This window comes from Haliotis rubra, unplaced genomic scaffold (assembly GCF_003918875.1).
Source record: "Haliotis rubra isolate DU_JTF1 unplaced genomic scaffold, ASM391887v1 Scf130, whole genome shotgun sequence".
Lineage (NCBI taxonomy): Eukaryota > Metazoa > Mollusca > Gastropoda > Lepetellida > Haliotidae > Haliotis > Haliotis rubra.
The window spans coordinates 147344-435701 of record NW_025765226.1 but is presented as its reverse complement, the minus strand read 5'-3'; the positions used below and the strand labels follow the sequence as shown (position 1 = coordinate 435701).

At 40.2% G+C, this 288358-nt stretch overlaps 3 protein-coding genes and 1 long non-coding RNA gene across 4 annotated transcripts in view; 2 read left to right on the top strand and 2 right to left on the bottom strand.

Annotated features, from left to right (window-relative positions):
- Positions 1–57350: 57350 nt before the first annotated feature.
- LOC124267260 lies at positions 57351–277058 on the top strand. Its single transcript, XM_046702172.1, is given in 28 exon segments — positions 57351–58085; positions 141897–142033; positions 156839–157020; positions 164312–164433; positions 177003–177068; positions 180851–182012; positions 244046–244179; positions 248071–248180; positions 249117–249286; positions 249529–249626; positions 251851–251994; positions 252395–252577; positions 253183–253412; positions 255813–255942; positions 256792–256959; positions 257584–257764; positions 258275–258547; positions 259365–259429; positions 260482–260637; positions 262887–263081; positions 263678–263692; positions 265318–265426; positions 266276–266452; positions 266934–267058; positions 269820–269993; positions 270700–270902; positions 271539–271947; positions 271950–277058. Coding segments are annotated over 27 exon segments (5361 nt in total). The 5' UTR covers positions 57351–58085; positions 141897–141941; the 3' UTR covers positions 272238–277058.
- LOC124267304 (B1-hordein-like) lies at positions 74532–75158 on the top strand. Its single transcript, XM_046702222.1, has one exon. The coding sequence runs from the start codon at positions 74532–74534 to the stop codon at positions 75156–75158; it is 627 nt and encodes a 208-aa protein (XP_046558178.1).
- A 533-nt stretch (positions 277059–277591) lies between the features above and the next one.
- Positions 277592–280597, bottom strand: LOC124267263. The gene is made up of 3 exons (XR_006895990.1): positions 280351–280597; positions 278568–278694; positions 277592–277898 (listed from the first exon to the last, which is right to left on the bottom strand). It is a non-coding gene; the product is annotated as an uncharacterized LOC124267263 (long non-coding RNA).
- A 6741-nt stretch (positions 280598–287338) lies between these two features.
- Positions 287339–288358, bottom strand: part of LOC124267261 (transmembrane protein 35B-like) — a 5549-nt gene continuing 4529 nt past the window's right edge. Inside the window, exons 2-3 of the mRNA XM_046702173.1 lie at positions 288247–288358; positions 287339–287856 (exon numbers count right to left, since the gene is read on the bottom strand). The exon at positions 288247–288358 is cut by the window's right edge and continues 15 nt beyond it. Of these exons, the coding sequence (XP_046558129.1) occupies positions 287551–287856; positions 288247–288357 (417 nt within the window). The 5' untranslated portion in view covers position 288358 and the 3' untranslated portion in view covers positions 287339–287550. The remainder of the gene's footprint in view (positions 287857–288246) is intronic.

The following is a 288358-nucleotide window of genomic DNA, read 5'->3' as shown; positions in this document are numbered from 1 at the left end:
AGATCATGACTCCGTTGTGTTGCTTGGAATAAAGCTAAGAACTGTGAAAGCAGTTTCTAGGGAAATACATTTAAAATGAACATTGGAACTAGATTGTTGGAAGATGTGACTTCAGAACATGGTCGTAAGTGGTTGTGAGGAAAACAGTGTGTAGATGCGGGTTTCTTGTATTTGAAATATGACTTTACTTATCAGCTAGTAGTCTGGTGTCAACTGTATGGGCTCATTATTGACTGTGCTCTCCCTGGTGAAGACAATGTTCCATGATATTGATGGCATTCTGCTCTTTTGCATTCTTTTATTTGAAAGATTTGGATCAGCGATGTGGAAAATTTGGTGTAGTGATTTCATCTAGTTTTATTGACTTAGTGTTTATGGTACTCATGAGATTTCTTGTAAGTTGTCATGCTGATTGTAATGCCCATTGTCGAACTGATTGTGATACCCATTGTTGTGCTGATTATAATACCCATTGTTGTGCTGATTATAATACCCATTGTTGTGCTGATTGTGATGCCCATTGTTGTGCTGATTGTGATGCCCATTGTTGTGCTGATTATAATACCCATTGTTGTGCTGATTATAATACCCATTGTTGTGCTGATGGTGATGCCCATTGTTGTGCTGATTATAATACCCATTGTTGTGCTGATTGTGATACCCATTGTTGTGCTGATTATAATACCCATTGTTGTGCTGATTATAATACCCATTGTTGTGCTGATTATAATGCCCATTGTTGTGCTGATTATAATACCCATTGTTGTGCTGATTGTGATGCCCATTGTTGTGCTGATTGTGATGCCCATTGTTGTGCTGATTATAATACCCATTGTTGTGCTGATTATAATACCCATTGTTGTGCTGATTGTGATGCCCATTGTTGTGCTGATTGTGATGCCCATTGTTGTGCTGATTGTGATGCCCATTGTTGTGCTGATTATAATGCCCATTGTTGTGCTGATTATAATACCCATTGTTGTGCTGATTGTGATGCCCATTGTTGTGCTGATTGTGATGCCCATTGTTGTGCTGATTATAATACCCATTGTTGTGCTGATTATAATACCCATTGTTGTGCTGATTATATACCTATTGTTATGCTGATTGTAATACCTATTGTCAAACTGATTGTGATACCCATTGTTGTGCAGATTGTGATGCCCATTGTTGTGCTGATTGTAATGCCCATTGTTGTGCTGATTGTGATGCCCATTGTTGTGCTGATTGTGATGCCCATTGTTATGCTGATTATAATACCCATTGTTGTGCTGATTATAATACCCATTGTTGTGCTGATTGTGATGCCCATTGTTGTGCTGATTGTGATGCCCATTGTTGTGCTGATTGTGATGCCCATTGTTGTGCTGATTATAATACCCATTGTTGTGCTGATTGTGATGCCCATTGTTGTGCTGATTGTGATGCCCATTGTTGTGCTGGTTATAGTACCCATTGTTGTGCTGATTATAATACCCATTGTTGTGCTAATTATATACCTATTGTTATGCTGATTGTAATACCTATTGTCAAACTGATTGTGATACCCATTGTTGTGCTGATTGTAATACTTATTGTGATACCGTTTGTCATGCTGGCTGTAATACCTGATGACATGACTCGAGTGACATGGTTGATTGTCAGTTGGGAGTGTGTGTGTGTGTTTGTGAATGTTTGTTTGTGAGTGTGTGTGTGTGTGAGAGTGTGTGTGTTTGTTTTTAAGTGTGTGTGTGAGGTGTGTGTTTGTGTGTTGTGAGTGTGTGTTTGTGAGTGAGTGAGTGTGTGTGTGTGTGAGTGTTGTGAGTGTGTTTGTGTGTGAGTGTGTTGTAATTGTATGTGAGTGAGTGTTGTGTGTGTGAGTGTATGTTGTAAGTGTATGTATGTGTGTGTGTGTTGTGAGTGTTGTGAGGAGTGTATGTTGTAAGTGTATGTGAGTGAGTGTGTGTTGTAAGTGTATGTGAGTGTGTGTGTGAGTGAGTGTTGTGTTGTGTGAGTGAGTGTGTGTGTTGTGTGTGTGTGTTGTGTTGTGTTGTGTGTGTTGTGTGAGTGTGTGTGTTTGTGAGTGTGTGTGTTTGTGAGTGTGTGTTTGAGTGAGTGTTTGTAATTGTGTGTGTGTGTTTGTAGTGTGTGTGTTGTGAGTGAGTGTATGTTGTGTGTGTGATTGAGTGTGTGTGTTTGAGTGAGTGTTTGTAATTGTGTTTGTGTGTGTGAGTGAGTTTGTGTGTGTGTGTTTGTGAGTGAGTGTGTTTGTGAGTGAGCGAGTAAGTAAGTGAAAGAAAGAATTGTCATGCTGACTTTTTTACTATTGTCATGCAAGTGTGTTAGTTCAATGGTGGCTGTCATACTCACTGTCTTTCTTACCCCAAAACACCCAACAAAAAAATATAAGACACCAACCCTCTGATATTCTTAGTGTGGGGGAGGTTTTCAGTGGAGACAACTGGGCTCAGAGTCTGTGTGCCTCTCTTGAGGTTGTGGCTGCTTGTAATAGTCCAAACTACTGCTGGTATTTGTATATTTACCCCTGAGATACCATGTTGGTGTTTAACAGGGATACACCACACAGTACACTGGCTCCAACATGTGAACCTCTTCTTGCTTCATCCCTTGATACCAAGGAACATGTACCATCTCTTGTTGTCAGTTGGTATGACTTGGCCAGGGATCAAACCACAGACCTTCTGCTCTGTGGGGCCGACACTCTATCCAGTAGACCACAGGTTAATCAGTAAATATGACGACTGATTTAACTATTATGTATTTTACATCATGGACTTTAAAGTCAGCACACAATGTCCTTAGTGCTATCTATTGATTAAACTGAAATTTTGTTCAGTGAAAGTGTATGTAAATAATTGCTTTTGATCCTTTTCATTTACAGGGATATTCTAAGAGGAAAATCTAAATCTGCCTTTGATGTTAAGAAGAAAATTAATCACGTAGCACAACAATTCTTTAGGTGCTGATATTTATGGGTCATGTTCAGGGGAATTACTTTATGAAATATGAAAGTGATGACGTCACTAGAAACAGGATAACTCCTTTTTGTCTAAACAAATTTGATTTATTGGTAAACTGTGGTGAACTGACTCATGTATTTTCATCGCTGATGTAAAAGTAATTTTAATGTCTTTAGCAGCAGTAACCTTAGAGTCCCTGTACAATGTCAATAGAAACGGTGTCGGTAGAGCACAGAATGCAGTGCCGGAGTCAAATCTTGATAACAATTGGTGGGAGAAAATACCAGTAAAGCAATATTTATTTCACATACAGTGCTGCAGATCAGTTGGAGGTAACAAGTATCTCACTAACTGCTTGTCTGACAGCTATTTTAATTATACCAGCATTCGAAATACCTGCCTTCCCGACCGCCCGGGATGGGTTATTTTCAACACGGACTGCCAGCTTGTCACCTTCCCCACGGTCGGGTTAAAATTTACACATGAAATGAAGACATTCATCATATTTCAGGGAAATAAATCATTAATAATTCACTCGTAAATATAAATGATGAATTCCAATTGGATGATAAACTACATCGCTTGTCAAACCTAAATTATTTGTGGGCAGGTAAGTTTTGGTCAGAGCTGGCAAGTTTTACATCTAACCAGCCCTCTGGTCTGGCTGAAATTTTGGGAGTTTCATACCCTGATTATACTATTAGTCTGTTTTGGTTGTTGTTGAAGTCTCACGATGTTTTCCCGTGACCATGGCAACAATAAATTCCTTGTACTGTCTTTGACGCCACTTGGGATGAAGGAAGCTGAGTTTGTTTTAGGCCACATTTAAGTGACACGTTTTTATAACAATTCTTTTCAAATGTAAGGCAGGAGCCATTTATTGACATAAATTTATATTGTGATTTAAACAGTATTTTATTTCCATTAATGTTTACATTTTTCATAATACACGACATAACAAAATGGAAATAGGATTAGCAAACAGGCCACATGGCCAATGTCAATGCTTCTCCGCATAAAGTTCATTATTTTCTTGACTTAATTCTATGGAGAAGAAATTAGGACATTAATGAATGAATTTATATTGTACTTACCTTATGCATGAATGTCAGCTTCTGACTGGCTTGGTGCTGTTCTCTTAATGTTAATGTATTTTCGATGTATGACACTAACATGTCAAGTAAATGTTTAATGTTGCCCACTTGAATGACTGAACTATTTTCACACACTATTTGCAAGTTTACTATTTTGTATCTTGAATAAATTATGCATACCAATCTCCAGATATATATATGATCTTTTCCGAATGAAATGTACCTATGGGGAAAATTCGAAGTCTGTTTTCTGTCATCTGCTGTAATTAGTTATCAGAACTGGCTATTTCTTACTGATACTGTCCAAAGTTTGCCTGCAGAAGACATATCTGCAACAACATTATGTTTATAGAGCAAACCCTGCAATTAAAATGACACGATGATAGAATATATTTCATTTGGTAAAGTAATTGTTTACACCACTCACTGCATCAGAAATTATTTCTGTTATGTTAATGGGTATATTTTAACTGAATCACCAGTACATCGCACGGAAACATATGCACAACTGATTTCTATTTCCAGCTCTGTTTATGAGATAAATACACATGGAAATCTGAATACCTGCATACAATACAATGCCTAACAAAAACAAATTAGAACTGAAAGCTAAATAATCTTGTCTTGTGATTTTTAATTGCAAATTTGACATCTTTACGGAGGTCATTTTCTCTTGTTCGTTCACATGAATCGATATGATGATGTTTTCCTACCACCAGAATATAAGTTTGCTGAAAGTGTATCCCAAAGATAGTTCTACAGACTTTCTACTGACTGCTTTGTTTTGGTCCCCAAAATTTGGCTTATGTACATATGTAGAACGTCATATTTGTGCATTTGGATGTTTTGTATTGAACGAAGAATGAGTTGTTTCTCTGCCCCATGACATCTTCTCGTTCAATACAAAACATCCAAATGCACTAGTATAATGTTCTATGTTTAATATATACCCACTTATCTTGCATTGATTAATCTGTTACTTAATAAAACAAATCATAGTTTTGGAGAAAGTAGAACTGGCAGGGGTTCAATACATGGGTATATAATAAGGTCATATACGATAGCTCTGGGAACATAAACTAACAGAGAGGCAGCTTCACCCATGTCCCTTCAGGGACTACAGGACAAGTTATAAGCTAAACTTACCTTAAAGGTCACATGCAACGTAAAACAAAACTTTGCAGATTCTGATACCTTTCGGTACGGACTTACAGTAACAAATGATAAAAAATGAAAATTCAACCTATTAAGTTGAAAAATAATGCAATGAAAACACACACACACACACACACACACACACACGCACGCGCGCGCAAAATCGGAGTTCAAACAATTCACTAAATTCACCCCAGCTGGGGTGAAAAGTGGTTTCAACAGCTGTGCTGTGCTGCGCTGCACTGCGCTCATGGCGCATGCGCAAAGAATAGTTTGGAAGCGGGAAGTCCGGTTATAAGGTCGTGAGCAGGAATAGTCTAATCTTGGTTGTGTACACAAACAACAAATGGTAAATAATCTACTCGTTACATTAAAGAACATTGTTAATTTTCTAGATCTACTCAGCTATGTGTCAACCAGTGAGGTGTTCGACATTTTAAGACGGAAAACCTTCGCTGGCGGTGAGTATTCGGAATAGGCTTTGATGTGAGCTATTTTTGAGGTATGATTTGTTGATATTTCACAGTCGCGAGCTTTTATATGTTATGACAGGAGATTACCGATTTAATTGTTTATATGATTTCATTTGACTATTTCACCACACGTTCTTCTTACCGAGTCACTTTCTCAGTTCAATACTTAAAAGCAACGTCATTATTTAGCATTGTCAGAATTTCTAGCTGATATAGATATGCCTCTGTCACAGTCAATGTCTGTTTTATTGACACCTATGTGGCTGCCTGCCTGTCTGCTAATGACAATATGCAATACACAACTTCGATCACTGACCAATTTGAACTTAATACCTATACACCACAAACAAAATTGATTTATGGCTCGTGCACCCGAGTTCTGTCTCTGTCACATTATGTAATTACACAGAAAGGCAGGTGTGACACTTGTACACATGACATGTTATGGTGTCTGTTGATTGCAAAATGTTATTCACAAAAATGAGCATGTATTTACAAAATCCAACATCTCTATACACATACAAAGAGTGTATCGGCAAATGAACCAGCCAATGAAAGGCTTTGTTACACTTGAGTGCACGTCCACCCGCTCTGACTGGGTTCGGTATCACGGGTGCATTCGTTTCAAGGGAAGTAAACCCAAGTACAAAAATTGCACTTTTGATTTGCGATTGTACCCTTATAATTTTGTTTATTTGTTTTTCATGATCAGCAATATATATTATATGTCATGAATTGATAATTTTTTTTTATTTGTTTTTGGTTGCATGATCGTGACAGTTAAATATTATATGAGAATTTGGTACCAACATTTATATGATCAAGGTTTCCTTCTATTTTAGTATACACATAGATTAAAGCATTGCAACACCTATGATATTTTTTACCTCCATATAGCCATTTAGATTCATATCATAGTCTTGTTGTTTGTATGATTACTTGGACCCTTCAGACGAACCATACATTGATTTTAGATATGCTTGCGCTACGATCAAAGGCCAGTATCACCTGCAATACGTGTACTCATCATTCGTCAAACATCAAGTTTCGGTACAAATATCAAGTTACAGCTTGTTAACTTGGAAATTTATTTGATTTCATTGTTGATAAGCAAATATTGGGCCTTGTCATCTGACAACTACCCCAAAACGGCAAGTTATTGGTATGCAGAATGCTGGCATGTCATTGGGGGACGTTGCTAGAGATGTTGGTTGTCATAGATCAACTATCAGTTGATTGGTCTGAAAGCATCAGCAAACTATTGACATTAAGGACCGTTCAGTCGGCCACGAGTGACAACTTGTAGTGAGGATACAGCCCTTCTCAGAATCACAAGACATCATCCGTCCATGTGAAGTGGCGTGTTCAAAACGATGGCTTCCACATCATTGTTTGTCCAACAGAATGGTCCAAAATCACTAAAAATCGGCGACTAAGCAGCATGACTAGCTTTGTGTCAAGTTCAGCATCACTGCTATTTGAGGTCACGGGAAAGGGTCTTTGGTTCGTGACTTATGTCCAAGCTTGTGTTGGCTCCACAGAAACACTGCATATGGACAACACAAGATCTTGGAGCCAGTACTGTTTGGTGGGCATTTCACATGACTTTAAACTTGGCTGTGTAACGATCAGACAAAATCTGAATGGACAACAGTACATTACTGACATCCTAGACAGGGGGGTTGTTCCACATTTCGATGGCCATCCTCTGAACACAAGGCCAGGCTTTACGGACAACAATGCTAGGCCACTTTGTGCATGTACCATTGGTGATTTCTTATGCCAAGAGGCGGTAGCCTGTCTCTAATGCCTGTCTACCCGAGCTCGTGGTATGCGCACATGGGGAACAAAAATGACGGACGGCTGAATTCAAACTTCGTGAAATATTTACAAAATTACCACCTACGGTCTTGTGCTAATAAAAGCTGGCTTCCATATCGGTAGTGTTCATCCTGTCGCCACTTTAGTGTCCGTAATGGGTTCCAACACAAATGAAGTTTATATGCGAGAGCTATCACAAGAGATCCTTAGTACGAGAAAAGTTCATTACACGCTGTTTGGAACTAAGGGAGATAACTCCTCCATCAAGAATTCACATACACAACAGTAGCAACTCTACCTACATCTTAATACCATAGAGCATGTTTAGGGCGTAATGGGTTGCAGGGCCAAAGAGATTAGTACTAAACCTCTACGTTTTGGAACAAGCCCTCCATCAAGAATGGAATGCAATGCCTCAACATCTGAAATGTTATTAGTTACACCAGATATTAACATTGTGCTTGGTTATTGATACTTACAGATTTCTTGAGGATTGCATTCTTGAATCTTGAAAATGACTGCCCTTGTTAATGTCATATGACCATAGTTTTCAGCACTTCAAAAAGAGTTAAATTATTTGCAATGTTTGCTTCTATGACAAAAACAATTAGTTCATTCTTTTTGCCTTTACATTTGCCATTTTATTATTCCTTGAGGGTCAAATAATCCAGATAGTAAATTAAATTCAGGTTTGGATAAGTTCCTTTGCTATGGTTAATGGACAAATGAAATCACATGCAGAAATCACAGTACTGTACAAGACATATGGTATTGGTGTATATTGCTGACTATGGTGAAAGCACAGTTATACTGTACAAGAGATGTGATATCGGTGTATATTGTGTATATATATAGAGCTTTCGTTACCTCGTATTAACTTTGGTCACTCCTAGCAACTCTAACCTTACACTGAATATCTCATCTCCATCCAACAAATATCCTGTTAATCATACACAAACTACTTCTTCCAATCAAACTTATCTTTATTTATAAATCACATATCTAGTTTATATTTGAGATGATGCATGTCCAATTGTACATGAACAGCTTCGTATTTATTATTTGAGCAAAGGAAAAATCTTTTAAATGCAACATCTATAATTAACTATTTTCATAAATCTGATTTGTCAAACAGTTTCAGGCCAAGTGAAATATCCTTATCGGTGTTATAGCATAGATGTGGTATAAAAGGTTTATCTCAATATTGACAAAGTATTGTTATTTACAGCAGTTGTGTCACAGAGTGAGCACGTTTTGATGTGTCCTCAAATAATGCAGGATGTTGTAAAACATTCCCAAGTTTGGCCCCAAATCCGATATTGTCGGTATCTGCACCTCCGTAATGGCTGCCATGAGTTTCTGCATCAAAGGGCCTTTCTATGATTTCCTTGTCTCATTTTACCATTGACAAGGACCAGCTTTCTGAAAGAGAAATTTCCTTTAACAATTGGTCAGTAATTTGATTGAGTGAATAGATTACTGAGTTTTATTGAATTACAGGAGAATCTCAGAGCAGAGCTGATGACAGATGAACAGACAGTCAGTGTTGGGCCTGTGTGTCTTGTGATTGGCGCCATTAATTTCATTCCGCCAATAGGGCGATCTGATACTGACAATACTGATACTCATCACATGTTTAGTTTGAGGACTATAGGTATGTTCCTGACTACCAATATAATCACGTGATTCAACTCCTATAATAAAGTGGGGAGCAGGGGGACAATTGTGTTCCTTTGGTGTGTCAAAAACATACCAATTCTCATGGGTTCAAATCCCAGATTTGTTCTGCTGATGGTTCTAGGTTTGTCTGCACCATACCCACGCTCGTTGTCGGAGACTTGCAGAACATTTAGCTTTCCTCCGATATTAATCTGGCTTACGGTCATATAACAGGAATACTGTTCCAAGCAGCAGTAAATCCAACTCACTCACTACCTCAATGTCTGATTTAGTTGATGATGGAGTTCAGTCTTCACAGTGTCCGTGAGGATGAAGACAACGCTGGGACAGGTTTGAACCTGTTAGAACCGGAATCCAGGTCTGCTTGTATGAGGTGATGGGATATACCACAACTGTCGATATCCTGGACAACATGGTGAGGACTGAATGTGACTGGTACCCTAGAGATGTTGATACCTCTACATTACTATGTTGTCCTGGGACCGACTCACTTTTATCTTCATGTGAACATTCCCAAAAGTTGTTTTTCATGTGTTTTTCCATGTCATAAAATAGATTGTTATTCCTATCCAACACTGAACAGTATAGACAATGGATGGTAATGCTGGGTGACTTGTTTGCCTGTTAAAACACATTGTATTCCAAGGTAAAGATAAGACTCTTTGACAAATATAACTTTCTGTATTGTTCTTTTCTGATGCGATAATTATTGCAAAAATGTTTAATGAAAGACAGGAGTTTTCAAAGTATTGTATGAAGTAATATGGTAAAATGAGGTATTTAGGACGTGTACAGCTTATGAGATATTCACCTGTGATGTAACTGTACATGCGAGGTCTGTATATAGGCAGAAGGCAGAAGCTGCTCACAAATGGATGTTTACAGAGTAGAATGACTTATTTAATGAATAGCATCACGTCTCAGAGTGAGGAGTTGTTTCTCCCAACCTGTGACACCAGGGGTGGGTCCAGAGGGAAGGGAGGCAGTGCGCACCCTCCCTTCTCCCCCCCAAAAATATTTCCCTGAGGAGCATTTCCTCCAACCTTTGGACTTCAAGATTAATGTGCACCACCACACACACCACACCACCCGACCCCACGCCCCTTCTCCAACATCCAGGATCTGTCTCTGGACACATGTACATGTATATTGACAGATTAATACTCAAAATTTGAAAAAATCTCTCATAATAATACAACACATAAGCGGAACCCTTTCACACCTAGAGCTGTTTACTCCGCTAAAATGCTGTTTGAGAATTTCAATGTGAGTGTAGAGAAAAATTTAATCATACTTCCTGACACTGGGAGTGTGTTTTAATGCAGGCTACTTGAATGTAAATCTTGTTACATCTGATCAACGGGGATTATAATCCCAGCCAGGACATGGAGAGTCAGCAGCTATTGCTGATTATAGATATTGATTTTTGTTAATCATGTCTTGGATAAATCTCGGTGCGAGACTTTTTGTTTGTACAATTTGAGAAGAAATGATTATTAAATTGGCCATAAGTGAATTTAGTGTTTAATTTAGTGCATAATTCATGCAGTCGATTTCTTGTATTTTCATGGAAATTATTTGAGAATTTGAATGGAGTTAGTGATGGATAATATACTTGCATCATCGAGAGTGTCCATGGATTGGAAGAGTTTTGTTCATTGAATGACAAATGTGAATGAGCAAATGAGTTCGACTTAAACAATATTTTAGTTTTTCATCTAAAACTGGCTTTACAGGAGACATGATTTGGTAGAGATCATGCATTTCTTACACACGTGTATGTGAGTTTGAATTCCAGGTGTATGATTGGCTACTGGTGGTGACCTAAGGTAAGATTAAGACGGACTACTTTTCTGATAGTCTTTTAGTGATAGGGTAGTGATGCTTAAGTCAAATTCACCTGCCTCTGTATTAAATCTTTATGGTTTAAGAGTGTAAATAGATATTCCTTGGTCATATCTAGTTTTGATTATCATCATCGCCTAAGATGTGATGGGAACATGTGGGGGGTTACACTAGACATGGGTATAGTGAGCGGTAGGCATCACAAATGACTCTTGTGTTTTGTATTCTGTGAGTGAGTGAGTATGGTTTCATGCCACTCTTAGTAATATTCCAGCAATACTGCGGCATGGACACCATAAATAGGCTTCACACAATGTACCCATGTGGGGAATCAAACTCGGGGGTGTTCGTCGTGATGAGCGAATGCTTTAACCTCACCGCCCCCGTTATGTACCGGAATTTAAGTGCGACTGGGACCATGAGAAAAGACAAAATACATGTCAATTTTATGCTAAGATGAGGCAAGTTAAGGCTGTGTAAGAAATGTATTTTTATTGGTTTTGGAGACACATTTCCACAATGTTCAATGTACATTGGTGTGATGAGGTATACAATGATAGATCATTTCATGAGAGAAGAATGGTTCCCTCCCAGCTGTGAAGTCATTTGTGTTCCCTTCCCAGCTGTGTAGTCTATTGTGTTCCTTCCAGACAACATTGTAGTTAGTCGTGTTCCTTCCAGACAACATTGTAGCTAGTGGTGTTGGATTCCAGCTAGTAGTGTTCCTTCCAGACAACATTGTAGCTAGTCGTGTTCCTTCCAGACAACATTGTAGCTAGTCGTGTTCCTTCCAGACAACATTGTAGTGCGTCGTGTTCTTTCCACACAACATTGTAGTTAGTCGTGTTCCTTCCAGACAACATTGTAGCTAGTCGTGTTCCTTCCAGACAACATTGTAGTTAGTCGGTGTTCCTTCCAGACAACAAGCATTGTAGTAGCTAGTCGTGTTCCTTCCAGACAACATTGTAGCTAGTCGTGTTCCTTCCAGACAACATTGTAGCTAGTCGTGTTCCTTCCAGACAACATTGTAGCTAGTCGTGTTCCTTCCAGACAACATTGTAGCTAGTGGTAGTGTTCCTTCCAGACAACATTGTAGTTAGTCGTGTTCCTTCCAGACAACATTGTAGCTAGTCGTGTTCCTTCCAGACAACATTGTAGCTAGTCTTGTTCCTTCCAGACAACATTGTAGCTAGTCTTGTTCCTTCCAGACAACATTGTAGCTAGTCGTGTTCCTTCCAGACAACATTGTAGCTAGTCGTGTTCCTTCCAGACAACATTGTAGCTAGTCGTGTTCCTTCCAGACAACATTGTAGTTAGTCGTGTTCCTTCCAGACAACATTGTAGCTAGTCGTGTTCCTTCCAGACAACATTGTAGCTAGTCGTGTTCCTTCCAGACAACATTGTAGCTAGTCGTTGTTCCTTCCAGACAACATTGTAGCTAATTCGTGTTCCTTCCAGACAACATTGTAGCTGATAGGTGTTCCTTCCAGACAACATTGTAGCTAGTCGTGTTCCTTCCAGACAACATTGTAGCTAGTCGTGTTCCTTCCAGACAACATTGTAGCTAGTCGTGTTCCTTCCAGACAACATTGTAGCTAGTCGTGTTCCTTCCAGACAACATTGTAGCTAGTCGTGTTCCTTCCAGACAACATTGTAGCTAGTAGCCAGTGTTCCTTCCAGACAACATTGTAGCTAGTCGGTGTTCCTTCCAGACAACATTGTAGCTAGTGGGTGTTCCTTCCAGACAACATTGTAGTTAGTTGTAGTGTTCCTTCCAGACAACATTGTAGCTAGTCAGTGTTCCTTCAGACAACATTGTAGTTAGTCGTGTTCCTTCCAGACAACATTGTAGCTAGTCTTGTTCCTTCCAGACAACATTGTAGTTAGTCGTGTTCCTTCCAGACAACATTGTAGCTAGTGGTGTTCTTTCCAGACACACATTGTAGCTAGTCTGTTCCTTCCAGACAACATTGTAGCTAGTCTTGTCTTCCAGACAACATTGCTTAGTTAGTCGTGTTCGCTCCAGACAACATTGTAGTAGCTAGTGAGTGTTCCTTCCAGACAACATTGTAGCTAGTCGGTTCCTTCCAGACAACATTGTAGCTAGTCGTGTTCCTTCCAGACAACATTGTAGCTAGTCTTCCAGACAACATTGTAGCTAGTCGTGTTCCTTCCAGACAACATTGTAGCTAGTCTTGTTCCTTCCAGACAACATTGTAGCTAGTCGTGTTCCTTCCAGACAACATTGTAGCTAGTCGTGTTCCTTCCAGACAACATTGTAGCTAGTCGTGTTCCTTCCAGACAACATTGTAGCTAGTCGTGTTCCTTCCAGACAACATTGTAGCTAGTCGTGTTCCTTCCAGACAACATTGTAGCTAGTCGTGTTCCTTCCAGACAACATTGTAGCTGAGTCGTGTTCCTTCCAGACAACATTGTAGCTAGTCGTGTTCCTTCCAGACAACATTGTAGCTAGTCTTGTTCCTTCCAGACAACATTGTAGTTAGTCGTGTTCCTTCCAGACAACATTGTAGCTAGTCGTGTTCCTTCCAGACAACATTGTAGCTAGTCGTGTTCCTTCCAGACAACATTGTAGCTAGTCGTGTTCCTTCCAGACAACATTGTAGCTAGTCGTGTTCCTTCCAGACAACATTAGTCCAGACAACATTGTAGCTAGTCGTGTTCCTTCCAGACAACATTGTAGCTAGTCGTGTTCCTTCCAGACAACATCGTGTTCCTTCCAGACAACATTGTAGCTAGTCGTGTTCCTTCCAGACAACATTGTAGTCTAGTTGTGTTCGCTCCAGACAACATTGTAGCTAGTCATGTTCCTTCCAGACAACATTGTAGCTAGTCGTGTTCCTTCCAGACAACATTGTAGCTAGTCGTGTTCCTTCCAGACAACATTGTAGCTAGTCGAGTGTTCCTTCCAGACAACATTGTAGCTAGTGTTCCTTCCAGACAACATTGTAGCTAGTCGTGTTCCTTCCAGACAACATTGTAGCTAGTCGTGTTCCTTCCAGACAACATTGTAGCTAGTCGTGTTCCTTCCAGACAACATTGTAGCTAGTCGTGTTCCTTCCAGACAACATTGTAGCTAGTCGTGTTCCTTCCAGACAACATTGTAGCTAGTAGTCGTGTTCCTTCCAGACAACATTGTAGCTAGTCGTGTGTTCCTTCCAGACAACATTGTAGCTAGTCGTGTTCCTTCCAGACAACATTGTAGCTTGTTCCTTCCAGACAACATTGTAGCTAGTCGTGTTCCTTCCAGACAACATTGTAGTTAGTGTTCCTTCCAGACAACATTGTAGCTAGTCGTGTTCCTTCCAGACAACATTGTAGCTAGTCGTGTTCCTTCCAGACAACATTGTAGCTAGTCGTGTTCCTTCCAGACAACATTGTAGCTAGTCGTGTTCCTTCCAGACAACATTGTAGCTAGTCGTGTTCCTTCCAGACAACATTGTAGCTAGTCGTGTTCCTTCCAGACAACATTGTAGTTAGTCAGGTGTTCCTTCCAGACAACATTGTATTGTCCAGACAACATTGTAGTTAGTCGTGTTCCTTCCAGACAACATTGTGGTTAGTCGTGTTCCTTCCAGACAACATAGTAGCTAGTCGTGTTCCTTATCACCATCTCCTGCTGACCTTGTGCTGACCTTGTGCTGACCTTGTGCTGAAACTTGATTCACTCATGATCCTTGTGCTCATTCTCTATCTAATTGTTTTTCTAATCTCTGAAGACACTAATTAGGATCTACGGATCTGTTCTCAGATTCCAATCAAGTCCGAAAATAAACTGAATTTTAATCTAACATATGAATGGTGTGGTCATCAACCCTTGAATAGTCAGAAATGCCAATGTATTTATCTATTGCTTGAACTAGTCAACTCCAGAACAAAACGGGCTATACTTTCTATGAGTTTGATTGTCTGTTTTAGATATTGAGATTGCCAAGGTGATTCATTTACCATATATACAACATATATTTTGAATGGTAAAAACGAGTTGGATTCAGATCCATTAAACCATCTCTCATCCCTGACAAGGCTGGTTAGTATTGATGCCAGACAGTGCAGTGGCTACATGCTCTCACTATCAACCACGTGTTGGGTTCCTGCAGACCTGTGTGTGGTGTGTAATACCCCACTACATCTACCAGGAATAACCACGTGTTGGGTTCCTGCAGACCTGTGTGTGGTGTGTAATACCCCACTACATCTACCAGGAATAACCACATGTTGGGTTCCTGCAGACCTGTGTGTGGCGTGTAATACCCCACTATATCTACCAGGAACAACCACGTTTTGGGTTCCTGCAGACCTGTGTGTGGCGTGTAATACCCCACTACATCTACCAGGAATAACCATGTGTTGGGTTCCTGCAGACCTGTGTGTGGTGTGTAATACCCCACTACATCTACCAGGAACAACCACTGCAGACCTGTGTGTGTGGTTCATCTGCAGACCTGTGTGTGTGGTGTGTAATACCCCACTACATCTACCAGGAACAACCACTTGTTGGGTTCCTGCAGACCTGTGTGTGGTGTGTAATACCCCACTACATCTACCAGGAATAACCACGTGTTGGGTTCCTGCAGACTACATCTACCACCTGTGTTGGTGTGTTACCCCACTTGCAGACCTGTGTGTGGTGTGTAACCCCACTACATATACCAGGAAAACCATGTGTTTGGTTCCTGCAGACCTGTGTGTGGTGTGTAATGCCCCACTACATCTACCAGGAAAACCATGTGTTTGGTTCCTGCAGACCTGTGTGTGGCGTGTAATACCCCACTACATCTACCAGGAATAACCACGTGTTGGGTTCCTGCAGACCTGTGTGTGGCGTGTAATACCCCACTACATCTACCAGGAATAACCATGTGTTGGGTTCCTGCAGACCTGTGTGTGGTGTGTAATACCCCACTACATCTACCAGGAATAACCACGTGTTGGGTATCTGCAGACCTGTGTGTGGTGTGTAATACCCCACTACATCTACCAGGAACAACCATGTGTTGGGTTCCTGCAGACCAGTGAGTGGTGTGTAATACCCCACTACATCTACCAGGAAATTAGATTTAGAAGTTTTAATGTCTATTATTTTGACATGAATACTCATTGCAGTGAATTTTAATATTCGAAAGATGTCCTGAAAATTACATTTTTGAGTTTAGTTTAAAAATGACTATTTTAATTTTATTTTAATTTGGCTGTTATGCTTTGATCCCTAGATCCCAATCAGTCTTTGTATCAGCTGCACAGGTCTACAGCATGTGATCAGGATAGCAGCCATCACAGAACCAACTATTAGTTCCTCATTCCTGTAAGTCTTGGAGGAGTGGTACCAGGAGAATGTGGATCCTAGATACACTGTGCAGTTATGGTATGGACATCCTTCCACTAATGGCCTTTGCATTCAAGAGATTTGGTCAAATCGACAACACTGTCTGTAGACTCAACGACAGTGAGATATTGGTGCATGTACTGTGTTGCGGCCCACTAATCTCTTGGGACTAATTTCAAGGGGGTCTTCTTTTGGCTGATGAACAACCAGGAAATGGTCACATGATCGAGCAGGCAGGCAATAAATCCCTCCAGCCAATCAGAGAGTGGCTAGCTGGCACACCATACCGTGATGCATGGGAATTGCTTCTTTGGTGATTGTCTTGCCAGATTGAATGGGATGAGGAGAGATTTATAGGCATATCAGTGTCATAAAGGCAGGTTTTGTACAGACTGTGGCGCTGTTTATCTGCACATTCTGCGAAGGGAAATTAAGACAAGATCTAAATTGTGACTATCCATGACAAGAACATCTTTGTTATTATCCTGGAACCTTGGTCAATGTGCATATATCAGAAACTAAGTGGAACATGTGTTCCTCGGAAACTAATGGGAACATAGGTGTCTCGGAACTTAAAGTTTCACCTATATGTGTTGCAGAAATTATGATAACATACGTTTTGGAAACTAAGGGTGATACATAGAGAATACTACTCAAGGTCTCATTACATACGGGGGTAATAAATGTGTCGTATTTCTCACAAAAGGGTAACATGTGGCTCTAATGTGTAACATGTGTTACTTTGAAACTAAGGGTATGATGTATCTCAGAGACTGAGGGTAACACGTATGACTCAGGAACTAATGTGTAACTTTGAAACTAAGGGTATGATGTATCTCAGAGACTGAGGGTAACACGTATGACTCAGGAACTAATGTGTAACTTTGAAACTAAGGGTATGATGTATCTCAGAGACTGAGGGTAACACTGAGGGTAACACGTATGACTCAGGAACTAATGTGTAACTTTGAAACTAAGGGTATGATGTATCTCAGAGAAACTGAGGGTAACACGTATGACTCAGGAACTAATGTGTTACTTTGAAACTAAGGGTATGATGTATCTCAGAGACTGAGGGTAACACGTATGACTCAGGAACTAATGTGTAACTTTGAAACTAAGGGTATGATGTATCTCAGAGACTGAGGGTAACACGTATGACTCAGGAACTAATGTGTAACTTTGAAACTAAGGGTATGATGTATCTCAGAGACTGAGGGTAACACGTATGACTCAGGAACTAATGTGTAACTTTGAAACTAAGGGTATGATGTATCTCAGAGACTGAGGGTAACACGCATTATGACTCAGGAACTAATGTGTAACTTTGAAACTAAGGGTATGATGTATCTCAGAGACTGAGGGTAACACGTATGACTCAGGAACTAATGTGTAACTTTGAAACTAAGGATATCATGTATCTCAGAGACTGAGGGTAAAATGTTCAGCAGAAACTAATGGTAACATATGCGTCTCATAAACTGAGTGTAGCGGTTGTGTTTCAGAAGTTAAGGTAACATATGTGTCTTGGAAATTTATAGTAAGATGTGTCTTGAAAATTATAGATAACATGCATGTGTCTTGGAAATTTATGGTAAAATGTGTCCTGTAAATTATAGGTAACATATATGTGTCTTGGGAATTTATGCTAAGATGTGTCTTGGAAATTATAGGTAACATATGTGTCTTGGAAATAACAGGTAACATGTCTCGTAAACTATGGGTAACATATATGTATCTTGGAAATTAGAGGTAATGTGTCTCGTAAACTATAGGTAACATATATGTGTCTTGGAAATGAGAGGTAACGTGTCTCGTAAACTATAGGTAACATTTATGTCTCTTGGAAATTAGAGGTAACAAATATGTGTCTCGTAAACTATGGGTAACATATATGTGTCTTTGAAATTAGAGGTAACATATATGTGTCTTTGAAATTAGAGGTAACATATATGTGTCTTGGAAATTAGAGGTAACATATATGTGTCTCGTAAACTATGGGTAACATATATGTGTCTTGGAAATGAGAGTTAATGTGTCTTGACCCCAGTAGTGAACCATGTCCTGCATCTTTCTTCCAGTCATTATATATACAGCAACATGTGAACACCAGTATTTACGTGCAGAAGTCCAAAATGTCAGAACATATTGAAGACTGCCTGTTTGAGTCAATACCCTGGTTGTTCAGTTATCAGCCAGTCAGGAAACAGTGCCACTTTAGTGGGTGTGACTGACTTTTTCCCGAATGATAGAAACATCACTGCTTCTTGGGTAGCCAGTAAAATGCTACATTTGCAATTGATATGTGACAATGCCAACTATGTAGTTACTTGGATAATTGTTTGTTTAGGTGGAACCCTAAATTAAAATTAATTTAGATGATAAATAATTAAATAATAAATATATGACATGACAAAAATGGATGTGAAAATATCAGAAATGTTTTACACTCAATATTTGTACCCTCATGGGTAAAATCGCAAATGAATTTTTCATTCTTTCTCATGTTAACTACAATTTAAGCAGATTAATCTAAACCCAAAGAGTATGTGTTGTGTACAATAATCATGACATTTCAAGCAAATGTAATACATTCCCTCAACTGATAAAACAGTGATCAATAAATGAACCGTAGGAACACAGAGCAAATATTAACAAACTGTATAACCTTTCATTCTGTGAATTGGCCAACCTTCGGAAATATGTTTTAATCCAATTGTGTTTATCTTTTAGAAACTTCTTGTTTTTGTAAAAAAGTTTTATTTATTTTTCTAAATATCAAATATGTGTATTGACAAGATTTCCAAGACATCAGGGTTGAGTAATTAACGACAAAACATGTATTTTGCCTGAGTGATGGTGCGTGTTTATAGAAATGCTGCATTAATGTGAGTAGCTTGTACTAATTTGAGTGCACGCTGATCCTGGACAGGGGTAATACTTGTACTAACCATCAGCAAAATATACTGGACAAAAATAGTTAGGGATATATGTAAAGTTTGAAATTATGAATAATGATCTGTTTATTAATTGTCACACTGATAAAATATCAATCATAAAAATACCAATATCCCTAACTTATTTTGTCCAGTATATATGGCATAGCTATGGTGCAATAGACTTATGCATTTGTTGTTTTAGTGTTGTTGCTGTTGTTATTATTATTTCAGGGGAGTGTGTTACTGTGTTAAGCTAATGTGAACTGTTTTTATCGCCTGGTGAAGCTCTCAGTGATCCAGAGTACTAGTATTACGTCTCCATTCTGTTCGATAAGCACCCTCTACCGCTATATCAGACTTAACATTATTATGTTATATATGGGATTACACCTTCTCGGTACATATTCCAGTACTCCGGGTAGAAGCCACACTCGCAGTGTTGTGCATCTCGTCACCATCACACAAGTCAGTGAACAGACCTACTCAGCCATTGCAGCTTCCACAGACATGGAAGTCTGGTGGTCTAGATCACATATACTCTGCAAGAGAAGAATTGCAGAAGAGTTTTTCAGATGTATAATTGTAAATTGTTCAAATGTGACGCTTGTCATTGTCACTGACTGAGATTCATCATGGCAAACATGAAACGATCAAATGTCAAGGTGAAGGTCATCTGTTCTCAATATCTTGTATGGCCCCCACGAGAGTCCAGAACTGCCTGGCATCGGTGCCCTATGGAACTGATCAGATTATGAATTGTGGCCTGGTGAATGTTCTCCCATTCTTCCCACAGTGCTTCTGCCAACTGTTGGTGGTTCTGTTGCAGTTGCTAATGTGGTCGCAGATGTTGATCAAGAGTCAAGAGCATTCAGTAAATGTTTTGCTGGAGTTTTGATCGTGAGGACCATTGTGGTGCACCTCTGAAAAGCTGTTGTTAGTCTTGCCTTGTGACATGTTGAAAAATGATGTTTTGCTTGTTACTTAATACTTGCTGTACAGTTGTGATGGCAGACAACTGGAAACCCATTTACATAGCCCAACAATTCATGACGCACGTTCATTTTATCTTTGGCCTGCTACTCTTCCATATGGTTGGGGTTTTGTGTTTGCTGACTTCTTTGGTAATTTTTCCCTATTTCATTTTACCCACACAAATCACTCCTGATATATGCAGACATAAAATATTCATATGTTTCATTCATTTCATATGAATTTTTTTTTCGGAGAGTATACTTTGTGTAATCCTCTGACAAGATAAATTGACTTGGTCTCGATGGATGAAAGGTATGAATACACTATGCCATTTAGAAAGTGGTCAAAGGTGACATAAGTTATATTTAGGATTACATTATCTTAGTAAAGTACAGATTCTAGTACAAGTTTTGGTTGAGTCCATCCGAGATTCAAACACACACTCTGAGAGTGAGGCAACTAATCACCAGCATACAAACTGAGCGATGTAACCCTGGTAGGATGTTGCTGTTGAAAACTGTCTGCTGTTTTTGAAATTCCCCCGTGTATTTGTGGAAGCCAATGGGGGTTAGATTGCTGACTTTGTGTGCTGGTGAGTAGGTGATACACTGTTAGAGAATCTGTACTTTGCTGAGTAAGCATTATGTTGAGTAGGTGATGATACACTGTTAGAGAATCTGTACTTTGCTGAGTAAACATTATGTTGAAAACAAACATGTACAGTTCTGTTTTGTCCAGGACACATGCTAAATATTTTCATTGAAATGTGTGTGACAAACTACTGCTATTAAATGAGCTAAAATTTGTAGTTGCGTTGAGTTTGTTATAACCATAGCTTAGTGTATAATATATGGCATTTGACAAGTTTCTGAAGGTTCTTGTGCATTCACATCTCAGACGTTGTCTCCATTTCCTTATCACATACTTTGCACAGAATCTATCTCTCATGATCGTGATTTGAAAGGGAGGTAATTTGATGAGGTCTTGTTAGTGTCTTGACCATCTCCGACTCCAATCTGTGGTAGTGAATGGCCATTAGCCGATGGACACACACAACCTGGATAATGTAAGAAGGTTTGGTAGATGTTGCTGTGAATATTTTGTGGTTGTCACCAGAATGGTAAAGCACTTAGTGGTGGTGTTGATTATGTTGTGTATTTGAGAAGATTAATGACATATTGTATGAGTAACAACTTCTGTTATTTCGTAATTGGGCCGTTTCAACACAGATTCAAATCAAGCTTGACAGCAGTACAAGAATATGTATTGAAAACATACAAAATGCACTTACAAAATAAAAGAAGTTTGTGTCCATTATTGTACATTCCAACTTCTAGAATGCCACTCAAAGAAGTGATTGAGGTTGTTGTCCCCATGGTCGCTGTAGATGGCGGGGCCTGGTTTCCAGCGCACATGTATTGGTTTCTGTGGATGATACCAGTGAATGAGGTGTCTTAGAAACATGACATCACCATGCAACATTTTGACAACACAATGTAATGCAGGAGTTAACAAGAGACAATTGCATGATATAGGTTTCGTCTTGTCTAGGTATGGAGACATTGGGTAGCTTGTGAGTTAATTAGTTAGTTACCTCATCACACTGTGTGCCTGTGTCCATCGTTGGTACACTGTGTCGACCCTACTTGTGGTGGTCTCCATTCCCCATCTGTAGTGTTCCCCACAGGAGGTTTTCCCCATTTGTAGTGTTCCCCATATAACATCTTCCCCATCTCTAGTGTTCCCCATAGGAGGTCTCCCTCATCTGTAGTGTTCCCCATTTGAAGTCTTCCCCATCTGCAGTGGTCACCATATGAGGTCTCCCCCATTTGTAGTGTTTCCCACATGGGGTGTCCCCCATTTGTAGTGTTCCCCACATGGGGTCTCCCCCATTTGTAGTGTTCCCCATATGAGGTCTCCCCCATTTGTAGTGTTCCCCACATGAGGTCTGCCCCATTTGTCGTGGTCCCCATATGAGTTCTTCCCCATTTGTAGTGTTCCCCATAAGTCTTCCCCATTTGTAGTGTTCCCCATATGAGGTCTCCCCCATTTGTAGTGTTCCCGACATGAGGTCTCCCCCATTTGTCGTGGTCCCCATGTGAGTTCTTCCCCATTGGTGGTGTTGCAAATTTGGTGCTTTTGATTCATGTTGTTCCCCACTTGGTGTTACTCATTTGTGCTGTTCCCTACAAGCTCAGCTATTTTAGGTGTTTCCCGATCCCAGCATTACCCTTTCTATACTGAATGGCCAAGTGTCCTCCGAATCTTCACTTAACCCAAGGTATGGTTACTAATGATTTCCCCGAGGAACCTTTAAAGTTAATGGTGAATCTGAGGCTTGTGACTACCAAGCAAATGAAAGACTTTGTAGTGCCAGTCGGTGTGACTAGTAAGGACCCTCGTCATAGCACCTCTAGTAATGACGGTCAGTAAAGTAGTTTCATGTGTGAGGTGCTACCAGACATTAATTCTAAACCCCTGAGTTGGTCAGTCGATGATTCTCATTCCTGGAGTTAGACATTCATCAGAGATATTGTCTGGCTCCGAATTTAAAGATGCCCCCTCTGTCACATCAGTTTGGAAATGTTTTCTGTTCTGACAGAAACATGTCTAAAACCTCAATATAAAACAAGTAAACACAGATAACACCAGGTGTCTGTTCCAAGCTAAATCAGTGGTGTCCCATAGTGACCCTAGTGTGATGGTTATGGGTTTGGAGTCTTTTAGAAACAAAAGCTGATCATTAAATGCTGGTGTTTACACTTGTAGTAATGGACCCTTAATGCCTGCCAGAGTTGGACTGGTGAATGGATGTGTTGACTCAAAGAGTGTCATATAGCCTCTCCTCGATGAGTGAGTGTTGTGTTAGTGAGTTAGTGAATTGTTGTGTGAGTGGTTGAGATGGGTTCTTGAGTGAGTGAGTGAGTGAGTGATCAAGCTTGATTTTCAAACTACCTATGTATTATTCAAGATATGACAGAAGTATGTTTGAAATGTTTACATTTGAGATGCAATTGCATATGTTTGGTACCTATGAATGAGCAATAAGAATCACATGTTCTCAAAATGATGTTTAGAAGTAATATATATATCGATAACATATGTATTTGCAATATTATCAGCCTAATGCAGAAACACAGCATTAAGCAGTATTTAGCCATCTGATATAAACAACTATTATCTTATATGAGAGCAGTCTGTTGGAAAATAGCATCCTTGTTCCCTAATGATCATGGACCTTCAAAGACTAGCAAGGTGGCAACAATCTCAGCCTTGTTAATAAATGCCAGCAACAGAGATACATGCCCTAGTCTGGCCTTTCCACTGATCGTGTTACCTGTTGTTTGTACCAAAGGAGTATCTTTCCCCCATTCTGGTCAGGAACATATTGGTGATCTCAAGTGATGGATCTTTTTAGACTGCTAACACATTTTTAAATGTCACTTTCCAAAGTAACACTCTTTGTCCGTACAGCTATGACTGGAGCAAGAATATTTAATGTTATTAATAGAATTATGCAAATATTTCAACCAATAGGGAGCAAACGATGTACAGTACAACCAGAAATTATTGAGAATTTAAAGATTGTAATTATTTATATTTTTTTCATCACTCACGTATTAAATGTGAATATTAGCAGAACATAACTCCAGATTCAAAGACAGGTGAACAGTTAGTATTTTGTCAAGTCACCAATGCAGGCTTCAATGCGGCGGGCATACTACTGATCAAAGAAGTTAGAAAGTCGTGGTCCATGCTGTCCCAATATTGGACCACCTCTTTCATTTCAGCAATATTTGTCAGATTTTTCTTATTGACACTTTCCTTCATAAGTCCCCAAACATTTTCTATTGGATTTAGGTCAGGGCTATAGCTTGGCCAATCTAATAATGTCATATTTTGGGTCCGAAACCAGGCCTGTGAATGCTTTGAACGATGTTTTGGGTCGTTTTCCTGCTGGAAAATGAACACGTGAGCAGATGGAAGTAAATGTCCCTTGAGAATATCTGTGTACCGCTCACTGTTTATATTCCCTTCAAATACACAGAGGGGCGTTGCCCCTAAGACAGATATGCCACCCCACACGTTAAATTTCAGACTGTACTTTGGGCTCTGATACAAAGGTTTTTCAGTTTGTTTGGTCCAGAATTTCAGTGTATTAGGAAACAACCACACAGAACTTTCATCTGAGAAAATCACATTGTCCCAGTTAAAATTTCTATGCTGTAAGCACCAGTTCAACCTTCGCTCCTTTTGTTCAGGTTTCATGATCGGTGATGGAATTCCTCGACTTTTCTGCCAACCCATTGTATGCAGCTCAGTTCTAATTGTCTCCTTACAAACAGCCACAGTTCCTCTATCAATCATATCCAGCCTTAAGTTTTCTAAACTCCTTCGTTTGTTTTTAGAAACAATAATACCAAGCCACCTCCTGTCACCAACAGTCAATTATCTGGGCCTACCTGCGCCTCCCTGGTGCTCAATGCCATATCCATTTGCAATATTTTTCAAAACACGATAAACAGTGGACAAATGGATGCCTGTTCTAATTGAAATCACTTTAGCTCATCTGATGTTCTTATTATAATACTCTAAAATCAACTTCCTCTTCTCTAAATCATCCATACTGAGGATCACTGAAAATGTCAGTCTGCTAGCAAGTAAACAAGGGGATAACTCTTCACAAGCTAATGAAAAGGATTAACGGAGTTGTCACTCTTGAATGAAACCAAGCACTTGATAGCTGGTCAAGGTTGTTTATACTAGAAATCCAATTAAACATATTCCTAAAATTCTCAATAATTTCTGGTCATACTATATATTCTGAGGCAGAATTGAAGTGATCAGTGAGGGAATAGTTCAGTCAGTGAGCTGGAATACTGTGGAGGGATGTATTGAGGAGTGAATGTAACACAGGATTGATAAGAGAGATACTAGAAGAGAGGGAACTGAGAGAGGAGGGATTGTTAGGGCTAAGATTGTGGAGGCCAAAGCTTTCAATGCTAAAAAGCAATACATGGGGACCCAAGTATTCAGTATTGCAACAATACATGGGGACCCAAGTATTCAGTATTACAGCAATACATGGGGACCCAAGTATTCACTATTACAGCAATACATGGGGCCCAAGTATTCAGTATTACAGCAATACATGGGGCCCAAGTATTCACTATTACAGCAATACATGGGGCCCAAGTATTCAGTATTACAGCAATACATGGGGCCCAAGTATTCACTATTACAGCAATACATGGGGCCCAAGTATTCACTATTACAGCAATACATGGGGCCCAAGTATTCAGTATTACAGCAATACATGGGGCCCAAGTATTCACTATTACAACAATACATGGGGCCCAAGTATTCAGTATTACAGCAATACATGGGGCCCAAGTATTCACTATTACAGCAATACATGGGGCCCAAGTATTCAGTATTACAACAATACATGGAGTCAAAGTATTCACTATTACAGCAATACATGGGGCCCAAGTATTCACTATTACAACAAAACATGGGGCCCAAGTATTCAGTATTACAGCAATACATGGGGCCCAAGTATTCAGTATTACAGCAATACATGGAGTCAAAGTATTCACTATTACAGCAATACATGGGGCCCAAGTATTCAGTATTACAACAATACATGGGGCCCAAGTATTCACTATTACAACAATACATGGGGACCCAAGTATTTAGTATTACAACAATACATGGGGCCCAAGTATTCAGTATTACAGCAATACATGGGAACCCAAGTATTCAGTATTACAACAATACATGGGGACCCAAGTATTCACTATTACAACAATACATGGGGCCCAAGTATTCAGTATTACAGCAATACATGGGGCCCAAGTATTCAGTATTACAGCAATACATGGGGCCCCAAGTATTCAGTATTACAGCAATCTATGGGGCCCAAGTATTCACTATTACAACAATACATGGGGCCCAAGTATTCAGTATTATTACAGCAATACATGGGGCCCAAGTATTCAGTATTACAGCAATACATGGGGCCCAAGTATTCACTATTACAGCAATACATGGGGCCCAAGTATTCACTATTACAGCAATACATGGGGGCCATAGTATTCAGTATTACAGCAATACATGGGGACCCAAGTATTCAGTATTACAACAATACATGGGGCCCAAGTATTCAGTATTACAACAATACATGGGGACCCAAGTATTCAGTATTACAGCAATACATGGGGCCCAAGTATTCAGTATTACAGCAATACATGGGGCCCAAGTATTCAGTATTACAGCAATACATGGGGCCCAAGTATTCAGTATTACAACAATACATGGGGCCCAAGTATTCAGTATTACAGCAATACATGGGACCCAAGTATTCAGTATTACAGCAATACATGGGGCCCAAGTATTCAGTATTACAGCAATACATGGGGCCCAAGTATTCAGTATTACAACAATACATGGGGACCCAAGTATTCAGTATTACAGCAATACATGGGGACCCAAGTATTCAGTATTACAACAATACATGGGGCCCAAGTATTCAGTATTACAGCAATACATGGGGACCCAAGTATTCAGTATTACAGCAATACATGGGGCCCAAGTATTCACTATTACAACAATACATGGGGGCCAAGTATTCAGTATTACAGCAATACATGGGGACCCAAGTATTCACTATTACAACAATACATGGGGCCCAAGTATTCAGTATTACAGCAATACATGGGGCCCAAGTATTCAGTATTACAGCAATACATGGGGACCCAAGTATTCACTATTACAACAATACATGGGGCCCAAGTATTCAGTATTACAGCAATACATGGGGCCCAAGTATTCACTATTACAACAATACATGGGGCCCAAGTATTCAGTATTACAGCAATACATGGGGACCCAAGTATTCACTATTACAACAATACATGGGGCCCAAGTATTCAGTATTACAGCAATACATGGGGCCCAAGTATTCAGTATTACAGCAATACATGGGGCCCAAGTATTCACTATTACAACAATACATGGGGACCCAAGTATTCAGTATTACAGCAATACATGGGGCCCAAGTATTCAGTATTACAGCAATACATGGGGACCCAAGTATTCAGTATTACAACAATACATGGGGCCCAAGTATTCACTATTACAGCAATACATGGGGCCCAAGTATTCACTATTACAGCAATACATGGGGCCCAAGTATTCACTATTACAGCAATACATGGGGCCCAAGTATTCACTATTACAGCAATACATGGGGCCCAAGTATTCACTATTACAACAATACATGGGGCCCAAGTATTCAGTATTACAGCAATACATGGGGACCCAAGTATTCACTATTACAACAATACATGGGGCCCAAGTATTCAGTATTACAGCAATACATGGGGCCCAAGTATTCAGTATTACAACAATACATGGGGACCCAAGTATTCAGTATTACAACAATAACATGGAGGTCCAAGTATCCAGCATTACAAAAATACCATCGGGGCCAAAGTACTAGTATTCAATACCATGGTGGGCTGCACATTCAATAGTGACTTTTGGCATTGTTGAAGCATATTTCCTTGCCTGTATATGCAGAGTGAGTGAGTGAGTTGGTTTGGTGTGGCTGTAATATGTAGGGTGTATGGGTAGTTTGGTTGACCTGGCCTGTCATCCTTCCCTAACATCCCCAGTCTGCTCAGATCTCCACGGCAACATGACTGATTCTAACTAGCTGCCATTCAGTAATTGCTCTTTTAGGATTGAATTGAACATTGAGATCAATTATTTACACAGAAAAATACTGTTTGGTCCATCATTGCCAGTAATTCTTTCAATCTGTCTGTCTGTACACCCGGAAGATGCCATTTGTCTGGCAACACAAGGTCAACTTTGGTCTCCTTATACACAATAAATGAACATTTGTCAGCACTTATAATTAAAAACCTGAAGAATGAATTAATTTATATAATTTAATTCATGGTTAATCATTCACAGTAAAACAATGCAGCAAAGAAAACTCATCTCCGTCATTGTAGTGTTTTCAGGAATCAATATTTGGTCTTCTCTTTCCAGCTCTGGAGGGATGTACTTTTTGACAACTCTTTCCTGGTGTCATGTGAAAATCTCAAGGTCATAACCTCAAAATATATGTTGAAAAAAGCTGTTTTAACATTTTTTCACCCTTGGTCACAAAATCAACCACTCAACAGATCGTTTAGACACTAACCACTCACTCACTAATCAACACACTCACTAAACCAGTCACTCAACCACTCATGCTCCCAGCCTCTCAGGCATTGAACCATCGGTAACCCACTCACTAACCCATCTGCTCACTTACTCAACCACTCGCTAAACCGCTTGCTGAATCACTCAACTACTCACTCATTCTGTACAGGTACAGTTGATACCAGTTATTTAATGGGGGGAGATTCTGTACAGGTACAGTTGATACCAGTTATTCAATGGGGGAGATTCTGTACAGGTACAGTTGATACCAGTTATTCAATGGGGGAGATTCTGTCCAGGTACAGTTGATACCAGTTATTCAATGGGGGGAGATTCTGTCCAGGTACAGTTGATACCAGTTATTCAATGGGGGGAGATTCTGTACAGGTACTGTTGATACCAGTTATTCAATGGGGGAAGATTCTGTCCAGGTACAGTTGATACCAGTTATTCAATGGGGAGATTCTGTACAGGTACAATTGATACCAGTTATTCAATGGGGGGATTCTGTACAGGTACAGTTGATACCAGTTATTCAATGGCCAGGAGATTCTGTCCAGGTACAGTTGATACCAGTTATTCAATGGGGGGAGATTCTGTCCAGGTACAGTTGATACCAGTTATTCAATGGGGGGAGATTCTGTACAGGTACAGTTGATACCAGTTATTCAATGGGGGAAGATTCTGTACAGGTACAGTTGATACCAGTTATTTAATGGGGGAGATTCTGTACAGGATACAGTTATTGATACCAGTTATTCAATGGGTGGGAGATTCTGTACAGGTACAGTTGATACCAGTTATTCAATGGGGGAAGATTCTGTACAGGTACAGTTGATACCAGTTATTTAATGGGGGGGAGATTCTGTACAGGTACAGTTGATACCAGTTATTCAATGGGTGGGAGATTCTGTACAGGTACAGTTGATACCAGTTATTCAATGGCCAGGAGATTCTGTCCAGGTACAGTTGATACCAGTTATTCAATGGGGGGAGATTCTGTCCAGGTACAGTTGATACCAGTTATTCAATGGGGGGAGATTCTGTACAGGTACAGTTGATACCAGTTATTCAATGGGGGGAGATTCTGTACAGGTACAGTTGATACCAGTTATTCAATGGGGAGATTCTGTACAGGTACAGTTGATACCAGTTATTCAATGTCCAGGGCCAGGAATGGCCAGGTCTGTCCAGATACAGATTCTGTCTGTCCAGATACAGGTACAGTTGATACCAGTTATTCAATGGGGGGAGATTTTATACAGGTACAGTTGATACCAGTTATTCAATGGGTGGGAGATTCTGTACAGGTACAGTTGATACCAGTTATTCAATGGCCAGGAGATTCTGTCCAGCTGCAGTAAATGGTAGTAACTTCCTGCCGTCTGTGGTCTCAGGTTGTGATTCCAGTGCCCCGTGTCTTGTAATCAGTGTTTTCTTCAGTGCCTAACAGGATCAATTCCACCTCAGTTGAGGGTAAGGGTGTCATTGCTGTTGCTTGAATATATCTATTAAGTGTGGAGGTTCTGTATTTGATTTCATGCATCACCTAGTGGATCTCACGTTTAGTTACTGTATGTGAATAGAAATAATTACACTGAGGAATCTGAAACTCTGGCTGGAGGACTGCTTGCATCAGCCTTATATGTGTGGGTGTGTTGCTACTTGCTGCCTCAGAAGCTCAACAACCAATAACTTACTCAAGTCACTCACTCACTCACTCACTCACTCACACGACGCACGCACGCACACACTCACTCTCACTCACTCACTCACTCACTCACTCACTCACTCACTCACACTCACTAATTTACGCACCTTCTTTTCAACTTACTGGTCAACTCAACCACTCATGATACAAATCAACCACTTACCCACCCACTCAACAATTGACCGACTCAAACATTTAATCACAATTCAACCTCTCATTTAATCACTGACTCACCCTCTTACTCATCCAAGGGCCCTAAAACTCTCTCCAGCAGCCTTTCAAAAAGTTCACTAACTCACTCACTCATTCACTCATCTCTCTCACTCTCTCTCTCTCTCTCTCTCTAATTTACTCTCCTTCTCTTCAACTTACTGGTCACTCATGTAACAAATCAACCACTTACCCACCCACTCAACACTTTTGACCGACTGAATTATTTGCTGCTCACCCAAAACTATAATATAATGTTGAAAAAGTAAAAATATAATATCGAAAAAGTAAAAACACACTCCAACACTATGTGAATACACATTGAACTGCTCACCCACTGTAGCCAGTGCTGTAGGTTATTGTGACAATATACAGCATTACCGGTCAGTAAGTCACAAGTCTAGACTGTAACTACCTTCGATTGACTGTGTAGCCTTGCATGAAATTACCAATGAATTCCCCAAACTGCCTGTGCTTGTCATTCTGATATACAGAGATGCTATAGTCCTAGTCCTATTGCTGAGATACCATTTCATAATGAGTAATGGCTTGCACAGCTCTGCCCAAAGTGAGCTAGGTAATGTTTGTGTTGCTGAACGCCGCACTCAGCAACATCCTAGCTATATGGAAGTAGATAAGTAATGGGTGCATCAAGTATGAAGTCACAAATGTCACCTTGATGGACATCAGTGGCCGTATGCACATGTCTGGAGTAAATTCTAGTCCGGGCGTAAGTAAAATGTGCGCCCCGGACGTAACGTTAAACCGGTATGCACATATTAGACGTAGTTGAAGTTACGCCAGTCGTAGCGCTCTATTTTTACACCACCTTCCCAGCAGGCGTAAGCCAGGCATAGCTCTGTAATGGCGGCACTGAATGCCGATTTTTTTTTCAGGCGCACATTTTCAAAATGTTTGAAAGCTGAACGTTGTGCAAGAATTGCGCTCTTGTGGTCCTGGATCTGCGTACGGCTATAAAATTACACAGAAATGTAGAATATTTAATTTCCTATCGGCTGGTATACATAAAAGGGCCACTACCTAGGCGGTTTGAGATAGACACTGCAAAATGTTGTCAAAATTGTGTTACGCGTTAAAAAAACTGTCAATTTCTCCGCTTTTTGTCGTGCACCGATAAAAGCACTCTGCTGCGATTTTGTTTATTTGTCATCTTTACAGAAAGTGTGAGCAAAGAATATACAGTCTGATATCTGAACGACATAAGTGTATATGAAATGGGTTTATGTGCTTATGCATAACGTTACACGCTCAACATTAAAAATGACTCACAATAAGTGTCAAAAATGGATTTTCTTCTATGATGTCAACCGACGACAGAGAGGTCATACATGTATAAAGATAAGGGGCATAACTCCGCTATGCTTAACACTAGGTCAATGTAACTCAGGTCACTTGGAGAAAAGTTGTTGTGGATACGGATGCTATATTTTCGTTATGTTGTGTTCACGGTGAAGCAACCTATTGCATTACATAGTTCCTCAATGTGAGCGGACACATTTTGGTAGTTTCAAAATTTATAAGAAAAGATGGCAATGTACCACTTGAGAAAGCAGGTAATAGCGATTTGTAAGGCCCTAACCTATATGTTATTTAGTTCTTATATTCCCATATTCTCCTGTTTGTGTAGATGTATTTTGACTAATTTTGCATCATTATTAATGGAGTACTAGCCATATCTTCAAATGGAATGAAATTACTGATACTAATACAACATTTTAGTTGACGTCATGCGATGGAAAAAGACGACATTGGTTTGCTGATTAGTATATATCTTACCTAATTTCCATTAATTGTATAAAAGGTCTCAGTTTCTATGTCAGAATTTAACACTCTTTAGACCAAACATAAGATGAAATGATTTTACCGATTAAATAGTGTCCTGAATATATCAACAATTAGACGGTTTGACTGCGTATCTTATTGTGAACAACACGAGCACCTGTTTGGCATCAATTTAACGTAAATGAAAAATAATATTTCACAACACCCAAATATTTTGCAGTTATGGCTACGTGTGATCTTCTAATACTTGTGTTAAACTTTAAAATATGGTGTACTACACTAAATGTGTCAATTTCTTATGTAAATATTATTCAAACAATCAAAAACTTTCAAAGAATAAAAAACGCCTACCCTATATCCAGGTATAATATGGTACTGAACAAGGCTAAATGTATATACTGAAATTAGTTTGATGAGAAATATCTGAACGATACGCAAAATATACATCATAATACTGAAAATTTGGAAGGATAGGGCGATTGTGTTTACACTTGTTCAACCGACCTTCACCTCAAAGAAATTGCCTAATATGTACAACAATTTTGACGTATGACATCACTACCGCCGACCGATTTCTTATAAAATGGCGGCCTCGCTGACAAGGGTACACAGGATTTTGCGAGGACCCTTGATTCAGGGATCGTTTGTACATAAATATGAGATGTAAGTAATCAGAATGAATCTGACTGTCTGTGTATTGTTATATGTTTTATCGTTTTCATTGTAAGTAAGAGAAGAAGCCAGAAATGCTGACAATTACCTTTGTCGTTCTGCGTGAGTTTGCGTCAGTCATGGCGTCACGCTGCACGGAAACTTCGACAATTTCTTATGAAATATCAAATGTTTGCATTGTATCTGTTTTTAATTTCCCATTTCTTGCTACGATACTCTTTCCATGCATATTCTAAAGCTATTGAGCCATTGCAAGCAATGAATAGACGGCTGAATGTCGGAAAATTTCAGAAAATGCTCATGAGTGTAAAATCAGAATTTTCTTTCTTTACAAGCGCAGCCTTCGAAAGCATAGCGATCGTGTGGACTTTTCACACCCAATATCTTTCGTTTCATTTTATCAAGCCAGTTGATATTGGTGACAAAGACCATTTGTAATTTGATTCTAAAATGTATAGAGAATTCAGTGATGCATTTGTCGCAGCTGAATATGATATATACGTGATGTAATTGGCGTCTCAATACCGGCCTCCGTGAAACGTGATTTTGTAAACACTATCCAATATGACGGAAAGCCCACTTCGGCGTTCGTGTAAGTGTATTTTGAGAGTTATCATGAGTGATTTCATGAAAACCTGATATCAGTGATCAGTAATATGCTATTTTTGAAATTCAATACTTCTGAGTAGTAATTATCCAATTTGAACATTTCAAAACATACACCAAATAATGCTGTGAATCGTGACTTTGTAATGTGTCAAAAATGGCGACATTTATGGTGAAGCCCATTTTGAAAGTCCATGTTATTTCTCCATCAGGATCCATCGGTAAAGTTGGATTTTCTCGGTTTTCTTTGGATTTCCACGATAACGGCTGAAAGGTTGTACCGCGAAGTTGTTTCGCGCCTTTTACCGGTGGTTTAAAACCGTTCGAAAATCTAAAAATAGCACAAGCCCGACGTAAATCAGTTAAGCCGGGTAGTAATGCCTAGGCTTAACCGGCGCTTAAAATGGCGTGTAAGATGAGGAGGCTGCTAAGCCCGACGTAGTGTGTTACGCCTGACGTTAGCAACGCCCGACATGTGCATATGACCACAGGTCTTTCTGACATTTTCATGCTTCCTGTGTATGGACAAATCTGTTCAGTTTTCACTGGTGAGAACTGAATACCATGCATTCTTCCAGCTTTGAATGACCTGTAACCATACAAGTTTTGTTTTGAGGTGTGCTGATCTGGAGTTATTGAGTGAGGATGGTTTTATGCTGCTTTCAGCAATATTCCAGCCATATCACGACAGGGGACACCAGAAATGGGCTTCACCCATTGTACCCATGTGGGAGTACTGATCTGGAAGATCGGCAGCTGACCCCATGAAGGATGACTTTCTGTAGAAAGGGGTTGGTATTCTCTGGTATGGTGGCACATCCACTGAACAAGCAGCTGGTCATGCAGGAAGACATAGGGTTCATAGCTGACTTTGATCATTCATATGCATCAAGTCTGATTGGCTGGCCCAAGTTATGTGTTATGTGTTATGTGGCAGTGAAAACTACTCTTGAGGAAAGATGCTTTCTTGTGAAAATTTGAAAAATATCACCTTGTATTTTTTACAGCAGACAATTTCTCTTTTACTCAACAATTTGAAGCATCTTTTCAAGAATTGTCATGGACAATATTTTTATTTAATTTAATCCTATGCCTCACAAGAATATCAGTTAGTTGGTTGTAAACAGAGATGCAGTTCTATTTGATGTGGGATATCAAATTACAAAGCATGATATTGATACCCCTGTAATGTTAAGATTCTTTGTCAGAAGATGCTGGAAAGTACTAAAATCCTGGTCCATGCAGCCAATGTGGACGCCAGTGTGGACGCCAGTGTGGACGTGGCTGTTGTTAGCCTGGGCCTGGTTCCAGGCAACTAGTAAATATTCAAGTCTTCTATCCAGTCTGTCTGGAAATATATTTCAATTGTCTTTCACATACAGGAAACCCTTGATACAATGCTGTCAGTGGGGATTAATGACCCCAGTCTGTGGTCGAGAAATGTCTTGTTACAGAGATGTGGAGTATTTCAGAAACTGTTCTCAAAACTCATTGTCTGATTCTATGTATTTTCAGTATCATTATTTAAATAACTAAATTCTATGTTTCTATCACGCAGACCTACCTTTCTGTGTATGTAAAAGCACTTCAACTCCGATTGGAACCCACAGATTTGTCCTAGCTTGTATGACACAGGAATAAGGTTACGTCTACTCCACAACAAAGGGCCCCGATTCCTTTGCAGACTTCTGAACTGGCTGATGCAAATGAAGCATAAACAGCAGACTAAATGTATTTGTGTATACAAAAGGGTGCCAGGGTACATATAGTATTGACAACCCCTGTTCAGGTTATTACGGGTAGATAGCCCATTTCTTAAGGGTAGGTAGTTTAGTCGAGTTATTAAGGGTAGGTAGTTTAGTCCAGTTATTATTAAGGGTAGGTAGTTTAGTCGAGTTATTAAGGGTGGGTAGTTTAGTCCAGTTATTAAGGGTAGGTAGTTTAGTCCAGTTATTAAGGGTAGGTAGTTTAGTCCAGTTATTAAGGGTAGGTAGTTTAGTCCAGTTATTAAGGGTAGATAGTTAAGTCCAGTTATTAAGGGTGGTAGTTAAGTCCAGTTATTAAGGGTGGGTAGTTTAGTCCAGTTATTAAGGGTAGGTAGTTTAGTCCAGTTATTAAGGGTGGGTAGTTTAGTCCAGTTATTAAGGGTGGGTAGTTAAGTCCAGTTATTAAGGGTAGGTAGTTAGTCCAGTTATTAAGGGTAGGTAGTTAGTCCAGTTATTAAGGGTAGTTTGTTACTGACATGGGATTGAGTGGATACATTAACTAAACAGGAAATAATGTGAGATTCAACCAAGGTTTCTCAATTTCGATTGATAAAGATTAATTTGATCTTATCCAAAGTTTAAGTAATTTGTTTTCATACCATATGGCATATTGGCTTCCTGAAACATATCATTTCAGCTTTGGATGTGATCTGTATATCACAACATCTGATATCGAGATGCATTTATTAGTACAACTTTTTGGTTGACCTAACATGAATAAGATGATAAATACAGATAAGCTAATATTGCACGTCTAATATTTACGATAAATGTGTCTGCCCTTGAAGAACTGGAGTGTGCTGCTGCAGCCTACAGAACTTGCAGCTATCGTGTATGGATTGTTGCGTTGTAATCTGATGGGCTTTCTCGGGCCATGAAATAAGACAGGCTCCTCTGTCTTGCTGCTGTTGATTGTATGTGGTCGCAGGAGACACTGGTCGTTATGTCGGTTCTTGTTGGCTTGTGTAGCTCAATAAAATATAACATTCTCTGTGTTGTGTGTGTCTTTGCATGCCGTGTACATGCCAGTCGAACAGTCGTTCTTAGTTACTAATCTTCACATGCTACTGTCCTAACCAACTACCCTTACAACAAGACCATGTTACAACATTCACATACCTTCACATGCTACTGTCCTACCAACTACCCTTACAACAAGACCATGTTACAACATTCATGTACCTTCACATGCTACTGTCCTAACAACTACTGTTACAACAAGACCATGTTACAACATTCACATTCCTTCACATGCTACTGTCCTACCAACTACCCTTACAACAAGACCATGTTACAACATTGATGTACCTTCACATGCTACTGTCCTAACACCTAGCCTTACAACAAGACCAGAGTGACGGACATCTGTCCAGAACATACCAGCTCCGTCTGAGCCTCTATTTCTGAGACTTGACCTAAAGACATTCAAATGATGTTTGATACACATTTGCCAGTGATGCTTGAGGGATTTTACACTTAATAACAAACCCTTCTCAATATTTTTGGTATATGGAGGGACATTGAAAGTAAACATTTATGCAAGTGCAGATGTCCAAACAATCTTGTGAAGACGACAACTGTATTTAAACTGAACAAGCAACACCAGCAATTGTCCCAATGGCGTCACACACACAGAATTATTTTATGCTTGCAGGAAGGAAAACCATTGACATCTACATTGCCACATTGACATCTACATTGCAACATTGACATCTACATTGCCACATCATCGTTTAGAGTGTTTAATTTTCATTGACCTTATCTAGTTTGCATCATTGTTATCTCTTCGATAAGGCACAAATGTGGCAGAAACGTATCTGAAGAGTGCCACTTTCAGGTTACATAGTGATCAAGTAACCGAGTGAAGTCACTCATTCAGAAATGTTGTGTAGTGTATTATTGCACCAGTGATAAAAGAATATGAAATTTTAACCTATTGGAACCTAAAGTGGTGCGATTTGATGGTGTGTAAGAAACAGATTACAGTACTCGTGTCTGTCAGATACCAGTTACCTTACAACTTTCTTGTTCTAACTCGCTTTTGCAGTTATCTATTGGGTGCTGAAGGAACCATGACGGAACCCTGACAGTGACAGATTTGTGCACTGAATGAGTATACCTATTCTCAGGTTTCCACGTCTCATAGTCTAAATTTCATCTGATAATTGCCTCAAAAGTACAGAATACTACGGTCCTGTTACTGTCTGGCCTTGTGGAAGATGTCTATCATGATGATACCCTTTGCATCTCAGATCATAGAAGATGTAGTCTTTTCTGCAGATGGGATTTTATTCATCTTCTTTGTTGGTGGTGATGTCAAATGCTTCCACTGTTTTCTTCTGACTGGAAGTGATGAACCCACCTTTCATCCATAGTCACAAGAAATGCAAGAACCTTTCTGTATCAGTTTCAAACAGAGTTAGATTATGATGAGACAGTTTTGATCAGATGTCAAAAGCTTTTTAACCAATCAAGCTTAGTCCATATCTTTAACCCATTTTTGTTTTCCAGTTTCAGTTACAATGAAATAGATACCGGTAGTCTTTCTTGAGAAATGCTGAGTGAACTGGCCGAGTTATTCACTGGTCATTCATCACACTATTATGAATTCTCTCGATCATTTCTGATGCTGTTGACATGACAGGTCTTCCAGGAAAGGTGAAATATTCAAGGCTCATTTAAATGCTGCTGTCCACTTTTATACAGTAACTCAGGGTCATCCTTCCTAAGTGTTGTACTTATATGTTCATGGATGGCCTTTAGTGTTGAGCCTTTTCTCAGCATAATACTTAACCATTGATCATTCCTCATGGTAGTCTATTACCCATAGGTCACAGACCCCTTAACGTAACTTACTGACTTGCCCCAAGGACAATATGTGAGGTTCAGAAAAAAATGGCACTATTACACAATTCTGTTTATTGGAGGTATTGCCTTACCTGTCCCACACACCAGAAAGATGTCTGCCCTGAAGAACGAAGTCTGTAATCGGAAGAGCAGTTCTCTTTCACTGATAAATCCATTACTCTCTCCAGGTTTTGAAAGTAAGCAAGTTTCAGTTTTAGATACTTTTTTGTGATATTTTAAGTATAGGACATGTTTATCAGAGATAACCATTTGTGACAGCTAGCAGCCCCTTGACATCTTCAGCAATCTCAGTCTGAGAACTCAGCTCTTATTGGGAATTATTCATGGAGTCACTTGCCCCATCATTGAATGTGTTGACTCATGCTATATTTAGGGAGCTATTCTGTTTGTCCATCACAGCACCATCACAAGAAAGAAACTAGCAGTCTTCAGGAAAGTGTAGATTCAAAGAAAAAAATATGATCTTATTGACATTTCAGTAATCAAATCAAATTTGTGTATAACATAGGTGAAAAGATGTACTATTTGTCATAACTGAGGTATTAACTGATGCAACAGAGTTACAGAGATATGTCTGGCATTCCTATCAAACCTCCCTGTAGGGACTCTACAGAACATGTCCCAAGTACTCGGTCTTCTTGAGTGAATTCTGCTGAAGTGATCAAGGCTGCCATGTGTTTGTCTTCCTTACCGACTGTCATGAAACTGACCCACTGTGATATAACTGAAATACTTTCCAGTTGTCATATAACTGAAATACTGACCCCTGTGATAAAGCTGAAATTCTTCCCCATTGTCATATAACTGAAATATTTTCCCAGTGTCATATACCTGAAATACTTTCCACTTGTCAAATAACTGAAATACTGTCCCAGTGTCATATAACTGAAATACTCTCCCACTGTGATATAACTGAAATACTGTCCCATTGTCATATAACTGAAATATTTTCCCAGTGTCACATAACTGAAATACTGTCCCACTGTCATATAAATGAAATACTTTCCAGTTGTCATATAGCTGAAATATTTTCCAAGTGTCATGTAACTGAAATACTGTCCCAGTGTCATATAACTGAAATACTTTCCAGTTGTCATATAACTGAAATACTGTCCCGGTGTCATATAACTGAAATACTTTCCCAGTGTCATATAGCTGAAGTATTTTCCCAGTGTCATATAACTGAAATACTGTACCACTGTGATATAAATGAAATACTTTCCACTTGTAATATAACTGAAATACTCTCCCACTGTGATATAACTGAAATACTGTCCCATTGTCATATAACTGAAATATTTTCCCAGTGTCACATAACTGAAATATTGTCCCACTGTGATATAAATGAAATACTGTCCAGTTGTCATATAGGTGAAATATTTTCCAAGTGTCATGTAACTGAAATACTGTCCCAGTGTCATATAACTGAATTACTTTCCAGTTGTCATATAACTGAAATACTGTCCCAGTGTCATATAACTGAAATACTTTCCCAGTGTCATATAGCTGAAGTATTTTCCCAGTGTCATATAACTGAAATACTGTACCACTGTGATATAAATGAAATACTTTCCAGTTGTCATATAGCTGAAATATTTTCCCAGTGTCATATAACTGAAATACTGTCCCAGTGTCATATAACTGAAATACTTTCCAGTTGTCATATAACTGAAATACTGTCCCAGTGTCATATAACTGAAATACTTTAAACTTGTCATATAACTGAAATACTGTCCCACTGTGATATAACTGAAATGCTGTCCCACTGTGATATAACTGAAATACTGTCCCATTGTCATATAACTGAAATACTGTCCCATTGTCATATAACTGAAATACTGTCCCACTGTGATATAACTGAAATACTTTCCCAGTTGTCATATAACTGAAATACTGTCCCACTGTGATATAGATGAAATATTTTCCCAGTGTATTTTCCCAGTGTCATATAACTGAAATATTTTCCCAGTGTCATATAACTGAAATACTTTCCCATTGTCATATAGCTGACTAGTCTCACTGTAACCCACTGTCTTTGATATAACTGAAATACTGTCCCACTGTGATATAACTGAAATACTGTCCCACTGTGATATAACTGAAAACTGTACTGTCCCACTGTGATATAACTGAACTACTCTCCCACTGTGATATAACTGAAATACTGTCCCACTGTGATATAACTGAAATACTGTCCCACTGTGATATAACTGAAATACTGTCCCACTGTGATATAACTGAAATACTGTCCCACTGTGATATAACTGAAATACTGTCCCACTGTGATATAACTGAAATACTGTCCCACTGTGATATAACTGAAATACTGTCCCACTGTGATATAACTGAAATACTGTCCCACTGTGATATAACTGAAATACTCTCCCACTGTGATATAACTGAAATACTGTCCCACTGTGATATAACTGAAATAGCCTACTGTGATATAACTGAAATACTGTGACTGTGATATGACTGAAATACTGTCCCACTGTGATATAACTGAAATACTGTTGAAACTTCACTCACATTTACTCATAGACTAAGTGCTAAGATGGCTGCAGTGAATCCTCTTCAGTCAAAACCCTGTTCAAGGTATTTTTCTGTTGCAACCTTTGTCAGTTTTTAAGAAAACCAGTGAAGATTTTTAGCTCCCTACTGAAAACAGTACCGTAAAATGTGTTTGTGTTGACCCTGTCAGTCAGATGATTGCTGCAGGAAATACCTACTGGTATACAACATACAATAATCCCTTAAGAGTGATTGATCATTGTGAAATATTATTTGTGTCGTTTCAGTTGAAATGCTTCAGTTTTGGATTTATTGGTTTCACATACACAGAGTTACACAGAAGAATGTAAAAAGAAGTCATGTCATGGTCAATTCACATTTCATTCAATGTCAGATATACTTTGAACTTGTGCATTACCGTTTAACAAATTACATGTCCCTATATTTATTTCTCTATATCTATATGTAAACATTATTGACCCTGAAAAATGCTATTCCAATCTAACACCCTCAAAGGCTAAAAAAAAATGGTTACACATAGTTTGAAAATTCCGGCTTGTAAAAGTAGGCTTATTGTTGCCAGCATGACCTCAGTGGGTTTAGCTGCTTTGTGTGGTAGGCTTTGGTAACTGTATAGTTCAAAATGTCATTACATCTTGCAATTAGGAACAAAGACAGGGCCCTACTTTTCTGCTGAGAGCAGTTGAGCATTGAGCCCATGTAGAAAATCAATTGCTCCTTCCAGTATGGGCAGGGTGTGTCAACATGGCTTTTGTGGACACAATGAAATAATCTCCATTCCAGGAAATTTGTTAAGAATTAATTATCGAGGAGTAAATTTGTGTGATGACATGATCTTGGATACAAAGCTTCTTCTTGTAGTCAACTGGTAGTCCCAGATCTGGGAGGGGGATGGCTGATGGTGAAGCAGGCAGCTTACTGCACCAAGGATACCATGTGCCATGCTACGTGATATTAATTATTGTTGTTGAAACAATGAGCAGACTTAAAACATGCTTGAACAATGTTTCAATAGTATCAGTGAATGAAAACTCGATGTTGGATGAAAGCAGACAGTGTTGGTATCAATGTTACATCTGACTGTTACATTGCTGCCGTTGATAGAGATGTATAACAGTGTTACATCTCACTGCATTGCTGCCCTTGATAGAGATGTATAACAGTGTTACATCTGACTGTATTGCTGCCCTTGATAGAGATGTATAACAGTGTTACATCTGATTGTATTGCTGCCCTTGATAGATATGTATAAGTGTTACATCTGATTCTATTGCTGCCCTTGATAGAGATGTATAACAGTGTTACATCTGACTGTATTGCTGTCCTCGATAGAGATGTATAAGAGTGTTACATCTGACTGTATTGCTGCCCTTGATAGAGATGTATAACAGTGTTACATCTGATTGTATTGCTGCCCTTGATAGATATGTATAAGTGTTACATCTGATTCTATTGCTGCCCTTGATAGAGATGTATAACAGTGTTACATCTGACTGTATTGCTGTCCTCGATAGAGATGTATAAGAGTGTTACATCTGACTGTATTGCTGCCCTTGATAGAGATGTATAACAGTGTTACATCTCACTGCATTGCTGCCCTTGATAGAGATGTATAACAGTGTTACATCTGACTGTATTGCTGCCCTTGATAGAGATGTATAACAGTGTTACATCTGATTGTATTGCTGCCCTTGATAGAGATGTATAACAGTGTTACATCTGATTGTATTGCTGCCCTTGATAGAGATGTATAACAGTGTTACATCTGATTGTATTGCTGCCCTTGATAGAGATGTATAACAGTGTTACATCTGACTGTATTGCTGCCCTTGATAGAGATGTATAACAGTGTTACATCTGACTGTATTGCTGCCCTTGATAGAGATGTATAACAGTGTTACATCTGACTGTATTGCTGCCCTTGATAGAGATGTATAACAGTGTTGCATCTGACTGCATTGCTGTCCTTGATAGAGATGTATAACAGTGTTACATCTGATTGTATTGCTGCCCTTGATAGAGATGTATAACAGTGTTACATCTGACTGTATTGCTGTCCTTGATAGAGATGTATAACAGTGTTACATCTGATTGCATTGCTGCCCTTGATAGAGATGTATAACAGTGTTACATCTGATTGTATTGCTGCCCTTGATAGAGATGTATAACAGTGTTACATCTGATTGTATTGCTGCCCTTGATAGAGATGTATAACAGTGTTACATCTGACTGTATTGCTGTCCTCGATAGAGATGTATAACAGTGTTACATCTGACTGTATTGCTGCACTTGATAGAGATGTATAACAGTGTTACATCTGACTGTATTGCTGTCCTTGATAGAGATGTATAACAGTGTTACATCTGACTGTATTGCTGTCCTTGATAGAGATGTATAGCAGTGTTACATCTGATTGTATTGCTGCCCTTGATAGAGATGTATAACAGTGTTACATCTGACTGTATTGCTGTCCTTGATAGAGATGTATAACAGTGTTACATCTGATTGCATTGCTGCCCTTGATAGAGATGTATAACAGTGTTACATCTGATTGTATTGCTGCCCTTGATAGAGATGTATAACAGTGTTACATCTGATTGTATTGCTGCCCTTGATAGAGATGTATAACAGTGTTACATCTGACTGTATTGCTGTCCTCGATAGAGATGTATAACAGTGTTACATCTGACTGTATTACTGCACTTGATAGAGATGTATAACAGTGTTACATCTGACTGTATTGCTGTCCTTGATAGAGATGTATAACAGTGTTACATCTGACTGTATTGCTGTCCTTGATAGAGATGTATAACAGTGTTACATCTGACTGTATTGCTTCCCTTGATAGAGATGTATAACAGTGTTACATCTGACTGTATTGCTTTTCTTGATTGAGATGTATAGCAGTGTTACATATGAACGTATTGTTGTTCCTGGTATAGATCTAAACAGTGTTGCATCTGTAAAGAATTGTATGCTGCATTAACCTAATCAAAAATAGATAATAACATGTTGAAATCTGACTTTGCTCCCATCACTTACACAAGCAACTACAAGGATGTCACGTATGTGGTGGTCTACCATCAAGGGGTAGGTAGAGTGGTCTATAGGGCACAGCACTCACTCATCACATAGTGCATCCAAGTTTGATTCCCACAAGGATGTCACATATGTGGTGGTCTACCATCAAGGGGTAGGTAGAGTGGTCTATAGGGCACAGCACTCACTCATCACATAGTGCATCCAAGTTTGATTCCCACAAGGATGTCACATATGTGGTGGTCTACCATCAAGGGGTAGGTAGAGTGGTCTATAGGGCACAGCACTCACTCATCACATAGTGCATCCAAGTTTGATTCCCACAAGGATGTCACGTATGTGGTGGTCTACCATCAAGGGGTAGGTAGAGTGGTCTATAGGGCACAGCACTCACTCATCACATAGTGCATCCAAGTTTGATTCCCACAAGGATGCAGTTTCCGTGCTATAACAGTAGCATCAAGTTATTAAGTGTATTCTTTTTGAAAAACTATGCCTTCATTTAAATGAATATGATTTCCATCACTAATATTGAACATTGAAACCTAAGCTGCAGTGGAAATGCAATTTGCCAACTATTTGTGGCATACAGCTTAGTCATGGCTGTATATTGGAATGTAGTACTGAACCACAGGCAACAAGGGAGGGCTTATTCTCTGCATTTACTGCTGTTTACACATGTTAACAATATTGAATTTCATTAAAAGCCTACCAGCTGTGCTGTGAACCAAAGAAAAATTGATTTTGTGAGCCTAGTGAATCATGTTTGCAGATTTCCGCGTTGTTGTGGTGTACATTTTGGAGCTTTCAGAAACTCGATCTGGGAAACAATGTAAGTTTTGAATGTTTTATTCTTGTCTTAGGCATGTTAGACAGGCCTGATAGCAATAACTCCTGCAGTCCTGGTACAGGGCATACAATCTGCATGTATATATACATAGTATACAGGAAAGTGGGCTTCAACTCTCGTACCAGATACAGCATACTCGCTGGTTGCTTAAAGAGAAGCTATTTGAGTACTGGCTCCATTTCCAACCTACAGAATTCACAGGAACTGGAAGTTCGGTGTAGATATATTTGTTATCATTGTTTCGATGACACATTCTATGCCATACAAAATAGAGTATATCTCTTTGATTTTGGTACTGAACAATACTCACCAACTGTGTGTGTGCAGTCAGTGGAGATGTGTGTGTGTGTGCGCTGATGTGAGTAGACAAGTATGTGAGTGCAGACAATAGAGAGTGTGGAGGTAGGGGGAGGGTGTGTGTGTGTGTGTGTGTGTGTACCCAGCATCGTATAACAGTGTTACATCTGGATAGAGATGTATAACAGTGTTACATCTGACTGTATTGCTGCCCTTGATAGAGATGTATAACAGTGTTACATCTGACTGTATTGCTGCCCTTGATAGAGATGTATAACAGTGTTACATCTGACTGTATTGCTGCCCTTGATAGAGATGTATAACAGTGTTACATCTGACTGTATTGCTGTCCTTGATAGAGATGTATAACAGTGTTACATCTGACTGTATTGCTGTCCTTGATAGAGATGTATAACAGTGTTACATCTGACTGTATTGCTGTCCTTGATAGAGATGTATAACAGTGTTACATCTGACTGTATTGCTGCCCTGTGATAGAGATGTATAACAGTGTTACATCTGACTGTATTGCTGCCCTTGATAGAGATGTATAACAGTGTTACATCTGACTGTATTGCTGCCCTTGATAGAGATGTATAACAGTGTTACATCTGACTGTATTGCTGTCCTTGATAGAGATGTATAACAGTGTTACATCTGATTGTATTGCTGCCCTTGATAGAGATGTATAACAGTGTTACATCTGACTGTATTGCTGCCCTTGATAGAGATGTATAACAGTGTTACATCTGACTGTATTGCTGCCCTTGATAGAGATGTATAACAGTGTTACATCTGACTGTATTGCTGTCCTTGATAGAGATGTATAACAGTGTTACATCTGACTGTATTGCTGCCCTTGATAGAGATGTATAACAGTGTTACATCTGACTGTATTGCTGCCCTTGATAGAGATGTATAACAGTGTTACATCTGACTGTATTGCTACCCTTGATAGAGATGTATAACAGTGTTACATCTGACTGTATTGCTGCCCTTGATAGAGATGTATAACAGTGTTACATCTGACTGTATTGCAGTGCCCTTGATAGAGATGTATAACAGTGTTACATCTGACTGTATTGCTACCCTTGATAGAGATGTATAACAGTGTTACATCTGACTGTATTGCTGCCCTTGATAGAGATGTATAACAGTGTTACATCTGACTGTATTGCTGCCCTTGATAGAGATGTATAACAGTGTTACATCTGACTGTATTGCTGCCCTTGATAGAGATGTATAACAGTGTTACATCTGACTGTATTGCTGCCCTTGATAGAGATGTATAACAGTGTTACATCTGACTGTATTGCTGTCCTCGATAGAGATGTATAACAGTGTTACATCTGACTGTATTACTGCACTTGATAGAGATGTATAACAGTGTTACATCTGACTGTATTGCTGTCCTTGATAGAGATGTATAACAGTGTTACATCTGACTGTATTGCTGTCCTTGATAGAGATGTATAACAGTGTTACATCTGACTGTATTGCTGCCCTTGATAGAGATGTATAACAGTGTTACATCTGACTGTATTGCTGTCCTTGATAGAGATGTATAACAGTGTTACATCTGACTGTATTGTTGCCCTTGATAGAGATGTATAACAGTGTTACATCTGACTGTATTGCTGCCCTTGATAGAGATGTATAACAGTGTTACATCTGACTGTATTGCTGCTTGATTGTTCTTGATAGAGATGTATAGCAGTGTTACATATGAACGTATTGTTGTATCCTGGTATAGATCTAAACAGTGCATTAAAATTGTATGCTGCATTAACCTAATCAAAATAGATAATAACATGTTGAAATCTGCTTTGCTCCCATCATTAACCAAGGATGTAATACCATCAAGGGGTAGGTGTATAACTCATCACATGTGCATGAAGTTTGATCAAGGATGACTGTGGTGCTACCCCATAGGGCACAGCACTTATCACAAGTGCATCCAACTACAAGGATGTCACGTATGTGGTGGTCTACCATCAAGGGGTAGGTAGAGTGGTCTATAGGGCACAGCACTCACATCACATCACATAGGTGCATGTGGTGGTCTACCCGAGTTTGATTCCCACAAGGATGTCACATATGTGGTGGTCTACCATCAAGGGGTAGGTAGAGTGGTCTATAGGGCACAGCACTCACTCATCACATAGTGCATCCAAGTTTGATTCCCACAAGGATGTCACATATGTGGTGGTCTACCATCAAGGGGTAGGTAGAGTAGGTCTATAGGGCAAGGGGTACAGCACAGCACTCACTCATCACATAGTGCATCCAAGTTTGATTCCCACAAGGATGTCATGTGGTGGTCTACCGTATGTGGTGGTCTACCATCAAGGGGTAGGTAGAGTGGTCTATAGGGCACAGCACTCACTCATCACATAGTGCATCCAAGTTTGATTCCCACAAGGATGCAGTTTCCGTGCTATAACAGTAGCATCAAGTTATTAAGTGTATTCTTTTTGAAAAACATATGCCTTCATTTAAATGAATATGATTTCCATCACTAATATTGAACATTGAAACCTAAGCTGCAGTGGAAATGCAATTTGCCAACTATTTGTGGCATACAGCTTAGTCATGGCTGTATATTGGAATGTAGTACTGAACCACAGGCAACAAGGGAGGGCTTATTCTCTGCATTTACTGCTGTTTACACATGTTAACAATATTGAATTTCATTAAAAGCCTACCAGCTGTGCTGTGAACCAAAGAAAAATTGATTTTGTGAGCCTAGTGAATCATGTTTGCAGATTTCTGCGTTGTTGTGGTGTACATTTTGGAGCTTTCAGAAACTCGATCTGGGAAACAATGTAAGTTTTGAATGTTTTATTCTTGTCTTAGGCATGTTAGACAGGCCTGATAGCAATAGCTCCTGCAGTCCTGGTACAGGGCCTACAATCTGCATGTATATATACATGGTATACAGGAAAGTGGGCTTCAACTCTCGTACCAGATACAGCATACTCGCTGGTTGCTTAAAGAGAAGCTATTTGAGTACTGGCTCCATTTCCAACCTACAGAATTCACAGGAACTGGAAGTTCGGTGTATATATATTTGTTATCATTGTTTCGATGACACATTCTATGCCATACAAAATAGAGTATATCTCTTTGATTTTGGTACTGAACAATACTCACCAACTGTGTGTGTGCAGTCAGTGAAGATGTGTGTGTGTGTGCGCTGATGTGAGTAGACAAGTATGTGAGTGCAGACAATAGAGAGTGTGGAGGTAGGGGGAGGGTGTGTGTGTGTGTGTGTGTGTGTGTGTGCGCGTGCGCGCGCGCGCGTGTGTATAACAGTGTTACATCTGATTGTATTGCTGCCCTTGATAGAGATGTATAGCAGTGTTACATCTGATCATATTGCTGTTCTTGGTAGGGGTGAGTGTGTGTGTGTGTGTGTGTGTGTGTGCGTGTGTGCGTGCGTGCATGCTTGGGATCAGTGTGTGTGTGTAGTATGCCCGCAAGGCTGCCGTAAGTTGCGCGCATGCGCGCGCGTGCACTTGATCAGTGTGTGCGTGTGCCATGCGGTGTGTGCTGCATGTGTGCTCATGCAGGCGGGTGCACAGTTACAGCAGGTGTGTGTTTGCAGACCATTTTTTACTTAAATAGAATTGTTTAGCCCTTTCTAAATGTAAAGACTGTTTTATTGAATCACATATGTTGAATGTTTGGCCTAAACTGCTCATAGATTTCTCACAAGTCAATATATTGATATTTATCACAGACAGGTGTTCATCTCAGAGTCCCTACAAGTGAGAAAAATAGTTTACAAGTCTTATTACATAAATCAAATATATTTCATGTTCATACTGCCACACAAAGGGGCTCCTATATTCAGCATATTCACTCTGACCGCAGGACCTGTTCAGCTTCACGATGTTACCTGGGTTGAAGCTGCTGCAGGGACAAGGTTACACACATGGACTAAACAGTTTAATGGTGTCTGTACATTTGTGTGGGGTTGGTTGGTTTGTTTCACTGACATTGATCTAAGTGTACAGATAGCAATTTAAGACACACACTGTGCATTTGATAAACACACTGACTAGATGGTGTAGTGGTGCCTTTCAAGATTTAGTATATTTGCTGTTGTTTTTTTGTTTTTGGAATTTCACTGATATTGACTGTGGTGAAAGTAATGGCAGGTTTTGTATGTTAATGCATCTCATCTATCAGCAATAGTGGCGTAACATCTTGCAAAATGCAACATGATAGTATTGGCAACCCTATTGGAATATCTGTCTTTGATGCATTAGTCAGAGCCAGCTATGTATAAAATATAAGTAAATACATTTTCATGTATTTGTGTATATTGATGGTAGACCCTGATACCTTCCACGACTGCCTCCATGTAGCTACATGTTCTCTGAAATCAACGCGGCTAGCTGTATTATAGCTCCTCTTCAGTTGTATTTATGTATCTGAAATGATTGATTTATTAATTGAACTCCTGTTAATCTTAACCGTGATACGGAGAAACAGTTGAGTACCAGATGATATGTCTGAACCTGAGTATACAACTGTACTGCATTATGTGACTGAATCTGAGCGTTATTGTATGACTGAACTTGGTGATATGTCTGAACCTGAGTATACAACTGTACTGCATTATGTGACTGAATCTGAGCGTTATTGTACGACTGAACTTGGTGACATGTCTGAACCTGAGTATACAACTGTACTGCATTATGTGACTGAATCTGAGCGTTATTGTATGACTGAACTTGGTGACATGTCTGAACCTGAGTATATGAGCGCTATTGTACGACTGAACTTGGTGATATGTCTGTATCTGAGTATACAATTGTACTGCATTATGTGACTGAATTTGAACGTTATTGTACGACTGAACTTGGTGATATGTCTGAATCTGAGTATACAACTGTACTGCATTATGTGACTGAATCTGAGCGTTATTGTACGACTGAAGTTGGTGATATGTTTGAACCTGAGTATACAATTGTACTGCATTATGTGACTGAATCTGAGCATTATTATACGACTGAAGTTGGTGATATGTCTGAACCTGAGTATACAACTGTACTGCATTATGTGACTGAATCTGAAGCGTTATTGTAATGACTGAACTTGGTGATATGTCTGAATCTGAGTATACAACTGTACTGCATTATGTGACTGAATCTGAGAAGCGTTATTGTACGACTGAAGTTGGTGATATGTCTGAACCTGAGTATACAACTGTACTGCATTATGTGACTGAATCTGAGCGTTATTGTACGACTGAACTTGGTGATATGTCTGAACCTGAGTATACAACTGTACTGCATTATGTGACTGAATCTGAGCGTTATTGTACGACTGAACTTGGTGATATGTCTGAACCTGAGTATACAACTGTACTGCATTATGTGACTGAATCTGAGCGTTATTGTATGACTGAACTTGGTGATATGTCTGAACCTGAGTATACAACTGTACTGCATTATGTGACTGAATCTGAGCGTTATTGTATGACTGAACTTGGTGATATGTCTGAACCTGAGTATACAACTGTACTGCATTATGTGACTGAATCTGAGCGTTATTGTACGACTGAACTTGGTGATATGTCTGAACCTGAGTATACAACTGTACTGCATTATGTGACTGAATCTGAGCGTTATTGTACGACTGAACTTGGTGATATGTCTGAACCTGAGTATACAACTGTACTGCATTATGTGACTGAATCTGAGCATTATTGTACGACTGAACTTGGTGATATGTCTGAACCTGAGTATACAACTGTACTGCATTATGTGACTGAATCTGAGCGTTATTGTACGACTGAACTTGGTGATATGTCTGAATCTGAGTATACAACTGTACTGCATTATGTGACTGAATCTGAGCGTTATTGTACGACTGAACTTGGTGATATGTCTGTATCTGAGTATACAATTGTACTGCATTATGTGACTGAATTTGAACGTTATTGTACGACTGAACTTGGTGATATGTCTGAATCTGAGTATACAACTGTACTGCATTATGTGACTGAATCTGAGCGTTATTGTACGACTGAAGTTGGTGATATGTTTGAACCTGAGTATACAATTGTACTGCATTATGTGACTGAATCTGAGCATTATTGTACGACTGAAGTTGGTGATATGTCTGAACCTGAGTATACAACTGTACTGCATTATGTGACTGAATCTGAACGTTATTGTACGACTGAACTTGGTGATATGTCTGAATCTGAGTATACAACTGTACTGCATTATGTGACTGAATCTGAGCGTTGCTATGTACGACTGAAGTTGGTGATATGTTTGAACCTGAGTATACAACTGTACTGCATTATGTGACTGAATCTGAGCGTTATTGTACGACTGAACTTGGTGATATGTCTGAACCTGAGTATACAACTGTACTGCATTATGTGACTGAATCTGAGCGTTATTGTACGACTGAACTTGGTGATATGTTTGAATCTGAGTATACAACTGTACTGCATTATGTGACTGAATCTGAGCGTTATTGTACGACTGAACTTGGTGATATGTCTGAACCTGAGTATACAACTGTACTGCATTATGTGACTGAATCTGAGCGTTATTGTACGACTGAACTTGGTGATATGTCTGAACCTGAGTATACAACTGTACTGCAATAGGTGACTGAATCTGAGCATTATTCTACAACTGAACTTGGTGATATGTTTGAACCTGAGTATACAACTGTACTGCATTATGTGACTGTACAGTTTTGTGCAGTGCTCACATAACTTGGGTCACGTTTAATTTTTTTTGTCTTGTATCAATTTAAAAATTCAGGTGAGCTACAGAGCCTGTGGTTATATTTGTTTTGTTCCGCTGATAAAAAGTCATACCATGTAATACCATTTATTCAGATTTGTTAGCACTTACACGCTCTCCAAGAATAATTGTGGCATGACTGTTCCCTCACTGTAGGAATTCAATAAAATATGCATTCTGTTTCACCACTCTCTAGTGCAATGACTTTCTAAACCCAACATTATTACTGCAATTATCTCAAATGAATGGATTTATTGATTGTGTGATCCCCCCCAACAAAGAGTGATGCAACCATTCCGGAACATATTTTGTGTATTCCGTTGTGCATACATACCATTCTCCTTCTTTCTGGCCACATCCAGCTGCCAACAATCAATAATGACTGGTCATTGGATACAAGGTGAAGCCAGTGAATACAAAGGCTGGACAGACTGAAAGTTGGCCCATTGTCCTGGCATTAGCGGCGCAGGCTTTTAGAGGAAGTAGAATAAGCGAGATGTGTGCAAGTCTGCGATTTTGGATCACTTTATTAGAGAAGCAGACAAGCAATGTGAAAGGTCAAGCAGACAGCTGTTCGGTGTCCATTATGCAACCATGCAGGGAATTAATCCAAGTGTTCTAGTTGTCGGAGTGCGTTGGTAAAGACTGAATAAATAACACTGACTGTTAATGATTGCTTGATAATAATCACTATTGGCAGAGTATCAAGTGACATTCTACAGGAATGCTTCTGTTCCTGCAAATATTGATAGAGTAACGGTAATAATGTGTTAAGCTTGGCCAAATGTTACGTGGATTTATGGCTGTGTTTTGCATTGATCAGGTTGTAGCCGAAGTTCTTGCCAAATCAGTTGTGGATATTAGGTTGTATTTTTTATATAATGTTGGGGCTGCCTCATGAATCTATTGGAACGTTTTATTAAATGTTGGAGAGAAATCATGACACTCATGACATATCCTGCAATGATATAAAGAAATAGTGGTGCCTTGCAACTGGACGGGAACTGATGGTGGGGTCTGGATGTTCCTGAAAATTGGGGAAAACAAAATTTGGCCTCATATCTGCAGGCTTACCAGAGAAAGACATTAACATAGTTGCCTTGTTCTTTAAGAGAACACAAAGTCTTGAAGCAGAAACCTACAAAAACTCGGTGTGTGACAAATGTCTCAGATCACAGATCTCTCCATTGTTTACATCGATGTTTCAATCGCAGGGTAGATGACACAGATGATAGTGGGTTAAAGGACTAGCCATTATATCTTTGAAAGAGACTGGGAAGTGTTTTTTTCCAGAAAAAGGTATCACTTTAATAAACCCAAGATGTATTGCGAGATAAAGATGAAATTAAGTTTTATGGCCTTTGGATGATACAGTCGATTAATTTTGCAACGCCTATAAGTCCTTCGTTCACCTACCTGCCATAGTGGATTCATAATCTTCCATATGTCAGTATTTTAAAAGATATGTAATTTTTGTGTTAATGTGTGTTAAAATGTATTGGGTGTTCATTAAGATGGAAATTCCCATAATTGCTTCTCTGATCATTTGTGAAGAACTTGAAAAAAAAAAAATTCTTTATTTGAAAAGATGAAATTTTTCGTAATAAATCTCAGAATATTGCATATTTACCCAGACTATGATTATAGATGCCTTGTAAGACTGTAAGGATTAATGAGTTTTAAATTTCCAATCCTTCTATACCTTGATACTGAGAGGCATGGCAACATGATACATGCATCCTCCTTTGCCGCCTTCAGAATAAGGATCAATTTACCAACACCTCACACTTCCCATAAGTGTGAAAAAAGCTTCTGTCACAAATTATCTATTTGGACAAAATTCTATCAGTTCTACACCATGATTTCCATTTGTGATAAACAGTTTATGAAATAAATCTAAAGCCAATAGTGGGAGTCATTAAACAGGCTGCCAAGCCCAGTCTTATTTTCTCGAACACTGATACTGTTTTCCTGAAACTGATATTGTTTGTGTCTATGAGTAGGGCAATCATCACACGGGCACCACCTACACACTCCCAGCATATTCCTGGTTGACATTTCAGTGTCTGCATCTGACTGGGAGTAAGGTGTTTATTTGTGCACAGATAGGAATACAGCACCTGCAGACATTGACCACTCCTTTGCCGCTCCTACACCATCGTGCCACACCATCCTCCAGCGTCCAGGGGATTAAGTCTCCATGCTCTTATCCTAAATACCCTGACACCCATGCATCACCATAGCAGTCCGGTTTGAATGTCATGTGGCTGAGACTTGTGAAGATCCGGGCTAGAATTGATCTTCAGTAACCCATGCTTGTCGTAAGAGGCAACTAATAGGATCGTGGTCGTCAGGCTCGCTGACTTGGTTGACACACGTCATCCTATCCCAACTGCATTGATTGATGCTCATACGGTTGATCACTGGATTGTCTGGTCCAGACTCAATTATTTACAGACCGCCGCCATATAGCTGGGATATTATTGAGTGCGGCATAAAACTAAACTCACTCACTCATGTTGCTGAAAACATCCAATGAAATTACACGGTTCTGTCATGACAGTATCTGCGATACTGTGAAATACACTGTGTATACTGTGAGGCCTTTCTCAGATGAGGCCATACATTCTGCATGGAAATCTGTGGCGAATGTGTGAGGAGGCATTTTGACTGGTTGTTGATTTGAAGTCGGAAGTGACATAAATTCTGTGCTTGTTAGTGTTAGTGTTAATGTTAGTGATAAGGGAGATTGGGGCTACTGAGAAAAGGCTATGGTGACCAGTGGTCCTGCTCAATATAATGACAGATTGGAGATACAGTACGTTGGATGACCATATGGGACTCTTTGCTTTGGTCAACGATCTGGCTAGCAATATTTATGAATTCTAACTTTTGTTGTTTGTATATAATGCCACTCACTCACTCACTAACTACCTCACTCACTTCCTCACTCATTCATTCACTCACCTACCTCACTCAACCACTCAACCACTCACTCAACCACTCAATTAACCACTCAATATTCAACCACTCACTCAACCATGCACTCAAGTAACCACTCACTCAACCACCCAACCACTCACTCAACCATTCAACCACTCACTTAACCACTCACTCATCCACTCAACCACTTACTCAAACACTCAACCACACACTCAATTAACCATTCACTCAATACTCAACCACTGACCCATCCACACACTTAACCTTCATTCCTCTCTATATTCATTCACACAAGTACTGTACAAATATGTGTTTTAGAGTGAGAAAAAAGTGGTGTCTTTCTCAGAGACTCCAGAGAATATTCTTAAATAAGTAACTCAAGTCGAGAATGATGGATTTGGCAAGTCTAGATTGTCTCAGCCTGAAATCTCTGCTGTCTTGGTTGTGTCTGTATTTAAATGTCAGTTGAAGTACGGGGCAGACCATTTAATAATCTGGTTGGGCTCTTCCAGTATTTTGTAGTTTGACAGAATATTGTGTTGACCACTGCTTCAGAAAAAAACTTGATGAGAAGAAAGCTAACAATTTTCAGAACTGGACATACCTCTAACAATTTCTTCTTTTTGAAAAAAATGGTAGCCAGGCAAATAGAACAGAAAAGAAGTGGTTTGTATACAGAAATTCACCTGAAATGTTTCTCCAGAAGATAGTGTGTGTATAAATGTTGATAGTGACAGAAGAAACCATGATAGGTGTCCTTTGTTCCTCTACCTGTGTTGTGCTGACAAGGCATAAACTCCACTGACTCACTCACCCCATGCTTGAGAAGAGCTCATTACTTGTAAAACATACAAGGGTATCCCTGTACTACAAGTCTAGTCTACAGTAACCAGATACTGGAGACAGCTTGTGATTCATAGCTGGGCGTTTGTCTTAGTTCTATAAACAGGGACGTTACTTTGTCCACAGCCAAACTAAAATAATCATTTGACCTTTGATACAGCCCCCACATTACTGTTGAACCTGCATGCATGTGGAAGGTCAAGTGTGCCTGTGTAATTGACTGGGGTAAAACAATCAGCGGGAGATGCAGGTGCTTGGCAAGGTGGACAATGACTGATGTAACCAGGGATGTTGGACTGTGGAATGTGTAACAATGAACCGTTTGAAAGCTCAGGATGGGATGAGGTTTGAGTTTTCTTGAATGAATCATGCACTCGCAATGCCGTGTTGAGGAATTTATTTTTGGGCTTTGTTGAAAAATGACGCTGGTATGATCTTAACGTTACATATCTTACTGTTGTCTGTTTTGTTTAGTGTATTGTACTTTTGAGTATTTTGTTCAGTCACCTCCACATTCCTTCATCTGGTGTTGGGCAGAGGGCTAGCCTAGTGGTTAAAGTGTTTGCTTGTCACCCTGAAGACCCGGGTTCTATTCCCCACATGGGTACAATATGTGAAGTCCCGTGCCATGATATTGCTGGAATATTGCTAAAAGCGGTATTAAACTAAACTCACTCGCTTCATCTGGGGCGTGGTTGACCCCCACCCCCACCAACACCATCATGTTGTATAACTTACTGTTTTATTACTACCCACTTGGTGCCTTGGACACTTCTCCCAACAACCGGTGTCTTGGTTGTGATCTACTTATCCTTCACATGATGTATTGTACAACACCAGGTATCTGACTTGTATACTACCCCAACACTGAGATGCACCATACCTTCTTCTCCTACAATACATCCCACATCCAACCACACCTAGTGTCTGTACAGACCCCACAAGCACCACCACCAGGTGTTCTATGACACCATCCTTACAACCTGACATCTACATTGTATAACACCCTCTCTTCCCTCCCACCCACATGGTGTCCAATATATAGGACACATTCTTCCTCACAAACTCCTTCATACCACCTGGTGTCGTAGTTTTACTATACTTTTCAATCCCCTAGTCCCCAGGTTGAACAACACCCTCCCCAGCCTTGTGTTTAAGTAGATTGACTACCTCCCCACCACCTGGTGTCGTAGTTTTACTATACCCTACCCTTCCATCCCCTAGTCCCCAGGTTGAACAACACCCTCCCCAGCCTTGTGTTTAAGTAGATCAACTACCTCCCCACCACCTGGTGTCATAGTTTTACTATACCCTACCCTTCCATCCCCTAGTCCCCAGGTTGAACAACACCCTCCCCAGCCTTGTGTTTAAGTACCTCCCACCAGATCCCTCCCAGGTGCGTGAACAACACCAGCCTTGTGTTTAAGTAGATCAACTTCACCTCCCCACCACCTGGTGTTCTAATTATATAATACCCTCTCACACCCCGTCTTCAAGTTGTACATCTTCCTCATTCACCACCTGGTGTCCTACAGCACCCTTCCCTGCCACCACCTGGTGTTTGACTTGCACCCTCCCCAGACTGGTGTGTGGGTTACTCTGCCTGCATCTATTGATTTCTTGTACTTGCCAAGGATATATTTTTCATATGATAAAGCTTCCACAATGAAGTATATATAGCTGCTGCTGGATTAAAATGGTTCCTGTGTTTCACCAGCTTATGAAATATCATAACTCATACACTGTCGATTGATTTGCCCAGACCGTTGAATAATGAATTCCACAGTTATTTTAATGTGACATTTATACTGTTTCAATATATGAAAACATGTTGAATTGTCTTCCGTCCAGTCCTAATTTATGAAATATATATACAAATCAATACGAGAGTATATAAACTGTACAATAAATGAAAAGTTGACTATACTATACCATGATGACAGTAATAAACCCAAAACAGAACGTTGCAGTAGTTTAATACCTGACCTGAAGCCTGAGTATATGTGAGAGCTGGATGGGACGACATTGATCATGTTCTGTAGTTCCTTCAGTTGATAGTGAGCAGCAGTGTGCCTCACACCGGCATGCAGAGCGAGGAGATACTTCGTCCCTCCCTGGTCTAACCCAGCGTCATCCAGCTCCCAGACCTGGCAGTGTGTTCCTTGCATCGGCAGTAACAGCAGTTGATGAGAGGAAGGTTACCGTAGACAAGCAGCCCTACACTGAGGCAGGCTGGACCATGTGTCCATCTCCTACTGCCATGCTAACAGCAGCAATGCAGACATTGCCTGTATAATTATATGCGCAAATTTCTGTCAATTACCGTGGTAACGGTATTGGAGGCTGTGATATATGCTTGTGTTAGAGTACTGAGTAAAGTGGCTGTTCGACACCAGTGGGAGCAGCTCACCTGTCTCTGTCACAGCTGCCATGGACCTTCAAATGGGTAATGGTGAAATTTGTATTTTCAGCTAACACCATTGCCGCAGGACTTACAACCGGCTGGGAGTACTGTTTGAGCTGAGTGATTCTACACGGCTTCTGCCTGCTTCTAGAAGCAGCCTCTGTGGCAGTGTTGTAAGGATTATAATCAGTAAAGGTGTGGATGCATATCCTGTGGATTACCTGTATTCTCTCTGAAGGTGTTAACACTACTTCCTCGTCAGGTGAGTACCTGGCCGATGTTGCCATTTGTTCGTCAGACATTACCAGTGCTGCTAGTATGAATATGTTGTGTTGAAGTAGTATGTTGTCTCCGTTGCGGGTGGAGGATGCCGTGCTGTCTATTTCAGTATCGATGGTTAAGTGTCACAGACTCTAAATACCAGCTTAATGATGGATTCAGACATGACTTACATGCGATAATGAATTAATTACACAAACATCCTATACATAGTGTCTTTTGATGGCGTACACATGTGTGTGTAATAATATTACAAGTTGAAATGTGTTCATCTTTACCACATCATGTTGTTTTTGCAGTTTTTCATTAATGAAAGCATATCCATTCTTGATTCCATACACATGGATCTAAATGTGTATATTCATTTTCTTTGTTTTTTCTATGAATTTGAATTATGAATTTAATTTTTTGGTAAAATTAAAACAATTTATACCATATGTTGGTAGATCCAGATATGGGCATGTGAGTTCGAGTGATATTGATTTCATGATGGTGTTTTCTTCGTGCAGTGACTCATGTGATTAGTACACATATGTTGCAAGCATTCACCTGACTATTCAGTGTTAACCTACAAAATGTTTTTTACATCGGAGGTAAATATCAATATATTTTCATTAATTGTGAAAACTGTGCTGAAGCAAATTGAACATCTGTCAGCTTCTGTATGTGTACTGATGGACCCTCAGTTGAAAATTAAATTCACAAACGAAAATATTCAGTTATTGCAAATGTTGCTTGATAGATATTCTTGTACTGTTATTTATTTGTTTACACATGTTATTAATGAAGACTGTTGTTATTTTTTTATAGATAATTTGAGATCTAAATGTTTAAATAGTTGATCCTTGCAATTTTTTATCTCTTAGAGTTTTTGTTTGTTTGAGCTTAATGCCTCATTCACGATATGCCAGCCATGACAGCTTTTGATCTTCTGAATGGGGACACCATGACATGCATCACCCAAGTCTGTCAAGTTGCCTGCTTTGGCAAGCATGGGTTGCTGAAGGCCAGTCAGAGCTACAGATAACATTTTGGGTCATTGAGTTATGTACTCTCTTGTGTTCATCTCAATTGGGTATCCTAATTTTTCTTTGAGTAACCAAATAAATTGTACTCACCCCACTCAAACTCAAGTGGGTATTTTGCCATTTTCCATTAAATTTGAAAATATAGTAAAGTTTAAATGTTAATGTTTGTTATTTATATTCGATCTGTAATATGAGAAACGATAAGAAAGACTGCAAGTTCTCAAGTTCATGTCCTGAAATAGAACCTCTCAATATACTTCAGTTATTTTATCTATCCACTGGTACGCAAGCTAAGATTTGACATTTTTGTATGTTCGCATGTAAGATGACATTTATTGAGTATTTACAAAAATTCGAGCGTACTGTACGCAATAGACTGAATAGAAATGGATTTTTCACATAAATATTTGCGTAATTTACGCAGATACGCAGCTTATCTGTACCTCTGGCCAGTTCTAACCTGGACCTTCACAGGTTAATTTTTGTGTAAATGTGTTTGTCAGTCATATGGTTGCGTGTCATTTCTGTTTGTATTACCCTGACAAACTAGTCAAAATATCATCCAAAATGAAATTTCCCACTGCTGTAAGGCAGATATAGGTTTTGCTGCAGACAGATTCTTTTGTATCCAGTTCAGACATCTCAAGGTTAAAAGTAATTGTAGGTTCAAACGGTTTGAAAAATGTCAATACACCTTCATCAGTAGTTGCGTTTGTGTTGCATCTGACTGAGCACCTCACGGTAACATGAGCACCGTGGTCTGACATGGATTAATTAGACAACAAAAGTGTCAAACGTCTTCCTATATTCAAAAGAGATCCCAGGTCATGTGTTAATGAATCACTAACAAATAGTGATGACACCTGGTGATCCAAAGAGGTCAACATCTGTCACAAACACATGCAAGGGCAAGTCAAGACACTTATAGCAGGAAACCCATTGATGATGTCATGTCCTTGAAAGATGGTGGGTAATAACATTGTGTCACTCACTATCTTAACTTTTGTCACTCACTATCTTAACCAATAAAATCATACAAAACAACTTTCAAAGCTCAGTCATAGATAAACAGACTTTGACAGAACCGACAAGACACATTCAAACACAATCGCTGAATATGATTCTTATTACAGTTAGGCGTAAAGATCTGAAGAGGATGAGGAGCAGATTGATCATTTTTAAGCAAATAAAAAAATTCATATATTGCATAAAACATTATATTTAGTTAGGCATTGAACTTCACAGTGCATTGATGCATCTGTTGGGCATGACAGACTCCTGTCTTGACCTGATGATGTTTCAAGGTTGTGTCTACATTGTGCCCATGCTTGTGGGTGTAACCAAAGTGGTCAGTGTTTGAGATCACCTTCACTTCGGACTCCCACCCACATTAAGTTGTCACTCTATGATGTAACAGGAATACTGGTCAAAGCAGGATTAAACCCAACCCACTCACTCATAGTCTGTCATACAGACCCTGAAGCAACTAACTCACACATTAAATCTTCATTCATATTTGTGAAGAGTCGTAACAACACTAGCGGTTTGCTCTCAGACTCCTAGGTTATGTAGTTTGTATCCAACACAGATTGTATGTTTTCATGTTGATAAACATTTGATATCACGTGTCAGTTGTGTCAGAAATGTCAGGTTGTGACAGTAAATATGACGTTCATCTAGCAAATCCATGCCACACGGACAGAGCCAATATGGAAGGATGGGCAGAATTCCAGGGGAGGTGGTTAGGATGATGAAGACTTTTTAAACATGACATGACTTCCCCATTAACACCTGTGGCTGATGTCAGGGGGTCTGTGTAAGTTACAAGATAAATGTTTGTTTTTTCTCTGTGTTTGTGAGACTGTACGTCGTTCTCTGCAAGGCACCACTTCATGTAATGCTGGTGGAGTGCATCTGTAAAAACTGTCCCACAAGCAAGACTACACATGGAGGATTAGTAGTAAATTAGGCGTAGTCTATAAATGATTGAGACATACATTGTAGGTGTTTCTTCTGTCATCTGGGAGTATGTTGTGCTATCTACCAGCTGGCACAGAAAAAATGGGCTTCACAGATTGAATCAGATTTGAACGTGAGCCCTGGGAAATTAACACCTTTATCACTGGGCTACTCCTTCACATGTGAAGTGTAGCAAGTAGACTAACAATTAGTCCCTGAAATACAACTGATTTATGGATATATATCTACAGAATAGAAAATACAATCCAAAAGGAATACCAAACAATGCTAAAGCCCACAGCGGAAGCAATCTCCCCAGTGGATCCCATTAGTTGCCTCTTACGACAAGCATGGGTTGCCATTCTAACCATGCTTCACGGGTTCCCAAGCCTGAATCCCAATCCAAACCCTATCTCCAACCCAACACCCAAACCCAACCTTGACCCTGAGCCCTAGGCCCAAGCCGAACCAAAACCCAACTCCAAAATCCAAAAGGAATACCAAGCAATGCTAAATCCCAGAACTGAAGCAATCTAGACTTGCCACATGATTCGAGGCTTGAGTTGGTATCATTCCTTAGCCTGGTGTCTAGAAAGACGATGTTGCAATGTGTAACCCACACTGCTGATGGATCAGATCGGACCTGGATGATTAACCGTTTTGTAATGTCCCAATTTAGTGTGTTAAAACAGGAGGAGGATCAGTCAATGTTGGTGTGAGGATGGCGCCATCATGTTAAAACTGTTGTGTGCGGAACTAACAGGTCATGTGTTTAGATCTGATGGAGATTCCTGAAGTAATCAGCACTGAAGACGTGTGACGAACATTTTATAACAGATTTCAGATCCTTTAATCCCATCTCAACACACTGTCTTCTCCCCTCTTTCTTCCTCCACACATATACCCACCCCTCCATATCTCCGTAATACTGACATAAGCCTCACTCACTCACTCACTCACTCAGGCATGGCATGCCCTCTGTCTCTCCACACATTATGGTGGCAGTGTTTCTCCTCACTAGTTCGGTCTAGTCAGTTCCTTCACATGTTTTAGCAAGCTAAACCAATAAATGATCAGTACCGAGGCAGCAGTCACCATGACCCTGTACTCCAACAATGTCAGGAGTTATTGTTTTGTGAGAGTGTTGTCACCACTCTACAGGGTTAGACGTAAAGCTGACTACACAGAGGACTGGATTACTTAAACTGTTGCTAACAGTACGAATTACTTAAACTGTTGCTAACAGTACATAATTGGCATAATGAGGCTCAATATGCAGGGTTAATTGACTATATGATTATATATCTGAGCTTTGAAGTCTGTACACCATTAGCTTAATTACTGGCTGTAGTTCTGTCACCACATAATTGATATATTGGTGATGGAACTCCTGCAGATTGGATTAGTTAATGAATAGGTTGATATGTTGGACCCAAACTGTCAGTGTTACCTTATTAGTGGGACAGACATGGAAAGTGATTAACCTAATCAATGAAGGTCAGGTCCAAGGTCACCGGCCACATGCAAGGGCAGATAGTAGCTACTCAAGTCTTGCCACCATCATCAGAATTCCCAGGTTGGTCTACATGTCATGCCTCCATCATTCATGAATATATATACGGCTGATATTATAAGTCCCTCAGGAGTCTGTACCTGCACAGGATATAGTTGTAGTCATGTTGTGATACTTTGGAAGAATACCAACACTAACCCTAACCTCAACCCCCTACCCAATCTTAACCCCAATCCAAATCCCAACCTCAAACTCCAATCCTCTCCTTGTCCCGGTTAACCCTAACCCAAACTGAGCACCACTATCTATCCTTATCCTAATCCAGACCTGATTCATCCCAACCCCACCAGCTCTAATCCCAATCCCATTCTCAACCACAACTGCAACTGCAACCACAACCCGTATTCTGATCTCAGCCTAATCCCTGTGTGAGTGAGTGAGTTTAGTTTTATGCCGCACTCAGCAATATTCCAGCTATATGGCGGTGGTCTGTAAATAATCAAGTCTGGACCAGGCAATCCAGTGATCAACAGCATAAGCATCGGTCTGCGTAATTGGGAACCGATGACATGTGTCAACCAAGCCAGCGAGCCTGACCACCCGATCCCATTAGTCGCCTCTTACGACAAGCACGGGTTACTTAGGAGATAAACCTAATGTGTGGGAAAATCAGAGGTATATAACGAAATTATAATTGCTCTAAATTTCATTTAAAACCGAACGCGTAGCTCGAGGTTTTAAATGAACAATTTAGAGCTATTATAATTTCGTTATATACCTCTGATTTTCCAACACAGTTGGTTTATCTCCATTCTACCGTGACAATTTTATGAACAATTTCAAGTGGAGCTCTTTCTTTGGTTACGAGTCAATACGTGAAGCGGCCTCGCATTCCAGTCTCAAGTGGCATCGCCCATAACGGGGTGATTGGTGGCAAACCGTCAATGACTAACAAACTCCAGATTCAGTAATAACAAATCACGTTTTGCTTTTTCAATGCATCAATCACCAATCATTAACTGATAAGTTGGAAAACATATATCAAATAAGTTAAAAAAGCTTGGTTCACATTTGAAAATTCCACCGTAGACCCTTTCCCCACCAGAATAATGGCAGCAACCTCATGGCCTTGACCTTTTCTCGGAAGTCATTGTTTACATTTACGTGCAAATTTGGAAAGATGCGACAGGAGAGCCTCTGACAGTTTGTGCAAGGTTAACCTGATTGTATGACTGAGATAGTCTTTGATATCTAATGACTGGTACTGGTACAAAACTTAAGAGTAGAGGTGCTTTTGCTGTAACGAGAAGTCCGTGTTGTACCGAATTTAGATACTGTTGAATTTTGCGCCCTGTCAACTTGACGATTTCACGCACCTCTACGTCTGCATGCGACAGCTGTGGTGACTCTTAAACACTCATGTGTGTACTTTGTGCTCAAATTCGATTTTACAGATATTATTTTCTACATTTTGGAAAGTGTTTTGTGACCTAGTGGCTTCAAAGTGTAGTGAATTCAAATTGAATCAGATTCGCTGGCATGTTCGCGAGTCTGTTGACAAAGAGCCAGATTTGTGGTGATATTTCCGAAAGGATGGATCAGGACATGAGGGTGTACCTCTGGCATAAACACGGTAAGGTAATTAATTATACTTTAATAGACTACTTTAGATCAAGCAGTGTAATGGATAAGAGGGATCATGACTAAGCTAAATAACTTTTTCAACGATATTATACTTTTAGAAAAAAAATATGTTGGGCTAAACAGAACGGTTCGAGATTCTGTAATTGTGTTTTACTACCGCTAAATTTGAAACAGTACAAATTTCAAAATATCATTTTGTTTGAATTGATAACCCAACTGTTTATTTATGTGGACGGAAGGCATTAAAATTTCTTCGGCGTTTGATGTTAATGCATCCTCCGTTACCGGATCAAGATCAGTGGCGATATCGTTGACGGATTGCTGATAATAAATTTAACACGGAAATTATGTAGCAGTCTATTGCTGGATCTATTCTGACATAACATAGAATCAACGTAAACATATTTGTTTTTGCTGAATTTTTATTCGGAAAGCAGACGATGTTTTGATCTTGTTCGACTGAATATTTGTTTCCATACTTTCGAAGTACTTTTGTATGTATAAACACCTATTGCTGTGATTTACGCAAGTAGTGAGTCGAGCCCGTCATCGCTAAATCCATCTTTAAAGACATATGTGTAATTTCCGACCGCAAAATCGCCGTAATTTATCGATGCATCGGTAGGTTGTTTGGTGTCCGCCATGTTGGTGGGCAGACAAAAATAGTGCATAACTGTAAACCATGTATGATTGCGCACGGAAAATCAGAGACCTGTATAACTTGATTATATACCTCTGAATGACTTTAATTAACCAATCACAATCCAGTGTTTACTGAAGTCATGGTAGAATGAAGGTTCATTCTAACCCGGACCTTCACGGGTTCCCCAGCCTGAATCCCAATCCGAAACCTATTCCCAACTCAAAAGTATTGAGTCATGGACCAGATTCTCTCTAGCTAGGAATACTATCTATCAGTCCTTATGCTACACCCCCACTGTGGACCTGCACCAAGACGACACTCAAAGCCTGCTTCACCTGCTGCTGTGTTGAATACTGTATAACCCGCACCAGTTCACCTCAGTGTGGTAGCACTAATCAGTGTTGTGTAATATCAAATATGAGATTAAGAGTTATGTTTACATTTGATAATATTTAACTAACTACAGCTGATGCACATCATTTGAGTTCATAATATGTTTAGAGTATATATTTATTATATGATATAGGGGTGAAACACATGTTCTGTTATGGTCCACTAAATGAACTGGGCCGGGCGGCGAGGAGGTTTGCTGAGACATATAGTATTGAGATCAAAACACTCTGTACATTTTATGTTTATAATGTTAGTTTTTTTAAAGGAAACCTTTATTTGTTATCTGAAGTTTAAACAGTGGTATATTTAACTGTATCGTGTAAATGTACTCTTCCCATGGAGAACACTAAGATACCATGGTCAATCTGAAGTTTCCCTATGTGTTTGACATTTACAGGAGATTAAAGTGAGCTTCTTGAACCCTTTGCCTTAACCACACTCCAGTCTTTCACCCTCGCCAACATCCCTGTATATAGCCTTTAGGTTGTAGCCATGTAGAGGATCAGCCTTTCACGAGAACTATTATGTACTACCACCCGATGCCTACTACCACCCCTTTGGATACTACCATCTCCAGCCTACTACCATCTCCAGCCTATTACAATTTCCTGCCTACTACCACCCCATGCCTACTACCATGTTCTGCCTACTACCACCCCTTTGGCTGCTGCCATCTCAAGGCTACTACCACCCCATGCCTACTGCAATCCCATGCCTATTATAATTTCCTGCCTATACCATCCCATGCCTATTACCACCCTATGTCTATTACCACCCAATGCCTACAACCATCCACCACCTACTTACACCCCATGCCTACTACAATCCCATGGCTATTTACCATCTGCTGCCTACTGTCATCCGATGCCTACAACCACTCCATGCCTACAACCATCTCCTGCCTACTAGCATCCCATAAATTCCTAAGTTTTAGGGGCAATATTAGATAACTTTAGGGATGATAACATAATGCAGCACATTTCTACATGTGACACAGCTTTATTACTCCCACAATACTTGACCAGTGTTGGACAGGTGACCCCATGATCATCTCGGAGCAGAACATTGCTTCTTATATATAACATTGCTGTTCAAATAGACAATGCTTCTTATATATAACATTGCTGTTCAAATAGACAATGCTTCTTATATATAACATTGCTGTTCAAAGAGACAATGCTTCTTATATATAACATTGCTGTTCAAATAGACAATGCCTCTTATATATAACATTGCTGTTCAAATAGACAATGCTTCTTATATATAACATTGCTGTTCAAATAGACAATGCCTCTTATATATAACATTGCTGTTCAAATAGACAATGCTTCTTATATATAACATTGCTGTTCAAATAGACAATGCCTCTTATATATAACATTGCTGTTCAAATAGACAATGCCTCTTATATATAACATTGCTGTTCAAATAGACAATGCTTCTTATATATAACATTGCTGTTCAAATAGACAATGCCTCTTATATATAACATTGCTGTTCAAATCAAATAGACAATGCCTCTTATATATAACATTGCTGTTCAAATAGACAATGCTTCTTATATATAACATTGCTGTTCAAATAGACAATGCTTCTTATATATAACATTGCTGTTCAAATAGCCAATGCTTCTTATATATAACATTGCTGTTCAAATAGACAATGCTTCTTATATATAACATTGCTATTCAAAAAGACAATGCTTAATATATAACATTGCTGTTCAAAGAGACAATGCTTCTTATATATAACATTGCTATTCAAATAGACAATGCTTAATATATAACATTGCTGTTCAAATATACAATGCTTCTTTTATATATAACATTGCTGTTCAAATAGACAATGCTTCTTATATATAACATTGCTGTTCAAATAGACAATGCTTCTTATATATAACATTGCTGTTCAAATAGACAATGTTTCTTATATATAACATTGCTGTTCAAATAGACTGCTTCTTATATAACATTGCTGTTCAAATAGACAATGCTTGATGCATTTTGTATCAAAAACAGTATTTTACAACTCCGAGAAACTTCTGTTTTAACTCAGAATTTAAACTGTAAGAGAGCCAGAATGCACAAGAGACTACACTAATCATAACAACATTAACAGCAAGTCCTGGACAGAATTCAGACAAGGTGGATCAGAGGGACTGTGTCCAGGAGTAGGGTATTTCAGCTATATTGTATTCTCCATGGAATAACTGTTTTACAGCACATGAGGGTCTGTGTCCAGGAGTAGAGTATTTCAGCTATATTGTATTCTCCATGGAATAACTGTTTTACAGCACATGAGGGTCTGTGTCCAGGAGTAGAGTATTTCAGCTATATTGTATTCTACATGGAACAACTGTTTTACAGCACACGAGGGTCTGTGTCCAGGAGTAGAGTATTTCAGCTATATTGTATTCTCCATGGAATAACTGTTTTACAGCACACGAGGGTCTGTGTCCAGGAGTAGAGTATTTCAGCTATATTGTATTCTCCATGGAATAACTGTTTTACAGCACATGAGGGTCTGTGTCCAGGAGTAGAGTATTTCAGCTATATTGTATTCTCCATGGAATAACTGTTTTACAGCACACGAGGGTCTGTGTCCAGGAGTAGAGTATTTCAGCTATATTGTATTCTCCATGGAATAACTGTTTTACATCACACGAGGGTCTGTGTCCAGGAGTAGAGTATTTCAGCTATATTGTATTCTCCATGGAATAACTGTTTTACAGTACATGAGGGTCTGTGTCCAGGAGTAGAGTATTTCAGCTATATTGTATTCTCCATGGAATAACTGTTTTACAGCACATGAGGGTCTGTGTCCAGGAGTAGAGTATTTCAGCTATATTGTATTCTCCATGGAATAACTGTTTTACAGTACATGAGGGTCTGTGTCCAGGAGTAGAGTATTTCAGCTGTATTGTATTCTCCATGGAACAACTGTTTTACATCACATGAGGGTCTGTGTCCAGGGGTAGAGTATTTCAGCTATATTGTATTCTCCATGGAATAACTGTTTTACATCACATGAGGGTCTGTGTCCAGGAGTAGAGTATTTCAGCTATATTGTATTCTCCATGGAATAACTGTTTTACATCACACGAGGGTCTGTGTCCAGGAGTAGGGTATTTCAGCTATATTGTATTCTCCATGGAGTAACTGTTTTACATCACATGAGGGTCTGTGTCCAGGAGTAGAGTATTTCAGCTATATTGTATTCTCCATGGAACAACTGTTTTACATCACATGAGGGTCTGTGTCCAGGAGTAGAGTATTTCAGCTATATTGTATTCTCCATGGAATAACTGTTTTACATCACACGAGGGTCTGTGTCCAGGAGTAGAGTATTTCAGCTATATTGTATTCTCCATGAAATAACTGTTTTACATCACATGAGGGTCTGTGTCCAGGAGTAGAGTATTTCAGCTATATTGTATTCTCCATGAAATAACTGTTTTACATCACATGAGGTCTGTGTCCAGGAGTAGAGTATTTCAGCTATATTGTATTCTCCATGGAATAACTGTTTTACATCACATGAGGGTCTGTGTCCAGGAGTAGAGTATTTCAGCTATATTGTATTCTCCATGGAATAACTGTTTTACAGCACATGAGGGTCTGTGTCCAGGAGTAGAGTATTTCAGCTATATTGTATTCTCCATGGAATAACTGTTTTACAGCACATGAGGGTCTGTGTCCAGGAGTAGAGTATTTCAGCTATATTGTATTCTCCATGGAATAACTGTTTTACAGCACATGAGGGTCTGTGTCCAGGAGTAGAGTATTTCAGCTATATTGTATTCTCCATGGAATAACTGTTTTACATCACATGAGGGTCTGTGTCCAGGAGTAGAGTATTTCAGCTATATTGTATTCTCCATGGAATAACTGTTTTACATCACATGAGGGTCTGTGTCCAGGAGTAGAGTATTTCAGCTATATTGTATTCTCCATGGAATAACTGTTTTACATCACATGAGGGTCTGTGTCCAGGAGTAGAGTATTTCAGTTATATTGTATTCTCCATGGAATAACTGTTTTACATCACATGAGGGTCTGTGTCCAGGAGTAGAGTATTTCAGCTATATTGTATTCTCCATGGAATAACTGTTTAACATCACATGAGGGTCTGTGTCCAGGAGTAGAGTATTTCAGCTATATTGTATTCTCCATGGAATAACTGTTTTACATCACATGAGGGTCTGTGTCCAGGAGTAGAGTATTTCAGCTATATTGTATTCTCCATGGAATAACTGTTTTACAGCACATGAGGGTCTGTGTCCAGGAGTAGGGTATTTCAGCTATATTGTATTCTCCATGGAAGAACTGTTTTACAGCACACGAGGGTCTGTGTCCAGGAGTAGGGTATTTCAGCTATATTGTATTCTCCATTGAATAACTGTTTTACAGCACATGAGGGTCTGTGTCCAGGAGTAGAGTATTTCAGCTATATTGTATTCTCCATGGAACAACTGTTTTACATCACATGAGGGTCTGTGTCCAGGGGTAGGGTATTTCAGCTATATTGTATTCTCCATGGAATAACTGTTTTACATCACATGAGGGTCTGTGTCCAGGAGTAGAGTATTTCAGCTGTATTGTATTCTCCATGGAATAACTGTTTTACATCACATGAGGGTCTGTGTCCAGGGTAGGGTATTTCAGCTATATTGTATTCTCCATGGAGTAACTGTTTTACATCACATGAGGGTCTGTGTCTAGGAGTAGAGTATTTCAGCTATATTGTATTCTCCATGGAATAACTGTTTTACAGCACACGAGGGTCTGTGTCCAGGAGTAGAGTATTTCAGCTATATTGTATTCTCCATGGAATAACTGTTTTACAGCACACGAGGGTCTGTGTCAGGAGTAGGGTATTTCAGCTATATTGTATTCTCCATGGAATAACTGTTTTACATCACACGAGGGTATGTGTCCAGGGGTAGGATATTTCAGTTATATTGTATTCTCCATGGAATAACTGTTTTACATCACATGAGGGTCTGTGTCCAGGAGTAGAGTATTTCAGCTATATTGTATTCTACATGGAATAACTGTTTTACATCACACGAGGGTCTGTGTCCAGGAGTAGAGTATTTCAGCTATATTGTATTCTCCATGGAATAACTGTTTTACATCACATGAGGGTCTGTGTCCAGGAGTAGAGTATTTCAGCTATATTGTATTCTCCATGGAATAACTGTTTTACAGCACATGAGGGTCTGTGTCCAGGAGTAGAGTATTTCAGCTATATTGTATTCTCCATGGAATAACTGTTTTACAGCACATGAGGGTCTGTGTCCAGGAGTAGAGTATTTCAGCTATATTGTATTCTCCATGGAATAACTGTTTTACAGCACATGAGGGTCTGTGTCCAGGAGTAGAGTATTTCAGCTATATTGTATTCTCCATGGAATAACTGTTTTACAGCACATGAGGGTCTGTGTCCAGGAGTAGAGTATTTCAGCTATATTGTATTCTCCATGGAATAACTGTTTTACAGCACATGAGGGTCTGTGTCCAGGAGTAGGGTATTTCAGCTATATTGTATTCTCCATGGAATAACTGTTTTACAGCACATGAGGGTCTGTGTCCAAACTGCATGCAAATTTAATCATTTTCAAAGATGTCAGAATTAAGACGAACCTTGTGTTTTATTGGATATTGGTTTAAATGAAAGGAGAACCCTGCTGTATAAGAGATGGTTGACATTATCTGATCAAACTTCTTGCCATGTAATATTCAGTTGTCTGTCAAGTTGAAAGAAACTGTTTCCCCAATTGTTTATTGACGTGGGCGATCCTACTTGGTAGTCGTAAAAGTGAGATGTCACCAAGGATACTTTAGATCATAGCAGACGTACTTTAAACAGTGACGTAACTCAAACAGTGTACTTTTGGCAGAATAAAGTACATGCAGTGCCTTTCATTCTTTTGGCAAAGCATCTTAGAATAATACATCTGTGTTATCCTTAATGCAATGCTGTAAATATTGAACTGAACAAGAAATTCTAGGGTTCTAGTTGGAAGCATAGTTTCTGTAGTAGCTGCAGCTGATGTTGTTGTAGCAGCTGTAGTAATTTCTATAGCTGCTGTGCCTGTAGTTGCTATGCTTGTAGTTGAAGCAGTTGCTGTTCTTGTAGTTGCTACAGTTGAGTAGTTCAGATATACTTGCTGTAGTTGTAGCAGCTGCAGTAGGTAGATATGTAATGGTAATGAAGTCCACATGCTGCTGAAATAAAATGCAATATATCTACCTCCATTTTTAACTACATAAAATTTACGACAGGTTAAACCATCATCGCCAGCCACTTGGGCTAGAAGTAGTACCAATTTCTTTAAATATAGCCTTTTAACTGGCGCTGTATGAAAACAGACAAATTGCCTCATTAGGCATCATACATGCCAATCATTCTGAGATGAAAGCTGCTCCTGGCTGGCAGTGGGTGGTCACAGGTTGCGGTGCATGTAGTGGAACAGCTTCCTGGAGCTGCCAAGGTAAATACCTGTACAACTCCGGACAGATTGTGCAGCCATTGTACATGTACAGGCTGTAGTCAATTACAATCACCATTCAAGGAAGAAGTAATTTTATTGATGCCGGAAATTGTAAGTGTAGACCATGAAGGAAAAATGTCATCAAAGAAAATACCCATATTTGTTAGTGATGAAATAGGCAATAGTTGTCTTACTTTAACAGAAATATTAGAGTTCACGTTTTTAACAGTCGAAAAGTCTTATAAGGGCATGCAAAGACTATTTTTATGTACATGATGAAGGACATTTTTCCCTATTTCACTGACTGTAAGCTAATGGCTGACTGTTGAAGGTGTCACTACTTAGCTGCAAGACTGCTGATGCAGGAGTAAGCAATGTTCTCACTTACTTATTTACTTGATATAATTGGTGACATACAGATTTGTCAGCCACTTGTGAATAAAAATTGAGATTTTCTGAACAGATTTTCAGTAATTCCTAACAACTATGTAATTATTCTTTGTGTGTATCCATGAATCCAACAGTTTTGTTCTCATCGTCATCACTGTCCTCCAGTGAAATCAACATAGTTAGAGGACATTGTGCAGGGATATTCCTATAATGAAGGCTGTTCTTGCTGCAGGCAGTTTCACTCACCTACAGAGTATGCCCATAGAATAACTACTTCCGCAAAACTTTCCAAAGCCAATTTCCTTTATTCTGTTGAAGGCCTGGCTTAGCTCCGATTTTTCCACAGGGTAGGTGCTGATCAGAGTAATTATTATCTCGTCTTTGTCTGGGAAGAAGGTTTATTTTGTCCTCTTCTGCTAACTTGGAATAAGTTCATCCAATACAATCTTGGCAATATTTACCAGACCTGGTCAGGTAGAGGTGATGCTGGGCTCTCCAATCACCATGTAACGGTGCTGTGGGAATAATCCCCTGCTGTAGACTGCATTAGACTATAGCGGTGGCAGTGAGGAGAAGAGCACACAATGCAAGGAGAGTTTAGTCCACAAAATTGGCATCTTCTTTTAGGAATCATGGGTTAATTAAGTTTGATTATTTCAAGGCAGGAATTCTCTCCAGAACAGGTTGAAATGGTGGAATGAAAATGGTCCGTCTACACTCATCTAATTGTACGTTGATGTTGCAGGTTTGATTCAGGTGCTTTCAGTGTTTGAGAACATAAATGTAGTTTTTAGCTCATCAAGTGAAACATCAAAGAGTTTTTGTCATGGCGTGTTTTCTGTTCATCTGTTGTCTGTTTTTGACTAATCTGAAGAATTGTGGTCTGGCTGACTGGCACCAAGGTAGGATTAATTCATGGCAATAGGAAAATATAATATGTTTTTGATTCTCAGAAGGATAATATTGGACCAATACAGCTACGTTGATGTTGCATTTTTACATTCCTGCTCAGCAGTACAAGGTGCAGGGAGGAAGGGCTGATTCATAAAATTGTCATTATGTAGGCACTTTCATATTGGCCATGGCATGATCCTCCTCAGTTCTGTCATAGTCAGACTAGTGCCTGGCGCCAGCAGCAGCCTGTATGACCTTGGCGTTATACAATGGTCAGTGAATATGAATACTTCCAATATGGCTGACTGACTGACTGAGTATGGTTTGACGCTGCTTTTAGCAATATTCCAGCAATATCACAGCGGGGTACACCAGAAATGGGCTTCACAAATTGTACCCATGTTGGGAAATCAAACCTGGGCCTTCGGCGTGGGGAGCGAACGCTTTAACCACTGGGCTACCCCACCGCCCCACTTCAATATGGATGGATGGATGGGTGTTGTGTCTCTATTTAAAAGGAACTAACAAGAAATATATACAACAATGTTGAATTCCACCATGTTGTGTGGATTTATTGAAACTGCAAACTTTGATACAGCAGGAGCCACAGTTTTCACTTGTCTGTTGAAATCTGGTGATACACTTAATAATGGTTGTTTGGGGCACTGTTTAGGGATGTGGGGTGGCCCAGTGGTCAAGGTGATTCCCTATGTGGGTAGTGTGGGCAGCCCATGTGTGGTGTTTGCCTGTGTGAGATAGCTGGAATATTGGTCTAGGTGGCATAAATAAACATTCACTCGCTCAACCACACATCTACCCAACCACTCACTCACCCCCCTACCCGCAGTCTCCAGCTCCTCAACAAGAGGACACACCCATTCATGGACCAGTCTCCCTTCCGGCTGTCTCCAGCTCCTCAACAAGAGGACACACAGCCATTCATGGACCAGTCTCCCTTCCCCTTGTCTCCAGCTCCTCAACAAGAGGACACACCCATTCATGGACCAGTCTCCCTTCCCCCTGTGTCCAGCTCCTCAACAAGAGGACACAGCCATTCATGGACCAGTCTCCCTTCCCCCTGACTCCAGCTCCTCAACAAGAGGACACACACCCATTCATGGACCAGTCTCCCTTCCCCTGTGTCCAGCTCCTCAACAAGAGGACACACCCATTCATGGACCAGTCTCCCTTCCCCTGTCTCCAGCTCCTCAACAAGAGGACACACCCATTCATGGACCAGTCTCCCTTCCCCTGTCTCCAGCTCCTCAACAAGAGGACACACAGCCATTCATGGACCAGTCTCCCTTCCCCCTGTCTCCAGCTCCTCAACAAGAGGACACACAGCCATTCATGGACCAGTCTCCCTTCCCCCTGTCTCCAGCTCCTCAACAAGAGGACACACAGCCATTCATGGACCAGTCTCCCTTCCCCTGTCTCCAGCTCCTCAACAAGAGGACACACAGCCATTCATGGACCAGTCTCCCTTCCCCCTGTCTCCAGCTCCTCAACAAGAGGACACACAGCCATTCATGGACCAGTCTCCCTTCCCCCTGTCTCCAGCTCCTCAACAAGAGGACACAGCCATTCATGGACCAGTCTCCCTTCCCCTGTCTCCAGCTCCTCAACAAGAGGACACAGCCATTCATGGACCAGTCTCCCTTCCCCCTGTCTCCAGCTCCTCAACAAGAGACACACAGCCATTCATGGACCAGTCTCCCTTCCCCTGTCTCCAGCTCCTCAACAAGAGGACACACAGCCATTCATGGACCAGTCTCCCTTCCCCCTGTCTCCAGCTCCTCAACAAGAGGACACAGCCATTCATGGACCAGTCTCCCTTCCCCCTGTCTCCAGCTCCTCAACAAGAGGACACACAGCCATTCATGGACCAGTCTCCCTTCCCCCTGTCTCCAGCTCCTCAACAAGAAGACACACAGCCATTCATGGACCAGTCTCCCTTCCCCTGTCTCCAGCTCCTCAACAAGAGACACAGCCATTCATGGACCAGTCTCCCTTCCCGGTGTCTCCAGCTCCTCAACAAGAAGACACACTCATTCATGGACCAGTCTCCTCAACAAGAGGCCATACTGTGTTGCTAATCCAGGACAAGGTGGTTCAGAAGCCCCCTGCCAAAGAATGACAGTGTTGGGGCACACGGACCTGTGGTGATGGAGGAAATTCAATTTGTACATGTGTTGAAATCCTGTCTGCAGTTATTGATTTGTGCTACAGTTGCTGGCAAGTCAAACTGTAAGTTGCTGCCATGTAGATGGCACAGGGAACATAAAAAACAAATTGTATTAAAATTACTGGTACACCTGGCCAAGTTGCCATGCTTGACGATTGTATAAAGTATGAAGCCACTGCTGAAGGAGCCAGAGGGGTGGCGCTGAGGTGTCCATTTTATTGCAGGCATTCTCGGGGCAAACTGTTCAGACTGGTTGTTGAAAATAAGCCCTGTTCCATAGCAATCCATAAGAGGCAGAGGCAGACACTGATGGCTAAACAAATCAAGGGACCACAATTCAATATCATGTAGACGATGAAATGTTTATTTGATAAATGGTATCCCAGTTCATCATGGTGTCCACAGACCGCAGATGCCCTGAAACCCCCGTAATGAGAACGTGTCTATCTACCCCTCGCAGATTGAATAATGAAACAATGAATGCTAGCGGCTACAGTGGAACTGCTTACAATAAACGGTGCAATGGAGGATAGGAGGGGAAATTCTGTCACAAGCGTATTGATACCTAACTTGTTTTGACTGGTTAATGGCATGACAGTGAGGCTGGATGTCTAGACGAAATGTTTAATTGCGAAGTGACTCTCAGGATGGAGTTTGTCTGGGAGGTGACTGTGTCCTGTCCGGAGACAAGTCTCGTGAGACATCCTGGTTTGCAAGAACGTGGAGATATATGGAGAAGTGATGAAGCATGACTGTGTGGTGCCAGCACCTCCCTGTATGCGTTGATTGGACACACTTATAGGTTAAACCAAACCCCGCAGGTGTTTACAGCTGACAGTGAAATATTGTTAACTAAAGTTCTGGGAATGATGGGGTGTAACGTGACATGAATACTACCAACACAGTTGATGGTCTCCATGAACATGATTTACTGAATACTGACTAATGACTTTCTTTATCTTTCATTTTATCCAAAACTCACCTTGTTCAAAGACAAGCCCCTAAGAGCGAGTGAGTGAGTGAGTATGGGTTTATGCCGCTTTTAGCAATATTCCAGCAATAGCACGGCGGGGGCAGGAATGGACTTCACACATTGTACCTATGTGGGAATCGAACCCGGATCTTCTGCATGATGAGCAGATGCTTTAACATTTTACCATGAAAATAATCTGTTCATCAAAACCTGAGAATCTTAAGGTAACATCCAGGACAGTAGTACACATATTAGGGGAGGTTCATGAAAAAAGAACATATGATATTATCTGTACTACTTTTTCATTTTTCTTTTTGCAGAGGGTCATGAAATAACGTATGAAGAGCATTTGAGAAGATTTATTGGTTAGTTTATCAAAATATTCCAAGACATGTACTACTTAAGAGATTCTTCGTGGACAAGTGCAGGTTATCTGTCTGTCATATATCCCTTTAAGGACTGAGCCTTTTATGAGGGATTTATGGTATTCATTCATGAGTCAGTACATGAGAGTCAGTACATGAGAGTCAGTACATGAGAGTCAGTACATGAGAGTCACCAGATTAGACAGTACAGTTATTCACTCAAGGGTGATTGTCTGATGTCAGGAAAACAGCTACATTCTAGCTACATTACTACACGAACAAAACGTGGCGTGACCTTCTCCAGGAAAACTTGCCAAAATGTAAAGGAATAAAGAATGAACACTTTTTACATTTTCTATGTATCCAAAGTAATTTAACCGCAATGATTAACAGATGAACTCCTTGTTATGCATGGTATTGCAATCAGCACATTTACTGAATATCCGTGTAATCAAGTTCCACATATGGTCACATCCTAGTTTGAACACTTGCTTCTTGATGTATCATCTGCACACCACTTGTTCTGGCTGATACATACCTGGCAGCTTAGCGTGACGTAGAATGTTATAAGTTATATAGTCTTCTTCAGTCTTGGCATCAGAGCACCAAACTGGGGAGATTTCTTGTGTGGTACTTGTAAGTTATTTCTGATTTGTACATACCTGCCACTGGAGCGTGTTGTAGGATGTTATAAGTGCATGTTAAGTTTGCAATACCTGCTTTTTTTTTGGTATTGGAATCCATGCAAACAAGTGGTGGTATTTCTCATGTTATGATGGTAGCTGATAGACATGGTCTTGATGCTTCCAGTGGATGGATCCTCATGGATGGAGGCTCTCAGTGGTTCATGGGGACATGCCAGCAACATTAGGATTAATGGTGTAAGACTGTTATCCATCATCTAACACCAGTAAATAATGAACTCTGGAGACACTGAGTCACGTCAGCTCCCGTCTGTTTCATCATCACACCATGTACAGCTGTTCCATGACTTGATACTACTGTGCAAACTTATTCATGAGTCCATTCCAAGATCTCTAGATCTCATTTCATTAGCATCAAGCTCCTTACTCCAACAGTCCATTCACAGATCTCTTGTTCTAACAGTCCATTCACAGATCTGTAGATCTCACAGCTCCATACAGTGTTTGTCTACCTACAGAGATGCACGGAGCTGAACATTTACAAACAACACATATCAGTTGTGATCTTGAATATTTTTTGCCATCCGAAGTGCTTTGGTTTGTTTCACAATTTGAAATTCTACTTCATTTCATCGATTGTATGTTCAGTACACTGATATTGTACGGGGTATTTTATATTTTTTATTCTGTTAGTGGGCAGTCTCGACCCAATCTGATCAAGAAAACAGGTCAAATATTCATTTTTTAAACAGTTTTAACACTTTTCCAGTACCCTATAACAGCATTCTCATATACCGGTACATACAACAATGTCACTTCTTAATTGAAGGGCAAGGGTGGATAACTCTAACTACACTTCCTGACCTTGTATTTGTACGATTGACAGAACTTTGTAATATGCATATCAAGTTTAAGACAGAGGCAGAGAGTGTCTAAAATTAATTACTACGCTCAAATAAACGCATTCCAAACAGTTCAGATGAAATGTGATCATTTACTTAAACTCAAATAAGACAAATTCCAAACAGTTCTGATAAAATATGACTTGTGAACTGCGACTACATCAATAATTCAGCTTGTCAACGTAATAGCAATAATTTGTCTATACTTAATACATACTGGACAAAATAAGTTAGGGATATTGGTATTTTTTTGTTTGATATTTTATCAAGGTGTCAATGAATAAATGGATCATTATTCATAAATTCAAATTTTACATATATCCCTAACTATTTTGTCCAGTATCAGTATAATGTGTGCATTGTTTGCCATTATATAGAGGAGTAGATGAAGTATGAAAACACCAAGTGTAAACCTCCCCTGGTATAAAGCAGATATTAAAGACAATATACAAACACATGAAGGTGAGAAATCCTTGTTCAAATGTGCCCATGGATATACCAAATGTTGAACTGGACAAAACGTTGACTCAGATAAAATGAACTTGATGCAAGTCCATATACAAATCCTTCATATACAAGCTCTGCACACCCAGGCTAGACCCTTGATATTTGGAGAGAGCTACTTTACATAGGAGGCCAGACTCTTTGACAAGGAGGGCCATGGTGTTGTTGATGTTGTGTGTTGATCGTGTAAACAGCCATGTTGAGAGTCTGAGGGGCACCTGCCAGTGAGGATGGGATACCAACACAGCAGGTCACATGTACCTATGATTTATATATAAAAAGAATCGTGCATTCGTCATGTGGGTAATTATTTTTCTATTTTACTTACCTGAACACTGCAGGATTTATTGTTTGGTGTAATTTCCGTATGTAGGATTATTTTTCCGTTAAATGTAACATATGTGACAGCTTTTAGTGATGTTAGTGAGTGCTGTATACTGTGTGTAGTATGTAGAGGTGCACCTAAGTACTACCTGTAATAAGGTAGAGAACACCCGATTCTCATAAAGAACACCTATTTTATTCTTATTGTTATGATTGATCTGTCATGTCATGGCATGACATGTTAACTATAGTAATCTGAAGTGTCAAGTGTTCTATCTCATTGGTTGTGTAAGTGGCTACTGTTTTAAACGGTGATTAATTACCAAGCCTGTTTTGTGGGTAGGATAGTACCTGCTCTACAATGTTATGCTAATGATGATAGATTGGTCAGTTTACTGACACACTGTCAAATATTGATATCATGTTTCTGGGATTATCTGAATTATTTTGTACAAAATGTTATATTTAAATTGTACAAAATAAAGTACCATAAAAAGTTCAGAGCTGGATTCTGTCAATTATGATCAGGACTGTATGTGACCAAATCCTTTCAGATTTATGACTGATTTTTTTTTAATTTTCCCTGCTTAAAAAATAAAATAAAATTTTCTGGGAGTTTTGCATGGTTACACCTTATACTTATTTCATGGGTCATTACTGGAAATATGAATGTCCTCTGATTTGATGAGAGGTGCAGTTTTTCTGTACTGTACAGTGTGATACTGGATTACAGAATGGTGGGCTTGGAGTACAATGTGATACAGAATGGTGGGCTTGGAGTACAATGTGATACAGAATGGTGGGCTAGGAGTACAATGTGATACAGAATGGTGGGCTAGAATGGTGGGGCTAGGAGTACAATGTGATACAGAATGGTGGGCTAGGAGTACAATGTGATACAGAATGGTGGGCTAGGAGTACAATGTGATACAGAATGGTGGGCTAGGAGTACAATGTGATACAGAATGGTGGGCTAGGAGTACAATGTGATACAGAATGGTGGGCTTGGAGTACAATGTGATACAGAATGGTGGGCTTGGAGTACTATGGAGATTATTAGGTCTTGGGACACAAGTTGTATACTTTCTCCATCTATTCTAGACATTTGTGTATTCTGGACACACATTTCTCAATCATTCAAAGCTTGATTCTGTGGTAGTATTGAAATCTAGAAGCCCCTAAATCTTTATATCTGACATCAGGGCTCAAGGTTACCTTTGAGCACTGCTAATTTCGATTTCAACATATGTTTCATATTGATTCCGAAAGAGATAAAATATTGTGGCCTTCATGCTGAATGACAAACACATGCCACATGTGAACATTATGAAGAACACTGTTATCCATATAGATATTTTTCCAGAGTTTGACTGTTCTGTATAACGTTTTATAATTGACTTGGCACATCTGGTCAGTCGATCCTTCCCTCATCAATATATGGTTGCTGGCAAACTTGACTACACACAGACGCTCACATTTTGAAAGCAATAAGCCTGCATGACATTTACAAACTTGTCTTTCTCTTGTAAAATGCCAGGAGCTTATATTTCTCGGGAAGGTTTAAAATGTCAAGGCAACAGTAATTGTATGGGAAGACCGCTGTCCTGCCCTGGCAAAACAAGGGAGAGGTAATCCCTAACTGACCAGTGGAAATCTGGGCAAAAGACCACGCAGCTAATTTTATTGAATATCATGGCAGTCAAGTGACCATCTTGACTCCAATCAGTGGCCATCTTGCCTTGGTTGCCAGGGGCAACCAGCTGTATTAGATTGCCTGGTAGTTGGAACCCCAGCTGGACCAGTGGATCGAGTGGATGACCTGTATTAGATTGCCTGGTAGTTGGAACCACAGCTGGACCAGTGGATCGAGTGGATGACCTGTATTAGATTGCCTGGTAGTTGGAACCACAGCTGGACCAGTGGATCGAGTGGATGACCTGTATTAGATTGCCTGGTAGTTGGAACCACAGCTGGACCAGTGGATCGAGTGGATGACCTGTATTAGATTGCCTGGTAGTTGGAACCACAGCTGGACCAGTGGATCGAGTGGATGACCTGTATTAGATTGCCTGGTAGTTGGAACCACAGCTGGACCAGTGGATCGAGTGGATGACCTGTATTAGATTGCCTGGTAGTTGGAACCACAGCTGGACCAGTGGATCGTGGATGACCTGTATTAGATTGCCTGGTAGCTGGAACCACAGCTGGACCAGTGGATCGAGTGGATGACCTGCATTAGATTGCCTGGTAGCTGGAACCACAGCTGGACCAGTGGATCGAGTGGATGACCTGCATTAGATTGCCTGGTAGTTGGAACCACAGCTGGACCAGTGGATCGAGTGGATGACCTGCATTAGATTGCCTGGTAGCTGGAACCACAGCTGGACCAGTGGATCGAGTGGATGACCTGCATTAGATTGCCTGGTAGTTGGAACCACAGCTGACCAGTGGATCGAGTGGATGACCTGTATTAGATTGCCTGGTAGTTGGAACCACAGCTGACCAGTGGATCGAGTGGATGACCTGCATTAGATTGCCTGGTAGTTGGAACCACAGCTGGACCAGTGGATCGAGTGGATGACCTGCATTAGATTGCCTGGTAGTTGGAACCACAGCTGGACCAGTGGATCGAGTGGATGACCTGTATTAGATTGCCTGGTAGTTGGAACCACAGCTGGACCAGTGGATCGAGTGGATGACCTGTATTAGATTGCCTGGTAGTTGGAACCACAGCTGGACCAGTGGATCGAGTGGATGACCTGTATTAGATTGCCTGGTAGTTGGAACCACAGCTGGACCAGTGGATCGAGTGGATGACCTGTATTAGATTGCCTGGTAGTTGGAACCACAGCTGGACCAGTGGATCGAGTGGATGACCTGTATTAGATTGCCTGGTAGTTGGAACCACAGCTGGACCAGTGGATCGAGTGGATGACCTGTATTTCCACACTCTTCTTCAACTTAATTTTGGCTCAATTTGCTCATAGGCTAAATCGAACCAGAACATATGTCAGTTATGTTTAGCTTGCGGAGAGATCAAGTTGGAGTGAGTCAGTGATTTTGCACCAATTACACGAACATCCTAACCTTATCATTTCGAGAGCAGAAAGAGTGAAGGTATTCCAAGAAAAATCAGCAGTTCAACCTGTATGTCATTTATGAAGACTCGGTCAGACAAACCAGTGACAGAAAGCAGGAAAGTTCCATACCATCAAGACACTGATCGGGACCTCCCAATGCACAATGATGTCAAGACATTGATCAGAACCTCCCAATGCACAATGATGTCAAGACATTGATCAGAACCGCCCAATCCACAATGATGTCAAGACATTAATCAGGACCACCCAATTCACATTGATGTCAAGACATTGATCGGGACCACCCAATCCACGTTGATGTCAAGACATTAATCGGAACCACCCAATCCACATTGATGTCAAGACATTAATTGGAACCACCCAATCCACATTGATGTCAAGACATTAATTGGAACCACCCAATCCACATTGATGTCAAGACATTAATTGGAACCACCCAATCCACATTGATGTCAAGACATTAATCGGGACCACCCAATCCACATTGATGTCAAGACATTAATTGGAACCACCCAATCCACATTGATGTCAAGACATTAATCGGGACCACCCAATCCACATTGATGTCAAGACATTAATCGGGACCACCCAATCCACATTGATGTCAAGACATTAATCGGGACCACCCAATCCACATTGATGTCAAGACATTAATCGGGACCACCCAATCCACATTGATGTCAAGACATTAATCGGGACCACCCAATCCACATTGATGTCAAGACATTGATCGGGACCACCCAATCCACAATGATGTCAAGCAGTGAGGTGGCTGGAGCCTATTGATCCCAGACTCCCAGGGGAGGAGGCAAAGACTTGACTTCTTCCACAGCATCCAGACGTCCAACTCCATTCACTGGGAGAGGATTTCCCCATCAGTGGTAATGGTGTACCAATCTGACAGATCTGACACTAGGTCGGCTGATTTCAGAATATATTATCAGTATTTAATTGTGTTGCCATGGCAATGGTCATGCAACACAAATTACAAGTTACCACACAACAGCTGAATATCTCCGATCTAATTATCTGCCAATCTGTTTGTAGGACTACACCTTACCTCTAATTACATAAACACTGTTTAGTTGGGTGATAAACAGAACAAGTTGTCAGTTTGGTAAGTGTGATTGAGTGTTCTAGGCTGCCAAATATAATTTGGAACTGGTATTGTTTGATGTCATTGTGAAAGACAAAGTTACCAGTTACTTCCCAAAGCAGTGTCCCTCTGCATATTGTCTCACATTTATCGACAATCAACCAGTCAGACTGCAGATTAATGAATTATAGATATTTTGTCAGTGTTAACAGTTGCAGCAATAATGCAACCCACAAAATCAACGTCACACATCCTACAACTATGGCCTGATACAAGATACATTATGAGATGTTATATACCTCATAATAGATATATAAATTATACAAGCAGAGTGTTGATTTATACCCCAGTATTTCTCAGAGCCTGGAGAAGACAAGTAACAAATTTGTCAGACCTAGCATGTATTGGTACACTTGCTACAGTGACAAGAGGTGTTCGCAAAGCCTCTGGAACTTTTTGTATATGTTTCTTTACAAAGCAAAACATATTAAATGTCTCACTGATCACTTGATTTGTGACATTGATTTACCTGAAAGGAGAAAAAAAAGCACAGTTCATACTTATAATTTCTATACCACGTCAGACGGCATGCAACTTGTTGATTAATATGTGGTAAGTAAGTTCATTTGGATATGTTGTTCTTTTTTTTGTATATCTGCATCCTGATCTTGGTACCATACTGCAAATTCAGCATCATGAAAAGTTAAAGCGGTTTGAGTATACTTTTTAATCTGCCTGTCAGGGTTTGTTTGTACCAGAGAGAACTGGCTTAGCCCAGTGGTTTGTTTGTACCAGAGAGAACTGGCTTAGCCCAGTGGTTTGTTTATACCAGAGAACTGGCTTAGCCCAGTGGTTTGTTTGTACCAGAGAACTGGCTTAGCCCAGTGGTTTGTTTGTACCAGAGAAGTGGCTTAGCCCAGTGGTCTGTCACTCCAGGCTTACCTACGGAACCAGGAGACAGAACTAACAAGTTATAACAGTAAGGATTGACTGATAGCAATGGGTGATAGGGACTCTTGTGTGTAATTAGATACAAACATTTACATCCATAAAATCTTGCTTTTCCTATGTATTCCACTTCTAAATGCCCTTCAAAGATACAAACATTTACAGCTGTTGCTCATGCTGTCAAACATTGTTTTGTTACATCCAGAGATGATACAAGTTACCATGGTTGCATGGTTGTCATGTGGCAGACTGTCTGGCCGACCGTCCGCCCTGCCCTGCCCTGCCCTGCCCTGCCCTGCCCTGCCCTGCCCTGCCCTGCCCTGCCCTGCCCTGCCCTGCCCTGCCCTGCCCTGCCCTGCCCTGCCCTGCCCTGCCCTGCCGTCCTGTCCGTCTGTCTGTCTAGGTAACTTCCCCGTAAAAGTGGTTCAGAAACTGGCTGTGACAAGTGACGTTAGAACACCCACACATAACGACGCTATGTTATGCAGCGGGGCTATTCTCCTAGAATATTCCTCTTCCTCCCAATGATATGATGCATCTGCTTGTAGCCGATCAATACAAGTGTGCCAGGCTTATTCCTTCCAACATGACAGATGTAAGCGCTATAGAAGAGATTGCTTTCCCTGCTGAACTTGCATGAAACTTCGGTGTGATGTTGTTGCTTTATTTCATGAGAACTAACGTCACTGTGTCAGGGTGTCCTGACTTGAGACGTCGTTTGTGGTCGGAATCAATCATCTCCGTGATGAAGCAGCCTCTTGTTTAATAAGACAATACCACCTAGATGGTAAAGGTGTCTACCAGACAAAATAAGCCATTCTTGATCCAGCAATTGTATGGATTATTTTTCTAAGTTGAGCACAAATGGCCTCCAGTGTTGACTTGCATCTTGTGAAAATTTGTTGCCTGAGTCTGGGAGAAGTATTGATTCTGACAATATCTTCTTATTTCCTCCTTGTGATATATAGTTGTAGAATCAGTGTTGAGGAGTGGATGGAATATGTCAGAATGGGATATGTGTTGGTAAAATAAATATTTACGTGCATTTCATCTAGATATTGACTATCTAGCTTGAAGTTTAAGGAGTGAGAAGAGCGAGTGAGGATCTGGATGATCTAATCCTTAGTGAAATAAGGGTAGAAGTATCAGTATTCATCAAACAGTGAGATAACCTACGTTGTTGAGGTGCTGTAGCCCAGTGGGTCAGCTTCACAAGGAAACCCCGACTGATGCAGGTGTTTGACGTCACCACTTTGCTGAAACCTACAAGAAGAGCTGTGGGGCTGAAAAACTAGAAACATAATCCAGCTTCAAACCTGCAATCACACGCTCCTGACACACTAAGGGACACAACTCTGTATAGATAATGAAAGAAAATAGCAGCACTAAAGAGCAACAGAAACTCCACTGAATACAGCTAACATGGTTGGTTGCCTACACTTTGTGTTGACTTGTGCATTATGTAACAAATCATATTGTTTTCACTGATGCACTAACATGACTTTGTATTTATTCAACAGCTTTTTTAATCATTAACTTACACTAGTGTATTACCATGTTACACTATTCAATCAGTCAAACCATATCAGCCCCAAATATGGGGCTGTAGGGTAGCCTAGTGGTTAAAGCGTTCGCTCGTCACATTGAAGGCCCGGGTTCGATACCCCACATGAGTACTATGTGTGAAGCCCCTTTCTGGTGTCCCCCACCGTGATATTGCTGGAATATTGCTAAAAAAGCATAAAGCTAAACTCACTCACTCACTCACTCACTCATTCAGCCCCAAATAGATTAGTTTGTCGGAATGAAATAGTTTGAAATTTGAAGAAATCTGAAGTCATGTTCATGTTTGTTGGTGGTCCACTCAAGGAATACATACAGTCTGTACATTGCTTTCAAAATACTGTTTACATCTCACTCAAGCCTGCATCAGTGGGGAGAATTCTGTTTGGTAGCCATTGCCTGGACAATGACAACAGGAGATTCTCCTACTCAGGATATGTGATGATGGCTTTCTGGCCACTACTCAGTCAATGTACATACAGGCCAGTTTGTATTACAGGATATATGATGGCTTCAGTGTTGTACAAAATAAGTGACCTTTGGGTCTGTTTCCATCAGTGGTTCTTCTTACTGGTCTGTGGAACAGGGGACACAGTGACCTCCAAACTGTGTAGAAGAAGTAACAATTGAGTGTTGTCAGCATCAATGGTTCTTCTCACCAGTTTCTGGAATGGGAGAGGGGAGGGGAGGGGAGGAAAACAACCCATAAGTTGTGTAGAAAAAGGACTAAGTTTGAAAATTCCTGGATCCGACTAATTAGGTAGATCACTCAGTCAATGGTCCTATCAAAGGACTAATTTAGTTCAGTCTCTATCAAAGGTTCTTGTATCACATCAATGGTCCTTGTGGCAAGTCATGGAAAAGGGGACATGATGACCTCTATGGTGTGTAGGTAATGGAACCACTGAGTACCATCTCCATCAATGGTCCTTGTGGCAAGTCATGGAAAAGGGGACATGATGACCTCTATGGTGTGTCGGTAATGAAACCACTGAGTACCATCTCCATCAATGGCAATGGTCCTTTCGAAAATGACCTTACTGAAGACCACATGGTCCTTGTGAAGTCATGAAAAAGGGGACATGATGACCTCTATGGTGTGTCGGTAATGAAACCACTGAGTACCATCTCCATCAATGGTCCTTGTGGCAAGTCATGGAAAAGGGGACATGATGACCTCTATGGTTTGGAGGAAATAGGATCACTGAGTCCAGTCTCCATCAATAGTTGCTCTGACAAGTTTGTATGAGAGGGAACATTTGCATGGAACAAGTTATCCACTCCTCATCAAAGGTCGTTCTTACCAACTCAAGAGGAAGTGGACATGGTGACCTACTAGTCTAAGTGACGCAGGTGATCTCCGAATTCATTATGGTCAGCTTAAGTGTTGACCCATTGTAACATAATCACGAGGGATGAAGACGTGACCGTGTCTCTGTGCCATGAGAATCTCTCCCCCAGAAATCGTTAGTGGAGATCAATAAGGAATCGCACAGTGCCACTGGTGCCAGAGGGACAAGATGAAAGGCTGTAGAGGATGGCCAGAACAGCCTCTGTTCTCCCTCATTGACAAAGGCTGGAGACACCGAATCACCATGTGCAAACACCACCATCAACCCATTAGGCAGGATTGAGGCAAATCTGTCAAAAACATTTGTGCCGGAATTGTGAGAAGGTCAAGTGAGAATGTATGTCAATAGCTTTTAAGGTTAAGTCTTCAAAGTGGTTTTGTAATGAATGGGTGATAGTGTCAGAATTCTTATGTTTTTCTTCTGTAAAAAGTTGTAAGACTGCAGTGATATGTATGGACTCACAGTTGATAACTTGTGAGATAGAGATATTGATTTTTCAATATATTTTTAAGGATGTAAACATGTCAGGCAACAGTGAAGAACTATTTTCAGCTATCAGAAAACATACAACTTGTTTTTAGTTGAAGTGATGTTTTGATTCTTACACCATGTTCATGCTGGTGTTGTATTACTTACAAACATGTAGAATGCCAGTAAAAAAGTTGTTTTCTTTTTGAAGCTAGAATCAGCTCATTATTTTAAAAATGTGAAATTTAAAGTCCTACAGTTCTACCACAAAGACATCATTAACCCTTCCCTGTATTTAAACCTTTACTGAAGACCTACATCCAAACTGGCCTGTATTTACCCATTAGCTCCATTAGGTAAGGCCTGTATTTTAGCCCATTAGGTAAGCTGCATTAGGTAAGGCCTGTATTTACCCATTAGCTGCATTAGGTAAGGCCTGTATTTACCCATTTAGCTCCATTAGGTAAGGCCTGTATTTACCCCATTAGCCTCATAGGCCTGTATTTACCCATTAGGTAAGGCCTGTATTTACCCATTAGCTGCATTAGGTAAGGCCTGTATGCATTTACCCATCTCCATTTAGCTGCATTAGGTAAGGCCTGTATTTACCCATTAGCTCCATTAGGTAAGGCCTGTATTTACCCATTAGCTGCATTAGGTAAGGCCTGTATTTACCCATTAGCTGCATTAGGTAAGGCCTGTATTTACCCATTAGCTGCATTAGGTAAGGCCTGTATTTACCCATTAGCTGCATTAGGTAAGGCCTGTATTTACCCATTAGCTGCATTAGGTAAGGCCTGTATTTACCCATTAGCTGCATTAGGTAAGGCCTGTATTTACCCATTAGCTGCATTAGGTAAGGCCTGTATTTACCCATTAGCTGCATTAGGTAAGGCCTGTATTTACCCATTAGCTGCATTAGGTAAGGCCTGTATTTACCCATTAGCTGCATTAGGTAAGGCCTGTATTTACCCATTAGCTGCATTAGGCAAGGCCTGTATTTACCCATTAGCTGCATTAGGTAAGGCCTGTACCCATTTAGGCCTGTATTTCCATTAGCCTGCATTACCCAAGGCCTGCATTAGGTAAGGCCTGTTTACCCATTAGCTGCATTAGGTAAGGCCTGTATTTACCCATTAGCTGCATTAGGTAAGGCCTGTATTTACCCATTAGCTGCATTAGGTAAGGCCTGTATTTACCCATTAGCTGCATTAGGTAAGGCCTGTATTTACCCATTAGCTGCATTAGGTAAGGCCTGTATTTACCCATTAGCTGCATTAGGTAAGGCCTGTATTTACCCATTAGCTGCATTAGGCACCCATTAGGCATTAGGTAAGGCCTGTATTTACCCATTAGCTGCATTAGGTAAGGCCTGTATTTACCCATTAGCTGCATTAGGTAAGGCCTGTATTTACCCATTAGCTGCATTAGGTAAGGCCTGTATTTACCCATTAGCTGCATTAGGTAAGGCCTGTATTTACCCATTAGCTGCATTAGGTAAGGCCTGTATTTACCCATTAGCTGCATTAGGTAAGGCCTGTATTTATCCATTAGCTGCATTAGGCAAGGCCTGTATTTACCCATTAGCTGCATTAGGTAAGGCCTGTATTTACCCATTAGCTGCATTAGGTAAGGCCTGTATTTACCCATTAGCTGCATTAGGTAAGGCCTGTATTTACCCATTAGCTGCATTAGGTAAGGCCTGTATTTACCCATTAGCTGCATTAGGTAAGGCCTGTATTTACCCATTAGCTGCATTAGGTAAGGCCTGTATTTACCCATTAGCTGCATTAGGTAAGGCCTGTATTTACCCATTAGCTGCATTAGGTAAGGCCTGTATTTACCCATTAGCTGCATTAGGTAAGGCCTGTATTTACCCATTAGCTGCATTAGGTAAGGCCTGTATTTACCCATTAGCTGCATTAGGTAAGGCCTGTATTTACCCATTAGCTGCATTAGGTAAGGCCTGTATTTACCCATTAGCTGCATTAGGTAAGGCCTGTATTTACCCATTAGCTGCATTAGGTAAGGCCTGTATTTACCCATTAGCTGCATTAGGTAAGGCCTGTATTTACCCATTAGCTGCATTAGGTAAGGCCTGTATTTAGGTAAGGCCATTAGCTGCATTAGGTAAGGCCTGTATTTACCCATTAGCTGCATTAGGTAAGGCCTGTATTTACCCATTAGCTGCATTAGGTAAGGCCTGTATTTACCCATTAGCCTGCATTAGCATTAGGTAAGGCCTGTATTTACCCATTAGCTGCATTAGGTAAGGCCTGTATTTACCCATTAGCTGCATTAGGTAAGGCCTGTATTTACCCATTAGCTGCATTAGGTAAGGCCTGTATTTACCCATTAGCTGCATTAGGTAAGGCCTGTATTTACCCCCATTTAAGCTCCATTAGGTTAGGGCCTGTATTTACCCATTAGCTGCATTAGGTAAGGCCTGTATTTACCCATTAGCTGCATTAGGTAAGGCCTGTATTTACCCATTAGCTGCATTAGGTAAGGCCTGTATTTACCCATTAGCTGCATTAGGTAAGGCCATTAGCTGCATTAGGTAAGGCCTGTATTTACCCATTAGCTGCATTAGGTAAGGCCTGTATTTACCCATTAGCTGCATTAGGTAAGGCCTGTATTTACCCATTAGCTGCATTAGGTAAGGCCTGTATTTACCCATTAGCTGCATTAGGTAAGGCCTGTATTTACCCATTAGCTGCATTAGGTAAGGCCTGTATTTACCCATTAGCTGCATTAGGTAAGGCCTGTATTTACCCATTAGCTGCATTAGGTAAGGCCTGTATTTACCCATTAGCTGCATTAGGTAAGGCCTGTATTTACCCATTTGCTGCATTAGGTAAGGCCTGTATTTTCTTCTCTTACAAAGCATTATGATGTTTACCCTACACAACATACAGCACACAGTATAGATCAGAAACGTGTACCTAATTTTGACTACCAAGTTTCAGACATGAATGGTCAATATTGGCCTGATTGGTGTTTGTTGATGAAGGAGAATTATTTGCCCAGCCTGCCAGGATTGCCAGCCAGTCAGCAAGACTGATGGACTGGTCAGCACCCCCTGGTGGCAGCTTATTACAGGTGGCTGAAAGGTCATCTTGCCTTCCAAGTGGGCACTTAACTATCTGCTCTGTTGACTGGGCTTCCCACATAAGGAGATGGATGATGGCTTGTGCCTCACAGGATATATCAACCATTTGTCTGTGAATCTCTTGAAAATAATGGTGGAACTTGAACCTGTACAACTCGACATACTTATAGTAGAGAAGTTTCTTATGCACCCAACAAAGTTCTGAGGTTTGACTAGTCCCCATGTTTGTTTACATTCAAAATTACGGATAGGGTACCTCATCTCAAAGGTGCTGTAGAACTGATGGGATAACTCAATTTGAACTACTCACTGATGCAAGTTTGAAAGTGTAATGTTAAGTGGAAATACAGTGTTATTGTCAAAAACACTCTATGTCTGCACCCAACAGCTGTCAGATGTGGATGACATTGCATGCTGCCTTGAGAATTGAACAGGAAAGTTTACTGGCCAATCAAAAAAAGCATAAGCAGAACTATATCCATGACTTAAATAATGGCACCACAAGTAGCCGTGCTGTTACAGTACCATCACAAGAAACCTCAAATGTCATGTGTTGCAATCTACATACAATTATACAAGTGGCATTGATTTCAGCTGACTGAATCCTGAATGCAATTATTTAGGTGGGGTTAATTTTGGCCAGTTGAAATCGAGATACCATTGTGCAGGTAGAACTGATTTCAGTCCATTGGAATCTGGATACATCTGTACAGGCAGCATTGATTCAGTCCAGTCAGAAACTAGATACAATTATATAGGTGGCGCTGATTCTCTTTGAATTCTGGATAAATCATGCTGGTTTCTTTTGTGTATTTTGTTGAAATATCTTTCATGCTTCACTTTTTACCTCATGGCAATTTTTTGAGACACTACTGGCATTTTGAAGTGAGGCTTGCTGACTAGACTGACACAAGCATCGTGTGTCAATGAATGTGATCAAGTTTGGTACATCTTCAGAAAAATATTGAATTTTGTAGTTGAGGAAAACAGGAAGTGCAATTTCCCAGCTTGCACTGTCCAGGTGAGAGTTGCTATGGTTACAGGATTTGGATGTGCGATCATGTTGTTAAATGTCTTTGAAGTTCAATTGATTTAAATCTTTTCATGTGTGAGGGTTATTTCAAACTTGATAGATTGCCAATTACATACTTCACCTCATTTGGTTTTAAATTGATTGGCAGACTTTCAACTTTGAATTTGATACTGAATAAGAAATGTAATCAACATCCATGGAACTCCAGGATGGGACACTGATGTGTGGTATTCCTAGGGCTACAACATCCATGGAACTCCAGGATGGTACATTTATGTGAGATATTCCTAGGGCTACAACATGCCTGGAACTCCAGGATGGTACATTGATGTGTAGTATTCCTAGGGCTACAACATGCATGGAGCTCCAGGATGGTACATTGATGTGAGATATTCCTAGAGCTACAAACATGAGATATTACCTAGTGAGCTAGTGCTAACATGCATGGAGCTCCAGGATGGTACATTGATGTGTGGTATTCCTAGGGCTACAACATGCATGGAGCTCCAGGATGGTACATTGATGTGAGATATTCCTAGTGCTACAACATGCATGGAACTCCAGGATGGTACATTGATGTGTGGTATTTCTAGAGCTACAACATGCATGGAACTCCAGGATGGGACATTGATGTGTGATATTCCTAGGGCTACAACATGCATGGAACTCCAGGATGGTACATTGAATGTGAGATATTCCTAGGGCTACAACATGCATGGAACTCCAGGATGGTACATTGATGTGTGATATTCCTAGGGCTACAACATGCATGGAGCTCCAGGATGGTACATTGATGTGAGATATTCCTAGGGCTACAACATGCATGGAACTCCAGGATGGTACATTGATGTGAGATATTCCTTTGGCTACAACATGCATGGAGCTTGAGGATGGGACATTGATGTGTGGTATTCCTAGGGCTACAACATACATGGAACTCCAGTATGGTACATTGATGTGTGGTATTTCTAGAGCTACAACATGCCTGGAACTCCAGGATGGGACATTGATGTGTGATATTCCTAGGGCTACAACATGCATGGAACTCCAGGATGGTACTTTGATGTGAGATATTCCTTGGGCTACAACATGCATGGAGCTCCAGGATGGGACATTGATGTGTGGTATTCCTTGGGCTACAACATCCATGGAACTCCAGTATGGGACATTGATGTGTGATATTCCTAGGGCTACAACATGCATGGAACTCCAGTATGGGACATTGATGTGTGATATTCCTAGGGCTACATTATGCATGGAACTCCAGAATGAGACATTATGTGTGGTATTCCTAGGGCTACAACATGCATGGAACTCCAGGATGGGACATTGATGTGAGATATTCCTAGTGCTACAACATGCATGGATCTCCAGGATGGTACATTTATGTGTGGTATTCCTTGGGCTACAACATACATGGAACTCCAGGATGGTACATTGATGTGTGATATTCCTAGGGCTACAGCATCCGTGGAGCTCCAGGATGGGACATTGATGTGTGGTATTCCTAGGGCTACATTATGCATGGAACTCCAGAATGAGACATTTATGTTTGGTATTCCTAGTGCTACAACATGCATGGAACTCCAGGATGGTACATTTATGTGTGGTATTCCTAGGGCTACAACATGCCATGGAACTCCAGGATGGGACATTGATGTGTGGTATTCCTAGGGCTACAACATGCCTGGAACTCCAGGATGGTACATTATGTGAGATATTCCTAGTGCTACAACATGCATGGAACTCCAGGATGGTACATTGATGTGAGATATTCCTAGGGCTACAACATGCCTGGAACTCCAGGATGGTACATTGATGTGTGATATTCCTAGGGCTACAACATGCATGGATCTCCAGGATGGAACATTGATGTGTGATATTCCTAGAGCTACAACATGCATATAACTTTAGGATGGTACATTGATGTGTGGTATTCCTAGGGCTACAACATGCATGGAGCTCCAGAATTTGACATTGATGTGTGGTATTCCTGAGGCTGTATCGGTTCTCTTTGTACTAGCATGGAACTGGGTGAGACTGGCTTTGAATAATATTTCAGTTGTATCACGTGATGATGTGAGAGGAAAGATAAGTGTGTTGCCATGAAACCCACATGTACTGGAATGGTGCTCACAAACTTAGGAGCAAGAAACAAGGATTGTGTGTGTGTATGTGTGTTTGTGTGTATCTGCTGCTTCCTGTGCCCCAGCTGAACTTCCACTGCTACCATGTGTGTCTGCAGTCAGTGGCCGACCTGCAGTCTGTTGTCTGTCCGTCAGCAGTCAGTGTCTGCCTGCAGTGTGTTGTCTGCCTGCAGTCTGTTGTCTGTCAGCAGTCAGTGTCTGCCTGCAGTCTGTTGTCTGCCTGCAGTATGTTGTCTGTCAGCAGTCAGTGTCTGCCTGCAGTCTGTTGTCTGTCAGCAGTCAGTGTCTGCCTGCAGTCTGTTGTCTGTCAGCAGTCTGTTGTCTGTCAGCAGTCAGTGTCTGCCTGCAGTCTGTTGTCTGTCAGCTGTCTGTTGTCTGTCAGCAGTCAGTGTCTGCCTGCAGTCTGTTGTCTGTCAGCAGTCAGTGTCTGCCTGCAGTCTGTTGTCTGTCAGCAGTCAGTGTCTGCCTGCAGTCTGTTGTCTGTCAGCAGTCAGTCTGTCAGTGTCTGTCAGCAGTCAGTGTCTGCCTGCAGTCTGTTGTCTGTCAGTTGTCTGTCAGCAGTCTGTTGTCTGTCAGCAGTCAGTGTCTGCCTGCAGTCTGTTGTCTGTCAGCAGTCAGTCAGTGTCTGCCTGCAGTCTGTTGTCTGTCAGCAGTCAGTGTCTGTCAGCAGTCAGTGTCTGCCTGCAGTCTGTTGTCTGTCAGCAGTCAGTGTCTGCCTGCAGTCTGTTGTCTGTCAGCAGTCAGTGTCTGCCTGCAGTCTGTTGTCTGTCAGCAGTCTGTTGTCTGTCAGCAGTCAGTGTCTGCCTGCAGTCTGTTGTCTGTCAGCAGTCTGCAGTCTGTCAGTGTCAGTGTCCTGCAGTCTGTTGTCTGTCAGCAGTCTGTTGTCTGTCAGCAGTCAGTGTCTGCCTGCAGTCTGTTGTCTGTCAGCAGTCAGTGTCTGCCTGCAGTCTGTTGTCTGTCAGCAGTCTGTTGTCTGTCAGCAGTCAGTGTCTGCCTGCAGTCTGTTGTCTGTCAGCAGTCAGTGTCTGCCTGCAGTCTGTTGTCTGTCAGCAGTCTGTTGTCTGTCAGCAGTCAGTGTCTGCCTGCAGTCTGTTGTCTGTCAGCAGTCTGTTGTCTGTCAGCAGTCAGTGTCTGCCTGCAGTCTGTTGTCTGTCAGCAGTCAGTGTCTGCCTGCAGTCTGTTGTCTGTCAGCAGTCTGTTGTCTGTCAGCAGTCTGTTGTCTGTCAGCAGTCAGTCAGTGCAGTCTGTGGTCTGTCAGCAGTCAGTGTCTGCCTGCAGTCTGTTGTCTGTCAGCAGTCTGTTGTCTTTCAGCAGTCAGTGTCTGCCTGCTGTCTGTTGTCTGTCAGCAGTCTGTTGTCTGTCAGCAGTCTGTTGTCTGTCAGCTGTCTGTTGTCTGTCAGCACAAGCTTATTAATCTGTGTCTTCACACCTGGGTAAACAATGGATATGCATCTCTGGTAGATAGCACACCTGTATATGTCTGTTATTAGCACACCTGTGTGGAACAGGTGGAAAGAGAAAGGATCTGGGGGCTGGATTGAGGCTTGAGTATAATCTATAGAATTACTAAAAAGCTGTAGGTAGCAGTTGTTCTGTCCCTCGTGAATGTTAGGTTACTCAGTATTGGGGCATGTCAGCTTTGTACAGTAGAAATATAAAGTGTCATTTTCCAACATCTTAAGGGTGTTATTTTGAAAGACTGTTACTGAATGAAAAGTTGAATGAAAAGAAAACAATACTAAGAGAAATTCAGTGAGGAGAGCAGCGGTCTAGCTGAGTTCTTGATGTGACAGTTATGGATGAACACAAACACCAGCTTAGTATCACATCGTCATCGGTTGTACAAGGAGCCGAGGCCTTACTGTTTCAGTTGCCATGGAAACAAAATGCATACTAGCTTTGAGTTAAATACTTGAATATGTCAGGTTTTTGTTATCTGTTTGCTTGAGATGAGATGTACTGATTTCCACAAAACTACTCCTGTCACTGGGTATAGGTTGGTGCTCTGAAGTGTGTTGAAAGTTGTGAAGAATTTGCTGCGTTTCAGCAGCAAGAAAATCACCAACAGACATTTACAGAAAACTATTTGAGTATTTCTTTTGAGTTCCAGTTTTAAGACAGCACCATGTATTTCATATTGCCTTTTGTTGCAAAGTTGTATGTAAAACACTCTTTACTGTGAAGACTTCCTGTGCATATCTTACATACACAATTAATTCAGTTAAATCACGACAGACGGCCAGAGATCATACAAATAAGCATTATTACATTAAAAGTTGTCACCTTTTTCCACTGATTACTATTCATATCTTTAAATTATTCTTGAACAAGGTGTGAACAGGGTGTCATGGTTTTAGGTGTTACATCGCACGTTACCTCCCTTTGGTCGCATGGATCTTGAAGTCAGATTGAGTCAGTGATGACCTTGGTCTGTCATCCCGATAACAGAAGTTGACTAACCACACTGCTTATTAAACTGACACGTTGTGATATAATAGTTGTGTTAAACACAACTGATCCAGTTCACTGTGGTCCGTGCATGTTATGTATTAGTTTATACTGTGGTTGTCCCTTGACAGGGTGGAAGACATGGTGGCAATCTGTGCCGCATATATTCAACAATTGTCATGAAGTAGGATTACTTCGTTCAGGGCAACAGGAGGTAGGTGGCTGGGAGCAGGCAGACAGACATTAACTGTGTACAGTTCTGTTACATAGGCTTGGTTCTAGCTCTGGTTTCTATTTTCATGGCAAGGCTTCTTCTGACCTGCATCACATGGGACGTCTCTCTCAGTGGCTTAGATATTATAATGTAATAGAAATACTGGTCAAAACAGCTTTAAACCCATCCCACTCACTCACTCACTCACTTCTGGCATAGTGTGGGTATAACCCTGGTGAGTTTTGTTTAACCATGGCCACCAGTCACCTAGCTGTCACCTTATAAAAAATGTCTTACCCTTTGCGGCTGCAGTTTCACCTGCTTTTTATTGCCAACAGTTCAGGGATACATGCTTTATTCTAAAGACTCAGATTGATCACAGTTTGACATTGGCCTGATCAAATTACTGGAATGAACGGGGTTTTTAAACCTGAATGGTCAACAGTCTTCTAAGGTAAACCGCCACGTAACCTTGACATTTAGTCAAAACAGGTACTCTCGAGCTCATACAGGTGGTTCACACAATAACTTGTGACTGAAGGTCTCTGTGACTTAGATTTCCTTTATCCGACAGGGGTACAATGTGTGAAACCCATTTCTGGTGTCCCCCGCCGTGATGTTGCTGGAATATTGCTAAAAGCGGCGTAAAAGCCAAACTGTGTCAGTCAGTAGATTCCCTTTATGTGACAGATATAATATATTAATAGCTGAAAGGCTTTGATGTTGTCATGCACATCGTCACAAAAGATGTCATGGTTGAATGTATGTCTTGAACATGTCTGTTGTGACCTCCATATGGACATTACATTGGGCGATTGGTTTCATCCCGTAACATGTGACAAGATAATGTAAAACATTGTTTTAACATGTCATACGTTTAGTTTCATGTCTCATTTCAATGACATTGTTTTTAGAAAAAAAATCCGATTTCCTACAAGTGAACTACGTGAATTGAGCAGACAACATTACATTGATGACACTGCGCCAGTATTGTCAGAATTGTCTTGATTAGAAATATTGTTTTAACAGACAGAAAAAGACGTTAAAAGTTGTGTGATTCTGAAGGCCGCAGTCAGAGCATGACACTACTGTCAGTCACCATGACAACTCATGACAGTTTAATCACCAGGGGGCTGAGAAACATCATTGCTCCAATACTTCTTCTCATCATGTTTCTACAAATATTGGAATAAATTTATTGGTGAAACCGATATTATGCATTTCAGCATTAAGCCTGAGCATGTCAGTAGGCATGGCACAACGTGTCTAGAGAAGCTAGATTCTTATGTCTATGGAGAATGAAGGCTGGTTGCTTGGATATATGTATTTATTCCCAACTGACCGTGGAAATGGTAATAGAAAAATAAATGGTTGCACATCAATAGCAATGTTATCATGGAAATGTTTTCCACGACCAGTATATGAATCAATTATTGGTATGCTGTAGACACTGGCAGTTTTCCCATAGATGACCAGTCCAGTGTTAAACACCCCTCTAAATGCAGAAACTGTTTCACTGTAGAATTACAGACCTTTGTAACAAATATTTAGTTGTTTGTGTAAAATAAAACATTAAGATGAAAACCTTGATCTGTGACATCAACATGGCAACCACATGCAGTCTAATGTCATCTTTACAATAACCGGGCGGTGGGGTAACCTAGTGGTTAAAGTGTTCGCTCATCACGCCAAAGTCCTGGGTTCGATTCCCCACATGGGTACAATGTATAAAACCCATATCTGGTTTCCCCTGCCGTGATTTTGCTGGAATATTGCTAAAAGCAGCATAAAACCCATCTCACTCAATCACTCACTCTTTACAATAGCATACAAGTTTTACACACAATGTAACTTTCCCATAATAGTTAATGAACACCTTATGTTTATAGTAATATGAAAAATACTGGTTTCGATTCGTTATTTGTTTCACACCCAAACCCTGTTTCTGACTTCTGTGTGATCACATACTTTACATACTGAATTTGATAAACAGGTACTGCACAATAATGAACGTAGTACCTCATCCAGGTTGCCTCCCCTGCTGAGTTCATCAACACTGTTGGAACACTGTGGAATACATGAAGTAGACTATTCAGTGAAATTATTGTAACATATTTTCCAACATGTTTCTTGAGTCAGGTTAAATATATGACTGGACAACTAACAACATAACGGTAATGTGTAAACCACATATACAAAAGCAGAATTTACACAGACAACTATCGGCAAACTTTGAAATGCATGAATTACGTATATATAGTAACCAATAAACCCCAATGTGCCCAGACTTTTTACAGAACTATTACATATACTTCGTGGCATGGCCCATGGAATAACTGAAGATTCTGACAATATTTATATGATCGTATAAAAAATATTCATAGGAATTATAGGAAATCATGAAAGGTAGATGATGCAAACATTTAAAATCCTAAAACTGTATATTTGCATATGAACTTGCCATTCCCATTTGAAGCAACTGTTCTACTCTGAGGACAAGGGTTCTGTTTGACCGTAAGTTTCTTGGTTATATCAGCGAGACTGCTGGCACAGGGTCGGTTATTCACTCCAAATGCCATTCATGGAAATCATGTTATTCTTGAAAGGCATTAGAAGTTTGACGGGCATGAATACATGACACGTTTTGTGGATAACAACTTCTTTGTATTCCCCTCTTTGCTATGTCATTATATAGTTATCTTTGTACATTCTCCTACCTTGACTTGTGTCAAAATGTTCTGTATATATATATTAACTCTGCACTTCCTCAGCATTCACCCAGTGAGGAACAAGAATTAGCTCTGAAACATCATAGAGAGAATAAAAAGAAGTTATCCATAAAAAATGTCATGTATTCAAGGATATCATGAAAAAAATGTAGACAAAACAAGGCATTACATATTTTCTGTGAGACCGCTTCAATTCTACCACTACTGGGCTTAATTAATATTTACAACCATTGGTCTAGTGGTGCAGCTAGTTAGGCCAACACTGGTATTCCCCTGTGACTGTGTTGGTAGGGAATTCATCTGATGAAGCCATGTGTAGGTGAGAAAACATTCACCTCACTCACCCAGCTGTCTAAGTTGTTACCATGGTGAGGAGGTAAATTCTATGCCATTGTGCTTGTAGAATTTGAGAGGCGTCCTTGTGTGGAATGGATTGAAACAGCCTTTCAGTATTCTGTTAACAAAAGCTTTCAGCTGTAATCTGGAGCCCTTAATGATAATATTGAGCCTCAGTACTTCCAATATCCTGATCCCCCATCACTTAGGATCACCAGATATAGCCTCCATAAGGAGATCCTCACTCCCACCCCAGGTCTGTCCTGCCATGCCCTGCCTCAGGTCTGTTTAGCTTCGTCCCTAAGGTCTGTCATGCCCTGCCCTGCCCTGATTCAGGTCTGCCCTGCCCTGTCCTGCCCCCTCCCCCAGGTCTGTCTTGCCCAGCCCTGCCCTGCCCTCAAGTCTGCACTGCCCTGATCCAGGTCTGCCCTGCCCTGCCTCCAGCTCTGTCCTGACCTGCCCCGCCACCAAATCTGTCCTGCCTCTTGACAAAGGCTGTCCTGCCCTATGCCAAAGTCTGTTCTGCTGCCTCCCCCAGGCCTGGTCTGCTGCCTCCACCAGGTCTGTCCTGCCCCTTGATCCAGGTCTGTGTGGACCAGACAAGCCAGTGATCTGTAGTATGCCTAGTGTCCTGGGTGTGTCTCCTGCAGGAACCTACAGATGTACACCACTGTATGACATACTGGAGGGTTCATTCCAGCCTTCTCACTATCATGTGTTGTATGCTTGTACCACTCAACTCACACCCATGGATGAGGAACATGATAAGATCACACATGCTTGATACCCAATTAGCACCTGTTGCTGTCCAGCTTCACAATCCGTCCAGCAGGTGGTGCTAGTGGGCGGTGAGAATCATAATATCACCTCTCTGATGTATATATAACAATATACACCAGTAACAAAGTCTGTTAGCAATCAAGCTTACTGTTTGTCGACTCCCTCTGAATGACACAATTTGTCATTTTGTCAGTTGACTCAGAGAATCAGAGCTTTGTGGAATTACATGTTATCTCTGTTTTCATTATTTTTCAGTATTATTTCAGAAGGGACATACATTCTGTGCTTCTAGGTCATTGGTAGGTAATTCTGTGTAATTCTTGGTCACATGTGGATGTAGCAGGGCGTGGAGTCATCTCACAGATGACATCCTTACCTTGTCAGCTTGCTGACGGGGTTAACCTCTTTGGTCATGTGGACAAGGCGTCCGACTTCGGATCAGAAGGTCCTTGGTTCGAATCCCAGCACGGGACTCGGAAATTTTATGGCCGCTACATTGGCGCCCAACGTGGGGCTGAGCACGTTCATGTCAAATTTGAGCAAAATAAGTCTCAGTACCCAACTATGCCCTCGGGACGTGCCTTCTGTTGACGGGGGAGTATGTAGCAGGGCGTGGAGTCATCCCACAGATGACATCCTTACCTTGTCAGCTTGCTGACGGGGTTAACCTCTTTGGTCATGTGGACAAGACGTCCGGCTTTGGATCAGAAGGTCCGTGGTTCGAATCCCAGCACAGGACTCGGAAATTTTATGGCCGCTACATGGAGATGGTCAATATATGGTTGGAATGATGTCTCATTATATGGGACATCATGAACTATATTGTGACAGTACATAGATATATATACAGCCATTACATAGACTTTAGATATACAACTGCCATGCCACAGACAGGTGACAGACATGCTACTGATATGCCACAGACAGGTGACAGACATGCTACTGATATGCCACAGACAGGTGACAGACATGCTACTGATATGCCACAGCCATGTGACAACCATGCTACTGATATGCCCCAGACATGACAGACATGCTACTGATATGCTACAGACAGGTTACAGCCATGCTACAGATATGCCCCAGACCAGGTGACAGACAGACATGGTGCCACAGACAGACATGCTACTGATACTACAGACCAGGTGACAGACATGCTACTGATATGCCCCAGACAGGTGACAGACATGCTACTGATATGCCACAGACAGGTGACAGACATGCTACAACCATGCTGATATGCAGACCGGGTGACAGACATGATGATATGCCCCAGGCTACAGACAGGTGACAGACATGCTACTGATATGCCCCAGACAGGTGACAGCCATGCTACTGATATGCCACAGACAGGTGCTACTGATACAGGTACAGATGCATGATATACTGATGCTACATATAGGCTACAGACCAGGTTACATGCCATGCCCCAGACAGGTGACAGACATGCTACTGATATGCCCCAGACAGGTGACAGACATAGGACTACAGACAGACCAGGTGACAGACATGCTACTGATATGCCTACAGACAGGGGTGACAGACATGCTACTGATATGCCCCAGACAGTTACAGTGACAGACATCTACAGGTGATGCAACCATGCTACAGACATGACTACTACAACCATGACTGATATGCCACAGACAGGTGACACTGACATGCAGGTACAGACAGGCTACCAGACCAGGTTACAGCCATGCTACAGAGAGGCTACAGACCAGGTTAGCCATATAGGCTACAGACAGGTGTCTGCCATGCTACTGATAGGCTACAGACCAGGTTACAGCCATGCTACAGATAGGCGACAGACAGGCTACAGATATGCCCCAGACCAGGTTACAGCCATGCTACAACCATGCTACATATAGGCTACAGACCAGGTTACAGCCATGCTACAGACATGCTACAGATAGGCTACAGACAGGCTACAGATATTCTACAGCCATGCCATAGATAGGCTTTAGGTATATCACTGCCATGCCACAGACAGGTGTCCGACATGCAACATCCATACCACACCCATGCCCTTTATAAAGTGACTCTGTACGCTGGCGAGGTTGCCTGTACTCAGGTCTTGTTGATGAAAGCTCTTTATGCTCAATAACATGACATCTGTATGTTTCTACATCACATATAAATTCATTTGCTGTGTCTAATAACTTTGAAACTATAAACCTACCTCATGATATCATCTGTAAGGGGATATTTTGTTCACTCTCCAATGCTTTTTATAACAATTTAGGAATTAAGTAACAGGAACATATTCTAATGTGGCGATAACAAGGTAAACAGAAGCTGAGAGGTGTCTGAACAGTGTCATCCATAATGCGAAACAGATGAAACAGTCTTCCCAAGATGCCCTGCTAATGTACCTGCCATGACTAACTCATACATAATATGATTAAACTGCAACTGTTGACGATGCATGTCCCATGTATTTAATAAAGGACTACATCCAGAGGTTGTTCCTAACAGCCGACCAGTGGCTGTATCGTCACTTGGGATGCACAGATGTCCCGTGTCAGACAGGTCAGACAACTAGCCAGGGTTATCTCCCCTAGGGGCAAAAAAGACTTCAAGAAGGCGGTATGACTCTGCGTTATCTGTTGGTTCTGTAGGACTTCTGAAATAGTTTTTATTGTAAATAATATTAACCCGATTCGGTGTTTGGAGTAAGCCAAATGTCAGGGTAAGAAAACACTGAAAGAAAACAAAAATGTGATAAACAAACAGTCTAAACCTGATCCAAATACCGTGATTACAACATACAACACCATCTGATGCCGGTATAGTGACACCTTTTAACTTAAATTCCAAGTAACTTACTCTTTGGTAAGTCTCCTAGTATAAAAAAAAGCATGAAAATGCCGAACCCAATGCGATGACATCCCCTAGCTATCCATTCTGCTCGCCTCGCCATATCCGACAAGGGCACGTAACTCCATTTACCATATGAACCAACCGCTAAACAATTCTGGTCTAAATGCACTGTAAAGTTGTAGAGCCATGACAGCAACAGAGGATGTGTTTGTTTTGTTTGTTTGTTGTTTAATGCCATACTCAGCAATATTCTAGCTACATGGCGGCAGTGAGTAAATAATCAAGTTCAGACCTGACAATCCAGTGATCAACAGCATGAGCATCGATCTATGCAATATTGGGATACGATGAGATGGGTCCATCAAGTCAGCAAACCCGATCACCTGATCCCAATAGTCGCCTGTTACAACAAGCATGGGTTGCTGTAGACCACTTCTAGCCCGGATCTATACACGCGTCTGGGACAGAGGAGAACTAGTGTTCCATACTGCATGGATTTACTTCAAGTCCTGTATTTCAGGGTCCCTGGGACTCGTATTCTTAATTTTCAGGGGTCCTGGACTACAAAATGGGGGCCCCAGACACTTATATATTATTATCAATACTGTTATTGTATTGTGTATCATGATCATCACATTGTTACAGTAATTAAATTGCAAATGATACCATGAGTTGAAAACTCAGTGATAACTTATTGTTGCTTGATTGGAATTTATACAAAAAGTATTTTGACTTTTTCTGAGTCCCTGTGGATGCGCTAATAAATTTTGTTGCGTCCATTGTCAATTTTATGCGTATAGGACGTAGGAATTCGCGTCCTGTAAATCCCTGATACTGGTTCTATGTTGGTGTTGTATATAGTGTTCTGTGGTGGTGTTTTGTACATGTTCTACATAGTGTTCTATATTGGTGACAGCAGGGAGGTAGAGGTACATTGTAAGTTTTGCTGGTTAGCCCGGACATTGCTTAAAATGGAACTTATGGACCTGCTTACAGTGGACTTGTAGATGATTGTAGCCTGTTCTGCCTACAATCGAACTGTTCTGAAGGTGTGACTTTATCATGAATATGGGAAATATTCATGTAGTTATTGAAGTATTGACTTAAAGTTAGTCACTGGTCTGGAGTGATAGCACATCATCAAATAGATTGTTCTCGTTTTCACTGGTGTTACTTCGAGATTAGTATTTACTGCAAATTATACAGACAGGTAGTTGACTAAGATTCTTTGTGTATAGTGTAGTCAGGTAGATGAATAATGTTTCAGCAGTATAGCTTTGTAAACTGTGACTTTATGTTGATATTTTCATAAATTTATAGTTGGATGAAAAGTCCCATAATATTGTATATCACATTAGAGTGAGTTTTGTTTGATATGACTCTGTTCTGAATATTGCTATTAATGATTGCTACAGTGAAATCTTGTGCTTGTTCCATGCTTTGGAATTAACTGTTTTGATCAGAGTTATTTGTGAAAGACTTGTGTGTGATTGTAATGTTCATAAACCCTTGGAGCTGCTGGTAAGAGTGAGTGAGTGAGCTTTGGGTGGGTTTTGGTTGATGAAGATACACTTTTACAATTCTTAAGATCAATATTCCGGCAATATCACTGTTGATGACAAAACAGCAATCAAGGACTTGTCTGTGATTAATTTGTTCTGGTGTAATGTTACATGACAAGCCCCCTCAAATATTGTTGGTGTCCTTGTGTGGGATCCTAAACATGGAGTGACATATAACAGACATCCTACAGATATATGTTGGGGATCCAAAGAGAGAGTGGTATGACCAGATGAGCAGTTGGAGAGGTTCTCCTTGTATGCCCGCCATGGTGTGTATCACAGGTGGTGAGACGTACGGGAAGTGGAAGGATTCCCCGATTGCTGCTATTGATCCAGTACCTTCTCAGGCAGAGAAATCACCCATGTGATCGTATAGCCAGAAAGATGAAAGGCGAGAACAAGAAAAAAAAATTCAATGATTATTCTGCCAATGCCAGATCTTTCATGGAGAAAGGATCCCATGGCTTAGCAACGGATTTCAATGCATGTGATTAGATTTTATGGTGTCATCACCATAATTCAAAATTGGCAGATTGGACTTTGTTGAATTACCTCATTGTATTTCATGATTTAGATTGGTCCTTTACAAGATTCTCATATTAAATGCCCTTCCTACAATTTTGTCAACGTCGACAAGGAAGACGATGACTACAATGACAATGATGATGATAATAATGACAATAACAACAATGATGAGGACGATGATGATGATGATGATGGTGATGATGATGATGATGATGATGATGATGATGATGATGATGATGATGATGCAATAAACTAGGTACCTCTGAAATTAATAAGAAATCAACATGTCATCAGACCATTTGCATCCATCAGATTTCTGTGTAATGCAATCTCCACAGATGATTGATTGTTGACCATGATGAACAGCCGTTTGATTGTGACTGCGTGTGTTCCACTTTAACTGACTCCTTGAGAGACTGTCCACAATCTGGCACAAGAGAATGTATAAAATTACAGTTTGATAGGTTCAGATGCATATGTAGATCAGAGAGGGTCCCGAGTACATTGCCTGGGGATCTGGGACTTGATGGAGTCACACGATGTAGCTGCGGAAGGAGGTTGTTGTAGATGTTGATGTTGTTGGTGGTGATGGGGATATAGGAATATAGGACAAGATGATGTAGTAGACACTGATGTTTAAGGTGTTACAGAGGATGAGGATATAGGAATATGAAGGACAAGATGATGTAGTAGACACTGATGTTTAAGGTGTTACAGAGGATGAGGATATAGGAATATGTTCAGACTGGGTTCCTGGAAGTGTTGATGATGTTGATGTCACTGGAGATGTCAGGAATGTTGTACATGTTCCGACATGAGTGCATCTGATCCGACATGGATGAAGCACATTTCATGGTCGGGATTATGGTCGGGAATGTATTTTCTGTAGCAATGTGGACACTTAGCTGGTTGTGACTAACAGCTGGAGATCGGGACAGAGTTACATGGAAGGCCATCAATAATGGTGGAACATACACAGTATCATGCTGGAATATTATTGGAGAAGCCCTTGCATGATGTACATCATTATGGTGCGCTGAAACCAGACACTTCATCACACACTTTCAATGCCATATTGGATATTTAAAAGTGATCTGGATTACGCGCTGTCAAATACGTTTCAAGGTTTTCATTTAGAAAAATCCATCCGGCACCCTGAGCAGGCTCTTCATGCAAACACTGAATATAGAGATAGCTTGTCCTTTTTCTACAGGTAAGGCTCTAGACAGATCTACTCCAAGCTTTTACTTCATCTAATTCCCTTTCATCTAAGAGCTGTACACATTCATGTATTTTTTCTGATCAAAATGACATAATTTTTATATTTTGTCAACAAACCCGTCTGGAGTGCTCCTGGTGCATGATAGAAAACCTTCCCCTTGGGGTGTTTACCAAACTGGATGAGCGGTACTTGTCATCGTTCATGGAGAATGTAATCAAGATGCCAGGGGGAGAAGGATTCAACACCACTTGTGATGAAGCTTAAAAAGACCACTTTCTCTTCAACACATCTATACATCTAAACTTGATACTTCTCAGAGGCTCTTTTTAACCATGAACGTTCCATCGATTCAAATTAAGTTTTTATCCACCAAGCTCCTTGCATGAAGCCCTCGAGACGACCAAGGAGCCGTATGGCCTGTTGGGTATGGACAAAAATGTTGCGGTGTTTCCTTCCCTGTGTGATACGCCAGCTATTAGCGGTCGGTGCTGGGAGATATTTACCTGCAACTATTGTTGTAGCTGCTGACAATCTGGTCATAATCCTCAATAGACTCTTCTTTCATGCATGGAATTATTTTGTCTGTGTGCTGGACAGTTTGGGTGGTAATTTAAGACTAAATTCAATATTTTGCTTAGAGAAGCATCTCGACAAGAGTGTGATTGAAAAGGAGGATAAAATATATTTTTGGTAAATATTTAAATTAGTTCCGGAGGCGTCATGTCGAGTTCCTACTTCTTATCACAACATGTTTTTAATTACCTGGTTTAGGGATCTGTGGATCCAAAATTACACAAGTGTTGAAGAAAACTTAATTTATAAATTTCTTTTTATTCTTCCTGCAACTGTTTTCAGTTATGAAAAAAACATTCAAAGTTAGTTAATCTAGGAGAGGAGTTACGCAAATAATATGTATATGAGTGAGTGAATTGTGGGGCCCGAGACAAATGAGCCATCATGCACAAGCACACTGTACATGTCTGTGAATAGATTGGGCTCATATTTCTATACTTGAAACTTAAAATATTCTTTTGTTTTTCATATTAGAAGATTTTCAGATATAAAATTATCTGATAGTTTAAATCATGAATCTCATGGCAGAAATAGAACATTTAGTAATGAGGCAGAGCTCCACAATGTTTTTATCAAAGACATTTGTATTTACTTCCCTAGATAATTGCTTTTCTGACAAAAAAACAAACACGTCATGATAGCTACATTAAATGCATGGCCAGGGATATCCCAACGTTGATATCTGTTAACTGATAATGTTTATGTTATCAGAGACTAACAGCTGTGGATATCGTCCACGTTCATCACCAAGAGCTCATTAACTCAAGTGAAGATAGTCTAAATTCTCGTCATCTCCATTCATTGCTTGTATACATTGTTGAGAATGGAAACATCATAGTGTTGTATGTGCTCATCCATCTTGGCTGCCACACACGACCCTCCGATAACAGCATGCTGTAGATTACTATACAGGGACATGTCACTCTTAGTATCTGCCCAGCCATGTACCGCTGTATCAGCCATGGTGATTCCATTTACTATCTTTTATCCATTTTGAGTTTGATGGTCATAATGTCAAAATGTGAGAGTCTATGCAAACAATTGGCTGATTAGAGATTAATTAACTGTAGAAAGCTTTTAAAAAAATCAACAAGTTCCTCCAAAATAACATGTAATATTAATAACGTTTTGTCTTCAAATTATGCAGGTCCATAAGACAAGAAACAGATCATGGTGTCTTCAAATTATGCAGGTCCATAAGACAAGAAACAGATCATGGTGTTACTCTAGATAGGAAGAAGGAAACTCACTGACTGGCATGGTATAACTGTAGATAGGAAGAAGGAAACTCACTGACTGGCATGGTATAACTGTAGATAGGAAGAAGGAAACTCACTGACTGGCATGGTATAACTGTAGATAGGAAGAAGGAAACTCACTGACTGGCATGGTATAACTGTAGATAGGAAGAAGGAAACTCACTGACTGGCATGGTATAACTGTAGATAGGAAGAAGGAAACTCACTGACTGGCATGGTATAACTGTAGATAGGAAGAAGGAAACTCACTGACTGGCATGGTATAACTGTAGATAGGAAGAAGGAAACTCACTGACTGGCATGGTATAACTGTAGATAGGAAGAAGGAAACTCACTGACTGGCATGGTATAACTGTAGATAGGAAGAAGGAAACTCACTGACTGGCATGGTATAACTGTAGATAGGAAGAAGGAAACTCACTGACTGGCATGGTATAACTGTAGATAGGAAGAAGGAAACTCACTGACTGGCATGGTATAACTGTAGATAGGGAAGAAGGAAACTCACTGACTGGCATGGTATAACTGTAGATAGGAAGAAGGAAACTCACTGACTGGCATGGTATAACTGTAGATAGGAAGAAGGAAACTCACTGACTGGCATGGTATAACTGTAGATAGGAAGAAGGAAACTCACTGACTGGCATGGTATAACTGTAGATAGGAAGAAGGAAACTCACTGACTGGCATGGTATAACTGTAGATAGGAAGAAGGAAACTCACTGACTGGCATGGTATAACTGTAGATAGGAAGAAGGAAACTCACTGACTGGCATGGTATAACTGTAGATAGGAAGAAGGAAACTCACTGACTGGCATGGTATAACTGTAGATAGGAAGAAGGAAACTCACTGACTGGCATGGTATAACTGTAGATAGGAAGAAGGAAACTCACTGACTGGCATGGTATAACTGTAGATAGGAAGAAGGAAACTCACTGACTGGCATGGTATAACTCTAGATAGGAAGAAGGAAACTCACTGACTGGCATGGTATAACTGTAGATAGGAAGAAGGAAACTCACTGACTGGCATGGTATAACTGTAGATAGGAAGAAGGAAACTCACTGACTGGCATGGTATAACTGTAGATAGGAAGAAGGAAACTCACTGACTGGCTTGCTTCTTTAAGTGGTATCATTTCATGAAAAGGATATTTAATATTGGCCAGTAAAAACCTGAATGAGACATGGATTGAGAAATGTATGTTGACACGATCACTTATTTCACGTCATGTTCTTCAGGGTGGTGGGGTAGCCGAGTGGTTAAAGTTCGCTGATCATGCTACAGACTCGGGTTCGATTCCCCACATGGGTACAATGTGTGAAGCCAGTTTCTGGTGTGCCCCGCCGTGATATTGCTGGAATATTGCTAAAAGCGGCGTAAAACTAAACTCACTCAGTTCATGTTCTTCAGCTGGGGGTGGAGGCGCGACATAACACAAATCCTCAGAGTATTCCATTATAATGAACTATTGTGTTAGGCCTAATCAGCCATCATAGATGACACAAATAAACCTGATGCCTGTCATATTTGTGTAAATCATTTACCAGTCCACTCCATGGGGAGTGTGGAGGTGGGGACTCAACCAGGCTGTTATTGTTAACCCTTTGCTCCACACCCACCATTTCCTTCATGGTCAACCCCATTGAACTGATATTGGCAGCTGGTGGAATGCTGTGTTAGATGAAAGTGACGCTTTATGGCACAATATGTTGTTGATGATTGTCAGTCACGACAGACTCTTGTCAAGTGTTCAGGATGCTGAGGAAGGGAATGGATGATACTGAACATCTTTCCTCTGCAAACTCTCAACTTTAAGATGGTCAGATCTCAGGAGGGCAGAAAAACAATTCCTGAGCCAGGTTTATAGGTCATAGTGACCTAGTTTTGATCACGAAATCCAAGTAATGAATGATGAATAGAAGTCTTGGTTGGCTGATTGAGTTATGAGATTTAAGATGAGATAACTCTCATATCGTGTGGCTTGGATCTGCCAACTAGCTCTGGTCAGATTCACTGGAATGTTGAAGGTGTGTAGGAGTACTATGTTTATTATGACGTTCTGGTCATGAAAGCGAGGTATGTTCTCCGTTTTCTCATGTGTGTTTGTTATGTCTGCTGTTCTGAGTGTAGGGTGCAGGATGTGTGTTATCTCATTTCAACATTCGGCCATCAAGGTAACTCTCTATGTGTTAGTTATTGGATAAAGGTGTTTGGATGTACAACTACAGTGACCTGTCTTCCAAGAAGGTCTCTACACTGTGGATAAGCATGGGCACTAATTGAAGTTGAATGAATTCAAAATTACTCAAGTTATTGATATTTTCTCTTCTTTGATGAAAAGGTTGTACAAATATTGATCCATTTTCAGTTGTATTTCAATTTCTGGTGTTGGCAGATGATCCATGTCAAACAAACAACACAACCTTCAGGATTAGATTTCACTTAGATGTTGTTGTCAGATTTTAATTTGTGGAAATTACATGTTTATTACCATGGTGATGTCACAGGACGATGTTTTAGGGGTATTTCATGTTCTGGATCTGCAATCTTCCTTTGATAAGTAGCATTCCTTAGTTCAGATATGTATTTTTTGTATATGAAAGCACTTCGATTGCATGCTGTATAGATTTATACGCCTTTTAAGTGCAGCGAAAGGTAATTACAATCATATAGGAAAATCACTTAATCTGCAGTTGAGAGAATCTTTGAATTTGCTGTTCACAAAAATGCTTGACATGAAATGGGATGATGAAATGAGTTTAATTTAGACTTGGTGGCAAAAAACACCAAGTTCAGTTTGTTGGTAACTTCCTTGAAGTCTGCTAGGAACTTGTCCTGTAATTCATAGAATCTAGATCTGACCTCTTTGGTAGCAGATTGGAAATTTAGAAATGTGAAAAAAAGAGAGAAGATATAATGTTGAACATCTGTCCAGGCTGTCATCTGTTGAGTCAGAAGCTGATGAATATTGATTTTCATACAATTTTAACAGATGCAATATTTTATCCAGCTTTACATGTGTGCTGCATAGAAAGAATCTATTGAAACAAGTCTTAATTGAACAGTATTTTAAAAATAATACAAGTATTTTTATCATTAAACAAAACATCTATACATCTGTGTGCTTTTTATTTAAGATCTTTTAAGGGGATATTGTTTAAAGATGCTCTCATATCAGATCAGAGGTAGGAACTGCACTTGTTTGTACCCTGGTTGTCCATACATGTCTTCACATTGGATTGCCAATATGATCATATATATCCAATCTGTAGTCCTCAACAAATAAGACACAGATAATGGTGATTAAGAGACCAGAATACATATAAGTATATGTGTATTGAAGATAGAAGTGTGTTCTTACTGATAGAAAGCTGTACCACCAGGAGTTAGTTCCCTGAGGCAGCCCTGTCTTTCCATCTCAGTGACTGTCCTGTATGTTGACTATGTTCTACATTAACAAACATAAAAATACTTAACCTCTTTATTTACTGTATGAGTATATAAATGCTATTTGATTAGTTTACTTACTTGAAATACTTATCTACAGTTACTGAAGACATAAAATTAGTTTGGAAATTTGTATTTATTTTGTAATGAATGTTTTGCAAACCATTATTGTTTATGCTTTACTTGCCAGTGAATATAGCTGACTCTGTACTAAAGAGCATTACCTGTTGTCAAGGTAACCTGCTAAAAGGATCCCAATATCAGGGTACTGATGTTTTGGTCTGGAACAATGTGAAATTTCATTAAATTATAGAAACTTTCAATGACCTGTTTGATCAGTGGCAGTGATTGGCCTAATTGGTAAAGTGTTGGCTCACACCAATGCAGAAACAGGTTCAGCTCCCCACATGGGCACAATGTGTGAAGCCCATTTCTGGTGTTCCCCGCTGTCATATTGCTGGAATATTGCTAAAAGTGGCAACTGCCCTCTTTGTTTAATTGATGACATATTCCACATGCAGTGTTCCACCAAACATTCCAGTTTCATCTGGACTTTGATAGTTAATGTACAGAAGCCTTGAACAGGTTGTTAAAACAATGGACATGTTTGATGCCATCAGCCTCACTTCTTTTTGAAGATGAAATAATTAATTTATCCTGGCCTTTCTTGCACTTGATTAATCAATGACATAATCCTCACACTGTATTCTTCAACAAAATAAGTACATGCAGATCTGCATTGACCATGACTCCTGTGTAATTGACCAGGAACGCCAAGAACGCTAAACATGCAGAACATAGCAGGAGATCATTGTGGACAATTATCCTTGGCTTACACTGGCTGTTTACAGAAATGGCTGATAATTGTCGGTATGATGTTGTCAGTGTTATCGGTCCAAGGAGGCAAGAATATTTGGAATCTGAAGTTAATGGGATGAATTCAACACAAACATAACATTATTAGGAAAACTTCATTGAAGTATAAATGAACAAGTGAGTGTGGTCTGATGCTGCTACGAACAATAGTGTAGTTATATAATCTTGTAGGGATGGTGGGGTAGTGTAATGATTAAAGTGCTTGCTCCTCACGCCTAAGACCCGGGTTTGATTCCCCAAACAGCTACAATGTGTGATTTCTCGTGTCCCCCACCAGGAATAATTCTAAAAGCTGCATAAAGCCTCATTCACTCTCTCACACACCTAATAATGTTGTGTCAGCTCGATCACCAGTTACTGGCATGCCAAAGGGACACAACTCTGCACAGTGAATTCTCCATACATGCTCAGAGCAAGCTTTCCATTAGTGCATAATTATTTATTTTATTTTATAAAGTGATTATTTTCTTTGCTTTTATATATTTTCAACAATAAAGTATAGTAATGCTTTAATATTTGAAATATTTGTGTCTGTAAAGTCATTTGCAATCGCTGCCATCTTTGACAGGAGAGCAAATATGCCTTTTGGGCAGATTGCTCACAAAAATGCCAACATTAGAACTAAGCCGAGGTGAGATTTCCTGATAGTGTGAGTATTTAGGTGTCATATTGGCGGGGCCCCACTAGAACTACTCTGCTCTTCTGGATTAAGATGAAGAGGAGTCTGTCTCTCTGTATCTCTCCCTTCACAATTTGCTTCCTTGTCATGGACAATTTGTCTTGAAAGCACGGTAAGGCAAGCAGATTAGCATGGTTCTCTTACAGGGGATCCTTTCATTTTTCATTGACACAGGGAACTTGAAAATATCACATGTTTTTGTAGACGAAATTGGAATAAGTTTAAGTTTAGGATGCAGAGAGAAATATTGATGAAACCTAATTCTGCTCCTCTTCTATATGTAGTACATGTTTGCAATCTTTCATACACCAACACATCCTATGAATTTAACCTTCCCAATGATGCTGTTTTGAGATTTCATTCATAACTAAGGGTATTTCACAAACAGGTATGCTGTGAAAGATATATAAGATTTCAGCAAATTTAATATCATGTTAAAGAGCCCCTTTAGGTCATGTCATAAACCTGCCAGAGGAAATTATGACTTTAACAAAAACAGTGAAATATAAAAGTATTTTTCAAAATAATCAAAGTTTGTTCCTATTGGCATTCTTCTTCCTGTGCAGTCTTTCTTCATACAACATACAGTATTTGGGATAACATGTATTTCCTTTATACAGCCTTGAAGCAAGAATATCAATGCTATAGATGTGTAGATCAAGCGCTGTCATTTTAAAAGGCCTATTTCTGATAAGATCATATGTGTCAGTCTCCCATAGTGGTTCTCATGGGTGAGGATCAGAGAGAGAAACACATTGTGTGTAGAGCATGGGGAGATGGAGGTCTGTGACAGGAAGGTTTACCTCAAGTGATCAAAATGACAGATATAGTCTTGTATACGGTGAAGTGAAACTTGCTGGTGCAATCAGATTGTGGCCCTGTGTGGTTGCAGTGGTCCTGTTTACAGGTGGTGCCATGTGGTCCTGTATACAGGATCACATGGCACCACCTGTACAGGTGGACCACATGGCACCACCTGTATACAGGATCACATGGCACCACCTGTACACAGGACCACATGGCACCACCTGTATACAGGACCACATGGCACCACTTGTATACAGGATCACATGGCACCACCTGTACACATGATCACATGGCACCACCTGTATAGGTGGGACCATGTGGCACCACCTGTATACAGGACCACATGGCACCACCTGTACACAGGACCACATGGCACCACCAGTATACAGGACCACATGGCACCACCTGTATACAGGACCACATGGCACCACCTGTATACAGGATCACATGGCACCACCTGTATACAGGATCACATGGCACCACCTGTACACAGGACCACATGGCACCACCTGTATACAGGACCACATGGCACCACCTGTACACAGGACCACATGGCACCACCAGTATACAGGATCACATGGCACCACCTGTATACAGGACCACATGGCACCACCTGTAAACAGGACCACTGCAACCACACAGGGCCACAATCTGATTGCACCAGCAAGTTTCACTTCACCGTATACAAGACTATATCTGTCATTTTGATCACTTGAGGTAAACCTTCCTGTCACAGACCTCCATCTCCCCATGCTCTACACACAATGTGTTTCTCTCTCTGATCCTCACCCATGAGAACCACTATGGGAGACTGACACATATGATCTTATCAGAAATAGGCCTTTTAAAATGACAGCGCTTGATCTACACATCTATAGCATTGATATTCTTGCTTCAAGGCTGTATAAAGGAAATACATGTTATCCCAAATACTGTATGTTGTATGAAGAAAGACTGCACAGGAAGAAGAATGCCAATAGGAACAAACTTTGATTATTTTGAAAAATACTTTTATATTTCACTGTTTTTGTTAAAGTCATAATTTCCTCTGGCAGGTTTATGACATGATTTATATATCCTGTATACAGGTGGTGCCATGTGGTCCAGTGTACAGGTGGTGCCATGTGATCCTGTGTACAGGTGGTGCCATGTGATCCTGTATACTTGTGCCATGTGATCCTGTATACAGCTGGTGCCATGTGGTCCTGTGTACAGGTGGTGCCATGTGATCCTGTGTACAGGTGGTGCCATGTGATCCTGTGTACAGGTAGTGGCATGTGGTCCTGTATACAGGTGGTGCCATGTGTTCCTGTATACAGGTGGTGCCATGTGGTCCTGTGTACAGGTGGTGCCATGTGGTCCTGTGTACAGGTGGTGCCATGTGGTCCTGTATACAGGTGGTGCCATGTGGTCCTGTGTACAGGTGGTGCCATGTGATCCTGTATACAGGTGGTGCCATGTGGTCCTGTATACAGGTGGTGCCATGTGGTCCTGTGGTCATCGGGAGTAGGTGGAGGCATGGCACATGGTCCTGTGTACAGGTGGTGCCATGTGATCCTGTGTAGGGGTAGTGGCACATGGTCCTGTATACAGGTAGTGGCACATGGTCCTGTATACAGGTAGTGGCATGTGGTCCTGTATACAGGTAGTAGCACATGGTCCTGTATACAGGTAGTGGCATGTGGTCCTGTATACAGGTAGTAGCACATGGTCCTGTATACAGGTAGTGGCATGTGGTCCTGTATACAGGTAGTAGTACATGGTCCTGTATACAGGTAGTAGCACATGGTCCTGTATACAGGTAGTAGCACATGGTCCTGTATACAGGTAGTGGCATGTGGTCCTGTATACAGGTAGTGCCATGTGGTCCTGTGTACAGGTAGTAGCACATGGTCCTGTATACAGGTAGTAGCACATGGTCCTGTATACAGGTAGTAGCACATGGTCCTGTATACAGGTAGTGGCATGTGGTCCTGTATACAGGCAGTGCCATGTGGTCCTGTGTACAGGTAGTAGCACATGGTCCTGTATACAGGTAGTGGCATGTGATCCTGTATACAGGTAGTAGCACATGGTCCTGTATACAGGTAGTGGCACATGGTCCTGTGTATAATGCTCATGTTACAGATAAGGGGGAAGTACCATAGGTCATGGGTAGTAGGTGGAGGCATGACTCGGTGGAGACATGGTTGTTAACTCATAGTCAACTCGTTCTGCATCGGAGATAGTTGCTGTTCTCTTCGAGAAAAAACTAGAAGTTTATTTATATTTGCAAATTTATGACAATATCTGTTAGCAGGAAGCTTTACAATCCTGCTGTGTTTGACAAGGGACCAGGTGTAAAGGGGTGATTTACCTCAAACATGTTGGAAGTCATACCACTGAATGTTATTTACAACTAAGTGTTGAGAAATATCTCATAGTTTTCACCCCAATGCAGTGTCATGGCAACACAGGCTTGTCAGATCTGGGTTTCTGGGATACCATGTGTGGAAAATGAAGACTGCACTCAAACCTGGTGCAGGGACTGGAGAGATCTCAGTTTACCAGTGTCAATACTGATAGTTAAGAGGTGGAAGCTAAATATTTCCAGTATTCAAAGGACCTGTTAGCTCTGACAATGTACTGTACTGGGTATTGATAGGCTGGTTATGTTTTTTTCTGATATCAGGCCTAGTCTGTTCTGGCTAGTTGACATGTTTCAAGTATTCAGAGGGCCAGTTGACATTCAGATGATTCAAGCATTTTTAGGGCTAGTTGACTTTCAGATGATTCAAGTATTTATAGGGTTAGTTGACATTCAGACATTTCAATATTCACAGGGCCAGTTAACATTCAGATGATTCAAGTATTTTTAGTGCTAGTTGACATTCATATGTTTCAAATATTCACAGGGCTAGTTGACATTCATATGTTTCAAATATTCACAGGGCTAGTTGACATTCATATGTTTCAAATATTCACAGGGCTAGTTGACATTCAGACATTCCATTATTCACAGGGCTAGTTGACATTCAGACATTTCAATATTCACAGGGCTAGTTGACATTCAGACATTCAAATATTCACAGGGCTAGTTGACATTCATATGTATCAAATATTCACAGGGCTAGTTGACATTCATATGTTTCAAATATTCACAGGGCTAGTTGACATTCAGACATTCCATTATTCACAGGGCTAGTTGACATTCAGACATTTCAATATTCACAGGACTAGTTGACATGCAGACATTCCAATATTGACAGGGCTAGTTGACATTCAGACATTCCATTATTCACAGGACTAGTTGACATGCAGACATTCCAATATTCACAGGACTAGTTGACATTCAGACCTTCCAATATTCACAGGGCTAGTTGACATTCAGACCTTCCAATATTGACAGGGCTAGTTGACATTCAGACATTCCATTATTCACAGGACTAGTTGACATTCATATGTTTCAAATATTCACAGGGCTAGTTGACATTCAGACATTTCAATATCCACAGGGCTAGCTGACATTCATATGTTTCAAATATTCACAGGGCTAGCTGACATTCAGATGATTCAAATATTCACAGGGCTAGCTGACATTCAGATGATTCAAGTATTTACAGGGCTAGTTGACATTCAGACATTCCATTATTCACAGGGCTAGTTGACATTCAGACATTCCAATATTCACAGGACTAGTTGACATTCAGACATTCCAATATTCACAGGACTAGTTGACATGAAGACATTCCAATATTCACAGGACTAGCTGACATGAAGACATTCCATTATTCACAGGGCTAGTTGACATTCAGACATTCCATTATTCACAGGGCTAGTTGACATTCAGACATTCCAATATTCACAGGGCTAGCTGACATTCAGACATTCCAATATTCACAGGGCTAGCTGACATTCAGACATTCCAATATTGACAGGGCTAGTTGACATTCAGACATTCCATTATTCACAGGACTAGTTGACATGCAGACATTCCAATATTCACAGGACTAGTTGACATTCAGACATTTCAATATTCACAGGACTAGTTGACATGCAGACATTCCAATATTGACAGGGCTAGTTGACATTCAGACATTCCATTATTCACAGGACTAGTTGACATGCAGACATTCCAATATTCACAGGACTAGTTGACATTCAGACCTTCCAATATTCACAGGGCTAGTTGACATTCAGACCTTCCAATATTGACAGGGCTAGTTGACATTCAGACATTCCATTATTCACAGGACTAGTTGACATTCATATGTTTCAAATATTCACAGGGCTAGTTGACATTCAGACATTTCAATATCCACAGGGCTAGCTGACATTCATATGTTTCAAATATTCACAGGGCTAGCTGACATTCAGATGATTCAAGTATTTACAGGGCTAGTTGACATTCAGACATTCCATTATTCACAGGGCTAGTTGACATTCAGACATTCCAATATTCACAGGACTAGTTGACATTCAGACATTCCAATATTCACAGGACTAGTTGACATGAAGACATTCCAATATTCACAGGACTAGCTGACATGAAGACATTCCATTATTCACAGGGCTAGTTGACATTCAGACATTCCATTATTCACAGGGCTAGTTGACATTCAGACATTCCAATATTCACAGGGCTAGCTGACATTCAGACATTCCAATATTCACAGGGCTAGCTGACATTCAGACATTCCAATATTGACAGGGCTAGTTGACATTCAGACATTCTATTATTCACAGGACTAGTTGACATGCAGACATTCCAATATTCACAGGACTAGTTGACATTCAGACCTTCAGTTTAACAATATGTGTGTACAAAATGTTAAATATAATCCAAGTGGAGCTGAGGCAATCAAGTCTTGCCAAGTGATTTAAGGGTTGGATTCTGTGTTAAGCTGTTATCTGAAAGTGGTACAGTTATTTGAGGGGCTATCGTTAGGAGACTTGGAAGAGAGGCAAGCTACTGAATGAAACTTCCTCCTCTGCCATCACTGTCTCCCTGTATAATAGCCAGCGCCTTCAGTCCAGGGTTCTGTCAGAGGGGAATACCTCAGCAGTATCTGTCTGGGTATGCTGAGTCAGCACTTATGATAACATTGGCTCAAATACCATATATATTTGTTTGGCTTATGCTGTATCAATTTGATTGTACATGTATTACGGAAGGTTTGGTTTCCATGAAAACTGGGATCACTTCATGTGTAGAGTCTTAAAACTTATATGTATTTCATTATGAAGAAAAATGGTAGAACAATTGTGAATGATCCTTAATTACGGAAATAAATCCTTGACAATTTCTCCACAATTCCTGATTCCCCAGATACCTGAACTGTATATCACATCTTTCAGTTTTGTTCCCAACTCAGCAGGTAGTTTTCAGGGCCTCGGCAGTCCAGGGCCTAGATTTTCAAACGTCAGTAGCCCAACGAACTTCTTAAGCCCATTCTTAACACATTGGCTATGAACAAAGTTAAGAATTCTAAGGGCTTCGAATGATTTTGAAAATCTAGGCCCAGATCCGAGTTCCACAATGTGGAGATCACGATCTGCCCCATACATGCCTGGGACAGTTGAGGGGTAGACCACAGGGTGCTGAGGCAGCTCAAATAGAATCTTTGATTGGGAAGAAACTAATAATGGTGTTTGAAGCTGAAGAGCTCTGCTTTAATCCTGGCTGGAGGGAGATTGATATGCAACAAAGAAGATGAGGAGCAGACTACCTTCAAATATCACCAGCTCACATGGATAATCTTATCTGATATGTTCCCTATGAATGTTAAACATTTGCCAAAGGCTGGTGTGATCCTGTGGAGGTTGATGTGAGCAGGAAACAGGCTGAGGAGGGGTATTGAATCAGAACTTCAAAGATGAGAGGGGTTGTTGGGACGGAACATCATGGTTGGTGTAAAAGGACGATGAGTCAAGATTGGTCAGGAGAGGATAATATGTGTCAAGACTTGTGTGTGAAGAGAATGTGTGTCAGGACTTGTGTGTGAGGAGAATGTGTGTCAGGACTTGTGTGTGAAGAGAATGTGTGTCAGGACTTGTGTGTGAGCAGAATGTGTGTCATGACTTCTGTGTGAAGAGAATGTGTGTCAGGACTTGTGTGTGAGCAGAATGTGTGTCAGGACTTCTGTGTGAAGAGAATGTGTGTCAGGACTTGTGTGTGAGGAAAATATGTGTCAGGACTCGTGTGTTAGGTGAATGTGTGTCAGGATTTGTGTGTTAGGAGAATGTGTGTCAGGACGTATGTGTGAAGAAAATGTGTGTCAGGACTTGTGTGTTAGGAGAATGTGTGTTTTAAAAGATGTGTGTGAAAAAGTGTTATGTATCAAGACTGAGCATATAGTGCTAGGGCATAGAGCATGGGGCATAGTGTCTGGAACATGGATCTGGGCCACAGAGCATTAGGCATAGAGCATGGGGCATGGTGTCTGGAACATGGAGCTGGGCCACAGAGCATTAGGCATAGAGCATGGGGCATGGTGTCTGGAACATGGAGCAGGGCCACAGAGCATTAGGCATAGAGCATGAGACACTGAGTTTAGCGCATAGAGCATATAGAGCATTGGACATAGAGCAATGGGCATCTTTTTGTTATGTGTGGGATTCTCCTGAGTCCTACAAATGATCCTTTTCCCCCACCTCCTGTCTCAGTACACTGACGTCTGCCTGGTATATTCGAACAAAGGCCTCAGTAACTGTCCTGGTTCTTGCCCCACTCACTTGGTACATCCCCCTGGTTGTGTTGTGGTTTGACCAACAAGGAAGCAAACACCTTGATTACAGGTCGAAAATTGGGATCCTTGATATTGGAGGACAAGGGACACAGTTTGCCCTTGTGACAAACTAGAAATGGATATGATACAGTCAGATACAAGTTAGTGCACGTATAAAACACAGGTTTCACACCCCAGACACCCATATGAGGCTCCAGAGTGGGTATAAACCCCAACCCCATGTCCCTGTCTTATAAAGCATACTGATTGAGGTATTAAATAGCATCTTACTGAATCATTTTGTTTTAAGGTTTCAGCAAGTATGTTGATCCACTCATGTTTGGCAGAGAAACAGTAAATTGTTCTCAGAAAGATTGTTGCCACATGTTTGTTATTGTATGTGTTCTCCCCTTTTAGTGTTTCCAAAAGTCTGTGCATTCCCCTTTCACAACTATCTGTGTTATGACCCCTCTGCAAAATTCTGTAGTGAAAATATGTGTAGTGAAAACATGAAATCAGAGTGATAGGTGTAGCAGATGTGTAAATAGCTGTGAATAAAGTCATGACAGGATTCAAACGTTGCCAAGTGATTGAAAATCTGCCCCATGGGAAATCAACTCATTGATATGTAAATCACAGAATATCAGTATTCCAGATCGAGTTCCAAACTTGTAATGGCCACCACATCCAGCAGGATACATATTCAGCACATGTTGATGCATTGATGGTCTAGTCGCTTATATAAGAACATAATTGGTCACGTTTAGATATATTGAAATCCCTTATCTCTAGGGGCAAATATCTACATAAAATTGACTGCCATTATTCAGATGTTGGTCACAATACGGAGGTCGGTTCTGGAAGGCATAGTGACATCCCTTGGTAACCAGGAGCAGACGACACTGGCTCAAGTCTTGGCCACCTTTGGAATATCGGCATTGTGATGATAGCAGTAAACGGTGATACTAGTATGTCCATGTGTGGCACAGCCAGATGTATGTTAAATGTTAATGTGTCATCCTGTCTACACCAGACCTTATATATCTGGACATACATGTTTGGGATTTCACAGTGTGCCTGTATATAACAGATGACACAGATATGTGATGGTTTGCTTGGTGTATGAGTGCCACCGTCCCCAACAGTTGACCTCTGTGAAGATCCAGGCTGGAACTGGTCTTCAGCAAGTGGACAGAAAGGGATAAGGTGGACAGGCTGCTGACTGGGATGATGCTTGTCACTGTATTCCAATTGATGCTCATGATGTCAGTCACTGGATTGTCTGGTCCAGACTTGATTATGTACAGACTGCAGTCATACAGCTGGAATATTACTGAGTGTGGCATTCAAAATCAAGTAAACAAACAACATTGCCACAAAGGGAGACAGAACCCCTTTATAGGAACTGAGCACACTGAATACAATATAACCCAATCTCCATCACAGGCATTAGGGCAAATGTCCAGATTACATTTATTACACGCCTTCATTACATTTATGACATTGATGTGGAACTGAAATATTAGGTTGAGTTCGAGCCTTCATGTTTGAATGTAATATATAGGATTAAATGAAGCTTTGAGATGCAATTCTAAGTAGAAACAGCAAGCCCATTCATGATTGAATCCCATAACATCAGGTGGAGCGATCTTCCTGAGATTACTTCAAAATGAGTGTGAGGCTTCTGATGACAGGTTTCCTTGAGTTTACTGATGACAAATGCATCTTTAAAATCATTTCTGTTTTGGAAAGCAGTTAGTGAGTGAGTTGGGTTTAATGCTCCTTTGATCAGTATTCTGATTATATCATGGTGTGTCAGCCGTGATGTTGGAGGAAAACCCACAATACAGATGTCAGACATTCACCACATAGGTGGGTTACATGATGGTGCCAACAAACCTACAAACCCAATTAAGGTGGACCAGGATTTGAACCCACGATCATTCATGTCTGGTTAGACTAACAACTAATGTCTTGTATGCTAAAGGTAATTTTGGAAATGAGTATCAACATCTTAATGATTATCATTTCATCATTATTTCCAGCTACTCTAGCAAATAGGATCAAGTTATTACCCAAGTTTGGAATGCATTAGGAAGAATGGTGTCAGTTTTTAGAAGATTTGAATTAAGATTAATACTAAATGTCAGAACAGTCCATGGCTTGGATCCTCCTTCTGGAGAAATCACTTGGTAATCTGTTGAAGCTATGTCAGAACAGTCCATGGCTTGGATCCTCCTTCTGGAGAAATCACTTGGTAATCTGTTGAAGCTATGTCAGAACAGTCCATGGCTTGGATCCTCCTTCTGGAGAAATCACTTGGTAATCTGTTGAAGCTGATCAGTGATGTCAATGTTCTCATCAGGAGGATATTGTATTGTGGATGGATAAGTGGACACTTGTCAGCATTAATCACTTGACCTTGAGATTCAGGCTGATACTGGGACAAGAGAGGCCATCACTCGGTTACCCAGCTAATTACTCTGTCATCAGAAGTGCCTTCTTCATAAACATCAATGAGACAAGATGGAGGATCTTTCAGCAGGATGAACAGGATGATGTCTCGATAAGGGGATCTCTAGAGAGTGCTGTGATGCTGGGCCTCCTTTCACAAAGCACTAAGGTGACCGTAAGTCACTAAGGTAACCTCAGTGCAATGTTAAAGAATGGGAGTTGAGGTTAACCTTAGTAAAGGTTGCTTCTTGACAGGAGCCCCTGGTGTATCAGGGTGGATCTCCAGCCAGGCTGTAACTATCAGTTTAACCTGTCACATCTAGACCAGCATATCCATTGTGACTTGTCACACACCAGCATATCCATTGTGACTTGTCACACACCAGAATATCCATTGTGACTTGTCACACACCAGCATATCCATTGTGACTTGTCACACACCAGCATATCCATTGTGACTTGTCACACACCAAGCATATCCATTGTGACTTGTCACACACCAGCATATCCATTGTGACTTGTCACACACCAGAATATCCATTGTGACTTGTCACACACCAGCATATTGATTGTGACTTGTCACACACCAGCATATCCATTGTGACTTGTCAATTGTGACTTGTCACACACCAGCAAATCCATTGTGACTTGTCACACAACAGCATATCCATTGTGACATGTCACACACCAGCATATCCATTGTGACTTGTCATATTGATTGTGACTTGTCACACACCAGCATATCCATTGTGACATGTCACACACCAGCATATCCATTGTGACTTGTCACACACCAGCATATCCATTGTGACATGTCACACACCAGCATGATCAGCATTGTGACTTGTCACACACCAGCATATCCATTGTGATCCATTGTGTGACTTGTCACACACCAGCATATCCATTGTGACTTGTCACACACCAGCATATTGATTGTGACTTGTCACACACCAGCATATCCATTGTGACATGTCACACACCAGCATATCCATTGTGACTTGTCACACACCAGCATATCCATTGTGACTTGTCACGCATATCCATTGTGACAGGTTGTCGTCAGTTCCTTTATTGGTTTACCAGCTAATTGTATCTGGCCTTGTCAGGGGACCTGATGACCTTGGCTCTGTAGACTTTCATGTGGAGGGGATGAAACAAGCATGGCTGCTAATATGATTAGTGTGTGCTTCATGTGATGCCTTGATGTTGGAGACTTGAGCTGCTAACTGACATCCACACTGAATAATACCGTCAGTCTCAACTTGTATTTGACATTTGGAAAACTTACAGCCAGTCTAGTCAGTAAGCAGAAAATTATCACATTCTAATAGACATTATTTAGTTACTGTCACAGAATTTTCATCCAAGGTGAAAGTTCATTAGATTAGTGTTGCAGCCTGTATCACAAATATAAGCAAGATGCTATCTTTAACTTTGAATGGCAAGATAGGTGTTATTACATTTGGAGGAATTTTACCCATTATGACAATTTTATACTTTCTTTTCAAGATGTTATTTTAAAAATGTGACCTAATTTCAACTCATATACAAGAAATGCAACTGACCAGGCCTTAGTTGGCATTTTGAGCAAAGAGATTGACCGACCATATTTGAATAGGCAACAGACACTTGGTGTTGACACTCTTGATTACAAATGGCAGGAACCATTGGACTTTCCCAGTTCATGACAAGAGACAGGAAAATGGACATTATTACTTCCTTGGTTTACTGATTATTTTGTGAACCAAATTAAATAACTGTTAGTGTTCTTTGAAGACATTTCTAAATGTGTTGCCATTTATGAGTAAGGCTTGTCTTGTTAGACCTACAGCTACCTTCTGTCTTGTCTGTGTGACAGACCCATGAATATCAAGGCTAGAATTGATCTTTAGTAACCCATGATTGTCGTAAGAGGTGACTAACAGGATCGGGTGGTCAGGCTTGCTGACTTCGTTGACACATATCATCATATCCCAATTTCGTAAATCGATCCTCATGCTGTTGATCACTGGATTGTCTAGTCTAGACTTGATTATTTATATTGCTGAGTGTGGCGTAAAACTAAAATCACTCATTCACTCACTGTTTGACAGTCTCACACCTGTACTATTTTCCTTTCCAACTTGAAGCAAGTCTAGATATTCCACCGAATCTGAATCCTCCCATCTCACTGGGGTTCCTTTTCAATTTAAATTAAGTTGCTTTTTCACATGAAATGTTACATTTTTGGAGATAAGGATTAGTACATTGGAATTTTTACCAATTAAAATGAGCTTGCTTACAGAGACAGAGATGTCAAGCACAGTGTAATGTACGTCTTCACATTGGGTGTGGATATTATCAGGTTTCACTGATACACAAAACTGATTCCCTTAATGTGTCAAGTGTATATCTAAATGGAAGGATGGATGTGATTGTCCCTGTCAAAAGTTGTGTAGTATATATACAAACATTTCCACCAGTGATAATCCAAAGTACAAAGTTTTCCCATTTAACAGGATCTAGCATAACAGGGTTTCTCTGTAATTAAATTGGCCATGCCTTAGCAACAGGAAACCATTGTGGATGTCAGCCGTTCCCAAGTCTGTGACATGAGATGCTTGTCAGCTCCAGTGAGTAACCTGTGTGTTTGAGGGCTAGGGTTGATACTGTTATATTACTTGATGAAACACAGGGAGCCCGGTGTTGGTGTCCATTCAGTACTAATTAACTGTTAAGTGCTGGCTTCTATTTGTTCCATTGTTTTGCCTGCATCTTTGTTGTCTTATTACTTTTGTTGTTCTTGCATGTACATGTATATGCTGTCTGCCTCGTATCATCCATTCACCTGATGAAGGAGTAAGGATATACTCCGAAACGTTGTGTTCCTCATAATAAAGAAGTTGACATCTATAAAACTCTCTTCCTTGTGTGTATCACTTCTAAATGACATTCAAAGACCAGGGAGCACGGGTTGCCATTTTGTCTGATGGACACACAAGGTTTCTGTGTACAGTTGCTTCCCTTGACAATACCAGGAAACAATGGTCATGGGATCGAAATCCAGATTTGATCTGATTTGTCAACACCTTTGTTACAACAAAGTGGTATATGTCCATAACCATCTGTCTGTCTGATCTGTCCTCCCTCTTGATGCTGAGCAGGTCAAACTCTCTAACTCACTAACGTGCTAACCCTCATCTCCATTGTCTTTAGAAGGTTAGTTCCGTTCTACTGGTATGAAAACGTCTTTTCTTTGACATGCTTATTGCATCATGAGGACACATGCACACACACACATGCACACACGCAGACAGACAGGCATGCAGTGTTCAGAGCATATGTGATATGCACGCATGCATTATCTTCATCACTGGACAAAAACAAGCAGGAACACAGTCTGGGAATGTCAATTCACCCATGCAGGTTTCATACATACTGGTTCAGAGCAGCGTGATCTCAAGCTTCATCATGATGCCTCTCAAGCATGTATGTTAGCATGGAGGCTCAACATCATAAGGTTGCCTCTGAAGATCTCTCAAATAATTAGTAGTACTTGACTTGGGCTCTTAAACTAGTGCTGTCTCGCTGGATTCACAATGTCTATATATATACGTACAATGTTCTGACCTATATAAGCTTGGCTTGTTACAATCTTGGTACAATTTTCTGCCGTGCCATCACAAACTTTGAGAATCTTCAGCAAGCTATGATGGATACTGTTAGCATAGAGTACACATATACTGTGTACTCTCAAGCCAGACAATATATTTCAATGTCCTTGTTCATAAAGTTTTTGTATATTAAGAACTTGAAAAACAGAACTGGTGTAAAGACTTCATGGTATTATTACTTCATCAAAGTGGTTTCCTGAATTCATTATTGATTGTACATTTAATAAGTTCAACTAAACTTACACCAGTGGTAGTTGTGCAATGTTACAAAATCTGTAAAACAGGTGGGGCCTTGGATATTTAGCTGTCAGCTTAGCCTTGCTCCAAGGCTGTACTGAAGGTTAAGCCCATGGATGTATACTAATTCTATCCTTTAACAGGCAAGTCCCGGATAAGCGTACAGAATATTGTCACTGTTTCTAAATGGAATGTTTGCGCAATAAAATATCTTGTATTGTGTATCTCAGTACAGGACGGCCGGTCTATTATTTATATTTTTTAGAAATTTTCATTTGAACTATTAATTATTACCTTAGAGACTTGTGCAAGTTTACTCTCAGCTAGCTGGGTACAGGTGAGTATACATGAGCATCAGTCTGTTACAGAGCCAGAGAAATGTTCACAGCATAAAATCTGGCTGCTGACCCTTGGTGACCTTAGATTGGTCTCAATCAGTGTTCCTTGGCCGTGACTTCACTTGCCTGTGTAGATTGAGAGATAAGATTGATCATCACTCACTTTGAAGTGTACAGATTTACATTTGATATCTGCAGTTTGAGATAAGAGTTTGGATGTTGCGTGTAAAAGCATTCACTGAATGCCAATGTTTATGGAGGATATAGCTTAATGGAACCATATGTTCAGGAGGTCTTCAGGAGGTTAAGGTATTATCTCTTATTAAACAGACTGGGTTGGGGCTGGATACATGTGGTGGAATGATGTACATTGTTTGACAAAATCTTCAGAGATCTGTTCTTTAAATTATATTTTGGCTGTGTATTCTTGTAATATCGCTCCACCCCTAACACAGTGTGGTAGGGATTGTGAAACAGGATTTGTCTCCATTCTCTCCATTTAAAAGTATCCTTACTAATTCACATCACGGGAAGCATGTTAAAAGAGATGGATGATGATGATGATGATGATGATGATGATGATGATGATGATGATGATGATGATGATGATGATGATGATGATGATGATGATGACGACGATGATGATGATGACGACGACTACGATGATGATGATGATGATGATGATGATCGATGATGATGACGACGACTACGATGATGATGATGATGATGATGCATTACTGCTATATATGTATAACGGTATATGCAATATCCTTGGCTGTAGTTTCATTGGATGGTAGATAGGGACAGTAAGAATTTTCTTTAATCCAATCACAAGGTATCAATGATTAAATCGCAATTTAAGGCATTCCAGTAATCTCTTATATCATGTGCTCCATACAACTGGTTCATGGTAGTAAGTAATCTGTATAAGGCATGACATTTTAGCAAAAAGTACACATTTATAGACTTAAGTGACTGGTTGCTCAGTGTCGACATTTCTGTAAAATGGATAAACTTCATGTTGATACAAAGACTATATGTGTCAGGTTGAAGCCTAGCAGCTACTGTCATGTAGATCATGGATGTTTAGCTTGATAGTTGGATGTACAAGTGTGGTTATTATATCATTTGAATTAAATGGAATTGTTTTTACCATCAAAATGTTTGAGTTGATAGACAAGCAAACCAAGGAACAAGTATGCTTGTCTTGCGTGAGTTGTGTTCATGATAAACTTTCTCCAAACTTTTTAAGTCGTTATGAACAATTCGTGCAAAGAAGTAGTCCTTCAATGTCACATGGTCGCTAATCTCCATGGTGATGGGTGGGAGTCACATTGCATGTTCTCAATCACACACAATCTGGGATCTACATAAACTTTTGTTCTTCATGTAACATGGCCATATATTATGATTGATTCAGTGACGAGTCGCGAACCTGGCACACTGTGATTGGGCAATCAATACTTGCCGGATGCTGGGTTTTTACTGTTAGTCTATCTACCCATAATGCAACTGCGGAAAGTCTTCATCAACTGATGTGTTTTTTATGCAGCCTGCCATGCTGTAAGAAAAAAGCTTTGATTCATGTTAAAGAGTTCCGTGGCCATGGCATCCTTTTAACACCTGTCACTTCCAATACAGATTTTCATTTATCACGTCAGTGGAAACAATCATGGAACAGTGAGGCAGGTGTCAAGGCCATTCACAGACACACTTTCTGTTTCATTTATTATATTTATTTCAATCGGTTGTATTACCGTTAGTATATATTTTCGTGCTCCTCACTACTGCCATAATTAACTCCACCATGACTATGTGTGATGATAATGATGAGGGATGATGATGATGATGATGATGGTGGTGGTGGTGATGATGATGATGATGATGATGATGATGACAGAGTACTATTAAAGTGTCACCATGACACAAGGCGTGATATGGCGTATTTTGTGAGGGATCATTAGTGTCATTGTGTACCGGCGTCACATTTCCTGCAGTCCACGATGTTGTATGCCATGATGTCATGATGGAGTGGTTAGCACCCCCTGACCCGGGTTGTGACACTTTCACACTGGATGCCAGGGTCATGTCAATAAGCTGGCTAATTGTTTTAGTAGATTTTGTCAGATAAGCATATTTACAGTCATTTTACTTACAGTTTGCATTTTTTTCTGGATTGGTTGTCCAGATGCCGAGCAGTAGAAAGACAAACAGTTGGGTTAGGTTGGGGTTGACTTCCCTCAAATGTGCCTGTGGAGTCTAAGTGTGTTTTGTTTGTTGTTGTTTAACGCGGCACTCAGCAATATTCCAGATATATGGTGGCGGTCTGTAAATAATTGAGTCTGGACCAGACAATTCAGTGGTCAACTGCATGACATCGATCGTTGCAATTGGAATACAATGACACGTGTCAACTAAGTCAGCGAGCCTGACCACCCAATCCCAATAGTCGCCTCTTACAACAAGCATGGGTTGCTGTAGATCACTTCTAGCCTGGAGCTTCATGGGTCCCAGTGTCATCTGATTGTGTCTCTACCCTGTCAGCACCATATCAAGCTTGTGTCTCTCCCCTGTCAGCACCATATCAAGCTTGTGTCTCTCCCCTGTCAGCACCATATCAAGCTTGTGTCTCTACCCTGTCAGCACCATATCAAGCTTGTGTCTCTCCCCTGTCAGCACCATATCAAGCTTTGTGTACCCTGTCAGCACCATATCAAGCCTGTCAGCACCCTGTATCAAGCTTGTGTCTCTACCCTGTCAGCACCATATCGAAAGCTTGTGTCTCTCCCCCTGTCAGCACCATATCAAGCTTGTCTCTACCCTGTCAGCACCATATCAAGCTTGTGTCTCTACCCCTGTCAGCACCATATCAAGCTTGTGTGTCTCTACCCTGTCAGCACCATATCAAGCTTGTGTCTCTCCCCTGTCAGCACCATATCAAGCTTGTGTCTCTACCCTGTCAGCACCATATCAAGCTTGTGTCTCTCCCTGTCAGCACCATATCAAGCTTGTGTCTCTCCTGTCAGCACCATATCAAGCTTGTGTCTACCCTGTCAGCACCATATCAAGCTTGTGTCTCTACCCTGTCAGCACCATCAAGCTTGTGTCTCTATCAGCACCATATCAAGCTTGTGTCTCTACCCTGTCAGCACCATATCAAGCTTGTGTCTCTACCCTGTCAGCACCATATCAAGCTTTGTCTCTACCCTGTCAGCACCATATCAAGCTTGTGTCTCTACCCTGTCAGCACCATATCAAGCTTGTGTCTCTACCCTGTCAGCACCATATCAAGCTTGTGTCTCTACCCTGTCAGCACCATATCAAGCTTGTGTCTCTACCCCTGTCAGCACCATATCAAGCTCTTGTGTCTCTCCCCTGTCAGCACCATATCAAGCTTGTGTCTCTCCCCTGTCAGCACCATATCAAGCTTGTGTCTCTACCCTGTCAGCACCATATCAAGCTTGTGTCTCTACCCTGTCAGCACCATATCAAGCTTGTGTCTCACCCTGTCAGCACCATATCAAGCTTGTGTCTCTACCCTGTCAGCACCATATCAAGCTTGTGTCTCTACCCTGTCAGCACCATATCAAGCTTGTGTCTCTACCCTGTCAGCACCATATCAAGCTTGTGTCTCTACCCTGTCAGCACCATATCAAGCTTGTGTCTCTACCCTGTCAGCACCATATCAAGCTTGTCTCTACCCTGTCAGCACCATATCAAGCTTGTGTCTCTACCCTGTCAGCACCATATCAAGCTTGTGTCTCTACCCTGTCAGCACCATATCAAGCTTGTGTCTCTCCCCTGTCAGCACCATATCAAGCTTGTGTCTCTACCCTGTCAGCACCATATCAAGCTTGTGTCTCTACCCTGTCAGCACCATATCAAGCTTTGTCTCTACCCTGTCAGCACCATATCAAGCTTTGTCTCTACCCCTGTCAGCCCTGTCGGCACCATATCAAGCTTGTGTCTCTCCCCTGTCAGCACCATATCAAGCTTGTGTCTCTACCCTGTCAGCACCATATCAAGCTTGTGTCTCTACCCTGTCAGCACCATATCAAGCTTGTGTCTCTACCCTGTCAGCACCATATCAAGCTTGTGTCTCTACCCTGTCAGCACCATATCAAGCTTGTGTCTCTACCCTGTCAGCACCATATCAAGCTTGTGTCTCTACCCTGTCAGCACCATATCAAGCTTGTGTCTCTACCCTGTCAGCACCATATCAAGCTTGTGTCTCTACCCTGTCAGCACCATATCAAGCTTGTGTCTCTACCCTGTCAGCACCATATCAAGCTTGTGTCTCTACCCTGTCAGCACCATATCAAGCTTGTGTCTCTACCCTGTCAGCACCATATCAAGCTTGTGTCTCTACCCTGTCAGCACCATATCAGCTTGTGTCTCCTACCCTGTCAGTCTCTACCCTGTCAGCATCGCTTGTGTGTCTCTACCCTGTCAGCACCATATCAAGCTTGTGTCTCTCCCCTGTCAGCACCATATCAAGCTTGTGTCTCTACCCCTGTCAGCTCATATCAAGCTTGTGTCTACCCTGTCAGCACCATATCAAGCTTGTGTCTCTACCCTGTCAGCACCATATCAAGCTTGTGTCTCTACCCTGTCAGCACCATATCAAGCTTGTGTCTCTACCCTGTCAGCACCATATCAAGCTTGTGTCTCTACCCTGTCAGCACCATATCAAGCTTGTGTCTCTACCCTGTCAGCACCATATCAAGCTTGTGTCTCTACCCTGTCAGCACCATATCAAGCTTGTGTCTCTACCCTGTCAGCACCATATCAAGCTTGTGTCTCTACCCTGTCAGCACCATATCAAGCTTGTGTCTCTCCCCTGTCAGCACCATATCAAGCTTGTGTCTCTACCCTGTCAGCACCATATCAAGCTTGTGTCTCTACCCTGTCAGCACCATATCAAGCTTGTGTCTCTACCCTGTGTCAGCACCATATCAAGCTTGTGTCTCTACCCTGTTCCCCTGTCAGCACCATATCAAGCTTGTGTCTCTACCCTGTCAGCACCATATCAGCTTGTGTCTCTACCCTGTCAGCACCATATCAAGCTTGTGTCTCTACCCTGTCAGCACCATATCAAGCTTTTTGTGTCTCTGTGCCCCCTGTCAGCACCATATCAAGCTTGTGCTTGTCAGCACCTCTCCCTGTCTCTTCCCTGTCAGCACCATATCAAGCTTGTGTCTCTACCCTGTCAGCACCATATCAAGCTTGTGTCTCTACCCTGTCAGCACCATATCAAGCTTGTGTCTCCCACCCTGTCAGCACCATATCAAGCTTGTGTCTCTACCCTGTCAGCAACCATATCAAGCTTGTGTCTCTACCCTGTCAGCACCATATCAAGCTTGTGTCTCTACCCTGTCAGCACCATATCAAGCTTGTGTCTCTACCCTGTCAGCAACCATATCGCTTTGTGTCTCTACCCTGTCAGCACCATATCAAGCTTGTGTCTCTACCCTGTCAGCACCCATATCGCTTGTGTCTCACCTGTCAGCAGCACCATATCAAGCTTGTGTCTACCCTGTCAGCACCATATCAAGCTTTGTGTCTCTACCCTGTCAGCACCATATCAAGCTTTGTGTCTCTACCCTGTCAGCACCATATCAAGCTTGTGTCTCTACCCTGTCAGCACCATATCAAGCTTGTGTCTCTACCCTGTCAGCACCATATCAAGCTTGTGTCTCTACCCTGTCAGCACCATATCAAGCTTGTGTCTCTACCCTGTCAGCACCATATCAAGCTTTGTGTCTCTACCCTGTCAGCACCATATCAAGCTTTGTGTCTCTACCCTGTCAGCACCATATCAAGCTTGTGTCTCTACCCTGTCAGCACCATATCAAGCTTGTGTCTCTACCCTGTCAGCACCATATCAAGCTTGTGTCTCTACCCTGTCAGCACCATATCAAGCTTGTGTCTCTACCCTGTCAGCACCATATCAAGCTTGTGTCTCTACCCCTGTCAGCACCATATCAAGCTTGTGTCTCTACCCTGTCAGCACCATATCAAGCTTGTGTCTCTACCCTGTCAGCACCATATCAAGCTTGTGTCTCTACCCTGTCAGCACCATATCAAGCTTGTGTCTCTACCCTGTCAGCACCATATCAAGCTTTGTGTCTCTACCCTGTCAGCACCATATCAAGCTTTGTCTCTACCCTGTCAGCACCATATCAAGCTTGTGTCTCTACCCTGTCAGCACCATATCAAGCTTGTGTCTCTACCCTGTCAGCACCATATCAAGCTTGTGTCTCTACCCTGTCAGCACCATATCAAGCTTGTGTGTCTCTACCCTGTCAGCACCATATCAAGCTTGTGTCTCTCTACCCTGTCAGCACCATATCAAGCTTGTGTCTCTACCCTGTCAGCACCATATCAAGCTTGTGTCTCTACCCTGTCAGCACCATTCAAGCTTGTGTCTCTACCCTGTCAGCACCATATCAAGCTTGTGTCTCTACCCTGTCAGCCATATCAAGCTTGTGTCTCTACCCTGTCAGCATATCAAGCTTGTGTCTCATTACCGCTTTGTGTCTCTACCCTGTCAGCACCATATCAAGCTTGTGTCTCTACCCCTGTCAGCACCATATCAAGCTTGTGTCTCACCCCTGTCAGCACCATATCAAGCTTGTGTCTCTACCCTGTCAGCACCATATCAAGCTTGTGTCTCTACCCTGTCAGCACCATATCGCTTGTGTCTCTACCCTGTCAGCACCATATCGCTTGTGTCTCTACCCTGTCAGCACCATATCAAGCTTGTGTCTCTACCCTGTCAGCACCATATCAAGCTTGTGTCTCTACCCTGTCAGCACCATATCAAGCTTGTGTCTCACCCTGTCATATCATATCGCTTGTGTCTCTACCCTGTCAGCACCATATCAAGCTTGTGTCTCTACCCTGTCAGCACCATATCAAGCTTGTGTCTCTACCCTGTCAGCACCATATCAAGCTTGTGTCTCTACCCTGTCAGCACCATATCGCTTGTGTCTCTACCCTGTCAGCACCATATCAAGCTTGTGTCTCTGCCCCTGTCAGCACCATATCAAGCTTTGTGTCTCTACCCTGTCAGCACCATATCAAGCTTGTGTCTCTACCCTGTCAGCACCATATCAAGCTTGTGTCTCTACCCTGTCAGCACCATATCAAGCTTGTGTCTCTACCCTGTCAGCACCATATCAAGCTTGTGTCTCACCCTGTCAGCACCATATCAAGCTTGTGTCTCTACCCTGTCAGCACCATATCAAGCTTGTGTCTCTACCCTGTCAGCACCATATCGCTTGTGTCTCTACCCTGTCAGCACCATATCAAGCTTGTGTCTCTACCCTGTCAGCACCATATCAAGCTTGTGTCTCTACCCTGTCAGCACCATATCGCTTGTGTCTCTACCCTGTCAGCACCATATCAAGCTTGTGTCTCTACCCTGTCAGCACCATATCAAGCTTGTGTCTCTACCCTGTCAGCACCATATCGCTTTTGTGTCTCTACCCTGTCAGCACCATATCAAGCTTGTGTCTCTACCCTGTCAGCACCATATCAAGCTTGTGTCTCTACCCTGTCAGCATACATCAAGCTTGTGTCTCTACCCTGTCAGCACCATATCAAGCTTGTGTCTCTACCCTGTCAGCACCATATCAAGCTTGTGTCTCTACCCTGTCAGTCTCTACCCTGTCAGCACCATATCAAGCTTGTGTCTCTACCCTGTCAGCACCATATCAAGCTTGTGTCTCTACCCTGTCAGCACCATATCAAGCTTGTGTCTCTACCCTGTCAGCACCATATCAAGCTTGTGTCTCTACCCTGTCAGCACCATATCAAGCTTGTGCTTGTGTCTCTCTACCCTGTCAGCACCATATCAAGCTTGTGTCTCTACCCTGTCAGCACCATATCGAAGCTTGTGTCTCTACCCTGTCAGCACCATATCAAGCTTGTGTCTCTACCCTGTCAGCACCATATCAAGCTTGTGTCTCTACCCTGTCAGCACCATATCAAGCTTGTGTCTCTACCCTGTCAGCACCATATCAAGCTTGTGTCTCTACCCTGTCAGCACCATATCAAGCTTGTGTCTCTACCCTGTCAGCACCATATCAAGCTTGTGTCTCTACCCTGTCAGCACCATATCAAGCTTGTGTCTCTACCCTGTCAGCACCATATCAAGCTTGTGTCTCTACCCTGTCAGCACCATATCAAGCTTGTGTCTCTACCCTGTCAGCACCATATCAAGCTTGTGTCTACCCTGTCAGCACCATATCGCTTGTGTCTCTACCCTGTCAGCACCATATCAAGCTTGTGTCTCTACCCTGTCAGCACCATATCAAGCTTGTGTCTCTACCCTGTCAGCACCATATCAAGCTTGTGTCTCTACCCTGTCAGCACCATATCAAGCTTGTGTCTCTCCCCTGTCAGCACCATATCAAGCTTGTGTCTCTACCCTGTCAGCACCATATCAAGCTTGTGTCTCTACCCTGTCAGCACCATATCAAGCTTGTGTCTCTACCCTGTCAGCACCATATCAAGCTTGTGTCTCTACCCTGTCAGCACCATATCGCTTGTGTCTCTACCCTGTCAGCACCATATCAAGCTTGTGTCTCTACCCTGTCAGCACCATATCAAGCTTGTGTCTCTACCCTGTCAGCACCATATCGCTTGTGTCTCTACCCTGTCAGCACCATATCAAGCTTGTCTCTACCCTGTCAGCACCATATCAAGCTTGTGTCTCTACCCTGTCAGCATCATATCGCTTGTGTCTCTGGGTTCTGGCCCTGTCAGCACCATATCGCTTGTGTCTCTACCCTGTCAGCACCATATCAAGCTTGTGTCTCTACCCTGTCAGCACCATATCAAGCTTGTGTCTCTACCCTGTCAGCACCATATCAAGCTTGTGTCTCTACCCTGTCAGCACCATATCGCTTGTGTCTCTACCCTGTCAGCACCATATCGCTTGTGTCTCTACCCTGTCAGCACCATATCAAGCTTGTGTCTCTACCCCTGTCAGCACCATATCAAGCTTGTGTCTCTACCCTGTCAGCACCATATCAAGCTGTGTCTCTACCCTGTCAGCACCATATCAAGCTTGTGTCTCTACCCTGTCAGCACCATATCAAGCTTGTGTCTCTACCCTGTCAGCACCGTGATCAAGCTTGTGTCTCTACCCCGTCAGCACCATATCAAGCTTGTGTCTCTACCCTGTCAGCACCATTTATCGCTTGTGTCCCACCCTGTCAGCACCATATCAAGCTTGTGTCTCTACCCTGTCAGCACCAGATCATCGCTTGTGTCTCTACCCCTGTCAGCACCATATCAAGCTTGTGTCTCTACCCTGTCAGCACCATATCAAGCTTGTGTCTCTACCCTGTCAGCACCATATCAAGCTTGTGTCTCTACCCTGTCAGCAATTTCAGATCGCTTGTGTCTCTACCCTGTCAGCACCATATCAAGCTTGTGTCTCTACCCTGTCAGTAACCATATCAAGCTTGTGTGTCTCTACCCTGTCAGCAACATATATCAAGCTTGTGTCTCACCCTGTCAGCATCATATCGCTTGTGTCTCTACCCTGTCAGCACCATATCAAGCTTGTGTCTCTACCCTGTCAGCACCATATCAAGCTTGTGTCTCTACCCCTGTCAGCACCATATCGCTTGTGTCTCTACCCTGTCAGCACCATATCAAGCTTGTGTCTCTACCCTGTCAGCACCATATCAAGCTTGTGTCTCTACCCTGTCAGCACCATATCAAGCTTGTGTCTCTACCCTGTCAGCACCATATCAAGCTTGTGTCTCTACCCTGTCAGCACCATATCAAGCTTGTGTCTCTACCCTGTCAGCACCATATCAAGCTTGTGTCTCTACCCTGTCAGCACCATATCAAGCTTGTGTCTCTACCCTGTCAGCACCATATCAAGCTTGTGTCTCTACCCTGTCAGCACCATATCAAGCTTGTGTCTCTACCCTGTCAGCACCATATCAAGCTTGTGACTTCATCAAAGTTCTAAATGTCTGAGACCTGGATCACTTCACCGTTTCCCCACATGAATCTGGTACACTGTGATATAACTATAACATTCTAAGTGACATTAAACTGATCTCACTCACTCCTTGGCAATATAGGCACAGATTCCCATCAACAGAACTTAGATTCACCATTTGTTCCCAAGAATGGAATCCGATCTGGGTCTAACCCATGACAGTTGAACACTATAACCAATCTTCTCCCCTATTAAATCAGGCATACTGTAAAACATGGAGTGAAGTCTTGGAGTGGGGTCTTGGAGCGGAGTCTTGGAATGGAGTTTAAATGTAAATATTTTGAAGACCGAGTTTGTTTTGTTTTGATCATAAGGGAAACTAAACCAGCGCATTCGTTCCAACATCTGTAGCTGGTTGGTGTTATCAGTTTTATCAGAAGGCAGGAGCCATTTTGTATACACTTATCAATTAGCCCTGTCAACTCCAGAAATGTCATTCTGTAACTGTATTAACTGCGGGTCCTGTTCTGGGGCTTTGTTGACATCAAGAAAAAAAAATGTATGAATAGATCGGGAGGATGGATGTGTCAACGGCGTGAGATATGATCGGCAGGGGAACTAGCTTGGAATTATATCGCATAATAAGTTGACAAAGACGAAGGATAGGTTGAGTTCAAACTACTTTTAGTTGGTTGCACAGGCCAGGACAAACATTAGTAATAGTATACATGAATGAGGTTCGTGGAGTTCCGCTCAACACCAGGGGCTTCCTACTTAGGATTATCCTGCTCGTGGTCGCCCCAACAGACAGTCGGAATACCGGACTCCTTGACAATATGGATGTGAGCATATATATACAGTTTTTGACAACAATGGACAGGCGAGCACACAACAGTGGACAGATAGAGAAACAATAGCACTTCTTTGTAACAGTGGATGTGATGGCAGACGCCAAGGGGATGACCAGTTAAGGTTCTAAATGTCATATTAATGAAAGTGACAAAGTGGGTACAGGTGACTGAAAACGATGTACAGTCGCGGTAGTGATAATGATTAAGTATGCAGATTAAATAATTGCAATTAAGTTTCACATGGTTTCGCTACATAGTTTTTATCTTTAGGAATATTTGAACGATGGCTGTCCTGAATTAGGCGCTATAACAGATGAATGTATGGATGGAAATGATTTACAACCTATACAACAAATACTAATAATGGCATTATTTATTGTCCAATGAAGGACATACATAACATTGACATATGCAAATGCACATTTGTGTAGAGGAAGCCGTTGTAAGGGAAAGGTACAGAAATACGGTCTATGCTAAGACATATTACATAACAAAGAAATTGATAACATAAGATATATAGCACTATATTATTCAGGAACAGGATTTTTTTTGTCAGTGATGGCAAACGTAACTGTAGACTAAGGCTTAGTCCCTGAATATATATAATTTTGATAGTAACAAACAAGCCCATTTATATTGAAAAGGAGCCCTAGGGAGACCAGAGATTCAGAACCTGAGGAAATCTAGACTTGCTTTATTTAGGGCTTTAGCACTGCAGAGCGGGCTTGGCAGTAGGGGAAATAATATGGTTCAGGGACTGTGAGACAGACTAACGTAACTGTTGCAATGTCATAATTGTCTTGTGTTTTTTAATAAAAATAGTTATCTTTTTACATCCTTGAACTTACAAACAAAAAGCAAAAATAAATACAGTTGAATATTTTGCAAGCTGATTGTTAGTGAGTTTCATCAGTTCTCTGTGCCTTCGAAAATCTTAACTTTCTGTAAGGTTATGCATAGGCAGTCCATTGAATGTGACAGATAACAGGCAACACATCATTGATACAATCTGCCCTCAGAATGGCAGAAAGCTAAACCAGTGCTACTTGAGGATTGCCATGTAAACATTTTCACACTTTGATTACGTTGCTGTGCTCACAAATGAAAGCAGAATTGCAGCGAGTTTGAATTTTGTGACAATCTTCGCCATTTTAGGTAGTTGCCAAATTTCTGTGTGGGACTGAATTCTTTTGCCTCTTCTTCAGTATACAGACCAAATTTGTATAGATGGAAAGTTCCCACTAATGTTTCAATTATCACTTGATAAACTGGTGGAAACACCCCTTATGGTAGTAAATATAGTAATACTGCAATAGGAATCCTTGTATAGCCAAGAATCTTTCCAACATAAACTGTCTTTCCTTTGAAAGTGCAAATATATTTTTCCAGTTAAAGTATTGTAGACATTGTATTCATTGTTATTTGTTGACAATATTTCTTTTTAAATAAATTAATGAAATATTTCGAGGAATTACTGCTTTTCCAACCACAGGATGTTTAGTTCTGATAAACATCTACAATGTCAATGCCTTGATAAAGTTCCAGGCAAACCCTTTTCCAAGAATGAATGACCAGTCCTCAACCCATGACACTTGACAGCCATCCCAGGGATTCAGCACAAATTTCAGTATGGCAGGATATATCGTTTCATTGTTTAGATAGTTTGTTTTATAAATATGTCACATGTAACATATTTTGAACTGAAAAGATTTGAAATGACATCAGGAGTCCCATCAGCAAAATATAAACGTGAATACAGTATTGTTGTTTGGTTTTATGTTTTACATAACAAATAGCACAATTACAAAGACAAAACCATCTACCCATTCATGATTTATATACTTGTATTAACTTTCCCTCATAAATATCAAATTTCAGAAATAAAACATAACTATCTGGACTGTAAATGTGTTGGATTATCTTTAGGATTTGCATCTCAATGTATAGATATGAACAATGACAATTTCCCAAATCTGTAAGGCAAGAAAGACTAATATCTAAGATGAATTAGATAACATATTTATTGCAATTAAATCATGCTATGTCCAATATGTCCCAGTACTTTTTTTAAACCCGTCCAACATTTGACAAACCACATGCCTACTCAATAAAGGATTCCTATTGAATAATTTGAAATAGTTTTCTTGACATTCATGCCAGATAGCAGATCATAAAGGCATAAGAAAATAAGATCTGCTGTTTTTAATTCTGGCTGGTAATACTTGTTCTGCCCTGATCGGGGAGCATGATACGGGGCAGGATATGTTTCCTGTAAACACTATAGCCTGTCAGTGACGGAAATCTTGTGAGCCAATACCTCTAATTGCTGGCTTGTTTTTCATCGTTCAAATTGTTCCTCATGGGTCGGTATGTAGTGCCTTATTTTTGAAATTCATCTTACTGCATGTTAGATGTTTGATTTACATTTGAAGAAAAAGGTTGTTAATTATGAGAGCAAAGCTGTAGTTTGCTGAAGCTTCAGTTAAAGCACTAGTGTGAATGAAAAGCATGAATAATAATTTGAACAGATGGAAAATATCTATATTTCTTCCAATAACACTTCATGGGAGTAAGCTTCAAACTGAATTTCCCTATTCTTTATAGCATTTCACTGGATGTGAGGAAACGTTATTCGTGTACCTGCTGTTACCTACAGTGTGGAGAACAAATATGTTGCTGACGATATTTATAGCTGTTGTGTGAGTGCATTATGCACATATGTAATTTCATGATCTGAAATGCTGGTAGCCGTATATTCTCACAAATCTATAGATATTGTAATAACCATCACAGGACTTGCTGTTTTAATGATTAAACCAACAATGTTTTAATTGTTTTCAAACGATCTTCCTGTTTTGGAAACTTTCCTTTTCTGAGAATTTAGGTCTGAAGTATTTTTATATCCCTGAGGCTTTGAGATATCAGTTTGGTTGTTCATGCACAGATATATAACAGTATCTACTGTGTGGTTGTTTTTTATCCGTTGGTCATGTGTGTTTGAGCCCTGGGAGCCTCCAGAGGCTATTGAATCACCTGCCCCGAATATTCTAAGCATTCTGACGTTCAGAATTTCACTGAACAAGATTGTGTCAACTTCAGAATCAATCCATCTACATTAAGTTGATTCAAGGGATGAATGCCATATCGGTTAAGTGGCGTCAGTGTCTCTGGTGAACTGATCCCTCTAACTCAGAAACTTAAAAAGTGAACACATGTGATTGTTGGGAGCTGCTTTTCTATGACATCTCTGATTTCTCACCTCGACTTGTGGGAAAACTTTTAGTAAAGTGGAAAAGACTCTGCTGACAGTTGCTTTGAACTTTCCCTTCCATAGTGTACAGAATGTAATGTGGGTCTGTAAATGGCTAAATCTCATGAACCCAGTTTTTATGATGTGAAAGATTTAATTTAATCTTCTTTTCCTGATGCCGTTAGTGGTGGATGGATGGAGATCTTGTGTGCTGAAAGTAATCATTCATTGTGTATGATGACCTAAGTAATGCCACATGCTTAGGTTTTCTGAGAGTGGAGTAAAAGTTAAGACTGTGTGTTAATTTAATTTTCAACAGTCAGCATTGGGCACATTTGTTTGTTTCATTACAGTTGTCTCCCTTTGTTTCAGATTGGGCAGGATGAGACATGCACATCCTGCGAGATGAGTTGAATCATGGGAAATAAGCTTTGTGCACCCTTACTGAAACGGAGCTATCGGAATGACAACTACCCTTGGAATCTCAGAAAGGACTCCCATCTCCTCAGGTAAGCTGAGAACGTGGCAGGAGCCATTTTTCAAATGTGAATTTAACATTGCTTACATTGAAAAGGTCATATGTTCATCTCCATTCAGCATTGACAAAAAAAGCATGAAGTCTTATATTTTAGAAATTCTTATTATAATGTAACACAACTCTGAGTTTAGTAACCTACAGTTTTACATATACAGAACCGTAACCTAAGTTCGTGGATAACCTTGATTCGTGGATGCGGAAATTATCATGCTAGCGCGTAAATTAAGTCTCGACTGATGTCACAAAGCGGTACTTTTGATGTACATACAATGCCATGCCTCGCTGACAAAAAGTTCGAATCTCTGCATTACATGCAAGTACACTAAATATAATTGTCCAGCATTGTGATAAATAGCCCCAGATCACTAATACCACCATTACCAAATTTTATTTTTACAAAATTTCAAGTAAAAAAAACCCTGTTAGCTCCAACATTCGCACTTCTCGTTGTCTGCTTTCCTTGGTATCAATACTTACTGCAGTGTTATGTTGTACATAGTGGTATAAAGTAACCGACTGCGCAATCCACAAAACAAGATGACGTCACATTTTGTGGGCACACGAATGGGTCATGATTGCAAATGGCTTCCGTAAACAAACATTTCATTCTCGAGTAAAATATTAGGCATTTTAGATTTGCTGAATCAATGAATAAAATAATCAGTGTGTATACAAAATGAAATCATGCATTTAAAATATGAATTTCGCCGCACTTCCCTTATATCCGCCAATCAAGGTTACGTGAGTGTATGCTTTCAACATTTGCAATATATCCATCATGTAAGGTGTTTCAATCAGAGGTAGTTATTTTGCTTTGAAACCTTGGATTGACCAGTTCATAATTAAGCATTTCCAAAGTCAAAGGATAGAATTCAGAATCACAAAAAACAACAACGATTATTGAGTTCTTCTGTCAGTCTGTTTTCCAAACCAGTTCTGTAGGTTGGCTGTGTGGGCAACAACTTTGCTCCACGAACAGGTTAGGGCTTCATAATGCTCACAGTGGGAAGACTAAGACTCCACGTGAAAGGGAAGTGTAGAGTTTAAGACTTCCTGCAGATCATTAGTTGAATGGGCAGAGCCCCCCCATGACTGGCTGGCAGACTTTTGCAAGGTAAACAACGATCACTCAAGATCTTCTATATCAAGGCTTGGAAGGAGGTCATCAAGGCTCTACAATAGATCATGGATGTCTGGTTGGTGATAGGAATTGGGATACTGCTTCAGGATCTGCTAGATACTTGTAGATGAGGAAGTCCTGTGTACTCCAGTACTGGAAGCCACCAGAGTTTCACTGTCAGAGCTACACCATCAGGATTGCACCACCAGAGTTTCACTGTCAGAGCTACACCATCAGGATTGCACCACCAGAGTTTCACTCTCAGAGCTACACCATCAAGATTGCACCACCAGAGTTTCACTGTCAGAGCTACACCATCAGGATTGCACCACCAGAGTTTCACTGTCAGAGCTACACCATCAGGATTGCACCACCAGAGTTTCACTGTCAGAGCTACACCATCAGGATTGCACCACCAGAGTTTCACTGTCAGAGCTACACCATCAGGATTGCACCAGACCATCAGAGCTACACCATCAGGATTGCACCACCAGAGTTTCACTGTCAGAGCTACACCATCAGGATTGCACCACCAGAGTTTCACTGTCAGAGCTACACCATCAGGATTGCACCACCAGAGTTTCACTGTCAGAGCTACACCATCAGGATTCATCAGATTGCACCACCAGAGTTTCACTGTCAGAGCTACACCATCAGGATTGCACCACCAGAGTTTCACTGTCAGAGCTACACCCATCAAGATTGCACCACCAGAGTTTCACTCTCAGAGCTACACCATCAAGATTGCACCATCAAGAGCTACACCATTTCACTGTCAGAGCTACACCATCAGGATTGCACCACCAGAGTTTCACTGTCAGAGCTACACCATCAGGATTGCACCACCAGAGTTTCACTGTCAGAGCTACACCATCAGGATTGCACCACCAGAGTTTCACTCTCAGAGCTACACCATCAGGATTGTACCACCAGAGTTTCACTGTCAGAGCTACACCATCAGGATTGCACCACCAGAGTTGCACTCTCAGATTTGCATGATGAAAGTTGCATTGAGAATTGTTTATTTTAACATGTAAAGCATCTACACATTTATGTTATTTATCACTGTGTGATTTGATTTTAAATCCAGATTCCTACAGTGAGTGTAATGAAAACTTGGCCCTGGCTCTCTTTGCACTGTGAAATATGACCAGAAAATGTGAAATATGATAACTGCTTCCCTACAATGATGTTTGCATGTGTAACCAAATAGTTGGAATTCTATCACAATCAATAGGGCACTGTAATGTTGTTTGGGCCTGTCCTGCATGCAGACATTCTACATCACTCATTCAAGATACCAATTTCCTGAAACGATCTCTATAAAAGAACATTCCCAAACACAAGCTCTGTGTAGCGTACTTGAAGAGCGGTAAGGTCTTCCCTGTAACCACGCTCCCTGGGACATATATTATTGAAATTCGGGAAGAATAATGTAAAGAAAGGGAGCTTCAGGACTCCATTATGAATAATCAATGTATATGGAGCTGTTATGAAAGGAAAGAATAGCAAGACGAAGGAATATGGTTTTGAGATTCTGTAGGTTCCGCCTGGAGAAGAGAGGAATATGGTTTGCACTTAAGAGTAGAGAGTGCATCTTACAAACAGCTCTTTGTAATGAAGTGCATCAGACAGTTAACACAAAGGTATTACATAAACAGTCCTCAGATAATTGAAGGTAGATACTGATCTGTCTTCAGCAGCTGTAATAACAACTTTGCAACACTGTTTTGTCAATTGTGCAAAATACGAGAGCTGAGGTTCATGCAGTTTAACATGACTATTTTAAGCCTGCAAAGATCTAACCCATCAAACTGATTGTATGGTCATAGGTCCAAGATCAAATTGTACAGATTATTTCTATTATGTTGTCCCATTCAGGCTGATTACTGTTTATTGATTGTTTGGGACATGGGATGGATGGGTAAAATTGTACCATGTTGACTTAACACAGAACATGACACCAACAACCTATTATTATTGAAAAATAGAATCTGATATTGTGGTAAAACTAGCCTATGATTTACTTCTCATGGACAAATATGGACCTGACACATCGTGGCAGGTGACAATGTTTAAAATTGTTTCATTCCTGTAGTCTGTAATTCATCAGCAGAAGAAGTTGGTAGGACTCATTGCCTTACAGTTTACTCTGAAACATTGTCGCAGAGTTGATATGTTACACTGAAATATTGTCGCAGAGTTGATATGTTACACTGAAACATTGTCGCAGAGTTGATATGTTACACTGAAATATTGTCGCAGAACTGACATGTTACTCTGAAACATTGTTGAAAAAATAATATGCCTCACTGAAACATTGTAGAAAGTCTGATGTTTTACACTGAGACATTGTGGCAGAATTGATAATAGACTGAAACATTGTAGAAAGTCTGATATTTCACACTGAAACACTGTGGCAGAATTGATAATAGACCGAAACATTGTAGAAAGTCTGATGTGTTACACTGAGACATTGTAGAAGGTCTGATCTGTTACACTGAGACATTGTTGCATAACTGATAATAGACTGAAACATTGTAGAAGGTCTGATCTGTTACACTGAGACATTGTTGCATAACTGATATGTTACACTGAAACATTGTTTTGAGAACTGATAATACACTGAAACATTGTAGAAAGTCTGATCTGCTACACTGAGACATTGTTGCATCACTGATATGTTACACTGAAACATTGTTGGAGAACTGATAATACACTGAAACATTGTAGAAAGTCTGATCTGTTACACTGAGACATTGTTGCATCACTGATATGTTACACTGAAACATTGTTTTGAGAACTGATAATACACTGAAACATTGTAGAAAGTCTGATCTGTTACACTGAGACATTGTTGCATCACTGATATGTTACACTGAGACATTGTTGGAGAACTGATAACAGACTGAAACATTGTAGAAAGTCTGATCTGTTACACTGAGACATTGTTGCATCACTGATATGTTACACTGAAACATTGTTGCATCACTGTTGGAGAACTGATAATAGACTGAAACATTGTAGAAAGTCTGATCTGTTACACTGAGACATTGTAGAAGGTCTGATCTGTTACACTGAGACATTGTAGAAGGTCTGATCTGTTACACTGAGACATTGTTGCATAACTGATAATAGACTGAAACATTTGTGGAAAGTCTGATGTGTTACACTGAAACATTGTGGAAAGATAGATATGTTACACTGAAGTAGTGTAGAATGTCTGATGTGTTACACTGATACATTGTTGCAAACCTGATACCTTTCACTGAAATTTGTGTGTATGTGCGTGTATGCACATTATTGTACTCTCAAGCAATGTGAAGCTGTGTACAATCCGAGCTGATGACTGCAGTACATGTTAGCCACCACACACATTCTGTCTTCATGGGACTCGGCAGGAGGACCATCTGCCTAAGTGCTCAATTACTTAGTGTAGATAATGAGCACTCACCTGTTGGGGAGATATGGCAGGGTGGCAGATGTACATGTGGCAGACCTTTCCTGATAGCACTATAGTTCCATGTGGGATAACAATGGGCTATACTCACCTCTCAAAATCAGGTGGTGTGGAGTTGTGTGCTAGGACAGTTATGCCAGACCTGTCCTGATAACATTATAAATCAATGTCTGGTGGCTCTGGATCATCATCATCATTATCATCGCCATCATCATTGTTATCGTCGTCATCATCATCATCATCATCATCATCATCATCATCATCATCATCATCATCATCATCATCATCATCTTACTGGTGTCCCCCACCGTGATATTGCTGGAATATTGCTAAAAACGGTGTAAAACACAACTCACCCACTATTTATTTATTGATGGTGAGCTGCCATTGCTTTTCTGAGCAGAAAATACAGCATGTTGATCCCCAGCCTCTGTCTAGAAATCCAAACTTCATTGCGTTGTTTACGTGAAGACTAAAATATATTCCTACTTTTAAGAAATGTTGATATAGAGATTGTGTTTGCTTCAAGATGTTTTTGGCAATTTTGGGTATGTGGGATGTTATCGTTGATGTTGGCAATTTTCTGATTGAGCACCAGTGAGACTGGCATCAAGAATATAGGGTGTCGATGTGAAGCCAGTCCGCGGGGAGCCCCAGGAAATAGAAGCGTGGCATATCCAAACACCCTGCAGGCTGTTGGGATTGTATTTGCATACGTAATAGTTTTTGTATTTTAGGTAGACAGAATTATTTCCTTCAAGAAAACAGTATTTAGCCAACATCTTGCACCAGGGTTGTTGTGGCGAGACAGACATGTTTTTTTTGCAAGAAACTCATCAACACAGAAAAGCTGTGTTATTGTAAGATGGTTACATTGTATCTTCATCAAAGTAAAAAAGTATTTTATGATTGTAAGTTGATTAAATTGCTTCTTATGATAAGCATATGGCTATTTTATTTCCATGGAATTTTTCTCCAAAGCATGAATATTCCTGATTGAATTTCTAAAGCAGGTTTGGATTTTTTTGGGAGAATTTAATTATGTGAGTGCTGTATATGAAAGATGTGCCTGTGGACATTGCTCTTTTGTAGATGTTGTGCAATGATTGATTCCTTCTTGATATGTAGTTCGAGTCATAGAATTCATGGTCAGGATTGTGCCCAAGAACCCCATGTCTGAGAGTCAACTGATTTGGGTGATCACAAGGTGTGACCTTACTGACTGGCATCAGTGCACAGGGAGTAGTTGAAAGATTAAGATAATTCCAGAAAATAATTTAGCAAAATAATTTTGGATCAAGTTTCACAAGAAAATTAATTGTTGAGGGTCATAATGACGGCTGGGAAATGTGTGTTTATCCTTTCAGTCTTCAATACAGTTAACTCATGTCTAATGGTCAAGTGTTCATTTAGTCATGTACAACATAGTTGCAACCTCTTCTGTTAAAATGTGATCAATATTTGCATCTCTCTAACTCCTGAAAGTAAAGGAATATAGACTTGTCAAAGTATTGTGGACAGGCTTGTCGACTTGGTAGTTGGCTGGTTGATTGGTTGGCTGGTTGGTTTGTTGTTTAACGCTGCACTCAGCAATATTCCAGCTATATAGCGGTGCTGACTTGGTAGTTGGCTGGTTGATTGGTTGGCTGGTTGGTTTGTTGTTTAACGCTGCACTCAGCAATATTCCAGCAATATTCCAGCTATATAGCAGTGGTGACTTCATAATAGTTACAGATGTTCTTTGTTTCCGGGTGTCGTAGTTCCGGACATTTCAGGGTCTGTTTGGAAGACTTATGCAGCCTGGTGAAGCACACCTTCAAGACCTACTGGGCCTATCTAACATTCAGTAACTGTTGTTCTGGTGTTATTCTGCCAGGGGCTTGGCATTCAATCAAATTCTCTCTTCTTCTTCCCCCATAAATATTTAGCTTACTGTGTTGAAAAGTGCTCAAAAGTCATTAGCTTTTTAATGAGGTTGAAAAAATGCAACAATTTGCAATGTGTTGAACCTGTCTGTAGTGCTATTTTGTGTATATTGAGAAGGACTGCTTAGCATCACGTATCACATTTCGCAGGTAAAACTGTTTCCCCAACAACTACCACCAAGCAGATTTCCCTCCGCTTTTAAAAAATGATGAAACACTTGTGGAATTTGTTTTCACTATAAACACTCCAGGCAAAATAACGCTTCCTGAGAATCCAGTTATAGCACAGACCTTCTTTGTTGTGGTGCTGTTGGTGATAATAATGGTTTATTCATAGACATATTCAAAATATGACTGGTGGGTTTTCTGTGATGGGTTGTCATGCTTTTTTCTGCAGCCATTGCACAACATAACATAACATTAGACGAACCTGCTGTCTGGCTCTGTTTGCGTTGTGGTAAGAGATGAGTTGTCTTACAGTTACACCATACAAGTTGGTCCTTGGGGTTCTTTGTGCTCTCAGTCACCGAGGTTGATGAGAGAGATGCTTATTCTGTCATCTACTGATGTAGGACATCGTACGGGTTGAGTAAGTGAGGGAGTGAGTGTGATTTTTCGTTGCTCGTATAGGCTGATGAGTGAGACATTTTGAGATGCATGTTTGAGATCTGAAGTATTTGCCCTTGTGTCAAGTGAGTGCAATCCCAATCTAAAATGACAAACAGGAATATTTTGCCATTGTTGTTTTGTATTATCTGTGAAATGGGTGAGGGATGACTGTATTATGATTGATGGAAATTGCCAGGGTACTAACTCAGGATGAATGTAAACGTTTAAGTTTTTAGAACTTGTGTGATATATTATATTAAACAGAGAAATGGAGATGCTGACTTTATACTCTGTGAAGCTGAGACAAGGTCATCTATGGGCACTCAGGCCTACCATACAAACGGTGAACAAATCATCAAAACTGAACTCATATACACCAAAACAGAACAAAAATCACCAAAACTGCAACAATATCCTCTAAAACCGAAACAATACATCTGTAATGGAAGACTAATCGTTTGAAATCGAAACAAAACTCGCGTATCAGCTACAAGAGCGTGCGAGAACGGTCGCCGAGCGTACAAAATGGCATTCATAGCATCCCAACACGGCAGTCATAGCATCCCGAAACGGCATACAAATCGTCATTGATGGCGGTGAGGGGAGACGAATAGGCTTTGGTACATAATTGTTTTTCGTCACTATGAGTCTAATCTTGAAAATTTGATATCGGGATGTAGTGCATAAACCCCCTATTGTAGTAAGCTTCAAACCTATGTCCATACTTCTCAGTGTCAGGCTTGCAATGCTACACAATGTGGTCCCTCGTTCGACCGAATAGGATTTCTTGTCAACATGCCATGCTACAGTTTCTCTTCAGTTTTGTAAATAAAGTATTCATAGCGTCACATTCAACATTACTATATTTTAGTGATTTAAAAAGTTTACAAAAACTTTGTTCATTCTCCGTGAATTGCATATCTAAGTGATCATTTTTAAAGTGTACGAGTGGAACATGTTGAAGGTTGATTTTCGGTTATGTAGGGTATCCTGTGTAGGCCGGGACCAACAGGAACATGTTGAAGGTTGATTGTTGGTTATGTAGGGTATCCTGTGTAGGCCAGGACCAACAGGAACATGTTGAAGGTTGATTGTCGATTATGGAGGGTACCCTGTGTAGGCCGGGACCAACAGGAACATGTTGAAGGTTGATTGTCGATTATGGAGGGTACCCTGTGTAGGCCGGGACCAACAGGAACATGTTGAAGGTTGATTGTCGGTTATGTAGGGTATCCTGTGTAGGCCGGGACCAACAGGAACATGTTGAAGGTTGATTGTCGGTTATGTAGGGTATCCTGTGTAGGCCAGGACCAACAGGAACATGTTGAAGGTTGATTGTCGGTTATGGAGGGTATCCTGTGTAGGCCGGGACCAACAGGAACATGTTGAAGGTTGATTGTCGGTTATGTAGGGTATCCTGTGTAGGCCGGTGTAACAGGCCAGAGTATACCCCTGTCCCAGACTATACCCAGGGTTAAACTGGGCTAGCCCAGACTATACCCCAGGTATAATCTGGGCTAGCCTAGTTTATACCCCGGGGTATATTCTGAACTAGGCCATAGTATACCCCCCTATCCCAGATTATACCCAGAGAACAAGTGATTAAGGATACTACTATAATTTTATTGTACTTCTCACACAATTAAACACTGGTTACAACATTGAAATGGTCCGATACATTTTCCAGATACAAAACATAATCAGTGTGAGTTTTCAAGCTGAAGCTGGCAGGGTACATCAGCCATTGCATTGACTGACCAACTGCACTGTAAATATAAATGTCACATTTTAACAGACTGGCTGTTGACATAAATTCTGCATCTGTTGTCCACACTCCATCTCGTGAAATTCCGGAATTAGTGATGTACTCATTGACATTTTGGTTCAGGAAATGTTTTAGTTCATCATTAATGTCATTGTTCATATGCTGAACCACTGGATCTCGGATAGTGCTGTGACTGTCTTCGGATCCTGTCAGGCTGTAACTGATGCAGCGGAAGTAGCAGTTGCCGTCGCCTTTGGTTCTGTATGTCCGTCGGGGTGCTGTCAAGTCTGTTGATCTTCCGTAATAAATGTCCTTTGAAGAGTTCAGGCCTAATGCAGCAGCCAAATTCCTTCGAGCATTTTTGGGGATAGGGTTGAACATAGTAAGGTCTGTATGGTCACCTGACTCCAGTTCATCTCTGAGTCTTTTTCATTGCTTCGAATCACTGGGGCTTTCGGCTGTCCACCTGTAGCTGGGTTGTCATGGCATGCTTTCAGGATGCTGGGTAGGCGGCTTTTGGTGAGCACTTCCCTTTCACCACGAAAGACAATTCCGTTTGCTACCCAAAATGGCTTTGCAGTTTGCCAAAAATGTTACTTCGAATTCAAACGCGTGTCAGGATCCAGGTCATAGATGTGCTGAGGATACTTCTTATCAGAGTTGGTGTAGAAGTTCAAGATCTGGGTATAGAGGTTGTCATCCATGTTGAAGGTTGAATGCGATATAGGATGTGAAATGAAATGCACTTTTAAATACCTTTACATGACACCGAGATCAGTCTCCAGAGTCACTTGTTCATATTAATAAATAAATACCAGCCCCTACTCCCCATACCTTAGTTGTGTGTGTGATGCTAAATAAAGCAAATAACTAACTACTAACCTTGATATATCAGCATGGCTGGGTTACGCAAAGTCGAAAATATCATATGGCAGAGAGGCATTCAACAAATACTTAATAAATTTTGTATTATGCAGTAATGTAAATGAAATGTACCTACAAATTCCTTTAAAGGACACCAAGACCATTGCCCGAGTCACACACTCATATTGAGTGAATTGTCAACATAATTTTTTTAGAGGGGTATAGTCTGGGCTGGAGGGTATAAACTAGGCAAGCCTATTTGGCATAATCTGGTCCAGTTATTCTGGGCTGCTACCCCGGGGGTATAACTGGTACCATGTAGGCCGGGAGCCTATAACATGGTTACCCCCTGTGTAGGGACCAACAGGAATCATGTTGAAGGTTGATTGTCGGTTATGTAGGGTATCCTGTGTAGGCAAACCAACAGGAACATGTTGAAGGTTGATTGTCGGTTATGGAGGGTATCCTGTGTAGGCCAGGACCAACAGGAACATGTTGAAGGTTGATTGTCGGTTATGTAGGGTATCCTGTGTAGGCCAGGACCAACAGGAACATGTTGAAGGTTGATTGTCGGTTATGTAGGGTATCCTGTGTAGGCCGGGACCAACAGGAACATGTTGAAGGTTGATTGTCGGTTATGTAGGGTATCCTGTGTAGGCCAGGACCAACAGCCGAGGACCAACAGGACATGTTGAAGGTTGATTGTGGTTATGTAGGGTATCCTGTGTAGGCGGGAGGAACAACAGGAACATGTTGAAGGTTGATCCTGTTATGTAGGTATCCTGTGTAGGCGGGACCAACAGGAACCAACAGGTATCCTGTGTAGGCGGGACATGTTGAAGGTTGATTGTCGGTTATGTAGGGTATCCTGTGTAGGCCGGGACCAACAGGAACATGTTGAAGGTTGATTGTCGGTTATGTAGGGTATCCTGTGTAGGCCGGGACCAACAGGAACATGTTGAAGGTTGATTGTCGGTTATGTAGGGTATCCTGTGTAGGCCGGGACCAACAGGAACATGTTGAAGGTTGATTGAAGGTTGGTTATGTAGGGTATCCTGTGTAGGCCGGGACCAACAGGAACATGTTGAAGGTTGATTGTCGGTTATGTAGGGTATCCTGTGTAGGCCGGGACCAACAGGAACATGTTGAAGGTTGATTGTCGGTTATGTAGGGTATCCTGTGTAGGCCGGGACCAACAGGAACATGTTGAAGGTTGATTGTCGGTTATGTAGGGTATCCTGTGTAGGCCGGGACAGCAGGAACAGGAACATGTTGAAGGTTGATTGTCGGTTATGTAGGGTATCCTGTGTAGGCGGGGACCAACAGGAACATGTTGAAGGTTGAGGTTATGTAGGGTATCCTGTGTAGGCCGGGACCAACAGGAACATGTTGAAGGTTGATTGTCGGTTATGTAGGGTATCCTGTGTAGGCGGGACCAACAGGAACATGTTGAAGGTTGATTGTCGGTTATGGTTATGTAGGGTAGTTAAATATGTGTAGACAAACAACAGGAACATTTAGATTGAAATGAGCCCCAGTGAGAGGAGATTGGTAGAACCCAGAAACCTGTGTCTGTCAGGGGCGGTGGGAGGAACCGGCTAAAAGCCAGGCTAGTGTTAGCTTGAGGTAGGGTACCCTGTGTAGAGTTACTATTGTTAGGTCTAGTGAAGTCAATCCTGTGTCTAAAAATATATAAGTCTGAGACAAACAAATAGCCATTTAGGACAAAGTGAACTATGAGCACCCAGTGAGAGGGAGATTCAGAACCCGAACCTGTGTCTGTGGGAAACAAAAAGCGCCATGCCATTATGAGCCCGAGACTTATGTGACTTGCCATTTCCTGTTAGATGAATTTATGTGTGGGAGCCAGCGCCATTATAGTTTGTGACTTGCCATTTCCTGGATGAATTTATGTTTGGTTTGTACGATGAGATTGGTGCCAGATTGCTGACTGAAGGAAAAACATTCAACATCATCTCATATTTTACTATACAAATCTGAAATGAGATACAAATTCTAATAGACAAAAACAATAACTCAGTAGAGAGAAAAGTATTCATCATCACGACAGTCATCACATGTTTATAGCCCTAATGGATGTGAAGTCAGCTCCAAGCATGATTTTGGCCATGTTATGGGGAGCTGTGACTGGTTACAGTGATAGTATAGACATATCCTTTATCTCTGGAGCTTACATTTCAGTAAACCTACACTAACCCTTGGATCCTGTGATTCTTGTGATTCCCAGGAACCTGCCCTTGATTTCATTAGCATTTTACTAACCAATCAAACGATGACATCAGGGAATGTAAAGGGGTAACTTGCATTATTAGAAACCAAAGCCATGTCCAGTGTTAATGGACATGGGACATCTTTTCCATCAAGAAAATATTTGAGGGCTTTCTTATATTCTTCAGTTGTTCAAGATCAAATGTATGACTTGATCAATGGGACTGTCAGCCATGTTGTTGATGTTGCCGACCCAGCACTGAGGATGGTTTATAACTTGTATTCTGGTTGGTATGTTACAGCTAGTATCATAGCCAGTCAAACCAACAAATGGAAATCAAGGGTGGGTAATAGAAATACAGATAATGCAGTATAGAAAGGTTCACCAGTGGAATGTTGCTATGAGGAGTTTAGAGGTTATCTCCCTGAATATTTGTGTGATATCTTTCTTTGTGACTTGATATCTTTCTTTATGACTCATTAGTTGTCTCCCTTGTGAAGTGTTATCTCCCCTTATTATTTGTCATGTCTCCTTAAGATCTGTAGCTATTTCCCATTAGAACTTATCATCTTGCCTCATGACATATTATCTCCCCTGACTGCTTGTTATCTCTCCTGATGACATATTATCTCCCCTGACTGCTTGTTATCTCTCCTGATGACATGTTATCTCCCCTGACAGCTTGTTATCTCTCCTGATGACATGTTATCTCCCCTGACTGCTTGTTATCTCTCCTGATGACATGTTATCTCCCCTGACTACTTGTTATCTCTCCTGATGACATGTTATCTCCCAGACTGACTGTTATCTCCCTGACATGTTATCTCCCTGATGACTTGTTATCTCTCCCCTGACTAGCTTGTTATCTCTCCTGATGACATATTATCTGACACTTGTTATCTCCTGATGACATATTATCTCTCCTTGTTATCTCTCCTGATGACATGTTATCTCCCCTGACTGCTTGTTATCTCCTGATGACATATTATCTCCCCTGACTACTTGTTATCTCTCCTGATGACATGTTATTCTCCCCTGACTGCTTGTTATCTCCTGATGACATGTTATCTCCCCTGACTACTTGTTATCTCTTGTTATCTCCTGACTACTTGTTATCTCTCCTGATGACATGTTATCTCCCTGACAGCTTGTTATCTCCTGATGACATGTTATCTCCCCTGACTGCTTGTTATCTCCTGATGACATGTTATCCCCTGACTGCTTGTTATCTCTCCTGATGACATGTTATCCCCTGACTGCTTGTTATCTCCTGATGACATGTTATCTCCCCTGATTGCTTGTTATCTCTCCTGATGACATATTATCTCCCCTGACTGCTTGTTATCTCTCCTGATGACATGTTATCTCCCCTGACTGCTTGTTATCTCTCCTGATGACATGTTATCTCCCCTGACTGCTTGTTATCTCTCCTGATGACATATTATCTCCCCTGACTGCTTGTTATCTCTCCTGATGACATGTTATCTCCCCTGACTGCTTGTTATCTCTCCTGATGACATGTTATCTCCTGACTACTTGTTATCTCTCCTGATGACATGTTATCTCCCCTGACTACTTGTTATCTCTCCTGATGACATGTTATCTCCCCTGACTGCTTGTTATCTCTCCTGATGACATGTTATCTCCCCTGATTGCTTGTTATCTCCTGATGACATGTTATCTCCCCTGACTGCTTGTTATCTCCTGATGACATATTATCCCCTGACTGCTTGTTATCTCCTGATCATGTTATCTCCCTGATGTTACTCTCCTGATGACATGTTATCTCTCCTGACTGCTTCTCCTGATATCTCTCCTGATGACATGTTATCTCCCCTGACTACTTGTTATCTCTCCTGATGACATGTTATCTCCCCTGACTACTTGTTATCTCTCCTGATGACATGTTATCTCCCCTGACTGCTTGTTATCTCTCCTGATGACATGTTATCTCCCCTGACTACTTGTTATCTCTCCTGATGACATATTATCTCCCCTGATTGCTTGTTATCTCTCACGATGACATGTTATCTCCCCTGACAGCTTGTTATCTCTCCTGATGACATGTTATCTCCTGACTACTTGTTATCTCTGACCGATATGATCCTGACAGCTTGTTATCTCCTGATGACATGTTATCCCCTGACAGCTTGTTATCTCCTGATGACATGTTATCTCCCCTGACTACTTGTTATCTCTCCTGATGACATGTTATCTCCCTGACTGCTTGTTATCTCTCCTGATGACATGTTATCTCCCCTGACTGCTTGTTATCTCCTGATGACATGTTATCTCCCTGACTGCTTGTTATCTCTCCTGATGACATGTTATCTCCCTGACTGCTTGTTATCTCTCCTGATGACATATTATCTCCCCTGACTGCTTGTTATCTCTCCTGATGACATATTATCTCCCTGATTGCTTGTTATCTCTCCTGATGACATGTTATCTCCCCTGACAGCTTGTTATCTCCCCTGATGACATGTTATCTCCCCTGACTGCTTGTTATCTCTCCTGATGACATGTTATCTCTCCTGACTGCTTGTTATCTCTCCTGATGACATGTTATCTCCCCTGACTGACTTGTTATCTCTCCTGATGACATATTATCTCTCCTGACTGCTTGTTATCTGCCCTGATGACTTGTTATCTCCCCTGACTGCTTGTTATCTGCCCTGATGACTTGTTATCTCCCCTGACTGCTTGTTTTCTCTCCCGATGACATGTTATCTCCCCTGACTGTTTGTTATCTCCCCTGACTGCTTGTTATTTCCCCTGATGACATTTTATTTCACTGTTACAGACTGTGGGCTGATGTCTTCCGTGTGCATGGAGATGGCGAATACATGCGATGGCAGCGTGTGTCCGATGACGTCGTCCCAATTAACATCACCTGCATCGAAGACAACCCGAATACTATCTTTCAGATAACTGCCTACAATCGGCAGGTGGAGAAGATCTTCGATGTCAAAATTATACAACCTGGTAAGTGGAGGCACTGACGAAATAAAGAGGTCATGTTGTACAGACACTGTTTGATGGAAGCTGGATGACAGGGACAGGGTATTGTAAATAATGTCGCAGTTGGTGTGTAGCAGATCATAATCGCAATGGCTCTGATTTAACATGGTCTGAGGGACTGTACATGTATTATGGGGGGATTGGTCAGTGACATTAAACAAGGAAGGACTTCCTGTGCTGGTATCTCAAACTGAGATAAAAAAAACTTGTTTTTTAATTTTTCTCCAAAAAGAAAATAGTGGGAATGATAAAGGATGATCTAGACTCTATTCTGATTATCTTTGTCTGATGACTTGATATTGAGCGTTCTTCACCTGGGTCAGAGTGTATGAGAATAATTCACTTGTGACTGATAATCTGTAATTCATTCATTCAGTTATTGTCTGAATATGTATGTCGCCCTGAAGGGCAGATACCGTAAATATTACATGACCGGGAGCGATATGATGGTATTCACAGGTCACACATATTGTATTTGTAATGAAGAGGACAGGGAGGTCATGTCATTTTCTTATCACTTTACATGTATATAACCAAACAGTCTGTGCTTGCCCTTATTAACTTATGACAGGGATTCCACTAAGTTATTATCTTGACCTATGCTGAAATTAATCACAGACCATTATGCAGTTAGAATGCTTATGGTTCAGGATATCACAAATTACAGCATCTTCCTGTACCAAGGGAAGGCAGTTAACTGACAATAAATGTCTGGTTTCCGCCTTTACTGAACACAGCTAGAATTTAGTGTTGCCTGATTTTTGCACTTCCAGTGATACGGCCAGTTGTGTCCATTCTGTCTCTCCTTCAGACCAGTCAGATTCCAGCTCTTATATTACTTGCAGTTATCCCAAAATGGCGGCCTCCAGTCAAGATGATTGGAGCAATAATCAATATCTGTATTGTTATTACACAGGTCTTAACACACGAAATGGATCAATTACAAGCTTAATTAAATCATGGAATGATTTGGAAAGTATCTATTAACGACAAGTTGGCAATATACAAGTCAACGGAAATCTGCATGATTGTCTCCATGATGATCTTGTTACATCATTTTCACCTGACTATGCGTAGACTAAAATGTTATCAAGAAATTCCAGCTTAGGTGTGGCAAACTATTTATCTTGTGTGATAGTTTGATGAGACTGACATTTTCAGTCAAACATCTGGTTTTATGTCGCAAGCATGCTTTTTGTGTGTTTTTCACAAGAGAAGCCCACGTAAATGCATGTTGATATATCATGTGTTTCCAGGGTACAGTTGTCTCCAGCAATGGATGCTGGTCATAAGAGCCAACTCTAGATAGTGTCGTCAGGAATATTGCTGTGTAATATAGATGTCTCCAGCAATAGGTGCTGGTCATAAGAGCCAACTCTAGATAGTGTCGTCAGGAATATTGCTGTGTAATATAGATGTCTCCAGCAATAGGTGCTGGTCATAAGAGCCAACTCTAGATAGTGTCGTCAGGAATATTGCTGTGTAATATAGATGTCTCCAGCAATGGATGTTGGTCATAAGAGCCAACTCTAGATAGTGTCGTCAGGAATATTGCTGTGTAATATAGATGTCTCCAGCAATGGATGTTGGTCATAAGAGCCAACTCTAGATAGTGTCGTCAGGAATATTGCTGTGTAATATAGATGTCTCCAGCAATAGGATGTTGGTCATAAGAGCCAACTCTAGATAGTGCCGTCAGGAATATTGCTGTGTAATATAGATGTCTCCAGCAATGGATGCTGGTCATAAGAGCCAACTCTAGATAGTGTCGTCAGGAATATTGCTGTGTAATATAGATGTCTCCAGCAATGGATGTTGGTCATAAGAGCCAACTCTAGATAGTGTCGTCAGGAATATTGCTGTGTAATATAGATGTCTCCAGCAATGGATGCTGGTCATAAGAGCCAACTCTAGATAGTGTCGTCAGGAATATTGCTGTGTAATATAGATGTCTCCAGCAATGGATGCTGGTTATAAGAGCCAACTCTAGATAGTGTCATCAGGAATATTGCTGTGTAATATAGATGTATCCAGCAATAGATGCTGGTTATAAGAGCCAACTCTAGATAGTGTCGTCAGGAATATTGCTGTGTAATATAGATGTCTCCAGCAATAGGTGCTGGTCATAAGAGCCAACTCTAGATAGTGCCATCAGAATATTGCTGTGTAATACAGATGTCTCCAGCAATGGATGCAGGAATTATAAGAGCCAACTCTAGATAGTGTCAGTCAGGAATATTGCTGTGTAATATAGATGTCTCCAGCAATGGATGCTGGTCATAAGAGCCAACTCTAGATAGTGCCATCAGGAATATTGCTGTGTAATACAGATGTCTCCAGCAATGGATGCTGGTCATAAGAGCCAACTCTAGATAGTGTCGTCAGGAATATTGCTGTGTAATACAGATGTCTCCAGCAATGGATGTTGGTCATAAGAGCCAACTCTAGATAGTGTCATCAGGAATATTGCTGTGTAATATAGATGTCTCCAGCAATGGATGTTGGTCATAAGAGCCAACTCTAGATAGTGCGTCAGGAATATTGCTGTGTAATATAGATGTCTCCAGCAATGGGTGCTGGTCATAAGAGCCAACTCTGATAGTGTCGTCAGGAATATTGCTGTGTAATATAGATGTCTCCAGCAATGGATGCTGGTCATAAGAGCCAACTCTAGATAGTGTCGTCAGGAATATTGCTGTGTAATATAGATGTCTCCAGCAATAGGTGCTGGTCATAAGAGCCAACTCTAGATAGTGTCGTCAGGAATATTGCTGTGTAATATAGATGTCTCCAGCAATGGATGTTGGTCATAAGAGCCAACTCTAGATAGTGTCGTCAGGAATATTGCTGTGTAATATAGATGTCTCCAGCAATGGATGTTGGTCATAAGAGCCAACTCTAGATAGTGCCGTCAGGAATATTGCTGTGTAATATAGATGTCTCCAGCAATAGGTGCTGGTCATAAGAGCCAACTCTAGATAGTGTCGTCAGGAATATTGCTGTGTAATATAGATGTCTCCAGCAATAGATGCTGGTCATAAGAGCCAACTCTAGATAGTGTCGTCAGGAATATTGCTGTGTAATATAGATGTCTCCAGCAATGGATGCTGGTCATAAGAGCCAACTCTAGATAGTGTCGTCAGGAATATTGCTGTGTAATATAGATGTCTCCAGCAATGGATGTTGGTCATAAGAGCCAACTCTAGATAGTGCCATCAGGAATATTGCTGTGTAATATAGATGTCTCCAGCAATGGATGTTGGTCATAAGAGCCAACTCTAGATAGTGTCGTCAGGAATATTGCTGTGTAATATAGATGTCTCCAGCAATGGATGTTGGTCATAAGAGCCAACTCTAGATAGTGTCGTCAGGAATATTGCTGTGTAATATAGATGTCTCCAGCAATGGATGCTGGTCATAAGAGCCAACTCTAGATAGTGTCAGTCAGGAATATTGCTGTGTAATATAGATGTCTCCAGCAATAGGTGCTGGTCATAAGAGCCAACTCTAGATAGTGCCGCCAGGAATATTGCTGTGTAATATAGATGTCTCCAGCAATGGATGCTGGTCATAAGAGCCAACTCTAGATAGTGTCGTCAGGAATATTGCTGTGTAATATAGATGTCTCCAGCAATGGATGTTGGTCATAAGAGCCAACTCTAGATAGTGTCGTCAGGAATATTGCTGTGTAATATAGATGTCTCCAGCAATGGATGTTGGTCATAAGAGCCAACTCTAGATAGTGCCGTCAGGAATATTGCTGTGTAATATAGATGTCTCCAGCAATGGATGTTGGTCATAAGAGCCAACTCTAGATAGTGCTGTCAGGATGGATGCTGGCCAACTCTAGATAGTGGCGTCAGGATGGATGCTGGCCAACTCTAGATAGTGGCGTCAGGATGGATGCTGGCCAACTCTAGATAGTGGCGTCAGGATGGATGCTGGCCAACTCTAGATAGTGGCGTCAGGATGGATGCTGGCCAACTCTAGATAGTGGCGTCAGGATGGATGCTGGCCAACTCTAGATAGTGGCGTCAGGATGGATGCTGGCCAACTCTAGATAGTGGCGTCAGGATGGATGCTGGCCAACTCTAGATAGTGCCGTCAGGAATATTGCTGTGTACAATAAATGAACAAATGCAGCTAATGTTGCTGGAAGTCCTATCAGACCATACCACATTTCAGAGGGGTTGTGAGAATGAGTGTGTTTAAATCACATATCGTATCTGCAAAATTTTATTCATGTTATGGGTTGAAACACAGTGTGATCAATTGATAGAAATTTCATATGAAATTGCTGGAATTCAGCAATAAGTATGTGAGAAGTGGGACACTTTTTATCAAGACTATGGTAAGTGCCTTGTTGAATGAGCTGGGAAGATGAATATTGGCCATCAAAACGAGCACTGTGGGAGGAGAGTGTCAGAAACTCAACATTAACCAATGATCTAGGAGAAGTATGGATTAAGTCCAAGATAATGTTGGACATCTCAAGCCTTTAGTCAGAGACTTACAGTTAACAGTATAACAAGCAGTGGGTGATCTGTAACTCACAGTTATGTGGGCTCCTCCATAAGATCGAATGTATTAACTTCTGATATTTGCACATGAGCATTTAACAGTTCTCTAAGCTGAATGTTCAGGCATCTTATAGTGGTGGTAGTTAAGAGAAGAACGACATGACTCCGTCACTGTTCAGGATCAACTGATAACGTTAAATCACCACTACAAAGCAGCTCAGGGAAACATTTTGCAGGGGTGACATTTCATACAATCATCTTCATTTTTCATGGTTCTTAAAATGAAAATGTGTAATCTGAAGTAGCAATAAAACATTTATGGATTGTCTAACAATGATTGTGATTGAAAAATCAAAATCCATGCTGGAAATTGGGTCTTAAACTGTTCATTCACAAACTCTTTGATGTATCAGTGCATCACATTGTCATTTAAAGGGGACTGTGCTCCATAGTCAGGAGGCAGGGTCTAACTGTTGTACTTAGTGGTACATGTGAAATTGTAACATTGTCTGTTTGTAATCAAGGTAATCATAAACAGCTTGAGTTGTCTACATCAATACACAAAGGGCTGTTTGAACAATTAACATCAAATTTGATGGGACTGACCATTGTGCATAATCTAGCCTCCCTTTAATGAAAAAGAAATTGGGACGGTTGGTACGTCTGATGATGTATCGTCAAATTCATTTTTTATCTTATATATATTTAATCTGACACATTAAACCTGCCTTGGCAGGAGTGTTTTTGTAGTCATTAAACGGACATCATTCTGAAGTCTGCAGAGTAACCAGAGGATGTCTGTTGGGCCGACCCCATCCTTTACCGGGCTGTCTCTAGCTGCTATGAGACTGTAAAACAAGATTTAATTGGCCTTGACTGAAAGTTAACATATTTTAGCACACATTTCACCCGTATGTTGTACATCCTTTGTGCTATGATAGTGTGACATCTGTACAATATAGCTTTTTGAGATTTTGGAATTATTTCAATTTGTGAACATGTACAGGTAGTTGTAACTTATGGTTTGGGTGACTAGACAAAAACAACATAAAAAACCTTTCTTTTCCTCAACACAGCTCACAAGGATTATGCTGGGAGTTGTTAAGACAAGGTTTCACATGTTTTGTGGTAATATAAGCAGTTATTATTGATTCTGGTATTGTTCTGACATGATGATCTGACTGCCACAAGCTGTATGACATCTCTTCCCTGTGGTCCATCCTCAGTAAACAACCTATTGATGTTCCACCCTCGGTACAAAGTCCTATTGATGCTTAACCTTGGGTACAAAGTCCTGTTGATGTTCCACCGTCGATACAAAGTCCTGTTGATGTTCCACCCTCGGTACAAACTCCTGTTGATGCTTCGCCCTTGATACAAAGTCCTATTGATGTTCCACCCTTGGTACAAAGTACTGTTGATGTTCCACCCTTGGTACAAAGTCCTACTGATGTTCCACCCTTGATACAAAGTCCTATTGATGTTCCACCCTTGGTACAAAGTCCTATCGGTGTTCCATCCTCGGTAAGATTTCCTAGTGATGTTCCACCCTCGGTACAAAGTCCTATTGATGCTCCACCCTTGGTACAAAGTCCTGTTGATGCTCCACCCTTGGTACAAAGTACTGTTGATGCTCCACCCTTGGTACAAAGTCCTATTGATGTTCCACCCTTGGTACAAAGTCCTATTGATGCTCCACCCTTGGTACAAAGTCCTGTTGATGCTCCACCCTTGGTACAAAGTCCTATTGATGTTCCACCCTTGGTACAAAGTCCTATCGGTGTTCCATCCTCGGTAAGATTTCCTAGTGATGTTCCACCCTCGGTACAAAGTCCTATTGATGTTCCACCCTTGGTACAAAGTCCTATTGATGCTCCACCCTTGGTACAAAGTCCTATTGATGCTCCACCCTTGGTACAAAGTCCTATTGATGTTCCACCCTTGGTACAAAGTCCTATCGGTGTTCCATCCTCGTAAGATTTCCTAGTGATGTTCCACCCTTGGTACAAAGTCCTAGTGATGTTCCACCCTTGGTACAAAGTGCTGTTAATGCTCCACCCTTGGTACAAAGTGCTGTTGATGCTCCACCCTTGGTACAAAGTCCTATTGATGCTCCAACCTCAGTACGATGTCCTAGTGATGTTCCACTGTCCTTCTCTCACATGTAAAAAGTTTCCAATGTAATTATTTGACTATGTGCAGAAGAACCAAATGTGATTATCCCAAGAACAGAGAACCTGGATCCTTAATTTAATACTCCCTGGCTGAAACAGGATTTGTCGAGTGAACGTGACGAGAGTTGTACGACAATGCATACATCATCATATTCAGCTGTCACTATGCATGGCTTTTTATTTCAATGGCAGTAACAATTTGATTTGCTGCGAACCCCTTTGCTGAAGATGTTGTTGTTGAAGCTGTCCCGATTGCCAAGGCAAGGCTATCGCTCAATTTCCTCTTGAGTAAATTTTCAGATCATTGATTTGGTAAACTTTGCCAATTCATAGCCTGATATAGGGAAAAGCCAAATGATGAGAGACACATATTAGTCATGTGTATCGGAAGACGTAAGTCCATCGACATGATTAATTAGTCTTGCAGGAAAAAAATATGGTCAGGATTTCCCGCCAGATTCAACGATCTTTTTCCTAGTTGTGTTGCAGTGTGCAAAATAAATATTTGTCAATGTGCAGGAGAGTGATGTGAAGACCTTATTTGCTACAATCGTTTTTCAGGAACCATCATCTGCCCTGCCACTGAGTGTTTTGTTCACTGGAAGGATAGCTCGAGCCAGTGCGAATGGGGCCTTAACTTCCAAACACCTACTGATGCTTGTAGATTCAAGGATTGCTGCTCTGTAAGTAGACTGACTGTAAATGTTGTTCATCATAATCATGTGTACATAGCTATTGTGACTAACCATGAGGCACAGGAAGTGTGCTTATCCTGGCAGGAGATCAGACAAGGGGAGTTAACTCTTGCATGGGTGTATTCTCTACATGTCTGTATACTGTGTTACAACTGCAATTACATCTACCATGTACTACTACGCCTACTACTGATGTGACTACTACTACTACTGCTGTACTACTACTACTACTACTACTACTACTACTACTACTACTACTACCACTACTACTTCTACTACTACTGCTGCTGTGACTACTACTACTACTACGACTACTACTGCTGTGACTACTACTACTACTACTACTACTATCCCAACACAAGCTGAATTCGACGTTCTGGTGATTTCAGCGATTGCATTGCACGCACTATATTGGGGGAGTAAGTGTGTGATCGGAGTGCACAAACAGTTTCACTGGTAGGGTGGGTGCCTAGTCGCTGTCGTGAGAAATTTTATTGACAATGGAAATCAGGAAGTAAAGTTATATGAAAAGCAAACAAACATCAATATTATTTACCCGAGATAGTTAATACCACTTACGATGCAAAATCAGTTCCCTTTATAACAAAAAATAGCAAGCGAAAATTCAGTTAGATCAGTCGTCTGCTGGTGACAGGCAATATATAAATGGGAAGCCACGTGATCACAATACTCCCTCGCAGTGCGGAGCAAAAAGTATGGCTCATCATCGAAAACCCATACAAAATACCCGGATGTTACGAGCGGCAACAGTTTCGCCGATACGATTCCATCAACGCTACTACTACCACTACTACTACTACTACTACTACTACTACTACTACTACTACTACTACTACTACTACTACTACCACTACTACCACTACTACTACTACTACTACTACCACCACTACTACTAATCCTATTACTACTACTTGATAATAAGGAAAAGCCAAATGTCATGTTAGTTTCATACTTTAATATGACTGTCTCAAAATAAGGACTAACTCTGACAAGCTCCAACATCTGACTGACGCTATTGGGTCATGTGTCCCCTTGTCAACATTTCCCCATGAGAAGCACGTGGTTTCTGCAAAGTAAGAGGTGTTTTAACATGTCACAACCCTAAACTCCTCTGTTGTGTTTTGGCATGCAAAACCCTCCAGAACTCTACTAGTTCTACAACTGCTGCTACTACTATAACTACTACTATAACTACTACTACTACTACTACTACTACTGCTACTGCTACTGCTACTATTACTACCACCACTACTACTACCACTACTACTGCTCTTCCAACTGTGACTATTGCTACTGCTATGCTCCTGTTATCTACTGTGCTGGAACACTACAATAAAAATACACTTGGCATATCAAGGTTGTATTATTTTCATGGGTTAAAGCTGAAAGCAACCTGCTACAATATTTAATAACATGTTTGTCCCTGCTCTGTCCACCAAGGTGTCCTATACACTGAGATTCAACAGCTGTTACACCTTTTTTATCCTCAATAGCTGCAGATGTGTCTTGATGTACAAGTGATACTGCTCAGAATAATGATACAAACATAAATATTGAACAAAACTAGTTAAGGATCATAAATATTTTAGCAATATTTTTATGAAATTGTGTTTTCAGTCTTCATTACAAAAATATATAACCTTTAAAATATGTGTGTTCCCCAAGTTGTTATGTTATACAAATACGATCCTGAAATAATAATTCCTTTTGTGGTTATGGCCGGTTGAAACGTTTTGATGTAAGCTGCAGATGTTTGCATGAATACATTAGGAAATATGCAAGAATTGTGACAGTGGTTAAAACATGTCCAAACTATATATATAGTGGCATGGAAAACGGCCACCATTTCCAGGGAGACAAAAAAGAAAGTGTAGGAAAAGCAGTAGACTTGCACAAGATAAAAATTAAAAGTTTAATGATAATTTCTAAAAGATAATAAACAGACAGGGTGCTTCCACTTATCTAGACTTGCCTCCTCAAAGGATAGAATTACTATACATCCATGGGCTCAGCATTCAGTACAGCCTTGGAGCAAGGCTTGTAAAGCTGGTTCTGTACAAGCTAACATGTAACCAATGCAGTTAATATACCTCATTATTTGGATAGCTATTTTTACCTGGTGTATACTCAGTGATGCTTTCATGTGGTGCAACCAGCCATCCCATATGTTATCTCTACATGTATTGAAAAGAGATGTTAAATGTAATGCAAGACCTCATGAGTGGCAGAAAAAAACTGCACTTCAATTTTTGGTATAATTTTTTGTCATGATCTAGCAAGTTTAGAATATCATTCTGACAACATGGGAATTCATTTCTATGGGAACTATTTGTATAATTTTCTAAAATAGAAACTTTTGAAATTCTTACATGACACTTTATTGTAAGAATGATAAAGATGCATACCTTAGTTGCCTGTAGATCGTTGATTTTCACCAGAGTTATTTTGTGTGAGTTATATGGAGCAGCTCACCCCAATGATGTCTGAGATCAAATATATCGACAGGAGTTGATCAAACATTTAAATTTATGTCAATGGTTGTTAGTATTGTAGTATCAAAGGACACTTGTGTGAGATTTCATATCTTATCTGAAATTATTCTTCCAACTTTTCAGTTGTAAAGAGTAAACAATAGTATCTTCAGTGTTAATAGCACAGCCCTCCAGCTTCATTAGGAATGAGTTTAGTGATGTATAATCACTGATTACATCACAGTGATGTTGGAAGCATTGTGATGCAACTCCATTGTACCAATCTCATTGTAGCAATATCTCCTGTGAAGGCCAGTTTGTATTTTTTGCAAATACAAGTATACTTTGTATGTGTCATGTGATACACAATAATTGTGTTTGTGTCATGTGATACACTGATGTGACTGGCATGTGTCATGTGATACACAATAATTGTGTTTGTGTCATGTGATACACTGATGTAACTGGTATGTGTCATGTGATACACATAAATGATGTGTTTCATGTGATACACATAAATGATATGTGTGTCATGTGATACACTGATGTAACTGGTATGTGTCATGTGATACACATAAATGATGTGTGTGTCATGTGATACACTGATGTAACTGGTATGTGTCATGTGATACACATAAATGATGTGTGTGTCATGTGATACACTGATGTAACTGGTATGTGTCACATGATATGCATAAATGATGTGTGTGTCATGTGATACACTAATGTAACTGGTATGTGTCATGTGATACACATAAATGATGTGTGTGTCGTGTGATACACTAATGTAACTGGTATGTGTCATGTGATACACACAAATGATGTGTGTGTCATGTGATACACTGATTTGACTGTCATGTGTCAGGTGATATGCACAAATGATGTGTGTGTCAGGTGATATACTGATTTGACTGTCATGTGTCATGTGATACACATAAACGATGTGTGTGTCATGTGATACACTAATGTAACTGGCATGTGTCATGTGATACACATAAATGATATGTGTGTCATGTGATACACTGATTTGACTGTCAGATGTCAGGTGATACACACAAATAATGTGTGTATCATGTGATACACTAATCTAACTGGCATGTGTCATGTGATACACACAAATGATGTGTGTGTCATTTGGTACACTGATTTGACTGCCATGTATCATGTGATACACACAAATGATGTGTGTGTCATGTGATACACATAAATGATGTGCATGTCATGTGATACACTGATGTGATTGGCATGTGTCATGTGATACACATGTGTCACAGTTTAATGGTGTCTGTATGAGAGGACTTCATTTTGAATTTCAATGGAAGACATTTATGTAAATGTGAAAAGGCAGAAAGAGGTTTTCAAGCTTCTTATTGGATTAGGGCTACATCAAGTCGATAACTACTGGACGTGTTTTCAAAATGAAGCACTGACAATATAAAACTGGGGTGTAAGGGGTGAACTTTACTGTCAATTTCACCTTTGATATTTAAACTAGGAAGATTGCTTCTTGCAAAGGAGAAGAATTTCAAGGACAATTTATTGTTTGAAAGTCACATAAATTGTAGGAAAATATCCAACTTTAGTTCCAGTGGTAATTGTACCACCTTTGTGCTCTGTCTAATTAATTTCATGTGACTTATTGTGGGTCAGGGCGTCAGTGTTGACACTCAACTGATAGATTTTACTCGTACAGTATTGATTCTGGCCAAGAAAGCAACTGTATGTCAGATATTTGGAACATCGGTGAAGCGCTCTCGGCACGCATTCACTGGGCCATCAAGGTATAGGCAATTGATGCAAGCCATTTCTTACAGGGACTATAGATCTTACTTCCGTCTAGGACCGGTCTGAATTTTTGAAACAACCATGACGGATTTAATATGTTGGTATCTGCCTCCATGTAAGTAAGTCTACTCTAAATTTGTATTTTGGAAGCGCTTTATGCAATCTGCTCAAAAAAATTGTTTTGAGTAAACATTTTGAAATATGCATGGTGTTTCGTTGGACTGGCAAAACTGCTTGATGTGACGATTTGGCATTAATGTATATTGAACTCTCAACTTTGGTTTGAGATGGAAATATAAATTCACATATACTTTCTTTTTCTTTTGATGAAACATTGAATGTTGTCATTCAAACTAGTTCTGTCAGTACTGTTGTCGGGTACTGTGAAAGTTTGGTATTGGCTTTCAAACTGGTTCATTTGCATCTGTTTCAACCACCTAGATGCCCTATTATTTGTTTTGAGGAAAACCCTATGCAATTTGATATTGTGCTTTCTGTGAATTAATCAGTTATGAACCTTTCATACCTGCATGTAATCAGAGATATTAGCCTGATGAGACTTCAGTGACCTGGCTAGTTTGATCATGATCAAAATATTTTATAAAATATGTTTGTGAGGTATTGGTTGTCAAGTTAAATGTCAGTAAATTATGTTTCAGATTCAATGATCATTTTTGTATTAGGTTCTATTAAAGAATCTAACAAATCTCCCTTTGTAAATGTGAACCTTTTAGCAATTAGCTTATGTAATCATTTGTTATGAATTTTCTGCAGAAAGCATGTGTACAGAGTGTGTTTGTTAAAACCCTTTGGGTTATGTGCTGATCAATAGCAGGGTTTGATAAAGTAGATGTGAGGGAAAATACAGGTTAATAGAAGTGTCAATATAGGTAGATGGAAGGGAATACAGGTAGATAGAAGGGGGAATACAGGTAGATGGGAGATGATATGGAGGTAAATGGAAGGGAATACAGGTAGATAGGAAGGGAATACAGGTAGATGGGAGGGAATACAGGTAGATAGAAAGGGTATACAGGTAGATGGAAGGGAGTACAGGTAGAAAGAAGGGGGAATACAGGGCGATTGGAGGGGGAATACAGGTAGATAGAAGGGGAATACAGGGCGATTGGAGGAGGAATACAGGTAGATAGAAAGGGAATACAGGTAGATGGAAGGGAGTACAGGTAGAAAGAAGGGGGAATACAGGTAGATAGAAGGGGAATACAGGGGAATTGGAGGGGGAATACAGGTATATAGAAGGGGAATACAGGGCGATTGGAGGGGGAATACAGGTAGATAGAAAGGGAATACAGGTCGATGGGAGGGGAATATAGGTAGATGGTGGATGATATAGAGGTACATGGTAGGTAATACAGGTAGATAGGAAGGGAATACAGGTCGATGGGAAGGGGAATACAGGTAGATGGGAGGGGGAATACAGGTAAGTGGGAGGGGGAATACAGGTAGGTGGGAGGGGAATACAGGTAGATATGAGGGAAATACAGGTAGATGGTAGGGGAATACAGGTAGATAGAAAGGGAATACAGGTAGATGGGAGGGGGAATACAGGTAGATACAAAGGGAATACAGGTAGATGGGAGGGAAATACAGGAAGATGTGAGGGTAATACAGGTAGATGGTAGGGGAATACAGGAAGATAGAAAGGCAATAAAGGTAGATGGGAGGGGGAATACAGGTAGATAGAAAGGGAATACAGGTAGATGTGAGGGGAATACAGGAAGATGTGAGGGGAATACAGGTAGATGGGAGGGGGAATACAGGTAGATAGAAAGGGAATACAGGTAGATGGTAGGGGAATACAGGTAGATGGTAGGGGAATATAGGTAGATGTAGGGGAATACAGTTAGATGGTAGGGGAATAGAGGTAGATTGTAGGGGAATACAGGTAGATGGTAGGGGAATACAGGTAGATGTAGGGGAATACAGGTAGATGGTACAGGTAGATGGGGGAAATACAGGTAGATGGGAGATGATATAGAAGTAGATGTGAGGAGAAATAAAGGTAGATGTTCACCAAAGTATTATTGTCATGATTGAAGCAAAGACGTATATACACAGGGTTAATATACATCCTTGATTGAAGCAAGCTGCAACAGGACTCCTTCCTGCAGCTGAAACTTGCAACATCTTGTAGGGCGAGGCTTTATCTATCTTCCATTGGAATACTTCTTAAACATTTTGTAGGTCCAAGCCACTTCCATTAACCTATTTATGTCATTTTATTGAAAAGCACATGAGCAGGAGAAATTCAGTGATATCTTTCATATATCTAGGCCCAGTACATCCAGGTCCAGTAGCCAGTAATTGGTGAAGAAGGCTATAGGATACCTTCTGTACATCCAGGTCCAGTAGCCAGTAATTGGTGAAGAAGGCTATAGGATACCTTCTGTACATCCAGGTCCTTTAGTCAGTAATTGGTGAAGAAGGCTATAGGATACCTTCTGTACATCCAGGTCCTTTAGTCAGTAATTGGTGAAGAAGGCTATAGGATACCTTCTGTACATCCAGGTCCTTTAGTCAGTAATTGGTGAAGAAGGCTATAGGATACCTTCTGTACATCCAGGTCCAGTAGCCAGTAATTGGTGAAGAAGGCTATAGGATACCTTCTGTACATCCAGGTCCTGTAGCCAGTAATTGGTGAAGAAGGCTGTGGGATACCTTCTGTACATCCAGGTCCAGTAGCCAGTAATTGGTGAAGAAGGCTATAGGATACCTTCTGTACATCCAGGTCCAGTAGCCAGTAATTGGTGAAGAAGTCTATAGGATACCTTCTGTACATCCAGGTTCTGTAGCCAGTAATTGGTGAAGAAGGCTATAGGATACCTTCTGTACATCCAGGTCCTGTAGTCAGTAATTGGTGAAGAAGGCTGTGGGATACCTTCTGTACATCCAGGTTCTGTAGCCAGTAATTGGTGAAGAAGTCTATAGGATACCTTCTGTACATCCAGGTTCTGTAGCCAGTAATTGGTGAAGAAGTCTATAGGATACCTTCTGTACATCCAGGTCCAGTAGCCAGTAATTGGTGAAGAAGGCTGTAGGATACCTTCTGTACATCCAGGTCCTTTAGTCAGTAATTGGTGAAGAAGTCTATAGGATACCTTCTGTACATCCAGGTCCAGTAGCCAGTAATTGGTGAAGAAGGCTATAGGATACCTTCTGTACATCCAGGTCCAGTAGCCAGTAATTGGTGAAGAAGTCTATAGGATACCTTCTGTACATCCAGGTCCTGTAGCCAGTAATTGGTGAAGAAGTCTATAGGATACCTTCTGTACATCCAGGTCCAGTAGCCAGTAATTGGTGAGGAAGGCTGTAGGATACCTTCTGTACATCCAGGTCCAGTAGCCAGTAATTGGTGAAGAAGGCTATAGGATACCTTCTGTACATCCAGGTCCAGTAGCCAGTAATTGGTGAAGAAGTCTATAGGATACCTTCTGTACATCCAGGTCCAGTAGTCAGTAATTGGTGAAGAAGTCTATAGGATACCTTCTGTACATCCAGGTCCTTTAGTCAGTAATTGGTGAAGAAGTCTATAGGATACCTTCTGTACATCCAGGTCCAGTAGCCAGTAATTGGTGAGGAAGGCTGTAGGATACCTTCTGTACATCCAGGTCCAGTAGCCAGTAATTGGTGAGGAAGGCTGTAGGATACCTTCTGTACATCCAGGTCCTTTAGTCAGTAATTGGTGAAGAAGGCTATAGGATACCTTCTGTACATCCAGGTCCTTTAGTCAGTAATTGGTGAAGAAGGCTATAGGATACCTTCTGTACATCCAGGTCCATGGTGAAGAAGGCTATAGGATACCTTCTGTACATCCAGGTCCAGTAGCCAGTAATTGGTGAAGAAGTCTATAGGATACCTTCTGTACATCCAGGTCCTGTAGCCAGTAATTGGTGAAGAAGGCTATAGGATACCTTCTGTACATCCAGGTCCTGTAGCCAGTAATTGGTGAAGAAGGCTATAGGATACCTTCTGTACATCCAGGTCCAGTAGCCAGTAATTGGTGAAGAAGTCTATAGGATACCTTCTGTACATCCAGGTCCAGTAGTCAGTAATTGGTGAAGAAGTCTATAGGATACCTTCTGTACATCCAGGTCCTTTAGTCAGTAATTGGTGAAGAAGTCTATAGGATACCTTCTGTACATCCAGGTCCTTTAGTCAGTAATTGGTGAAGAAGGCTATAGGATACCTTCTGTACATCCAGGTCCAGTAGCCAGTAATTGGTGAAGAAGGCTATAGGATACCTTCTGTACATCCAGGTCCTGTAGCCAGTAATTGGTGAAGAAGTCTATAGGATACCTTCTGTACATCCAGGTCCAGTAGCCAGTAATTGGTGAAGAAGTCTATAGGATACCTTCTGTACATCCAGGTCCTGTAGCCAGTAATTGGTGAAGAAGTCTATAGGATACCTTCTGTACATCCAGGTCCTGTAGCCAGTAATTGGTGAAGAAGGCTATAGGATACCTTCTGTACATCCAGGTCCAGTAGCCAGTAATTGGTGAAGAAGTCTATAGGATACCTTCTGTACATCCAGGTCCAGTAGTCAGTAATTGGTGAAGAAGTCTATAGGATACCTTCTGTACATCCAGGTCCAGTAGTCAGTAATTGGTGAAGAAGGCTATAGGACACCTTCTGTACATCCAGGTCCTTTAGTCAGTAATTGGTGAAGAAGTCTATAGGACACCTTCTGTACATCCAGGTCCTTTAGTCAGTAATTGGTGAAGAAGTCTATAGGATACCTTCTGTACATCCAGGTCCAGTAGCCAGTAATTGGTGAAGAAGGCTATAGCATCTTCAAGCCATTATGATTAAGGAGGAAGCCAACTTGATGTGTATTGATTTGGTCAGATATTTTTAGGCTGTTCCCATCAAGCTTGTAAGTAATATAACCAGGTTAAGAGTTATTGTAATGTCAAGGTCATACTATAATAAGATCAAGCTCATACTAGGACAAAAGGTAGGGAATTCAAAACCTTTAAACTAAGACGTATTCTATTTCGATTTGATTTTATAGATATTTTTTGTGACCATTCAGCTTGGACCGGTTAGGACCAAAATTAAAATGTTTCTGTACTTTGTTTATGTTGGTAAGTTTAGGAGGAAAATATATATGATAATACTGTTGTGTGATTAGTGTAGTGTTGTTACAGTAATATACCAATGTGTACATAGACTCTGTTGTCAATATATAGAGCTTACATAACAAGCGAGTCCATTACTGCATTTGATCCAATAAGGTTTATAAGTTACAGTGTTGTCATATCTATGTATTAAGTTTGAGGGGGTGTTGTCAAGCATATACAAGTAAATTTGAATATTTTTGTTTTCATCATCTGTTGGTAGCTTTTGGCTTCCAATGGTCAGAAGTGAAAAGTGGCACCTGACATTGTCTCCAACAGTTGACAAACAATATCGGCACCTAGCAACAAATGTTCTGGAATTAACACACAAGGAAATTATATACCCTAGTTTGAACAAGTTGACATGCCACTGCTGATATTTTGAGGTATGAGTGAACCAAAACATAGATCTGTGTTTTTACTGGTAGGTGCTGTCTTTCAATTCAGCTGTATTTTGATAGGACCAAGAATCTTTCATTAAATGTGTGATCTCATTGATTGTCAATAAACTTCTGCCACACTTAAATGACATCACTTCAAATGCCTTTTTGGTTTGGTCTGCTTTGGTTAGTATGTCACCAAATCATAGTTGTCTAGTTACAGTACTGTTCCTTTTCATCATGGCACATGTGACAACATTGTGAATGACGACAGACACTGTTGTGACAGGTTTGGCATTAACCCAGTGTACAGACTGGAGATGTGTCAAGTCAGCAGCTTCTGTAATGTCACACCTCTTGTTTTAATGACACAAATCACTCTTAATATGGTTGTACATGGGTACTTGATACTATATATCAACATACAATTTATTAATTTAAAAAAAGATTATTTCTACATAAACTTAAAAATATTTGATGGTTTAATATTCTCTTAACACCAAGGGAGGCAGAAGAAAATTTTGGAGTATTAACATATATGATGTCTTATCTTATTGCCCATTACATCTTTTGTTTTCTTTTATTCAGAACACGCCAGTTTCAAAGAAATGGGCATATTAAACTGCCCATATGTTCATGATATCTTAAAATTAATAACTATCTCAAAGCACATGAACATTGAACTGGATGTATAATCTCTGCAATCTTGTAATCTGTTGCTGTGACTGTGACAAGGTTGAGGGAGGTTGACCAATCGCTTGTGATATGCTTTCTCTGGGGTTTCATTAGAGTAAAAGACTTGCAGGAATCTCGACACCATATACAGACTCTTATTGCTGCTGGCACCATGCCAATTTCAGACCAATTTCTTTTCTTTTCGTGTGTTATGGATGAGTCTGCACGAAATTCTTTGAAAGTATAATGAAAATAAAGTGATATTTCATTTAGAATATACCCTCATTGTGATAGATTTTGTAGGTTTATTTTGACTGATATATTTTTAACTATTAAGACTTTCCTTTTCTTGGCCAAATATTCATTTACTCTTTCAATTTAATCTAACAATGATGCCATTCTGATTTTGACATATTTTGCCTCCTTCTTTCCAAGAAAGTCTGCAAGAACAGATACCGCAACCTACCTGATCATGGCACTGACAAGTTTCAAGCTAAACACAAACAATTTTCTTCTTTTACCCTGTCAGCTGCATTGTTTGGTTTTACATGCCACATGCCCTTTGCCAAAGTTCTCCTTTGTGTACACCCTTTATATATCCTTTATGTTAATAACACATGAGTGTGTTCGACACTGTCTGTTATTGTCGGTGTTCAGCGTTCCTGACAATGTATTGTTTCACCAGGGCTATCTGTATTTTCTCATAGTTGGGACGTGCTGCATGAGTTACAGTACTTAAACAATACATTTGTTGTTTAGAAAGAATTCTGGCTCCAAGTTCCTGCCCAAACTATTTTTGTAAAAACATTCTGACACTCTCATAGTAGGTTAACATCTCTTAAATCGAGCCCTGCACTGTCTGTTAGCATTACTATTTTTTAAATAATTTTGTTGCCCCATGTGAACATTCTACCATGAATTTTTAAATACCTTATTATTAGTCAATCAGAGGTTCCAAATCAAAGTACATGTAATCACTGCTGATCAAAACAGCTACGTGTTTGGTACATGTACTAGAAATACGTGTAAAATTAAGAGAGAATGTTCTTAGAAAAAACCTTGATTTGACCCAAGTGTATTTTTGTTTGCTATGAAGAGTAATAAATTGTAATTAATATCTGGTGTATGTTTACACTTAAATGAGCTGCCTCATATAATACATAACCCTTACACAATAAACAACATTGTGTTCTGTGTGGTGTAAAGATATATATACACTTAAGACAAGACATTATATATAATGTTGTTGTTCCAATTTCCTTTTTTGGTCTTTTATTACACAAACACATGCCAACCCTGTTTTTCAGGAAGATTGAGTCTATTTCCGAAATTGGAATAGAGATTGAGGGTATGATGGAAAGGTTGCTGACAATTCTTTCCTGTCGATGGTTTGATTTGTTGTTGTAGACATTGCATCCTCGGACTGGTTCAATAGTCCTTACAAACATATTTCATTCCGAGGATTCTGAATTCAAGTTTTTGTGGCTTTAAACAGCTGACATCACATGACTGGTTAACTGATGTTGAGGACATATACTGTACAACGGAATTTGACCTTGGTAATGCCAAGGTTGATAAGTATCTCCAGTGAAGTAGTATGTACCTAAGGCTCAGGTCACTTGACATTTATTCGTGTGGTGGGGGTTTATAATTGGGAAGGTCCCCGTAAGTTATTGTCCAATGAAACTGTAGATGCCAGACTTAAGTCATTGTCTACAGCTCTGATACTGGCCTCCATGGACTTGGAACCACATCATGTTTTTAAGGCCTTGCATTGTTTTTCAGCGAAATGTTGTATGTTCTTTTTTCAGGTGTTGACTTGATGCTATTTATGTCCAGCAACAATTTTGATTTCTGGCTTTTCAAAACATTCTTTGGCAAGTGGATGTTTTTATGATTTTTTTTTTTAAATATTGTGTTTGGTCTTTTACTTAGGAATGTCCATTTGTAATAATTTGGGATTGCGCTATACTCTTTGAGCAAATTCTTTTATTAAAGCTATCAAGAACAACATAAATACATTCTTTCTATCTGTGTAAAATGGACGAACAAAGTTTTGTGTATTTGTTTTGTCTATCCTTTGACAGTTTCCCACTCAGAGATTTGCACGGAAAGCCTCCTCTGCCAGCTCTCTGCGACTTAGTCCGCCAAAGGTCAGAATGACCTTGAGATGGTGAAATGCGTTATGGGGCATGATTTTTTTTTCTGCATGAAATTTATCTTCTTTTTTTATCATGTTGTAATTGAAGTGAGAGAAACGGAGCTTTATCCCCTTTGTGGTAGAGCTTTATCTCCTGTGTGGTGGAGCTTTATCCCCTGTGTGGTGGAGCTTTATCCCCTGTGTGGTGGAGCTTTATCCTCTGTGGTGGAGCTTTATCCCCTGTGTGGTATGTGGTAGTGGATGTTTTTTGACCATCTGTAGTATCTAGGGTAGCGTTTCATGTTACCTCACAGGTAGTGTCGAGATTTTCTACCTTTTCATGTCTCACGTCCTTGCTGCATGGCATTCTAGTTAGACTGATTGAGGAAGTATTTGCAACAAAAGGTTCTGTCTTATTGATGTGAGGTATAAGTCTTCATTTCAGCCTGTTATCTGTCATAAATGCTTGATTATTTACAGTAAAAGTTTCAAGATATCAGTCAGTGTTTGTAAAAATATTTTCATAAGGTAGCATAGTCTAACAGCTTTTCCTACTCACAACTAATTTAAATTTCTGTCTGGTCCCATTATCTTATTACGCCTCATACAAGGCAGGAACCCTGGTGTCATCATTATCTTGTGGAAACTATCAGGAAAATTTGTTATTGCCATACTTAAAATACAATGTATGTAGAAATCAGGGATTCTGTTCTAATCGCTGTACCACTATTGCTGCGGTTTGCCTGGTCCAAGCCACACCATAACCTACTGTCCTATAATGCTCACAGTGGTGTTAATGCTTTAATCAATCTTGGCTGGGGAACTGGTTCAACAAGTATTTTGAATATTGCAACCACAATGAAATGCTTGTACATGGTAAATACCCTCTTGGAATATTTAAGTGATGTAATAACATATTACTTGACTGTCCTAAAGCCTGTTCTACAAGAAAACTCATTGTACCACAACACTTCAATATAGACCAATAATTGTTGAAGAACTGGGATATATTTTTCGGAATAGGTTCTTCGACTGGTCGCAGTATAAAATTATCAAATTAATGAATGTGTGCATTTTTTTAACAATTGTTGAGACCGATTTCAAATACCTCTGATTGTTTTTTTTTGTATCTTTGTTCCCATATTGTTGAAGTGTGAGAGTGGCCTCCCCTGATGGCCTTCTCCAGCTGCGACCCTGCATGTCGAGCTCTTCATGTCCCATCTTGTCCTTTCAGGTGTATGTGGCAGCAGGAAGACAGTAAATATGGGACAAGCTTTCAGTCTGTGTGACTTCCCAATTTACTGTGTACTGTAACTCTTCATATCACTCACTCACTCACACACTCACTCACTCACCCTGTCAATTCATCTGCTGCACTTTGTTTTGTATCACAATCCATATTGCAAATAACATTTATGTGCAAACAGTCAGCTGTTAGGTGCAATTTCTTGAATTGATATTGAATCAGTTTGAAACAACTGAATATTTATGTGCAAATGTTAACGGAACAGAGGTTATTACGTGATAGTGTTCGTACAAGTGAGTATGTATTTGTGACAGTAGCTGGGAATCATTCTGGTATGCAACCTAGTAGGAGACTGTATACAGTTGTATTCTCACATGTATTTCCACAACTACTACAAGACAGGCTGTAGTGTAGGAAACAGGATATTAAACAGGAACTATATCAGATGTTCCCTCTCAGTTGGAATTACTGGGTACAGTATAGCATCTTGTGTACTGAATACCCTGCTGATTAATCTCAAAACTACAAAATGTAATACCAAGCCAACCTTTTATTCCATTTTTCTGGGAAGGATACCCAGCCACCTATACTTGTCATAAGCAGCGAACTATTGGCTTGTGGTGGCTTGGTTGAATGAATCACTGGCTTGTCTGGTTGGTGTCCTACAGGTTGGTGTCACAGCTGGAATATTGCTGAGTGTCAACAATAACAAACAAAACAAACTTAATCACATAACTTTCGTTGATCAGTATATGTCAAATCTACCAAAATTAAACATACAATATTCGGATAAAACCACATGTGTGAATAAATTTGACATCAAACCTCCACCAATATTTGTGTGTTAGTGTAAATAACATGACATAGAGAGAGATTTGAGTGGAGCCAAGCCTGAGGGATGCAGCGAGGCTGGTGGAGATGCTGTAGGTCAGGAGGCTGCAGTGAGGACTCCCTGGTGTCACGCCTGTATTTTACAGCAGCTTCTGTCACTTTGTTTCCACCAAGATGTATTTGGGACCAAACATGGCAGTTTCTACATGAAAGAGTTCCAGTGTTGTTGTAATGGATGTACAGTTACGCAACTGAAGACATTAGTGTTAAAATGTGTTAATGTCATGTTGACAATATACAGTGAACTACCTCGTTCCATTCTTGTTTCCACCGCCTCGACCAGCAGTATTTCCATATAGCACTGCAACCCAGCCTAGTAGTATTTGTAATATGTGTAAATACCTGTGAATGTACTTGTGGAAATACTTATGAAAGTATTTACCGTGTTCGCTGTAATATGCACCCCAGGGACTGAGAAAATGTGGAAAGAGGTTACGAAAACAGATAGATAAATTTGTTGTTACAGCTTGAGTGGTAGTGAACACACTAAGTGTTAGTCAGTCGAATGAAAAAATATTGATACAAGATACAGTAAAAACTGGAAAATCATATTCCGCTTCTCCACTTGATGTTTCTGTAAAAAAAATCTTCCTTAGGCACCAGAAATAACTGTTTAACATGTAGACTTTAGCCCTTACACAGATAACTGTTTGGTCTGCTGGTGAGGGGTGCTTATTGCAGCAGGACACTTAATACAGCAAATACGGTAACTGTAGATTATGGAAACATCTATGAAAATGCTTGTGGAATGTGGATATACTTGTGGAATTACATCAGCAGTGTTGTTTATAGACAAGTGATTTCTTTTGTTTCTCTTGCAGTGGTAAAGGTAACTTGCCGGTTCTGTGTTTCTTCACATCTTCATTACAATGTGTACTTCTGCATGCCTTTCTCAGTATTTTATGTTTGGTATGGATGGAAATTGGATGATTGTTCTTTGTATAAATTTGAAGATTTTAGTTTTGTTATTCAGAGAGACAGATAATGATTGTTGCTCATAGACTGTGTCTTCACAGACAATATGTTGTTGCAATGTTAATGCAGATATATACAGTATTAGTACAATATTCAAACCATGAAGCAGTTTTTTTCTAATTTTGGCTTGTCCTTGAAGGACAAAACATCAATATTTGTTTAATTAACACAGAAGTTGAGATCAATGTATCTTGTGGGTCTTTGACTCACCAGCTTGTAATACAAGATCTCATCAGAAAATGTTCGAGTATGTTTGAAGCACCTTTTCATCTTCTTTCATTATTGATTTCAATATAAGTTGATGCAAGGGACAAAACTCCTGCAATCTTAAAGTTAGATGGATTGGATAAAATTATTTGGAATAATATCACATATGGCGATAATCAACATTTTCTAAAGGAATATACATTTTAGAATTGGACATTACTAGGTGACAAGGAAATACTTAATCTGTTTTGGATGTTTAGCTATTGTTTCCATTTTTTATACAGAGCTGTTATCTTTAGCCCGACATCTTTAATTATAATGTATTGTCATATTATATAATGCGATTGTTGGCCCATTTCTCCAAGCAATCTTAGTGTTATGATTGTTATTAGTGTTAAACATTCTTTTGTGGAACAGTTGCTGTAGCTTCACAATCAAACCCAGTTCATTAAGTCATTTTGTTCCATGTATTTCAGAGGATCCGCAGTAAGGGTGCTTCAGCTTCATCTCCGAGCTCCCCGGTCCACCAGCGCCAAAACCAACCCGATGGCGCTTCGCCATCATGTGACTACCCTGATGGGTCCGTGTCCCGATGTAGCCCGGGGCGTCACCCCATCCCCCACACATGCCCCACCCCCGGGCGAGAGGTCCATCATATGACGTCCTTCAAGCCTCCTGATGACGTCATGGACCGTAGCGGTTATCGATACTCCGCCATGATCAAACCACCATCAGAGAATTCTATGTATGACAATGTTACGGGTTCTAGTCTGCAGAGGTCTTCCGCTGCTCAAGACAATAGATTATTACACAGGAAGTCTCTGCCCACATGCTCATCTGCCACGTCCTCCCCAGTTCGAAGTTTGGACGAAGGACGTCCAGCTTCCGCCATTTCTTCAATCACTTTGGACACATCGGGGAGTCCATGCCATTCCAAAGGTCAACAGAAGGTGGAAAATTTTGGGAATGGTGTTGTAATTGTGGACCATGTTAGTATAGACTCGCCAAAACGAGACAACGTGCATATAGAGACAGCTTTTGTAGGTGATGTAGGCAATGGAGCTAGCCGTCCTACTAGTAGTATGTCACAAGGAGCACGCTTGACAGTTGATACATCTGCACCAGGTGCATCACGGAACACGTCTTCCTCGGAGTCTCCTGAATGGCCTTCACCTCCTGAGCCCCTGACTCCCCAAACCCCATTGACTCCATTGTATAACATGGAGTTTGACAGTGACACTATTCAACGCATGCTTCGCTCGCTTCCTGCTTCTCCTGTCGAGAAGGATGACCAGGGGTTCCATGATGACCCTAACTTTCATGACGGTAACGACCACCAGGGTTCCAGAAGAATGAGTGGACTCACCAGAACGAAAAGTCTCAATGTACATGATCGCAATTCCCGTCTTTCAATGCGTACAAAACCCATGCCCGAAGAGCCGATACACATCCCAGTTACCAAACTCCCGGAAGTACCAAAGTCGAAACAGCTGGCGAAGATCCTGATAGAGCAAGAGCTGCTTCTACGGAACCAATGTGCCGCCAGCACCTACCCTGACAGTGGCATTGGAGGCATGGCTGGAGAAACATCTGGGTCACTCATGTCAGAAGACAGCGGGCGCTTGGCACAGTTCAAAGGTAGGGCATTTTATTTATATACCATCTTGTATTGTTTAACACAGCCTCAGGGAGACTCTACATTTGGACATTGTTCATGTATTATCATGGGTCCCACTGGCCCAGTGGTTAAAGCCGCTACAGCTAGCATTACACATGTCATAATCCCCTTATTGGGGATTTAAATCCCAGTTCCATCCACTAGATGATCACCACCATAAGTGTTCCACTGGATTCTATACATATCTCAGCAAGGAGCTTTTCTCAAACTAAAATGGTCGGCTTTCAAAGGTACCTTAAGCCAAGTTATCAGCCACCAAAGATCAGAGTTCTGTTATTCTGCTGCAGCCATACATTGGCGCCAATGGTCAGATAAATAAGGAAGACAAGAAGCACATGCAGAGTTGCGTCTTATACAGAAATATGTATGACAGTGTGTGTTAAGTCTACTAGCCCCGACTTCCTCTGCAGTTAGTAGATATTAATCTCAGTACATTGACTTGTACAAACAGATCTTACCAAGACATAACATATACCACAGCCCCAGGGCCTAGATTTTCCGAAACTCTCTTGGCGCTAAGATAGTCGTAAGTGTCGTAATTTAACATTACCTAGCCATAAGATACACCACTGGCCCAGACTTGTGACCAGTGGCATAAGTCACAGACTGCTGTAATTCGTTAAAATGTAAATTTCTGCACAAAAATGATTTCAACTTAAGTTCAGTCCAGGGAATTACGTGTAAACGTGTATCTGTAGATGTTGTTGTGTAGAGGATCACCCTGGTGTTTCATGTTCCAGAAACAGGTCATTAATTCCAGCTAAATCACTTATAGTGCAGTTACCAAAGCCTAGGTTGTATTAAACCTTTCATTTCACAAACTCGCAGCAACAATAAAAGTTGATTTGTTTTGAATACTTCTAAGAAGTGTTTACCCAATAAAGATAAATGGTATTGCATGGCACGATATATGTGCCGATCAATCGCTGTCAATTATACACATGAAGGGGGCTTCTGTTGAAGAAGATGCAGAAACGTTGGATAACAGTTTTATGTCTTGCCCTCAGGCTGTTACGCTATGCGTTGACAAGATTTACTTGTTTTTCATCCATCTTTTATTTTGTTAATATTGATTTAGTCATTGAGGGTCTTAAAAGCATTTCTCTGTTTTGCAACAAGTCTCCCCACTACACATTGGCTGCTTCTGTGCCCCTGCCGTTGTTTAACTATGAGTGGCGGTAACACGTCTACCCATAAGCCTCGCTGTTCATTATTATTCTGATCATCAACATGAATCATAATAGTTGTACGAAAAATATTACAGCAGGAATTCCTATTTGTGAGATGGAATATTGGCAATGTGCCCAATACGTTGGATAACTATTTTTTATATAGCTGTCAAAATTCTTCAAGACACTGATACATTGTTGTGAGGAAGATATTGTTTTTTTCCTGTAGTCTGATCTTAGTCTTTGAATTGCTTGTCCGTTTCTTTCTCCAGAATATATAGTTTGGCTGACTTCATTAAGTCATTCAGCTTACGTGACACTGGCAGAAAACAATAATATTACAAACAATGTGGCATTTCTGTCATTTTAATAGACAGGGTATTGTTATACATGTAAATTTTAGATGATAGACTATAATCGTGAACTAGAATTCGCCTTAAACAGAACCCAGGACCGCTTACATACTGAACGATGTACCATCTTCTCCAGCACAAGGAAGCTCCTACAACTGCAGTTATTATACGAAACTTAAACAAAACCTTAGCTTTAGTTGTTTTGTATTTAAAGAAATACAAAACTAATATAATCCCTCTTACTCTGTTTGTATTTAGTTAATATTATTATGATACTGTATAATTATGTTTACCCCGCTACAACTCTTAACTTAACAAAGATGTATGACATTAACTTTTAAATAAACATTTTTATTTTAAATGTATTTTTGTATTTCTGAATGTGAGTATAAAATAACATAGGTTTCTTTAAACTAGTCATTTCTGAGCATCATATAGCAAGATGTAGTATTACGGGTATATTGTGTTCTGTGGCAGTCCGCAGATCATAATTTCTGAACTGAGGGGGTAAAAAGAAAACGATGAAACATTGTAGAAAGCTGACATCTGAATGGTTAAGAACCCATGGATCCTGCACAGAAACTAGAGAGTCAAAGTATACCTGGCGCTACCTTCTATGATAGCATCATAAAATCCTCACTCTGATAGGTATAGGGGTAATAGATGTGATTTTACTGACATTGCCCTGGATCACCCATTGCACACAATACAGTATACATATGTCAAGTGGATATGGTTGATATAAATATATTAATTTGTTTACATACAATCCTTATGATGTCAGTATCTGAGTCATTTTGACATTGTTAAGGTATATACGCATATATGTTTGTCATTAAAAAGGGTTGGTGATAATATAAGAGTTATTTCCCTTGTATTATCGATCTACTTTTTAACATACTAAAATTTGTAAGGAAGCCTAATTTGAATAAGAAAATAATGACTTCATTCCACTTTTATGATATTTTGGGTTTGTAAAAAAAGTAACACATTATTGTTATTGTGTGTGATATCTCCCACAATCACCTAATATTCCCCACCGTCAGGGCCAATCAGAAGGAGCCAGACGGAGGGGACTGTGATCTCCCACTGCATGTCAGAGTGAACTGTCTTCTCCAACATGGAAAACATTTTCACAATCAATCAGTCTGAGCATAACATTGTGTTTTGGGGGCAGTTGATGTGATTAGCGCACAATCGTCACATCCCCCAACACAGCCTAATCTCTGTGCCTCGTCCTTGAGAGAGAAACCCCTGGAAAAAAATTGATTATTTTTTGTAAAACAGGTCTTTAGAGAGTTCTATAATGGAAGCCACAATTGATTGCCCAATAGAAGAGATTACTGCAGTTGTGCTGATTATGCAGAATGTGCACTCCTGGCGTATATCGCAGGACATTAGCAGTGAATCTGTATTCCCATACTGCCCTGCAGGTTGGCAAGGGTAAAGGTTCTTATGTGGTGGAAATGTTCGCCACTGTCTTAATCACTGATCTCCAGTCGTGCTGAGATCGTATTTCTGTTTTGATCTAAGCTGGTTTTGTAATGGCGATATTTCTGATCTGACACATACTAGGAGTGAAATGAAGATGCTGTGTCGATACACATGTGAAGCTTGGAGGTAATTGGAGAGAAAATTTGATTAATAAATCTAGAAACTTCACTGGCAATGGAAATTATGTTATTTTGGATTGATAATCAGTAGTTCAGTCTAATTGGGGACATGAAATGCTGACTATATGGGTTTGAGGGCAATTATCAGAGCAGTCTTCACTCACACCATAAATACATGATTGGATTACTGCAGCCATGGCGGAACATGGAATACTGAAACAGAGCTGGGAATTTTGAAATGTGTGATCAGTTTTAGGGGTTATGTTCAGTTTTACTTCATATGGAAAACAAATTCCAACAAAAAATAGTTTTTTCTTGTACTTCTCTACACTATTGTGATTTGCAGGATTTATGAACAAAATATTATCTCTGTTAATGATTAATCCACACATTCATCAAACACTCACTCTCTCACTCACTTGTTGTCCGTACTGAACATGAAGGCAACAGAAAAGGATATCAGTTATCAAAAAGTAGGATCATACACCATTGGAATCAATGAAATTGTTACCATGGTAATTTAGTTTGTCCTGGTTTAGCTCATGGCCATTAGACTGTAACAATGATTGCAATATCATACATCACCAGTATGTTGAGGTTAATCGGGAGGCAAATGTTATAACGCACATTAGTATGTAACCTGACTCCACAGCGATGACAGCTGTAAGTCTGGTGTTCTAGGGGCTGTAGGGCTGTCTTCATGCTACAACTGTGGTCTGTGAAGGCCACTGTTGTCCTGTGACTGTTGACAGCTGTAAGTCTGGTGTTCTAGGGGCTCTATGACTGTCTTCATGCTACAACTGTGGTCTGTGAAGGCCGCTGTTGTCCTGTGATGTTGACAGTAATCAGCTGGGATGGTTTAGTAGTGAGGATTATTTATGTAGTATCTGTGGAGATTGATCTAGGAGTGTCATTACTCGTACAATGGAGGAGGATTATGATTCTGTACAAACATTAATTGAATGTGTGTTTGCCAGCTTGGTTGGAGATACAGACCTTGATGGTTTGTGTGGTTATGCTTCATTAAGCCGTCAGCTATAAATGCCCTGACAGATTACCTGTAGTAATATGAAACATCAGATGTTCTTTAACTTCTGTGTTGTATTATACCACATGGGTTTGTTCATGTATTTCTGATGCGTTTTTTCTAAGGTATGATTTTACCAGTTTTAGGGAACCTCTTCTGTCCTCAAGCTAACACATAATTATGCATTCCTATGTGTCTCATTGTGTCCATTAGTTGTCATGTGATCAGCTGATTGAAATCTGTGTAAGAATGCAGAGCTTACAAAAGTATTGAGACAATCTCACACTGTAGTGTTGGTCTTGAGATGGAGAGTTGTCTGCCCCTGTGATTACATACTGTACTTGGTAACACAAAACCAAACATTTCCCCATTGACTTCTTTAGTAATGTTGGTTGTTTATTGAAATGAACTAAGCCCTCAACAGCTATTACGTGTACATGTGTGCAGAGTCGAGTCTTAAAGCAAGAATTAAAACAAAACAAATGACTCAACCCGTTCCTATTTCCGAGCACAGGAAGCCAAACAGACGAACTCTAGTTCCGCACAAAATGACACACCTTGATAACACCCAAGGTCACATTTAGTCATCATGTCAAAATAGGCTGCACTAAATATTGACAAATATGGTCAATTTTCATTACTGGATGGATGTACATTTTAAAAATGCAAGATCATCCAATCACAGCTGTCAGGCTCCCCCTATGAAAGGAGTTTGTTAAACTACAGACTCTGATATGGTGGAGTATAACCTCTATGCTCTGTCAAGTGTACTTTGGGGCGGCAGTGTTGGGGTAGCTGCACTGTTTATGTGGTGCTAAGAAATGTTCTTAAAAGGGTCATTGTATACCATGTGGGGAATTGAACCCAGATCTTCAGCGTGACGAGCAAACACTTGAACCACTTGGCTACGCCACCACCTCCTGTTGATCGTATGCTCAGGTAGGATGTAAGGTTAATCTTACATATCAAAATAATGTTCCCAAGTCATATATTTCATTAATGAGGTATAATACATGTATTCATCGTGGCACATTGCGGCTCACTCTAATCATGGACATTTAGATATTGATATATCAGTGGATTTACATTTGGAAGTCTGAGTTCATCCATACACAGAATTATACATTAATATACATATTTATATTGATGGCATTGCAGTCTGAATTATTTTGTGAGGTTTCAGAGCTGTGGTCTTATTGTATACTCTGGAATGACAGGTATGTGCTCCAGCTGTATTTGAGAAATTAAATAGAAAACATCTATCTATAGTAACACAGAGACCTTGACTTATCCTCTGCCGAATAATTAACTGTAGACAGTAGAATATCGTCTATATCATGCCAGAAAGTGAATATATTTTGTGAGAGTCACCTTTGAATGCACTTATGTATTGTTTATTGTGAATGTTGACTGCACCTTACTGTATTCTTTGGCCATAAAAATATCAATATTTCTGTAACAGCTGTTGTATTTGTTTGTATCTAAATCTAAGGGAGATTAACATGTTTGAAATGAATATTAACCACAGTTATAAGTGTTTGCCCACTTGATCTTTGTGAGATGTGATGCTAACAGTAACATCATAGCCACTGTTGTAGATATATATTTTGTGTGTTAATGTAGATGTTTATGGTCAGACCTTGTGATAAGAAATTTGATTGTGTTTTTCAGTTAGTTAGGTAATACAGGCAGAAGATGAAGCCTTCGATAATGGATGGGGCTTCTCTGGAACCTCTGTGACATTGTACTCTCAGAGTTAAAACCTGAACTTCAGCTCCAGTTTGAGGAATGGTCTATATTGAAGTTTGAATCAAAGGATAGGCTGAGGAATTTGATGTATGGGAGTGATAAACTTTCCTGATAGGGTTAGACCATCATTGAATCTCCCGACTTGGGGCTTTTATAATTTCTGACTTGAGTAAGTACTGATTTATGGATGCCATTTGTTTTTGGAGTAGAGACAAGCTGCATTTTATCAAGATCCCTCCCATTGACATGAAGGAATTTTTTCCAGGGATAAAATTTATATACTTGACTTGACTTTTTACTATGAAATGTCCTGTTTTAGAATGAGCCAGCTTTGATTTCAGGTCCCAGGCATATCAGGTGTCACAAAGTTGTCATGCAGAGTTAAGTCCCTTTGACATGATAGGATCCTATTATCATGGGTTTAAATACTGGTTTGGACTGATTATATTTTTAGGTTTGTAAGTAAAATACCTGTACAGCACTGGGATACATTTCCAACTCTGTCCTAGAATCACAGGGGTGAGAAGATTTTGTTGCAGCGATCCATCTATTTTCTGTAATTATCATGGGACATCCATTATTATCATATATATTTTTTCATGCAAAATACCTCATCCGTATTAGTTAAATCCCATCATCCTTTTCTACAGTGAAGTATGTTTTTCTCTTGTGTAATTCATCTCAACAAAGTCAAAGTCCAAACTGTGAAATCATTTTTCTGAAGAATGAGTCATTACCCAGATATTCTGTGTCAATATATGTGTATCTCCTGTGGTCTACAAGGTACATGCACCAGGAAGAGGGTGATATACACCGTATCTCCCATCTGGGATGGTGGGCAGCTATACTCTACTGGAGGCAATGGACCTGTGACCTTACCAGGCTTGTCATAATTCTGATGGATCGTCTCTTAATCAAAACATTGTTTTTGTGTCGGCCGAGGTCATGATAGGTCACTGTTGCTAGGCCTGTATTGGTTGAAATCTGTCACAAGATAAGACATTGGCTCAAATGCAGGTTTTCCTGTTTACAAATTTTCCCACTCCTGATGAGTATCGTTGTTGATCCAACAGTGAAGTGTTGACTCAGTGGGATTGCATTTATTAACAAATAATTTTCTAATTTTATATTTTTTTAATTTATAATTTATTTACTATAATCTCTTAATATTTACAGTAAATTTCCAGATGTTCCTCAAATTTAATGATAGTTTGGAAGTGAGAGAAAATAAGTTGTGCTGGGTCCTGCCATAGTAGTATATCAAGCAGCCATTTGCAACATTGTCAAGATTTATCATCGAAATGATGGATTTAGCTTTTCCAATCTAAAGAAGTAATTATTTAAATATATATTACCAGATGTGTCAACCTCTGCCTCCATGCTTTCCCCTTTTATCACCACGAAGACTTAGTGTCCCGCCATATTTGAGACCACTTCATTACATCCTCTACCACAAACCAGCAGCTTGTTTGTTATCACAAGATATCTTAATTGGAAAATATTTTCTTCAAAGAGTTCAAAGTTTTGTCTGGATCTAGGTTGATCAATTTTTGTATGAACTTCATCGAGAAGCGTGATCCCTTTAAGATAATTTAACATGTGTATTCCTTTCTTTAGGAGAAGCGTTTTCATAAATAATGGCAGTCTCCCAGGAGCTGTCAGTAGATATCTCCAGTGTATGTTTTGTGTGCCTAAAAGATGTGCTCCAGTGGTTTGTTTTACTCAGAGATATATATAAACTGCACCATTTGTTTTTATGTTGACAGTGCTAAGCCAAGCAAAATAACATTTAGTGTTTATTTTGTACGTAGAACCAATAGCTGTAATACAAATTGTTATCTAATTCTTACACACAAACATTGCTCCAGCAATAAAGATAATGGTGTTTACTCAAAGCTCATGAGGTAACAATGTCAACTCAAGTTGTAATCAAACAGTGCCCTGTACCCTCCCTTGTCACAGCTGGGCAGCTATTACCACTATCTGATGGTAGTCGCCTGACCGTGTCCGCTTCAGTCACACCTCTGGATACAGCGATAACACAGCAAGGATATGTAACTTGGCCAGCTTGGAGTTCTGTGTCTGTAGTGTTCTATAAGATATGAAAACTGGAGTTGTTCAACAATGCTGTTATCATCCGTGATGATGAAATCTAAAGGTGAGTGGGAGATGCAATATATATGTATGACGATATGAGAGATAGCGCCCCTCTATGCTTATACTGATGGAAGTTATGGGGTTTGAGGGTTTGTGGGATTCTTTACGACTTACACCGAGGTGCTGCAGCCTGAGCGATGCTTGCTGACATCTATATATATATGAAGACAGGGTTTCATGTACTTCTGTACTTTTTGTTATTAGAATGAAAGCTGAGCATATCAGCTGGGAAAATGTCTACCACAGCTGAAGATTTGAATTACATAATTTTATTCCTTTGAAATTCATGTTTATTATACAAATATAAGTGACAAAACCCATTCCTTGATCATGAGAAATCTGTTGCTGAAAGTTTGGTATAAGATACTATTCTGGTATTGACTATGATATGTAGAGCCCTGTTACGCTTGCACCATGGGGAATTATGTCTGTTGTCGGTTTGTGAAATTCTTTACGACTTCCAACAAGCAATGGCACTGTGCCATGAGTGATGCTTGTGCATAGATGAAGATAACATTTAGTTTACTACTGTTTTGGTTTGCTAGAGGCAATGGTTGCATGGAACTGACATCATTTGGGGAAATGTTAGAAAACTGATGCTGACTACCAAAGTTTTTAAGTTTGTCTAAAGTAAGCTTATTGTTTATGATGTAAGTAACAAAACCCTGTCCATGATTGTAGCAATTCTCTTGCTAACATTTTGATGTAAGATTTTGGTATTGGTGATGATGTTGATGATGTTGCTACTGATTTGTTGACTGTCAGAGGCAGCATGGACCCCAACTGTTGATGAGTGAGTGAGTGAGTGAGTTTAGTTTAACGCCGCACTCAGCAATATTCCAGCTATATGGTGGCGGTCTGTAAATAATCGAGTTTTGACCAGACAATCCAATGATCAACAACAGGAGCATCGATCTGCGCAATTAGGAACCGATGACATGTGTCAACCAAGTCAGCGAGCCTGACCACCCGATCCCGTTAGTCGCCTCTTACGACAAGCAAGGGTTACTGAAGGTTCATTCTATCCCAGATCTTCACAAGTAAACTGTTGACAAAACAAAAACCATGTGTGTTACATACTCAGCAGCATCTGAGAAAACACACTGTGTGAACCCTGCACACTTTTGCCATATGTGAACAAAGTTACTTTGAGTTGAATTTTTTATTTGGGCCTATCAAACCATATGCTTTTCAAGTTTTCCAAACAGTTTCTTAATATTGTTAAATAATAATTCTACTGGTAATTAGGAGCTTGCCTAGAGTAAACCCTCATGTATGAACAGACAGTGTTGGTAAACAGTGTCTGGTCCAGTGCAGGTGTGTCCGTGAGGCTCCGTGCTTGGTACAGTTTCACCATGGTTTTCTCTTTGCTCATCTTGAGGGGAATGAGAAACTATCTACACATGTCCAGTCTCATATCCATATTCCAATAGACAATGTCATAACAGCTTCTGTACAGAATCCAAATATCCCCCTCAAAGAACTTGTTACATTACAATATTCACTGATGATCAAAATGACTGACACTATCATAGATTATTTGTCCTCTGTGTGTGTGTGTGTGCGCATACGTCTGTCTGTCCATCCAACCAACCATCTCACGCTCTGTCTCTCTCTCTCCATCCAACCAACCATCTCTCTCTCTCTCTCTCTCTCTCTCTCTCTCTCTCTCTCTCTCTCTCTCTCTCTCTCTCTCTCTCTCTCTCTCTCTCAAGTGTGTTCTAATCAAGTGTGCTGCAGGTTTAATATTGAGAGCTGTGAGCTTGGATTTGGGTACACTTCTACTGATGCAGTGAAACTTAAATTGAAGTACTCGATTTGCCCCTTGAGGGCCTGCATAGATATTTGGTTGACCTGTTCTGAAGGGAAGGAGTTGGCAGAATATTCACGTGATAGATACACATCCCATGAATCTTGGGAGAGGACTTTGAACTGAATGGAATGTTTGATTGAGTTGAGAGAAGGAAGAATAATAACATTGATCTGATGAAGAAGAGTATTTTGTTTGATTGTATTGCTGTACTTTCAAAACTGATTGAATTTTTTAGCCAGCAATTTCCTGCTTTTGATGAAAATGTTGAGTTGATTATGTGGTATTATACCATACAAAGTTACATGACATCTTTGGTGGTTGATTCTGTCTGTTTTTGACTGGCTGAATTTCTGCAGATACTGTTGTACCATCCTCGGTAATTTTGACAGATGGTAGTTTGGGAGTTCCGCTGATAGAATTAGGAGAGAAAAATACCACATTAAATTGCAGATGTTGAAATGTCAACACTGAATATTCAATATAATTTGCAAACCTGAAAGTGTGTAATATTTATTGATGCTGTAGAGGCATGACGCTGTCTGTGTGTGTATTGATACGGACATGATATGATTACACCCTGGTAGACGTGACACGAGTCTTGACAACCAAACTGCCATGTAAGTAAAATGTAGACGATAATCGAACAGATCATAGGTGTTCTGGTAAATATCAATCAAACTTGGTCTGTAATGAATACAGTTCCCAGTCGTCAGCCAGAACATGATTTCCTTATTGGGGGCTGAAACAGTGAGTGAGTGAGTAAGTTTAGTTTTACCCCGCCTCCAGCAATATCACAGCTGGGGACACCAGAAATGGGCTTCACACATTGTACCCATGTTGGGAATCGAACCCGGATCTTCAGCGTGATGAGCACTAGGCTACCCCACCGCCCCTGGGACTGAAACAAACATGGTACTTGTGAGTAAGAGAGAACAGTAATGGAGTTACATCATGGTTTCTCATCTTGACCTGGGAGGACATATTGAAGTGATGCATGTGTCAAACATTTAACATGATGGGGAAATGCATGAGCACAGGTATGGTGCTGTCAAGCCAGAAAACGTGAATTCGGTCAGTCTTGGATTCCAGCTTACTGCCACTGACGCATGTACATATAAGACAATAAATATTGTTGGCTTCAGAAACCTTTCAACAAAGTTTCCTTGGAATGGCAACTAGAAAACATACTCCTCATAATACAGGTTTACATCCATAATGTTCTCCCCTGAGATATTTTCCTCACAAGGATGAAATACTGAAAGTATGCCAATAGTCCATTTCAGTGTTAACACTCATATAACATGATCATATTTGTAGCTTACAGAATTATACTTCTTATCTAGCAATCACATACACTGTAATGTTTTGACCTGTTTCTGGTCCTAGTGGTTCGTATTAACCCAGTACAGTGTTATATGGTATGTGATATCAGTCAATACTGACACTTATTGTGACAGTTACAGCTCTATGTGTGCTATCTTGTTACACATTGTTTTATTATGTTCCGATCCTACTGCTTCAACAAAGGCTTGTGTCAAACATATAGGAGAACTTGTCCTTTCAAGTTTTAACTTGAATTTAGAAATATGTGCATATTCTACTGCCATGATGGCCAATCAGAGGTTTCCAAATCACAATATCTGATTGAAATCTGTGGCAACATTTATATTGCATCACAATGAGCGGGGTTATGTCAAATAGTGATGTACAGTGAAGACCATGTAAGACTTGCCTAGATGTGTTGGTATGTCCATATCATGGCTGTTTATGAAATAGCTATACCACATGCTGTACTTCCAGTGCTGTCAAATAGTGATGTACAGTGAAGACCATGTAAGACTTGCCTAGATGTCTTCATATGTCCATATCATGGCTGTTTATGAAATAGCTATACCACATGCTGTACTTCCAGTGCTGTCAAATAGTGATGTACAGTGAAGACCATGTAAGACTTGCCTAGATGTCTTGGTATGTCCATATCATGGCTGTTTATGAAATAGCTATACCACATGCTGTACTTCCAGTGCTTGACAGATATGTGAAGTATTTCGATGAAAACAGCCTCTGTTTGATCATATACAGTCCCATAGATTGTTTAAAGGCTATCCTTGGTGTTTCTTTCTCTGAGTTTGACAATTGACCCCAAACTTTGGACTAAAACTATGCTGAATCTCATTGTCTTTGTGTAGCGCTAGGTTACATGTATGTGTAACCAGTCCATATTCAGCCTTGCAGTGATAGATCTACAGGTAACCTTACATTGAAAACACAGAAGGTATACCTACATAGTATAGTGTCCTCCAACCTTGTGGTATCGCATAACCATAGTTCTTTATTCACATTGCAACTAAAATATACAGCAAGCATCTGTGACCAAATATACCAGTTTATTATGTCTGTCAGTTTGATTTACACATGTTCGTTATAACCCTAGTTTTGTGTATTTAGATACCTGTATAATGTACTCCTACCGGGACACTGTCACAGATGACCTGCCTGGCATGTTTCCATTGCATGTCCTGGGAATGTAGTTGTACTGTCAGTCGGAATAAAGACACACCTATTTCAGGTCCTGCTTCAGGTATTTTCCTGCTCAGCTTGTCAGGAGGTGGTAGCAAAAAGAATGAATAAGTAAGATATTATCTCTACCTGCTAGATTGACAAACCTTATAAAATTTCACTTAGCAAACATACTGAGCATTTGGAACAAGATTTGCTAGCACACATGGTCCCACTTTGATTATGTGTAATATATCCATGAAGATAGAAACCACAAAAATTATATAATATTTCACAATCTAGATCTAAAGTATCACATTCTGTCTGACAACGTTCTGAAAAAAAAAAGTTCCTGAAGATACTGGAAATTATTTTTCATCTTAGGGTTCAGAACAGCCTAAGAAGTGTTTCCAGAAAGTGTGCCCCCTAAAACCATTCCCAGGCTGTCTAAGCTGTCTGTCTTGCTAATAGTGTGTTTGTTGTTCTGTAACCTGTCTTGTGAGAGGTGATGGACATACCTTTTTAAACAACTTGACACATCATACCTGGACAGGATGGTTGCTGGTGGTGACAAGTCACAGGTGTACGTGGTTGTACCAGGTGAAGCAGTATAATGAAGGGGGCAAGCACAATCGTACATCATCTTGAAACCCTGGATGATGATTACACTGACAATATAAACCCTTGAATCACCATCTGGCTAAAGTCCATGTCTGTGTACATGAACAGGTCAGTTTCCACTGGGATGGTAGTGGCATACTTGGATTAATGGTTTGAACTATATTCTTCCCAAATATCTAATTATTTCACATGACAGAGGATTCTGAGACATATTGAGACAATTTCTTTGCATATTTCAATCAGAGTAGTCTGGTCCAGTCTCGATTATTTACAGACAGCTGCCATATAGCTGGAATATTGCTGAGTGCGGCGTAAAACTAAACTCATTTTCTCCAATCAGAGTATCATGTTGTATTGCCTTTCTGGAACATCCATGGACCCCAAGACCTGCGTTATGGCGAGTATTACGATTGTATTAGGTAATCTTTTTGTGACCTTGGCCTCACAACAGGTGGCGCTGAGAGTGGGTTGAATCCCAGTTGGTCAATACGACACCTGTGGTATCTATCACCTGGGGCTGTAACTGTAACTATTAATGTGATTCCTGGGTGTCTGCTCTTCGAGTTGTTTCTCTTCTGGCTTATATTCCAGGACCATATGAATTATATGGATGAAAAGTATTTGCTGCCAAATATTTGCTATTCATTCACATCAGGAATATTGAAACTACTAAATGCACAGGTGAAAATGTATCGTCCTGAAAATATGACATTATTTTTAAATATATTGTCCCAGATTATTCAGCTGGTAGCATTAATGACTCTTGTAATGGACTGTGTAGAGGGGTTGCAGTTGGTGTTGTTACAATAAGTTCCAGTGAAGGACAGGGCACCAGATGAGGGTCGTATCGGCATATGTACGGATCAAAAATATGCACGATACGGTAGGAAATAATTTAGAAACCGTAGCAGATACGCACCACAGCAATGGTGTACGGTCTTAGCATCATTTACAGACATATTTATCTGAAAAAGAATTGTTTTATTGTTCATTGACCTGTTTACACAAGACTAGCAATGTTGTTACTCTAAATGTACACTTAAGGTTTTCCAGTACTCCTATATTGAACAAATAAGGAGTACGACTCCTGATGTTGAAAAATTATCTGGAGCCCTGGAAGGATGCATTGCTGGAACAAACATTAGCTCAGTTTCTAAAGACACATCTATGTACGTGTACAAATAAACACTGTAACTCATTGTGTATCCATCTTTTACTGGGGCATCGATCGTCTTACAACATGGTCGGTCAGTATATAATATGTGGATATCAATGTAGCAGTCTGTAGGTACAGGTGTGCTGGTCTTTACCTGTGAGTCGTGTGATGTTTGATCTATACATAGAGCACACTGTGGATGTATTTCTACCTATGTCAGGTGAAGTATGGATGTCAACAGCTGCTGCCAGTTACAACATTTGGGACTGTGTCAAAATATTTGTGTTATAAGAGATGAGAATGTAAGTACTATTTAATATCACTTACCAATCCTCAAGTCAATACCTATTGATTATTTTATATACAAGTCAGTATTTGGAATGAGGTACATTCTAACTTTCTCAGAAATTGACTGAAACTTTTGATATGGCCCCTCTGCAATGTCTCTGCGCAGTATGTGAAGGATATTTGAAGGGGAATAATTTTGTTTTATTACATGATTAATGTGCAGAAAATCAATTCTGTTTGCATTTCAGTAAAGTAGTATAACAGTTATTGACCAGAAATTTTAAAAAAAAGGATAAAATGTGTGTATTGATGGTTATCGTGTTTTCCTATCTCATAGGCGTCAAACATAATCATATGGACACACACAGCCCTGGCTAAATAGAGACTACTCTGCCTCATCCTCATTAATGCAGGGGAATATTCACTATCATAGATCTCTTTTGAGCCCAGATGTGAAAACATCTGGAGTGAGTGAGTGAGTTTGGTTTCACGCCGCTTTTAGCAATATTCCACCAATATCACGGTGGGGGACACCAGAAATGGGCTTCACGCATTGTGCCTATGTGGGGAATTAACCCGGGTATTCGGCGTGACGAGTGAACGCTTTAACCACTAGACTACCCCACCGCCCCAAATACATCTGGACCATGTTCTCTCCTGATTGAGAGACTGAAGAGGATATCATAAGTACTTGATGTGACTGAATTAGCATGTCATCTCAAATACAACATCCAGTAGGATAAGGACTGTTCTCTCTTTGTCTTGAAATTCAAGAAAACACTTGTGAATGTTCACTCCTAAGAGTCTTCTGATGCAAATAGATCCTTTTAAAGTTCAACGAGAAGCCCCCACAATTCTAAATGTAGATCTATGCTAAATGTGTTTTTAAAATTGTATATTCAATTTTAAAAACACATTTAGCATAGATCTACATTTAGAATTGTGGGGGCTTCTCGTTGCTGGTTGATTCCAATGAGAGCTATTCTATGCTAAGTTTAACAAGGAGTGGAAGTTTGTGATGTCGCTGCCATAACAAATTATCTTAGTGAATGGGTCCAGGTTATTAATCACAGTACAATCTAGATATAATACCCTAGATCGTGGAGGATGGATTTTCTCAATGCTGTAATCGGAATGAAGGTCAAGGTCACAATGATGGCCAACGTCAGTGGGAAGTAGGGAGGAAGATGGTTCGGAATGTGGTTCACTGGTAGCAGCACAAGGTCCTCGGACAAACCCCACATTGTCGGGTGATGTGTGTTTTATTTGTTTTGCTCACACGTATCATTGTGAAAATCAACGTGGGGGTTTCCATGGCTGAAAACACTTCCAATAAAACTCAAAACGTCCTAATGAGTTTCAGATTGAAAAAAGCCAATGTATTCATTAAAGCCCATTTATTGCATATTGGCTTGTGAGATTTTTTGGGGGCAGTGTTTATTGAGACCTGAATTTCATTGTTTGATTGAAGCCCGGCTCGTACAGGATTCTACCGCACGCCTTGCTTTGATGGTCCTTACTGAAGAAGGTTATGTTCTTCCACAAACAGTGGTTGATGTGCTGTGATGAATATCTTCAACTGCTACATGTGATATTAATGGATGAACCTGCGGCTCGTTGGGGGGGGAATTTGTACGACCTCTGTGTTTGGAATAACAACAATGACGAATTAGACGCATTGTTTATTGCTTTAATGGTGATGTTGTTTAGTCATGCATTAACTTTTAGCCATATCTTAACTTGCATCTAGAGTATATACTCGGTGGGGATTCCTTTCTGAATGGGCCTCAGTACCTCATTAGAGACGACAAATATGTGTATTGGCTGGTTTTCATATGAAATACGAAACAGTGTTCATGTATTGTAGATTTTCTTTTCTTTTTTAAAACATGCGTTTATGACATGATATGTTTTTAGGTTAACAAGATATATTACAGAAGTACATATATATTTTCATGTATTTGTTTTGATATAATCACTGTCAGGAGTCTGGTTTTGACATTGCAAATGTCATGGGGAACATTACTAGTCTGCTGTTGTCTCTGAATGTCAAATATTCCATGCTTTGTGCATGACAGGGTTGGTTAATGATCTGCTGAGTCAGCGTTACCGACCTGTCTCTATGTGGTAGGATGCTGGTAGTGCAGGCTTCTATAGAATACCTAGACCCGGATGACAGTGCAACATGTAAGTATTGGCTTCGGCTATTGATTGTGGAAGAAGGAAGGAGAGTTTAGAGAAATAAAACGTGCATTTACACCATTTTCCGATTGTGACCTTTGACATTTTGTAGAAATGTGACGATGGAGTGAAATGCCTTGAATAAGAGTTGTGTGAAAATTGGGACTTGGGACATGTATCTAGCTTTGAAAGGTGTAACGCTGAGTTGAGTGGTGAGAAGAACAAGGATATTGTGCGTGACTTGTGGACGTTAATGACGATCAATACTCTCACAGCAAAATGAATAGGGATAGATTGGTCTGAATTTAATACGCTATTGATGTTAACATGCAACTGAAAAAAAGGAGTAAAGAATATGTGGATAAGTTAAATATGATCATGGAAAGAACAAACACGAGTATAATGGAGCATCTTTGTGTCCTGTCTTGTTCAGTGCATGAGATGAAGTATGAAAGGTGTGTGTGTGTGTGCGTGCCTGTGTGTGTGTGTCTCTGTGTCTGTGTCTGTGTCTGTGCAACAATTACAATGTGTTAGTTTGTTACATACATACTGACATTGTACCTCTGATTTTATCGACTGGACATGTTTTTTCTTCCAAATCAGCCTGGGTGGTTGAAATAAACATTTGTGCATTCAAATACTTTTCTTCATTATTTACATATATTTTTATTTCTGCTTCAATCATCTAAAAGTAAAAAAAAATACTTCTTACAATCTGTTTCATCATTGTATGCAACTAAGCCACAATAATTAAACATATTCTCTTCAACTAATTGGTTGGATATTTTTTAACTCTGTAAACCAAGTGACACCACATCAGATAATAATCCCTATGTATATTTGAACTAATGAAATTTGAGATGAAATGTGAGATATTAGTATCTGAAACACCTTACTTCGCCCATATCTGGTTATCACAGCCTACACATACACTAAATAGGTTTCGTTCATTCAGCGTGTCGGGTTTATCAGTAACAAAGTGACGATCCTCCAATCAGCACGTCTCCATCTGTTATCATCAGTCAATGTTGATGTGTCTCCATGGCTTGACAGACAATTATGCACGTAGCACTGACATCTGCTGTCGACAGTTTCTGGAAACACTCGTTCTGATTGTTTTTAAGGGAACAAAGAAGTTAGCAGATCACCACTAGCTAAATAGTAGTCCACTAGCTGATGACTAGTCCACTAGCTGATGACTAGTCCACTAGTGAAGACCTGCCTTCTACGTAACATTACTACTTGGTGTAAGAAGTTCTAAAAACATTGGTATCAGAGGTAGTACTGCGTCGAACCCTGTGACTTGTGTTGGAGGCATACTAGTCCTTCAAGCTTCTCACCACTCTTGGACTAGTAAACTATCAGACTAGTGTGTGTCTAGTCAAACCTTGTGGGTCTTGAATGTGAAAACAAGTCATTCACAAATCACAGATAATTCATTATGGTTGCTGTGCATGGAGACGGAGTCTGGCACAGAGAGCAAGATCGTGGATGTACATGGATAAGCTGATGTAGTGAGATTGGTGCCTGAAGGAGAACTGTAAGGAGCTTTCAGACATTTATTGGATTGTCTTTTATTCAGAAATTATTCCTGACAAACTTGACAGTGAGGTAATTTGCCTTAAGGCTTGGCCATTCACTTAAAGGCACATGACCAGGACAGAGGGACCCTTTGTGTTAAGGGCCACCGTTTATGTCATCAGCTGTCCAGCAAACACTATCTTCAATATCTTGATGCCGGGTAACCAAATCGGTAGTCAAGCCTTGTTACCACAGAGGACAAACTTTTTATAGCCAAACTGCCTGTATTTCTGTTAAAAAGTAGGAGCTGACAGTAGAGACTGATTAATCATCCCAAACCAGCTGAAATAGTTTTCTCAATTCAACGAAGTCACATCCCCAGTGAACTAAGCAACCTTTAAGGGTCAGGCAGGGGAACAAAGGCAACACCCTGAAGTCCTTAAGGACCCGGGCATCTTGAACGCCCTGAGATAGGGATTTGTCCAGGGGGCGAGGCGAGTATGGATTATTCTAAGGGGCCTGAGCTGTCCATGACAGAGAAAATGGCCGAGGGATTCTATTGATCAGCGGCAAGCCTATAGAGTAACGGGCTCAGTTATTGTTCAACCAAGGGGAAATGGATTTCGTGGTTATGATGGGGCTACACCGGTCCAGTTCATTACGAGGTATGTGAATCCAGCGCTGCATCTCGATCACGGGAGCTCCACGCGGGGATGTTTGTATTGGAGTCTCGTTGAGTTGGAGCTAGTTTTAAGTTTGGTGTAAGTTATTAGCTTGTTGTTGGCCTACCAGAGTGGATGTACTGAGCGAGCAACCTCCAGGATATTACCTGGCTATGAGGTAAGCAGTGAATGACTCTGTCACTAACTACTTGGCAAACTGACACAGCGTTGCTCAAAGATTTTGCTACTTTACATTCATAACCAACTGGCAGCAATAATTCTCCTTTCAAAGTCACTTGCTTTTCAGAGAAGAAGGCCCATCGGAGTGAAAATATCTTTTAAGGATTGAATCAGCTTTTGAACTGTCTGATGATTCACTGGTCTGTTTTGATCTGAGATTCTGCTGTATTATAAAGTGGAATCCCCTCTGTCGTTAAAAGAAGAAACTGATTTCACCTGGATATTGATGAAATTGTTTGTGTTTATTATACATCATCATGAAAAGTCATAGCTATATAACCTGCAAATCAGATGTCTGTGTCCATGTCAGTGTCTTTGTGAGCTAATTGTGTCAGTCTGTGTCTGTGTGTGTCTTCCTCTCTGTGTGTGTGTCTGTGTGTGTGTATATGTGTCTCTGTGTGTGCATGTGCATGCATGTGTGTGTGTCTGTGTGTACATGTGTCTCTGTGAAAGTGTCTGTGTCTTCAGTGTACACTACACAGAGTACACATGTGGAGCATTAAGACTTACCAGGTAACTGCCCAAACATTGTTACGCAAGAAAGGGTTGAAAAGAAACGTGTAAGTAACCCTGTGACCATGACATGATATTAACAACATATTGTGAAATATACACTTATATTCAGATACAATTTGAATATAGCCCGATGTTGTGTAGTTACATTAACAGTATTTATTTAAAACCTGTCCTCATGCTGAAATAGACCTTGTGTGTTGTGAACAATCTCCATACATCTCTTAGCAAAGGGAGAATTTACAAGGTAATAACTTTTGTGTCAATCCATTCTGCTCCAGAGCTCATAAACAGCTGATATCAACACATTTACCCTGGTACATGCTCTTGAAGTACACCAGTGTGGCCCAGTTAGAAGAGCAGCAGTTAAATTTGAACTTTGGTTGTCACCTATCTCTGTGAAATATTATAGTCTGAAGCAAATAAGTATTTGTTTACCGTTGCCTAATCTGTATTGACAAGAAATATAAAGATTATTTGTGGTATTGAATATGAAACTGCATTTTTCTTTGTCACGTTTCATTCTATTTGCTTTCTCTGTTGCTGTTTGAGTAGGAAAATGCTATTAAAATTGGTATTGCATGTACAAAATGATTATTTCATATTATGTCATGACTTATCTTGTGCATGACAAGAAAATATGTTGGTGGTCTTAATGTGTATGAGAACACTAATACCTAGGCCTGGGTGGGGGGAAGGGGGACATCTGCGTTGAGGTTCTTCTGTCAGAAGCTAGTCCTTCTCATGATTCCCGTGTCATGGGAGCTGAATCTATTCTTGGGAGAAAGAAAGGGCAGGATTTTATTGTCAACTGAATCTCTGATTGTCATGTAATCCTGCAGTTGATAGCATTAGAGGCTTTCTTCATGCTCTCTCAACCTCTGCAGCCATCTTGAACCAAGGCATTAAGGAGGGGAGAGGCGCTGTGTTGTCATGGCCCAGGGGTAAGACAATACTCAGCAGATACCATCTTTCTGATTTGTGATGTATGAACTTCAGATAACAAAATGTTTTCGATACAATTCCCCAGGATCTTATACAAGTTGTATCTCAGGCTTGTATTTCCAATGTTTAAAGTTTCCCTGTTCTATGGACTGCACATGTTATCAGTGTGGATGAGTGGTTCTGTGATGCTATATTCCTGTTGTATCACAGCCAGACAACCAGACATGGGGAATCAAACTTCAGAACAAACACTTTAACTGCAGGGCTACTCCGGACATTTTTAGGGTTTACAAAGCTTATATGTCCCCTGTCTTTGTTCAGATTCATTGCTTTCTTGGAAAGTAAAATTTGACTTTTAAAGTGGCCAAGCCAAACTACCAGTGGTGAGTTCTGTCCTCGGGGTATGTGGATTTAGAAGGAAATATAATACTTGTAAGTAGTGGAATCCAATATTTGCTGAATAAGGAGCTGTAGGGCTATTAGTATGGTCTATTCTGGATCAGAAATCAATTTGAAATCTGATAACTTGGTATTGTTGTTTGTATCCTGTCTGTTATATCCGCCAGGAGCATTTCATCAAATTATCCTAACCACATGTTCCAAGGCTCACCTTCCCTATACAGACATGGTGTTCCTTCTTCCAATGAAAGCATTCATAAGTGTGTGGACATTTGCGCTTTATAAGTGACATTATTATTATTATTATGTGGGTTCACTCTTGGGGATCTGCCAAAATTTAGATAACAAGAGTGGTTTAGCTGACTTGATATCACTGATCCCAGCTTTGACACAAAGGCTTGTGTTTTTCTCCAATCACTACTGCCCAAGTTAGGTGACCAGTGAGTGGACGGTAGATGCTTGTGCAGACCATCTGTTGCATCATCTAGGCCATCCCTGTAATGGACTGTTTGTCCAACATATACTTATCAACCCAGGTCAATGGCTCCTTCTGATCTGTCTGAGGGAGGTCATGCATGTGTTGACCATTGTTATTGACCCAAAGTTGAATGGTCAAAGGAAAGTTATGTAATTGTGATTCTTATGTGGCCATGGTGACCTCTGTTTTGTCCAGCAGAAGACCTTCCTTTCCTAATAGGGGCAGTGGGGTAGCCAAGTGGTTAAAGCGTTTGCTCGCCTTGCCAAAGACCAGGGTTTAATTCCCCACATGGGTACAATGTGTGAGGCCCATTTCTGGTGTCTCCTGCTGATATTGCTGGAATATTGCTGAAAGCAACATAAAACCATGCTCATTCAATCCTTTCCCAATAATCCTTACAGTGCTTTTTCTTATGAAACCCGGTCTGTTTCTGCCACATAAAAAAAAATACAACCCGCAGATGTCTGCTACAGGAGGAGAGGTTACTCATTCCAATACAACTATTTGATTGGTATGTCGGAACAAGATTTAATATGGCTTCCTTCTTAATATTAGAAAATATTGCTATATAGTCCATAGCTGTTGCCATCTCCTACAGCCAGTAGATGCATGTCTGAATGACATTTATGTAACCAGGATCTCTATGTCGCCATGGTACCTTGCTGCCTGTAATTAGTAGCCATAGAAATTGAGCGGTGTGATCACAGGAACCTTGAACTTAAAGATGGAGTTAATCAAATCATGTAAATTGGATCAATGTCTGACCAATCTCTCAGTGACTGCTTTCAGGATCTGTATTTAGTACAAATTCAATTACATCTGGTTTGAAGGAGTAAAACTACAATTACTGTTCAGTAACGACCAAACCTATTAAACATGGGTCCAACCATGATGTACACGGTATTCAGTGCAGCAGTTTGTACTGATGGTGATTATGTTGTATTATCAAAGACAAGCAGTTCCATTCTGCAAAGGTGCTGGAATTTGTTATTCAGAGTTGCCTCCCTTGGGTATGCCAGGAACTGCTTGAATTCCGATTAGCCCTGTTATGTTTCTAGGTTTGTGAGTACCAAACTCAGGCTCATGGGTTTCTCCATATTTGTAAATGTCTGTGATCTGCATGAAGGGTCTTCCTCTCACCTCAAACTGACAGAAAGATTCAAACAGCATCAAACCTCACACACTCACTCACTCACTCACTCACTCTCTCACTCTCTCAGTGTCACTCAGTGTTCTTGCAGATGACCTTGCTGTAATACTAAGTCCAACATTGTTACATTTGGTGCAGCTCCGAGCTGTTACTCAGTAAGGGGTGAACCAGAATCCACTGCACAAAACTGTCACCCCAGGAGAAAGTCTTACTCATTCATATACCATTCAGATATCAGCCATGTGTATTGTTTGTGTACAGCATGTTTTAAATATGTTTCTAACATATCAGTATTCAAAAGCCAAGGACTGTGAATCGATCTGCCTGACTGTCACCCAACCTACATGCAATGTTCAGTGTCTGGCTTGCTGTGGGTTGTTGCCCATGACTGACGTTCGTGAACACACGCAGAGGGTACAGGAACTTGCTGAAACCCAACCTGTCTGTGTCTGTGTCTGTCTGTCTGTCTGTCTGTGTCTGTGTCTTCGGGAACAGTAGGACATATAGAGACTGAATGAAGGGGTGTTTCTGTGTGATCCCAATCAGGTAGGAAGTGTTCAGTTGAACATGCTGATGTAAATCCCTGTTGCCTGTCATTGTGTGTACTGTTTATAAAGGCAATATGACATAGTTGTATGTGTGATAATGAGTCCAGTAGTGTATGTGCCTGTATTGAAGAGGTATTTAAATGGTGTAAGTGTGGATATTGTCTTTCCCATTATCCATTTTTTCAGGTGGGACATTAGAAAGTTGTGCATCTAAGCTCTCTTAACCTTGAAATGTGTCTATAAGTAGTTGTTAACAGTTCTTTTGGAGCAATATGTGAGACAGCACAAAAAACATAAAATTTGTGTCGATGTCTCAGTTAATACCTCTGGTAGATCCTGAAATGATCATGCCCCCTTGTTTGAAACAACAGACATGCCAACCTGTGATCTGGATTGTACAGTAGTTCACGATACTAACCTCAGGCAGGCACCAGGCTTGTTGGTTTATGAGTGAGTGAGTGAGTGAGTGAGTGAGTGAGTGAGTGAGTGAGTGAAGATCTCCCTTTTGTGTGGAGTTGTGTTCATGTACACCGTTACCACAAATTGTTGCCAGGTGTGTTTATGAATTTAATCAGAAATTTGCTGGATAATACAATGTCAGAAATGATAAATCCTTGAGTGGAACATTCCTCCACAGATTTCTTCTAATCACAAGAGTTTGAAAGACTAATGAATAAATAGCTGTAAAACCCAAATACTCACAGGATCAGATACCAACCTATAGACAAAACAAAGGAGGGCCAGACCTTATCAATGGTGGGTTGGTGGTATAAGATAGTGCCAACAAACGTGCAGCTCAGCACTAGAAGGGTCTAATAGGCGACCTAACCAGATCAACATGTGACCATACAAATATGTTATCAGTTGAAAGCCTAAGTAAGCTTTGAGACTGGTCTCAATGCTTTGTTTCTGTGAATACTGTGGGTGAATATTTGTGACTTGTCGAAGGTTACCTGCTTGAATGTCCCGGTATCTGTTATTCACTGCAGCCTGATGTGAGGGGATTTATGTGGAGATCGTGGTGTTGTTTGTTTTTCTCCGTGGTTTGTTTGTGTGGATCAGGTTTTTCAGATAAAGATTAGTCCTGAAACCTTTCACAGTGTTGGACCATAATGTGTCATGGACAGATGGATTATTTTACTGTAAGATGCAATTAAAATTGTGTTCCAGAAATATAACTTTTCAATATATAGTATTACCAGACAGTACAGAGTGTAGTCTGAGTTTTAAGGCCAAAACCCAAGAGATAAGACAGGAGGTAAAACATACCAATAAAGTCTACAGCAAGTACCTACAGAAACCTGCCACTGAATATTGTAACAGTTTCAAGTGTATTTGATGTTCAAACAGACACTGAATGAAAATTATAGTTTTACTAAAAACATTGTCATGATAAACAATCGTATGATATGTCAAGTGTTTGTCGACATGGGTTGACAGCTCTCATTATGTTGTCAATAGTTGAGTGGTATATTTGTGATTCTGCCATCATAAACTTTTTGACTTTAAGATCTAGTAGAAGAATGACATTAAACATTGTGTTTTCCTGTGAGGAAATTGCTTTCACTCTCAGCACAATGTGTTTAGCTGTCTTGACAGATAACAATGAGATTTCACGTCTGGGAAGTTGTGTACAGGCAGAGGCTTCCGATCACCATGCTGACAGGAATTTGTGAAGATACACCACACTAACTCCCTCAAGCAGAACATTTATTTAGGACCAGCACACTAGGGGGCAGTTATAGGGTGCCACGCATGTCGTGCTCATCAACGCTGTGTCCAACAGCAGCCTGGCCGGTGCTGTACAGGTTCTGTGTGACATGGCTCTTCAAATGTCACTGAACAAAGCAGGGTAAGAATTTATTTACTGGTCTCAATAAAATCAACAATGGAGCTTGACCCAGTGAAGTGAGATCCCTTTGTTGGTTGATTTCATGGTTTATGGTTCTTTTGAAGCACAATGGGAGGTAATTTAAGGTGGTGATCCAGCAGAGTTTTATGCTGAAAACTTTTATTGATATGTGAAATGATGGTATTTAATCTTTTTGATGTGAACAAAATCAAAGTATCTGCAGAATAGGGAGAAATAATGATGGTAGGGAAATTGTTACATTTTCTGTTAATGTAACGGTATTGAAGCCGTTTTCTTTGATGATGTCATGGTTTTTGTGTATTCAACATAATATGGAGTAGTTTCTCTGAGACAGTGATGTTCCTCCGACGTGGTGGCGATGGCACTTCATCATCATATTTGAAAGAGATAAACATCTATGTAAATGTTTCCCTTTGATATTATCAAAGTATTTTTTTAAATATAAATACTTTTCTGTGATATGATGATATCAAGCACTGGAATTGAGAAAGTGAATATTTATACTTTAAGAAATGATTCAGTTCAATATCAAAACAAAAAACCCATTCAAATATTTTTAACATGTTTTTGACAAAGTAGAAATATTCCACTTCCTTGTCAGCCTCTCCTGTGCTCATAGACTCACAGTTACTGTTGCATGTTTCGCATCAAAGAATAGCTTCATGTCAGACGTAACAAAGATTGCAAACACCATTTTCAAATTGATCTCAATTCCTGGTCCCTACGTGTGGAATTGAACCAAAATCCCAGATTAAACAAACCCTTTTTCCACCTGGGTGGAAATACCGTCTAAACACACAACAAGGAGAAGAAACACACACTGAACATAACTTTAAGAAGTGAAAATCAAACAGAAATGAAGCAAAATGAAACGAGGAGGAAGAAATTGCTATAGTCGTGTACTTTTAAATTTAATTTTTCAGGTTTTAGTTTGATTGGCATTGATTCTTCATGTTTCTGTGTTTGCTGAACAGCATCTTGGTCCGTCATCAGCTGGATATGTTGCTGGGCTCTAGCATCAATCACACTCTGATAAACATGTCAAGGGAGTTTCCAAACTCTCAGATCAAACTTTAACTCATTTTCCATGCATCTCTCCTTGGTTCCATAATGGCCGTCTTTTTCTCCATTACGTCTCTGGTCGATTTCCTACACTCTTGAATGTCTCAATTTCCATCAATTAATATCGAGGGGATTTGAATGGATGGTAATGATTTCTCAATTTGTGTCCTTATGCAATCTGCTTGTTGCATTCAGTTTGCTTTATAGGATCAATGGAGCTTGGTGCTTGTATGCTGTCTGTATTGGTACAGTTTGTATCTCTGGGACACAGACTTACAATACAATTCTGTACTGATTGTACATTTGACAGTGAGATGTGGCTGTGATCCCCACCCCTGTAGCTGTATTGATCAGGAACCGGTTATCTGCAGATATGAATGATACCGCATGCTATATCCGAGGGGACGTATGAATGTAAGGTCGAGATGAGGCACGTTTCATGGACTCTTAACAGTGTCGCTTTTCTTCATTCACTTTATTTTTTCATTTTGTTTCCTGTCTTACAAAAGTGCCATGTTTCTGAATTTGATGAGTTAGAATTTTTTCATATATGTGTTGTGGATGCCAAAGGGATATAAGTTTATTTGGAAGGTTGTAAAGGAAATGCGGTGTTACTTTGCCGTGTATTGTAAATATTGCTTTAACAGCTTTTAAGTAGCATTTGTTGTGTTTTAACTTTGTTAAAAAGATAAAATGAACGTCATGAATCATTTGTGGTAGTAAAGTGGTAAAAGCTCACTCACTCACTCACTGATTCACTCACTGTTCAGTCCTGCAGATGCTGTAATACTAATCCCAGGAGTGTTATATTCATTCACTCATATTTCAATATTTTCACTTAACATGGATAATTCCAAGGATGTATAATGGAAGCACTCCTTGAATTATAAACCCTGTACAGAATATCGACTGTTTGAAGTCTGATGTTACTGAGTGCTTTTTCCAATAAGTTTGAAATGAATTTGCAATATTACAAAACGAGCTGGAGGATGAATAACCACATGCATGTTCACATGTGAATTTGTTTTGCCCCAAAGCACGGTTTTGTGGCATTTTATCCTTCTTGGTTTTCAGCACAGATGCATTAGGCTTTGATATAGGGAAAAGGAATAATATGGGATTGGTAAAAACAGGGATATCATTAGCCATTGTGGCTGTTTCATTCATTTGTGCTTAGGGATCATCAGAAAACAACACAGCCATAATTATCTGATGCAGTTTTCAATAAAATCATTGCTTTTGATTTTGAGAATATTCCAGATTTGAGAAGAATCCAGGAAATGAACTTGGTTATTTGTGAAACACATTGTTTACATCCATCTAATACAGTTTCATTTCTGATTTGATGTGATGTGCTTGGAGCAGGCAGCATTAGTAACCTTTACCAACCCTGCAAATGAGCATTCTTTTGAACATAGCTTTAAATGGTACTCTCTCTTTTATGTTTTATTCTGCCTGCGTTCTTGATTGCATACAGTGGGCGACTCGGGAGAATAGATTGCTTTGGTGTAAATTTGCAGATGAAGTGTCAAACACATCCCAATATTCTCCCGAAGAACCAATTTCAGGGTGATTATCCACCAATCCAGCAGAGTAATCTTGTACTATTGAGATGTAAGCTGGTCATACAAGCCCAATTGACTGCTTATTGGCTCTGCCAGGGGACACTAGATTTGACCTTCATTTGAGCAGATGATGGCCGTGCTGCTTCAGATGCTGAATCGCAGGGAACTCTGTCATGGTGGTTATTGAGTTATATCCGTGAGTGAGTTGCATCTAACATCACTCTGGTCTGTATATCTGTTATATCCCAGTGAGATATATCCGTGAGTGAGTTGCATCTAACATCACTCTGGTCTGTATACCTGTTATATCCCAGTGAGATATATCCTTGAGTGAGTTGCATCTAACATCACTCTGGTCTGTATATCTGTTATATATCTGTGAGATATATCCTTGAGTGAGTTGCAGCTAACATCGCTCTGGTCTGTATATCTGTTATATCCCTGTGAGATATATCCTTGAGTGAGTTGCATCTAACACCACTCTGGTCTGTATATCTGTTATATGCCAGCGAGATATATCCTTTAGTGAGTTGCATCTAACATCCTTCTGGTCTGTATATCTGTTATATCCCTGTGAGATATATCCTTGAGTGAGTTGCATCTAACATCACTGGTCTGTCAGTATATCTGTTATATCCCAGTGAGATATATCCGTGAGTGAGTTGCATCTAACATCACTCTGGTCTGTATATCTGTTATATCCCAGTGAGATATATCCGTGAGTGAGTTGCATCTAACATCACTCTGGTCTGTATATCTGTTATATCCCAGTGAGATATATCCTTGAGTGAGTTGCATCTAACATCACTCTGGTCTGTATATCTGTTATATCCCAGTGAGATATATCCGTGAGTGAGTTGCATCTAACATCACTCTGGTCTGTATATCTGTTATATCCCAGTGAGATATATCCTTGAGTGAGTTGCATCTAACATCACTCTGGTCTGTATATCTGTTATATCCCAGTGAGATATATCCGTGAGTGAGTTGCATCTAACATCACTCTGGTCTGTATATCTGTTATATCCCAGTGAGATATATCCGTGAGTGAGTTGCATCTAACATCACTCTGGTCTGTATATCTGTTATATCCCAGTGAGATATATCCGTGAGTGAGTTGCATCTAACATCACTCTGGTCTGTATATCTGTTATATCCCAGTGAGATATATCCTTGAGTGAGTTGCATCTAACATCACTCTGGTCTGTATATCTGTTATATCCCAGTGAGATATATCCGTGAGTGAGTTGCATCTAACATCACTCTGGTCTGTATATCTGTTATATCCCAGTGAGATATATCCTTGAGTGAGTTGCATCTAACATCACTCTGGTCTGTATATCTGTTATATCCCAGTGAGATATATCCTTTAGTGAGTTGCATCTAACATCACTCTGGTCTGTATATCTGTTATATCCCTGTGAGATATATCCTTGAGTGAGTTGCATCTAACATCACTGGTCTGTCAGTATATCTGTTATATCCCAGTGAGATATATCCGTGAGTGAGTTGCATCTAACATCACTCTGGTCTGTATATCTGTTATATCCCAGTGAGATATATCCTTGAGTGAGTTGCATCTAACATCACTCTGGTCTGTATATCTGTTATATCCCAGTGAGATATATCCTTGAGTGAGTTGCATCTAACACCACTCTGGTCTGTATATCTGTTATATGCCAGCGAGATATATCCTTGAGTGAGTTGCATCTAACATCACTCTGGTCTGTATATCTGTTATATCCCTGTGAGATATATCCTTGAGTGAGTTGCATCTAACATCACTCTGGTCTGTATATCTGTTATATCCCAGTGAGATATATCCTTGAGTGAGTTGCATCTAACATCACTCTGGTCTGTATATCTGTTATATCCCAGTGAGATATATCCTTGAGTGAGTTGCATCTAACATCACTCTGGTCTGTATATCTGTTATATCCCTGTGAGATATATCCTTGAGTGAGTTGCAGCTAACATCACTGATCTGTCAGTATATCTGTTATATCCCAGTGAGTTATATCTGTGAGTGAGTTGCATCTAACATCACTCTGGTCTGTATATCTGTTATATCCCAGTGAGATATATCCTTGAGTGAGTTGCATCTAACATCACTCTGGTCTGTATATCTGTTATATCCCAGTGAGATATATCCGTGAGTGAGTTGCATCTAACATCACTCTGGTCTGTATATCTGTTATATCCCAGTGAGATATATCTGTGAGTGAGTTGCATCTAAGATCACTCTGGTCTGTATATCTGTTATATCCCAGTGAGATATATCCTTGAGTGAGTTGCATCTAACATCACTCTGGTCTGTATATCTGTTATATCCCAGTGAGATGTATCCATGAGTGAGTTGAGTCACTCTGATCCCTAATATTGACCAGTTTGACGAAGGCTTGCTGTCTCACCATATCTGGGATTCGAACACAGGAACATCATACATTTGTATGGGATGCCACTATGCACATAAAGGGGAGATGGATGGGCCATTTATCTGTGGTCTACAATATGGTGCAGAGTTGTGTTCCCTGTGCATGCCAGAAACACGTGATCACTATTTGTTTGTTTTTAAAAAAAATAAAGTTGTGATTTTAAAACATCAATGATGGAGGGTAACCAATTTTAAACATACTGAAGCAGATTCCATTAGGTGTAAAAGACAAAATATTGATGAAAATTATTTGAATGTATCACTGGAAATCAGTAATAACACCTACGACCTACCGGTAGCACCAGCCACTCACACAAGTTTCATTCAAAATTGAGTTCAGAAGTGTGGTAAAGCCTGGGTGAGGTGAGGTGAAATTGGGTTTAACGTCGTGCTTGAGAATATTTCGCTCATATGACGATGTGCATGTGTGTATGTGTATGTGCGGCTGCTTGTACTAGCCCAGACTTAAGCTGGTTTTATAGTGCTAGCCCACTGAGATACCATGCTGCAGTGAAGCATGAATACCCCACTTAGACACATTATACTGACTCCGAGCCGACCAGTCCTTGTTGTACCCATTAATGCCGAGCGCCAGGCAGGGACCAACAAGTACCATATTTTAACGTCTTTTGGTATGACGCGGTCGGGGATCGAACCCGCAACCTTCCGCTCTCCGGGCGGACGCTCTAACCACTACACCACGCAGGCGGTCTGGTAAAGCCTGGGACATCACCTACCCCATTGACAAACTATGTGTCATATATAATAATTTAGGTCTATTTGTGGGATTACTACAGGACTTAGATGATGAAGGCTGGGTTAAAAAGCTTAACTGTAATGTGGCTCTCTATGAAATTTAACTACATTGTACATTATTCACTATACTCTCAGCCAGTCACTAGTCCAGATTTTGTAACTGAATAGGAGTTTGATATGTTACACTACAAGATTTAGTTTGACACTTTAAGATTCAAATATGTTTCAGTTAAACAGTAGATACACTGATGCTGTCACTTAAAAGAAAATAAGATTGGCCACCATTAATGTTCCTCGATGAAAAAATTCAAATACATTTTCTTTGCAATAAAATTGACCAGAAACAAAAGACAAGAATTGTCTTGAGAACTGGTTGATGTCCTTCTCATGATGTACTGCGTGATTCCAAGCCTGCTGTTTTGTACAGTTCAGAGATAACAAGTGTTTCCCCACCACAATGTCTTCTAATTCAGTGCAAGATCCAAGATTAAACCTGCAGAGCTATTAGATTCAATGGACTTTTTCACCAACAATAGCTTCTATGTTGGGCTGGAAGTAATAACGATAGATGCAGATGGGAGTGTATTGTCTGTACACGTCCATGCGTGCACACTTTGATCTACGATGACGTCTGCTGCACTGGAACATGTCTGCTGCACACAGACGTCTGATCTCCGCACACAGACTGGAGAAGGAATAGCCTGCTATGTCTACACATGTGAACTGATGAAAAGAAACTTGAATATTTTATTTGACTGGCAATGTTTGGTGAAAATCTAGGACATATCTATAGATGGTTCCAATCTTTTTCTTCCTGTTTGTTTGTGATATGCAGACACATGGATGGAATATTGCCTGGCAGTGGAATAATCAAAGCTGATGGGATGATATATTGATAATGGAATAACTATGTCAGACACATTACCAGATGAAATATGTATGGGCAATTTACTGCATCATGGTTTCAGAAGACATCCTCTCAGACAGTTTCTCTGAAGATTTTGCTCTTTGAAAGTATACTTAAAATGTCCCCCTCCAAGAAAGGGCAGCCATTTAAATATTACAATAAAGTGTAATCATACCAAGGTGCTGCGCCATTTTACTGATATGCTGGGGTTGTCTGACTCTCAGAAGTGGGGTGGACTGTGGTTGTTGGCAGCGATGTCTGCTGTTGATACGATGCTGCTGCCGTTGCCGTTGCAGCATGATTTGTTACTGATGTTTATCATGGTGCTGGGCCTGTTGTCATCCCTCTCTGGTGCTGGCGAGGTAGAGAGTCCCATATAGATTACCCTTCCCAGAGAGACAGCAGATCACTCTCAAGCAGAGACGTGATTCTGGATCAGCATGCTTGACTTCCTTTAGCTTCACCAGAAAATGTCCAACCAGACAAAGTATTAAGTCAAGGAGAATGCTGAAAATGAAGGAGAATGTTAAGATGATCTTTACTGTGTGTATGAAACTTGCAAAAGTTAGAAATATAGTGATTGATAGGACTAGCAATGCACAGTGATCATCAGAGGCGGTAAATCAATGATAATTCTGAATGTCATTTACCATTGCCACAATACTCCAGTGGTAGTTTACATAGAGGTAATCAAATGTAAAGATACTGATCATGGTTTGATGCCATTTTTAGAATTTTTTAACACGATTACCAGGGACACCAGGAGCTGGCGTCAGACATTGTATTGGTATGGGCAACATAGAGTTTTGGTAACTTAGTAACTGTGAGCCAGTAGAATGGTATGACATCACACTAGTGAGTGAGTGAGTGAGCTTAGTTTTACGCCGCTTGTAGGAATATTCCAGCAATATCAGGGCATGGGACACCAGAAATGGGCTTCACATATTGTGCCCATGTGGAGAATCGAATCCAGGTCTTCTGTGTGACAAGTGAACGCCTCAGCCACTAGGCTACCACCACCCCAACATTACACTAGAATGGTATGACATCACACTAAAATGCTATGATGTCATGATACAATGGATGACATCACTTGCTTCTGTGATAACTGTTCCCAGGTGAGAAAATTAGGAATACAGCTGATGAATATTCATTTATTATAATGTAATTTTCATGTAGTATCCATTTCACCAAGCTGAATGGGCCCTTTTGCAAAGAGGGGTTTAGCAACTAGTTTCAGTAGCATCTGCTTGTAGAGAAAACTCTGAAAGATTTACCAAATCCAATCATGTTTAACAACATCTTTCACCCAGTCAGATTGCAACACATCCTCCCATTCATTTTGCTGTTTTTTCTGCCTGAACCAGGTGAAGCATGGACATTGTATCTGTGCAGTCTGTTGTCAGGTCCTCAAAGTACCTCAGTCAGCGTGTGAACCTTAACTTGATAATCCTGATGTCACTGAACCTTCCTTGTTAAAACATAGCACCTGTCATAGCAGCTGATTCAGGACAGCCATTGTTTGAATAATTCTGAATGACAAGAAGTATGTGGCCTAGACAAGTATAACATTGTAGTTATTTATATGATGCTAATCTCCATTCTTCATCCTCATCGCCACTGCATTGTACAATGATATGTCAGCCAACCTGTGTCCTATTAAGTTCTGTTATATATATTATGACATTTACAACCTCAATTGGTTATCCCCTTAACAATGTCCGCCATCACCTCAGTTAGTCCAAGACTATGCCGCTGACTCTTTACCTGTCCCTTGTCGTCTTTACCTATGTGTATGTTTACCATTAGAGTGACTGGTAAGGAAGATCGCGAGCAGGATGTGCTGCTTGTAGAAAATGACCTGAGGTTGAGGTGGAACCCACCTAATGTATGTCTGAGTCGGAAACTCTGCTCATTGCTGTATTTGTTTATTGTATATCCAGCCAGAAATTTGCACTCAACGTATTCCTCCTCATAATTCTGAGCTAGTTCCCTGTCGACACCTATATGTGTTGACAGGACTATGTAAGTACTAGGATTTTTTAACATATTTAAGTGACCAGCGAGGCCCACAAGACTTGCTCTTGTAACACAAAGTGTAAAAGGAATAAATAATTCTCACCATCAAACATCATAAAATTGTAACAGGAAGCTGAAGGAACACAAAGTGCCTTCCAGGGCATTTGACCTTGGGTGTGCCCTTGAATGTGTGAAGTTCAAACAATCAATGAAATAAATCTGAAAAAGGCGGAAAATTTGAAGAATTATCATGAGCATTGGTCCTTGTAACAAAGTAATTAAACAGAACATCTGCTACACTGGCTGCTGGGAAGGGATGACATCGTGTCCAGCTTCCGCTGGTTAATCCACAGCACCCTTGTACACACATTGATTTCAAGCCAATCTTGTTTGTGCTCATTGCAACATTTCGAACATTGTGAACACGTTTAGGTTTTTGTGTGGCTAAAAAGCGGTTTTGCCCTGAATCAATATAAAAATATGGCTGACAAGGAAATTGAGATTAATCAGGAAATCGTTGTTGCATGTAATGGCAGATTCTGATGATGTAGCATGTCAAATGATCGGCAATCCTTCAGCAGGGGCACTATGTAATTCCTAGGTGTCCATAAAACTACATTCATGGACATATCAGAGGAAATGTTTTGCAATGGATTCCCCAACTGATTTACAGTTTAACTTGACATTTATGGCTTAAATATTTAAATCTCAACACAAACTGCAGCTTCACAAGGAAATGAAGTCAGAAAGAGTGCTTGTTGATTCAGGTATGTTGTTAAAAATGTCATTGAAAGATTGAAAATAGGCTCTTGTGACATGTTAAATGAGACAATCGTTGAAGTGAAGAAACATAGTTATGACACAGGGACCGAAGTGCCTACACCAGATAGTTCTTCCAAGGCTGGTTGACTGGAGAATGCATACCTTCTTTCTTGTTATATGCTCGCGTAACCTTGATTCGTGAATATAAGGGAAGTGCAGCGGAAATTCATATTTTAAATGCATGATTTCATTTTGTATCCGCACTGATTATTTTATTCACTGATTCAGCAAATTGCAAATGCCTAATATTCCGATCGTGAATGAAACATTTGTTTACGGAAGCCATTTACAATCATGACCCATTCGTGTGCCCATAAAATGTGATGTCACCTTGTTTCGTGGATTACATATTCGGTATCTTTATACCACTATGTACGACATCCCACTGCAGTAATTATTGACACCAAGGAAAGCAGACAATGAGAAGTGAGAAAGTTGGAGCTAACGGTATCTGTTTTACTTGACATTTTGTAAAAATAAAATTTGGTAATGGTAGTATTAGTTATCTGGGGCTATTTATCTCAATGCTGGATAATTATTTTCAGTGTAGTTGCGTGTAATGCAGAGATTTGGAACTTTTTTGTCAGCGAGGCGTGGCATTGTATGTACATCAAAAGTACCGCTTTGTGACGTCAGTCGAGACTTAATTTACGAGCTAGCATGATAATTTTCGCGATCCACGAATCAAGGTTATCCACGAATTTAGGTTACGGTTCTGTAATTGCATTCTAAGACAATTAAATCATAGTATTTAATGATATGATAATTATAATGATAAACATTGTTCTAGAAATCCCACACTGCCTTATATCACCTTCTTTGTGGATAGTTTGATTGGTGACACTACAGTAGCCTGACAGAGACTGGTTCTTGGCTGTACCATCTACATAACACTTACTCTGAGGCACATAGTGGAGCAAGGATGTCAAATAATGTCAAAATAGAAACATTGCAAAACTGTTTAACGCATGAGATTAATGTTGCCCAAAGATTTGAATATCAAGACAAACTATAAACCCATCATTGTCAAGCAAGACTGAGAGACAGAGATCTTGAAAGCAATTTCCACAACATTTTGGTTCGTCCACAATGATTAATTAATATTGCTGCTGACATTTTCAAGAACATGGATGGATTTGCTATCAATGTCAAACCCCCACAGATTTTGGATGAAAACCAGAATATCCATTTTCCATTAGAGAGAAGCAAACGGTCTTATCCTCCGACCATTGAGTGACACCAACCACTATCGAGTTCAGATTACCACCTTGAGAGACGGAGGCTACTGCGACTAATCTTCTGTAATCCTTGGGAGAAATGACCTTTTTCTAAGTGAATATGAAGCCTGTCAAAAAATTAAAGAACCTGTCAGAGACTGATGGCTGATCATAACCTGATGCCATCAGTTGTAGCTGCTTTGAACTGTGTGGCCGACTGTTAACGTCCCTTTGGGGGCTATCAGTATTCTTGGTCCCTGTTACGTTGTGTTGATGGGATCAGGGGACATGGATGGAGACCAATCAATGCACAGGACTCGTACCAAATTAATACCCAGGACAAGATGGACCACGATCATCTGGGATTTGTCCAGTGAACTTTTCAAGGTCAGGTTTGACCTCTGCTGTATCACCCAGCAGTAATTTGGCGTATTTCCAATCTGTGTGTCTTTATGTGTTTTTGTCAAATATATCAGGAATATTGGGCAGATGGTGTCAAGTCGATGTTCTCTTCACAGAAATCAGATGCACATTGCTTTTTGATTGAAACAATGCTGGAACAAACTTACATTGCATTAAATTACATTAATGTCACCTAGGGATTGAAATATCTGGACAAACTACAAACCCAACATTGTGAAGCAAGTCCATGAGACAGACAGTTCTTGAAAGCGATTTCTCGAACATTTTGTATACACACAATGATTAATAAGTATTGTTGTTGTTGGAAATGCTATCAGTGACAAAATTACTGCTAGATGTTAGCCAATATCTCTACTAACACTTAGATAAGTAAATCTACTTACACTCAGGTAAATAATTCTACTAACACTTAGGTAAATAATTCTACTAACACTCTACTAACACTCAAGTAAATAATTCTACTTACACTTACGTAAGAAATCTACTAACACTTAGGTAAATAATTCTACGAACACTTAGATAAATAAATCACTAACACTTAGTTAGATAAATCTACTAACACTTAGTTAAATAAATCTACTAACACTTAGTTAAATAAATCTTCTAACACTTAGGTACATACATCTACTAACACTTAGGTACATACATCTACTAACACAGGTACATACATCTACTAACACTTAGGTAAATAAATCTACTAACACTTAGGTACAGAAATCTATGAATGGTTATGTGTCTACTATCAGTTATGTACATATATGTACTACTTATATATGTATAACAATCAGTTAGGTACATATATATACTACTTATATATGTATAACAATCAGTTATGTACATGTGTCACCTTGACTCTTGACATGTATCTTATCTTCTAGAATGTGAAAATGTAGATCCTTTAACTTCGAAATAACATCTTATTCTACTTATTATATTAAGATTTACATAAAATGTTGTCTCAATGCTGAATAGTTATTTTCTGGATTTTCCTATGTCACAGTGAACTGAGAAAAATAGGATGACATAAATACAGATTATTAATTTTGTATTTATTTTATTGTAATTTATTGTAACATTATGAATTATTAGTTGAGAAGTTTATATGAAATATTTTTACAGTGATACTGAATAATATTTTCATGTCTTTTGTGAGCAGCTTTCCCCATTATTATGCATTAAACTTTTATTCCTAAAAATCTGAAATACTTTTTATTGGCCACAGATGGATTTATTCCAGTTTGCTGTAGAAGTTAATGCAAAAAAGTACATTATTATGACAAAAGTCTGAAAAGCAAATCTGGAACTCAAGACCATGCAAGATGGCGCGCGCTGTCTATTTGGATATTGCAGGAACACAAGACATTGGCAGATGAGCATCTTCAGAGTCACATTGTGTTATTACATAGTTATTTATACATGACACTGAGTAATGCTTGGAAATAGTTATCAGGTATCGTTCTGATGTTCCATAAACTCGTCCCCAGGGTCCAGCAGCATTGGTGGAGGGAAAAAAGGATATGGCTTTATAATACTTTATGGTAGCACTATGGACTAGTCCTTCTTACAGTCGGTGAAACAAATATTTAAAAAAAGTATTCCTAAACAAGTGGTCAACTCTTTGTTCTAGATTTCGTCATGTCTGAAGATGAAGATATTCTCTGGACTTTCTAGCTTACAATGAAAGATAGTTTAACCCAAAGTCTTAAACTATTATCATTTCAGAGACTAAATGTGAGTCTCAGTGTAGCCCTGGGGTGTACTGGACCAGGCAGGTAATGTTCCCAGGGGAGGGAAGTGGAAGGGAGGTAGTTGAGACGGAATAGTATTTCTCTCGAGTTCAAGACACACACAATTGCCAGTGAAAGAAAGTACCACAGCACACATTTGTCAGTGAAAGAAAGTACCACAGCACACATTTGTCTGTGAAATGAAAGTACCACAGCACACATTTGTCTGTGAAAGAAAGTACCACAGCACACATTTGTCTGTGAAAGAAAGTACCACAGCACACATTTGTCTGTGAAAGAAAGTACCACAGCACACAATTGCCAGTGAAAGAAAGTACCACAGCACACATTTGTCCGTGGAAGAAAGTACCACAGCACACATTTGTCTGTGAAATAAAGTACCACAGCACACATTTGTCTGTGAAATAAAGTACCACAGCACACATTTGTCTGTGAAATAAAGTACCACAGCACACATTTGTCTGTGAAATAAAGTACCACAGCACACATTTGTCTGTGAAATAAAGTACCACAGCACACATTTGCCAGTGAAATAAAGTACCACAGCACACATTTGTCTGTGAAATAAAGTACCACAGCACACATTTGCCAGTGAAATAAAGTACCACAGCACACATTTGTCTGTGAAATAAAGTACCACAGCACACATTTGCCAGTGAAAGAAAGTACCACAGCACACATTTGCAAGTGAAAGAAAGTACCACAGCGCATATTTGTCAGTGAAAGAAAGTACCACAGCGCATATTTGTCAGTGAAAGAAAGTACCACAGCACACATTTGCCAGTGAAAGAAAGTACCACAGCGCATATTTGTCAGTGAAAGAAAGTACCACAGCACACATTTGTCTGTGAGAGAAAGTACCACAGCACATATATGTCAGTGAAAGAAAGTACCACAGCACATATTTGTCAGTGAAAGAAAGTACCACAGCGCATATTTGTCAGTGAAAGAAAGTACCACAGCGCATATTTGCCAGTGAAAGAAAGTACCACAGCGCATATTTGCCAGTGAAAGAAAGTACCACAGCGCATATTTGTCAGTGAAAGAAAGTACCACAGCGCATATTTGTCAGTGAAAGAAAGTACCACAGCACACATTTGCCAGTGAAAGAAAGTACCACAGCGCATATTTGTCAGTGAAAGAAAGTACCACAGCGCATATATGTCAGGACTTCATTATGGAAGGAATGTTGACATGATTTTTCTAAAGCCTTATAGGACAATGCTACAAAGTATCACTGTAGCCATCACGGCAAGGAACTGAATTTAGACATGGCTGACAGCAGTATCTGTTTCTGAGGTATATAAGGTTTATAACATGGCACATACTGTTGTAATCAGGATAATCAATGTGTAATATGAACATTATATATATCCTTCAAATCTGGAAATATATTTGTATTCAGAACTCTGTATGATGTGACACATGTAATACCTCGTGTCAGGAAGACGAAGTCATCAATTACGTGTATCCCCAGTCATCATGGTCTGTCAGTCACAGGCTCTACCAGGTGTCGGGTGGTCGTTAGTGGGGAACCTGTATTGTCATGTCCATAAACATCGGCATGGAAGGCACCAATCGGCCTAATGAAACCCTTCGAGCACCATGGCTGGTGTCACAAGGGGAAATGGGGATAGCACAATAAAACTATTCCCATCTTTCGGCAGGACATCTGGCTATCTATATCTGAGGTGACGTTAATGCACGGATATTGATACATTCAGAAACAGGCAGAGACAATCATTCCCAGAAGCTGTTGGCATTATGATGCATGTCTTGGTCAATTTGTGCTGGTGGCAATTTTCCTTAAAAGCCAAATTATGGCTTGTAGGGCTTTGTCCCATGTCACATGTTCATTCAGAGACATTAAGTGTCAGCTGCATGTTGATGCTAATAGCCTGGTTCCTGGTGGGTACGGAATTGGTTGGGATGACTCACCATGTTTATTCAAAACAAAAAAAAGAAATGGGAACAATATCCATTTTAGTCTTGTATAACATTTGCTCCAAGATTGGAACCGTGACAACAAAGATCATAACGCAGTTATTAATTCTTCCTTAAAACAAAGGTATTTCATAATCAGGAAAGAACAATTGTGTTCTTTGCGTTACATATATTTCTGAAATGACTCTTTTCATTAATAAAGGGTTTCATGTTCATGCTTGTAAAATGAAAGGACCAAATGGAGCTATCAGCTGAAACTTATATATTACTGACTGGTGTATTTCATCTTCTCAATGTGTATGTGTTATTTTTAGGTATCCTAACTTTTAGCATTTTTTGCTTTGCCAAAGCATCCCACCTTGTACTAAGAGCCTAAATCACAGGAAAGATATATTTAAGTTTATCTTGATACAAAAATGTATTTCTATTTGCAATATGACCCTTTCAAGATTGTGTGATGGTTAAACATCTGTCTGTGAACTGGGACACAACATGACTGGATGCTATTACTCTTTGTTTCTGTGGTGGAAAATCTGCAACTTTTGTCTTGGAAGCCAGAGGAGACATGTTTGTTTGATTAGCGAGAGTTAATCTGAGTTTCTTTTGTGAACATCAGGAAAGGTCAAGTTAATTAAAGGTCTGTTTGCAATCAGATTTGTCCTTGAATGGCCACTATGTGTAAGTGCCCCCTTCCTTTCAATTTACTGAATGGTCAACAACCCACACTGGACATTCCCAATCTGACTGACCCCTCCGACAAGTGATCTATGGTCACATGACAGCTGATAACAGGTTGTGTCCATGTGATTGGTGCTGGTCAGTGATTAGACTGAAGCTGGTGCTGGTCAGTGATTAGACTGAAGCTGATGATGAGTTGGTTCAGATTAAAGTGTTTGCAGTAATGATGGGTTTCAGTTCGGTCAGCCAGTCCTGTCACAGACCAGTGACCACACAACACCAACATTGACAATGGTGCATGGAGGGAGGTAGGGGGGATACTGGGGTTGGGTGCATGGGGTGTGCATTATTGCTCATCATATCAGTCATTGGTTTGTCTAGTCCAAATATACTTATGTACAGGGCACCATTATATAGCTTTAGTATTGCTGAATTAGATAACAATAGAACACACTAATAAAGATCAGGCCTTCTTTCTGTGTCATATCCTTCATTTTGTGTCTGACGTTTGATACAATCTGTCTATGAAGATTGACAAAGTTGTACCTTTAATGAATCAAGGAGTGTCTCATAATACTATGTGTTCAGAAAAAGGTGAGCATACCCTGCCTCTGTCATGGGTGGCATTCATCACAAACACATGCAAAGCCAAGGTAAATGTCCACTAGAATACAAAAAACAGATCATAATAGAAAGTTTCATCCAGAAATGCTTTTTTAAAGTTTTACTGCAGTCTCCAATGTTGTAACCTGATCAAACAACTGCTGCCCTTTGAAAATGTTCCAGTTATTTGAAACCCAGACAACAGATTACATCAGGAATATCTGATAACATCTGGGTTTAACTGTACATATATGGGTGGAGTCAGTCGGGTGATATTCAGATGTATTCCAGGGCAACCATACCTTGATGCCGAGTGTGACAGAAAAGTGGGGAGCAATTAATATCCGATCGTCAAATATCTACTCCATGTCTGGGATGTGAGGGTAAACATTAGAAGTATTTTTATCTCTTTACATCCCTATGCAAGTACCATCTATCGGAGTTGGGTTACATTAAACAAATGCCACTTTGGTTTACTTAATTACTCTGTTAATGTCAACTTTTGTTCCATCTGGAGTTACATTAGGTCCATGCATGTCCACCTTAATTGAGACAGTTGGGGGGGATTTTGTATAGTGGACGAAAGTGTCTGCCTTTTACCAACAACCTGTGAGCAATCCTTGTACAATTTACTGATGTAATTGAAACAGAAATGTACTTGCATGGACTGTTGCCTCTGTCATTAACATTCAGGGTTGCCATTTGAATGAATTAAAACAGGCATGTTCATTATGCCTGATGTGACGTTCAGTTGTAGCTTACACATCGCTTTGTCAGGAATCTGAAGTTGTGAATTCATTTTCTGGTTATGTAAAACATGTTATTGTAAGAAGACTTAGATCGGGGTTGATTGGAAGAAATAACTGTGACGATGGGCCCCAGAGAGAAATGTGTCCAACTTTGTGAGGCAATCATCTTTGGTTGGTTTGCTCTGTTTCTAAACACAATTGATCATACCAGCTTCATCAGTAATGACAGTTACCCTTGTGAATGATTGGTCCTTGGTTTCCTAGTCATCGTAAGTGATCTTGACCCAACAGGAATCCTTTTCATGGCGAACGTGACCTCCTAAGACTTTCAGGTTAGCCAAACTAATAGTGATGGTGGAGTACACATCCTCTGTCTGCCGTCCTGGTTTAGTTTCTATATGATAACTGGAACAAATATTGATGGACTTAAACCATGTTTGACTGGTGGACATCATTATGGACGTTGAAAATGTTGAAAGCAGACAAATCAGTCTGTGTCAGAAAGGTTCACGACTGGTTCCTGACTGGTTCTAGATAGCTTTAACAAACAGGGACTGATTCCAGCCACATTTGACTTGTAGACAAGTCATTGCCAACCCATGTCAAACACTCCACCGAAGGTCACTTGAAGGTAATTGCAGGTATTGCACTGCTGTACCACGTGATCACAGTGCAGGTATTCCAGGGCCCTGCTGTACCACATGATCACAGTACAGGTATTCCAGGGCCCTGCTGTACCACGTGACCACAGTGCAGGTATTCCAGGGCCCTGCTGTACCACGTGATCACAGTACAGGTATTCCAGGGCCCTGCCACGTGATCACAGTGCAGGTATTCCAGGGCCCTGCTGTACCACGTGACCACAGTGCAGGTATTCCAGGGCCCTGCTGTACCACGTGATCACAGTGCAGGTATTCCAGGGCCCTGCTGTACCACGTGATCACAGTGCAGGTATTCCAGGGCCCTGCTGTACCACGTGATCAGTGCAGGTGCAGGCCCTGCTATTCCACGGATCACAGTGCAGGTATTCCAGGGCCCTGCTGTACCACGTGATCACAGTGCAGGTATTCCAGGGCCCTGCTGTACCACATGATCACAGTGCAGGTATTCCAGGGCCCTGCTGTACCACGTGACCACAGTGCAGGTATTCCAGGGCCCTGCTGTACCACGTGATCACAGTGCAGGTATTTCAGGGCCCTGCTGTACCACGTGATCACAGTGCAGGTATTCCAGGGCCCTGCTGTACCACGTGATCACAGTGCAGGTATTCCAGGGCCCTGCTGTACCACATGATCATAGTGAAGCACCAGACGTACCCTATATAACCGTACTTTAGACAAATTTTTAGTACCAAAAAAGCAGTCTGTGGAAGGGGGTCAGCTTACACTTTCAATAAACTTTTTTCTGTCTGTAAGAAAATGACATCATAAGTCTAGGTTAAAGTAACTTATGATCACTTTAGTTCTGTGATAGCTAAAAAAATGAAACTGTCTACATATTAGTTTCTGAATCAACACAAAGAAATGGAACTGAAACTCAGCTAAATTTGGTCTCTGAGCATGTCTCCACCGGAAGAAGGATGGCGTGCGATAGCCTGTGACTTGGATCAATGTTTAACACAATATGTGTGAGGCTGATATCTGAATGATAACTTTGAAAATAATTGATGGACTTTAACCAAATCTTATTTCTAGACATTTGGGAAATAAATGGGAATGTGTGTCATTATCAGACTGCTTGTTGAATGGAATAATGGAAACTGGGAAATTTGGTAAACTTTGATTGAACATCTCACTGATATTGCTGGAATATTGGTAAAACAGCGTAAAGCATACTCACTCACTCACTCACTTCCTCCTGCTATACATGTCCACAGTTTATGGTCAATGAAGGGATTTCTGGGAAACTCTTTATAGAATTGCTATTAATAACGGTTATATTGCAATGAAATTCAGTTTGTTGTGAGCCGTTTTCTGAGTTTCTGTTAAAACGAATGCAGTACTAATCTGCAGGTTGTGATTGCTGTAAGTGGATAGATGGAGGATTAGAAATGTCATTGTGACATTGTTGAATATTTACACTGTGTGTGTTTGCCTTCATTTCGACATGGATGGTGAAAAGTGTCGTGGCAATGTTTTTTAATTCAGATTTCACTTTGCTGTTTGCTGTTTAGGTTTGGTTAGTCAGGCAAACCGTGATGAGAAAGATAAAAAACTTTTTCAAGACCTAAAATGAACCACTCCTATAACATAAAGAGAAAGAAATTGTACAGCCAAGTATCGAGATCCACAGATTGGTTGGTGTTCGTGTTGATTGATGGAGAGTCGACTCCTCTCCAGTGGTCTTTACGGACTCCATCAATCATGGTGCCAACATCATTCCATGTTAGGTCGGAGGGGCTCAGTTCGTGGGATTAAAATATCATGATTTTAAACTTCCAATGTTATATATCAGATGGTTTGAAACTAAAGCAAGTATGGCCGATGGTATGGTAAGTTTTGTGTGTCACGATGTAGAGATATTCTCTATGAATTTTAACTTTGGTGTTAAGTTATAGCAGGTGAGGCAATGTGAACCATGAACGTAAATACAGTCGGTGGATTGTCATTTCGTGTGTGGGGGATGTAAGATGTTCTTTTTCAATGTTTAATTCACTTAAAGAGTTACTGATTGCTTGTCAGGTGACAGCCTGTCACAGTTTGATGTGTCATGTCAGGTAGAACAGGGAGGCCACTAATCACGTCAGTAAATATGAAGCTAGTCAGTGGTGTGTTATAAAACATGAACCTTCATGTGACACAGTGTCACACCCACAGGTGCAAACTGGCACAACCACAGGTGCAAACTGATACAACCACAGGTGCAAACTGACACAACCACAGGTGCAAACTGACACAACCACAGGTGCAAACTGACACAACCACAGGTGCAAACTGACACAACCACAGGTGCAAACTGACATAACCACAGGTGCAAACTGATACAACCACAGGTGCAAACTGACACAACCACAGGTGCAAACTGACACAACCACAGGTGCAAACTGACATAACCACAGGTGCAAACTGATACAACCACAGGTGCAAACTGACACGACCACAGGTGCAAACTGACATAACCACAGGTGCAATCTGACACAACCACAGGTGCAAACTGACACGACCACAGGTGCAAACTGACATAACCACAGGTACAATCTGGCACGCACACAGGTGCAAACTGGTACACCTACATGTGCAAAAAGAGGTAGGGACAGAAAATAACGGGTAGTTTACTGTTCAGAACATGACATTTACATGATTTGGTTTCCATTGAAACTGGGAGATTTAGGGTGGCCATTCAAACAAACGAAGTTGACAGGGGCTTTTTAAAGGCTTTGAAATGTGTGAATGATTTATCATGTAGCACCTGATCATCGTTCCTCAACTCCAATTCTGTATGTAAGTAGCAGCAAGTTTATATTAATCATGACTGTTATCAGTTTTGGCTTTTAACACTTTTAAATGTTATTTTTGTTTTCTTTTATCTTTGTATATTTACCAAGAACAAACCTAAACTCGGAACATACTTAAATAAGGATCATGTAATATTAAGTCAAGAACAAACATTAGACAAGAACACGTATAAACCAAGAACAAACATTAGACAAGAACACGTATAAACCAAGAACAAACATTAGACAAGAACACTTATAAACCAAGAACAAACATTAGACAAGAACAAGACAAGAACACGATAAACCCAAGAACAAACATTAGACAAGAACACGTATAAACCAAGAACAAACATTAGACAAGAACACGTATAAACCAAGAACAAACATTAGACAAGAACACGTATAAACCAAGAACAAACATTAGACAAGAACACGTATAAACCAAGAACAAACATTAGACAAGAACACGTATAAACCAAGAACAAACATTAGACAAGAACACGTATAAACCAAGAACAAACATTAGACAAGAACATGTAAAACAAGAACACGTATAAACCAAGAACAAACATTAACCAAGAACATTAGACAAGAAAGCAAGAACATTAGACAAGAACACGTATAAACCAAGAACAAAAGAACAAAAGAACACGTACAAGTATAACCAAGAACAAACATTAGACAAACCAAGAACAAACATTAGACAAGAACACGTATAAACCAAGAACAAACATTAGACAAGAACACGTATAAACTAAGAACAAACATTAGACAAGAACACGTATAAACCAAGAACAAACATTAGACAAGAACACGTATAAACCAAGAACAAACATTAGACAAGAACACGTATAAACCAAGAACAAACATTAGACAAGAACACGTATAAACCAAGAACAAACATTAGACAAGAACACATATAAACCAAGAACAAACATTAGACAAGAACACATATAAACCAAGAACAAACAAACACTTCCAAACTTTAAAGAATGCATATAAACCAAGACCACGTATAAACTAAAAACACATAAACAAAGAACATATATAACCAAGAACACATGGAAGCCAAGAAATGTGGTCAGGTCTACCCCATAGAAAAAGCATCATATGATTTACATGTTTGTTTACATGCTGAATATAGAAAATGCATCATGATGATGATGATGATGATGATGATGATGATGATGATGATGACTGAAGTGACGAAAAAGTAAAGCCAAGATTATATGTCTAATCAAGTAAGCCTCTTGTGCTGGGCTTTCAATCGACCCTCTGTTGACAAAACTTAATCTCTGATACCCAGTGTTCCCGAGTGCTGAAAGCCCCTAATTACTACTGACGACCTCGGTTACACCATCAAGCCGATTCAACACACAGAATCCATTATAAAACCAACAAGCCTGCATGTTGATAGAAGATACTATCGACCAGCCTATAATCCCAATCTTGCTCGCAATTCCTAAGTCCGCACAAATATTATTCTGTCAGAATCGTTGACCATGAAGCTTTTTAATTCTCAATGGTCAGGGCTTCTGTTCAGTCACTATTATCCTGTGTGGCTGACTGGACTCTACTGCTGCCAATTTCCAACCCTGATGCCCAGAGGTGATAGGTAATGGTGGAGAAGCTGGAAGGCTGTTGGTGAAACTCTGGTATTACTACAACAGATTGGTTTATGCCCATAGAAGGTGCTGTATTTAGTTCGGAGGCGGTACTGTGGACCCACATTGACTAAGAGTGATCATCGGTTTCTTGCCTGCTTTATAAAAAGGAATGTTTATTTACCAATTTAACTTCTTGGGTTAAATTAAGCGTCTGGAAACAGCAAATTGAAAATCAATATTTTGGTTTCTAAGGAATGTTATGTATGTTGTTTTCAAACATGTCTCCATTATTAAGTATCTGGGAGGGGCGGTGGGGTAGCTTACTCACTCAGTCCCTCACTCACTCAGTCTCTCACTCACACAAGAGCTTTAAGGGGGCTGTAAGGGAGGCTGCAGGGGAAGCTTTTATATTGGCTAATTTTATGTTGTTACTTTTATCATATATGTCAGTTTTATGTAATATACTTTAAATATAGTCTCTCATAACCCTTAAAGGGTGGCTCATTATATGTATGTTATGTGTATATATCTGTACTTTTCCATGAGGTGAGACTTAAATAAAATATCTGTCTGTCTGTCTGTCCAAGGCTGTACTGAATGCTAAGCCCATGGGTAAGCGGACAGTACTTAAAGGACTCCAGTAGAGGGACAATATGTTAAGTTATTTATATTGTTTTAGAAATTATCATTTAAACTATTAATCATTACCTTAGAGACTTGTGCAAGTATAGGGAAGCTACAGTGTTGGGCCTGTGTTCAGCCCCTGCCTACATGATGTAGTTAGTGCCATGCAACTAGGCATGTTCTTGTCATGAAATACAACAATGCCATTTTAGAAAGTGATCAAATGTAACATATGTTATATTTGGGATTACACTTTCTTAGTAAAGTACAGATTCTAGCACTTTTTGGGTTGAGTCCCATCCGGGATTCAAACCCACACCCTCAGAGTCAGGCACCTAATCGCCAGCACACAAAGTAAGACGCCAAGACGCAGCCAGTACTTTTACTAAGAAAGTGTAATCCCAAATATAACATATGTTACATTTGATCACTTTCTAAAATGGCATTGTTGTATTTCATAGCTTTTGGCCGTGCCAATTAACACTTATCAGAGGGGTACACAAAGTCCGCAGTCTAGACTACCAGTTGTCCGACTTCCATTTTTGTGGTAGCCGCGGTAGCTGAGCGGTCTAGGCGTCTGACTTTGTGTGCTGGCGATTAGGTGCCAGACTCTGAGGGTGCGGGTTCGAATCCCGGATGGGACTCAACCCCAAAAGTACTAGAATCTGTACTTTACTAAGAAAGTGTAATCCCAAATATAACATATGTTACATGTTCTTGTCATGTTGTTTGCCTCAACCCTTGTCAATACAGCCCTCAGGTGACACTTTTCACTTGTTTATACTCCACAGCATATGGTAGCCGCCTTAATATAGAGTAGGTATTTGATTTATTTTATAATAAATGATGTACAAAACGCAACAAAATTTGGTATTAACACAATAGCATTAAATGTCTCTTTAAGGATGGTTGTTCCTCTTTCCTGACCGGGACATATAATAATAATGGACATTTATAAAGTGCTTGTATCCACGCACATGTGCATGCTCAAAGCACTAAGATATTATTACCCCAGTTAACCCAAGCTTCCTGTGAGGTGCTAGAAGGTTAACAGTAATATGACTTATCCCACCGGGTACCCATTTACTGCTTGATGAACAGAGGCAATTTGAATTCACTTGCCATATCTATATATTTTACATATTTCTTTATCAGTGTAGTTTCAATGCAAGCTGTTTTGTGAGTAAAACATCCATAACCAGGGAATGACATGCAAGTGGCCTTTTTCTCCGCTTCCTCAGCTGGTATAAACTATGGGATGCCTCCCCTATGGTTTATCTGTCATATACAAGGTGATATAACGCTGGTACAGCTTTCCTGGATGTAGACTAGGGTCTAACAGCTAATTCAATTGGCTCTCACTGTAGGATTCTGTCATATATACCACGACCCCTGCACAGACACACAACCAAATTGCTTATGTGGCAATAAAATAAGGACCCAGTTCTGAGCACTGATAAATGTCACAAGTATATTGCAGATGAAGGCTGGTATGAAGTCAGACAGTTGTCAGCAGGATGATGTGCGTGGACTTCATGACAGAAGTCGAGGACATTAACTTAGATTTTATAGGTTCGTCCCTATTAGTATATTGCATTTAGCTCCTGGACCATGCATTATTGAATTATTCCATATTGATTCACTGGGAGACTTGGTCTGTGGAGTGTGTTTTCATCAATGGGCAAATTTTCTTTTGATCTGTTATTTCTTATTTTTGTTGGGAACTGATGAAGATGGAGTGGTGTTTTTATCATGTCAACAAGACTTATTCAGTTCCTGTTAAGTCCACCAAAATAGATTTCCCATCACTTGATGATGTTATCGACCACAGCCTTCATAAGATATCTCTGGAATTACTATGCAATTCTTTTGTAAATACACTATCGCAATGCACCATATACAATCAGATGAGTAATAAATTAATGAAATGATATTTAATAATTTTCATGTATCTCCAGAACACAAATTGCTATGATTATTGCTAGGATTAACATAGGCAGTCTTTCAGTAGGTGGAATATCCCCATAGTTAGTTACCCTTGAGACTAGTTGTCAAGACACTAGTATTTATTGACTTGCCAATCAGGTCAGTGAGCTGGCAGTAAGCATGGCCAATTCTCTTTCATATATCTTCAGAACAAATATTGCTATGCTTGATTAACCTAGATTTTCATCGCTATTCTCAAGCCTTGCTGTCATTTAGGATGTGCAACTATCCCCTTAGTTTACACCCTTCAGACTAGTCATGAAGACAGTAGCATTCATTAACTGACCAATCAGGTCAGTGAGCTGGCAGCAAGCATGGCCTTTTCTAACATCCTAATGACTATATTGTCATATTCTCAGTAATAACATGAACTGGATGCCCAGAAGGCCCTAGCTGACGTCCACTCTCTCTCGACTGACCGCTCCCTGCCCTGGTCTGAGGGTAATATATCCTCTTGGCTCTCCTGATTGAGTAATAAAATCCTGTTTGTGGTGACTGAAGTGCTAACTTATACTGCTGGGGACATAATTAGTCTAATTTAGTAGGTTTATGTAACAAGCTTCATTCACAAAGTAAATAACAGAATTAGGAATATTGTCAGCTTGAATAGCCAGTGGATATGAAGCTGTTCTTGTGTTAAGACAGAGTAATATATCTCGTCTTCATCCAGCTTTGTAAATAATTGGTATGGGTCAATCTAAAGATGGTTTGATGATTTCTGCTTCTTCATCACAGTTTAATAAGCTTGACAATTCTTCATATAGAAATTTTTTTTTATTCTCATCAATATTTTGACATTTTATGTTGGCAACAAATTAATAAAATAATTTGTGGAAATGTGTACTTATGCTTGTTTTCCTATTGAGAAAGAATATGAAAGTTTTAGATGGCGATATTGAGTACTGTATTCAGCGATCTGCCACCTTCACAGTTTAGTGGCTTATATAGGCACTCTTGGCCCACACCTTAGGACTGTTCTTCAAACTTATTACTTTTTTTGACGAAAATCGATTTTGCTGAGGTAATCGTATATGGAGTAAAACATACATGAGAACTTGTGAAAAAATATGCATCCATCGATACCACATTACACAGCTCAGTACCTGTGTGAGTTTTGGTGTTAAGAAATATAGCATGACTTCCCTTCTAATCCCAGCCACAGACGATCTTTGCTCTATCCAATCATTGTCTGGATACTTTATTCCGCCTCCAGACACTTGTAGCAGTGGCTATCTTGTTTGATGTTGCCATTAGAAGGAAACGTACCTTCGGGGGGCTGGTAATACCCACTATTTGGGCATGGTGTTTTTCTCGCCCTGTCTTTTATGTGAGATCCTGTGCCCTGGATACTTGAGCAAATTGTTTTCCAATTAAGCTGGTATGGCTAACAGAAGACTATGTTCATTGTGACATAAATACATCACCTCAAGTGTCTAGAGGGGATCGATGACCCCATGGTTTTCGATTCACAAAGGTGAGATGGACATTCTTGTTTTCCTGTAAGTCTCTATTATAGCAAGACACAAACAAGCAAACCTTTTACAGCTAGCACACATAAGTCACTGAAGCAATAAGATTAAAATACCTGTGATTGTATTATCGATTTATACAATTTTATCTTTACTTCAAGTTACGAAAAATAATTTCTGGTGAACTGTATTATCTGTGCCCTGTGTAATGAAAGTGACAAAATCATTTCCATAAACATAAGAAATCTCGTCAAAAGAGCTTGTTGTACGATTTCAACTACATAATCAGTATTTGTTTACAATCACTGTCAACCAGTGGTGATACCAGGCCTTCAAACTTCCAGGTATAAACTTTCCATGGCTGTAAACTCTCTCCTTCCCCTCCATGGGCCAGATGTTCTTCACCTGAGGAAACTGGCAGTGTCACCAACTGTTAACTGTGGGAATTGATGTTCATACCTTTGACCACTGGTTGGCCTGGTCCAAGTGTGGTTCCCATGTCATACTCTGGTAATATTGCTGTATGGAATAAAACAACATTCACTCGATGCTATCTATCCACACTGGGATCAGCTGTTTCCTGTAGCTTTTCCGATGTTTTTTTCTGTAAGAGCTCATGATCTTTTCCTACTTGATATTTTACAAAAAAAACACAGAAATAATTGAGCTATATAATAAACAAACAAGGAATGTTGTTTACATTAACAATAAAGCTCAAAGGATATTTAGTGAGAATTATGTTCGGCTTAACAATAAGTCGATTCTTTTTTCTATTTTTAACCATTCAGTCTTCACATGTACAGCACATGTGGTGTTTCATGGGCAAGTGACTTTTAAGGGTATAATTATGTTTTATTAGCTCATAACCTGTTTAACTCAAACCCTTTGAAACATACATGTGCAGTGTGTGGTTTGGTAAGCAGCACATTCTAGTGTCTACCTGTCAGGTTATTCAGTAGGTCAGGCTGAGTCAACAGCACAGGTGTAAACTCCCTAGGGACTTCAACCACTGCCTGTTCAAACACACAGTATAGTAATGCCCTTTTTGTGTATGTGACTTACCTTTACACACCTGTAATTAAATTTACCTGACAGGTGAGTGCTGTTGTCTGTCCATTGGACTCTGTGAGGATGCTATTGTGAGCGGGTGATGTTTAACTAAGAAACAATGCAGTCTTTGATTGTGTTGGGTCGGGCAAAACCAGCTGAGATGGCTGTGAAATCAGTTGCATTCTCTGGAACATTTTATCACCTTAGTCAATCTTTGTGAAGTGTCTCGATTTGAATGGTCATTGTGTTTCAACTGTTCTGATTTAAATACAGTTTTACTCAACATTTATCAGCAGGTTATAAAGGTTAAGTACTTTTGAATCCTACCAGTGCAGTTGGTCCTACATACAAATCAGAATATAAGACCATGCTATTCAATTTCATTTGACAAGATGATGGATAGAAGTTTAAATTTCCTCTAAAAGTAACACTTTATATGAAATTGAAAACATGTGCTTATCTATACAACACAACATGTATGTCTTTATCATTACTAGTTGGTCAGAAACATACAGTTTATTGCATATAAGAGTGAGAGGATAGAGTGTTGGTATGCAGCTGTCTTTAATGATTTGTCACTGACAGTATGTATAAATGAAAGGTGGACATAAACATTAGATCATGAAGCCTATGATAACAAGCGCTTGTTTCAAAACCTAAAATGTTGGGGGTTTGTGTTTATTTCCTTTTGAATTAATAATTTAAATAATGTTTTTCCCTTTTGCCTCATTCATGATAGGTTCATGTGTTGAATTGCCACGAATAGCTGCAATATTGCTGATGAGTCGTAAAGCATTAATTACTCATTCATCATTTACAAAACAACATAAATATTTCCCTATGTGACAAACATACACTGTATTTCACACTGACATCCTTGGTTTAGTTTCACCATTAGTCAGTGACAGCATGTCAGTATTAAACACAGGGGGTGTGAATTGGTCAATATATCATGCACAATATTATCGTATCCCATGACTAAACCTGAGACCCCGGGCGGTACTTAGCATCCTCTTCACCTCCCTGACATCACAGTGCTGTAACACTGGTCCACAGCCCGGTAATTACCACCCAATAGAGCCCCACTGTGAAGGTGAAGGGTTACTTTACGCTACCCTGTTGATATTGGCCATTACCTCACAGCGTGTTTGGCCAACTGGACACTGGGTTCTTTGTTGGTGTAGCTGGATGTGATCAGCAGGTCAGGGGTGTTTATTTGTTATGGGGATGTAGATTCAGGAAGGGCACAACTGCTTAGCTGGTCACTCCAGGGGTCAGTGTGGAGGCTTCAGACAGGTCTCATTGACATGTGAACTGGGGATAGTGTGTGCTTCAACTGGATCCTGTGCATGTAGCAGTGAGTGTCCCGGAATCTAGGCTACCCAGCAGGAAGATTGAGGATGGTCAGCACATTGGACAACTGACCAGAAAGGGAAACTGAGAACATGGTGTTTGACTCCTAAGGAATGGATACTGTATCAGTCTCCAGACCTGTACCTCATCCACATCAGATTGGGGTCTAGTCAGGACAACTTGGGAATCTGCTGGGTAAACGGTTAACGGTAACTGACCGTGGAATGGTACTAGACTCTGAAGAAATACATTCAGTTGTGTGGAACAAGTGGAGACTGGGATTGTGTACACTGAGATTGGTTACCAAGGTGTAATTAGATCCTGACCACGCTGGATGTACACCTCGGCTTCAGAGACTCATCAGTCTGGGTGTTATTTCAGACCAAGCTGATACAATTAACAAGTTTGTTGGATAGCCTAGATGAAACAGTCTCTCATCACTTGTCTAGACCTGGATGATTTTTGCAGATTCCTGTGAGGTGCCAGCAGCTCCCAGATGTCGGCTGACATGTTTATTGGATAATTGGAGCGGCTGTGAATCAGTGGTTTACAAATCGGAGGTGTTTGAATGGGAGGAATGAGTTGACGGATTTGTACACCTCAGTACTTTACTGTGACTTGATAATATTGGCTAACAGGATTACCAGAGTTGTTTGTTCACCTTTACATCAACAGGACTTACAAATAGTAAAACTCTCTGGTAACATGTCATGCTTATTTAGAGTGTAGATGAACAACATTTTACAGAAAGTATATTCAGAACCTGGGCTGTGAAACTAAAACATTCATGAGAATACAAACAGGTAAGTGTATTTGGGTGATTATGTTTCTTAATGGGTTAATCTAGGAACTGATACAGATTAAGATGTCTCCTATGCTATGATATTAGGTAACTATTTAGCAGTATTCTAGAATGGACCCATGTACACCACTGCCCTTTAGTAATCACTGTCTTGGTAACACCCATGGTGAGTGAGTTTAGTTTTTCATTGCTTTTAGCAATATCATGGACCACCAGAACTGGGTTTCACACATATTTTGTACCAATGTGGGGAATAGAACCTGAGTCTTCGGCATGTCTAGCGAACACATTAACCACTGCCTAACAACATGGACAATGAAGAGGAACGCTTTTTATGAATAGACGACTTCTTTGCAATAATAAGTTGCCCATCCATATAGTGTTCCTCTTCATCATACCACTTAAAGCAGCATGGAGAATAAGCACAAGAGACTTGCCCTGTCATTTCAGTCAGTGCGGTCAGTGTTTGTAATGAGGAGGACCAGTGATGTTTGTAATGTTTTAGGACAAGCGTGTCCTCTGCTTCCTCCACAGCTCGGGGAGGTAAACAAACATGTGCTGATGACAAGAGTGGTTAATCTAAACAAATGCCAGGACAGGTATTGTGTGTGCCTCTTAAACAGACACCTGAGGAGGGATAACGAGTTTGCTTAACAATGCACACAACCTGTTTAACATGTCTTTTCTCCTCTGAGATGGTTGCATATTCACTTGGCAATACACACGGAATATATTGGTGGTGTTGACAGCTAACAGGCAGCTTTAATTACCCGTTTTATGGTGGTCTGTGCACATGCTGTACATCTGGTTTAGAAGAGGTAGGCACAGTGACCCATTGTTCTTGTAATTGCAAGCATGTGACCAAAGCATGAGGGAAAGCAGTGAGTGAAGTATTGTTTTTGTGGGTTAGAACCTGGGTTTATTCATACATGTATTTATGTACAGCTGGACATGTGAATTTTATGTTTAACATGTTTTGGGTATGGGATGGTACAGGGTGGTGTTCTAGACCCCATTTGTTTATGTGTAAATGGGAGTTGTACAGGAAACTATCTCTTTACTGTTACATTTATCAACAATGCATTTTTGGGGGGTAAATTTTCTGCAATTAGGAATGTCCTTGAATGGAGTTTAGAATTCTATTATCAGAACAATGTATATTTTTACAAACTGTCAAATGTATTCCTGTTTTAGCAATTGAGTAATTTCTTTTTAATTTCAGTGTATAGATTGCCTGCATATTAGAAATGATTATATTGAGATAAGTCAACTGGGTTTGGTTGTTATTGCTGTGTGGGACCCACTGTTCATTAACAGGAGGTGGATCACCACAAAGCTGTGTCTCCCTTCAGCTGCCTTCATCTCCATCATTGTCACATCTATGTATTAAGATTCAGTGCAACAAAAAGTTCTCTTTCTATGACAAACGAGATGACCTCAATTTTAAAATAGTCAGCTTTCCTTTTATGTTGCGTAATATTCCATCATCTCCAGCCATTCGTGGCTACATTCACAAATTTCGGGTGCAGTCGAGCATGTTCCTTCCGGGAAGATTTCAGATTCTTGTTCAAAAGTTGTTTCACTAGGGTTGGAAAAGCTTTTATGGCTGACATGTGGGGACATTCCAATATTACATATAGTTGTTACAGTAATGGTAGTGGTTCATGAATGACCTGGCAAATACAAAATATTTTGGAAGATAAACTTTTATATCTTAACGTCTCATAGTCATACGTAGGTGTATAGATTCAATATTTGCGACCAAGCAGCTTACTAACAAGTCCATTATGGTGATCTTGCCTTGACCCCCATGTGCTGTTGATTGAGGCTGCAGCCAGTCTCCACTTCCTGAAAACAGGACTATTTGCCTGTTACTGACCTTTGCCCTTCCCTGCTGGACATGTCCCTGTGAAGTCCCATAGGCTAGTATGAACAGGAGTCAGAACAGGAGGGCAGAAATGCATTGACCACCCACTCACCAGAAGACTGAAGTGTAATATTAAACATGATAAATGTCAGTGCAAACACAACAGGAGTAGTAATCTCTGAATACACAATGCCATTTAGAATGTGGTCAAATGTAATACTTTGGATTACACTTTCTCAGTATTACAGATTCTAGTACTTTTGTTGAGTTGATGCGACCCCGACACCCTAAGAGTCAGGCACCTAATCTCCATTGTTGCACAAAAAGTCAGATGCCTAACCCACTCAGCCAGTAGTAATAATTTAGCATTTATGTCTAAAAAATGAAAATATATGGTTAATGAATATTATTAAATGGAAGTACTGTGAAATTCAAGTCTTTATCCTAATGGCTGTCCTTAATGTTTGCCCAGACATGTAAGAAATGTAATGATTAATTAACTACAAAAATATTTGTCTTTCTATAAAACTGGAATCAGGAAATAACACACAGTTGAAAAACAGGGAGTCTTCACCTGAAGAAACAAATTTGCTTAGTTGATCAGTTGGTGTCCTGGAGATGGTTGCGTCAACAACAGCATCCTTGTTGTCTGAGTCCATGTTGATGACATTGGCTGTACTGGAACCAGCAGGACAGGGGGTAATCACGGTATCATTACTCTAATATTTACACTTTACAATATTCAACAGCTGAACTCTTTCAGGACATCATGGGAATCCTATTTTGTTTGAAAGATTTTGAGTAGAATTGATTTAAATGTCAGCAAATATTTTACTCTAGAATTTAATGATGGAATATTTTTGTTCCTCAGTCATCAGGATGTAAATCATTTATTATCTGCGTACAAATATTCCTCATGTATTATACAATGACTGATTGCTAGGTCACATGAAACATTAGAGAAAGGCAGTGTGAAATACGTCTTATATACACCAGAACTGAAACGCAATGAATGTTATGGTGTTATCATGGTTATCTAGAGGTGAGATAAGTGGTACTATTTCCTTGAGACAAACAAACCACTTTGTTAAGGGCTACAGTGTTGCTGTTACAGACAGGCTAGATGTGGAGTGGCGGCGCTAGACAGGTGTATGTGACAAACCAGGCGTGTATCAATATGGAGCTATTGTAGTCGACATATGACCTTTGTAAATAACTGTGTACTACAAGTTGTATAGAGTTATTCTCATAGAATGGCATACGGTCAGGTTGACACCGGGGATATGAGGAGTGCTTCTGGTAGGTCCCAAGTCAGTTTAACGTCACAGTTTGAAGGAGTGCCTTAAATTTCAAGTGTTATTTAACATATCATAACTCTCTTGAGTGAAATTGAAGTATGATTTGGTTTGGCATAAGTGAAGCAGTAGTAGTTGGTGTATGCTGAACAACATGTTTGGTGAAAATTGATATTTTTATTACTATTATTTGATGATGGTTATGAGGTTTCACACTCCTTCAAAGCATTGGATACACTGTTTCTCTGGATATGTAATAATAATTTTTCAACTACCCTGGCCAGAAAATGCACAGTTTCTTTTTGTACCCCATATATTCGGCTGATGAAATTGACCAACACTTTGCACCTTCTTTGTACTGATACAGTGTCAGTTGAGATGCTACTTAAAACACAAGACTGAAAGTTGTCATGGATGTTACACCGGCCACAATGCTGAAGTGCTTTACGATGTTTATAAGCACTACAGATTTACATTTACAGTTTTTATGTAAAATTCCATGACAATTGTTCAAATAGCTTCTGACCAAAGGGATTGTTGTGTTAAACGGCACTACGATCTAGTCTGACTTGAAACAGACGCGCCACTGATGGCCTCATCTCCAACATGTAATCTCTGTCAGGAAAGTAGTATGTAATTGTTTGATTGACAAGTTCCTGTCTCTGAGAGCAAAAGGTGTGAATATTTGATTTCATCACATTACATGAAAATGTAAATCTGTGCTGCAATGCATGGCTTGTCCCAATACTGATATGTCACTGTCATTAGGGTTGACCTTACGTGACTTTGAATTTGGAAAATGAACCTGTAGTTATTTTGAAATATTCCAGGGACAGTGAACAATGTTATTGTGTACAGGCATGCTGGAGCAGGTGTTGGTTTTGTTGCACTGCGCTGTTATATTTTTAACTGTGAAATGAAATCGAGTTTTGATGTACATGACACTGTCTATGGTTAAACCTAATATTAGAGATGTAATAATTTCATCAGGGATTAGAGGAAACTTCCCCCATCATGGCCATGGAGATTGTCAGTGGGCATCTGTCAAAGTCACTTTGTTTGAAATGTTTTTGCTTCCCAATAACTGAATATAAACAAACAAAAATAAACCTTTATGATTACTAAATTGTATTCTAGTTCGAAAGTCATGTTATTCTTATATCAGTTTACTATGTGACAAAATCTTTGTCTTAAACTAGTGAAATAAAACTTTTCTGTTTCTGTAATACATCGATCACTTAAATCCAAAGTCTTTTTAATGTTGCTTGGCTGATTAATAAAAGACCATACATATACTACTGTAAATTATTCTGTTACCTGTTCATGACCTAGGCTTGTCTGAGTATATGGTTAGAAGAAGCACCACAGGCATTCCCAAACAGATGAGCATAAGGGTAGCTTCTTGTGTTCACACTTTAAAGTCCCATAATCCTCCAGGTAACCATGGTAACCTACTGTGTCTTTACGTAATACCATTATAATGTAGCTTGGCTTGGCCTTTGATTAGATAAGTGTCAGGACAGTAAACAAGGTGTATTTTACAATAAATGTGTAACATCAATCAAGGACCTTGATTTGACTGGATGTCTACTGATGTGGGAAGAATGCATGAATTGTATTGTCCCTGTCCAGTGTAATCCTGTGCCTCCAGCGGGGACCTTCACCTGGGCTCATTGTCTAGTGAACAATTAAAACAAAGGTGGGACAAATACCACAATCACCTGGCAGCTTTAACCACTTCCTCAATTCTCACCTGGAGAAAAGTGTTGTTACTTGCTGTCAGTTAAAGTGTTACCTGGAATCTGTGGATGAGTGTAGGTCACAGTCTTCAGTGTTTGAGGACAAGGGTCAGGAAATGACTTGAACATTTGGGTGTACAGCTATTTTACACCATGAAAGGCATGTGCTGTATATTTTAAAGACAACCTTTTCTGTTTGAAAACTACTTTGCCTTAGATGCACTGTGTGCAGTTTTAGTTGAATTGTCAATTAATTAAATCACTTTATGAGAGACGATATAATGCATATGTAGCAGCCTGTGGTGTATTCTTTACCTATTTCATATTGTTTAACTTTGTAATTTGGCCTCCCATTTAAAATTCCCTTAATACTCAGGTTTTTTTGTTTGTTTTTATATATTTTTGTGTGTAGTAACACCACTCTTTCAAAATTTATATTTTTTGTTCCCCCTCTTTTCTTAATAAGTGTACTACCTTGTCGCCGAAATACCTTAGTTGTGCGTGCGACGCTAAATAAACCCAATAATAATCATCATCCCACTGATGACATCCTTACCTTGTCAGCAAGTGACAGAGTTAACCTCTTTGGTCATGTAGACAAGGCATCTGACTTCAGATCAGAAGTTCTGTGGTTTGAATCCCAGCATGGGACTCAGACATTTTATGGCTGCTACACACATTATAAATATTTTAAAGTGTAGCTTGAATAAGAACAAATGCTGCACTTGACTCTAATAGGATAACTGACCTATATTTGTTCTTCAACTGTTTGGTAAATGTATAACAAGCATCACCTTGTTTGCTTCTCAATTAATTGTCAACATTTCTTTAAGATATTTTCAGGCAAAATGTTCTGTCACTGTGAGGAAGCTTTGGTTTAACACCTTTGGTGAAAGTCCTTCAAGTGCAGATCATGTTTTGCGAATGTATTTCCTAGGTAGGTGTTGATTCAGACAACAGTTGGATGTTGACGCCATAAGAGCAACCTGTAGATCTAACAGCCCAGTATTTAGATGTCTGGTTCATGTTGATACAACATTTAGTTACTGCACGTTTAAATGTTTTCATAAGTGGGAAATATTTAGGTCTAATATTATTTATGGTTGTGTTAGAGAAAAGGGTGTAAAGAGATGTAAATCTGTTTTGCTCAGACAAATATGATGAGGATGAAGGTAAATATTTTGTAGCAGAGAATGGGCTGGTTGTGTGCTGACAATGCCAGCTGACATCATGGTGCAGTGGTTCACTTGTACCGGTTGGGGATCTGGGAATCATCACATGTTTTCTGTGATTTATTGAATAATGAGATATGATTGGGATCAAATTCTTTCTGTGATAGAGGTATGATTAGGAACAATGAATATTGTCTGTGATAGAGGTATGATTAGGAACAATGAATATTGTCTGTGATAGAGGTATGATTAGGAACAATGAATATTGTCTGTGATAGAGGTATGATTAGGAACAATGAATATTGTCTGTGATAGAGGTATGATCAGGAACAATGAATATTGTCTGTGATAGAGGTATGATTAAGAGCAATGGATATTGTCTGTGATAGAGGTATGATTAGGAACATTGGATATTGTCTGTGATAGAGGTATGATCAGGAACAATGAATATTGTCTGTGATAGAGGTATGATCAGGAACAATGAATATTGTCTGTGATAGAGGTATGATTAGGAACATTGGATATTGTCTGTGATAGAGGTATGATCAGGAACAATGAATATTGTCTGTGATAGAGGTATGATCAGGAACAATGAATATTGTCTGTGATAGAGGTATGATCAGGAACAATGAATATTGTCTGTGATAGAGGTATGATCAGGAACAATGAATATTGTCTGTGATAGAGGTATGATCAGGAACAATGGATATTGTCTGTGATAGAGGTGTGATTAGCAACAATGGATATTGTCTGTGATAGAGGTGTGATTAGCAACAATGAATATTGTCTGTGATAGAGGTATGATTAGGAACAATGAATATTGTCTGTGATAGAGGTATGATCAGGAACAATGAATATTGTCTGTGATAGAGGTATGATTAAGAGCAATGGATATTGTCTGTGATAGAGGTATGATTAGGAACATTGGAATATTGTCTGTGATAGAGGTATGATCAGGAACAATGACTATTGTCTGTGATAGAGGTATGATCAGGAACAATGACTATTGTCTGTGATAGAGGTATGATTAGGAACATTGGATATTGTCTGTGATAGAGGTATGATCAGGAACAATGAATATTGTCTGTGATAGAGGTATGATCAGGAACAATGGATATTGTCTGTGATAGAGGTATGATAAGGAACAATGAATATTGTCTGTGATAGAGGTATGATTAGGAACAATGAATATTGTCTGTGATAGAGGTATGATCAGGAACAATGAATATTGTCTGTGATAGAGGTATGATTAGCAACAATGAATATTGTCTGTTTCTGCTTTTCAATATATTGGTATTCGCAAACTCTACAAACGATTACAAAAATGGTAAAGCAATACGTTTGTTGATGGAATGACCTAATGCAAATATATTGTGTCCAATTGTTCTTACACATGAGCTAAATTATATGTTTACACAATGAAATGTTAATACATCAGTAATGAACAAAAACCTCAAAACCTGTTCCATAATCGGAAGCTTTATTCAGTACTCCCAACACTCCTGTGGAAGGAAACCAACACCATATGTTCCGTGTGTTCATATAGCACTGATATTATTCAACATTATCAACACATGTCCAGCCATGGAAGACTGGTCTCTATACATGCTATTGTTCAGTTCTTGAACAGAATTTAATAAAATAACAATAACCGTAGTTCCACTTGTTCAATGTAAGACTGGAGGGTTTACAAGTTTTTGTTTTCTTTCAGGTCCAGGGCATAACCATGACCTTCATACAAGGTCGTCTGGCGGCAGCAGTGGTGGCAGTCGTAGCAGCACTCACAGTGACATCATCAACCAGCTCGGAGAGGTGGCAGATGTACGACAGTATCTCACAGTTGATGTAAGTTGTGTGCATCATTCAAATCATAATGTGCAGTCAGTTTTGAATATGTACGGAAGCAGATTCCATTCTGCATTAAAGGCAAAATAGTTTGGATACCTAGCCTTCAGCTCCTGGCTGCATCCTGGTACACTGATAGAATGGATCAGTGCTCAAGCTATCGACCTCAGGTTTGTGTTGCTAAGGATACTGAATACAGGTATACATGTTACTGTGATGTGGCTGGATGTGTTCAGACTAGCATATAATCACATTCACTCACTCACTAAACTGGAACCAATACTTGCCACTTCTTATCATTTACACCGGCATAGAATTCTTACAGAGGATGATCTCAGACTTCTAATGACACAATTTCAAATTTTACATTCCTAGATTTATGTCAGTCTGGACAAAATGTCAGATTGAAATTAAAAGCGAAATATTTAAGTTGTGAAATATGTCTGACTCATCATATTTGACAGGGAAGCAGATATATTATGGTCCTCAGAGACTTACCGAGTGATAAATATAGCATCTCCACGTCATACTGCGTGGCAAGTGAAAGCACAGTGTGATGACACACTTAAGGAAACCTCTTTGAATTTAAGGGAAAAAGAAAAATGTACAAATATCGTTGACGGTAGAGTAAATGATGAACTAGTGTTCCAGATGACATATGATATTTCTCACGGAGCTTCTTTGTGAGAGTTGACAGACAGGAAGCCCAGTTGTTGGTGTTACATTAATGTTCAGTGACACCAAACAGATCTTGAATGATTTCAAACATAATGTGTAACAATGGCTTGAAACAATATTTTAACCAAACACCAAACTTTTTTCTTTTATTTCATATAACTGTTTAACAATGTGTTACTTGAAACTGAAAATAAGGGAAAATATTCAACCTAACCAAATGATACAAATTGAAACCATGAACATCTAGTGAGACCACAAATATACAAATATAGTACAAAGTGCACCCAGATGATATATAGGTGCCCACAGACAATCTCCCCAGCAGGAAGTATAACCCCTGGTGTGTGTCAGTATTCTAGTAGGTCGGCCTGCATCGTGGCGGGGGTAGTGTAGGATTAACTCATTCAGACCCAACACTAACACCAGTGATGTAGGTGTTGTCAGCCTTGACAAGGTATTGCTTCAGTGTAAAGGTTCCTGACTCACTCGTCTGGGACTGGAGACTCTGTTGGGACATGTATACTGCTCAAATGAAGATAAGGAACACCTGATTCTTTGTTTAAGGGATAACTATTGTGTTATAAAAGGGTGAAGTGCTCTTTAACTTCTGTTGGGTAGTATCTGTTATGGATAAAAATAGTGATTATTTGTCATGGTCACTGAAAGTTGTCTACCTACCTGCGGAACCGATACATGTCTGTAAGTATGAGTACTGTCAATGTTTAGCACATGGTCTTGTCTGATGAGGCATCTAGCCATGTTAATGGTTGTTAGAGCAATGTGTGTGTTTACAGAAGACAGATTGGTATTTAGCCTATGTGAATGATCTCCATTCATGTATGTTCAATTATCATCACAAAAATACAGTAAGATTTACAGAATCTACAGATCTAGAAACAGTTATCTAGTAGCATAATTGAATGACATGTGTTTAAGAACATAGGAACAAATTTATGGAGATGTTAATTCAATCAATTGAGGAGAAATATGAATTATTTTCAGTATAGGAAGGAACCCTTTTAGTAACACAGAAATAGTGAAAAACAGGAATATGTTTGTATTTAAAGCTAGTGTGTCATCTACAGATTCACAAGCACTATAATGAGAATGGTTTTGATTCTTTTGTTGATCAACCTCTACTGTTTATATAGGATACAATTTTCTTTTCATTTAGTTTTGTAATGGCACACACAGCCAGTTTACACCCATGTGACAGCAGTATGTAAATCATTGAGATCACACAATCCAGTGATTGATGTCATGAGCATCGATCCACACATACGGGTTAAGATGGCATGCAGTCACCAGGCCTGACCACCCAATCCATTTAGTCTCACAACACACAGGGGACTTTTAATATTATAATGGATCCCCACAATCCTGTGGTCAGAGAAAGGATTTCTAAAACTTTAAGAGACCAAAGATAGATTATGCTGGAATAAAATCGTTTTTGAACGACAAAACACAACCTTTCATTGACACCGACAGTACCTAAGGACAATCAGAACACAAAGACATTGAGGAAGCCCTTCAGTAACAGACCTGACTTCTGATGAAGGACTCGAGATATTCCTATAGTAATGAGTGGTTGGTATGACCAGCAGTGTGAACTGTATTGATCCGATGGGAGGGCTGGTCACAGTGACCTGGTGACCAGGAATTAGGGGGTGAGGGGATTCTGTGATAAATCAATCCTGGAGTGCCTGATGCCCTGCTAATATTCTCCTATCATGCAATATAGGACGAATCACTGCCATGGCAATTATGTAATCTTGGCTCAGGAACTAGTGCAGTGTTAGGGTATTATTACTGATGGTGGACTGGTGATATCATAGAAGGGTTTTGGTGTGTAAATTGCAGATATATCACAAAGGAATTACATACCTTCACATGATTCACCTCGAAGTTATTGTGTTCTTTTATTAAAGTCCTTTGTCCAAGATGCAAGTTCGAAAATGAAAACAAGAATAGTTTTTTAAAGTGTGAAAAAGAAGAGTCAAGAGAAACGTCTTCTTGGGCTCGTCTTCTTGGTTAACTCTGACACTCTGATTGGGTGGTTCTGTACCCAATACCCAGACTAATGATTAGTCGCGTGACATATTGTTTCATGACAAGATTTCACTGTAGCTCCATGGTAACATTGGAGGGTGGACTTGTCCTAGCCCTAGTATCTTTAATCAACCACATTTACATTTGTTATTTTTTTCTTCAATCAACCACATTTGCATTTGTTATTTTTGTTAACGGTCACAACATTTATCATGGTATCATTCAGGAATCAAGAATGAATAATGTTTGTCAAGCATTGTTGGGAATCAAACCTGACAAACACAGCAACTACTGAGTTATCTCCCTTTAATTTGAGTGTGATTTACATATCTGTGGAACAACTGTGATTTGTCTGTTCCTGTTCAAGCCTGGAGTCTACCAGGAGAGATAGCATGCTTGTCCTGTTAGCCTGTCTGACAATGTGAATTCTTTGATCAATCACCCGGTATCTCCAAGTGTCCCTAACTGATGTTTTACCACACAACTGACATTACCTCCACAGCCAACCCAGCTTTATGTCTGACAGCATTACTTTAAACCGAAGAGAACAATAATCATTTAATATGCTCTGAGCCTATCTTGTACACATCAAAGGCTAATAATTCAATGTGTAAGATCTAGAATGTCATGATTTAATGTACTTGTATATTGAACACTGGGCAAGGTGTCAACCACTAAGAGCAAGCATGGTCACCTGAACCACAAGATCTGCCTACAGTAAGATATGAGCAATCATTTCAAACTGGTTGAGAGCAATCAGATGTATGCATATAAATGATAAGCAGATGTACTCTTCAAACCTTCTGTTGTACGACATAGTGGCAGTTAAATAATGTCCCCATTTTTTTAGTAATAGGCTTATGTGATATATTTTGTTAAGCTTATTCCCCGGGGATCGGTACATTATGTGGCTTAAGACAGTACACATAGGATGAAATTCTCCTCAGAACTGTTGACAGTGTTTCTGTTTCTGACTGACAGTGAAGCGCTGCAAATGACTGGGATGGAGATGTCAGGTTGTTCTTTGTAACAATATTGCAAATTTGTTATCATTTCAACATGATCCAATAGGTTCCTTGGCATTATAGAAGGATTATGTTAAAATAACTTTCTTGATGTTTATGAGTGTTTTGTAAAGGAGTCTGTATAACTGTTGTGGTGCAGGTATCTGAAGATGACGGTGGAGAGAGTGACACCGGCAGTATAAACACCATGACAGAGTCAGAGTCACAGCTGTCTTACGGTAGACAGGTCGGAGCCATCAGGAAAGCAGGGTGAGTACCTTGGTCTGACGGATCTCTGTGTCACAGCTGTCTTACGGTGGACAGGTCGGAGCCATCAGGAAAGCAGGGTGAGTACCTTGGTCTGACAGATCTCTGTGTCACAGCTGTCTTACGGTGGACAGGTCGTAGCCATCAGAAAAGCAGGGTGAGTACCTTGGTCTGACGGATCTCTGTGTCATTGTTGTCCTATGGTAGACAGGTCGGCGATATCAGGAAAGCAGGGTGAGTACCTTGGTCTGACGGATCTCTGTGTCATTGTTGTCCTATGGTAGACAGGTCGGCGTTATCAGGAAAGCAGGGTGAGTACCTTGGTCTGACGGATCTCTGTGCCATTGTTGTCCTATGGTAGACAGGTCGGCGTTATCAGGAAAGCAGGGTGAGTACCTTGGTCTGACGGATCTCTGTGTCATTGTTGTCCTATGGTAGACAGGTCGGCGTTATCAGGAAAGCAGGGTGAGTACCTTGGTCTGACGGATCTCTGTGCCATTGTTGTCCTATGGTAGACAGGACAGAGCCATCAGGAAAGCAGGGTGAGTACCTTGGTCTGACGGATCTCTGTGTCATTGTTGTCCTATGGTAGACAGGTCGGCGTTATCAGGAAAGCAGGGTGAGTACCTTGGTCTGACATTACCGTACACACTTGTAAAAACATTTCCTTTTTCATGTTCTTAATCAGGATTCATGAATTTGTATTCTTTCACCATTGATGGCCTCTTTCTCCAGATGTACACTGAATGACTATGCAAACAAAAGTAATATTTCAAAGTCACTCATTTTCAAAGAATGCATACTTCTAATATTTACAATTCATAATATTTCACATAAATATGAATGAAAACTCTAATCCTGTTGCCAGGATACTGTTGTTAGGATACAATAATTATTGCAAGTAATGTTAATGTGTATGTATGTTGACTGTCGGTGTAGATGGCTTGTAGTAAAGAACTGGCTTGTCCACAAAAAGAAGAAGATAGAACTGGCAGCGTGCCGGAACTGGAGACGGTACTGGATGTGCCTGAAGGGAACTACCCTGTTGTTCTTCGATTGTGACGAGGGCAGCACTGTCAACCAGAACAGCGTCCCGAGACATATACTAGGTCAGTCATACATACACTACGTGTTGTATACAACAGATGGACATTTGTTGGTCAGGCTGTGTTGAAAGCAGCAGCCACTGAATTAGATGATCAGAAATATTCGGTGTTCAAATCTCAGGAGCGTTCATACTTGTGTCTCTACAGGCAGGGATAAAAATCCTATAATTAATTTGTTATGGTTTTAATGTCATGGTGTGAAGTATTTCCAGTGTATAACATTCTTCTTGCTTGTCTGGTTACAGTTATTGAAGGAGGTATTGCCCAGGCTGTACCCGAACACCCAAAACGAGACTTCATCTTCTCTCTCAGCACTGCATGCGGTGATGCATACCTTCTGCAGGTGAGCAACAGGACATAGTTACAGTGTTGCAGGGCCTCTGATTTTCATTTGTTGACTGAAGAATCTAATTAACATTTTAACTGCAATTAGTGGTGAAACACCTTTTGACGTTGCCAGATTTTCCTCTGAAATTCGGTGTTGTCCAAGGAAGGTAACTCTTCTGTCAGTGGTCATCTGAGGAGCCAGCTCCAGCATGTGAGGTCATGTAGTTGATGCTGTCCTGGATCCTAGGAAGGAGACATTAAATGTCCTGGATTTCATCAATTAGAACCCATTCACATATTAATGCCATTGATCATGATTAATTTTCTGTCATCATTATGCCTTTTATTTTAGGATACGATTTATAAATCAATCATTCACAGAGTTACGTAAGCTGATTAGCAATTGGTATCATCAGTGTGCATCTGTATGTAGCATGTTGCCACAGTGCCACCAATAAATCAGATTTGCTACCGGAATCTTCCATAACTGACAATTGATCATTGTAAGTTTGATACCCCTGCATGTGTTGCCTCTCAATGCCAGAACTGATTCAAACATCTCACTCTGGCATGCAAACACACAGCCATAATCTATTTGAGATATATTTAAAAAAGAAAACTTGCTGCACAAGTCCCTGAAATGCTTCTGAATACACATGGTGCTAGATTGATTTAATACAGCACATCATCGACACGACAACCTCCCCCCAACACACACACACACACACATCTAGACAAACCTGTAAACTTATTCATTCAAACAACGCTGTCCTAGGTTGAATCTTCTCTGTTTAACACCAGTTAGAAGAACATGTGTTGGCCAGGAGCATTTGCTTGGTAAATGGAATCTGGTGCAATATAGATAGACAGTCCCACCGTTGCAAATTGCCAAGAGTTGAGGATTTGATCTCAGAAGACACAATGATGAGGCTCTATTTCTCACCCAGAAACATTCTGCCAGCTCTTTAAACCATTGTCTTGAGCATCAAGTACAACCAGCCAGCATGTGTGGAAGAGAATAGTGATGTCACTTGACTATGATTTGTCACAATAATCAGTGATGTCACAGTGATCTCCATTGTTCTGCAGTCCCATGACGTGAAACTCCCAGGACATGTGGATGCAGCAATATCTCCTATGGAGCTGATTTAGATGATAAATGGGTGTACTATCAAATTCTGCAAGAACCAAATGCTTTGTTGAACTGACTTGGTTTAAGTTACACTGTCAATATATAATAAATAATAAAACTTTATGATATTTAAACGAGGCTTGTTTTCATGAAAATGTATGGAAAAATATGCTAATATATTTCTAAATCGTTAATGGCTATCCCTGTTCAACAACACAACAACAGGTTATAAAAACAACCAATTATTTTTCAGTGCTTAACTAATTTCACACTTGGAAAGATATGCTACATCAGCACTCTCGAACAATCCAGTTCTACAGCTGTGGATTCAAAATTCTCCATGCATGTCATTTAGACAATGGTGTCAGAAGCATGTCCAGGAAAGTCTCACAACATGTCAACGATTTCAAATGTTATGGAGATTCTGTTTATTTAAGTGCTTAAATTGACGTCTCTGATAGATAATTTGGTAACCGTCTGATGTCCCCTGGGGACCTTGGTTAGGTTGTTTAAAAAATGTTCAAAGCAGTGTTAAACCCAATGCACTCATTTATTCAGTCAAGTCAATGAATCAGAAATAGTTTATCTACTTGCTGACTTTGAAACAGAATGTGTGGTAGTTCGATAGAACTGTTACTGGCAGTGCAATATACCTCACCTGCACTGCATGTTGGGGGGTCAAGAGCTTTGAAGTTCATTTTATGATGTTTTAGTTTGTCTGAGTTTGAGTTTGAATCCTGTTCTTCACAAAACAAATTTCTGCCCTTTTCTAACCGTCTCCGTTGTGTAGTGGCTAGAGCGTCCGCCTGGAGAGCGGCCACGTCATACCAAAGGACGTTGAAATATGGTACCGGTACTTGTTGGTCCGTGCCTGCATTAATGGGTACAACAAGGACTGGTCGACTCAGAGTCAGTATAATGTGTCTGAGTTGGGTGTTCATGCTTAACTGTGGCGTGGTATCTCAGTGAGATAGCACTATAAGACCAGCTTAAATCTGGGCTAGTACAAGCAGCCACACATACACACGCATGCACGGCGCCATATGAGCGAAATAATCTTAAGTGTGATGTTAAACCCCATTTCACCTCACCTTCCGCCCTTCCCTAGGCCTCCTCCCAAAATGACCTTGAGAACTGGATTCGAGCAATCCACTCTGCCTGTGCTTCATCCTATGCTCGGCAACATGGGAAGGACAATACTCTGAAGCTATTGAAGAGCGAACTCCTCAAGCTGGACTCCAATGTAGATATTGTAAGTAATAGTGTTGTCATCATTGTCAGTGTTTGTCTGGAACCTTTAATCCTGGAACCAGACCTTCAGGACTTGAGTTATTCATCTACAAGGGCTCCCAGGAAATGTGCTGATCAGAATTACCATCCAGATTGGTGGGATTTTATTGATGTTGAGAATACAGAATAGTTAGCAATTTACCTTAACAAATGTCACTGGAAGAAACATGTCAGAAATAGAAGGAACGGTGTTGTTAGAGACCAATTTGTGATTGTAGAGCATATACTTGACTAAGACACCACTTCCTGTTTTCCTCGCCCACAGGAAGAGAATTAAGTTGAATTGAATGATGTCAATCACATTCATTTGAATGGAGTTTCTGGGAAGGCATTATTTAAACTGTGTGATCGTTATTCGCCAGGATGTGAAAATGAAGAAAATGGCAGAGCTTCAGATGACTGTGGTGTCTGACCCAAGGAGCCGGGTCGCCATCGCGAAGCAGATTGCCCAGTGGGAGGAGAACCTCGAGAAGCTATACATCGAGCAGTACCGTCTTCGCTGCTATGTGGCATCCTTGCAGGGGACAGAACTCCCAAACCCCAAGGTCAGTCACTAAAACTCTTTGAAAAATGTTCTTTGATAATTTGAATCTAGAGTATACTATTGATTTCAAGAAAGGATTACAATTGTTTAGAAAGGGTTTGCAATGGTTGATAATGGTTGAGTTAAGTCATGAACATCAGTAATTGAAGGGATATATGTAACTATGTACTTATAGTTGAAGGCACCATACTGACCAAATCTGCAAACACCAGGTGTATTAATATTTATCAAACACATTTTCCCAATGTTAGATTGGGACAATGTCACTGTTTTTACACGACTTTGAAATGTGTGCTTGTTTGGTTTCTTTGAATGGACGAGTCTTTTGTAAGAGACGGCTGTTTATTGAAATGATGAGAGAGGAATGACCCACTGGCTTACATTTATCTATACTAGTTTGAATTTGTGGGAGCTGAAAATACAAGCGGACAATGCACTGTATTGATTTGTGAAAACCATAAGATTGGACTTGGCATGGACGGACTGGGCCTGATTAGAATTTCCCAAAGGTGTCATTGATTCTCAGGCAAGTCACTGCATGTTGATAGGACAATATTTATGATTTTGTTTATTTTGATCCAGAAAGTATTGCTGGCATATTTGCAGGTACTCCTTGCCAATGCTTCGAAGGCCACAAAGACCACTCTGGGCCGTCTGGGGATCTTCACTGTCACATCGTTCCATGCTCTGGTCTGTGCCAGGAAACCTCTGATACTGCCAAACATCTATGGAAAGGGGGCCCAGAAGGGAGGCATGTTGTCGCCCAAATCTGACACGCTTCAAAAACCAAGGTCAAGGACACCCACAGCTCTGATGGGCGCTGGCGTCAGCACAGAGTGAGATATATTCCTATATTTACAACCATTTTATGCGTTTTATAGCAGTTAATGAACTTAAAGGTACTAAATTTGGTTCGTAGTAACCATAGTTTGTTCTACTCATTTCAACAAAAATATTCAGTTCATATTCATGACCAGAAACGGTGCTTTATATCTGTCAGTCTCCTATAAGTGTGCTCATTGTAGCAAGTGTACTGTATAGAAAGATAGAACTAGACACTACTGATGGCATCATATTCATGACCAGAAACGGTGCTTTATATCTGTCAGTCTCCTATAAGTGTGCTCATTGTAGCAAGTGTACTGTATAGAAAGATAGATCTAGACACTACTGATGGCATCATATTCATGACCAGAAACGGTGCTTTATATCTGTCAGTCTCCTATAAGTGTGCTCATTGTAGCAAGTGTACTGTATAGAAAGATAGATCTAGACACTACTGATGGCATCATATTCATGACCAGAAACGGTGCTTTATATCTGTCAGTCTCCTATAAGTGTGCTCATTGTAGCAAGTGTACTGTATAGAAAGATAGATCTAGACACTACTGATGGCATCATATTCATGACCAGAAACGGTGCTTTATATCTGTCAGTCTCCTATAAGTGTGCTCATTGTAGCAAGTGTACTGTATAGAAAGATAGATCTAGACACTACTGATGGCATTCATCTTTATATCTGTCAGTCTGTCCTATAAGTGTGCTCATTGTAGCAATGTACCAGACACTGCTGATGGCATCATTTTATATCTGTCAGTCTCCTATAAGTGTGCTCATTGTAGCAAGTGTACTGTATAGAAAGATAGATCTAGACACTACTGATGGCATCATATTCATGACCAGAAACGGTGCTTTATATCTGTCAGTCTCCTATAAGTGTGCTCATTGTAGCAAGTGTACTGTATAGAAAGATAGATCTAGACACTGCTGATGGCATCATATTCATGACCAGAAACAGTGCTTTATATCTGTCAGTCTCCTATAAGTGTGCTCATTGTAGCAAGTGTACTGTATAGAAAGATAGATCTAGACACTGCTGATGGCATCCGGCAACAGCACTGGGGTTAGCTGGGTCATCTTCAAACAACGTAGGAGGTTTTATACATCAAAACCAAATAAGGAGACCTTTCTTGATCTGCAAATACTGATAGCGATAGTAACATTATGACACAAAACTTTGTGTGATATGTCAATTTTGATATTTGGACATGAAAGACATTATGCCTCGAAAAGTGCAATAGTTATAGAATCTGGATTCTTTTAAAGTGTCATGCTTATCAGTTTATCTGCAAACCTAGACTTGCTTACAGTCTAGCGATACACACAAGTCTGTTGCCCACATTGTACTGTGCTACCTGGTTAGTTGACCTTCTATATCTGCAAGTGTAGCCTGTGAAAATTCAGGTTACAATGGGTCACCAGCAAGCCATACTTGGGATAAATGGGATTGGACAGTGGTCCTCGCTTACTTGGTCGATGCGTGTCATTGTATTCCAATTGTGCACCTCTGGTCAATCACTGGATTGTCTGGGCTAGACGCTGTCTTATAGCTGGAATATTGCTGAGTAAAGGGTTACATGACAAACAGGCAAGTGTGGGTGAGTGCAATCAGGAATTATTGTTTATAGACCAAACTTTTAAAGACAAATTCATGGAATACATTTTGAATGTATGGAGACATAATGTGCCAGATGGTATGTATCTATTAGGATGCAGCACAGTATATAGGAAGGACATGCAGAGGAAGAACTATTTTTAATTAAGTATGAGAGCATGTTAATGCCATGGTACAGTTTTCATCATACTTTGCGAACAACTATCCTAAGTGTTAATATCTCCCATTTTTTGACATCGCCTTACAATAGTCGTACCACTAACATTGCTTTGTAGAACAGTAAGGCTCTGTGATAAGATGCTGGTATTTCTGTGAAAAAGTGTGACAGTCATTTCCTTTGGTTTGTGGATCAAGACCCAGATCCTCATGGCTCATGGCTATTTTGATTTCAAAGCCGTCAATATTCCTGTAGATATTATATTATTCCCCAAACAAACAAAAATTCCCAATGTAAAATAATTTTCTTTAGAATATTCCGGCAGTCGTCTTTTCTTCCTGCTGAGTCAGTTACATTTCAGCAATTATAAAAAATCTAACCAGATCGATACAGTAAGGGAGATAACTCTTTGACTTGTCATTCAAATTAACACTTCAAACAGCCCATTTCTTTCATGTTCGTTTTGTAGCCCAACCTATGACCACACTTTTAAAAGATTGCTCTAAAAACATGTTACATTTATATATTTTTATTCCAATCACCGATCCAAGTTAAAAATATATGTCTATGAAGCCGGAGGAAAATGGCCTGACGCAATGTAAGTTTACTGTGTCTGGTTTACAGGGCTGTGTTCAAAACGGGTAACAGCGAGCGACTTCTGTCAGATTCCATGGACAACCTGACGGAGAAGTCACTCTGTGACAGCAGCCAGGGCACCGAGAGTCTCTCCAGGGTCATGTTGCCTAACAACCAGGTATTACACTTCTCTCACCTGTCTTATCTCTTACCTGTAATCTTCTCACCTGGGGCACAAGGTTACCTTTATTTATACTCTGTGTGAAATAATAGTTTGTCATATTTAGTGCTTGACGTTTCTAGTCAGTCTAACAAGATGCTTTGAGTGTACGCTATAAACAGAACTGAACAAGACAATTGGTTGTTTATGTTAATGCTTGATGTAAATGTATTATTTCCTGACATGTTAGCATGAGATTGCTCACCATGCACAGAAATATGTGTTATGTTTTGATACAGCATCAATAAATACAAATTGTTTTGATTTTCATGATTCTGCAATATTTTCTTCCAGACGATATAAACAATCATGAGAAAACTGTGTTTGGATGTACTTTCAATATTCCTGAACTTGTAGTGTAGTTTTTCCCGCATTCTCTCATGAAGTGTCTGACCCCCATCTGGATCCTGGTGTTCAATACATTTCAAATTAGATTTGATTACTAAATTTCATGTAGATAGTGTTTATGGTTTGTATTACTTACTCTTGAACCTAATTCCATGATACACAGTCATAAGTAACTTTACCTTTAATTTGTTGGTAGAGATAGATAGAAAATATAGGGTATCTGTTGTACTGAGGAGCATCATTTATTGACAGGAATAATTCAATATTGTGACAATACAGATCATTATATTAACAACAACAACTTTTCCATAGAAATCTTCCTCAATTGTTTGGCTTGTAAAGATTCTTTCCAAATTAATCATGAGGAAGATAGTATGCCCTAGTTTAGTGTAGAATGGTTGTTTGGTAGATAGAACGTAGAAATAGTTTAACTTGGCATTGCAGTCCTATGACTTTCAGACAATGCTGGTTGGCATCGACAAGAGGACGACGGTGAGGGATCTCCTGGAGTCAACCTGTAACAAGCGGCAACTCAACCCGCGCGACCATTACGTCCGCATTAAGCCGCTGGGTGCTCCAGACAATAAGTTTCTTATTCCAGACAGACATGCTTGTATCAAGTCATTGGTGAGGCTTAGTAGAACTTCGCTGAGATACAAAATGTTTTAAATAGTGTTATTGGATGTTACAGAGATAAGATACAATATAACTTGGTGTTACAGAGATAAGATACAATATAACTTGGTGTTACAGAGATAAGATACAATATAACTTGGTGTTACAGTGATATGATGCTATGTTACATGATGTTACAGAGATAATATAGAGATAATATACAATATAACTTGGTGTTACAGTGATATGATGCTATGTTACATGATGTTACAGAGAAAATATACAATATAACTTGGTGTTACAGTGATATGATACTATGTTACATGATGTTACAGAGATAATATACAATATAACTTGGTCTTACAGTGATATGATGCTATGTTACATATGTTACAGAGATATATACAATATAACTTCGGTGTTACAGTGATATGATACTATGTTACATAATGTTACAGAGATAATATACAATATAACTTGGTCTTACCATGATATGATACTATGTAACATGATGTTGCTAGATGTAACAGAGATGTGATGAATGTTACATAATGTTATAGTGATATGATACCATGCTACATGATGTTGCCCAATGTTACAGTGATATGCTACCAGGTTACCATGTTGATGTTACAGAGATATGATGCTATAGAGGTTTGTCAGAAGAGTATATTCCAACTGGAGTTGACGAAGCCCTCCAAGGATGGTGTGTTCGGCTTTGCAGTGGAGGCGGAGCTTGTGGAAGACTTTGATCGTGATGATGAACTACGAGTGTATGTGTGTGATGTCACAGGTGGCTGTGTGGCAGAGAAGAGGGGTAAGTATTTATTATGGAAATGTGATGTATACATTTGTAATTTAATCATGTTTCTTGACTTTGAGGTGGATAGTATTTTGTGAAAGAATGAAAATACATCTTTCACACTTACTAGGTATATGTTTATACTAATAATTGTGGGAAAATACATTGTTACTATGATGATATTATTTTAACACCTTTTTTTAAATTATGACTAGTTCATGATATTACATCATAACTTTTTGGTCATTTTGCCTTTTTGTTTGCAACAATGTTTGTTGTTTGTGGAGTGGATGCAAAGTTACATCACATGACCTTTATTTGGAACCTGTGATCGAATCCCGGTTCAACCTGATTAGGTTTCCAGGTTTGTCAGCGTCCTACTTGTGCATTTAACCAAAATGGTTCCTGTTTGACACCTATGTCACCTTGGGCTTTCTTCCCAAATTAAACAGACAGTGGTATAACTGGATTGCTGTTCCAAGTGACATAACAGCAGACTATTCATCTATATCTTGTCTGTTTCAGGACTCATAATTGGAGATGAGCTTCTGGTGATCAACGGCAAGATTGTGTCGGAGCTAGATATGGTGTATATAGAGATGTTGCTTCATGAATCCAGGACTCTGTTTCTGACGGTGCGCTCTCTTCGGACGAAGCCACCACAAAGTGACTTTATAACGGAGCATGCAAACACGTACATAGACAACATGGTCATTCCTCCTCCGCCGAGCCAGCCAAGGATCACCGACAAAGTCATTGGAAATCTTATAGTCCCAGCACCTGCAAGATCACAGAATGGTGAGAATAGTAATGGTCTGTCTACTCCAAGTTACTGGTTAGGGCTCTTGGCAACAGGGTTGTAGCGCTGATGATTGCAACTCCCACACATACAACAACAATAGTGCTGTGGTCTCTTTGTTGTGTGGTGCCATGATGGGTACATAATGGACTTTTAGTGATATCGAACAATCAACATTTTGGGATTTTGTCTTTGTATCATCTGTGTCAAAATGTACTCAGATAGTGTACCTTATATTGTCCATGTCCGACACATGCAGAAGATGTGGGTGATGCCCCCTGATTTGTTGCTTGTGTCTGTGACATAGGACTCCAGTCCTTTCAAACCCGTGCCAGGACAGTGAACAGGACCCTGGTACTATCCAGGACCTGACTTGTGGCATCATCTTATATCATTTTTAATATTGATATGTGGATAAATATTTGAATGACAGAAACTTGACTCAGCCTTCGGTTTAGTGGCTAATGCTACAGAGCAAAACTTTCCATTCAGTACACTTGAATTTAAGCAATTTCCTTGTTCACTGGTGTGAGAGTCTTTAGAAGGAAATCCAGTTTCATTCCTGAATGGTTCACCCAAGTTATTCATGCCTTTCTATCATCCCAGAATGGTTTGACATCTGCCGGCCTAATTAAACTGTTTCTGTATGAAAATAGTTCCACGCTGTGTACAACTTCATACAGAGATTGTCACCATGAGCACGACTTAATTCCCAGTGAGGGTTCACTGTTCGATGACAAAGGGAGATAATTTCCTGAGATATCTGTTAACGTTGATCACATCTGGCATGTGACTTGTTTCTTGTGATTGTTTCAGCCAATGGAAAGCTGAGTAGTGGTAAGGCCCACGAAGGCACCGACCAGATTGATGCTTTGTTAAGGGTAAGATATTTTACAATTTGTCTGTATGTGAATGTCAGTTTGTGTAATCATGTCCATTCATAAAATCATGTAGAAATCAACTCAGACAGCCCAAGCAACTTGGAGTCCGACTGGAATCTGAGACTGAATTTGCACTGTAATTACATTGAAAACAATTATTTTACCTTATCCTGACTCATGCTAATTATGCTTGTATCCTTCCTCTTGCGAATGATAGTGGAACACTTGATATCCCTTGAAGTTCCCTTTTTAAAAAAGCTGACATAAAGTCACTCAAACTTTGGGCATCAAAGGGAGGAAAGGGACGCTACTCTTGGGTGAGTGATTTTACGTCTGCTTTTTTAAAAAGGGAACTTCAAGGGATTTCAAGTGTTCCACTATCATTCGCAAGAGGAAGGAGACAAACATAATTAGCAAGAGTCAGGATAAGTATAAAATATCAATTTTAGACAGAAAATTACATGAAAACATTGTAGTTGTGATATTTGTTAAGTAAATAGTACATCCCCAAAAATGATGACGTAGGCAAGTGACGTCATCAAGGCGTGTGATGATGTAATAAGATCATGGCAGATTAAAGACGTATGGCGGACTTATTGTTGTCTGTTGGAACCCAGGACCATCCACCCCAACATCGGAAATACATGACAGTAGTGTTGAAAACCAACCAGATTTTCAATGGATCTAAATACAGTGAATTACACTGATCCAAATAAACTGAATGAGCATGTTATCGGTTTGTTGTGATTTGCATCAAAATATGCCTGGTCTCATTACAGTAGACACTTACTGGGGAATAGGTATTGTTTAGTAAGTATAGTTTGGTTTCTCTCTGCTGTTTTTCAACAGTAGGTCTGCAGAGCAAGAAATGGGAAACAAGTCCTCCTGTAAACATCCAGTAAATGTGATTTTCTTTAAATTATTCAGTGTTATACACATGACCAAGTCAAAGACTTTGTTTTATTGTTTTTCAAAATCTTGTTTTTACTAACATTAAATTATTAGTGTTGTAAAGCCAACTGGAGTTGTCAATGACACTGTTGTTTGTCCAGGGAGCGGAACAAGTGACCGCCATCTGCCGCAACTCGGAATCCTCCCTGAGGTCACACTCACCGGACAGCTCTGGGTCAGCTCGACCTATGAGTGATGCTCAACGGATGAGGAAGGTCATCATGGAGCTGATTGAGACGGAACGGGCGTATGTCAAGGTAAGGTATCCGTTTGCTACTCTGAAACAGGCTTATATCATAGTAATGATAACGTTGGCACTACTGTGTAACAGGCTTATATCATGGTAATGATAACGTTGGCACTACTGTGTAACAGGCTTATATCATAGTAATGATAATGTTGGCACTACTATGTAACAGGCTTATATCATAGTAATGATAACGTTTGCACTACTGTGTAACAGGCTTATATCATAGTAATGATAACGTTTGCACTACTGTGTAACAGGCTTATATCATGGTAATGATAACGTTGGCACTACTGTGTAACAGGCTTATAACATGGTAATGATAACGTTTGCACTACTGTGTAACAGGCTTATATCATGGTAATGATAACGCTTTGCACTATAACAGGCTTATTAGTAATGACAACGTTGGCACTACTGTGTAACAGGCTTATATCAAAGTAATGATAACGTTGGCACTACTGTGTAACAGGCTTATATCATGGTAATGATAACGTTGGCACTACTGTGTAACAGGCTTATATCATGGTAATGATCATAGCACTACTGTGTAACAGGCTTATATCATAGTAGTAATGATAATGTTGGCACTACTATGTAACAGGCTTATATCATAGTAATGATAACGTTTGCACTACTGTGTAACAGGCTTATATCATGGTAATTGCACTACTGTGTAACAGGCTTATATCATAGTAATGATAACGTTGGCACTACTGTGTAACAGGCTTTATATTATATCATGTATATGTATGATACGGCTTATACTGTGTAACAGGCTTATATCATAGTAATGATAACGTTTGCACTACTATGTAACAGGCTTATATCAAAGTAATGATAACGTTGGCACTACTGTGTAACAGGCTTATATCATGGTAATGATAACGTTGGCACTACTGTGTAACAGGCTTATATCATGGTAATGATAACGTTGGCACTACTGTGTAACAGGCTTATATCATAGTAATGATAATGTTGGCACTACTATGTAACAGGCTTATATCATAGTAATGATAACGTTTGCACTACTATGTAACAGGCTTATATCATAGTAATGATAACGTTGGCACTACTGTGTAACAGGCTTATATCATAGTAATGATAACGTTGGCACTACTGTGTAACAGGCTTATATCATGGTAATGATAACGTTGGCACTACTGTGTAACAGGCTTATATCATGGTAATGATAACGTTGGCACTACTGTGTAACAGGCTTATATCATAGTAATGATAACGTTGGCACTACTGTGTAACAGGCTTATATCATGGTAATGATAACGTTTGCACTACTGTGTAACAGGCTTATATCATGGTAATGATAACGTTGGCACTACTGTGTAACAGGCTTATATCATGGTAATGATAACGTTGGCACTACTGTGTAACAGGCTTATATCATAGTAATGATAATGTTGGCACTACTGTGTAACAGGCTTATATCATGGTAATGATAATGTTGGCACTACTTTGTAACAGGCTTTTATCATGGTAATGATAATGTTGGCACTACTGTGTAACAGGCTTATATCATAGTAATGATAACGTTGGCACTACTGTGTAACAGGCTTATAACATGGTAATGATAATGTTTGCACTACTGTGTATTAGGCTCATGTCAAAGTAAGGATAATTCTAACTACGACTATGGGCAATTACACAAAACATGGTTTTAGCTCTAGCATTCAGCAATATTCCAGCTTTATGAAGGTGGCCTGAAATATTCACGTCTCTACCAGCCGATCTAGCAAGTGATCTAGTGAGCAATGTCCATATTTATCAGTTTTGTCAGCTGCCATTACTTCAATAAGGACTGGCTTCCAAACAGACAATTTGCTGCCTTGAACTTTTTGTCGTGCTTCCTGGAGCATTGACCTTCATACACAACACCAGTGATTCAGATTGAAAGTGAATATATTATATGTTTGAAAAATGAAAATCTGAGAGCTTCATGAATATAAAGTTGCATTCCTTTGGCATCCCAGGATTGTAAGACCTGGGGTGTGAATCCCAGATTAATCCAGATTAGAATCCTTGGTTTATCTGCACCTTCCCAGACATGTGTGAAATGTCTGGATCACCGTCGGTGTGCTCCCACTGTAGCGGGACACACTTGATGTAACAGACACTGTCACAAGCAGCGGCAAATCACTCTCATGCCTGGTCTTAGTTTCTGTAACAATACTTGTATAACTTTTGTAATGGCAGAAAAATGAAATCATGCAAACATCTCATGTGGTAAATTGTATATTCCAGGACTTGAACTGCCTCACAGAGCGCTACCTCGAACCTCTGAAGGAAGAGACGTTCCTGACCTCAGACGAGATCGACCAGTTGTTTGGGAACATTCAGGAGATTGTGCTGTTCCAGGGTCAGTTCCTGCACAGTCTGGAGGAAGCCATCGACCAGGAGAAGGACTTCTTCAACACCAGCGACTCGGCTCAGTTCAAGGTCAGTTTGTAACCCATGCATGTTCCACACATATTTGTTCATTTCTTGCATTTATTCCATTGAAGTATGCTACCAATACATTGAAACCTTACTACCAAAGTCTGTAGGTCAATATATGTAGGAAATGATGACATTAGACAATACTCCAAGAGTTTTTTCAGGGCAAACAATATTTTTTCAGTGTTTATATAAGAGTGAGTGAATAGAGTAGATAATGTTACCTGTAGGTGGTTAGGAATATCTTATGAAGACATATTCACTGAATCCTGCTTCATTACTACAGGAGCTATGGAAGTACTTCTTTGTGGTCCATTATTTGGAAATATTTATGGATATATTTTGACATAATTAAATTTAAATGCATGTTTATTTTTTGCTTATATATGAATGCAATATTTTTAATGAAATTATATGAATTTTTGTAGTAGAAGTTTAAGTTGAAATGAAGTAGCATGAAATACCAAAAGTAGGAATTAGTAGTGTAGAAAATAGTACTTTCTTTCTACTTTGTCTTATTCTGATCATATGAGTATCATTTAACTGTTAGCTATACAATTCATTGAAGTAAAGTGGATTTATTTGTTTGATTTGCACAGGATACCTGTTTGGCTGTGGGTATACTATTCTGTTGTAATCTTAGACACTCAGCAACTAGGCTATACAAATTCTTCAATATTCTACGCTTTAATGTTGAATTTCCTCTCACAGTAATGTTATCTAGATCTTGTTGTCATAACATGCAGTATTATCTAGTAAACGGTCATGAAATTGGATTGAAAATCTCACCTGTTTGATATATCACTGAATGCTTTGTCAATTTCCAAAACAGTTCAAAGATCAGCTTGTTGTAGCACAAACCAATTTAGCCGGCATGATAGCCTTGAATTGCACTGACAGGCACAAAATTTACATAAATTTCCATTTCAATATCGAATTGTCATGAACAGTCTTGTGTTCAACGGCTTGTTGCAGATGCAGATTTCTTCATCACAAATGCATCGTATCACTTCACGTTTGGGAATTTCTTACCAATTTCATTAATTTCATGACACGCTCAATTGCATGGGTTGTGTATGAGGAGTGATGTTGCATGTGTTAATGCATGGCGTGTCCACGGGCGTGTCCGGTGTGACCTCGCAGTCGTCACAGACATGCACAGCTTTAGCTGTAACTGTTACTCTCATTGTCCAATCATGTCTTCTTGCTGGAACACTATCTACTTTTTGATAACCAAATTAATGATTTTGTTGGCTATATTAAGTTTTAGTAATATGTGTTGGGTTTAGCATGAATAACAAATTGATCATCACTGTAGGAACATAAGTCATAGGAGCAGGGTTTTATAGCAATGGTCAGTTATACTGTTTAATCATTAACTGAATGACCCTTCACCTTTCTATACAAACAACTGTCACTGAATATGTCCAATAGGGAAAGTACCTTTATTCATATCCTATTTGTTTGTTGATATTTCATGGGTTGGTATACACTACTCTACCCCTTCATCCAGGAATACATGGAATACAGAACTGGTCAAGTGCAACATATGTTATATTTGGGGTTAAACCTTTTCAGTAAAGTATCGATTCTAGTACTTTTGGGGGGGTTTGAGTCCTCTAGGATCTAGACTACCAGTTGACCGATTTTCATTTTTGTGGAAGCAGTGGTGTCTGAGTGGGTTAGATGGCTGACTTTGTGTGCTGGCGATTAGGTGCCTCACTCAAAGTTTGGGTTTGAATCACGGATAGGAACTTAAAAGTATTTGAATCCTTACTTTACTGAAGAAGTGTAGTTTAATATATTGTATGTTAAATGGATATTCTGTCTGTCTGTGTATGTTTATACACACCATGGCCCTCCATCTACCGTAACTGCACATCACTGCTTAGTGGGAATCACGTGTGTTCTTGATACAGATGAGCCATCTGTCATTGTCTAAAGGAACCTGGATTTTGTCAGAGTTGCCCTGATATTGAAACAATGTCTGTGTAGATGACCACAAGACCATGCACCTTTTCCACGATATAATCTGAGTGTTGATTGGTCAGAGCACTATGTGGATTCCCACTGGGTTGAACCACGCCATGATTTGTTGGTTGAGAACAGCAACTGCACCTCAAAGCTTCTGTGTGTGTTCCCAGGTGATGGGTGAGCTGAGTGTATATAAACCTGTGAAGTGTGAATTATTCCTCTGCAGAAGTATGTTGTTTATTTACAAGACTTGGTTTATTTTCAGCGTGTGTTATTTTCCCTCGGTGGATCGTTCCTGTACTATGCCAATCACTTCAAGGTGTATAGCTCATTTTGTGCCAGTCATTCGCGATCTCAGAAAATATTCAACTTGGGTAAGTTGCAAGGTACAGTAAAGAGTGTTAAGGCCCTTCAAAGATTTTATCAACTTTTAGGTACACACAATAAATAGATGATCTTTAGTGTTAAAGTTTAACTGTGAGCACCTGTGGTGCTGCCATCTATAGTGCTTAATTCGGTGCTCAGAGTTGTGTCCCTTAGGTTGGCCAGAAACAGGATTCGAGTTCAAATTTCCTTTTGGTTTGTCCCCTATTTTGGTGAACCCTTCTTTCATTGTGTTATTTATTACATGACCCTCCCTTAGTCTCACTGATTCCCCCATACCTAAATGAACCAGGATGGTGGACAGCTTAGGAGTTAGGGTATACTTTCATTATGTGTTAATCCAGACTGGGTTCAGTAACAGTATACAGAGACTAATCTCCCAGTCATGATATTGTCAGTTTTTATCCACACTCAGTTACTCACAGCTGATGGATTACCGGAGATTTTATGAATGCTTCAATATTGTATCCCTTGTAATATTTGTGAAAATTTCAAAACAGGTTTGCGCTGCAGTTAAATATTAATGTACCGAACTCCATAAATTTGTATGGTTCTTGTCTTTTTCTATGGTCTGGCTGAACATGAATGTATTACAGTGTGTTATGCATACAAACTTCTTTTAAGCAGGTATTACCTGCCTATAAATACGAGATTAATACCTCAGGGTTTTTTTCACAAGTACACAGTGAATAGTCCCTGTGACTATTGCATGTAAATAGAGTGTCATCTTAGGGGCATTTGCTCTCTTAGTGGGCTTCATGATTTTCCTAAAATATTGCCAAGCTGCACAAGCTCATACTGACTGACACACTCAGTGCATATCTGTGTCCTGTACACAGATGCCAATGAAGCCCTGAAGAACTTCCTGCGAGCACGCAACCCCAAACAGCAGCATTCAGCCACTCTGGAGTCCTACCTGATCAAGCCCATCCAGCGCATCCTCAAATACCCCCTGCTGCTGCAGCAACTCTGTCACCTCACCCTGCCAGACACTGATGAACATCACCACCTGTCAGGTAAGTTCACAACACCTGACACTGACGAACATCACTTCCTGTCATGTAGCTGTACATCGCCAGACACTGACGAACATCACCACCTCTTAGGTATGTACGTAACACCTGACACAAATGAACATCACCATCTTTCAGTTAACACAAAGTCTATGACATAGTCTATGACATACAATAACCCCTGTCAGGTAAGTACACACCACCTTGAAGTAGGGTGCACAACCCCTGACACTGGTGAACACCTCAAACTGTCAGGTAAAACTCCTGGGTCTCATTTCACAAAGCGATCGTAGAGCTAAGATGATCGTAACTCCCATACTTTAACATAGACTTATGACTGTCGTAGCACTACGATCACTTTGTGAAACGGGACCCTGATGCTGGCATACTTCCAGTACATGCTTGCTCTGAAACATTTAGTTATCATTTAATTGTGTATAGATTATGTCATGTGATGATGACAGTGTGACCTTGACCTTGACAGAGGCTCTGCGAGGGATGGAAGCAGTAGCAGAACACATCAATGAAATGCAGAAGATCTACGAGGAATATGGCTCCGTGTTTGACGACTTGTCTAAGACCTTCAAGGAAGTTCACCCGTCGAAGAAGGTGAAGGTCGTTGGCGGGGTAACTGACACACTCGTGTTTGGTGTTGTCATCAGTCACTGTGTATAGTCAGTCCTGCTGTTATCATTGATTTTTATGTTTTTTGTCATAAGATGTTGAATGTAAATAGATATCTCCCTAGATACCATCCCCTTACCCTCCCGACAACAATGGGTGTGTCTGCCAGTTGTGGGACAGTACGAAGCACAGTCTCTTGTCATGATTTAAAATATTTAAGTGCATGCTCATCGGTCCAAGGTGCTGCAGTTAGCTGTTGTATCCCATTACCTTATGAGATTCACCCCTGTGAGGATTCAGGTTAGAAAAGTTCTTTAGCAACCTATGTTTGTCAGATAAAGAGATGAAAGGGTGGCTGACTTGGTTGATCATGTCGTCTGAATCACACTTGCACAGAATGATGCTTGTGAGTCACTTGACGTTTGGTTATATGGCTGAAATATTGATGACTTCGGTGTTAAACAACATACAAACCAGATCCAAAGACAATGAGTCGAGGTTTGTCTGAATGTGATTCTTGGCTAGTGTTTGAAAAGTTCACAGGAGGATGGACAATTGCTACAAATGGGACTTTCAGCTTGACTCTGACAAAAAGCTGGTGAACAATACAACTGAAATAGTGTTTAAAGCATCATTGAACTAACTGACTCACTTAAACCTCAGAGACTGGTGATCATTGTGTGTACAGAATGGTGTTCTTATGTTGAGAGAATTTTGTCATGGCTGTATTGCTCGGAAGTTGTATTGTTGTGGCCTGTTGTGATGTGCTAGGAGTATGCGATCTCATTACAAGCAGAGTTTTACTCCTGAATGGAACCTCCATGTTAGAAGATCTCAGGATCCTGACAGGAGGTGGCGTCAGCTGAACTTTCACACCAGCCAATCAGTGCAAAGGCTTTTATATTGTCAGTATAAGTGAGCAAAGCATTCAGAGGAGTATCTCTGATTTTTATATCTTGGAAACAATGTTCTACAGACAGTTTTGAATGCCAATAATAACGGTTGTGGAAGCATGCAATTCATGCACAGACATTGCTGTGTGCCATGGTATCCACACCCTGATGAAAATAGAAACTCTGAATCGGGGTGGTAAGGACGTTTAGCTGTACTGTTATAATAAACTGATAACTGATTGGCTGAAGAATCGTGCATCTTTCATTTAGATTGGGTGGCCACAGTTCACTCAAAGTTCGTCTGACATGACCTTCGATGGTTAACAGATTTTTACACATTGAGGAAGTAAAAGACCTGCTGGTAATGAGTTTGTAGAGGTACTCACATAACCCCATCTGGTACGGAAGTTTTATTGCTTACTGCATTGGCATGGAGATTAACTCTATCAAAACACAACTTGATAAGTGATAATCACACTTAGGAAAACGCTAAACTTTGGATTAGTTTTTTCATACTTCAAATGTACATAGATTGTCTTAGGTGTTAAAAATGCCATCATACCATCTGTAGACATCTGGTAATATTTGGGAAATAGTTCAAAGGACAGAATGATATTCCCTTAAATCATTTGGCCAGATTTCTTGTTTTCAGTATGTTTTATATTGTTTTGTAAGACTTGAGATTTTTATTCAGTCCTTGAAAAGTTTTAAAAATATTTAGCCATCTGTGCCATGTTCCCGTTTTCAACATGTTACAATTGGCATATGTTTGAATTAAATATCATGTGCCCCGCTACATGCTGTATGTGCCCAATATATCGAGCTGTGACCTACTATACCAACATAGATGTGCTATTATATATCTGGCTGTATGTGTCTTATTACATGTTAGCTATATGTGCCTATCATATCGAGCTGTATGTGCCTTATTACGTGCAAGACAATTACATGCAAGACATACGATGTGCCCTATTACATGGAAGACGATGTGCCCTATTACATATAAGCTGTATGTGCCCTATTACATATAAGCTGTATGTGCCCTATTACATATAAGCTGTATGTGCCCTATTACATATAAGCTGTATGTGCCCTATTACATATAAGCTGTATGTGCCCTATTACATATAAGCTGTATGTGCCCTATTACATATAAGCTGTATGTGCCCTATTACATATAAGCTGCCCTATTACATATGCTGTATGTGCCCTATTACATATAAGCTGTATGTGCCCTATTACATATAAGCTGTATGTGCCCTATTACATATAAGCTGTATGTGCCCTATTACATATAAGCTGTATGTGCCCTATTACATATAAGCTGTATGTGCCCTATTACATATAAGCTGTATGTGCCCTATTACTATGTACATATTACATATAAGCTGTATGTGCCCTATTACATATAAGCTGTATGTGCCCTATTACATATAAGCTGTATGTGCCCTATTACATATAAGCTGTATGTGCCCTATTACATATAAGCTGTATGTGCCCTATTACATATAAGCTGTATGTGCCCTATTACATATAAGCTGTATGTGCCCTATTACATATAAGCTGTATGTGCCCTATTACATGTATAAGCTGTATGTGCCCTATTACATATAAGCTGTATGTGCCCTATTACATATAAGCTGTATGTGCCCTATTACATATAAGCTGTATGTGCCCTATTACATATAAGCTGTATGTGCCCTATTACATATAAGCTGTATGTGCCCTATTACATATAAGCTGTATGTGCCCTATTACATGTAAGCTGTATGTGCCCTATTACATGTAAGACAATGTGCCCTATTACATGTAGGACAGTGTTCCCTATTACATATAAGCTGTATGTGCCCCAGGTGGTGGACCTGAGTGTGGGAGAGCTGCAGATGTACGGCATGGTGGAGTGGTGCAACATGACTGACTATCTGGGCAAGACAAAGAAAGCATCAGACTTTGAGAACACTGTGTTCGTCTTCCGGACTGGAGTTGTGTTCCTTTGCCGAGAGAGGCTCAAGAGGAGGAAGACAAGGGTAAGAGTTATCTCCCATAACAGATGTAATCTGGCTTGAAATAAGAGTGAGTGAGTTTAGTTTTACGCCACACTCAGCACTATACCAGCTATAGGGTGGCGGTCTGTGAATCGAGTCTGGACCAGACAATCCAGTGATCAACAGCATGAGCATCGATCTGCGCATTTGGGAACTGATGACATTTGTCAACCAAGTCAGCGAGCCTGACCACCCAATCCTGTTAGTCGACTCTTGCGACAAGCATGGGTTACTGAAGATCAATATTCTAACCCGGACTTTCACAGGTACTTGAAATTTGAACTGCATGTAGTATGATCTGATTACCATACACATTGTACGGAAGGTGAACTACAGAGTTTATGTGTCAGCCAAACTGAAACTGACCAATGCTTTGTGAAAATACACCATGACTGTCCTGCATATTGCCAAGGGTGGCTATATTTGTGTTGACATTAAGTTACCCAGGGTGCAGTGGTGACAAGACCCCCAACAGTGCTACAAGTCAACCTGAGCAGATGCAAGGCTGGTGATTTTCTGGCTGTTTCATGTGCTATATTTACTGATCTGAAGGTGCTTGCCACTTCAATATTGTGACCGGTACTTCATATGTACTGTCGACTGTTACAGACTACATTTTTTGGTTTTACTGTAATTAGTTTTGTTAAAATTACTGTTGATGACATAAAATGTTGACTGTCTTCTTCAGTCCCTCCCTCCCAAGATGTCCCTTCTGGAGCACCATCATCAGATGGACATGCTGGAGCGCTTCCGCACTCTCATCCCCACGCAGGAAGTGCAAGTGCGTGTTGGGAAGGTCAGCGACATAGACCGACACTATTGGTGGGATCTCATCCATTCCAGGTCCGACTCTGAGGGACGACCGGAGAGACTTTACCAGTTCTGCAACAGGTATGTAGTGATTACGATTGAAAAATTAAATTTCTATTCAGTATGCCTTGAAAAGATCACCCAGATCTTTAGATCTTCCAGGTCTTTTTCTTATTTCTCAGTTTTGCCATGTGTAGAAGATATAGTATCTAATTAGTTACTGTTCAGTGTTAATGATTTTAATTACTAACAGCTTGTCTAACTGAATGAATAGATAAAGTCTAAACAGTCAAACCCTGTTAATCTGAGTGGGTGAGTGAGTGAGTATTGTTTTACGCAACTTTAGCAATATTCCAGCAATATCACAGCGGGGTAACACCAGCAGTGGGCTTCACACATTGTACCCATATGGGGAATCGAACCCGGGTCTTCAGCGTGGCGAGTGGAAGCTTTAACAAGACCCCCCCCACTGCCCCCTGTTACTCTGAACCGTGTCAGTCTGGATACCTTGCCTGACATGCTATATACAATTACAGCAACATGACTATGTACCATGGAGGCCATTTGTGGTCATGAGGTCTGTTTCTGGAGTTCAACCACCATGATTTTGCTGGAGCTGTTATAAAACCATGCTCAATCACTTCTATAAGTCACTTTCAAAGATTTTCCTGATAAGCGTACATTATGTAAAAGTAGACAAACATTGTCTGTTTTCAGTACATCTGAGGCCAAGTCTGACTTCATGAAGGTGATCAGACAAACGATACGGGAGAGTGTCCGCAGCATGACGGTGCCAACCAAGCCAGCCCAGCTCAAACCACGCAGTTTGAGCCCATGCTCTGCCGAAAAACTTGACCCGCTTCCCTTGTTGAACAAAAAAAGAGGTCAGGATCCTGAAAGACACTCTATGGATTTTGACGAAAAAATTAGTGCACTAGAATATGAAGCAGCTTTCAGAATACGCAGCAAGACTATAGGCGATATAAATCAAGCGAGTTTGGACGACAATGCTGCTTATACTACTGTTTCTGAGCCACAGATAGCTCAAAACAAGAGTCCAACATCCTCAAACTCTAATCTAAGTAGTTCTAGTCAGAGCGGGTCTGCTAAGTTGCTGTATGCCAGCGCGCCAATCCCCTGAACTATTCATCAGGCTCTGTTAATTCTATTGGGTCACCAGTGTGGAAGCCTCGGTCAGAAAGTAGGCAGGGCACACAGAGCCCACAGAACCAGAGTCCAAAACGGCCGGGCATATCGCAAGATGACACTACATCAAGAACTAGTGCCATCAGTGATGCTAGCAACTCACCAAAGCGTAATAATACAAGCAGTGATTCGCCTAAGCGTAGAGATCAAAAGACTGTGGTGTTTGCAGCACCGTATGGAGTACAGCCATTTAAAGATACTGAATGTTAGCAGTAGATGTAGGTAGGAATACCCAAGGTAAAATGGCCACCATTTGACTGGTGGCAGACAGCCTGCTGAAGGACAAATTGCTGACGATTTGCTTACCGTTTCAGATGAGAGGTGTGAGCAGATATGCGAGGCAGAGCCCGCCCTCTCTGCTGAGCAGGGGGCGACGGGCTCTAGCCCGCCGGGTGAGATAATAACCTACCTCTGATGGTTGTGGGGCTTGGTTAGTTGAGCATGTGGTTTACGGTTGTGAGGTGGGCACTCCCTGGACCAGGGAGGATGGCTCCTATGGACAGCTTATAGAGGTTTTAAGAGGGAAAAATGGTGATGTTAGGGCAGTGTGTGCCTTGGAGGATGATTAGAAGCATTTCAGAGTATAAAAACAAGGTGCCCCTCATCAGTGTGTGCTAAATGCTTGATGGCTTGGAGGGCGTACCTGAGGGGTATGTATAACTCCTGGAGGTGTGACTGGATACATCATTCAGCAATGTTGTCTCCAGTCAGTGCTGTGGTGGACAATGCATTTATTAGGTTATAAATGTTATATTATCCCAGATGTGTCATTATCCCTGTTATTCCATTCTGCTGGCCAGATAGTGACAGTTTGTAAAGGATAATGAATGTTCTTTCAATGACTGACTGTACAGAACTATATACAGACTGTAATATATCACATCTGTTCCTATTGCTGTTCCGAGTGTACAGTGTATCTATCAGAATTGCTGTACAGTTATATTCTTCCTGTACACCCTGTACAGTCGATGTATTAGCACACCGCATTGTAAAATAACCACATATACCCTCCACAAGATTATTACCTTTCACATATCTCAAGTGAAAATGAGTTTCTCAAGTTTTTGTTAGAATCTAGATTTTCTTAGATTTCTATCTGGTCTCTTGACTTTGGGTGCATGCTTCATGATAACTGCATTTCGTTACCAGGTCAGGACTTTATCACGTGACAAGATCATGTGACCACATCATGTGACTAGATCATGTGACTTGATCACTGTGCATGCTTTACAGTAGGTGTAAGAGGTAGCTGTTTACACTTACCACCAGATGGCGCTCTCCCTTGATCTGTGTCTGTTTACCTGACAATGGTTGATAGAGGTAGAATTGTTTCTCCATATATATTTGACATACACATCAGGATAACCTGCTGATTATTTTGATGCTGATAGTGTTGCATGTGATTTTAAATGGTTACTTATTGTAATTGTGTTTTGTGAAGTAATAGTTGCAGGAGAATAGTTTCTTTGAATAATTTGAAATATGTTGCAGCTTGGAATTTGTTTGTGAAAGCATTTTGTTCATAATGTTTGTTGACATTACTGAAATGCTTTAAGATATATAAAACTTTTATAAAATATCAAACAAAGATATAAAATATCACACATAGTTTAAATATAACAGTTATCAGTCAAAATATGAAGTTTCTCTGTCCTAATTGAGATCCAAATATTTCATCAGATCCATTCTGTTTTCCTGTGAAATGAAATTGAAATTGTGTGATTAAGAAATCCATATTGCTTACTCTACCAGTGATGTCAAATTGATCATACATTGTCCATGCATTTCTGTTCAATGATATGCAACTGTGTTTTTTAAGAGATTTTATGTAGTGCTATTGAGACCAGTCGCATATGCCTGTACAAGTATTTCACCAGATACCAGCATTGTGAGCACTTCGTCTAGTCAATCATTAGTTTTACCTTCTGTATGAGAACAAACTGCTGACCTAAGCATGTTTTATGTAGTGTTTTGGGCTAGAAGGCCAAGGGATGTGCAATATGTTCTCAGTCATATGTTTTATTTATTGTAACTTGTAGTTGAGAATAGTTCAAGGGGCCAAATATATCAACCAATCACAAGCATGTATATATTCACTGTAACATAACCATATGTACATTCTGTTACACAGCCACTGATTGGATGGTTAAGCCAGAGCTGATGTTAGAGTAGCTTTCAATGGCTTAAACCTGATACTCACGTTTGTGAAATAAGATTTGTTATTATGAACACACATACTAGATTTAATCTTCTTCCATGTCCTTCCTGTCCACCTGTGTTGCTGAATCGTCACCTTCTGACACTAATGTGTTGTAGTTTATAGGTGTTGTACAAGATATGATTTCAGACAATGGAGATCAAATCATACTTGTTGTTTATTAATTAAGAGTTTATCATTGTCAAGTGTCATCAGTATTTACACCTGTTTCATATCCATTACCTTTCAAGAGTCTATGATTCAATATTTCTATTCTCATCAAAGCAATCATGAAGGTGGCGTTAGTTGGCAGCTGGAATCCATGCAGAGTGTTCAAGGTGATGACAATGTCAAGGTCACATCGGACAAAAACTCTGCAAGTTTTATGTATAATGCTAATTCACATGGGGCATATTTTGACAAGATTCCATTCAACAATTTAAGTTATATGATCACGAATGAAGGGAGAAATGCCTTGGGTATTAACACTGAAAAATTCAGCCATATGTTTATTTTCAAACTTAAATATTTCAGAATAAAGATTACATTATTTGTATTTTGGAAATATTACCTTTTCATAATTTACAGATCAGCTGTTTGACAGAGTGTATGTTTATCAATAGGTTTATTACTTGTTTTGGGAGGACTAAGAACATAGTGTCAACAGTTATGGTGAAAGGATGTCATTATTCTGATGCAATTACTTTTGCGTTTCGTTTTTCGTAACTCTTGCCACCATCATATCAATGGAATATTTGTGAGCGTGGTGTTGCACAGCACACCTTCAGCCTCCAGCTTCATTCAGTATGGTCGTATTGGATGGGGAAAATCTTCCGTTACATACGGGAAAGTATAATAATTATAATTTGTTATAAATGCCAATGCAGTCATGGAATTCTATCTTTAACCCCTTACAAAACTCTGATACTGTGTCATCTTCAGTTGAACATTGGTACCATTGCACAGCCAGGTGGTTCAATGTGTTGCTGGTCAGATTTGATTCTTCACATTTGGGTGTCTGCTGTTGTCATAATAGCTGCCTGTGCAATGGGACTCTCCGTTTACAACTTGCCTTACTACACAGGAAAACTTCAGCACTATGCTAAGTAGACTGCCTGTTGACTGAGTTGTCTGCCGTTTTGACACATTCAAACTGAATAAATAACATCGTGCATCATGGATTAGTATGCCTTAGGAAAGTAGAATTGAACCAGATTGGCACATTATGGCATGGGGTTATTGATCTAGTTTTCAAGATTCTCTCCTTATTGCTGCCAGATCTTTTTCCACTCATGGCTCTATTTTGGGCTTTATTTAATGCTGTCGCTGATGTTATGTCTTCTGCATTTCAAGTTAACACCAGTGAAGCATTCTTTTGTTGACATGCTTTCTTTGTTGACGTCATGATATGATGAGCGTTATGTAAATTATAAACTGATTCAACATTATATATTTAGAGTTCATGTGTTTTGTGTGTTAAATGTTTTTTTTCATGCAATTTAGTCCAAATGGTAACATTATTCTAAAATGCTATGAATGTCATGATTTCCCTGGTCAACAAACAAGTAATACTTTCATGCAAACTGTTTTCACTTTTCCAAAACCACTATTATTGTTCTGTAATGTTTGAATTAGTTGTATGGTAGCTAGCATCTGTGATCGCGCCATGCACTGTCCACATATCATGTGATAACTCTCCTGACTTGGAGGCTCAGGTTCTACCTCTTCTGTCTTGAGTTGTCTCCCCTTAGGTTGCAGGAAACCATTGATATCTTCAATGATGCACGTCTGTTGCCATTAATTGACCATGCTAACTGTAACGGTTTATTCAATCTGTTTTTCGTAATCAAAATTGTAGGTTATTAGATGTTATTGTTTCACATTCATGTACCATATTTAACACACAAAAATAAGAATGCAATTTTCTTGTGTCTACACTTCACATGTTCATTGAAGAGTATGAGAATTTGTTATGGAAGTCAAACACAGGTCAGGTTTGTTAAGCTGACCTACAAGTTGTATGTGGGATCGAGCACAGACTAATGTCTTTTGTCTGGTGATCTCGGGATGTGTGACTTCTACATAACTAGCTGCATCATCACTTAGTCTCTCAGTGGTGACGTCATCACCAGGACTCAGTGGGTTGACTTCACCACCTGTTTCTACACCCCATGCAAGAAACATGAACTCATTGTCATCAGTATATCATTACTCATGCTGTTCTCCACTTGCGTTTTACAGTCCAGATTTCACAGGGTACGGATTATCCAGGTTGTGGCAGACATTCAGTCCACACTCGTGACTATAGGAACATTCAGACAAATGGCAGATGGATGAACTGCAGTCAATCAAAACTTTTCACATGAAGTAGCCAGGCTACAAGCGAATCATAGAATCTTGTGTGCCTCTACATTGTATCTTGTGCTGTTTTCCCTGATAATCGATGCATTATGATAGATAATCTGGACCTATGTTCCACCACAGCTAATTATAGTCGTCCAATCCAATTACTCCCATGCGCAACAGAAATTCTGTGTGAAGTGACTGATCAGAGCGGTTATTTGGGGACGTCACAGTTTCATGATGAATGAACCAAGTGATTTATGGTCGGGTTTAGACCAATTTTGTTGTACATCTCTACGGTTTTAACGTTGGTTATGTGTCCAATAGAACATGACCGTACTTAAGCCTGAAAGGTTGAGTGTCAGGACCTAATGCTTCCCGACTTGCATAACCTGTGCCCAACTCGTGTTACTCTGGAATAATTATTTTGTAGGCTTTATGAAACCACAATTGTTGATCGGATCAAGGAGAATAAAACACAGAGATCTGAACGCACACTTCCTTGTTCATTCATGTCAACGGATGATGGGTTTTGACCCTATGTGGACATTCTTACTGCTGCCATGGTGATGTAGTTTCTTAAGACAGGTTACCAAAGTTACAGTAGTCATAAGAGAAAATCGGGTGTTTTTCAAATTCGTTGGATAGTTCAAACATTGCAGGCTGCGGATAGAGAACAGAAGGTCGGGGGTCGATCCCCGGTGGTGTCATACTCAAATATGTAAATAATGTTACTTGTTGTAACCCTATATGGCGCTCGGAATTAAGAGGTAAAACAAGGGAGTGTCGGTTCTAAATTAGTATACGTGCTATGTGAATGGGGTATCCATCTTAAACCACGGAATGGTGTATCACCTCACCAAGACTAAGTAACCGGCATTAGGCTGGACTCGTTCTCGCAGCCACACCAAGAACACGCACGTGCATGTACGTTAGTTCAATAATCTCCAACGCAACGCAACTCCATTTCATGTTTTATCTGAATGTTCCTTCAAGCTGAGAGAGGGGGTAATATAAGACGCAATATATTCTTATATTGTTTTAATTTTATCTGTCAAATGTCTATACAGACAAAAGGACATGATTAGTGTTGCCATGGGTACCAGACTTTTCTCGTACATTCCAAGGCTTACTTCTGTCGCTAGGAACAAGGCCATGTCAGCCATCACGCCGACTGTACAGACGACCTTCACCTTTCGTGTTCCAAACATCAAGCCCAAACCGAGGCTGAAATCCACCACCCCGGCAACATACATGTAGGTCAGTGCGTTGATTGGGCAACCAATGTAATTTCCCGGGAACATTGTTGCGTAGTATGTGAATTCAGCTATCTAAAAAGAAAAAGTAATAACATTATCCAATTTAGACCATCACACAAGGATGCTGCTGAACCTCTCGTACTAATTGAATTACAGGATTTCTGATGACATTGTTTTGTTTCTTAGCGTTGTCAAGTATGAGAGGTCTGCCTAAACGTGGCAACAATTGAAATCACGAACTCCGTTATCCATAAAAGAGTCTTCGAGTCCAAGTATCACACCAAACTTATGGAAGGGAAGACAGATTCCCTCAAGTGACCAAGGCTTGTGTTTAAACGGGTTAATTTCCAGACACACGAAGTCGAACAAAAATACTTTTCTTTGACTTTGCCCGCCGTGATATTGCTGGAATATTGCTAAAAACGGCGTAAAACCATACTCGGTCAGTCAGTCTTTGACTTTGCTTCATGAAGGCCCGACCTTCAAACATCTGAACAATCCTGTCAGTCCGTCACATTTAAGTATTTAAGTATTCAAATGTCCGTCAAAGTTGGTATTCAAATGGATTCTGTCTGTCCGTCAGTTTTGTATTCAACTGTATCATGTTTGTCTGTCACAGTTGCCAAACTGCCAGTCGGTCAAATGGAGACTCACCAGCCCTTTTTCGTCGTATACGACGCTGAGACCAAGTGACCAATACTTCAATCGGCAACCAATGCACGCCAGTATATTTATATTTACCATTCCGCTGTGTAGACTTGCTGGGAATGGGAGCAGTTTCATGGCACCTGCCGTGATAAACATGGCGGCCAACAGCCCCGATAGTATGGCCCATCCACAGCACATCCTCAACAGCACAAGGAACACACTGCAACGTCACCAAAGTAATCTAAAAAAATCATTATCTCAGTATTCTTAGAAACGTTAGGTTTAACATTTAGAGACTAATAACGAAAACTTTACTTGCACACATTGGCTCCAAATGAAAGCACTGTCGATCTTCAGATTGCTAGCGGTGAAACAAGTACAACACAAGGGATCCGCAGTTCGTTGTGCGGATTTGAGTTCCTGACTCGTGTTTGTGTCTTTCACAAAGGTGGTAAGTGGCCAGGACCTGCATAGCTTCGGGCTTTCCACCATAAGCTGAGACGCCGTGATATAACTGGCTACAAACCCAACTCACTCACTCATGACAATCGGGAGATCAGCGAACCATGTCAGCATCAGTCCTGTGTGGGCACAGCTATACATACATTCTATCGCAAGGAGACGAGCTTGGCACATGAAGTAAACATACTTTGTGTTCATTGTTGGTGCCAAATTGGAAAGACTACCGATTTAAAAGAAAGGAAGAGACTTCTCATATTTCTTTGTGATGGTTTAACAATAAATATTGGCACCAAGCAAATTCTGCGGATGAGTGACTGAGTTTAGTTTTACGCCGCACTCCGCAATATTCCAGCTCTATGGCGACGGTCTGTAAATAATAGAGCCTGGACCAGATAATCCAGGGATCAACAGCATGAGCATCGATCTACGCAATTGGGATACGATGACATGTGTCAACCAAGTCAGCGAGCCTGACCACTCCATCCCGTTAGTCAACCTCTTACGACAAGCATGGGTTACTGAAGATCAATTCTAACCCGGATCTTCACCGGTGTCTGTGGATGACAAGGTCACGGGCGTGGGGAATGAATCACTTGCTAGCCGTGAGTTAATTTCTTATACATGTTTGAATACGTCAGGAAATTACATATCTCTCATCAGTATATATAGTGTAGCTCCAAATGAAGCTATGGGTCATTAGACGAGATTAGTAGGACATTAGGATAATAGACTGTGGTTGCAATTTCACGCCGTACCCTGCTGTACATAATCTAGTCTGGACCAGACACTCCAGTGATTGACATCATAAGCATCGTTTAACGCAGTTGGTATACGTTGACATATTGTATTAACCAAGCCATCGGGTCTGACCACCTGATCCATTTAGGTGCTAATTACAAGCAGAGGTTGTAGGGGATCCCTATATGAACTATGTATAAATAACTGCCAGGTGATTACAAACACGATGTACAAGTGGGTCCAGTTCAGGTTGTAATCCCAACGGGGTTTCCCCATACAAGCAGCCAAAGAAATAGAACATCACCAGCATTGGCGTTTCCACTGAAAAGCCGTTTTGACATTTACTGAGCCAGTAGCCATTTGCGCATTTGATAGTGAACCATGTTACTGTATAATGCGCGCCATGCAACAAGAAGAGTACGTGACCCCTTACCCGGGTACTGTTCTTGTGTCAATGTGATCATGGATGCTTACCATTTATTCTGCGAAAGTATAAAATTTTGACATAGACCAGCAATTACATTCAAATTATTATGAGGAGCCCCAGTTGGGTGGCATAGTATGCCAGTACAGTTAGGACTGGGCCGAAGGGAAGATAATAGGGTTCAGCTTGTGCAAGTGTTGTGCAGAACTAAAAGCATGTCGGGCGTTCGGGGCTCGTGTTAATTAGACATACCTGACATGTTTTACATGACGCTAAGATCTTTTATGTCCCGACCAGCTGCCTCTGTTGCACTTCGAGCAGCTTCAGTCTCCAGCTGTTGACGTGGGTAGGTCGTCCCTGTAGCCGGGTGAATCTAGGACAGTGCTCATCACATGACCGCGTATTGTGGGGGAATGTTTACTTGGACCAGCAGTGGTTGTGCAGCGAGACACACCAATACACGTATTCTGAATAACGATCAACCGGAATAGAGGCGGGCTGCCATAGTCTTCGGCTTTAGCTTTTAGAATACCATAGTAGTAGTAGTAGTAGTAAGGTGAGGTGAAATTGGGTTTAACGTCGTGCTTGAGAATATTTCGCTCATATGACGACGTGCATGCGTGTGTATGTGTATGTGCGGCTGCTTGTACTAGCCCAGACTTAAGCTGGTTTTATAGTGCTAGCCCACTGAGATACCATGCCGCAGTGAAGCATGAATACCCCACTCAGACACATTATACTGACTCCGAGCCGACCAGTCCTTGTTGTACCCATTAATGCCGAGCGCAGGCAGGGACCAACAAGTACCATATTTTAACGTCTTTTGGTATGACGCGGTCGGGGATCGAACCCGCGACCTTCCGCTCTCCGGGCGGACGCTCTAACCACTACACCATGGAGGCGGTCCAGTAGTAGTAGTAGTAGTAGTAGTAGTAGTAGTAGTAGTAGTAGTAGTAGTTTACACATCCGTATAATATGTTTATATATTGTCACATGCACAAATGCAGAATGGAAACATGCAATCTAATGTGAATTTCTCGACACAATAAAATAATTATGTTGTCATTTTAAGTAATTAATACCCCGCAAACATGTGGTTAAATCCAAGGAAGACGAACCTGCGTCATGAAAACTGGCCCAGGGTGGCTAGTCTTTTTGTGTGATTATCTCCCCTATCCAATTAGCAACAACTGGAGGTGTACAGTCCGTTTGGGTTCAACGATGAATGATTAAATAACTCGGAAAAGGGATACGTTCCCAAAACATAAATAAGACACATGGTCCTGAAACCTCTGTACCCAACAGGATCTGAAATCTGATGTTTTATGATCAATCATGGAAAAAGTTGTTTAAGAAACTATCATGTAATGTTGTTATTTTTTTTCATTCTTCAGGGGGTGACAAACGGCTGGTGGAACAGCACCGGCTGTTTCCTGACTATAGTAGAGGTAATCTCACCTGGCTGTGCTGAGTTGCGCCTGAAGTGCGTGGCGGTGCTGTTCCACCAGCCGTTTGTCACCCCTCGATGTGAAGCTTGAAAATAGAACACTTACATGGCAGTTTCTTAAACAACTTTTTCCGTAATTGATCATAAACCGTCAGATTTCAGATCCAGTTGGGTACAGAGGTTTCAGGACCATGTGTCTTACTTATGTTTTGTGCACTTATCCCTATTTAATCATTCATCATTCTCATTTGAACCCAAACGGACTTAAAGTACTGTCGGAAATAGATAAAAACTGTATTTTCTCATTGATCTCTACAATTTATGTAGTTGATATGTGAAAGTGTGAAATATCTGTTAATCTAACTTCGGCCTAACTACAGTCTCAGTGGTAGAGAGATAGGAAACGGAGAAAAGGGACTTTACTGAGGGAAAATTAGTGCAGAAATGAGCAATGGGTTTTTCTAAGTCCAAAAAGACTTATTTGGAACAGCCCATGGCTTTATGCAAATTAGTGTGCGACGATATTGTATTACAAAGGACACTTTTTAAATGCCCAATTTGAAATTAGATGTAGATTCATTATATACGATAGCTGACGTAAAAAATAATATCTTTTATGCCGAAACTATTAAGGATGTAGCTACCATGCAGTCTCACTGTCACTATAAAAAGAAACAGATAGGAGGGGTCGTCTCAAAAGCAAAACCTGGGGTCGGGCTTGGGGATAAGAGATATCAGCTAAGATAAGATAATCCTTTAGGGCAATTATACTGGGGAGGTACACGGCACGTCATAACATACACATTCAAATTCCAGGTGTTTGCAGGCTGGGTGCGGGGGATTTTTCCCGCAGTGACCCCCCAAAGGGGGTCAGGGTGGGAAAAATTTGGGAAAATTAGTTTTTGCTTTTTTCACAAAATACATTCTAATAACTGCTTTCTATCAGGAACTATAAAAATATTTAAAGTTTATTGATAAGTTATAGGTACAGGAAGACATTTACTTTGAAAAATGCATTGCGTCTAAGGGAAAAATTAAACTTTATAGCTGTTTTTCTACACTTTCTAGTGGGCAATTGTTTTAAGAAGGTATTCTTGTTTCAATAGCTCTAAAATGATCAAAATTAATGTTACAGCTATACTTAAAGCATGAAAAGACTTTGAGATGGTTTATTGTAGTCTGAGTGCTGGGGATTTTTCATGCCCTGACCCCCAAGAGGGGGGCCAGGGGGTAAAAATTTGGAAAAATGAGTTTTTTTCTTTTTTTCACAAAATACATTCTAATAACTGCCCTTTATTAGGAACAATGAAAATATCTAACATTTATTATTTAGTTAGAGGCACAGGAAGACTTTAAATTTGAAAAATGCATTGTGTCTAAGGGGAAATCAGACTTGAATGCTGTTTTTCTACACTGTCTAGTTGGCAGTTGGTTAAAGAACGTATTATTTCTTCAATTGCTCTAAAATGATCAAAATTAATGTTACAGCTATACATAAAGCATGGTGGTTTATTCTCACTTTGGCTTTTTATAACATTGAGTTACCATTACTTATATTTATGTACCTTTATGCCGAATCATCATAGATTGTGTCCAGAAGACATTCAATCTCAACTTCGTCTGAATCCTCAATTCTACTCAAATCTAAGTTCTTGCTGGATATTATGTCTGTCAACTCTTGTGGAAGGATGTTGCCTATGGTCCATTGACATTTCAGAGCATTTACTCCCCCTTTCAGCCACCCTTAGCCCACAGGGTGAGCAACACTAGGGTGATTCTTGTCAGCACTGACCAAGATCAAGGCCTGGTGATCGCACGCTGCATGTGCATGTGTAGGGAGTCTCTGCAAGGAGTCCAAAGACCTCAACAAGTCAGTAGCTATCTCATCAGAAAGTCCTATCTTGGATAAAGCATTCACAAATTCAGGGTGAGATTCGAGAAGCTCAATGGGGAGAACTTTGCCGCATTTGACAAAGGCACTGGTGGTATCACGTCCTGTAAATGCATGAAGGGCTGGCTGGACATTGCACAGAGTGGACCCTTTCAGATTGATGATACTTTGTACATCCAGAAGTCTTCGTTTGTCACCAGTGCCTTTGTCAAATAGAACAGAAGTTTTCACCGTTTGAACAACCTTCAGAAGCAGAATCAACACATCTGTATCATCTGATCATATCACAACTTGTGCAGCAGAAGGATGCTGAGCATCAACATGCAAAACGTGAAGAATGATTCTAGTTTCCGCTTCTTCCTGTGAAGAAAGCATTCACAAAGCATTCTCTGGAGTGACAGATACTGATTCGTCATCTGTGGTCATCAACCATTAACTAAAACACTCTTCACCTTTCATAGAGAAGACTTTCTTTCCTTGAAGTCGACTCATCCAAATGAAAGTTGAGAGAAATGTATTTGCTCAGTTGGTTCTCTTGAGTGAGCAACATGACACTGATGGCGAAAAAACATCTTCATTCCCATTATCACCTGTTCCATGGGCCTTAGCAACAGCTGATGGCTATCCAGTGAAAATCGACAAAGCCAAACTGCTGCACTACCTGGAGACTGATGCAAAGAAGCATGATTTGATCGCTGATGATGCTGTGCATACAGTAGATGGTAATGCCCTACTCCAGTGCCTCACTGGCATCCCCGATACATTTGAGAAGCTAGCTGAGAAGGTTTCTGTGATGCTTCCACATTCGGAAAGAGTGGAGTTTGTCACAGATTCATAACAAGAAAGACTCCATCAAGTGATTAGAGAGAGACAGAAGATGAACAGCTCATTTTTGGTTCAGGGTCCAAATTATAAAACCCCATCTGACTGGAAATCGTTTGTGTCCAATCCCAAGCACAAAAGGCAATTGATACAACTGATCTTTGATGAATGATGTACTGACAAATACACAATTCAACTTCAGTGGAAAAAAAGTCTTCTTTATGAAAGGTGAAGAGTGTTTTTTGTTGATGACCACAGATGGCGAATCAGTATCTGTCACTCCAGAGAATGCTTTGTGTTCATCACAGGAAGAAGCGGAAACTAGAATCATTCTTCACGTTTTGCATGTTGATGCTCAGCATCCTTCTGCTGCACAAGTTGTGATATGATCAGATGATACAGATGTGTTGATTCTGCTTCTGAAGGTTGTTCAAACGGTGAAAACTTCTGTTCTATTTGACAAAGGCACTGGTGACAAACGAAGACTTCTGGATGTACAAAGTATCATCAATCTGAAAGGGTCCACTCTGTGCAATGTCCAGCCAGCCCTTCATGCATTTACAGGACGTGATACCACCAGTGCCTTTGTCAAATGCGGCAAAGTTCTCCCCATTGAGCTTCTCGAATCTCACCCTGAATTTGTGAATGCTTTATCCAAGATAGGACTTTCTGATGAGATAGCTACTGACTTGTTGAGGTCTTTGGACTCCTTTGTCTGTCATATATATGGTCAAGTCACAAACAATGTAAGTGAGGCTCGCTACCAAATCTTCATGAAGAAGTTAAAACCCAAGGGAGGACAGACTATGACAAGCTATGATGATGTAGACATGAGACTCCTTCCACCTTGCAGAGACTCCCTACACATGCACATGCAGCGTGCGATCACCAGGCCTTGATCTTGGTCAATGCTGACAAGAATCACCCTAGTGTTGCTCACCCTGTGGGCTAAGGGTGGCTGAAAGGGGGAGTAAATGCTCTGAAATGTCAATGGACCATAGGCAACATCCTTCCACAAGAGTTGACAGACATAATATCCAGCAAGAACTTAGATTTGAGTAGAATGGAGGATTCAGACGAAGTTGAGATTGAGAGTCTTCTGGACACAATCTATGATGATTTGGCATAAAGGTACATAAATATAAGTAATGGTAACTCAATGTTATAAAAAGCCAAAGTGAGAATAAACCACCATGCTTTAAGTATAGCTGTAACATTAATTTTGATCATTTTAGAGCAATTGAAGAAATAATACGTTCTTTAACCAACTGCCAACTAGACAGTGTAGAAAAACAGCATTCAAGTCTGATTTCCCCTTAGACACAATGCATTTTTCAAATTTAAAGTCTTCCTGTGCCTCTAACTAAATAATAAATGTTAGATATTTTCATTGTTCCTAATAAAGGGCAGTTATTAGAATGTATTTTGTGAAAAAAAGAAAAAACTCATTTTTCCAAATTTTTACCCCCTGGCCCCCCTCTTGGGGGGTCAGGGCATGAAAAATCCCCAGCACCCAGACTACAATAAACCATCTCAAAGTCTTTTCATGCTTTAAGTATAGCTGTAACATTAATTTTGATCATTTTAGAGCTATTGAAACAAGAATACCTTCTTAAAACAATTGCCCACTAGAAAGTGTAGAAAAACAGCTATAAAGTTTAATTTTTCCCTTAGACGCAATGCATTTTTCAAAGTAAATGTCTTCCTGTACCTATAACTAATCAATAAACTTTAAATATTTTTATAGTTCCTGATAGAAAGCAGTTATTAGAATGTATTTTGTGAAAAAAGCAAAAACTAATTTTCCCAAATTTTTCCCACCCTGACCCCCTTTGGGGGGTCACTGCGGAAAAATCCCCGCACCCAGCCTGCAAACACCTGGAATTTGAATGTACATATGATAAGCTTTCAAAAAAATATAGTCTTCAAAATTCCCCAGGGGGAGGGTCACCTATATCAGCCCATGGACTAAAACCAGGGAGACTATAAGACGTTGTAGATTATCCCTGATCAAACCACCTCTTGGTTAGTCAACACATCTGTGGTCTGGATTACACCTTGACCACTTTGGTGATGGCCGCGAGCAGGAATACGGCGCCCCGGGACGGAACTCTGCACAGCAAACAGTTGCCAAAGTCTTTGACACCATTAACCCCATTGGCATGATCAAAGCGTACACAACTATCGGACATGATTTTAATTTTAGTGAGTCTCATTACTGTGTTATCCTAAATGGATGTAATTTACCATCTTATCTGTTCATTGATATCAGTTTTTAATATATTTATTGTAGTATTGTTACGTGTTTCCTGAAGGGACAGCTTTACCCATACACTACTAGTATACCAAACAGAAGTCTGTGTGAAACCAATAAACAAGAAAGAAATGTTATATGATTAACAACTGTATTCTGAAAATAACCATGTTTGCTAATCAATACAAATGAGTGAAAAGAAAGTACAAAAAGTGCAGCAGTATGCAATGGCATGGCACTACAATTACAATATATAATATATAACATAACAATAATATAAATAATAGCAGGGGTAACAGTAGTATAGGCAATGGTAATAATACTTAACAGCAGCGGATAACAGCAGTTAAACTACCTCTATAGGCCTAGATATCCAGGACAAAAAATAATCTTCACACCAGCTCTGGTCTTGCTGGAATGAGTGATCATAGAGGCATGTGGTTGCCCTCTAATATTGTTGCCCTCTAATATTGTTCGCACACCTATCAGAGACGTTTATACTGTCACTTTGGATTAGTCTATTGCGTTAACACTTGACTCTAAAGCGTCTAAATTGTAATTACCACATCACTGCTTACATTGTAAAATGTAATACATTCCTGACAACTAATTATTGTTAAGGCACACATACTGATCGATCTTAACAGAAACAATAGTTCAACAAAAAATTACACTGAAGGCGCATATTTCTGGACATGATGTCAACTCATGGACCCTGTGTAAATGAGACATGGAGATCCGAATGATTACATACACTAGCGGATTCAGAGTGGGGTGCAGATCCCCTCCCCTATTATCGCTGATAAATCTCAGACACGTATTATCGAATTGTGAGTAGTTTGTTCACTCTCACAAAAGAACATTTTCCCAACATTCGACCACATCCGACAAAAACTTCCATAAAAATTTCATTAGTAAAACCCTGTTGTACAACCATTGTGGATCACCACCTTGGAAAACAGCACCACTTTGAACTGAACCATCATGACTGTCTGCCAATGACATACAGTATGTATGTTAACCAGACGTAAGTTACTTTCACTGTCTCTTCTTCTGTTCATCCCTCCAGTCGCTGTTCAGGACATACCCCAGGGCAAGACACAAACCAGCCGGGAACAGGGCCTTAGCGTACATCCCGATATTGAACTGAGAAATTGTTGCTCCCACCATGACCACCATCAAGCCGCCAGTACTTACAACCTTGACCTTCCCTGTTCCAAGCATCATACCCAGACCGAGGCTGACTTCCAATACACCAACGAAGAACATGTAGGTCGCTGGGTCAAGACGCGGTCCCACGATATTGGCCGGGAACACGTTGGCGAACTTGACGAACTCTTGTCTCTGGATAATACAGATCAACGTCATTTGTGACATCGTAACGGCGCCTGCTCAGATCTACTTAAGATAAAATATATAAGTGTGTAGCAAAGTTCCAGCCACAACGGTTCTGTCTGTTAATGGAAAATATGGCAGCGGCAAAAGAGGATGCGGACATCTAATGTTTTCACAACTATATGCAATGACAAATATCATAAATTAGAAAATTATATTGAGAGAGGTCACGACAGACAAGAAAATGTTACATGTATAAAGGGTGGAACAAAATGGTACATAAAATTGGGGAGGGAGTGGGGTGGGTCTTTGCAAAATATATTATTGCTAACTGCATCTACCCATCTCCCTCATATTATGAGATGAATACATAGCCCCTGCAAATGTTGATTGTCTCACCATTTCTTGATAGACGCTGCCTATGATAGGATACAGTTTCACGGCTCCCGCAAACACATAGAGTGCAGACAGGAGGGTTGACGTCACTCGGCGGGCTGTCGTCTGTGTCATG

Coding starts and splice junctions, on each gene's coding strand:
- LOC124267304 (XM_046702222.1), top strand. CDS start 74,532: ATGGACCAGTCTCCCTTCCCCCTGTCTCCAGCTCCTCAACAAGAGGAC.